Source organism: Ammospiza nelsoni, chromosome 3 (genome assembly GCF_027579445.1).
Source record: "Ammospiza nelsoni isolate bAmmNel1 chromosome 3, bAmmNel1.pri, whole genome shotgun sequence".
NCBI classification, from domain to species: Eukaryota; Metazoa; Chordata; class Aves; order Passeriformes; family Passerellidae; genus Ammospiza; species Ammospiza nelsoni.
Genome location: NC_080635.1, coordinates 2,250,033 through 2,499,753, shown reverse-complemented (window position 1 = coordinate 2,499,753; position 249,721 = coordinate 2,250,033). Strand labels below are relative to the sequence as shown.

The 249,721-nt window shown below is 41.5% G+C and overlaps 5 protein-coding genes across 8 annotated transcripts; 3 read left to right on the top strand and 2 right to left on the bottom strand.

Moving 5' to 3' along the window:
- Positions 1-814: 814 nt before the first annotated feature.
- Positions 815-7,442, top strand: PEX13 (peroxisomal biogenesis factor 13). The gene is made up of 4 exons (XM_059468185.1): positions 815-991; positions 3,660-4,354; positions 4,808-4,933; positions 5,172-7,442. The coding sequence occupies exons 1-4, from the start codon at positions 924-926 to the stop codon at positions 5,477-5,479; spliced, it is 1,197 nt and encodes a 398-aa protein (XP_059324168.1). The 5' UTR covers positions 815-923; the 3' UTR covers positions 5,480-7,442.
- A 3,160-nt stretch (positions 7,443-10,602) lies between these two features.
- SANBR (SANT and BTB domain regulator of CSR) lies at positions 10,603-32,969 on the top strand. The gene is made up of 21 exons (XM_059468170.1): positions 10,603-10,757; positions 13,594-13,759; positions 15,613-15,799; positions 18,400-18,493; positions 19,474-19,712; positions 21,020-21,078; positions 22,497-22,657; positions 23,480-23,566; positions 23,689-23,799; positions 25,550-25,673; positions 25,914-26,066; positions 26,241-26,446; positions 26,813-26,912; positions 27,408-27,440; positions 28,049-28,148; positions 29,119-29,210; positions 29,327-29,355; positions 29,450-29,523; positions 30,158-30,246; positions 30,615-30,706; positions 31,068-32,969. Exons 2-21 carry the CDS (start codon positions 13,610-13,612, stop codon positions 31,102-31,104), a joined length of 2,217 nt encoding a protein of 738 aa, XP_059324153.1. The 5' UTR covers positions 10,603-10,757; positions 13,594-13,609; the 3' UTR covers positions 31,105-32,969.
- Positions 32,970-74,499: 41,530 nt separating this feature from the next.
- Positions 74,500-87,724, top strand: LOC132070598 (activator of 90 kDa heat shock protein ATPase homolog 2-like). Its single transcript, XM_059467458.1, has 9 exons — positions 74,500-74,657; positions 74,750-74,940; positions 78,414-78,499; positions 79,100-79,214; positions 80,367-80,458; positions 80,656-80,778; positions 81,286-81,387; positions 82,152-82,203; positions 82,389-87,724. The coding sequence occupies exons 1-9, from the start codon at positions 74,578-74,580 to the stop codon at positions 82,562-82,564; spliced, it is 1,017 nt and encodes a 338-aa protein (XP_059323441.1). The 5' UTR covers positions 74,500-74,577; the 3' UTR covers positions 82,565-87,724.
- Positions 87,725-87,975: 251 nt separating this feature from the next.
- USP34 (ubiquitin specific peptidase 34) lies at positions 87,976-207,426 on the bottom strand. The gene is made up of 82 exons (XM_059467457.1): positions 207,293-207,426; positions 190,284-190,371; positions 186,539-186,959; positions 179,456-179,506; positions 179,186-179,335; positions 175,435-175,502; positions 168,938-169,130; positions 166,009-166,070; positions 159,546-159,627; positions 159,361-159,453; positions 157,321-157,446; positions 156,823-156,952; positions 156,236-156,271; positions 155,752-155,882; positions 154,696-155,312; positions 153,765-153,979; positions 151,946-152,061; positions 151,739-151,866; positions 150,420-150,509; positions 149,827-149,922; positions 148,675-148,757; positions 147,949-148,103; positions 146,960-147,073; positions 146,183-146,282; positions 145,850-146,009; positions 145,306-145,432; positions 145,066-145,213; positions 143,338-143,438; positions 142,354-142,563; positions 141,579-141,704; positions 140,707-140,829; positions 140,507-140,590; positions 140,105-140,191; positions 138,264-138,464; positions 136,852-136,934; positions 135,322-135,362; positions 132,943-133,067; positions 131,675-131,827; positions 130,544-130,648; positions 129,993-130,048; positions 128,471-128,591; positions 126,367-126,550; positions 122,475-122,638; positions 121,394-121,459; positions 120,061-120,207; positions 119,912-119,968; positions 119,737-119,814; positions 118,997-119,091; positions 117,906-118,078; positions 117,167-117,320; positions 116,402-116,480; positions 115,305-115,358; positions 115,114-115,209; positions 114,135-114,199; positions 113,963-114,038; positions 113,818-113,865; positions 113,391-113,456; positions 112,118-112,198; positions 110,983-111,068; positions 109,585-109,753; positions 109,424-109,498; positions 108,742-108,893; positions 108,296-108,344; positions 108,100-108,204; positions 107,935-107,979; positions 106,858-106,962; positions 104,822-104,969; positions 103,234-103,868; positions 101,649-101,806; positions 100,776-100,854; positions 98,402-98,528; positions 97,967-98,074; positions 96,894-96,998; positions 96,644-96,768; positions 95,489-95,641; positions 94,470-94,593; positions 93,754-93,833; positions 93,058-93,198; positions 92,784-92,930; positions 92,218-92,377; positions 89,106-91,306; positions 87,976-88,643 (listed from the first exon to the last, which is right to left on the bottom strand). The coding sequence occupies exons 1-81, from the start codon at positions 207,333-207,335 to the stop codon at positions 90,744-90,746; spliced, it is 10,761 nt and encodes a 3,586-aa protein (XP_059323440.1). The 5' UTR covers positions 207,336-207,426; the 3' UTR covers positions 87,976-88,643; positions 89,106-90,743.
- A 7,624-nt stretch (positions 207,427-215,050) lies between these two features.
- XPO1 (exportin 1) lies at positions 215,051-249,174 on the bottom strand. Of its 4 annotated transcripts, none has more exons than XM_059467855.1 (26): positions 249,041-249,174; positions 248,451-248,506; positions 244,774-244,905; positions 241,047-241,148; positions 237,189-237,261; positions 230,281-230,342; positions 230,161-230,205; positions 229,893-230,074; positions 229,374-229,422; positions 229,162-229,281; positions 228,922-229,050; positions 228,177-228,335; positions 225,677-225,874; positions 224,936-225,074; positions 223,460-223,641; positions 222,506-222,662; positions 222,240-222,403; positions 221,543-221,677; positions 220,513-220,696; positions 219,309-219,415; positions 218,791-218,985; positions 218,186-218,354; positions 217,306-217,440; positions 217,032-217,191; positions 216,841-216,937; positions 215,051-216,101 (listed from the first exon to the last, which is right to left on the bottom strand). In XM_059467855.1, the coding sequence occupies exons 3-26, from the start codon at positions 244,897-244,899 to the stop codon at positions 215,955-215,957; spliced, it is 3,216 nt and encodes a 1,071-aa protein (XP_059323838.1). In that variant the 5' UTR covers positions 244,900-244,905; positions 248,451-248,506; positions 249,041-249,174; the 3' UTR covers positions 215,051-215,954. The 4 variants fall into 4 exon arrangements, with proteins under 4 accessions (XP_059323838.1, XP_059323839.1, XP_059323837.1 ...); XM_059467856.1 differs by having other exon boundaries at positions 249,056-249,170; XM_059467854.1 differs by lacking the exon at positions 249,041-249,174 and having other exon boundaries at positions 248,451-248,597.
- Between the last annotated feature and the right edge of the window lie 547 nt (positions 249,175-249,721).

The following is a 249,721-nucleotide window of genomic DNA, read 5'->3' as shown; positions in this document are numbered from 1 at the left end:
TGATTAATTCAGTGAATTTCTTTAGCCTGGCTTTGGACGCTTCAGGGTAAGCTGTAAAAACCAAGGGCTGCCTGGGAAACTCCAAAGCTGCTTTTAGAGGGAAAGAACAAACACACAAAAACGCGATTTTAGGTAACTGCGACCTCAATTCAGCTCCATGCCAGGTGAATTATATACACTTATACTGGCACGGCGTGGCACACGGGGGTAAATGTACCAATATTGCACATGGTAAATGTGCCAATATTCTACATAGTAAATGTGCCAATATTGCACCTGGCACATGTGACAATATTCCACTGGCAGATGTGACAATATTGCACTGGTAAATGTGACAATATTGCACTGGTAAATGTGACAATACTCTACATGGTAAATGTGACAATATTGCACCCGGTAAATGTGACAGTCAATATTCCTGACACTTGGTGGCACGGTGAGGGGAGGAACCGCGGCCCCGCTCCGGCCCAGCACCTCAGGGCGGAGCTCAGAGCCCCCCATCTGTGAGGGGAGGGGGCACAGGATCCCCGTTCCCGTTCCCATTCTTATTCCCGCTCCCATTCCCGCTCCCATTCCCATTCCCATTCCCATTCCCGCTCCCATTCCCATTCCCGTTCCCGCTCCCATTCCCGCTCACCCTCGCTCGGCGGCCCCCAGAGCCGGCGCAGGCCCGCTCAGCAGAGCGGCAGAGCGCATCGCTCGGCCGGCGCGGTGGGGCACCGCGCCCGTAGGGCGGCTGGTGGAATAGCTCGGCGCTCCCGCGTGGCGCCTGCCGACGGGCGGGGCCGAGCGAGGCCGAGCCCGAACCGAGCGGGGCCGAGCCGGGGTCGATTAGAGCCGAGTGAGGCCGAAGCGGAGCCGAGTGAGGCCGAAGTGGAGCCGAGCGGGGCCGAAGTGGAGCCGAGCGGGGCCGAGCGGGCGTGATGGCGGCGACGCCGCCGCCCAAGCCCTGGGAGTCGCGGCGGCTGCCGGGCACCGCCACCGCCTTCCAGTGAGTGCGGGCGTCCCTCCCCGGGTGTTCCCGCCGCGGAGGCCGTGGGAGTTCGCCCCTTCGGGCCGGCCGGGCCCGCTCCCCTGGGGCGGGCTCAAAGGTCGGGCCCGGCCGGGGCTGCCCCGCGCCGTGAGGGGCTTGTGCCGGGCGGGGAGGGGCGGGCTCGGCTGAGGGGCTGCGGGCTCGAACCCCGCTGGTGGTGAGGGAGGCTGCGGTGCGGTGTGGGGAGGGAAAGCCGGGTTGTCACCGGGGGGTAGAGGGAGTTCACAGTCCGATCTTGGGAGGATTAAAAGTCCATTCCTGGGGACATTGGTAGTCCATTCCTGGGGGCATTGACAGCCCTTTCCTGGGGGCATTGACAGCCCTTTCCTGGGGGCATTGACAGCCCTTTCCTGGGGGCATTGACAGCCCTTTCCTGGGGGCATTGACAGCCCTTTCCTGGGGGCATTGACAGCCCTTTCCTGGGGCCACTCTCAGCCCTTTCCTGGGGGCATTGACAGCCCTTTCCTGGGGCCACTCTCAGCCCTTTCCTGGGGCCACTCTCAGCCCTTTCCTGGGGGCATTGACAGCCCTTTTCTGGGGCCACTCTCAGCCCTTTCCTGGCGCCACTCTCAGCCCTTTCCTGGGGCCACTCTCAGCCCTTTCCTGGGGCCACTCTCAGCCCTTTCCTGGGGGCATTCACAGTCCATTCCCGGCGGCATTCCCAGCCCTTTCCTGGAGCTGTGCAGCTCTGTGAGCCCCCAGGCTCTGCAGGACGGGGGGAGCTGCGTGTCAGCCCCAGGAGTTGGAAGAGATCCCTGTGTGTTGTCAGTCCCATATCTGTGTGTGTGTGCCCGGCTTCTGGGAGCTCTCCCTGAAAACCCAGCCTGTTCAGAGAGAAGGATGCACAGAAAGGGGCTTGTGAACTCCTTCTTTTTTGTGGGAAGCCAAGGAAGGCCCGCTGGGTGGCTGAGTGCTCGTCTTGTTTTTCTCCTGGTGCTGGTGATTGCCGTTGGAGGGAGCTGAAACTGGGCAAAAGGTTGAGCAGAAACTTCTCTGTGCTCTCTGCCGAGTGCTGAGCCAGCAGTTTGGTGCTGTTGGTTTTTCATTCTGGGTTTATTTACCCCATTTCAAACGGCTTCAGGCAGCTTTGGAGCGGGGTGTCCCGAATTGTCTAGAGGACAGAGGACTGTAGTGTGACTTACTGAGTTACACTAGCTCTGTTTGCTGGGGTAATAACTTATTTTTCCTCCTGTTTTCAACTGCTGAGAGAGTTACAGTCTGTGACGGAAAAAGCAGCAGTGTAAAGATACAAATATTATTCTTTGCTGTGGAAACCTGTAAGTTTCCTGGGAGGAAGCTGTTCCCTACCTTGTATGGAAATAGTACAGCAAGCAGCAGCTCCTTAGCAAGTCCAGCTTGACTTCCTTCTTTTTTTCTGGACTGCAGAAGTGGGAAGTTGTGGGACAAGGCAGTAAGCATGGGAAATAAAATGTTTGACTTTTAGGTGATAATGTGTGAATGAAAAATGTATATTTTTATTGGACAAAAAGCTGCTTGACAGAATTCAAATGCCAGTCAAGTACTTCCAGAGTTGTATTATGAAGGGCATTGCTAAAATTATTTAAATTTATGGGCATGCAAAGGAAAAGAAAAATTACTAAATTAAGACCTCTCTCTGCCAACACTTCTCAGCAGTAGATTTAACCCCTTGAAAATCTGCACACAGGTGGTCAGGCAGTTTGGGTAGAGAGGGAAATTGGGGACCCCAAAGCCCTTGCACATATTGTTGCATAATTACTTGGATTCCCACTTAGGTCATGCCACCCTTAAGAGTGGATTCTCAAGCTCTCTTCCTGCTGTATCATTGGCTCATTGTGTGGAAGAGCTGGGAACAAGGGTTGGGAATAAATCTTTCAGATTGGAAAGTTCATAAAAGTTTGTGTTAGGGGCTCTCACATGCAGAATAATGACGTGGGTGTTAGAGCAGCAGGTTTGATGGCTCTGGGTTGTGTATTTCATGGGTTGATACATTAAATACACAATAAATGATAGAATAAATAGGCAAAGGGTTTCCATGTTTACATTCCAGTTCCATGTTCACACTGGATATCTGATCTTGGGGGTTTTATCCCCCTGAAGGATCTGTGTTTCCTGCCCAGATCTTGTACTTCCATCAAACCCTGTTCAGCATAATGAGTGTTGGGTTCCCTGTCCCCATGTATCACACACATCTTTTATGAAAAATCCTTTCCTTAGGATTTTTTCTCCTGAGAAGCTGAGAGGCCTCAGGAACAAAATGTAAACATTGTTTATCTGCTGCTGTGGGATGCAACAGGTGCATCTGGGATTGGTCTCATGTGTTGTTTCTAATTAATGGCCAATCACAGTCAGCTGGCTCAGACAGAGAGTCCAAGCCACAAGCTTTTGTTATCATTCTTTTTTTTTCTATTCTTAGCCAGCCTTCTGATGAAATCCTTTCTTCTATTCTTTTAGTGTAGTTTTAATATAATATATATAATAAAATAATAAATCAGCCTTCTGAAACATTGAGTCAGATCCTCATCTCTCCCCTCATCCTCACGCCCCTGTGGACACGGTCACACCCCTGCTGCTGAAACTCTCTGTGGTGTTCAGGAGTTAGTGGGAGGAAAACTTTAACTCTGGATTGTCTGAATGTGTTTTTTAGGTCTGCTGACCTGGGTGACGGCGTGCTGAGCCGGCCCGGGCAGCCCGCGGTGGCGCGGATCCCCCCGCCCATCCTGCCCCGGCCCTCCCAGCAGACGAGCAGCGGCCTGAGCGCCTTCAGACCCGCCTACAGCAGCTCCTTCTCCCCGGGCTATGGCTCCTACGGCTCCTCCTTCTACGGCAGCTACAGTCCCTACAGCTACGGCTACGGGGGGCTGGGCTACAACCGCTTCTGTGCCGAGGCCGTGCCCCCCAGCAGGTTTGTGCAGCAGGCTGAGGAGAGCAGCCGCGGCGCCTTCCAGTCCATCGAGAGCATCGTGCACGCCTTCGCCTCCGTCAGCATGATGATGGACGCCACCTTCTCCGCCGTCTACAACAGCTTCAGGGCCGTGCTGGATGTGGCCAACCACTTCTCCCGCCTCAAGATCCACTTCACCAAGGTGTTCTCGGCCTTTGCCCTCGTGAGAACTGTCAGGTACCTCTACCAGCGCCTGCGGCGCCTGCTGGGGCTGCGGCAGAGCTGCGACAACGAGGAGCTGTGGGCTGAGAGCGAGGGCAGAGTGGCTCGTGCCGGCCTCGAAGACAAGGTGGCTAACTCTGCGAAATCCTGGCCCATTTTCCTGTTCTTTGCTGTCATACTGGGAGGCCCCTACCTGATTTGGAAGCTGCTTTCTACATACAGTGAGGAAGAAACAGGTAAAGATGACCTGCAGCACCAGAGAAGGGCAGCGTGTATTGTTCCGTTTGTTGTTGCCTGTATAGTGATTAGTCTCACACTACAGCAATAGTAATTAATAGATGCTGGGGCACATCTATTAGTACTGAATTTTAGGCGTGTGATGCAAGTGACAGCCTGCTTAAGTAAGCTGTTGTTAAGATGTGGTTTCCTGCTGAAGCTTTCTGTGATTCCAGAATCATGCTTCCTCTCAATTTCTGATTCCTTCCTCTTAGATGTGGCACTTTGGGTTGGGTGGGACAAGTGTTGGTTGGGTTTGCTTCCCAAATCTTGCTTTTCATGTTACTTCTGTGACTTCTCTATTGGAAAAGTTTTAGCAAGGAAGGTGAAGTGTTTTCTTCATTTTCCTTTGAAAAACACACCAAACTTTGTAACTCCAAGCAGATAAACTTGTGGTTTTTGTTTGCAAACAGTGTCTAGTAACTGGGCGAGTGGAGAAGACGACCATGTAGTTGGAAGAGCAGAATATGATTTCAATGCTCTCTCAGAAGAAGAAATTTCTTTCCGTGCTGGTGACATGCTAAGATTAGCACCCAAAGGTAAACTTTTGATTTTCTGGTAAACCTTTTTATTTTCTCAACACATGTGAGAAGTGCAAGAATCTGAAAATTGAAACAAAAAAGCCCCCAATCCACCTTATTTGACCAAATTCCTCATCCACACTGATTTTTACTCCCCATGAAGTGATTATTGCATTCTGATGAAACTTACAGAGTAGATTTGTTCAGTTCTCTTGGATTGCCCTGTAACCTGATGCATTTGCATTCTCCTCTTCAGAACAACAGCCCAAGATCCGTGGCTGGCTCCTGGCTAGTTACGACGGCCAAACCACAGGACTTGTGCCAGCTAATTACATCAAAATCCTGGGCAAAAGAAGAGGGAGGAGAACAGTGGACCTGGAGAGGATTGCAGAGCAGAGGCCAGCCTTTCCCAGCACAGCTGCCAGAGGAGCCCCTGCTGCTGCTGCTGCTGCTGTGACTTTGGAGGAGCAGGAGGCAGCTTTTGAGACTGTTTTTGCTGGAAGCAGCAAAGCTCCTGCGGCGTTGGACTCCGCTGTGGCTGCAGGAGAGAAGCAGGAGCTCTGAGGCACTTTGATCAACAAAGCCACTGAACTGGGCTTTATTGACACCACTTAGGGCTTGTTGAAGTCTGGTTTGTAGTGGAGCACTGGTGGGGCTGTACCAGTTTTTGCTGCTACTGGCTGGTGAAGGGATGGAGAAATGATTGCTCAAATTTGTGGTATTTATATTTGACTCACCTATGGCTGTACGTCAGTGATTCTATCCACCCACCTGGCAGCCACTCTGAGATCTCGAGATAGGAGAAGTGAGGCATTCATAAAATAGCAAACAAAGGAAAAAAAGAAAATAGGGACTGCCATTCTTGCTTAGGAGACAACACCCAGTCTTCATAGGAGTATCAAGCTTCTTCAACAGATGTGCAAAGGGAAGATTGATTTCTGTGAGTTGTCCTCCAAAACATCACCCTCAGAACCATAAAGGAGTAACAGCACTTTGTCTCCCCCTGAAGGGAGGGAGAGCTGCAGGAGATGCACACAGTGGAATAGTTAAAAGGTTAAGTTGCTTTTCATAAGAAGTGGGGTTCTCTCATAAAGAACTCAGCTCTCAGGAAAAAAGGGACTTGGGAGGAAGGGAGGAGAAATAGAGTTTACAAAGGGAGAGCAGTGAGGCATCACCAGTAGTTCCAAGCAGTTCTGGTTTGTTTCTTGAAAGGACATTGGAATAAAGGGTATTCTGCAGCCAGACACCCATTAGTTGTTACTCCCTGAGCTAACTTTGCATCACTCTCAGCCATTTTGTGATGTAGCCTGCTAGCTGCCTATCTATCAGCTCCATCTGCATCTCAGCTTATATCTGTCCTTTATTGATTTTATATCAGTGTCAAAATATCTCTCCTGTGTTTTTGAGCAGTAGGAAAGCCTTGAGTTGGAGGAAGCTGAAAGTAATTGGAGCATCAAAGAAAAATTAACATTTCTTGCTTAATTGTGTCACTTAGAGAAGGTCTTGGAGTTGGACAAACTTTTCATGCTGCCTTTCAGGTGGTAAATTTTGCATCTGCCCACCAAAATTTTAGGGCTCCAGTTTATCAAAAGCCATAAAAATATTAAGACTGTTCAAAGTATTTTCTTCATATGGGTGTTTGAGAATTCTGTCTTGAATACTGTTTTGGTTTTTTGTTAAATGAAGCAAAGATAATTAAAACTTTTTTTTTTCCTTGTGGTATGTATGTATAACATGTTGAACTTTTAAAGGTTACATCAGTGGATTAAATAACTAAGTTTGTCTTAATCATTAAAATAATTGTTTTATTTTAAGGTTTATTGAAAATATAAGTAGGCAATTTCTTAATTGATTGAGTAGTTTCAGTTTGACCATTCCTACAGGGATCTTCAACACCCATTATGTGTTAACAAAGCTTTCAGTATTTATATTTTAATGGCATTTGCTGGCCTTGGCTTCTTAGAAGTCTGTTCAACACAACAAAACTCTAAAAAAAGGAGCAGAATTTTATTGAGGTAGAGTGGCTGAAAAGACAAATATTATGCTGGAACCTTGATTTGAAAGTAATCTCTGAATGCCTGTTGTTAATAAATAGAACATGAATTTCAGTGGTTGTGCTCAGGTATTGGGAGATGGTGATTACAATTATTTATAGTAAATTGTTAGATTTTCAAGTGCAGATGTAAAGGAAAAAGTAGTTAAAGGGCAAATGAAAGCCTTGAGGTTTAAAACAGAATATGTTCCTGAGACATTGCCCTGTGTACCAGAAAATTGTCTGTATTTGAAAATTATATCTGTTGTTGAAATGAAAATAGCGAAAAAAATCTGAAATTTAAAATACACCCCTCCCCCCTTTGCTTCTCTGTATCATGTGTGCAATTCTGTGTGCAGAGTGTGTCCCTGGAGGGAATTCATTTACTGTTCTGAGATGTAATTAATGGACTGTCAGCCTCTCCTGTCAGTGAAAGATTTCAGAGGAAGGGTCTCTGAATGAATTAATTAATAAACCCCAAATTTTTTAAGAGCATCCATTCAGGTAGATTTTTGGCTTTCTGTCTGTTTTAGGTTATTTTTTTTTTCTCTGCTTTCTGGCTCAGAACAAGTTGAGAAGACAACACCATGATGCTTGTTGGAATGTTTTAAGTCTTATTTTTTAGAAAGATAAGTTTAATTTCACTTCTAGGTCATACTATTTGACAACAGTTCTTTTAGCAGGAAGATAGTTTATCCTTACCTGAGTTGTCTTTATATTTGTTTGACTCAGCCTACAAGTCACTGTCATCATTGTATCTCCTAAATCTCAACAAGAATTTTGATCCTTTCAATCTTGCAATTACCTTAATTGGAAAAGTAGGCTCTGAGGAATTGAAGTGAGTTATTTAACTCCCAATTAATTGTATTGATTTCAGAAGGGTATTAAAGTTCATTGAAGTGAAATACACAGCACAATTTACTGTTTGTTTCTGTCCACATGGCAGGCTGCAGAGAAAAGAAACCTCAATGAGCACGGGGGGGAGAGGAAGGCTGCTGGACAGGCTGCTCCAGGCTGGCTCAGCTTTGGGAAGGGGAGAGGAGCAAAAGGAGCAGGTGTGGCTGCCACAGGAGAGCCTGGAAGAGGAGATCAGACAGGAGAGGTGCCTGAAATACTGCCCAACCTAAGCATTTAGGCAAGCAGCTTTATTTTGACTTAGAAGTTACCTTTATTTACTTATAAGTTACCTTATTTAACTTATCAGTCACCTTTAGGTTACTCTTCAGAATTATTTATATACCTGTAGCAGAGCTAGAATTCTGTAAGAGAACTTTGGCATCTATTTATATAAGATTAGTTTATTCTTGAATCTTACTCTTTAGTAGATCAACCATTTTCTGCTGGAATATGTGAGCTACTGATAAATGCCACTGCTGAGTGGTTCAAAGGCTGCAGACACAGGAACATGCAAAGGGTCAGAGCTTTGTTCAGCTCTCTGAAAAATCAATTTAAAATCCTCTGTTTGTCTAGTAGAAATAAATGGGCCACTTTGCACAGGTTGGAAACTCTTCCTTGTGTGGCATTAGACTCCATCTGGGATATTAAGGTTCTTCTGACTTGGTGAGATTTGCTGCTGAGGTAAACACAAAGCAAATGCAGTTTCTTACAGATCTCCTCTGTTGGCAATGAAAACCTTCCAGAAGAGATGCAAACCTGGAAACCAGCACAGGGATTTCGTGCTAAACCACTGCAGGAATGCTCTTGTGTGCAATCATGGCAGAACTGCACTTGTTTTACACAACACAGCACAAGAAGTGATGTTCTCATGTAACTCCTTCCAGATGTTTATCCATGCAGGTGTGGCCCAGGTGTTGGGATTGGTGACCATTTTTGGGCTGTAAAGGCAGGTGGTAATTGTGAGTGCCCACACATCCTTTCCTCTCCTCACATCTTGGACTGGTTCCTCTGCAGGGCACTCTGATGCAGCTTTGGGCTGGTAAATCTGTGCCCTGGCTTCTGTGGCCACAGCAGCTCAGCCTTTAACTGCTGGATAATCTCTCCTTGGGACAGTTGCACTGCTCTGACTGGTTTGACTGGTAACAGGGCATGATGTCAGTGCAGGCCACCCTGGCTCCTTCTTACCTGCTTTGAGCAATTCCCTGAGTTTCACAACAGTCACAAAACCACCAGACTCCAGCAAGTGACAGGGGTTATTTATGCTGTCAGAGTAGAAACACAGTCCTGTGGTTTTGGAAATGAAAAATACAAAGAGTCAGCTCTACTACCTCTGAATTATTGTAACTGATCTAGCACAGTCTCTAGAGCAGCACATGAGTAAAATTTAAGATACTGTTTTTTTTTTTGTTTATTCTCAGATCCTGATAATGTTTTTCTTATTTAAAAATAAAGCAGGAAGGGACTGACTCCTGCCTAATAGCACAGATTAATGAAAAAACCATGTTCCAGTTCTCTGCCATACCATCAGGTTTCCATTCATTGTGGAATGACTGGATGTCATCATAATGCAGCAATATTCCAGCATTAGTTTATTCTGTGGGTGGTATGAAACCAGTGGGTTTTGCTTTCCCTGAGACCTAAGGGAAGCTTTCAGACTGCCTTCGAGTATTCAGATTTCAGATACTTCTCTAGATTGGCGAATAATTTTTTCTGAATTTTTCTGTGCTTTTTTTTTTTTGTGTTCTTTGTCCTCACTGTGTTATCTCAGAGTTTACAAGTGAGGTTTTTTGGAAAGAAAATCATTACTATCCCTGATTTTTGCCAAATGACCACAAAGGGAAGGATTGTTATGTGGGAAATGGAGATCTGGGCTGGTCTTTATCGGGCACTGGTGGCTTCCCACAGGAAGCAATTTAAAAATGTTTGGGAATACTTGAGACAGCAGTAGCCATGCAGCAGGAATGGATCTGTGTGGGTGAAACAACGGGACTGGGACAGTGTGGGCCTGTGCAGGGTAGCTCTGCTGAGCCGCTCCCAGCGCTGGGGCTGTTCTGTGTAATTAGCAACGATTTCAGCGTTCTGCTGCTGGATTTTGTGTGAACTGCGGCTCAAGGGTTCGCATCAGCTGCAAACCTGGGAAAGGCTTCTCTGTGGTGGGAGCATGGAGTGCACTGACACATTGCTGTTTAATTAATCATCTGTGCTTACGTCACGAGCCAGACTCTCGTGTCTGATGCATTATTTATTTATTTTATATATTTATATTTGTTCAAATATTTATTACCGTCGGGCAGTATGAGCTCCCCTGGCCGGGCTCTTCCTTCCCCGGCGGGCGGGAGCGCTGCGGTCAGCTGGGACTGCGGGAAGCGGAGCCACCGCCGCGGGCTCCGCTCGGAAACCACCGGAGGGAGAGCGCCGGCGTGACGTCATGACGGGTGTGCGTACGTCACTCTGACCGCGTCATTGTGCGAGGCGCGCCGTGACGTCACCGTGACGCCGCGCGGGGCGGTGCGTTGCCGGGGCGACCGGACGCCGCTCGCAGGGCGGGAGGGGGCGCCACCACCGCCGCCGCTGCACTGCGGCAAGGCGGGGCCGCCGCGCGCCCGGGGCGAGAGCGCTCCTCGCCACCCCATTGGCTGCACCCCGCGCGGGGGGGCGGGGCCTCCGCGCCGGCCCCGCTCCCATTGGCGGGGGCCGCCCCCTCACGGCGCTGCCGCCCCTCCCCTGAGGGCGGGCCCGGGCGGCGCCGGCAGATGAGGGCGCGGCGGGTGCGGGCGGGGCGCCCGCGGGTCCCGCTCGTCCTGCGGTGGAGTCGAGCCCCCGTCCCGCTGCTGCCCCACCGGATCGGCCCAGGGAGGAGCCCCCCTGCACGTCCCATCCCGTCCCGCTGACCCCGCGCCTGGGAACCGCCAGGTAAACCGGGTGGGGTCCCGGTGGGAAGCGCCCCGGGGAACCGTCGGGGTCTCCGCTCTGAAATTGCCGCACTTGTAGATCGCCTGAGACTGGTTTTTATATTTTTAATTTAAAGGCTTTGTAGTTTTTAACGTTGGCTGGTGCACGGGCAAGCAGCAAAGTTGCTGTTGTTCCTGTCCACAGCCTGATTCTGCACCATCACTTCCTTGCGTTTCGGCTGAGGATGGAACCTCTGCCCACCCCTCCCTCCATCCTCACCTTCCCTCACGCTGTGCCCTGCGAGGGACAGCAATCCTTCCTTCCTTCCTGCTTTAATGACTTGCTGTAAATCACAGAAAAGTCCAATCAGATTGTGTGTTTCCATCATGAATTAACTCTTGGGAATCCTTTGCACCGCTTGATTTGGAATTCTGAGTATTAATAGGAATTTCTGTTGTCATGTATCTTTATATGCTGTGCATCTCAAATGAGTTGGTTGGAGTTAAATAATTTGGAAACTTGTTTTTTTCCAGTTGTCATAGTTGAAGAAGGGGTTAACCTGAGCTTTCCTTGCAGTAACAGAGTGGAGAGAATCTGTACAAGTTGCTTTTTCTCTTAAGAATATGATTTCTTACAGGCTTTATTTTGCAGCTTTTAGAGAGTTCTTGCATTAGACAGAATCTTGCATGTGTCTTTATATTTCCAACAGGGTTTCCTAAAGGACAAAAAGGCAAATAATGAATGTCATGTGTAAAGCTGCAAAGAGGAGTCCCGTGCTCTTTCCAGAATATAAATAAAAATACTTCTGTATGCCTGTAATTAAGTCTCCTCCTTCATTTGTCTTTGCAGTAATAAGCATGTAGAGAACTGTATTTCAATGTGCTGAATAAGCAAATAAAGAAGCCTGTATTGAGAGACAGAGACTTGATTCTCTCTGAAGGTGTCATCACATTTTAGAGCACCTGTCATCCCTTCATGCTCGGGCTGCTTCATGCTCCACAGGGTTGATGTGCAGTAAACTTGTTACCACTGAAGCGCTCAGAATTTTCCCCTGTAAATTACACGCTCCTTTCTTTTGCAGAAACAAACAAAGAAAAAGTTTTCCTTCTCCCTTTCTTTCCTTGATTGCCCAGTGTAATCATCCCGTAGCACTCGCCCTCAAAATGGTGATTTATGGAGTATTGACATTGCTGGTAATTCCACTCACATTAAGCCTATTTTATGGTGGGAAACCAAGGGATTATAGTACTCCATCACTTACTTATCTCATCCAAACATATTTTTAAGCCAGCCCTGTGTTCCACAAGCCCTGGGCTCTGCCCCTGGTGCTGCCCTGCTCTGGCTGGGCCGTTTCTCCCGCTGGCAGCAGAGCCGGGAGGTGCTCAGGGCTGGACGGGATTGGTGCTGACATCTGTCTGACAGTGACACTGCCCCAGAGTGCTCTCAGGGACAGGGACACAGGCACCGATCCACTTTACCTGACAGTGTAAAATTCCTCTTTTACTCAGAATTCTGGGCTCGTGGAACCTGTGAGGACCTTTCTCTTCTAAAGCTGGCTGTTTGGCATATTTTACAGCAGATTTCGTTTGACAGAATTGCCGAAATGGTAGGAAATTTTCTATAGGGCTTGTCCTCTGTTTTGTGGCTTTTCCCCCTTCTTTTTAAATCTCATGACTGTGGGAAACCAAAGAGTTCTCTCAGTGGGTTCTGGGTTTTTTTCCCTCTGATTTAATTCAGCTGCTCTTTGGAGAGGATGAAAGCTTACAGTTACCTCTACTGTGATTTCTGTTTCTACCAACAAAACAAGCAGAAAAAAGGGCTGGAACAGCTTCTAGAGGGAGAAAAAACCAGGGCTGTTTTGTGTATTTTAAGCATCTTTTCTTTCAGAAAGAGGGTGATGCAGAGGTGACATCTATGTATGGTATGCTTTTAGTAACAAGCTATCAGGTGTTATCAGGTGTATTTTCTCTCAAATTCTCTATAATTCTTGCTTTATAAGTAAAAATTTGTGTGTGGCTTTTAAGTTCTGTTATTAAGTATTTCTATTCTGAGCTCTTTGGCTGTGCTTTACTTGAACATGAAACTGTTAATTAATGCCCACATTTCTTTCCCAGCAGAAACTGAATCAGTACTTTGAACTCTTATTCTGCTCCCTGGTGCTATACATACAAAAGAAGAAAAAAAACTAACGAAATGTAATCTTGTTTTATAAAGTGTTTTCTGCTGTTGTTATGTGCTTTGTTCTGGGGTTCAGCTTAAAGCTGAGGAATAAGAGGTTTTTGGAGCTGCTCATCCTGGCTCATAAGAGTTGGGAGTGTCAGGTGTTGGGGGTGAGAGCTGAAGGAGATTCAGGTGTGGTTTCCTGACTCCCAAGTGCTGCTGTCCCTTAAATTGGTCTCCTGGCTTGGCTTCTGAATGATGCCAGTCAGATGGGCTGAGCAATGGGCAGAGCACGGGGAGAGCAGAGCTGAGGGTGGGAGGTTTGTGGGAACAGACAAAAGTATCTGAATGTGTGTAAATTTGCATTGAAATGTTCCTCTATAACTTTGGCTGGTTATTCTGAGATTTTGGAAACCTTTCTCTTGTGTCAGAGGTGAGATTTCCCCTCTGGGAAGAGGCAGCTCAGAGGAAAGGTGGGTAATACCTGCTGCTGTTCTTGGGCAGGGTTTGGTGTGCTTTGCTCATCTGCTTCTCCCTCAGGGCTCTGAGAATATGTAAATTTTGTCAAAAAGCCTCAGTGCTTAACTTTAATACTGTGGTAATTTATCCCCAGTAATTGATGGAGTGCTGCAGGTAAAGCAGATCAAGCCTTAGCAAACCATGCAGTGAGATTTGCTAAAAACTCTTTCTCTTCTAGGCTCAAGTAGCCAAAGATGAGTCGTGGATTCTCAGAAAACAATAACTTCCCCTATGACAACAACCAGATGGTTCTGGATATGATCCTGTGCTCCCTCATTGGGGTTCCTCAGCCCATCAACTGGGACAGTGTGGCAAGGCTGGTTCCAGGGTACACCTCCAAAGAAGTGAGTTCTTGATAATAAATAATAATAAAAGAAATATAAGAGAATATTTATTATTCAATAAAAGAATTTGTGTGCTTTGAGCAATGCTTTATGGAGAAGAAAACATTTCCTGGGGGGAGGGAGGGAAATTGAAGCTTATGTTTTGTTTTGTTGTTTTTTTTTTTTTTCTAAAGTAATTTGCACCTAATTGAAAATGTTAAATGAGCAGTAGATTGAAAGGAGGTAGGGGGTTTTATTTTATTTCTACAGAACCTGAGCAATGAAATTGAGAAATGTATTCTGCATTGTATCTCATTAGAACTTACACAGAATAAGAATGAAAATTACTGGGAAGGAAAAATTAAAAAGTGGAATTAAAAAAAGGTGGCTGTGCTGCTGCATTCCGAATTCCCGAGCCAAGACTTGGGTGGAAGGGATGCCAGTACCCACTAACCCTGTGCAGGCTGTGGTGTCCTGACTAGGAAACCTAAAAACTCTGTGTGTGTTGTTCCAACTCTGAACACGGAGGGGTTACAGATCTCGGTTGGGTAAGGGGTGCAGTTGCTGCTTTGTGGATTTTTCTCCCTTTGATTGGAGTAGAGTTGGAAGAACCTCTGTATATTTCTTTCTGGATTGCTGAATTTCATGGTGAAATGCTCTTTTTTTAAGAAATAATAATAATTTCAACTTTTCCATTTCTGAGAGGGTGCAAGCTAAGAAAAGAAAATGTCTTTTGCCCTTGTGATTCAGCAAAGCTGAAAGAAAACAAGACAGTGGTCTTGACTTTCTTGCAAACCTAATCAAGTGTGTCAGCTCCCATTTATAGCAGTGCTACTGGGTGTTGCTGTAACCTTGGATTTCAAACAGAAAAATGAAGGATTGGGTGTAGAAGCTTCTGTGGGATGTTGCTGCCTTTCAAGTTCTTGGCAGAGGCTTGGGGACATCTCTATTGTTCACCTTTCAGTGTGCAGACAGCACTGTGCATGTTAAATAAAATAACAGTATCAGTGAGCCCTCTCCTCACATTAAATCATGTGATTGATGAGTACAAGTCTGATTACTCTGTTTTTACAGGACTGAATGTCTCCAGTATGTCCCTATTTAAGGAGTCCCCATTTAAGGCAGTTAGATAAAAGCACAGATATATCAAATTTGTGACTGGCATCCCAAATTTGAGATGCTGTGAATATCAGAAGGATGTCCCTGTGTGCCCCTGGACCAAAGGGGCACTGGCATGAAGTGTCTGTTAACTCTAAATAAATAAATAAAACCAGCTGCTAATGGAGCCCCACACTTGTGTCACAGGAGGAGCACCTGTAGAATTAAATAGATTTATTTGTATGTGCAGGTTACCTCTGTGTAGGAGTTTGCTGAACCAAACCTGTAATTATGATTGTGTTAGTACAAATTTACAGAACAGAAAGACTTTCTAATTCATCAAAAACAGGGGATGGGAAGTTTATAGGATTGCAGTGGAAAGCAGCAGTCCCTTTTGTGCAAATTGGAATGGAAGCCATAAAGTAAAAGAATAATAGTTGTGGATCAATTTCTATAGCCATTCTTAATAACATTTGAGAATTCAAACTCTCCCCATAACTTTCTCTTTTGAAAACTAGGCTTAAAATCTCACAGGGTTTAAGGAAATGAAAGTTTAAACAGGTTCTATTTTATCTTTCTATTAGAATAATTAATGATGGTAATTCTTCTCTTTCTGTGTGTTTATGTACTTTCTTGATGCCACTAAGTAGGCAGCATTTTATGAGTTTGATATCAGTGACTGTTCACGTGCAATACAGTATCCATCTCAAATCACAGTTATTAAAAATGTGCTGAAAGCTGCTGCTTCATTGTCCTATCATTTAATCTTGTGACAGTGTGCAAAAAGGTTTGATGAGCTAAAAAGCAGTGGAAGTTCACCTGTTGACAACCAGTATAACCCCCTGATGGCTGCTGGTGGGAGCCCTGTGGAGACTTTAGCTACGTACATCAAATCCTCCCTGCTCGATTCCCAGGCAGAGTTTCAGGAGCCTGCTCTTGGGCAGGATTCCATTACTATCACTGGTATGTTTTCAGTCCTTCTGACCTGTACTGGCTTTGATAATCATGTGTGCATGCTTCTGGCCTGCGGGGTTAATTCCACCCAGGAATGGTAGTCATTCATCTTTGGAGGGTACAGTATGAATGTAATGCATGCAACAAGGCACTTGCCATTAGTTTAGTTTAAGAATCAATGTTTGCTGGGTATTTTTGGGAACTTGTCCCAAATAAATCTTTCTGCTGAATTGTGTTTAGGATCTTGGTGGTGTGCTGTTAGCCCTGCAGCCATCTGAAGTCACGTTTAGCAGCATTATTAAAATAACTGGAGAGTATTGTGAGGACAAGCTGCAGGAGGCTGAGGAGGAGATCCCTTGAGGGCAAACCTTCCTCTCCCAGCTACAAGACCTGTAATTGCAATGGATAGGTACAGAGGAGCAAAATGTAGCTAAGTTTTGCTTCAAGACAGTCTTGAGATGACAAATGTGTCTTTGTCAATTATGTGTCCCAGTAATTATTGGGCAGAAGAGGACCAAACCCAATAGTTGTAAATTCAATCGTAGCACAATTTAATATTGTTAACAATTCCTTTTGTACTGCTTCTGTCAGAAGTTTTAATTAAATGTGTGTGTGTTATTCTCTGATTTTCAGTACAGAGATGTTCCAGTGACTTTAGAACTTGGTAGATGTATTTGCACCACAAATTTGCTTCAGTGATGAATAAATAATTTGTGTTAAAAATTAAGATGACAGTGAAGCATTTAAATGTGTTCTCTATTAAAATGTCCTTCACTGCAGCTTTCACTGTCCCCTTTGCAGCAGAAAAAGAGCTGTTTGACCTTTGTTCAAAGTGGTTTTAATAACTCTAATGAAGGGCTGATACTGGAAAATGTGTATGGAGTGTCAAGCGTGGGAGTGCTTCCCTTCAGCTTTCAATGATGTGTTCCATGCCTGCTGTGGATAGATGCTGCTGGCACCCACAGGTCCCTGTTTGCAGCTTCCCAGAGGAGAGTTAACGAGCCAACTCTGCCTCTGGAACTCCTGGGACAAGTAGTGCATGTTCTCTTTCTAACAATGCACTACATGTAATGAGTGTTAATGCAGTCAAGTCCTCTAATGTAATGTTTCCTCTGACAAGATCCCAGCCCGAGATAGTTCTGTTTTCTTTGTGACTTTGGATAAATCATTTGCCCTGTTTGAGTGTAATTTGTTGATATGAAATTAGAGTAATTAATCTTTTTTTCCTCAGAGGCTTGGGTGAACTCACCTTCTTAGTATTTGTGAGGTACTTCTACATTTCAGAATTGGGGATTTGAGACAATCCTATTTGTAAATGGTTTTTGTTTAATTAATTGCTTCCTACTGGATTTATTCATGTTAGCTAATTGTTAGGATCAAGAATTTTGGGCCTGTTTGCATTTGTTTGTAGTCATGAGTAACAGCAAGAAAAAGGAAATCATACCTTACTCATTCTGAGCTGGATTCTGGATTTGGCTGAGTTATAAAAGCTCATTTAATACTTGCTAATTATAAGGCCAACTGCTGCTAAGTCCCTCTGATTGCATCTCATGACAGTAAACAAGCACAGAGGACAGCTTTTACCTAAAGGATTTGTTACAAGGTCAATCAATCTGTAAGCTTTGGAGGGGAGGAAAGAAGCTATGAAGCAATGTGTGGTGAAGTTCAGATGTCCCCATTCATTTGGCTGTGCTGCTTATTCCTGCCAGCATTATTGCCTTCAATAAATCACTTCACTGTGCTCACAATGGACTTGCTAATGCATTTGCAGGCAGAACTCTTTCATATCATGTATCTCCACAGTCCCTTCTTTTAAAACTCACACCTTTGATTCCTGCAGTGAGGATGGCTGCCCAGAGAGCTGTGGCTGGAGCAGCTTCACTGGGAGTGAATCTGTTGAGTGACTTCCCTTCTGCTAGTTCTGCTCCCTCTGTTTAGGCCTTACTAAGACTTAACTGTGCAAGGCCTTTGGAGAAGACTAAATTTGGAGAAAGTTTAGTTTCTTCTGCCTCTGGTGCAATAATTTTGCTTTCCTGAAGGGCATAACTGCTGTGTTCTGAGCCATATCATTTTTGCTGTCAGTTGTTTAGCCATTAGATGAAGATGAAGGGGTCTGTCTTAATCTCCTTCAGCCTCTTACATGACTCAAGAGGGAGATGATGTTTCTGGACCTCCCAGAAGTCTGAGAGAATGGCATAATCATGGAAAATCACCACCCTAGGGTTTCAGTGAAAGACTGTTACAGTGCCATTCCATTGTTTAAAAAGACAATGATCTTTCTGACTTCTAAGCAAGATTATTGAAGTTTCACATTGCAGAAATCCATCCACAGCTGGAAATGCCAGTCGCTGCTTTAATCCTTGGTCCAGCACTCAGTGATTTGGTGGCTGAACTCCTGAACCTCACTGGGTTGTTGTGTGCACCTCCCACTGCTTGCAGTACCTTTGTGAAGATGAACTATTTGAAGTGCACCTGTCCTTTATTCCTGGAACAACCTGTGTGCCATTGCTCCACCATGACAGCCACACTTGAGTTGCACTTCCAAGGTGCTGAAGAGCCAAAGATGAGGAGATTTTGTTCTAATGCTGCTTTTTTTCCTTACATTGAAGGAAGGCCCAGTGCAGCCTCCACAAGGAGCTGTTCTTCAGAATCTGAGAAAGGTCCTGTCCATAACAGTGGGGAGAGCACTGATGAAACCCAGGGGTAAGAAGAGCTTTGTGTATTTGTTATCAAGGGGATTGTAGAATTGACGGAAAGATGTCTAAATTGTTGAAATTTATCTACTACCAGAAAGAAAACAGCTGGAAACAGCCTAATGAATGCTGTAAGAAATTTGGAAACCTTCTGTTGCTGCAGAAATTCAAGGAGTTGGTTTGAGAATGTTGTGTGCAATGAGATATTTATAAATGTATGTTCCTCTGAGTGATTGATCACTGCTGTGACAGGAATGAGAAACACACCTGGTTTTATAAAGGAATGAAACAAGACTGATGGTCAATTACACTTTTGAAAACACTCTTGAACATAGATTTGTCCTATGTAAAAGCAGGAAAAGAGCTGTAAGTGAAAAAATTCCCCATGAATTCCAGTAGCCATCCAGGTCACTTTTATTCCATCACATATCCCTGTTTTCCACACTATATAATTACACATAAAATAATGTTTGTTCAAAACTTAAGCATCTCTCTGTAGAGACAGTGTTTACTGAGCCTAGCTTCAAGCTATTCTTAAGAAATAGAGATTTTTAATATACAATAAACCAAATCTTAATTTCCACTGATGAAAATTGCTGTTAATGTCCTTGGTGCCTCAGTGATTTAGGCATCTATATCTGGTTATTCTTTGAAGAAAATTAAGAAGGGAGAACAAACAAGTTCTCCATATAACTCGGGTAGTATCCTATAACAAACAGGTGACAAAAATGGGGAAGGGAGCTAGAAACTTTCTATTTCTATTTCCTTAATTAAATCACTCTGATTATCTGTAGACTATATGCCTCTGTCTTCTTCACCTGTCCAACAATAGTTTCTATTAATAATTAGTAACTGCAATTTGTTTTCCCTCTGTTAATAAGTGACATCAGTGTTGCAATACATGACCCAGAGCTGGAGATGAGGCTGTTGGGATTTGATGTTCTGATTCTTTAGGCTCCTAATTTGCTTTGTGGCTGTTTTCCTTTGGAGGCCCAATATGGTGATCCATGTGTGTGACGAAGCCAAAAACCTCAAAGAAGATTTTGTGTGTCCTCGAGACCTGTTGGTTTCAGAGATGAAATACTTTGCTGAGTACCTGTCTGTGGATGCCCAGCGCTGGGAGGAGGTGGACATTTCTGTGCACTGTGATGTTCACATCTTTGACTGGCTGATAAGATATGTCAAAAGGAACTCCAAGGAGTCTGAGGCTGATGAAATGCCCACTTTAGGTAAAAACAGATAGTTTCTTGTAGGTTTGTTATGTTCTGTACTAATTAATGATGAATGGTTTTGGTGCAGTTCAGCCCCAATCTGTTTCTGACTGTTGTCAGTGATGCCTCAGGTTTAGCTTTTATGTTTTTCAGGTTCTGTGCTGCTTTAGTGTGTGGGTCTGGGCTCCATATTATGGGATGGTGAGCTCTCTGCACAGAGCAGGGAGACAAAACAATTCCTGCTCCAGCTGGGGACCAAGGACAAATGATCCAGATCTCAGCCCAGGAGCACAAACCCCGTGGGCTGGAGAGAGAAAAACAAGCAGGGTGGGACTGCCTGGGCTAAAGCTGGAATGGGACAATGAACTGCAAGGTGCAAATGGAGCAGAGCTGATCCCAGGGACAGACCCTGTGCCCAGTTGTGCATTTTGTGACCATTTTGGTTCATCTTGGGTGCAGCCCTGGCTGGGCTCTTGTGCTGCCCAAGGTGCATCCATGGAGGCCTCCTAATAAATCCCTATTTATTCTTTAGCTCTGTCCAACCTCTGTTCCAGGGCAGCCTTCCCAAGGCATCATCAGTTGTTAGAAGAGTAATGCAGCAGAGATCCTCTGGTCATTTCAGCAGATGGCTCTGCTTTACCACCACTGACAGCTTGGAGGAAACATGCTGAAAGTTGAAGCCCCAGTATATTTTGGGATGTGATGGTTTTAATTAAGACTCTTCAGACCCCTTCTGACCAAGGGCAGAGTGGTAGATTTTAAACGTTGATGATTGGTTTGTTTGTTTCTCCTTTGCTCCCTGTTGGTACAATTGCAATGTTTTCTGCAATTTCAATGCAATCCAATACAATGGTAGAAGAGTCTTTGTGGATTTTGAGGCAAGTTTTTAATTTTTTAATGAGCCTTTCCTACCACTTTTTAAAACATAACTTTTTTCTCTTGGTTTGTTTATAACTTGCAATGTGAAGGTTATGTTGAAGAAATCTCAGCTGGGTGTGATGGCTACAGATGGAAGTTAATCTTGTGTAATTGTTTAGTCATTGCATCCCTGTCAAGCCTCCTTTTCCAATTTTAATAGGGTTTCCAATTTGAATAATTTTTCCAGATTATAGTTCTACTCTGGCCACTGAAATTGTAAACCAGAAGTTTATTTCTTAAGGTGGTTAAAAGGTTCTGAGGCTCTGTATACTGGAAGATGGAATGACAAGTTGATTGCTAAAATAATAGCTAACATGTTAAATAGGAAGAGAGAGGGATGGGATGTGAAATTAAAAAAAAAAATAAATCCATGTAAAAAACCCCACCTTTGTTCTGTTGCCTTCTAGAACCATCAAATGTCATCTCAATCCTCATTTCTTCTGAGTTTTTGAAGATGGATTCATTAGTAAGTATTAAGAAGATTGATTTTCTGGCATGAGGGCACAGTTAATTACCAGGTGTTTTAACAGCTTGTTCGTTGTGCTTTGGCTGTTACATAAACAGGTGCTGCAAGGAGAACACTGAGATTTTTAACACTTCTATTCAGTGCAGTAATCCAATATTTGCAGAATCTCAATGCAGTAAAGAATATGTTATTTCTAAATGTGGTAGTGTGATCTAGAGTGCTTGTTTTATATCCTTTTCTACATGAATGGTATGTTTGCAATTGAGGATCTGATTTTCCAGCTCTGTATAATAGCTGCTGACTTTGTTGAAATGTTTGTCAAAATTTCTGTCATTGGGGTGGCCCACAGCACAGCTGTTGAAGTTGAGATCCATGAGTTTTGTGATTCTATTTCAACAAGAAATTGGAAAGTTACTGAAATTTTTGGAGGAGAACATAAACTAAATCATGTTATTCAGCATGAACTTTAGGCAAATCTGAGGCTTGTATTTTATTTTTAAGCCGAACTAAAATTTGATTTTGGTTTTTCCAAAACACCACACTATAGTAGGAGTCCTGGTAAAATCTATGTATTGTATAGTGGCCTTGCCCCAATCCTAGTTGTTCTAAATGGGCTGCAGCTGTGGCCAGTGAAGATAACTGGGATAAAAGGGGGTGGGCTGGCCAGTCAGGGAGAGCCTTGGAGGAGCCCTGACAAAGAAGCAGGAGCAACGCTGCTGCGAAGAGCTGCTTGTGAGAAAACCACTCTGAAGGTATGGGACTCTAGAAATATGATAACTACAATATGATTACAACAAGTAAGTATTAAGAAAGATTGATTTTCTGGCATGAGGGCACAGTTAATTACCAGGTGTTTTAACAGCTTGTTCGTTGTGCTTTGGCTGTTACATAAACAGGTGCTGCAAGGAGAACACTGAGATTTTTAACACTTCTATTCAGTGCAGTAATCCAATATTTGCAGAATCTCAATGCAATAAAGAGTATGTTATTTCTAAATGTTGTAGTGTGATCCAGAGTGCTTGTTTTATATCCTTTTCTACATGAATATGTTTGCAATTGAGGATCTGATTTTCCAGCTCTGTATAATAGCTGCTGACTTTGTTGAAATGTTTGTCAAAATTTCTGTCATTGGGGTGGCCCACGGCAAAGCACGGCTGTTGAAGTTGAGATCCATGAGTTTTGTGGTTCTATTTCAACAAGAAATTGGAAGGTTACTGAAATTTTTGGAGGAGAACATAAATTAAGTCACATTATTCAGCATCAACTTGAGGCAAATCTGAGGCTTGTTTTTTTTTTGTTTTTAAGTCAAACTGAAATAGTTTTCCAAAACACTACACTTAAAATAAAAGTCTTGAAGCAATTGGTATGGGGGAGTTTTGTCTAGAATTCCTTGACATTGATATTTCTATTTTTCCTAGGTAGAGAAATGTATTCGTTACTGTCACAAAAATATGAATGCTATTGTAGCCACGCCGTGTAACATGAACTGTATCAACGCTAATCTTGTTACACACATTGCTGATCTCTTCAGGCACAATGAGGTGGAGGAGCTGAAGGACAAAAGAGACAAATTTAAGAGGTAACTTTTTTGCCTTGTAAAACACTTCTGAAGTGCTGTTGAGCTTTGAGATCATATTTCATAACAGCTAAGGCTGTGCAGTTAGAAATTATCTATTATATATATTCTCATGGAATGTATTTTTAATGCAGAATACGATGGTGTTACTTCAGAACTTTATATTAAAATTACAAGCAGAAGGAAAGAGTGTTTATAGGAAATGAGCAAAAGGAAAGGCCACACTAGGAGCATGGCATGGGAGAATTATTCATGAATTCTCACATGGGAGCAAGGATTAGGGGAGAAACCTTTCAAGGGATGACATGCTCCTAATTGGTAGAAAATGGTTTGGCTTCAGCATCGTGTGAGCTTGGATGCTTGGGCTTAGAATTCAGGGTGGCTGGGAGGCCGAATAGTTGTGCTGGAATGTTCTGTCATACAGCAGGATCCCAGCTCAGCATCAAGATAAGGGCCAGTTATTGGAGGGAGACTGACAGACAAGCAAGGTGAAAGTAAGGGAGGATTTGAGTCTGTAGGGATGAAGGCTTAATCCTTGAATGCAGTGCAGTTTCACAGCAATATGCACTAATTAAAGGCCTCTTAATCAAGGTAGAAGCTGGCAGGTAATATTGGCAAGCATTTTAATAAAGAAAGAAATCAAAATACCACTTTTGTCACACTTGTGTAAAAATGAGGTGGGCAGGATAATTTAAAGGAAAATTATATTAAAAGCTACGTTCTGTGAGTGACTTTGCTTATCAGAATGTGATTGTTAATCTCACTATACATAAAGTGATTTTCAGGTTTTTTCTAATGGGTGAGCTGTGTTGCTGTCATTAATAGTAAACTTTTCTGCAAGAAGATTGAGAGACTGTTTGATCCAGAGTATGTAAATCCAGATTCCAGAGGAAATGCAGCAACTTTATACAGGTATGGCATTTTTATATGGCTGCTTCAAGAGCAAGGACAGCCCCTGTGTTTAGAAGCCCTGCTCTTACTCCAGTGCTTTCTTTCCTTCTTTCTCTTTTCATTTTTTTTTTTTTTTAATCTAGGTGTTGTTTATGTAAAAAGTTGCTAACCAAAGAAACTGAAAGGAGAATTCCTTGTGTACCAGGAAAAATCAACATAGACCAACATGGGAATATTGTCTATGTTCATATAAGGTAGTGAATATGTACATATATAAAATGCTTTTTCAACTCTGATTTTGGGTGATTTTAGAAGTACTACATACTCAGATGCATTACAAAATTAAGTCACAGATATGTGAAGAATCTATGAAGCATCTCAACTTCTTGTATTACCTAGCAAAAAATAAAACAGGGGGGTGTGATGATGATGATGATGTGCTACTGAAATTCATTCAGCATTGCTGCTGCTGAATGGAAATGGGAAAACTGCAGCCATGATTACTGGGAGGGCTATTTTTGGGTTGCACTGCTTTAAATAGAAAATACTCAGCTAATTCTTTCATCAGATGGTTTTAAGATGTTTGCAGTTGATGAGAGATTGAATGAAATGCTGCATTTCTGCAAGGTTTTTAGTGAAGGATAGACCCCACTGTGTCAGCAAGGAAAGGCTAAAGAGTATTTTCTAATCTGATTTTATACTGTCAAATCAAATGCTCAACCTGCTTAAAGGCTGCTATGAATAAACTTTGCCAGTTGTTTTTCTGTTCCTGCAGTATTTGTCGGAGGAGCTTGCAGGACACCTGTTCTGTCTGCAGGCCTGACTCATTTGGCACAAATGTTTAATTGAATTCTGTGATCTGTGGCTGTGAACAGCTGGATTCTCCTGTTAATGGAGATCAGTCCAAGATCAGCTGCACTTCCCTCCCTCCCCACATGCCCATTTTAAGGGGGATGGTGGGAGATCAATGACAGGAAACCTTTCCCATCTGATCCCTTTTGTTCAGAACAGCCCAAACAGTTCCATATAGCTCCCACCAGTTATTCCAAGGTGTGGAGTTAAGTTCTGCCTAGCATCTACATAGAACCAAATCTTGTGCCCCTGTCCTGACATATTTAAGATCATTGGTGATTAGTCACATAAAATTCATTAATTGCATTACTTCACTTAAGCTCAGTGTATGTGACTGCTCTGCAATTCCCAGCAGATAAATGTGCAGGGCTTTAAAGTTACTCAGAGGATTATCTAGATTCTAATTGTTTGCCTTGTGCTGCTTGTGATGCTTTGCTACAGAGTATGTTTACTGAGAAGTGATGCTGGCCACTAATGAATTCAGGCTTAGGAGCTAATACAGTTCTATCTTTAATGGTTTAAAAATAGGTTTCTATTTATTGGTCCTCTAGTGGTGCCTAGAACTGACTTCCAACTGGATGTGCTTAGACTTACTTATCCTAGACTTACTTAGCCTAGGATAAGCACACAAAATTTAACAAAAATGTTTCAGGCCAGGCCTTAAAATTAGGAAGAAATTTTATCTGCTCTTCCTGAAGATAACATGCCCCACTGCAAGTTGCACATTCTCTTTTGAATTCTGAAGAGGTGTGTCTCATTTGATCACAAGGAAGCAACAAAGTCTTGCATTTTTGATACTAGAACTGCCAGGTATGTGCCTTCATCAAAAGGGCATGAGCTTGTGTTTTCAAACTGTATTTCTTAACTATTGTGTTGCAGATAGATAGAAGATGTTTATCTTAGCTTGTAAATTTGCAGTACATGGATCTTGAGGTGAATCAAGCTGTTTTGTTATGAGTGAGTTTAGGATTTTCTGAAAGAATAAAGTCTCCTCTGTCATGCTCTGAATTTAGTGATCATTGTTTCACATTGTATCCCTCCTGTTGTAACTACTGCAGGCTTTTCCACCAGTGTTTTCTGCTCTTTCTCCATCTTGTGGTCCTGGTAGCAGGATCAAAACCGAGTCAACTCTCTGCTGTTTTGCTTTTTCAGAGACAAAACCTGGGAAGTGCATGAGTATTTAATTGGCCTTCACGAGGAGCTGAAATCGTGGCGGGACGTTTACTGGCGGCTTTGGGGAACGGTCAACTGGTTGAACTGCTCAAGATGTAACCAGGTTAGGGAATGTCACTTTGGCTTGTGGTATCCAGGTTAGGTCATTTCACTTTGGCTTGTGGTAACCAGGTTAGGGAATGTCACTTTGGCTTGTGGTGGGTGACTTTTAGGGGGTGAAGCAGGGATTAAAGCTGTTTGGATAATATTTGCTAATAGAGCCAGGTACACATTCTTTACAGTGCAGAACTTTCCCTTCCACAGGTTGTCTCACCTCTCACTCTCTGTGTTTTTGCTGTTGTAGTCTTTCCTGTGCACTGAGTTCTCCCACTGCCAGTACCACTCGCAGCCAGTTCTTTATCCAGGTGTAGCAAGTGCTCTGGGCTCCACTGGCACAGGAGTTTATCCCTGCTGTAACCAAAAAGTTCTTCGGTTTGACCCCACAACCCTCCCAAAGGTACTTCAGCTTTCCTTTACAGAGCAAAGCATGTGCTGGGGTTATGTTAGGAAAATGGATCTTTATCCAAAATAAGGATTGGAATTCAGAAGTTGAACTTTTGTTGTTATACTGACTGGAATCAGTTCTGCCCATTACCTCCAGTATTTGATCTTCTGCCTCTGTGTATTGCAGGGCTGCAAAGTGAGGGATCATCTGGTGGAGTTACCTCCAGAAAGCAAAGATGGGGATGCTCTGCCATCTCAGAGTGAAGAGGGGGGTGCTCTGTCATCTCCAAGTGAAGAGGGGGATGCTCTGCCATCTCAAACTGCTCAGATCTTGAATGATCTGCTGCATCATAGAGATGTTATAGTTGTTCCTTTCACAAAGGATGAGAATAGGTAAGAACATTGTATTGAGTTACAGAAATAGCTTAGCCCTCAACAGTGAACACGTGTGCTGTTACATTGGAGTTCTCTCCCATTTCAAAATGAGTCATAGGCCTTTCTAAGGGCAACTTTTTTTTGATTGTTTACTTGGAAATTGAAGAACAAGTACTTTCTCCTTTCACTTTTCAAGCAGGCTTTTAGTCACTCAACCCCCATAAGCATTCACTGCTATCTTTATATTTTAATGTATTTCTGTCAAGATGTTATGTGCCTGACTCAGAGGTCTGTCTGCTCTCTTGATACATGTCCAGTCAATTGAGACTGATTCTGAACTAGTGGAGTAGAAATATTTCATTTTGGTTTCTGTATTTCTCTCAGTGATTCTGGTATTGGGCTTGGTGATGACAAAGGCCTTGAATGTGATGTGCTTGTAGAACCAAATACACCATGGGGCCCCAAAACTGGAGAGATCAATGCTGTGAGTACTGATGCTTTTCCTTCTTTTTTTCTAATAATGAGGATTCTTTGAAGAAGTTCTTTCAAGAAGTTCTTGAACAATTTTTAATAACAATAAACCCCATATGTTGTTGAAGACATAGGTGCAAAATACCCGGTTGGTGAAAGCTTTCCCATGTCTGCTGGAAATATTTCAGTGCATAACTTCCTTGATTTTTGATCAAAAAATCAGCTGTAAATATTTTTAATGCTAAACTTACTTTCACTAAACCATGAATTGACTGCATTAAATTGGTCAGTGGTTTTCAAACTGACCGATTGGGTTTGATCATTCCACCAAAATTTGGAGTTCAAGATGGGAGGAGGCCTGGAAGATGGGAGGAGGCCTGGGAGTTACCAGTGCAGAGTGCTGTACTGTAACATACTACTGCTATTTTTAGAATTTCTCTCACTTTTTTATTTGAATTATTATTGTTTTTTTAGCTTATATGCTTTTTTTTTCTCCTTGTGACTACAGTTTTTGTCTCTGAAGAACTGGACTGTGCAGCTGGTTAGTAAAATATTTTACTAATTTTAAATATTTCGTCTTCTGTACTAGCAAAGAACTGGCTTTGAGTTTTGCCTTATTTCCTAATAAATGAGACAAAAAATGTGTTCTTTTGCTTTAATTTGGAGGTTGCAGTATAGCAACAGTTTTTACAAGACAGTATGGTAAGTGTGAATTACTACTTTTGCATTAAAAGAAATGAGAAATTCCTTTCAATGTGTTTTTAAATGGCAGCAAGCCACACTAGCACTGCATGCATCAGTTATTAATAATTTTTTAGGCTGGCAGAAACATAAATCAAAATCCAAGGTTTTGAGTATATGTCTCTCTTGGCTGGTTTGAGCTTCACGTGCTCATTGTTAAGCTTCATAATTTCTCATTACTAGGCACTCATTATCACTTATTTAGGTAAATGTGTAATATTTAGGTAAATATTCAAACAATGTGAACATCACATTACTGAACATTTCCATAATTCTGTACTGATTCACTCTCTGGTCACTGAGATAGGGAGCTATGTTGGATGTCAGCACCTGCAGGACAGATTTAATAAATCATTTAATAGAAGCCCAGGGTCACTTTTAATCTCTGGCTCTCCTGGTGTTGGTTAGAAGCAGCAATCACTGTTATCTGAAGAGGAGGAGTACACCACGGGCTCAGAGGTCACTGAGGATGAAGTGGGGGATGAAGAAGAAGTGTGCAAGAAACCAGGTACATCAAGTCTGTACAGTCCTCCTCTCTGGAGTTACCAGATAGGGACTTGAAGCAGCAGAAGTCCTCTGTAAGCAGATTTTGAATATTAGGTGTTTCAAAAATAAAATCCAAAGTTACTTGAATTTTATCCCGGGTTTTCCTGTGGTTAGATACAAATTACCCCTCTGCTTGATCACTGGCAAACAAGAAAAGCTGCAGCTATTCATGTGTGAGAAGTCCCTGGAATTATCAAGCACTTATTTTGCAGGAAACTCTCAAATTAATGAGATTGTAATGAATGTTGGAAGAAAAGGCAGCAATTTCATGACTGCTTTTACATGCAAAGAAACCCCTGCAGATTTGTCTTTTGGTTACATAGAGGAATGATTGGTTAATGTAGCTAAATTGTGTCTGCATTGAAGCTAAGCTGTATATGATCTAAAAATACTTTTATTCCTTTTTTAATGTGTTAATGGGTTTAGGAACATGGAAAGTCAAAAACCAACTTCTCCTTTTCACCCTACTAATGATTAATTGGAAGAGAGGCTTCCAATGATTTCTTTTTTCTTTTTGTTGTTGCTCAAAGGGTGATTGGAAGTGTACCAGTATAAAAATATATATAAATTTTGAAAGAAAATGTTGTAATTTAAATTTAACCTTGTTTGATCTGATACTGCTCAGAATTTAGTCATTGAATTAATGTGGTCCAAAGTGTAGCTTGTATGTGCATTAATTTTTAAAGGTAGAAAATGTATGCTGTTATGTGCAATCACTCTGCATTTTAAATGTTGATTTTCTGTATATTTCTCATAGAAAAGCTTTTGAGTAATGTTAGCATGCCTGCAACACTAGCAAAAGGAAAACAGCCTATTGATTTACACTATTTGTAAAGAAATAGAGGGGAAAAATACTTGAGTAGCTCTGTAGTTGAGAAATTCCAAGTATCTGAGGGTATGAATAGATGAATAGACATTTCTTCTATTAGCAGGGAGAAAGGAGAAATTAAAGAAATCCTACAGGCACCCAAAGAAAGCAGTTTCTTCACCTAGTGTTCAGAAAAGGGAGAAGCCATCTGATAAGGTAAAATCACAGCTGTGAACCCAGGCTCTCTGGCTGGCTTAAATAATGAGGAATTTTCTCTAAGTTTTGGACTTGACCTTGGACAACCACATTAAATCTGTTTTTTCCTTCAGCAGTCAAGTTCCCGAGATGCTTCTCCTTTCATGTAAGTGATTTTCAAAGCCCTTGAGAGCACATTTTAGTGTCTCCCTCTCCTAAGCTGTTCCTGATAACAGGCTGTGTGCACCTTTCCCTTGCAGTGTGAGCATGCAGCAGAACAAATGGGATGCCTCCAGGTCCCTGAGATACAACCAGGATGCTCAAAGAGAAGATGGTCTGTTCCTGCATGAGTTTGGATTTCATGAAGTTAACATTATGCAAAGGAAATGAGCCAGCTGATTTTCTTAAAACTCACTTAGTTACATGCCTGTAGGGTAAATTTAATCTCAGACCCAGCAGTGGGATTTGGGGTGTTTGTGTGATTTATGTGCTTTATTTGGAATGTCAGCACAGAACCTACAGAGATTATAGTTTGTCATCTCATGATTATAAAAGTATGCAGATATTTTATCCCGCATCCCTGTGGCATTTGTTGTCTGTGCAGATAAACAGAGAAACATCCACTTCCATCTCTTTCCCAGTCTCTCTGACTAAAAATATCCAGAATTGGGTTAATTTGTTCTGCCTTTTTTAATCTCTCCTGAAACTCTTGTGCAATTTTACTGTTTTAAAAACTTCTGCCTCCAAACCATTTCCTGAGATTTTGATCTCAGTGTAGTGCCTCAGGTTGATTCTGGTATCTGCCAAGACTGCTGAGGCTACATCAGGATTTAGGAGCCTGGCTGTTCAAGACTTTTTTTATAAACTAAAAAAAATTACAAATCCATATCACTAAAGTCTGTGTCTAATCCTTGTGTTCAGTAGCAATGAAAACCTTTGTTCTAAATATCCTCTCTTACTTCTGACAGATCAGAGAAGAATGTCTGAGATCACAGGGCACTTAATAAAAATGAGACTGGGAGACCTTGATCGAGTCAAGTCCAAAGACAGCAAAGAAGTAAGATTTGTCCTGGCAAAATATGGTGTCTGCAGAGTTGAAGTGAGCCTTGGTTAACAAAAATACTAAACACAAATAAATACAACATCTATTCAACACATAAGCTAAATAATTAATTTTATCCATCTTCATTTTGTTCCAAGCGTGATTTTTTTAAGGATTTGAGTTTAAAATAATATTTCAAGTTCACTGCTTTTAAAAACTGCTCATGGAAAATAGAATGGGTTTTAAAAAAACAGTACTGGGTTTGACCAGTAATGGACAAAAGTGTGCCATAGATTGTGCTGAATATTAGTGATATTCTTATGGAAAGTCACTGATTGCATTGAAATCATGTCAAAACTTGATTATTTTTTTCTGGATTCCAGTATGCAGGAGGCATTTATTCTAGACTTGAAGCTCAGATAAAAGCCTCAGCACAGGTCAGTGCACGACAAAGCAAAGATGAGAAGAATCCCAGGTAAGATTTTAGAATAAAAGCAAGAGAAACTCCTGGATTTTGGGGAGTGTGGGGTGATGGGTTTTAAAGAAAAAACATGCTTCATTTCACACACTTCTTATGGATCAAGTCAAGCTTTATGAGGTGCAAAAGCTTCCCTTGGTCTCCAAGAAGAGATGGGATAATGAAACTCTTGGAGCCATGCTGGGGCGAGGTTCACTGCAGCTCCAACATAATTTTCTTTTTGGGAGACTACAGAAAACTGGACAAGTGTCAGCCAAGAACAAAACCAAAAAACCCATACACATCAAAAACCTGCATTAATAATAAAAAACCCCTACATTGATAATGTAAATATGCTTCTCATGTGTTTTTAACCCAGGTCAAAAACCCGTTTTGGCCAAGGCCGTCCCACATAAGGATTCATGGACATGCTTTAGCCAGAACTCATTACTGCTTCCTGAAACTGCACTGCACTCTGACAATGCACATCTCTGAAAGCTTGCCAGTGACTTATTTATTACTTTAAGCCTTGTAAATTATTTTGTGCTATAAATGAATGCAAACCCAATAAGGTCTGTACTTATTTTAATTGTAAATATACTATTTGTTAAAGTTAAATTTAATTGCTTTTTTTAGGCTGTTGCATTAAGTTGCATAGGAAATATTTTATAAATCTACAAAATTAAATTATCTGACTAGCTTTATTTATGGGGGAAGATACAATTATGCCTTTTGGTATGCTAGAAATACTGAAAAGGAAAAAGCAAGACTACTGAGTTCTGAATGCAGTCAGCAGCATTAACCCAAGTCTCCTTGTGTATTTATATTGTGTTGTATTTGATGGTACATTTTAGGTCAGTCTTCTGGGGATTTGCATTTAAAGTCCATGACAATACCTGGGACTTAGACTAGTTGAAGCAACATTCTCATGCAGTTCTGAGGCTTCCTTGTGTACCTCACACAAGTCCCACTCCTCTGAAGGTGGGTGGCAGGTAGGGACTAGACCTCCAAAGATGCTCTCGGTGCTGTGAGGGTGCAGCATTGCATCTTGCATGTGAACCACTTGCTTTTCTTGGGTATGAAATCTGTACCCATCCCCATTCCTCACCCCTCCTGCACAGGACAGTGCTCTTGTTCCCTTCTAAAACCCAAACCTTGTCATGCAAAGCACTTCTCTCTCTAACTAATGCCTTGCCACTAAATTTCTGAGCAGATCTGTAATTAATTCTGCATCTTTCAGCAGACATGTATCACTACAAAGGCTTGTGCATGCAGATCTTTTGGGTCTAGTTACTCTCTGAAACCTGCCTGATTAGCACTGTTTAGAAGTCAGATGCACTTTTAAGTTCTGTATTTGGAGCAATAGAACACAAATCCAGGGCTACCAAAATGAAATAACTTGTCTGGAAAATGTTGTATATTAGCAGAGAAAATGGTGATGATAATAATAATAATAATGATGATGGCTGAATTCAAGGAAACACGTTCTGACTTTTTGAAACAGGTAGAGAGCTCAGGGAAAGCTTATTCCAACTCCTGGCTGTACAATAAATTGGGAGTTTGGAATTGTCAGCAAGTTCCTGGGTGGGGTGGGGTAAGGAGAGGGAGATTTGTTTAAATTCTCTTCTCTCCATTTTTGTTTGTCTTGTTCCTTGATGATTTTTGGCAGGTGTTAGAAAGCTAGGATAGCAATACTTGAAAATACTGCTGTCAAAGTGGAAGATTTTTATTGAAACAATTAAAAATCAGTGTTACTTGTGTGTTTTGTCCAGTGCTGTAGCAAATTTGGAGCCCAGTGAAACCAACAAGCAAAATTGGATTTCAGTGGCTTTGATTTTGGGCAGCAGCTGTAACTTTGCAGGAGTGCTTTAATCTGTTACCCAATAAATAAGGTTTTGTGAATGCCTCAGGCCTGTTTGCAAGTACTGATGCAGTTTGAAGCACTTGTAGTCAATGTTGGAGACTGATTGTTGTTTATTGAAAGTATTATAAAACCCATCAGGTATGAAAAATGCAGTAGGAAAAGTGCTTTGCTGCAATTATGTGACTTCTGATAGAGGGCTGTTCCAAATTCCCATGGTAAACCTGGGGTGAAAGTTGCAGGCTGCATGTGTGTGTGTTTAATTTTCATAGAACTACTGACTAGAAGAGAAAGGAAAATTCTGCTGGTTTTGTTCTGTGGGGAAGTGCCAGTTCTACATGCCAGAATTGTTTAACTCAAAAATATTTTTGAGCATATACAAACAATATATATGATGTGCAGTGTTATCTTTTTTTCCCCATGCCAACCACCTTGAATTTTTATCTTGTATTAATTTTGAAAATTTGTCTTGGTTTAATGGAAATAAACATTATTAATTTAAAAGTGTATGAGTTTTTTTATAGATGCTTTTAAGAGCTAAGTATGTGCATAGATATTGTTTGATGGTCTCAATCATGCATGTGTATTTGTGATTGAATTGCAGCATCCTCATACAGCCTTTTTATCTGTCAAGAACAGGATATCATTAAATGCAGAGCTACTCCAAATCCACAAGAACTTCAAAGAATTTTTATCTGCATCAAGTTTTGAAGCTGGATTAAAAATTCCTCAGTGAGCTTGCACTACAACTGACCCAAGTATGGAAAATGTCAGGCTAAGCTACGTTTAAAAAAACATATAACTTTGCTTTGCACTGCCACAGTGCAGATTGTTTAAATGGTACAATCTGTTAAATCTGTGAATACAATTAGTTTCCATGATTCTGTTTCTAGGAATTGCTGTTTGGATGTCTTGGATGTCCTGTGTTTGTGCAGTTGGGCTGTTGGGAAGGCTGCAGTGTCATCCTCCTGTCACACGTGGGTATAAATGAACTTACAGCACCTTGGAGCTGTGCCTGTCTCCTGGATGCCCAGAAATCTTGGGGAAAGGGACTGAATCTTAAATTCAGTCTTTGCTCCAAGGGAAAAAGATGTTGTGTTAGGAGAAGTGTGGACATATGGTTGGCACAGTGTGTGAATATTGTGGGCATGTTTGATGTGACTGAGTAACACCTTTCTCTTGGCCAGAAGGGAATCAATGTTTTAAAAACCATTGTTTCCTGTTCTTGTTGAGTGCCCAGACATGTGGGATTGTGTTGGGAAACTGCTCCTGTGCATCAGATGCTTGCTTTGAGCCATATATGAAATTTCTACTTCCATTTAGGCACCTCTCTCCCCACTCCAGGCCAGTGTGATGCCTTAAATTATTGCTGATGTCCAAGAGGGCAGCACACAGAGACCCTGCAGACATTCCCCCTGCAGCTCAGTGAAAACTGACCTTCATTAACTCTACCACTGTGTTCTGAACTTTTTTCTCTATTTCTTAAGAATTAAGAGAATTACAGAATCCTTTGGATTGGAAAAGACCTCCACAATCGCGTCCCATTTCTGAGCAGGCAAAGAAGACTTGACTCATGCTAAATTTATCTTCCCATAGGAATAGATTCACTGCTGACTCCCCTGCTGGCTGTATCTATAAATAAAAGCAGCCAAAGGCTGTTCCAGGCTTGAGGCCAAGTGACACACAGAGTGGCCATGTCCCTGATGTCAGGGCTTGTCCTGTCTCTGAGCAGCACCAGGGTGAGCCTGAAGGATCCATCACCCCATGGAAGGCTGCAGCAACTTGTAAAGTGTAACAGGACTGTGGGATCCTACACTCTGGGAATCACAGGGGCATTGAATGCCACGTTCTGGGAGGTGCTGCTGTTGGTTTGGACCAAGATCCTCACAGCAAAACCACTGCTACAGCTTCCAAAGAGAGAATTAGAGTTGTGCTGCATCTCGGCAGGAGTTTTCATCCTACACCTGCCTCTAGGGGTTTGTGTACACCAGGGGCCTTCTTCCTTCACCTTTTGGGCTGCTTCCCCATGGGTAATGTGGGAGGTCTTGCTGGAGTTTGATCCCCTAAGGTCTCATGCCACCTCTCATGGCTGAGCTTCCAGCTCTGGGGGGGGCCCTTGCTGAGAGAGCTCCCAGAGAACACCGAGGCTGCATGGCCTTCCCTCTGCTTTGGGATTAAGGCATCCAGTACATGAATATTTGCAGTGGTCAAGAGGATTTTTTGCTATAACTTTTCAGTACAAATATCAAATTATGTAGGCTCTGGCCTGGCTGTGATGGTCTGAAGGTGTTTGGTGAATTAGGTAAGGGAATTTCTTTTTCTTCTTCACAGGAGGCATTTTGTGCACAGACCTGCCTTCCTCCTGTGCTATCTAAAATTGTAAAGGCTTGGCCATTGTAGGTATGGGAAAACATCAACCTAGAAAAAAATTACCTACCTGTGATTGGCACCAGCAATAAATAACACCACTGAAGGCATAATCACTGCTGCACGTGGCCTTTGTTCAAAAAGCATGGTTCCCATGCTTGAGCTTCTTTCAGTATTTCTTTAATTGCTTCTGCTCAAGTTGCTCCCACATTTCATTTATTCAAGGCTAAGACAGCATAATGGTAATTTTATTTTTAGTTGTTTTATGCAGTTTTATTGTATTTTGTGTTCTCATTCAGCCTACAGTAATTACTGTCCGCCATGACTAAACATGCTGGCACAATTACAGAAATATCTTGGGCTGGCAGCATTTTCTGTGTATTCAGTTGCTCCTTCCAGTCAAGGTATATTTACCTGCAAGTGATACTTTCAATCATGTTGTTTGTAGTCTTTGAAGTTCTCTACAAGCTTAAAATATTGGTGGTTTTGGTTGGGTTTTTTTTTTGATAACTTCATTGAAGTAAAATGTTTTAGCTGCCTGCTGAACTTATTTCCAGTGTGTAATATCTGTAAAATATTAGACATGCTTCAGAGGTGTCTGCTTTCATCACATCGAATAGTAACCAGTTTTCAAACAGGAATTCTGGATTTATTCCATGTGGAACAGAGTTAGTGAAGATACTCTGCCACCACTACATGACAAAAGGGGCAGTGCTGGTCCCTTTGCCTCCTGACACTCCCCATTAGTTTCCTTTCCCAGGGAACATGTACATTCTTCTCACATTGGCCAGGACACCTTGCTCATTTATTCTTGGTTGGAAAATTAAAATAAAAATGCACTTGTCACATTTTGTGTCACAGCAAAATGTGGTTTATTGGTTTATTGCCCAGGAGGACTTTGATCTGACAAGCTGGAGATGATAAGCACATTATATAGTTTGTGGGTTGCTCTCAGAGGCTCATTCCAGTCTTGTGCCTTGTTCTTGGTGAAGCATTTGTCAGGATAACAACAAACCTGTGATATGGCAAATGAAATGGTTCTTTGCTAGTCTTCTATATGAGAAACAACCATCTGGTTTTGCCTTGAGGTGGATAGTTCTCCTGCAGTGCCCATGGCTCTCTCCAGAGCTCTGGTTTTCACCGTGGCTGGCTGGGTTGTGTTCCTCTCTCTCGATGCACAACGTGAGTATTGTTACGTTTATAAATGCCTGATTATTTTACTGCTTTTATTGAAATACAACAAATTAAATTTATTAAATTCATATAAATCACAAACTTACAAGTTTCAAATACTTTGATTTATTGATAAAATAATTTCTAAACAAGCAATGTTGGTGCCCTTGGAAGTGGTGTTTGGGCTTTCAGGGACTGAGTGACGGACAGGTGAAGACCATGCTCTTGTATATACAAGGGTTTTTACAAGTTTTCTTTAACTTTGGGGAGTTTGATTATTTTATATCTGCAGCAGTCTATAATTTAAATACCTAGGCTGAAGCTGAGTCTGAGGATGGAAAATTTTAAAGTTGGAATCAGTTGCATTCCTTGCTGCTGCTGCTCAGCTAAATTAGATGGAGTAGTTACCATTGTTACTTCTGCTGTTCACAGTGATAAGTACTTCACTAAAAGTTTCACTTCTGTTTGATGTATTGAGGCTTCCTTAAAGTGAAAACTGCCAAATTTTTACCTTTTTCACCACTCCAGAGTTTAGGCTTTAGCATACTCAGAGATGGAGGTGGTGAATTAAACCTAAACCCAGCAGCTGCTGCCTAGAAATAGTCATTAGGATTCTATTCAGTGACTTGTGTAGAAATCTGCTCACTTATAAATGAGATCACATAAAGTGAGGCAGATATGAAGGCCAGGGGAAAATAGCCCAATACTTGTTTATACCAAATGTCCCTTTGAGTATCCAAAAGGAAGGCAAGGATAAGGAGTAGGGACGTTCTTGGCATTGGTGCAAACCCACATAAAGACCACAAGAATTGCACAGGTATCTGTAAGAGCATGGGTTGCACTCTGGAAGCTTTGCTGCTGAATTCTACTCAGGGAAGGGGGGAAAGTTTTGGTTGATTTTTCTGTGTACAGTTTGTAGATCTTAATGATTAAAACAAAAAGTTTATCACTTCTGTCAATGTGGAGAGGTGACTGAGGTACAAGAAGCCACTTAGGAAAGCCACTTCTCATGAAAAAATAATATACTCCCAAAGGGCTTCTTCTCTAAAGGTTTAAGGAGAGTAAATTTTAGGTAAAAAGCTCCAGGATTCTTGCTGCCGTTTCTGTGGGGAGTAGCTTTATGTTTGTGGTTGCCTGGGGAGCAGAAAACAATTCCTGGGCCAAGGTCCAAGAGTTGTTTCGATTACGATTTCCACAAATGGTTCATCAGGACACCATTGAGCAGTGAGTCACTCCTGTCAGGCAGTAAAATCCTAGATTGGCTCCAGGACACCAATGTTTGCCTACTGCCTTCAGATATTGCTTTAAACCCTTCAAGATGCCACCATGATAAATATTTGGGAGCTTAATTTGAGCTGTTGTGTGCATCTGGGTTTACATAGCATCAGCTTATTTACCTTCCTCTATTTCTGGACACAGTCCCTCTCTGTTCTTTGTACATGACATTTCTGTTTCTTTTTAGAAATCACAACTATCAACTGTGATGTACCACCCAGGCCACTGGAGCTCTCAAGCTTTTTGGATGAATATACAGGTAAAATCAGGATTCTAACCTAGAGTTGTCTGATCTCCTCCCAAATGCACTTTATTGCCTCATGTAGTCAGTGGATTTTATAGTGAGTCTGTATTATTAATTGATTTGCAGCAGTGTCCATGGCTGGATGCAGCAGCTGCCTACATGAAACTGTGGCAGTTTCTACATTTTACTGTGGAATAAATAAATATAGTGGAATAAATAAATATAACCCCCCCCAAATTCCCTGATCCAAGGATTTCATTGTCTGAATAGTCACATCAGGCAATGGGAAAGAAAAGGAGTACAGAAAATGTTCTCAGTTCACCTTGTCCAGCCAGTATTTGATGTCCTTAATGGATACCCAGCAGTTTCACAAGGCAAAGCATGAAGTTATGGCCAAAGGTTTCCCTTTGGGATATGTCATAACCCTTAGGATCTCATGCTGGCTGTCCACAGGCAAACTTCACTGCTTCTGGCTTTCAACAATGTACAGAAAACAAACATGATCCACAACAGTGATTTTTTTTTTTTTATAATCACTTTTGAAACATTCCTTTTTGAGTTCTGGAAGCTTAGCTGCTGTGTCTGGCTCCTGCATGGAGTTAGAAAGGAGGATAACTACATTTCACTCCGATTCCATTTGATTTTTAATCAGCCAGCAAGAACTCTGGCCTTCTGTGTGCATTGTATGTGTGAATGAATCTGCTGGCATATCTGATGAATAAGCAAGAGGGCTAATCAGCTTTAATTTTCCCCCATTACTTCTTTTTATTTGGCTTTCTCCTCTGGAGGGAATGCTGTTTCCTAGGCAGCTGCTTGACTCTTCTTGGCTGGATGTATCCAGCTCTGCTTGGAGCACTGGACAGCCTCTGGCAGCAGGCAAAGCTGGATTTGGTTTTCCTGGAGGGTTTTCAGCACTGCACCCAGCAGGGTGGCACCACACCAAGCTCTGCCCCTGAGACCCAGCCCTGCTCGCTGTCAGCTCACTGCCCTTTGTCCTCCCACACAAATAAAATCCAGATTCTCTGGGCTGCTGGCTGGCACTCCCAGCATTCAGCAGTGTCAGCATTCCTGACACTCCCTGCTGCTGGGAGAAGATGAGGTTATATTCCTGAAACTCCTGGAGACCCAGAGCACAGGGCTGTGCATGGACATCAGAGATGGGACTGTTGCAGAAAGCATTTGCTAACCTAAACTAGTAGTGATGGGGTACAAAACTAGTGGAGAAGGAAGAAACACAGCTGGGAAGTTTCCTGAAGATCATGGAAAATATTTGCGCTGTTCAGGGAAGACTTTGGAAAGGAGAAGGGATTATGGGTTTGTAATCCAGATAACGTGTTCCATGAGGAGATAAGTATGATTACATAAACATAAATGTCTTGATGATGTGGGTGAGGGAACTTTCTTTAATAAAGTTACCAGTAACACCATGCTGGGTGGTTTAAAAGGAAACATTTCCAAAGCAATTTCAAACAAATTTGGTATTTAACCAAACAAGTAATGCACAGTCAGTCTAACAGGAATCCTGATCACTACAAATAACAAGTCATCCTATTTTCAGGAGGATAGTTCCTAAATGCATGGTTGTGGAAAATCTCATAAGAATTGATTTGAAGGTTGCAGACTTTTGTGTTTGTGTCCTGTACAAACAGGAATACATTAAGGGAAAGGCCACACACTTTGCACCTGAATCCACACTGGATTTTACTGCCTGATAGATGCAGCTAAAATATATGAGAGGCCCTTGTGTCTGGAAAGTACTGAAACCCATGCAGCCCCTCAGTGACTTTGGCTGACTTTGATTACATTTTCACAGTAAACATTGGGAAAAAAAAAGTTTTGCAGAAAAGCCATTTCCAAAATAAAAAAGGTGGAAATTTAGGTGTAAATTATGCCAAGCTTTTTAGTTTTGGATATATCCTGTGTATATATTGGAAAAATTTGGTTTATGTGGCTTTAAAAATGCATCAATACACTTGTGCAGTGTACTCAAGAGGACTTTAACAGATCTTACAGTTTAGCTAAAAATGCCAAAATTCTATAAAATGCAACCAAAATTCACCAGTAATCAAGTTATCAATACATATGAAATAAACCTGTAGATTTCTTTTCCGTAAAGCAATCTAATTTTGTTCCATTTTCTCTTACAGGTGTTATAGAACAGATTACAGATATCCCACCCAATGTGCGTCTGACCTTACAAGAATTTGTATTCCCTGAACACTTGGATTATGTAGAGCTGAATTATGATTCTCAGTCTAGCACTGCAACTGTGAGAACCAAAAGGGCATTGGATGTTGAGGCTCTTGAGGTATAATTTTTACTGCATATAAAACCTAGACAGAAAAGTTTTCTTGACAATTGAAAAAGAAATAGCATTAAGATGATGCATTTTAATTGTTCATTCTCTCACAACACAGGTTGGTATTTCAAAAGAGTGATTTGTCTGAATAGAATTCAGTATCTACCTCTCACTAATATCTGATAAATGTCTTCAGTGTCCTATAACTGAACTTTGCTGTCATCTGACAGCCAGCCAGGTTCTTTCCTAGCCATGTAAACATGCATTGTGACAGGTGCCACTTGCCTCACAACTCACCTCTCAGGAGCATGAATATTTCACCAAAGTGAGATTGAGCAGGTGGAACTTGGTAGAAGGTGATCCTGAATCACAAGCACTTCACTCACTAATGGATTTATGGATTTTTGATGCATAAAGGGACAGATTCTTCTTCCTAGGCAGTTCTGGCTCTGGAGGATTACCAGGAATTTAGAAAGCAATGTCAGTGTTTTGCCTGGCTGAAGTTGCCTCTGAGTATGAAAATGGTGCAGTACTGCAGAGTAAATATTTATTATACAAGTTTATCTATATATACACAAAATTTTTGTTATATACACAAAATAGTCATTTATATTTTATTTTTATTTAATATTTATTTTAAGTTTGTTTTAATTTATATATTATTATTTATTTTGTTATATGTAAAATATTTATTATACAAGTTTATTTATATATTTATTTTTATATATACAAAATTTATTATACAAGTGCTATTTCAGAGTACTACTGGATTTGTTTTGGACACTCAGAGAAGCACTGTACCTCAGAGACCTGGACCAGGCATGTTGTAAAAAACACTGCTGCAAACAGTGTTTGTAATGGATGAAAACATACTTTTGAATTTTTTTTTTATTTTTTTTACATTTGCATTTCTCATTTGGATATTTCCCAAATGGATTAAAACACTTCTGCTTCTTGCACTTGTTCTTCTGTACTCTCTGTCAACTTTTTGGGGGGGAGAGCAGTCAGGTACAGGGGGATGGTGAGATCTGGATAGGTGGATATCAGTAGTAGAGGAATGGCAGTCCAATAAACCTTACAATATAGAGCAAAGTAATTACAAAGTGTTAATTTTAAGCAGAGTGTTTTGGCACAGCACACCTGAGGATTCAAGTGCTAGGAGTAATTTTGTATAATTTTGGCAAAAATTATCTTTGCTAATCATATTATTAGTTCATCAATTATATTATTTTTTGGCTTGTCTGTTCAATTTTAGGGTGATATGGTCTGGTATTCTATTGTTTGCCAAAGGATTGGAACAGTGAGTACAAACCATGCTTTATCAACTGTATTTATTGTCTAATTTAATGCAAATGATTATTTTCTGCAATAGTATTTAATTGAAAGCTATGATGCAGGCAGTTCAGAGTATCTTGTAGAAGATTTCCTGTTGAAGTCTGCTGGTTGAAAGGAGTGTTTTTGTTCACAGAAAACGAAGGTAAACTTCAAAAAGTTAATTTTAGGAATGGTAGTCTAATTCCAAATGGTAGTTTAATGAAAGGGTGTCTCTTTGAGGATCTCATTCTAGATGAAATTGTGTGTTAGCAGAGTGCTGCCACCTCACTGTTGTCATTTCTTCCACTCCAAGACTGATCAGATAGAGAACGGCCGGAATGTGAAACTGATAGATGTAAACGACAATGCTCCAGAATTTCAACAAGCTGACTACAGTGCTTCAGTGTCAGAGGTGGGTTCTGGCAAATTCTGACACTTTTTTTCCTGGGATATTTTTAAATTACTTTTTGGGGAGCTTCTAATGTGACCACACTGAGATTAGTTCCTTGTGTGCATCCTTATGGGATTTATCTGCCACATTCCATGGGTGTGGAAAGGAAAGGCTGGGCTGCACGTACAGCTGAGGGAATGGGGTGATGGAGACACATTCCCAGCCAAAAATTGCAGCAGGAGGTGATTTGCTGAGCAGGTGGCACAACTTTGCTGCCCCAAGTTAGGAAGGATGTGGATGGGGGCTTGTGACTGAGTTCCTGATTTGATGACCTTTATTTCCCCTTAGGTAGCTGGAATTAATTCCACGGTTGTAAAAGTGGAAGCTCAGGATAAGGACATTACACCAGAATTCAGCATCCTTACCTACAGTCTTTGGGTGAGTGCCCTTTGTTAGCTGGAAACTCTGAACACCAGTTTGAATTTCATAAATCCATAGCCTGGGGCCTGATCCCAGCGTGCTCCCTTGCACTGTGAAGATTAAAAATCTGCAAAACTTCCAAGAGACCTTTCAAGTTATACCACAGGATCAGCCTGGCAGGCAGTGAGGCCTGAATCTTGTTTCTTAACTTTTGTGGAATGATTTATGGCACTCTTGAACTACAGCTAAGGAACTCAGTGGTTCTTTGCAGTAGCAGGAGGGAGAGCAGTTTCCCCTCTTTTTAAAGTTTATGTTGGATTTGCTGTCAGTCTCCAGTCCTCAGGATCATCTCAATTAAATGTAGATATCTGCAGTGGAAATCTTCACATCTGAGCTTTTCTCTGCTCCTTTTATAGCTGGTGAAGGGAAGCTGATGCCATTCCCCTGTGTGCCATGGGATAAGATAAATCAGATAGAAATTCTGTGGGCACTGACAGGGCAGGCATGTGTGGAGGAGGATCAGCCTTTTTCTTTCCATTGGTGGTTCTTGAGACATTCCTGCACCTTTATGAATATAGTCCAATAGGAAAGGTGTAAAAAAAGAAAAATAAAATGTATTTCATTACCAATCATATAAAATATTTGATTTATTCATTTAATAGGGCCCAAACTCTGATTACTTTTCTATAAGGGAAGGAGATGGAAACATCATGGTGAAAAAACCACTGGATTACAACGAGGTCAACTTTTTCAATTTAACAGTCCAAGCAAAGGTATGACACAAATTAAAAGAAGAATGAGACCCACAACAGTTCTACAATGATAGTTCCTTTCTTTTACAGCATCCCAATTTCTACACATTTACAGCTTTGCGAGTTCCCAACCCAAATGTAGTGTCTGTAACTTGATTTATAATGGAGACAAAGTAGCACATTGTTAATATTTCAGCCATTGTTTCCTCTCAAATCCCAGCCCAAGTTTCTTTCTGTGTTTCTCTAAGTATAAATACTGTACATATTAATTCTCCACTACTGTAACACATATTCAGCTATTCATTCTGGCAGATGTCTCAAATTTTTGCTGCACCTTACCAGGTTATTGTTTGTTTGGTTGGTATTTTTTTTTTGAGATTTGAGTATGTATTTGCCTTCGTTTCCTTTTAGAACTAAAAATAAATGGTTTTGCTAGGATTATTGTGGTACCTAGCAAATAGTACAGCTGTAGCAAATGTTCTATTCTATATTCTGCATGCCTGATAGAAAATGAGAAACTAAAGGAAGATTACCTGTGGATAGTTTTGTTCCTAGCATTGGATTAATCTGACAAACTGAGTATTCTCAGCTTAAAAATGCTGCAAAATATATGTAATAATATTCTGCTGTATTTTCCACTGGGTTTTTTTCCAGAGAGTTGTTCTTATTTTTGTTCTTTCCCTTGGGATGCAGGAAAGATTTGGAAACCAGAGTGCCACTGCTCCATTAATAATTAATGTGGAAGATTATGATACATTGAACCCCTATTTCAGTCAATCCACATACAATGGGAACATCACTGAAAACCAGGTAAAAGCTCTTCTCTGAATGCTGCTGTAAATAAGTTATCCTTATGCACAGGGGTTTTTTCCCAAGGATTCTTCTTCCTTGAGCAGTTTCAGATGGATGGAGCTGCTTTCCTCTGTGCTGACCAGTGAAAAAAGCTATCAGCTGTAGATCTCCAACTACCAGATAAACAGGCCATGTATTGTGTGAAGCATAGAATTTTCTGTGATAGAAACACATCCTTTTGTATTTTGGGGGAAAAAAGTATAAGAAAGAAGAAAGAAAAGGAAAAAAAATGCTCAAACTCCTGTTTTAACAGGGCTTTTAATGTAAAACTCAAAGGCCAACTGGCTGTCCATCACTCCTGAAAATAGTTTTAATTAGTGTAATTTCTTCATACAGCATTACAACCAGGTAAGCAAAAATAAGGATCTTAATGGTAATCCATGGTCTATGTTACTTTTTTAACTTATTTTTTTTCTATATATAATAGAGATTTCTTAGTGAAATGTATTTGTTTGACTCAGGTTTCTGTATGTATTCTGAAAAAAAAAAAAAAACCCAGTATAGTTTTATCAGAGTAACCCACTAAAATTAAAAAGGTTCATTATTATCCCTATTTCTATGTCATTATCTTCCTGTTAAAGTATTTCAAATCACATATACTTTTAGTGTTAGACCTCCAGTGTTCCTTTTGTTAGAAGTTCCTCTCTGATTCTCTGAAAGGAATAATTTTAGCCCTTCTAAAATGTTTTCATCTTTTAAATTACTGTTTTTATATGGGCTGCAGTATAGACTTGTACATGTTGCTTTCCAGGAGAGGAATGGAACTGAAATAGTCAATGTTCTAAACATAAATTCCATCTGTGACTGCAGCTTCATAATCTGGTGTTTCTTAAACACAGTGTATCCATTGAATATCTTGGTCATCATTCTCTGTAAAGCACATATGGCAAAGAAAGAATTTTTTTTCTGGATGACATTGATTAAATACATGTTTCTTGTTTCTTTAATCAAAACTGTGACTTATCTAAGGAAAGATTTGAAGTTAATGTGTGATTTTTTCTAAGATATTCAGGTTCATGTATGTTTTCTAGGTGGGTCCTCTGGATGTTTTCCCAGAGGTCTTGGCTCAGGATGGAGACAAAGGTATAAATGAAAAAATAATTTACAGCATCAAGCTGGGTAAGAGCCTTTCTTTTCTTCTAGACATTGGCACAGTAATTCAGGATGATTTATTTATCTGTTACTGGAGGGAATGATAAGGAAGTGCAGGGTCCATTCAGATGTCTTGAAGTGCCCACAGCTTCACTGCAGAGCTGCTCCACGAGCTAAATCTGATCTCAGTCATTATTGCAGGGTCCAGCTACTTGTAAATGTTTGATTATTCTTACCTTCCTTCCAAGGAACAAAAAACAATTCCTGATTTCAAGTGTAAGCCACTCTAGAGGCTTCAATTTGATCAAAGAATTTCCATTCAGGACCATCTAGAGAGAGAGTTCCATCAGATTTCTCCTCCTGAAGAAATTGCCAGAAGTTTATGAAATGCTTAATTTGAGACTCTTGAAGTGTGAGTGTATTTTCCAGGACTTGTTTTGAGGACAGAGTGTTTGAAAAACAGCCTTTCGTGTTCCTTTTTCCTGTGGCTGAGAAGTTAACACTCATACAAAGGACAGACCTGACTTCCAGTTCTGGTTCATTCTCATTAACCCTTCCCAATTTTTCACTTTTCAGTGAACCCTCCAGCCTATTACAACAACTTTTCAATCAATGACGCTGGAGTGTTGGAAGTCAAGACCCCAATTGACAGAGAAATATGTCCAAATCTTGTGGTGGGCATTCAGGTAAAGTTTGTTTTGGTATTTTAGTCTCAATTTCAGAAAATAAAATGTGAATCCAAGTTGCTGCTAATAGCATTTCTCATTGATATCAAGGCTCCATCCTGCCATTCAAAAATCAAAATAAAAGAAAATGTAATTAATTATAAATACGCAGTTGGCATGTCCTTGTGTTAAGCTTGTTGCTTTCAGGCATGGAATTTACAGCTGTAAACTCTGTTTTCTAGGCAGCTCAGCAAGACAAGATTTTCAAAACAGCTGATGCAGTAGTTCTGGTTACTATTGGAGATGAAAATGATAATCCTCCAGTACTGTCACAAACAAGTTATGATGTCTTTATTCCAGAAAATCTCCCAAATGGGATTGAAGTTCTTCAAATAACAGCTAATGACACAGATGAGGTAAAAAGATGATGGTTTTATGGATGCTAAAAGTGCTGCACTTCTGAAATACAATATAAAATGCATTTGTGTTATACAGCTATTGTGAATAGATTTCTTTTTCTGACTGCCTAAATATGCTTAAACAAAGCAAACGTAGTTTTGCTTCTTTAAGGGGTAGAGCACTGCAGACAAAGGATAAATTTTGTCTCTCTTTGGAACTCCTATGGTTTGCATAAGGTCTGGAAGTGTGCAAGTGCAAAATGAACACAAAGCTGCAAATCATTCTCAGCCTTTCTTTCTTCCATGTTGTTTACCTCTCTCTCTCTTTTTAATTTTGGGGTTTTTTGGAACTATAATCTCGATTAAACTGGAGATTTCATCTTCTCCATGTGGAAAAGAAGAAGAAAGCATCCTAAGGGAGTAGCTCAGTGGTTGTCCTGTTTAATGACAAATGTTCCCTGTTTGCAGGGAGGCTTCCAGGGAACGCTCAGCCTCACTCCAGGTGACAGTGCCTTCCAGCTGAGTCCCACTGGGATCCTCACTGTGAGCAACTCCTCGCTGCTGGACAGGGAGAGAGTGCCCTCCATTCACCTGCAGGTACTGACACCAACCCTGCTCCTGCCCAAGGCTACCTGAGGCCAGCAGGTGAGACCTGGTCTGTCCTGGCAGGAGGCTGAACCTTGAGTGGGGATCAGCAGCTCAATTGAAGGAACAAATCCAGACTTTGACAGCAATGTTATCTGGGGGAAATAGCACTGCTGATCCAGCTTCCTCAGCTTGTAGTTCTATTCATCCTTTTTGCTGCTTCCACAACACTCCTTTGAACAGCACAGGCTCCTCACTGCATTGCTTTTGCAGGTCACTGCTAGAGATCATTTGCCACCCCACCGAAATGTGAGCTCTCCTATCAACATAGTGCTGCTGGATGAGAATGACAACAGCCCGACCTTTACAGACACACCATACAGACGAGACATTTTCCTCAACATGACTGCAGGAATGGCCCTTCTTCAGGTACTAGAAATGCTGAGCAAAAATGACATTTTTGTGTTTAACCCATGCATGAGTCCTTGCTTAAACCTGTGAAGCAGATCTGTTGAGTAGGGAATCTTTTTGGAACAGCTCTCAGTTCAGAAACAATCCACTTCTCATTTCAGAGCTATTGATATTCTATAATCACAGTGTCCTGGATATTTTAATCACATCTCAGATCGGGGAATAAATTATAAAGGATTTTTATTCTGCTACCTGTGCATCAGCCTCAACTCCACAAATATATGACAGAAAATAAGATTCTTGAATTTAGTTGTAAAGTGTTTAATAAAAACTAAATGTCGTTAGAGTCCAGGAACCCAAATAAGGGCACAACATTTTTGAAGGGCTGCTGAATGCTGGAGCATTAGGGATAATTTTAGATCCAATATAACTTTTCTAACATAGTAAACCAGTTAACAAAAAAAACCAACAGGAAATAGGAGTTGAGATCATACCGAGATGTGCAGATTTCATGGGCTCCTGATGAAATCTCTTGAACAATGTGCCTCCAGTGCCTTTGGAATTGTTATAAAACCAATTCTCTGAGATACAAACCTGGTGTAATTCACATGAGCTCCACAGGAGCAGGATTTTGCTCGTGCTGCTGGAATTATTTCATGTGTGTGCATTTAGGAGCAAACTTTGTTACTGAGGTTTAACCCAGGAATTACATAGGAAGTGGAAGTCAAAGGTACAACCAAATTCAACTGCAGCAATATTTACCTGGTTTTCCTGTACATCTAAAATGGGAGAAAATTTGATGAAAGCACAGAACCCAGAGTAAAAGAAATATTTTTTTTTTTCTCCAGGTTACTGCTTCTGATCCAGATGATGGTATAAATGGAGAGATAAGCTTCATCTTAGCTGGTGGCAATGAAGATGGACACTTTGAACTGGATTCATCCACAGGGCAAATCAGTTTAAAAACAGTAATCCCATTTAAAAATGACCAGCGTAAGAAGTTTGTGTTGTGGATAACAGCTACTGATGGTAAGAGAGGATTTTAGTACTGCTCACCACAGCTATTCCACGTGATGAGTTTTGGTTTTGTTTGATTTTTTTACTTGAAGGAATGCTAAGTTCACAGGCTTTGTTCAAATAATACCATATATTTTATCTGCTCTTGTTTGTTGAAGGTAAGAAAGTGTCTTATTTATCCAAAGAAATTGCTGCATCTCTGGTAAAATTGTTCCTGCTGATGGCATTATGGTAAATCTGTTTTCTTTATGGCTGTGGGAAGAACATGTGAAATAACATATGTATGTGTGTGTGTATATATATATATCTATATATATATCAAATTATATAATAATATATAAAATAATTTTATATAATTATTTATGTAATTTATATATTTATATATATATATAATAATATCTTTCTTTAACTTACTGAATGGTGTTGCACAGCATAGGAAGCAGAGATTTGGGCAGAAGTCAGAAATTTATATCTCTCTCATCAGTCAATAAAGAGTAAAAGGAGAGTAAAATATGCTGAGTAATTTGGTCATTATTTGCACATCCTTGTGGGTAAACTGGAGATGCCAAGTCCATTTTTAACATTTCATTATCCATAGTTATTGGGAGTTTCTTTGTTTTAAAAGAATAACAGAGAACTCAGTGAACATCCATGACCCGAATAAGGGCAGAAATAAATCTAACTTAGGAATGGCATCCCACTCCTGATATAATGAGAATACAAAGTGGTTTTCAGCCTTGTGATTTTAACATTAGTTGGTCAATATGAGCTCTGTGTCTTCAAATGTAGGGTCACACGGATAAAATGGGTCTTGTGGGGAATAGGGGTACAAAAGGGATTGTTCAGTCCATCCTTTGTGGTCTTGGTGAGGAGCTCTGGGGCAGTACCATAACAGCAGCACCAAGGATTAAATATTAAAAAAAAGTACCCATAGAAAAGTGTATTTTTGCAGGGATCAGTAGGTATTTTGTGCATCTGCTGAGAAATTGTTTCCTTTTCCTTGCAGGTGGGATCACTCCAAGAAGTTCATCAGTGCCAGTAGAAATCAATGCATTTGGAGATTCCAGACCACAGTTTACTCAGAAAACATACAATGTGTCTGTGGAAGAGGAGCTGGCTCCTCCCGTTGAAGTAGCACAAGTAAGAAGAACTCTATTCTATCTCTGTACAGGACAGGGCAGCTCTAAGAAAATCTTCATTTTGTAACAGATGTGCTCTGAATATCCAAATCTCCCTGAGTTATGGAGAATTAGATATGTGTGTTCTACATAACACGCTTCACATCTAGTACATCCCTCAGATGAAGCTTATCACCCACAAAGGTGGGTTTGTTTCCAGGTAAACTTTTGCAAATATTTAAACAGCATCTGCTACCATTTAGCATTAAAAAAAAACCCCACAGCAACTCTCCAAATCAAATAAAATGCACCCCTTAATTGCTTGAGAAAGTTAACTTGTGTGCATAGCCCTCTGCTGACTAAACCTTCAAAGGGTTTAGTGGTTCGAAGTTTGGGACAGGCAATATTCCCTCATCTCTTGGTGATAAACCTAAAACTCTGCGCCATGATATGAGAATTCCCATCAGAGGAATGTCATAAAGTCATTTTCAAAGAAGGCTCTAGAACTTGCTCTTCATTTTGATCCAAAAAAATGCTCAGGCAAGCAGAGCACCAGAATGCACCATGATAACTCCTCCTTGGATGAAGGTCTGAACACACATGGAAGGTTTCATAGCAAAGCAGTGAGAGGGTAATGTGTTTTAGTGTTTTGATTTATAGACATCTTGAATTAATTTTCCCCCTTTTTTCCTGTAAAGAAAGGCAGAACCAAAGGTTAAAGTGCAGTCTGTTATTTTTATTCTGTGTTATACATATTCACATTTTAATAAAAGGCAGTCCTCTCTACATTTTAATGTATATTGAGGCTTGATTTTACTTCTTTTAAAGAATCTGGGAAGTTTACAAGTACTTGAATGAAAATTCATTAAAAGAATAAAAATGAGGATACAGTGTCAACCGTAAGTTGATATCAATCCACAATATCAACCATAAAATGAGCCTGGATGTAGTTGTTTTTCAGACAGTGGTTTGTGTGTTTTAATTCATTTACTGATGATATGCTGTATCTGACACAGGTCCAGTACGATGCTTTAAATCCCCACATAGTTGAGTTTCGGGTGCTGACGGAATCTGCTTCGTTTGCCATCAATGACATGGGAGTCATCTCAACCACAACCAGACTGGACTATGAATCCCAGAAAAGTTACACTCTCAATATTTCCCTGTCAGATGGAAGCACTGCTGACTATGCCACGGTGTTTATCAGAGTTACAGATGTCAATGATAACAGCCCTGTGTTTGGTGCAACCAACAGCACCGTTGCCATCATGGAGAACAGGCCAGCGGGGACCAACGTCACACGCGTGTCGGCCACGGACGTGGATGAGGGCTTCAATGGATTAGTGGTTTATACCCTGAAGGGTGGAGAAGGAAAAATGGATATTGACAGTTCAGGATTCATTTTCCTGCAAAAGGTGCTGGACAGAGAAGAACAAGACTTGTACAATTTAACTGTGATTGCCAGTGACCAAGGCCAACCCGCGCAATCTACGGCGCTGAAGCTGACCGTCGTCATCGATGACGAGAACGACAATGCCCCGCTCTTCTCATCAGGCAGGTATGAAGTGAAGGTCCCTGAAAACCAGGAGCTGGGCAGTGTCCTGTGGACACTGTGTGCTACAGACAGGGATGCTGGGGCCAACGCCCTCGTGACGTACCGAATCACCGAGCAGCGACCTCAGACCCCCTCCCCGGTGTTCCTTGTCGACTCCAGCACGGGCCAGCTCAGCCTGAGCCAGCTGCTGGACTATGAAACCATAAAGCAATTTGAAGTGAAAGTGCAGGCATCAGATGGAGGACAGCCAACTCTGAGCAATGAAGCACTCGTAGTTGTTCTTGTACAAGATGTCAATGATAACCCACCGGAATTCAGTCAGGCAGCTTATGATGTATCTGTGTTTGAAAACCACCTGAGGGGGAGTCCGGTCTACACATTCAGTGTTGCTGACAAGGATGAGGTAGGTGCCACATTAATCTCATCCTGATAAATCAAAATGACAGATCTTTCTCTGTTAACCTGCAAAAAAGCATAGCAATAGATGGGCAAAAGAAGATTTCTTAAATGGTTGGCACTAAGTATGTTTTGCTTCATGAAAACTTTGCTTTCTCTGGAGCCAGCAGTAAACCTTCCCAACTCAAGGAAGTTAGGACTTTGTACAAAATAGATTAGTGGCTGTATCAGAGAAGATGGGGAGAGATTCTCTCCCACTGCATATGTGACCCAGGACAGGAGGTGGTGTTTGCCTCTGTTAATGTGCATATGAGATGCATGTGTCACACCAGACAGAGAATAAATTATATATTATTATACTAGACAGAGAATTTATTATATATTATTACACCAATTACAGCTTCTGATTGAATGTTGCTTGATAAACTAAACTAGATGAACTTACCTTCAGTCTCAGTCAGAGCAAGAGGCAATTTGTAATGCTGATAGAGTTGTTTCTTCTATAATAGGAAATTACAAAATTTCCCTCTGCTTTATAACAAGTGGTTTCCTTCTCCCCTTGTTTTATAAAGGCATTTTGCATGTAGCTGTGGCACTGGGGAGGTGCTTTGGTGGAAGAGATTTTTGATTTGCAATATTAATATTATTCTTGCTCATGTCAGTTTTAGAGCAGCATAAATGCTCGGTTCATACTCCACTGAACTGTTTTGCTGCCCTTTCCATCCCAGGGATAAGTCCTGGAGAGCTTTAGGGAGAGAGAATGTGTAGGACCCAAACAATGAAGCCCATAAGTGCTTCCACATAGCCAAAGTCTATTCCAGTAGCTCAGGGTGCAAGATTTCATTTATTAAACCTGGCAAATCACTTGTACTTCTGTAATGAGAAGTCTTATAAAAAGGTCCGGTATTACTATTAAAAAGATTATTTGTTGATCTTAAATCTTAATAATTTTAAATTACATGAACAATGTTTTCTTTTTAGGCTGGCTTTTCTCAGGGATACTTTGTTCTCAGCAGCACTTCATTTACTGTGGATTTCCCTGGAACACTCTCATTAAGGAATGACACAGAACTGGACAGGGAGACTACACCTGCATTCACTTTACAAGTAAATTTGGGGAAAGACTGCAACTTTGGCTCATGTCTCCTTTGTTCCCTTGAATATCTTTTTATATCTTTATAGCCCCTTTTTATATCTTTGTAAGAGGTTAAAAATGATAAGACAATCAACTAAAATGACTTTTTTTTCTTACTTTGACAGGTATGGGCAGTTGATAATGTAATAAATGGGCTTAATTCAAGTGCCTTGTTCCACATCACTGTTCTGGATGTCAATGATAACAACCCTGAGTTTCAGAACCTGCCATACAGCTTTGAGGCTCTGGAAGGGGAATACACCTTGAATAATGCCACTAGAGTTGGACATGTGACTGCTACTGATTTGGATGAGGGAGACAATGCACGAATTACTTATTACCTGTCAGCTGAGGATGGGGATAACCCATACAGCATCCAGCAGGTAAGGCTTTGGGTATGCTGAAAGCAAGATTTAGATCCTGCTGTTCATGAAGTGACTTGGCACAGTAAGATACATCAGGTAAAAAAGAGCAGGCAGTACCATTCTAGTGCACATCACAGCCAGCAAATGCCCTGTCGGTTGGAAATCTATGTTGATATTCAAAAAAACAAGACATTGTTGGAATGTGAAGTAGCCCAAAGGAGAATAGATTAGATTAGATTGTTTCAATCCCTCATCCCTTCTGAGAATTCAGTGTACAAGAGTTCTCCAAATGATGTGTTCCTGCCTTCTCTAGGATGGAACCATTTTGGTTACTGGCTCTGTGGACCGAGAAAGTAAAGACAAGTATGAGCTGCTCCTGCTGGCATCTGATAACGGAGTGCCTCAGAGGCAGGTAGGGAGTAGCAGGTTGTGATTTATCATTGCTGCCTTTTATTTGTACACCTAAGTGCCTGTGCACTCTCTGAATCATGCTTGTCTCCTGCCACACCCCAGAACTTCACTCACATCAGCATCAGGGTTTTGGATGTGAATGACAACCCCCCTGAGTTCACAAGGGCACAGTACTCAGCCAGCATCCCTGTGGCAGCAGCAAAGGAGGGACAGGCTGTGCTGGCAGTGTCTGCCACTGACCCCGACCTTGGGAACAACGCTCTCGTTTCATACAGGTACGCTTGTGTCAGGTTAATGATACACCTCTGTGACAGGCACAGAAAGGGACTTGTATTGGTCTCGAGAAGGATAAGATCTCTTCATAAATATTTTACAAGTGCTATAATCAGTTATGGTTTCTATACTTAGGAAGGAGGACAGTCATTATTGGGTGTTTTAGAGCTTATCACATCATGGTTATGTCATAAGAGGGCACAACCAAATGAAAAACTGGCAATAAAAACCTACAGCCGAGATTTGGTTCAGTTTCTGAAATTCTGAACAACACATTGGAATATCTGGGGTCTGGGTAGGAAGTAAATGAATCTCTTATTCTTTTTGCATATCTTTTGTTTGCTGGGAGGAGGAGATAAGAAAATAACTTCCTTAATGTGCTATGCATAGAAAGATATTTCTGTGAGCCCTAAATAATGGAAAATACCAGGATACCTTGACATGAAAAGCATAGATTGAGAAGGACAAATGAACGAGCAGTGAACTTGTGGATGTTTAGAACTACTGCCTTGGAAGAGGTTATTTTTAACTATGGGATAGCATTCTACCTAAACCACACCACTTGTGAGCAATGCAGTTTTCTGTGAGAGGTCATAGAAGGCCAGGAATTAGCAGGTCTTCAGATGAATGTCCCTTGGGCTTCTCCCACTGCTGACAATGCAGCTGAGTGTGCAGGATCTGCCTTCTCCTGGTGGGAGCTTCAAAGCCTTGGGGTGCAATGGGAACTGAAGGCATGAATGTTGCACATTTTCATCATGGAAGACTTACTTGGAAATAAAAGGCCAATATATTTTAGGCTAAAGACAGAAATTAATCGCTGTTCTTTAGAAATAGGCAGATATTGTCTGTTGAGTGCTCCTTGCAGAGGTAGCACTGAGTAGATGGCACTTCCAAGGTCATTAATATGAATGCTCTCCTGATTGCTCCTTGCTCAGCCTCCTGAACCATTCTGATGATTTCCATATAAATAATGGCACTGGAGAAATCTCTCTCAGCAATAACCTGGAGCACATCACAGCTGACACAGTTGTGACACTGACAGTTGTTGCCACTGACCACGGAGTTCCTCAGCTTACCTCAAGTGGTATACCATCATTTTACCATCTTTTTTACCCTTTTGTCTTTTCCCACATAAACATAACCTTTTCAAGCATTTAAATTTTAAATTAATCCAACTGCCATCAATCAAACTGAATCTAGCAAAAAAAAAAGTTACATTTGAGCAGTGATGAATATTTGCTTTTTACCTTCTGATCTCCTCCATGCTGATCATATTAACAGAAAACTTGGTTTTAGTAGCCCTGGTTAGAAATAATTCTTTAAAATTACTTTAAAATTTGTATTTATGGTACAAACCCCAGACTTCACAGCTGTAGTCACTCTAAAAAGATGTATTCAAATACTATTGTTGATGTGTTTCTTTTTCTGTTTTCCTTTATCTTCCTAAAATTAGAAATATTTAAACAATCAGAAGTTGGCAAATCACACTCTACTGAGTTTCTGTTTCTCAAAAAATATTTAATCATGTAGTAATTTTTGTAAGTTTTTCATGTGTTTTTTGGAGGTTAACTTTGATTTATCATGAATGGGAGAAAAAACTGATTTTCTTAAAATAGGACAAGTGGTCACAACAGAAATTGCACTTGTGCTTTATGCACTTCCTTCCTCTCTTGTTACACAGCAATTAAGGGTCAGGTTTTTAAGGAGTGTGAAATTCCTGCACATCCCATTAGCTTCAGACTGGTGATCCTTGATCTCCTGTCAGGCTGAAGCAACACTTCTGTAACCAGGGAAGTGAGATTATTCTGGAAAATCAATTAGGTGCAAAAGCATCATATTTTGTGTTACATATTACTCCTTATTACTACTGCTTTCTTTTTTCTTATCACTTCCCTTTCCTGTGTGATAATTTCTTTCAGTTTCTACTGATTCCTCAAGAGCTTAAGGAACCAGAGCACAGATCATGATGATCTGAGCAGTGACTCCAGTATTTTAATTTGTTTTCTCTCCTCAGCCTCTGTTACTCTCTACTTGCTGGTAGACTCCAGCTTTGGGCTGACTTTTGAGAGCTCCAGCTACGAGTTCAGCATTGAGGAGGACAAAGCTCCAGGGAGTGCAGTGGGCTCAGTGAAGGCTCTGAGTGGCAGCATTGCTGTGCAGGTCCAGTACTCCCTGAAATCCCACTGGGACAAGTTCTCCATCGGGGACCAAGGGGACATCGTGGCCCTGGTGAGGCTGGACAGGGAGCAAGGAGACCTGTACAGCATCCTGGTGCAAGCTGTGGATTCCCTGGTGCCACCCAACACAGCTGTTGCTTTGGTATGGAATATGCAGTTCAAAATATTTTCTATCAAGCAATATGAAATGTCTTTCAAAAATATTATCAGTCAAGCAAAATCCAGATAAGTATCTTCTGTCATGCAAATGTGAAGCTTTGAGAGCCTTCTATTTAATTTCCCTTTTTTTTTATATCCTGAGGAGATTTTACCATCTGGAGATATTGTCAGCTTCACAGATTGTGTCACTCCCTGAGAGCTCCTTATGAACAGCTCAGAACCAGAGGAACTGATTAACACCAAAACTGCTTCTGTGCATGGTTCTGTCACATGCAAGAGGCAGATGAGCCAAAGAGCCCCAGGTTATTAGTTCTGTGCATCTCTTCCACTTAGAGAGTGTTATCTTACATATTTGTTATCTTGCAGCTGAGAATTTTAAAAGATTAAAAATTCAGAGGTTATGAAAATGCTCAAATGCTGAGAAATGCTGAAGTTGTTTTCTGTTCCCTTTGGGCTTTGTTCCTTGGTTGTAGTCTTTTGCTATAGGACTAAAATAAATCAAAATTCTCCTTTGATTACAGCTTCTACAGCTCAAATTTGTGTCTTTTCCTCCTTTTGTCTCTTTTGTTTCAATATAGGTAACTGTGAGAGTTGAAGACATCAATGACAACCCTCCAGTTTTCTCAGCATGGATCCAAACTCATTTATCAGCTCCTGAGAATGCAGCTGGTCTAGACTTGGGCACATTTTCTGCTACTGATCTGGATGTAGGAGATAATGCATTTATCAGCTACTCTCTGCAAGATGATTTTGCTGGAACATTCCATATTAACAGTTCTACTGGCAAGCTGATCACCAAAAAACTCTTAGACAGAGAAGTGGTGGACAGTTATGAATTGAAAATAATTGTAAGTTGACAAATTTGATGCAAGTTCACACAAGTTCACAGCATTAGAAAAGAGGAAATACTGAACCATCACAAGAAAACCACTCAATCTTAGAGAATTCCATTTGAATTCATGCATGAATTTTGACTGTTCTTATGTTTTGTATGCAGAGCTCTGTTTTCTGCTCTGTAAATTGGTATTAGTGAATAAATTGCTTATGAACCCTAAATCTTAAAGGTCACAGTCACACAACAGCTGCAAACATTCTTGGGTTCATTTTTTACCATACAGCTGCCTTGCCTTTCCATGTTATTTGTCCCTTTCCCTTATTTTGTTCATTTTCCAAAATATATGTCCTTATGTCTTTTAAAAAATACCTGAAATGAGATTTTTCAAGTAAAAAAAAAAAAGAAAAAGCATAAACTTTAAACTTTCACTTAACATCCATGAGGTTATCTATTTATTCTAGCTGCTTTCATGGATTTTTACTGCTGCTAATCAGATCAATTACTGTGGATATAAAGAAGTGTTGCAGCACTGACAAATATATTTGTTTGTTTCATCAAGTACAAATATATTAAAGGATATTTTTACTGGTCAAAGACCTTGTGGAAGATATAGAGGAGACATTAAAAATGAAGCAGTGTCTTCAGAAAAATGTCAAGTTAATAACAGTGGACACTTTGTAAGACTAATTGAAAACTGTGCATATGTACCTAGAGATGAGAATTTTCTATGGCAGATGTTGGAGCAGTGTAAAACTGAGTGTGAATTTGCCACATACTGGATGCTCTTCACAACTTGCTATTTTGGCACTTTAAACCCTCAAAATGCCAGGCATTTCCTCATTCTCTCAACTACCAGAGCCCAGCTATGTGTACATCACAGTCCTGTGTTGATTAGTGCCACATCTGATCACGTGCCATGTTTGATCTGCATCCAGCTGGAGCTTTTGATTAATTGTTAATGAGAGGCAGAGCATGTGATGGGCTGAGGATCCAGCTGCAGGAAGATGTGGCAACTAACCAAGCACAGGGTAGAGAAGTGTCACTGAGGGATAACTGGTCCAACAGAAAGACTGCAGAGGCAAAAACTCACAATTTTTGGAGCAAAATTGAACTGGCAGAGTAAATTTGTGTCAAAGTAATGCTGTTTTTAATGACAAGTTGTTCCTTCACAGGCCACTGATTCTGGGAAGCCACCACAATCTGCAAGCTTGGTTCTGAGCATCACTGTGGAAGATATGAATGACAACCCACCAGTGCTCCCCCAAAATTCCTACTCTGTGACTGTGAGGGAGAATGAGCCTCCACATGTGGTGAGAGGCACTGAGAATAAACAGTGCACTTGTTTTCTGTCTGGGCAACTGGAAGGGGCAGTAACCTCTCATGGCTGTGCATTGGTGAACACCATTTTTTAGTTTGTGGGGCCTGTGGAATCACACAGCATGTTTGGTTTGTATGACACAGGAGTACCTGCCCCACTGATTGCTCCCAAAACTCTCCCAAAGAGTGAGAGCTGCTCCCCCTTTCCCTCTCATCCTCAGCAGTGATTCCACACTGCACAGACTGAGTTTTCACTGGATCTGTGGGCAACATGTTTTAAAGATGTTTGGTGCTGTAGGTGTTGTGCATTTGTCCAGCATCCCTTTGTTCTTAAGCTTATGTGTCTTAGAATCGTGGCATGGTTTGGGTTGGAAGGGCCACTAAAGATCATCTTGTTCCAGCCCCTCAGCCATGGGCAGGGCCACCTTTCTCAAAGACCAGGCTGCTCAGAGCCCCATCCAGCCTGGCCCTGAACACTTCCAGGGGTGGGCATCCCAGCTTCCCTGGGCAGCTCCCAGTGCATCCATTCCTGGCTCCATTTCTGCCTGGCAGATGTGCCCTAAAGGTTACAGGAGTCAAGGGGAGAGGGGGCACCTGGCAGTCTGTAACTGCTCTGCCACAGGCTCTGCCACAATTCCAGCAATGCAATTAATCAACTAATGAGTGATTCAGTCAGTAAACACTCTGTGGGTCAATACCAGGCTTGTGGGCATGTTTTGCCACTCTCTTTGCTCTGCTCTAAACCTTTTATTGCTGACTTTTTTTCCTTTTCTTTTAGATTTTGAGTGCAGTGGCCACAGATGCAGACATAGGGTACAGTGCCATCATTCATTACACCATAACTGGAGAGACAGCTTCATTTCATGTTGGAGAACTTTCTGGAGATATTGCAACCCTTCAGCCTCTGGACTATGAAAGTCAATCCCAGTACAAGTTTATTCTGAAAGCTTTCAATCCTGGAGAGCCACATCTCCAGGACACAGCAAACATTACAGGTAGCTCTGCTTTACCACAGAAAATGAGCTTTCATTAACAGCCCTAGGGAATATTTCACCATGTGTAATTATGAGATATAAACCAATATTAATGCAGTCTGCTAGAGTAAATTATCAAAAATGATAGTGTGATCTTTTCACTCAAGCCAAATGAAATTTTTCTAAATAAAGTTTGCCATGTCAAAAATGAGGATTTTTCACACAAACTGATATTACTTCCTTCAATATAGTCACAATTTTTTTTCTGTTTTCTGAGAACCTATTGGCATTTTGATTGAAAATGTTTCCAAAAACATAATTCAGGTTTTTTTCTGCTTGTATACAGAAGGGCAGTTTCTAGGGTGATAAACAGTGTTGACAGTGATTTTTAGTCTTGTTAAAATGATTGCCAGTGCTTGATTACTGGCTTTTTTCCCTTAAAAAAAAAAAAAATTATAATGTTGTTTTGGAGGAAAAAAGGCATAAAAATTTTTGTGAAGTTGGTATCCTAGCTCTTGGCCAGCCCTACTTTTGATCAGTATGACTGGATATATTCTCATTCAGAGGAGCTGTGTTGGTTTATATTTGCTGAAAAAAACACAACTGGTAACCATTTAGGTAAAACTCACCAAATGTGATGATTCTTTCTCAGTTACTGTGGAAGATGTCAATGAAGAAGGACCCGTGTTTGACCAGCCCTCATATCACAAGATCCTCCTAGACAATTCTACAGCTGGCACACTGGTGGTGGACATCAATGCAAGAGATGAAGGCAAGGGTTATGATGAAGGCATTTTCTACAATATCTCAGGTATGTTAGGAAAAACTCCTAGAGCTGTTTATTACTGGGACACTTGGCACTGCTAAAGCAACTGCATGACACCAGAATGAGAGAGAATGGTCATAAACTGAACTGGTGGGTTCTGACTGCATAGAAGGTGTAAAAAATCCTCTGTGAAGATCAGTAATTAAAGGAAGAGGTTGCCCAGAGAGGCTGTCCTTGGAGATTCTCACCTGATGGATCAAAGCCTTGTACAGCCTGTGCTGAATTCACTCCTGGCCACGTTTTGAGCCAGGAGGTTGGACCAGAGGGGGGTGCCTTGCTCCAGGTATAGGATTTCAACCTGTGCCTCCTCACTCCTGGGCATGCACTGCAGTCACTTGTCTCTGCTGGTTCCAGGGAACATCTCCAACACTCCTTTTTCTGTTTTCAGGTGGAAACTCAGAAGGCCTCTTCAGTCTTTCCAGCAGCACAGGAGAGCTCAGGCTAACAAGAGATTTATCCACACAAACTGTTCCCCTGTACTACTCCTTGAACGTCACCGCCACGGATTCGGGGCTGCTGCCTCTTTCAGCATCTGTGAAGGTACCAACACTTCTGCCTGGCCCTCTCTTTACTTCCCCAGATTGCTTTATTCTAAACTGAGCACAGCCACACCAGGAGAGGAGTATTAGTCAGGCAAAACAATGCAAACCAGGAATCAGAATGTCAGAGATTTATTTCTGACATGAATGACATAAATGTCTGATTTATTTTTGTTTCAGGCTACATATAACAGTTACCAAGTTATGCTGCCCTAGCAATTGCTGGCACACTACCCAAAATGGTTGTGATCATTCCATTTCAGAAAAGACAGAAGCTCCAGGCTGTGAGGGAGGAGGGTTAGAGCTGTAGAGACTTCTGTGTAAGGTCAAAGAGTGGGACAGCCAGAAAGGATGTAATGGAAATATTCGATAAATTAACAGGAGATGGCAAATAAAGTGTTCCTGTTTACTTTCCCCTAATGTAAGAAAAATAATTTCTAGATTGAAGAGTGAGAAATGTAAATGTGATTTAAAAATTATTTTTACACAGTGCTTATAACTTGCTGGTGAACTTTTGCCACTAAATATCACACCAGAATTAAAAAAAAAGAACTAGAAATCTATATGAATAAAGATGTAGAAAATTACCTTCAACAACCTTAAAATGTAGACTTACAGGCCATCATTCTTCAGATGATTAGACAGCAGCTGTCTGGCAACAGATATAACCTATTTTTGTGAAGCAGTAGGCATTTTTTATTTACCACCTCGCACCTTTTGTTCTTAATCTATAAATCAGTCACACAATAGTTTTAAAATACTGTGTGTGCAAACTCCTGCTCTGGTTACACCCTCTCCAGTGGAAGGCTGGAGATGAGTGCATCTCTCTGAGAGCTGCTTAGTTCAAGTCCTTTGAAATGTGCTGATGTGAGGAACTGGAGCTCTGCATTTAGCAAAGCACCCAGGTGAACCTAAACTGAGGAGGTTTTTGCTGTTTCCCACCAGTATTTGCTGCCTTCAGGGCAGTGTCAAACACAGCAGGCAGCAACCCCAGGCTTCTTTCTCCTCACTGACCAAAGCCTGGACTTCTCCTACACTTCAGTAGGAAAGTTTTTGCTAAAGCTGCAAGCACCACCCCCATGGCCACATCCTTTTCTCTGCAGGTGTCAGTCGTGGTTGCTCCCATGGATGTGTCCTTCCCACTGTTCCTGGAAGAAGCCTATCACCCTGCCCCCCTGGCAGAGCAGAGCCCCCCAGACACATTTGTTGTGGAGGTCAGAGCCTTGTACAAGCTCCCTGTGGACTACAGCATCACCTCTGGAGATGAGAAGGGTGAGCCCTGGATGTGGAGAACAGGAGGAGCCCTGAGTGTTGGGATGGTTTCTTCTCTCCTGCTTTCTGCTCTTCCCTCAGTTCCACAGCCACTAACACTGAGTGTTGGGATGGTTTCTTCTCTCCTGCTTTCTGCTCTTCCCTCAGTTCCACAGCCACTAACACTGAGTGTTGGGATGGTTTCTTCTCTCCTGCTTTCTGCTCTTCCCTCAGTTCCACAGCCACTAACACTGAGTGTTGGGATGGTTTCTTCTCTCCTGCTTTCTGCTCTTCCCTCAGTTCCACAGCCACTAACACTGAGTGGCAATGAAGCCAGGGCACCAGTTTGGGGTGGATCAGGTGTGGGCATGGCACTGAATTTCTGTCAGAGCAGCACAAGGCACGTGGTGCAGGGCTGGCATCACCAGCTCTGTGCTGTGTCTGCTGCAGGAAGATCAGGCTGGACCTGGTCAGGCATAAAGTTACTCTGGCTGGACGAAAAATAACTAATAGCACAAAAACTTCTAGGAAAGAAAAATAACTCAGCAATGTTTTCCTAACAAATGTGAGTGCCTAGAATGAGTTTGTATGCGGTCAAGTGCATCAATGCTTTGTCACATGTGGTTTATTGCTAAATATAGAGCTGATTTTAATCTATCATCAAACAGCCAATTTGTACTTCAGTTTTCTGAAATGTTTTGTATGAAGTCGTGTTCTTGAAGGTAGTTGCAAATTCCTCACCTTCACTAAGAACAGGACTTGTTAGGAAATATAAAAAGTTTCTAACTGAAAGAGGGGCAAATAATCTCTGACTGTTTCAGAGGAATGTGAACACCTGGCTGGAGAGTGGTATATTGAATTTTCTCCCTTTGGGTTCCCATCTGACCTTCTGAATTGTTTCTTTTTGTTAATTACAGCCCTGGATATATCTGACATTCTTATCAACCTTGTAAAAACATTGAATTGCATTTTGTTCTTTGAAGAATACTGTAACATACGATATTCATATAAATAATATTCAATTTTCACTGGAGGATTCATATCTTCAGTTTCAACTAATGGAAACATAACCAGAATAATTTCTGGTTGATTTTTTTGAACAGGGTATTTCCTTATCCATCCATCCAATGGTGTTGTAAGAACAAGTAAGAATCTAAAACTGGAAGATTTTCCAGTAAATTTCAAGGTACGAGCAACAGACTCATCCAATGCTGCCATATTTAATGAGGTGGAAGTGAAGGTGGAAGTCCTTGATGAAAACAATTTCCCCCCAGTTTTCCCATCTTCTCTACTAGAAGAGAGATTGCCAGAGGTAAGAAAATGTCATCAAACTGAATCACAAAAATAAGTCTTCAAAATAACAATAATAAAAATAATCTTTTGTTGAGTATACAAGTAAACCTTCAGGAGCTGGGCAGACTTGCTGTTCTGTCCTACCCCATGGTGTTGTGAGGTTCATTTCAATCCCAATGCACACCAAGAATGATCTAGAAGTGTGGATTTATTGAAGAAAAAGTGAATCTTTTCTAATAGGGGGCTCCATTAAGGAAGAACTACCACTGCATTTTGAATGTTTTACATAGAGAATATTCAGGTGAATTTGAAATCTACTGGATGTGCTGGGCACCCCATAGGCTCCCACTCTGCCTTTTGTGAGGGAGCTTCACACAGGGCAGTACCAGGGCACAGTCTCTAATTTAACAATATTTCTGCTCTTGCTCACGTACAGTCTGTTGTGATTTTGCTGGCACAAGTGATCAGCAGCAGAGAACAAGCCAGATCTCAGTCAGATTTTCAGACACTGTGGTTCTCTACAGAAGAAGCCACAGCATTTAAATATGTAAAAGCATCTTGCTCAACATTTCATTCTTCAATTTTGGAGCAAAACTTTTCACACTTTAATCTGCTGGTTGCTTTTTTTTTTTTTTAAAGAAGCACATTGATCATGCTGATATTTTATAGAGCACATACCTTGCCTTTGAGATCCCCAGCTGATGCACACATATTGTCTTTAGCAGCCACAACTGATTTGAAGTCTAGTCCATTTCTACCACTGAATTAGAGATTCAATTTATTACACATAATTTTAATGTTCCCAGTGAGTTTAATGGAGAAGAACTAAAATCACACTCCCCAACCTTAAAAAATTGATTTCCATGTGAAATATTTACACAGTGGGAATTGCTGGATACCCTGTTGGATCAAATAACTTCAGATCAGGTCTCAAATGGCCCTGCAAGAGAAACACTGATACCTTCTGCCAATCTTGGTGCAAAGAACATTGTTTAAAAGGAAAATTAGATTGTTTATTTTAATAATTATTAGCCAAATAGTGTTCAGAAAGAAATGTGATTTTGGAGTTGAGAACACCCATTGAGTTTCACGGGAGAAGAGGCTGTTGCACAGAAATAACAGCACGTCAGATATTGAGGTTAACATTTGGGCTGTTTGAAATAATATTGCTTCCTGAAAATTGCAGCTATATGTAGAGATATGGGGTGAGGAAAACAGTTATTTTCTGTAAATTAGAGAAAGCAAGAGACTCTCTTACTGTGTGGATCAAGCTGTATAATTTTGATTTAAAAATGTCTATACTAGTGTAAGTGGATGCAGTACCTGTTACTTTTACATAATTCAAGCAATTACAGCAAAGCAGTCTCTGAGAGGCTCAATCCTTCTTCCTGCAGCATTCCCCTGCTACTCAGATTGTGCAGCTGAAAGCTCAGGACAGTGACACTGGCAGAAATGGTTTCCTGACATATGGCATTCTCCATGGACAAGGACTGAAATTCAGCATAAATGAAACCACTGGAATCCTTTATTCCACTGCCCCCTTTGATTATGAAGAGGAACCCACAGAGTACCAGGTTTGCTTTAGATATTTTAAATCTTCTTTATTTTTCTCTTGGAAAACAGGTAGCACTTGTGCTTTTGTTTAGCTTGACAATGCTTGAGCATTTTCTGCACTGGTTTAGAATGGGAGCATCTCAAGGCATGAGGCATTGTTAAAACAAGGCACTGCCTTTTGACTAGAATGAAATTCAAGCACAGCTCATTGTTCACCTGCCCTGGAAACACTTCAGCACATGAATAACTAATTTCACAATGACAGCTCATGTATTCAGCCCTGTCTGATGCCTGAACCTGTGCTGAGATCTTGCAGATATGATTCTCAGTTAATCTGCTTTTTGTTGTTGCCACTGTTGGATATTTTTTATTGTCTTATTTTGCTTCAAGCAAAAATATTGGTGAATTTGTTGGTTCTACACAGAGAGACTTTTTTATTCACCCAAGTACTCCTTAAGTTTTCAATAATAATTTTGAGGTGAATTCAGAATGGGACTTTACATAAGAATATTTCAAAGATTAAGATTTCCCAAGGTTTTTTTAATCCTTATGCAAGAACCTCTTTGTGTGACCTCTCACTACCAAAACTGTGCAACTTACAGGTTGTGGTGTATGCTGAAGATGATGGAATCCCTGAGAAGAAGAGGGGTTACTGCACAGTTGTGATAAAGATCACTGACATTAATGACTGGCCACCTGTGTTTGATCCAGTGCCTGACTTCAGTGTCCAGGAAAATGTGCCTGTGGGATTCATAGTTGGAAAAATCACAGCATCAGACAGAGACACAGGAGACAATGCCTTCATTCTGTATGAGCTCACAGGTAACAAGCAATTCTGCCACTGCACTGGCACTTTGTCTGTGCAATTATGAATATAATTAGTATTACCCATGTTATTTCTTAACCTCTTTCCACCAAAGCCAAGAATGTTCACTTTCTCCTGGTTTGGAATGTTACTAATTCATGCTCATAAAATTTTCAAACCTTGGCTCATATTTCAAATGCCCATCCACTCAAAATATTTCTGTTCTTCTTCTACATTATCCATACACTACTTAAAAATTGTTTTGATGAGTTCATGGCACAAGTAAACATATAATTAAAGAGTGCATTTAATTATGTGCCGCTAAGATGTATTAATTGATGATGCTTGTTTAAATCTGTCTCAGGTGAGGGAGAAAATATATTTGAAATAGATGCAATACAGGGCATCATTAAGATAAAGAACTCTCCAGACTATGAAACCATGAATAAATACAACCTCACAGTGACTGCAGTCAACAATAAATCTGCCCCTTTCTATCAGGTAAGAGACCATTATTGTAATGAACAGCAACACTTGAGAGTGGATTTTGAACTGCTGGGAGGGAGATCCATCCCAGCCATTTATTGTGTAGAATAAATGAGTCGCCTCATCATGTTTAGAGTCAGACTTCTACAGCCTTTAACCACACTGAGTAGTAGTATACTTTAATTATGTGAAATATTCAAAATGATGCATGGTAGGCTTTGACCCTGAATTGTTTGCTGACTGGCCTGTTCTGGGGAGCTGGAGTTGTCTCCTGCTGTTAGAACTGTAAGTGATGTGATAATTTGTTGTGGGAGAGGAAGTATTTTCAGCAGATTGTTCTAGTTCTGCTGTATTTCTTTTATTTGAAAAGTTATTAGGCACTTCTTTAACAGAATCAGAGCATGTGTGGTTTCCTTAACTGCATGGAGGACATGTTGGTCTCCTAAACATGTCCTGTTCTTATTCATTCAGACACCTTTCAAGGAGAATCCTACTGCAACACTGAATTCCTGCCTCTCCTGCTAAAATCCTGTAGTGATCTCTGATGCTGAGTTCACCCAATTAAACCCAGGCAACATTTTACTGCAGCCTTTTCCAAGCCCGATTTATCACTTTTGTTGCACGTAAAGAAAACACAATGCTAAATAAAAGTTTCTAAATACTCTGAGATGCATGGCACCCCTTTGTTTCCTAGGCAGCCATCCATGTCAGAGTTGCAGTGGTGGATGTGAATGACAATGCCCCAGTGTTTGCCCAGAGCTCCTACTCTGCTGCCATGAACATGGTGAATCCTGTGGGGGCTCCTGTCCTCACCGTGAGCGCCACCGACCGCGACCAGGTGAGAGATTCCTCTGTGACCCCAGCCTCAGCACAGCACACCCTGCTCCTCCTCCAGGCACAAAGGGAATCCTGCTTCACTGCTGAGAACTGGAAATGAGGAGTTTAGCTGGCTCTGCCTTGACACTGATGTACTCCCTGCTCTGGGCATGTTTCCTCAGCTCTATTTCCTTTAATTTTACCCTTTCCTATACAGAGCTGCACACACCAGTGCTTCAGAAGTACACAAGGACTGAAGCCATTTAGTGTCTCTGAAGTTATTTGAGCTTTTGAGGTAGAAGAATCTGTAAAAACTAAACATCATATAGCTGGAAATGTGAGCTCACCAAACTCCTTTGAGCAAGGAAATGTCTGCTCACCAAACTCCTCTAAGTGTGGCACCCCAGCTGAACCTCTCTGTCCCCACTGTTAAATGTAATTTTGTTTGATATATCTGTACTACACCCATCAAATAGGATCCAGGCACTGGCAGGGATATCCAGTAGTCAACCACATCACCATGACAACATCACTAGTAATTATATCATTTACAAGATGAAACATCTCCAAGTGACAACAAAATAGATGTAGCAGGTGCCTTCCTATTTCTTCATGCATAATTTTGGTTGGAATAGCTGCAGCTGTGGTACATTGCTGCAAATCATCTAACAGCCCTTTTTAAGTCAGCCTTTTCAATGATTCTGTATGAAAAGTGCAATTGCCTTTGAAAATTACTGAACTGTGGGAAATCTGCATTGAGACCTCAGTGAAACTCCTCCTTCAGCTGTGCAGAGTGGCACTCGTCCTCCCTGTGCCACCCTCACTACTCTGTCCCCCTCTACACATCTAACTTATTTTCATTAGAGACTTTTTGCCATCTTTTTACTGTGTAAATGACCAATGTATTGTGTATTTTCTTCTGCTTTGTATTTCTTTTTAATTTTTACACATCCTACCATAGCTTTCATTCTTAAAAAAAACAAACAAAACAAATAATTCCACTAGAGACATTCAGATGTTTTCAAAATAATTCCACTAGACACATTCAGATGTTTTTTGGATCTCTGTTTCAGTGTTTATCCTACCCTTCCAAACACACTCCCATTTCCATGATTTTGTGTTTCTTTCCTGGCAGGGGCACAATGGCCTCATTGAGTATTACATCCTCCCGGACGCCGCCGTGAGCCCCTTCTTCCTGATAGAGGATTTGAGTGAGGGGAAGATAATTACAACTGGGAACCTGTCTAGGTCTGGAGAGATGCACTTGACAGTGATGGCAAAGGACAAAGGCTCTCCCCCTTTAAATGGCACTGCTGTGGTTACTCTGAGCGTGTTTGACAACCGTCCCTTTGTTCCTCGCTTCAACCAAAGTGAGATCAGGTGAGGCTTTCACATTCACTTAAATTACTGGGATGTTTTCAGCAGGTGGTGCAAAACAGAGCAAACTTGAAGGTCACTTTCATATTTCTCCATGCAGAAGAAAGGACATCAGTTTTGGGGGTTTGTTAAAGCAAAACACAGGAAATTCTGCTATGCTTGGGGTTCTGTGAATGTGAGCTGGGGCATTGCCTTTTATTTCTCTACTTTGCAGCTTTATAAGCCAGACTCTGTCTCTTTGCTCTTCAACACTATAAAACATTTTTCCTTAGGTTTTACTCAAGGATGACCCAAAATCTGACTGGAAAACCAGGGTTTGCACTGTATTCTGAAAGTTGGGCAGATCTGGCAAACAACTGGGGAGAGGGGGCAAGATTTTCCACAGAGAACTCTCTTTTAAAAAGTTAAATTTCAAAGCCTGCCTGGGCAACCACTGTTGGCAAATCTAACATTATGGTTCATCATTTATTTCCTGCATCAGCATTTCTGTTTCGGAAAACACTGGAGTGGATTATTTTATTTATGATTTTGCTGTGGCTGAAACTTCAGGCAAACCAATTGACTACACTATTGTATCTGGCAATGAAAGAGGTGAGTACCAGCCCCATTTTAAGTTAAAATACCCAGGAGAACATCATAACCTGTCTTTTGCATGGCAGGTGCTGCTGTGCATAAATGAGGAGATGGAGAGCATGGATAAAACTTTTTTAAAAACAGGAGTTTTTAAAAAACAGATAATTTTTTTCAGGGCTTTTCAGCATTGACTTTGCTGATCTTTGGCTTTAGGAAGGGTGGTAACTTGCTAAGAAATGGCTTCTTTTATTCTTAAAGTTTGAGATAAGGGTAATTTAGAGACTGGGGGAGCCAAAATAGAAATTGTGGTTCACAAGCAGCTTCCTCCCTGCCAATCACTTTTAGTCCATCATTTCCTTGCATTTATGTTAAGGCATCTGCCCTCTTGCAGCTGTGCCCAGGCTCCATTTGGCCCACAACAAAGGAATTACATAGAAACTGAAAGAAAACTCGGAAATGCATTTTAAAAAATGGAGCTGTGCAGAAGGAGCTGCAATTCTCCTTATTTGTGAAATCATGTGAAATCCTTTTTCACATTTACTGCTCCTTGGCACGTTTAAGAGCTGTTTGGTGTGGGGTAGGAGCCCTGGTAGCTGTGGTGATGCCTTTGCTGCCTGGCCAGTGGAAGTGTTGAATTCCACCTTGTTCAGAGCAGAGCAGCCACGGACACATCCCAAGGGCAGCTAATGGCAGCTGTCGCAGCAGAAGTGTGTGCTTGTCCTTTCAGGTCACTTCAGACTGGATCCTGAAAGTGGTGAGCTGAGAACAGCAGTTAATTTGGACTATGAGGAAGTTTCTCAGTATGTGCTTTTAATTCAAGCAAACCCAAGAGTCTCCTCTGCTGCAGAAGTGCAGCGTTCAGGTAACTTCTCGCTTTAAATGACATTCCAGGGGAGCAGTGGACACACGTTTTGTGTTTGCAATGCACACAGGAGCTGTGGTTCCCTTTAGGCTGTGAGGTTTGATGTGACCAGAGGAGGTGCAGGCTCTCACTGGTGTTTCCCCAGGGCTGTTTGCTGACAACGCGGCCATGCTGGCCATCTCCGTGCGGGACGTGAACGAGCAGCCCGCCTTCCCCAGCCCCTCCTACCGTGCCCGCATCCCCAGCTCTGTGCCCTACAAACACCCTGTCACCACAGTCCAGGTACAGTATTCCTGTGCTCCCCACAAGGACACACCCTGGCACAGAGCTGGGTTTCCCCCACTGTGTTAGAGGAGCCTTCAAGCTGCTCCTGAGAGCTGAGTTTACTGCTTGAAGAACAAGGTGCAGCCCAAAAGCCACAGGCCGAGTGTCTCAAATCATCTGTTTTAAACCCAGGCCACAGATCCAGACTCAGGAGACAATGGACGTCTGCAGTACAGCTTAGTGGGAGGCCAAACCAATGAATTTGACATCGATGAAAACACAGGGCAGATTTTCACAGTTTCTGTAGCAGGAAAAGCTGGAACGTTTTATCTGCAAGTCCAAGCTGCAGACCAAGGCACCAGAAGACTCACAGCCCAGACAACAGTCAATGTAAGGAAGATTTTTATGTATAATCCTGATTTACTTCCATGTCAGAATTGTAAACAAGAAGGGCTAATTTTGGTAATGGCAAAACTACAAAATTATTTCTTAACTCTGTCAATAGGCCTGTCAGATACATGAATATTTACATACAGGAATTAAGAGGTTGCCATTTTCATTTACATATAAAAATATGTTGGCACGAAAACTGACTTTGGGAGGACAATTACTTTGGGGGTCTTTGTGGTTTTTTTTTTTTGATCAATCTATGAGAGGTACAAAAGCTTTAGAAAATTTTATCTGTGATTCTTAGGTAACTGTTGATTCCAGTTCCAGCAGCAACGTTGTGATGCTGGTGCTAAATCAGAAGATCAGTGCTGTGGAAAGAAACAGTGTTGAAGTACAAAGGTATTTTTGAAACTGTGGTATAATATCTAATGATAAATTCAGAGTTTGGGATAGGGGTCTGATAGCCTGCAGCCAGTGCTCATGAAAAGCCAGGCCTTCAATCTGACAGAGCTCAGAATAATTTGAGCAAGTTCACAGGAATCCACCAATTTTTGCCTTGTAAGTTTTTACTCTGAAGCTGACACGTCTCAAAGAGGTCACTGGACTAGACAATTTCATGTGGTCTCTTCCCACCTCAAGGTTTGTGTCATTTTTAACAGCCTAGGATAAAGGTTTTCATGGATAGCAGGATAAAAATGTGGAGACATAGGGCAGACAGCACAAACCAAACCCACCATTAAATTAAAACCACAGTTGGCCTTTTGGGCATGTTAACAAAGATGGAAGATCTTTTGTTTGGCTACATATAAACATGTATTTACATTGGAAAGGTTGAGTCCTGTGCTTATGAAGGGAAATCACTCTGAATGTGGGCAAAATGAGTTTGTGATGTTGGTGTTGTTATAGACCAGTTCTTGTTGGTAAAAATGAAATGGAAAACTTTCTTGGAAGCAGCTGGTGCTGACTGCTGCCAGAATGATGAATTAACTGGGCCACTGGTTCCACCCAGCATGAAATCTCTGGAAAAAGAGGAGAAAGCAATGAGGATTATGAGACTGAATTTCCCTCCTCCCCACCATTACTGTTTATAGTAATCTATAGATATTTTTCCTCTACTGCTCACTCACTCAACAATTTTGGACAAATAGCTTAATTCCTTGGCTGATAATAATCCTGCATTTTTACATGCTTCAATCAAAATACCTGCCAAGGTCCTTTTATTCATATCAATTAATATCTGCCAAGTGTTGTACTAAATACTACTTCATTTAATTTCCAGAGTAAAAGAATCTGTCATTGCCCAGCTAATTAAAAATGTTTTCTTCATATGATGCTAGGGTCCTGGAAGAGAAACTTGGATGGAATGTATTTGTGCTTAATATCTATCCCAAGGAGTCTGACAGAAATTCAAGGAGCAGCACTGATGAAACCCACGTAGACATCATTGCTTTTGATGAGGCCCACCAGGAAGTACCTGCAGAAGATGTGAAAAGGTCTGTGTGGCACAGTCTGACCTGTGGGGGTCAGAGCTCGTGCAGACAGGACATTTTAGAATTCAGAAAGTTGATTCACTATTTACTGAAATCTAATTTCCAGAGCTAGCCAAAAACATGAGTAAGGCTGTTTCATTGTGCAAATCAGATTTAAAAGTGAGAGAAAATTTAAGAGAAAAAAAGCTGACGGAGAAAGAATATCATTAAAATATAATTTAATAGTTTAATATAATGAAATAACAGTTTAATGTAATTAAAATATATATTGACCTTATATATTTATATATATGCACACACTTTATATATATGTGTATATATATATATATATATATACACACCATATATACAGACTGTATATATATAGACTATATATATATTGACCTGATATATATATATCAGAGTGGCAGACTGTAGATTAAAACCCCACACTCCAGGTGTATTTTACATATCTTTGGTAACCTGTCAGTCATGTAGATCCTAGTTCAGGTGTCCAAGCTCTGCAGCATTCCAGGTCACAAGCCCCAGGGCTGGCTGCTGGAAAACAGAGCTTCTCCTGAAGGGGAGACACGACAAGCCCGAACGCTGGGGAAGGTCCTGGCAGAGCAGGGAGGGATATTCTGCATTTTCAAACCAACGTATTTTCAAGCACATGGCCACTTTCCCTGTGTCCCCAGGAAGCTGAGGGAGCAGAGGGCTGCCATTGAGCTGGGGCTGCAGCAGGTGTTCTCAGCCCCCGTCAGCGCGGCCGTGCCCGAGGCCCCGGCGGCCGCGGCAGCCCCGGAGCGCACGGCCGCCATCGTGCTGGGCGTGCTGCTGGCCGCCACCTTCATCGCCCTCCTGGCCTACGTCCTGCTGGACCTCCAAAGGAAAAGGTACCAGGGTTTGCCGTCACTGTGTCACCCACCTTCACTGCTGATGGGTTTAATGAAAGGTGTTTGTTTGATAAATTAGCGGCTTTTGCGGGGAGCGCTGCCCGAGAGTTGTTATGTTGGATGCACCACACGCAACTGGAAGTTGTTTCTTCTTGTGTTTGTCACACAGCAAAAGCAGAAACAAATAGTTCTGAACCAGAGAAATGTGGGCAGCAGAAATTTTCACTGTGAGGAGGGGCACATGGGTCTTTTCCAACCCCATAAATGATGAAATCAAGGGAGGTTTTGCTGCTTAACTTCAGTGGCAGCATGGCCACATGGGAGAGGAAAACAATTTCCAGAAGGGAAGCAAACATTTACCCCGCTACCATTATGGGAAAATAGGAAATACTCCAGACTAATCCCCAGAACAACACTGAAAATAAATGTTGTGTATTCAATTTATAACACAAGTAACTCATCTTCTGTTTCTAAAACAACTGTAAAGCCAATCTTCAAAAGGAATTTTTTATTCTTATTATTTTAATGTATTATTTTCAGAAAGTATGGGAAACAGGATTTGGTTAAGAAAGTTGATGTTACGGAGGGCATTGATAACCCGTGGGCAGATGACAAAAATGGAAGCCTGAAAAGCTTAGAAAAACCAGAACATATGAATAATTGGTAAGTAGACTGCTGCAATCACAAATTTATAAAAAACTGTATATAAAAACCATGGTTCTAGTTTATTTTGTTACCATAGGATTTCCCTTGGATTTCCCACTAGGCTATAGGTCCATTTTTAAGGACCCTGAACATGACAAATTAAAAATCTCTACACTTGAAGGAAGTTAATACCTTTTAATCTTGTATCAAAGGCAGGTTCCTACTTACTCTTTAGCAAATTGTTAATCCTAATGCAGAAAAGACCCTTCAGGATACAGGAAGCTACTTAATTGCCCTGGGTACAATCCCACTAATTTTGAGATCAGTGTAATTTTGAGATGCTGCTCTTGGTTGTAGAGAGGCTGAGATTTTTGTCTATGGTGCTGTCAAATCTCTGACCTCTCTTAGGAGAACTGAGGTGATGTCATTTGACAACCTGGAAGGCACCAGAGGAGATGATGCTGAAAAAGATAAAATTCAGGCCCCTGAAAAAGGCAATTACCTGGAGACAGTGCTGCTGGATTACAAGGGTGAAAGTGAGGAACATGGAGCACCTGAAAAAGCTGCTGAAAGTAGAAATGTGGAGGTCCAGCCCACAGCGAGATTCACAACACAACAGGTAATGAGACTTATGATTGCAAAGCATGGAGTGAAAGGTGTTTTATTGTTATTCACCAAATAATTGAAGGAATTATCAAAAAAACGAATCCAATAGAACTAAAACCAAAAATATATTGTCAAGTAATCCCTGGGAGTGTCCAAGGACAGGGCTTGGAGTGACCTACTCTAGTGCAAGGCGTCCCTGCCCATGGCAGGGGGTTGGGGCTTGACAATCTCTTAAGGTCCCTTCCACCCCAAACCATTTTGTGATTCTATTAAAAAATCTTAGGAGGAGGAGGAGGGGCTGTTTGTCTATGCCTAGAAGAAGGAACAACACTTTAATCCAGAAGTGATGACTCTCTTCTGTCTTTATGGACTGTGAACAGTAAAGGGCTCACAATTTTACAATTTCCACCGTTTATCATTTCTCCACACTCAACCATTTGTAGCTCTCTGCCTCACCTGTGCTACACTTTTTTGCAGGACTCCTTTCCAACAGACACAAACCAGAAGCCAGCTCTCTCCTTCTTAACACCTCAGCCCACACTGCCTGCCCCTGAGAAAGAACTGAAAGGAGTCAAGTTTTCAGAGGTGGCAGTGATTTTGGACCCAGAGCCCGGAGATGATGAGCCTGGAGATGATGAGTCTGAAAACGATGAGTCTGGTGATGATGTATCTCTCTGATAAGAACACTCCATGAAGAACATTTTTAGAAAAACCACAATGAGACTCATTGGAACAGCTCAGAATTAAATGAGCAATAAGAATATGGGAATGTTATCCAGATTTTAATTTTGTTGCTGGTTTAAGAATGGATGAGGAAGAGAACAAGCAATATGCGGGAAGGGCTGCAGTGCTGCGCTGCAGGGCTGCTTTCCCAGCAGCAGCGCTGTCTCACTGTGTATTTAATTTCTTCTGGCACGTGTCAAAGACAAGACAATAAACCCGATTCCAGAGGTTGCTGCCTTGTCATTGCTTCAGATCGAGTAATTTGGGGACATCAATTCCGTTCTTGTGCGCAGAATCGTCCGCCGCAGCGTCTGAAAACCAGAGTCTGTTTTCTCATTTTCCTGTTCTCCATATTTTTTTTCTCTCTCTCTCTCCTCTTTTCCAGCGAGGCGGTGCCTTTCCCCGGAGCAGCCCCGAAGGAGCGGCTTTTCCCGGACACGGGAGCGGCTTTTCCCGGGCACGGGAGCGGCCGCCGGGCCCCAGAGCAGCGCGGAGGCTCCGGGCGCCGCCGTCCCCGCCGCCTCCGCCCCCCGCGCCGGGAGGAAGGGCAGGGCCGGGCCTCGCCTTCCTCCTCCTCCTCCTCCTCCGGCGGGGCGGGGAAGTTTCTGGCACCTTCTGGCGGTGGCGGCGGAAGCGGCCGCGGGCAGCGGGGGGAGCGGCGGAGGCGGCGCCGCGGCAGCGCCATGGCCAAGTGGGGCCAGGGGGACCCGCGCTGGATCGTGGAGGAACGGGCGGACGCCACCAACGTGAACAACTGGCACTGGTGAGTCCCTAAAGCAGCCACAAATCCCGGCATGCGGGAAGGGCCGGGGCAGCGGCGGCCGGCGCTGACCCCGCGGGTTCCTCCCGGGGCAGGACGGAGCGGGACGCGACCAGCTGGTCCAAGAGGAAGCTGAAGGAGGTGCTGGAGGGGCTGGTGGTGGAGGGCGAGGCCGGGCGCTGCGAGATCGGCGACCTCAAACACGTGGAGGGCGAAGCGTCCTGCAACAGCCGCAAGGGGAAACTCATCTTCTTCTACGAGTGGAACCTGCGCCTCAGCTGGAAAGGTACGGCGGGCTCCGGGGGCTCCGCGGGCACGGCCGGGCCTGGCAGCGGGTCCGGGCCCGGCGGGGAGGCGGCACCGCCCGGGCTGTGCCCGCTGCCACCGCGGCCGGCCCTGGGCACGGAGCCGGGCCCGGAGCGCGGGAGCTGCAGTGGCTCCGGCCGGGCCTGGAGGCGATGCGGGAGCCACGCGGGCCCGGCCGGAGAGATGCGTGTTCCCAAATAACCTTGAAACCCGAGCTTGGCTTTCCCCTCAGCCCGGCTTTCCCACCGCCTATTGCTCAGCGCTGCGGCCCCGGGTGTCAGCGCGGTCACTCGCTTTGCTCTGCGAGAAGTGAATGCTGCATTGTGGTGGCACTGACAGCAGAGTGCGGGGCTGCTTCAGTGACACTGTGCCCAAATTGAAGCTCCACATTCCAGCTGTGCTGCTTCAGTGACACTGTGCCCAAATTGCAGCTCCACATTCCAGCTGTGTGCTCCTCTGTGCTCTGGGGAACAGGAAAACCTGGGAGATACCACATCTCAGCTGTTTCCAAAACCGAGCTGCAGTTTACATTGAGAATTACCAATTACAGGAGGATGAAACTCTTTAGTGGGAAGTAGAAATAATTCTTGATTATTTGGGGTGCTGGCTGTGCCCATGCATTTTTTTGTTGTGTCATATCCATTTGCAGTCCCAGCTCTTGGAGTTGCCCTCGGCTGTGCCTGTCCCATGACAAGTTCTTTGTTTGCAGTTTGGCTTTTGGGGATGCCAAGGAATTCTTCCCGTTTATTAAACGCCTAAAACTTGACAGCACCTTGTGGCCTGTGTCTTGCACTGGAGTAAGAAGCAGGAGCAGCTGATGGAATGAGCCTGCACAGGAAATTGTCCCTGGATATTGTAGTGCCAAGTGACAGGCTGTGCTTCCCAAATGCTGTCCTCATTCCTCAGCCCTGGGCTGTGGAGGCTGGCCTGGCTGGAATATTGCTGGGACCAGAACGGATCTGGAATTGAAGTCTGCACCCACAATAAGAGGGGACTTTGAACTGAGTACTGTTGTTTGGTTTAGGTAGTTTTATATGTTCCAAGTGTGTTATAAACTGACACCACACTTAGAGGTGGGGTGTAAATGTTAACAGAGAACAAGGCAAATATTAGACTCTTGTGCAGTTTAAATCCGTGTAGATAAAATAATTGTAACCAGTTTTTTTAAGTTCAGCTAAGAGCACCTGAAGCTTTAAACAGAGGTTGGCTCGGCTTTGTGTGGTTTATTTCAGAGTATAAAGTTAGAAGCAGGCTGACAGTATTTTGTTCGTGTTTCTATGCAAGTTCTCTCTAAAGTGTTTCTCTCCAAGGTGTTTGTGCTGGTCAGTGTTTAGAGACAGCTCTGACTTTGCTATGCTGAGTGAATCATGGCTTTGAGAGCTTCATTGGCTTCTACACAGGAAATTCTAAAAAAAAAAACCCAGAGGCTGATGATTTTTTTTTTTTTTTTTTTGGTGACAGCCAGCATGTTGTGTGTGTTGAGGGCTCTAAATTAGAAGTGAGAGTTCAGATTGAACTAAAAAACTGGAATTAGTTCTACAAATCTTCAAGGATAACTAGGACTTGAAGCTTTGATTAGAAGGTGGGTATGTAAGGACAAATGATAAAAACCCTGAGATTTGCAGCTGGTTTGGGAAGTCCCAGGTAGGAAAAACTTTGTGTTTAGCAATTTAGGTAAGAAACAAGAAAGTGAGGAACTGAGTGTACTTAATGGCACTAAAATTGAGAAAAATGGCTGTTCTGTCATTTTTAGAGGATGTATTGAGGATTTTAATGGATCATTCCACATTGTGGTGCAAGCTTTGTGAAAACATGTTTGTCCTTTTAAAGCAGGTATTTCAGCAGTGTGTTACAGCTGGCTCTTTCTGAGATGTGTGCTTCACTCTGGACTGGCAGGAAACCAAAAAATAATTTATTCCCAAGTCTGTTACTGAATTCCAGTGAAATTCCATCGCGTAATTTGAGTGATTGATAAAAAGGCAGTCAAGCTTTATTTACATTACAGTGGTAGTGAAAATGCAGAGCTGCACTGACATTCTGCCACCAGCTCTGTTTGTTCTCTGGTTGGACTTTGCTGCCCAGCACAGCCCCTGGCACTGTGAAACTTTATTTTAAGAGTTGTGAAAACTGCTGGTAGCATTAGCTGGCTGAAGTCAGGTTTGTGTTTAGCTGCCCAGAACTCCTTCCTGCAGGGCTGCACTTCCTTTCTGGGGAGCAGCCAGAGATCAGCTGGGTTTTATTGTCTGCAGGGTTGTGTGGTTCTCGTGTGCTGGTGCTGGAGAGGGCAGGGAACGGCACCCCGAGGTGGCTCTGTGGCCCAGGAGTGTTGCAGGGATGGCACTGGCCAGTTCCCAGGGTTTTTCTGAGTGTCAGGTTCTCCTGGGCCCCTCTGAGCTCTGGTTCTGCTGTCCCTGTGTGGCTGTGCAGCCCCTCAGACCCGAGTGGGGAGGGATCTTTGCACTGTGGTACAACGGCTCTGCACTGCTCTCCGTGCCAGGAGCTCCTGGGCTTCTGTTGGCATCTCCAGCAGTTGGGTTCTGTCATGGGGGCTCCGGGCAGTCATTAAAGTAATGAGAGTGATGGGCAGGGGAACCCAGGTGGCTCCTGTGAAAGTGATTTCCCCAGAAATTCTGCATCTGCCTTGAGCAGTCCTGCTCAGCCCTGGGCTGTTGGAATGGGAGTTCTGCTGATGAAGCACCTTGTTAGATTTTAATGTTCTGGCACTGAGCTGAAAGCCCTGCCTGGTTCTCTTATTGCTTTCTGAAGAGATTTTACTTTTTTCTAGATTCATCTAATTAGCGAGTTAATTTAAATAACAAAGCACTTTTGCAAGGCCAGGGGGAAGAGTCTTCAGGGTAATAAAAAAGCCTCAGACCTTCACTTCAGTCCTTCCAGTGTACTCTGAGGCAGAGCAGCAAGGGGCAGCTCAGTGGGGTGGCCTTGGCCCCAAAGGATCAGAAGTGGAGCAGAATTCCTGTCCTTGCTGACTCTTTATTGTAAAGTGGATAAAAGTGATATCAGGTGCTCTGAATGTGCAGGTGAAGTTCCTATTTTTAAAATGTCAATTGTATCCTCTCCATTATACACGTGTGTGTTTCCTGGTAACGTTCCTGCATGTTGGGAGTTTGGCACAGTGAAAGAGGGCAAGGTCAGCATTGCAGGGAGCTCCTGCATCCAGAGCAGGCACATTCAGGGGAGAAGGAGATGGAGTTCCCCTGCCCACCCTCAGATGCACAGGCTGTCGGAGCAGCTGGGTCCCTGCCCTTCCCTGGTGCATCTGGATGGGGACACAGCTCCCAGCAGAGGCTCAGGTTCCTCCTCAGTTCCTCTAAATCAGCCCCGAGGCTCCTCCTTCAGGTAACACCTTTGTGCAAATGAGCTCCACCTGTGAAGCTCTTGCTGTGGGGGAAAGAGTTTTAATGATGCATTTAAGAATTCGTTATGTTAATACAGGTACAGTGAAAGAGTCTGGTGAGAAACATAAGGGATCTGTTGAAATTCCTAACCTGTCAGAAGAAAATGAGGTAGATGATACAGAGGTAGGTGTGCAACACTGCTATGGCTCTATAGGTCCACAGTTCTTAAATAAAGTTAATCAACATCAGGCATCGTATTTTGATTTATCCTAAGTGGGGTAATTGCTATGTGGATAGTTTATTTCATGCTTTTGTTTATTATACTTGGAATAATGCTTTATTCTGTTCTCAAATAAACCAGTGAGGAATGTGCAGTTTGCTTTGCTAATTAATGTTTGTGATAATATTTTAACTATAAATTGGAGAAGAACTCTGCTTGTAGTCTTAAAAAAAAACCCCAACCAACACAGCAAACCACTCCCAGCCCTAAGAGCTCAGGGAATCTCTGTGTTGGGTGGATAATGGTGGATACTGGGCTCCCACAGATCCTTCAGCCTCTGCTGAGAAGCAGCTCTTGGCTGAACTAGACTGAATGGAGATACTACATTTATTTATGTGATAAGAGGACTTACTTTTAGCAAAGGTTGGCTCCCCCAAGATCATGAATTGGAAATTGCAGCTGTCCTCTGAGCATAGTAAACAAAGCCCAAAGCTTTCCTTTGCTGCCAGATCCCAAAGGCTCATGGCTGGGGTCTCTTAAGTGCTGTCATTTTTCTGTTCTAGATAAATGTTAGCAAGAAGAAAGGGGAAGGTGATGTCCTGAAGGAGCTGATGAGAACTGAAGGAACCACCAAAGTCAGAGAGGCCCTGAGGGACTACCTGAAAGCACTTAAAACAGGTAAATGGAACCGGGTGCATTAATCAGCACCTTGGGAGTGTCCTGTGCAGGTGCCTCTCCTGAACAGCTTGCTCAGATAGTGACAAACCCCTGGGTTTGTGCTGGTGTGATCTTTATTGTCACCAGCTGAGCTGAGTTAAGTCAGTCCTGACACTCAGGATGGTTTAAAGGTGGCTGTGCCCAGAAGGTTCTGCAGTGCCTGAGGCTGTGCTGGGTCACACAGCCCTGCCAGGGCTCAGCTTGGCCCTACTTGGACTGGCCAGTATTAGGATTTCTTTTTTTTTTTTGCCTGATTTTAAAAAACTGCCTTCCTTGCCTGATCTGCTGCCTTATTTTTGTGTCCCTTTGTTTTATATAGAATTTCTGAAATGCTGTCTTTATGTCTGTTCTTTACTCTGTAAATTCATTTTCTGCTCATCTGTAAGCTTGCTGTTATCGTTTGAGATTGTGAAGTTTTATTATCCTAAATTTACTAAATTCATAAATTTTCACTTGATCTTCTAAACCAAAGGTGAATCAAATTTAAATTTTCCTTTCTTTTTTTTTTGAACTGTGGTACTTTGTGAATGACAGCTGTTTCCAAGAACCAGGAAAGTTTGCTCCAAAAATTGATGCATTTACAGCTTGTAGTCAAATTGTTACCAGGTACATCTCTGATTGTGAAATACTTTGTTAAATTATTACCTCTTTGTTAAATGCTGTGTAATTTTCCCAAGTTGGATGCACCAGTTTTTGGCTTGAGAAATTACTGTGTATGATTTTTAGGGTATCCAAAGGTTCTTTAACTCTGGGAACTCAAAGGGCAGCAGCCTCTGGCAGGGTTGGCTCCATTCTGTGCTGAGTTTCCCTCCAGCCTTCTCCCAGACTTAGAAGAATTTCTTTGGGTGTTGTTTCTCTTTGATCAGAACATCTGTCTGAGCAGGTGTTTCTGATCTGGGGTCAGGTAACTTGGAAAAGCCTTTTGAAGGGGAGTTGCTGTTAGGTCTGTTCCTGATGGAAGCCTAGGAGTAAACTGGGAAAGCTGGATTGAGTTTTATGTCCTGCCCAGTTTTACCCATTCTCCAGGGTTGTGGTGATCTTCAGTGAGTATCTGAATGTCAGGGGGGTTGAACAGCTTGGTTTCACACTGACAAGTGCTTTTCTTCATTGCAGAGTTCACCTTGGGAATGATTCTGCCCACAAAAGCTGCTGCTGTAGGTCAGGACGTGGCCACGGAGCGCAAAGCAGGCGGGAGCCCTGTGCAGGTGTGTTGGCTTCAGGCTTTCCCTCTGAGTTCAGAGACTCCTGAGCAGCAAAACTGCTGAGGAGATGCAGAAATGCAGTGTGCAATTGCTGTGTGCTTGAGAAGCTGCAGGTGACAGCCCCCTTGCCCTGCCAGCACTTTGAAGGGTCAGGATCTCACACTAATTCTAATTCCTGGGAATGTTTTTTTGCTTTGCAGGACTCTGTTACACCACAGGCTCTGGATATGGTGGGAGTAAAAATTCCAACAGTGAGGATACACATGAGGGAAGTCTTCAACTCTCCAGCTGATGAACTGTACAGCATCTTCACAAAGAAGGAAGTAAGTGATACTTTCAGGAGGCATTTTAACTGAATGTGGCTGCTGATGCTGCTGAAGGGTTGTGTAAATAATAAACACATCACAGTGTCAAGTACAAATTCCATTTGATGAGAGTTTATTAGGCTGCCTTAGAACTTTTTTTGCCAGGTGTTCCCTTAACAAAGTGAGGCTGCATTGTTGTGGTGTTTGAGTGCAACTTCCTTAACAAAAGCTTTGCTCTTTGATGTTGAGGTGTTGGGGAACGTGAAGGGCTCAGTAATGGCACTGCTGCTACCCACAGCTTAATTAGATTAATTACTGGAGCTGATGATTCTGTTGTTTATAGGGTATGAAAAGCAGAATCACTAATTTTGGGTTTGTGTCCTTTAAAGGAGCCTGGGCTGGGATTGGAGAACTTTAAATTACAACTCCAGGGCCACCTCTGGGAACAGAAATGGCTCTGATTCCTGCAGCTCCCCTCCCTTGTCTCCCAGCCTGGTGCATTTTGTGTTTTTCTTTTTTCTTTAGTTGGTACAGAAATTCTCCAAGTGCCCAGCTGTGATTGAAGCAGAGAAAGGAGGCAAACTCCAGATGTTTGAGGGCTGTGTCAGTGGTGAATACACAGAACTGGTAAAATTCTCCTGCTCTACTTTAAAAAGGGAGGGGAAGGGAGGGTGGCTCCTTCTCTGAGCTAAAAAGCAGAGTAAGTTTGTGAATTTCAGCTTCTCTTGTGAGTATTTCAGTTCCTCTGTTTCAGAGCCAAACAGTTGGGTCTTTTGTTGTGTGGGACTGACCACACCTAAGGACCTGCATAGGGAGCAGAAAACCCAGCAGAATTCTCTGTAACTGAGAGGAGGGAGAAAGGTTTAAGGTTTATCAACCAAATCCCTCTTTTTAACTGGGGGAATGATCTCTGTTCTATTCAGGGCAAGTGTTACCCTGTCCCAACTGAATGCTGGTGCAAATAGAAGGGGAAAACCTGATAATTAGAGCTCAGCTGCATTTCTGAAATGTCCTAAAAACCATTTTCATCTGCAGGAGTGCCTGACTTGTGTATTGGGCCAGGCTGGGTTGTGTAACACAATCATTCAGTCACACTTTGAAATTTCAGTGGGGAAAACTGGGCTTGTCCTTGTTTCCTGCAAGAAAATCACTGTTTTATGTGCAGTACCCAGTGAGTCCTGGTCTTTTCCCACAGCAGAAACACAACAGTGGAAAGCAGCACACTGAGAGCTCCATGAAAACATTTTTTATTTCAAAACCCAGACCCCAATCCTGCTCTTGTTTACATGTGTCCAGAATGCCATAAGCTGCTGCTCCTGTCCCTGTGTTTCAGGGAGAACAGGAATGGGAATTCTCTCAGGTGCTGACAAGAACCTCCTTCTCTTCCCCAGGTGCCAACCCAAAGACTTGTCCTGAAGTGGAGGTGTAGGAGCTGGCCTGAGGGTGAGTTTCCAAGATCTCTGATCCTGCAGGGCTCCTGTGCAGGGAGGAGAACCAGGCCTGGAGGGACCAGCCTGGGCTGGACATCCCTTGGGAAAAAGGCAGAGCAGAGAGGGAACCAGCAGCAACAAATGGCAAATTTTTCTTTAAAAAGCTGCTCACTGAAGGCTCCTGTTGTCTCTCCTCAGAACATTATGCAACTGTGGCCTTGACCTTCCAGGACCTGGCGGCTCAGTCGGAGCTGGAGCTGGAGTGCAAAGGGGTTCCTGTCTCCCACGAAGAGAGTACAAGACAGTGCTGGAAGAAGCAGTATTTTGAAGAAATACATCTTTTACTGCAGCAATCAAAAGACAGCATGGAATGATAACAGCACTCTAGATTTGTTAGGGCATTACTTTTTATACTTTGTTAACATTTGGTTTTCTAAAAAAAGAAAAAATATAATTTATTTGTGGGAAGAATAAAGACCCACTTCTATGAGACTGTACATAGTTTAAGCACTATTTATGGGTTTTTAGGGAATGAGAGGCAAGTCAGACTGTGTACATCAACAGCTTTACCTGGGGACAGTGATCTCTGTTCTGCTTGCCTGGAACTTGAGAGTGATAATGATCCAGTTGCAGTGAGCCCTGCCTTCAGAGGTAGGTGAGCTACACCATCAATAGAAGCATTTCCAGTTCCTTACTATTCAGTGTATCAAGTGGCAGAATGAAATCCCTGTAGGAGATGGAGTTCCCAGCAGAGGTGAGCTGCAAGGGATTACAAAACTGCTGATCCATTTCAAGAATTGGGGGTGTCATTTACAGCCTCTGTGGAATACTTGCTAGGTGCTTTTAACTGCAGACTGTTTGCAGCTGCAGTGTTAGGGAAGATAATTAACAATGTCATGTAATTATTAGGTCTGCATGCACTGTACTCCCTCCCTTGACCTCGGTGTGACATTTATTTAGGAAGAAACAAACAGTAGTAGTGCTTTCTTTCTGCAGTTCTGTAAAACCTTCCACTGAAATCATTCACAGCCCTCTGCAATGCTGTACCTCAAAGAGAACAACTGTAAAGAGAATTTTGACAGGAACAGATGGTAATTCCTAATACAACCATCTAGAGGTGAGCAAGGATGACTTAGGTCTCAGATGCTTTATAAATAAAGTGTGCAAATGAAATATGCAATCTGAAACAATCTGACCACAACAGGGCAGGCTGCTTTTGGAAAACATGCTTGGCTCAATAAAAATATGACTTTACATCAAGCTGATTTTCTCCATAAACTGATACTGTCACACTAAATAAGTTTCTTAGCAGATAAGGCCTGTATATTTTATTGTTACAGAATGCCAACACATGGCAACCTAACCACCCAAAAAGCTTCCATTATCCTGAGGAGACAGAGGAGAGGCTCAGAGCATTCCCTGGGGCTCTGTTTTAAGTGGCCACGTGCTGGGTGGGGAGCAACCTCCTGAGAAATGTTCTATTTTAGCATCTGTTTCTGAATGCTCAAAATTCAGTTTCTTTTCCCCCCTCAATATTCAAGGAAGAAACTTGCCTTGAATACAAAAATGGTTCAGGGTAGGGGTTGACAAAGGGAAATGAAAGTCTAAGACAGTTCAGGCTTCAGCACGTTTATGGGTAGATGGTTGAAGAGATATTGCAATATTTAATCCTTCAGAGTAGATGTTCTGTGCAATTCCAAGGTCCTTCAGCCAGTGAAACTGCAGCCCCAGTGCTCTCAGGAGTTGTGCTTCCTCATGACTGAAATCCCCTGGTTTTCCTGTCCCCTGCCCTCACTGGTGGTAGAAAACACAGGACTGACTTGTGCTTCCAGTGTTGCAGTCCCTGCTCCAGGTGTGAGGCTGCCAACCCCCCCGGAAAACGAGGAGGAGCTGCTCCATTCCCCTCTAAAACTGGGGCTAAAATTTCTCCTGGAATTCCCAATTAAGTATCTTAGATGATAATTCTCTGAGAAAGGCAAAGAGCCAAACAGTGCAATGGCAAAGACATGGTTTGTAAGATTATGGCAAAAATTCTTCACACATCTCAGCACTTCAAGTGCCACAGGAGAGGCTGCCTGTGCGTGGAGCAGGTATTTAAAAGCTTCATTTTAAAGGGGTTAAATGGGAGGTAGGAATAAGTAAAAATAAATGGGAAATGGGATTAAACCTGGAAGAAAATCAAAGCTTTTAAGCGACTAAGCCAGTGCAGGATTAAAGGGTTTAGGGTTAAAGGGCTATCAAATGTGGGATAAGGGAACATTTTTAAAGGCAGAAAAATACAAACCAGAAAACTGATTTAAAGTGAGAGAATAGAATAGAATGGAAGAGAAGAGAAAAACAAAATAAATAGAAGGTGAATAGAATAGAATAGAATAGAATAGAATAGAATAGAATAGAATAGAATAGAATAGAATAGAATAGAATAGAATAGAATAGAATAGAATAGAATAGAATAGAATAGAATAGAAATAAAACCAGAAAAAAAAATTGAGGGGGAATGGAATGGAATGGAATGGAATAGAATAGAATAGAATAGAATAGAATAGAATAGAATAGAATAGAATAGAATAGAATAGAATAGAAATAAAACCAGAAAAAAAATTGAGGGGGAATGGAATAGAATAGAATAGAATAGAATAGAATAGAATAGAATAGAATAGAATAGAATAGAATAGAATAGAATAGAATAGAATAGAATAGAATAGAATAGAATAGAATAGAATAGAATTGAAACCAGGAAAAAATTTGAGAAAGAATAGAATAGAATAGAATAGAATAGAATAGAATAGAATAGAATAGAATAGAATAGAATAGAATAGAATAGAATAGAATAGAAGTAAAACCAGGAAAAAATTTGAGAAAGAATAGAATAGAATAGAATAGAATAGAATAGAATAGAATAGAATAGAATAGAATAGAAATAAAACCAGAAAAAAAAATTGAGGGGGAATGGAATAGAATAGAATAGAATAGAATAGAATAGAATAGAATAGAATAGAATAGAATAGAATAGAATAGAATAGAATAGAATAGAATAGAATAGAATTAAAACCTGGAAAAAATTTGAGAAAGAATAGAATAGAATAGAATAGAATAGAATAGAATAGAATAGAATAGAATAGAATAGAATAGAATAGAAATAAAACCAGAAAAAAAATTGAAGGGGAATAGAATAGAATAGAATAGAATAGAATAGAATAGAATAGAATAGAATAGAATAGAATAGAATAGAAATAAAACCAGAAAAAAAATTGAGGGGGAATGGAATAGAATAGAATAGAATAGAATAGAATAGAATAGAATAGAATAGAATAGAATAGAATAGAATAGAATAGAATTAAAACCTGGAAAAAATTTGAGAAAGAATAGAATAGAATAGAATAGAATAGAATAGAATAGAATAGAATAGAATAGAATAGAATAGAATAGAATAGAATAGAATAGAATAGAAATAAAACCAGAAAATAAATTGAAGGGGAATAGAATAGAATAGAATAGAATAGAATAGAATAGAATAGAATAGAATAGAATAGAATAGAATAGAATAGAAATAAAACCAGAAAAAAAATTGAGGGGGAATGGAATAGAATAGAATAGAATAGAATAGAATAGAATAGAATAGAATAGAATAGAATAGAATAGAATAGAATAGAATAGAATAGAAATAAAACCAGAAAATAAATTGAAGGGGAATAGAATAGAATAGAATAGAATAGAATAGAATAGAATAGAATAGAATAGAATAGAATAGAATAGAATAGAATAGAATAGAATAGAATAGAAATAAAACCAGAAAAAAAATTGCGGGGGAATGGAATAGAATAGAATAGAATAGAATAGAATAGAATAGAATAGAACAGAATAGAATAGAATAGAATAGAATAGAATAGAATAGAATAGAATAGAATAGAATAGAACAGAATAGAACAGAATAGAATAGAATAGAATAGAATAGAATAGAATAGAATAGAATAGAATAGAATAGAATAGAATAGAATAGAAATAAAACCAGAAAAAAAAATTGAGGGGGAATGGAATGGAATGGAATGGAATAGAATAGAATAGAATAGAATAGAATAGAATAGAATAGAATAGAATAGAATAGAATAGAATAGAATAGAATAGAATAGAATAGAATAGAAATAAAACCAGAAAATAAATTGAAGGGGAATAGAATAGAATAGAATAGAATAGAATAGAATAGAATAGAATAGAATAGAATAGAATAGAATAGAATAGAATAGAATAGAATAGAAATAAAACCAGAAAAAAAATCGAGGGGGAATAGAATAGAATAGAATAGAATGGAGTAGAATAGAATAGAATAGAATAGAATAGAATAGAATAGAATAGAATAGAATAGAATAGAATAGAATAGAATAGAATAGAAATAAAACCAGAAAAAAAAAGTGAGGGGGAATGGAATGGAATGGAATGGAATGGAATGGAATAGAATAGAATAGAATAGAATAGAATAGAATAGAATAGAATAGAATAGAATAGAATAGAATAGAATAGAATAGAAATAAAACCAGAAAATAAATTGAAGGGGAATAGAATAGAATAGAATAGAATAGAATAGAATAGAATAGAATAGAATAGAATAGAATAGAATAGAATAGAATAGAAATAAAACCAGAAAAAAAAATTGAGGGGGAATGGAATGGAATGGAATGGAATAGAATAGAATAGAATAGAATAGAATAGAATAGAATAGAATAGAATAGAATAGAATAGAATAGAAATAAAACCAGAAAATAAATTGAAGGGGAATAGAATAGAATAGAATAGAATAGAATAGAATAGAATAGAATAGAATAGAATAGAATAGAATAGAATAGAATAGAATAGAATAGAAATAAAACCAGAAAAAAAATTGCGGGGGAATGGAATAGAATAGAATAGAATAGAATAGAATAGAATAGAATAGAAATAAAACCAGAAAAAAAAATTGAGGGGGAATGGAATGGAATGGAATGGAATGGAATGGAATGGAATAGAATAGAATAGAATAGAATAGAATAGAATAGAATAGAATAGAATAGAATAGAATAGAATAGAATAGAATAGAATAGAATAGAATAGAATAGAATAGAATAGAATAGAATAGAATAGAATTAAAACCTGGAAAAAATTTGAGAAAGAATAGAATAGAATAGAATAGAATAGAATAGAATAGAATAGAATAGAATAGAATAGAATAGAATAGAATAGAATAGAATAGAATAGAAATAAAACCAGAAAAAAAATCGAGGGGGAATAGAATAGAATAGAATAGAATGGAGTAGAATAGAATAGAATAGAATAGAATAGAATAGAATAGAATAGAATAGAATAGAATAGAATAGAATAGAATAGAATAGAATAGAATAGAATAGAATAGAATAGAATAGAATAGAATAGAATAGAATAGAATAGAATAGAAGTAAAACCAGGAAAAAATTTGAGGAAGAATAGAATAGAATAGAATAGAATAGAATAGAATAGAATAGAATAGAATAGAATAGAATAGAATAGAATAGAATAGAATAGAATAGTCTTTGTAAAAATTGCAGGAATACTCAAGGGGGAAATTAGGAGGTAAAGGAAGAGAAATAAGAATAATCATATTTCTGTTAATCCTGACATGATTAATGGTGCAGTATTTGTGTATACTTTATGAAATGATAGAGCAACAGGCAGCAGCTCAGACACCATCCCAACTGCACAGCTGCCATGGTGAGAGTACCCCTTCCCTGGTGTCTGCTCTGAGATGTGACCAGAAATAAGCAAAGCAGGCTCCTACTTAGGGGAAAGAAAAACTTTATTAAAAAAATAAAAAAAAACTTTATTAAAAAATTACAAAGAAGGAAAAAAGAAACCCACAGAAAATGAAAACTGCACAGAGACATCTCCTCCTGCTCCTCCCCACCATATTCCCAATACATTTACATTTCCCAAATCACCAGCTCTTGTTCTGGGCACCACCCTTTGGATAATGAAATCCTCAGTTCATCAAGAGTAGGAGTCCTTCCTTGTGCCGTGGGCTTCTCGTCACACGTGGCACTGCCTGGAGATCCTTTGCCATTGTGACATCTTCCTTGCATGGCCAGGGCTCTCAGCACTGTGCCTGGGCCAGGGCAGCTTCCAGGGTTGTCTTTGTAAGGATGCCTTGTCCCATCCAGAAAGGCACGGTCTCTCTTTGGGATCTCTGTGCCCTGCTTCTGTCACACCCCCTGGGGCTGAGGGCTGCACACTGAACCCTCCTGGTTCTGAGGCACTGCCTCCCCCTGGATGCAGTCTCTGTGTCACAAGGAAACAGTCCATGAATATACAAAACAGAGTCCAGCAAAAATGCCACTCCGTCTTCTCCATTCCTGCAACCTCTCTCTCTCACTTGCCCAGACCCTCATCACTGGCCCATTTCCTTCTTCATCCTCTACTCTTATTTCTCTTCCAGGAAGGGTTAATGTTCTGTGAAGGGAAGGGTTAATGTTCTGTGAAGGGAAGGGTTAATGTTCTGTGAAGTTTTCATTGTCCACAAAGGGTTAAAAGCGGCTCTCACAAGTGGCTGGACTTCTCACAGCAACAGCACATGAAATCAAATTCCAAGATAAGAGTCCCATGGCTCCTGGGCTCTCTCTCTCCCACCCTGCCACCCTCGGGGGCCATGCCCACCTCTCCCAGAGCCCCATGGCTTTCCCCTCCAACTCTTCCCACCCGAAATTCAGAGAGAGCTTCCTCTGCAAGTGCTTTGCTTTTAACCCCTGGGTGTGCTCTCAGAGGCGTGTCCAAATGTCCCCAGTGGCCACAGCAGGTGCCAATATTAAAATCTGAACACCTATTGGTGACCACAGCATATCCCAGAAACCATATTTCCTGTGAAACCACCACAACAGGTGTTAATAAGGCTGATTAATTAAGAAAACTACTCACCCAAAGGAGTCCCAACAGCTGCTGCAGCTCAGGTTTCCATCCATAGGCCAATGTTTCCCTTGACAGAAAAATTCTGATTGTAGAAGTCTTGACTATGACTAGAAGCTGTTGATGATTTCTCTGGAGTTAGTTACATGCTGGAGAAAGCTAATCAGAAAAAGGAATAAAATTATTCCTAAAGAGAACAAAACCATAATTATTTAATGTCTGAATAATGAGGATACCAACTTAAGCACTTACCAGTGTCAGCAGTGTCTGTAAACTCAGGATAAAAATGCTAAATAAACAGAAAGATAAATTTGTAAACTTTAAAGACAAATTAATTACAGAACACTGAAACCAATGAGAGTAAATTCAAAGGGAGCAAGAGCATCACAGACTCAAGGAGAAGCAAGTGATGCAAAACTGCAGTGAAGGGTAGATGGAAAGAAAGAAATTTGAAGAAAAAAGACCAAGGCAGATGAAGACAATAGAAAAACAAATGAGCAACTGGAAAATGAAGCTGAAAATGGAGTTTAATCAGATATTGGAACCAGCAGCATTGACAGTCCAAAAGGTCACATAGGAAACTGGTATTACTCAGAAATAACAGGAGGAGGTATAATGGGAGGGATGATAAAGTCATTCCAGGGGTGCAGAAGCTGTCAGAGAGTGAAGGGCACAGCCAGAGAGAGCAGAGGGGAAAAAGAAGGAGGTCTGTAAATGGTGCAGGAGAGAAATTGTACCAGAGATGTTAACATAAGGGAAATGAGATGCCAAGTGCCCCTGGCTTTTCACAGCACTTCAGGTTCCAACACAAGCACCAGTCCCTGCCCACTGTGAGGCTGAACACTGCACACTAAACAAGCACCAAAATCTCCATCAAATCTCAACTCTGCCCATCATTTCTCTCTGCTGCCGTGCCACTTACGAAGTTCTTTGCTGAGAAATCCAAACACTGAAGCAACATATTATAAACCAATGAAAAGTCATCACAATCAGTTTAATGAAGTGCACAGAATAGCAATTGATCATGTCAATAAAAATAAAACAATTAATTTTACATCAAGTGTGCTTTATTTCCTCCACAGGTATTCTGTTAAATAAAGCACCATATATATACTGCCAGGCCACAGCTAAAGAGGATTCTTTACAGAATCAAATTTCTTGTGGTTGTTTAGTATACAAGTAAACTTAATTTTGATAATAAGAACCACAGCGATCTGAGGCAATCTGCCTCGATTATAAGGTACAAAACTGGCACAGAGGACACCATATTATACACAGTAAAAATGCCATAAGTTTAAATTACATCATACAGGGCCAGGAGGCCCTGTCTCCCAGACAGCCATATTAAATGAAAGCCACTACAGTGAACTCTTAATTACATAAAACATAGCCATTATCTGATTGCCCTTTAAGAAAGTGTACGGTAGATGCAAAATAAAATAAAATTTAAAAAAAATAATCTCGAGTTCTGCCTGACCAAGAATTAAGCATATAAATCTATCTTGCCATTCAAGCAGAGAGCACTGGACAAACTGAAGCACAAAACAGAAATAAGCAAAACTTATACAAACAGCATTTTTTGGGGGAAGAAGGATTTTTTTTTAAAAAAAAAAAAAAGAAGACTTAAAAGCAGACATGCTCCATCTAATGTCAAGAAGCAGCTTGGTTTCCTTTCCCGGATATCCGTGTGACCACGTGAATCGTAGACTCAATGGTCCTGCACAGGATGTCTAAAATGTCATGCTGCTGCATGTGACTAAAAAGTCCCCTGGAATGGCCACAACTGATTGATAAATTACTGTCGGGGTCCTGGGGCGGTAAGGCTTGGCCATCGCAGCTCCGCAAGTCCGCCAGGTCGGATAAAACCGCCGAGATGGACGTGGAGGGGAACTCGGGCTCCTCCTCGGCCTCCTTGGCCGCCTGCAGCTCCTTGAGCTCTCGGCACTCCTCGGGGCCGGGCCGCTCCTCGGGCTGCGCGGCCTCCTCGGGGAACGGCGCCTCCATCCTGAAGTCGCGGCCCGAGGCGCTGCCGGGGGACGGCGGCTCCTGCTCCGTGCCGGGGTCGATGATGGACGAGTCGCGGGTCTCGTTGTCCGAGGCGCTGCTGGGGGTCAGCGCCTCGCGGGGCTCGCCCTTGGGGTCAGCCCCGTCCCCGGCGTGCTCCTCGTCGCTGCTCACCCGCCGCCGCTTCACCGGCGTGGCTCCCTCGTCATCTGCGGGGACACGGCACCGTCACACCCACCCTGCTCCTCACAGCGCTGCAGCAAACGCTCGCCTGTCTCCGCTCAGAGTTTGTGCCATTCAAACTTCAGCTCCGTCATAAAATGGGATTTCTGTCTAACACTGGGATTTGGACTACTGGGATTTGGGATACTCCTGGGACTGGGACACTCCCTGGCCCACCCTGTACTTTGTATAACAAAATAACATCACATTCATTTGATAAAAGGTTCATTAGTGCAACACCAAAACTTGCAGGAACACTGCTTACACCCCCACCCTTCACACAGCACTTCAGCAAACATTCATCTCCTCAGAGTTTGTGCCATTCACAAACTCCAGCCCCATCACAAAATGGGATTTTTGTGTAACACTGGGATTTGGAGCTAATGGCCCACCCTGTATTTTGTGTAATAACATTACATTAATTTTATAAAAGGTTCATAAGTGCAACACCAAACCTTTTCAGGAACACTGCTCACACCCCACCCTGCTCCACACAGCGCTTCAGCAAACATTCATCTCCTCAGAGTTTGTGCCATTCACAAACTTTAGCTCCATCACAAAGTGGGATTTTCCTGTACTACTGGGATTTGGAGCCTGTGAATGGCCCACCCTATATTTTGTATAGCAAAATAACCTATTACATTAATTTGATAAAAGTTAGTACAACACCAAGCCTTTTCAGGAACACTGCTCACACCCCCACCCTTCTCCACTCAACACAGCACTTCAGCAAACATTTCCTCACAGAGAATCCATGCAATTCACAAACTTCAGTTCCATCATAAAATGAGATTTTTGTGTACTACTGGGATTTGGAGCTAATGGCCCACCCTGTATTTTGAATAATAAAATAACATTACATTAATTTGATAAAAGGCTCATTAGTGCAACATCAAACCTTTAGTTTTTCTTTCTTTGGCTTCTTGCTCTTGTAATGAGTTCCTCTGTTGCTGACAAGCTCTACATTTGTTTAAAAGCTCTTGTAAAGTTGGGATCAGGGCCGAGTTGAGCTGTTTGGGAGTGTGCACTGAAAGCAGCAAGGCAAGTGCTCGGAGGTCCTGCCAACAGAGAAACAAGGTTTATTTCAAACTGGTGCTTGATGAATCCTGCACACAGAGACTGCAATAAGGAGATGCTGTTCATGTTCTGAGCAGCCCAAAGATCCCATTCTGGAGCTACTCACACCACTGAAATTCCCCACTCACTATGTGCTGACCCGAACACAAATTTGTCCTGGAGGTGACAATGCCCTGCTCAGACACAAAACCTTGCTGGGCTACAGCACTCCCACCATTAATGCTCCTGCAGTGGTTAACACTGTTCCCCACAGCCAGGTTAATATTCCCAATTTCCCATGGCCCCTCCAGGAGCTCAGCTGGGGCAGGGAGTGTCTCACACCTGCACAGGGCATTGAGGAGTTTCTGTAGGGAATGAGCTGCCTCGTGTTCCTTAGAAAATACTCACCCCGTTTAATGTAGAGCTTGCTTTGGAAATTTCAACTCTCTGGTTGCTGAAGTCAGATTCTAGGCTTTGATACTGATTTATTAGGTTTGTAATTAAAGTGTTGATTAGGTTGGCACAGTTTGCTTCAGAAAATACCTGCCCTTGTACCTGTGGAAACAAAGTATTTTTTTTAAAGCCACACAAACTTGGAACTGTGAAAAAAAAAATCAAAAAAGGAAACAACATCAGTGCCTGCATTGCTTGGAGTAATGATTATTGCTAAAAGACCCCTTACCTTGAGGAGAAAGTGTGTCAGAAAGGTGTAGACAATGTTGTTGTTAAGAAAGGTCCTTTCATCCATCAGAATACATTTGATATATTCTGCAAAAACAGGATCTTCACAGAGGAGCTTCACACAGTTCTTGGACATTGCAGACTGGCAGGGAGAGAGAAGGTGGCAGAGTCAGCACTGAACTGCAGCCAGGCCCACTGAGGAACAGCTCAGCTCTACCAGATGCCAGTGAATGGCACAAAGCAATTACTGACAATTCTTATTGCCCATTTTCCTGTGAGGAAGGAAAGGCCAGTTCGTCCCCAGCGGTGTGTGACAGGGACAGAGCCTCCTGCTCTGTGAGCCACCCACAGCTCCTCTGCAATCACACCCAGACCCTGACACCTCCTCATGCTTCCTTCACCATCCCAGTGTTTGTGCTACATGAAAAGCTGGAATTTCAGAGGCAGGGTGAGGGGATTTCTGCACCCCCACCACCCTTACTGGGGGAGCTGCTGTGTTTAGCTTTTGGGGGATGTACAGGGAGCAATCAGAATTTACATCAGAATTTTATATTTGATTTAGCAGGGCTTCTCAGGCAGCAGTCACACAGGCAGAGTATTTTATTGAACATCATCCACCAGATGTTTTATTGAACATCTTTGTTCCACATTCAGTGTGTTTTTCCCCCGTTTCCATTCTGTTGGTTCTGGCTCTTACCTGAGTCTGGCACAGCTCAGTCCAGAGTTTGGGGAAGAGTGCAAGGTGAAGAGGCAAACCTTCATAAGCAACCAGGACACCTGCAAAGGCATAAGGGAACAAGTCAGTGTGGGGAACTCCGTGGGACACAGGCAAATTGCTCAGAAAAGCAGTGCCAAGGATCACATTCCAAGCATTTTGTATGATCAGAAAGCTGAAGTGTCTGTGAGGTTTTCACAGTCCATTTAATAAACACTTGGAAAGTGTGACAAACAACAAGCAGAGGGGTGATTCAGGGGATAAAAGGACATTCTCTCATTGCTCTTTGGATGACATTATTGGTGTGACACTCTGATCTGTGCACACTGAGGAACTTGCCCTTGGGGTTGTGTGGGAACACAAAAATTAAAATATTGTCAGTTAATTGCCATTGCTGAGATGCTGAGGAATCAAGATGTGATCCAAAGCCATTTAAACTGCCAATCACCCAGAAACAGCCTCAGTGAGTCCTGTATTAAACTCCAAATGTACAATAAGACTGAATTCTCAGTGGTTACCTCAGCTCTTTTCTGTGCAAGCCTGAAACATTTCAGTCATGTGGGTAAGGCTGCACTTTCTTATACAAAAATAATACCCAAAACAAGTTTTCCTTAAAAACTCTGAATATAAAACCTGGTGCAGAAGGACTCAGAGCTATCACACACAGAATCCTGTGGCAGTTTCACCTGGATACTTACTCATTTTCACTAAAGTTTCAGTAAACTTTTCACAGTTGATTGCAACCCGACACAGGAGGTGGATGAACTGGTGGTAGGAGAAGAAATAATCCAGCAGCATCCGGTCGTAAACATCGTCCTTGCCCTGCAGATTTAAGGGAGCCTCATTCAGCCTCCAAGGCACCAAGGGCACCAAAGGCACAGCTCCCAGTGCCCTGAGCACCCCCTGCCTGCCCCTGCCCTGCAGTGCTCCATCCTGAAATACAGGAGAACACTGGGAGCCTCCAGGTGCCTCCTCAGCCAGCCCTTGGCAAGCTCCAGGGTGTGATGGAGGAGGGATGGCAATGCAATTCCTGCCAGGAAAATCTCATTGGAGGCTTCTGAGCCAGCACCCAGAGGGTGCAAAGCTGTGCAAACAGCAGGGCTTGAAGAAAAGAACACAGTAACTCTGTATCACATAAAGACACCTAAATATATACACACTACTGCTTGTCAGTTGTGATCTGTAGAAATCAGAATTTTCTCAAGACTGAGCTTCAGAGCAGAATTTTCATGAATGTCTCAAACCCAATGATACACATATGTGGATATTTTAATATTTTGGACATACATAAGCTTAAAATGGCATCAGCCAGAGGAATGGCATCAGAGAGCCACGAGGAAATGTCTAAAACTCCAGCAAAAACTGCAACTTTATACAAAGCAACTGAATGAAAAACAAGCATGCAAACCCACAGGGCAATGTGACTGTGGATGTGGTTCCACAGCTTTAAAAATATTCTCCTTCCTAATGTATTAGGAATTGGATATAAAGGATGAAATACTGTCACGTAACATGACAACTTTCTATATTTACATTATGTAGTGTCACTTCTGGATGCACGACGGGGAACCCACTAGAGGCAGTTCCTGGCTCTCTACCATCCTTTCAAACACTGGATTTCTGGCTCTCTACCTCTCTTTTCAAACACAATCAATTTGATGGTGCACAAATAGACACAGCATCATTCTGAAAGCTTTAAAAAAGAAGGGTTACTTACCCTACAGTAACCGTGCTTCTTCGAAATGTGTTGCCCACACAGATTCCCATCTACGTGCACATAGGCCCCATGTGCAGGAGATTGGATTCTTTCTGAATAGCTGTGTCCACTGGGGCTGTGCCTGCACCCAGTGTGTCCTTGCGACCACTGTACCTGAGGGCACAAGGGGTATGGCGGCTTCAACCACCACTCAATTCCTTCACCCGAAAGAATCCCCTAGGACAGGACTCGAATTAGCACAGCAGGACGAGCACAGAATCTGTGTGGACAAAGCATCTTGAAGAACCACAGTTACCGGACAGCAAGTAACCAGTTCTCCTGCTTCAAATGATTGTCCATACATATTCCTTTTTGGGTGGGATTCACCTGACCTGACTTTAGCTATCCAAAACCTACAGTCACTGCTGCTCCCTGCACGCCGTGGTGCCCGGGACAGGAAGGAGGGGAGCTCTTGCTCTCCTCCCCAGGGTAACTATTCATGGCAGGAGCCCCAGAGGAGCTGGATGCTGACCTCTTATCTGTTTTAGATAGGCAAAGTGACGTGAGCTGAATCCCACCGTTGCTGCAGCTGTAACAACGGGATGTGGCAAAGTCACTACGGAGCAGCCCCACCAAAGCTGGCATCCCATCAGGAAGCCCACAGAGGGAAAATGGCAAGTGAAAAGACTTCAAGCCCTTTATGACATTTCAGGCACTGGATTTTACCCAAACAAATAGCAGATTATGCCTCAGCCCCAGCTGAATGGACTCTAAAATGGAACCTGTAGGGTCTCCTTGGCTGTCTGGAAAGAAATCTTAAAGTAGTGTGAAACCCATCTAGACAATCCCTGGGTGGTGCCTCAATTTCCTTCATAAATGCCACAGACAGACTGGGAAACTACCAGAATGTGTGCCACGGGTTTTTTTCCTGCCACAAGGCCCAAACCCTTATGGTGCCTGCAGTATGAAGCTGTGTATCCCCAAGGGCAGGGAAATGGTGCTTCTCAAGTGCACATCTAGAATGGAGTATATGAGGACAACACATCTTGAAGAAGAATTATGCTTTGTTTACAAAGAAAAGGTAAATGCATTGAGCTACTGGATTCTGCCAACACCTTTATAAAAATGGGAAAACAACAGAGAAATTATTCTTTCTAGGACCACTTGTTTACATACCTTGCTGGCTTCCACCATGGTGGGCAAGAGGCACATGTTGAGCTCAGGCCGTGGAGGACGAATATTGCTTTTCCCCCCTATTAATTTCAAATTTTCACGACATGGAAAATAAGGTCCAAGAGACACTGTAGTGTAAGTTCGGATAAAATAGGGATAATATTAAAAAGGTCAATATTTGACATCAGCAAGGAACACGACAGAGAAATAACAGTGTAAGAGAACTTCAAAAGACAATCACTGAAATACCTACTTGGGATATTACTGTGGTGGTATGTACAATGATTGTGCTGTAGAAATGGAACCAGAGTATGTAGGAAATCATGAGGACTTAAAAGTACAAGCTCCTTGAGGACATCTACAAACAAAAAGTTGTTTTTGCTATTACAAATTGTTATTTCTTAACAGCAAACAGTTCAACTTAAGGCTCATACATTTGCAAACTCTCTCTTGTATCCCTTCTGCCGTGAGCAGCACCTGAGTGTGACACCCCTGGCTCCATCCCAGCTCCCTTCACCTCTGCCCTGGGGGAGACCCTGCTCAGTGCTGCAGCAACCACAGGGAGGGGCCAGCCTGGACAGGGAGAAACACAATTACCCTCTTTGCTTCTTCTTTTACAGAGCAGCAGTGATGCCTGGAAAAGGGCAACCAGCAGCAGTCAGGAGGACAATGAAAAAATACTCAAAATAGGGAGAAATGCATACAAATCACACAAAAAAGGGTGGTTTGGACACAGTGTTAGGCCTTCACCGGCAATCCATTAAATAATATTAAAAAAGTCTAAACTAGAAAAAACCTGGGCCTTTCTGAAATAGCTCTGCTAATGCAAGAGAGGCATTTGTATGTATTATCTGTGTCTACACTTTAAAAAGCAAATCCATTCCTCTCTACAAGCTATTTATGCTTTAGTTCCACTATGGCACTTCACAGTACTGAATCATAAAAATGAACAGGAAAAGCTGTTTCTCAGAATAACTTGGTCTCCACGCTCCCTTCTGAGGGGGGCTTTAGTTCATGTTTGAATTTTAATCTCAGATTTGGGATCTGACTCTAAACTCAGCGACACCTGAGCTGCTCTTCAGTCACTCCCTTACCAGGTGGCCAATCAGTCTCACAGTGACCTGTGGCTTTCTGTGTCCCCGGCCTGCATGCCCTGACTGAGCACAGGAATGTTCAGAGGCAGCTGCCACGCCCAGAGCAGTCTGACAGGACCAGAGGCACTGACAGCTCCACACCAACCATCCCCACCTCCCCTGGCAGAGCCCTTGTGGCATTTCCAGCTCACAGCAGGGCTGGGCAGGACAGCTCTGCAGGGCCAGCACTTACCAATGCAGGCATTTCTCAGCTCAGGAGGGCTGTAGGAATTGAGCAGAGTCAAGAGCTTATGGGCAAATTCAATCCTCTCCTGCCACTGAATGAGAGCTTGCTTCACATCTGCAAGGCAAACATCCCAGGAGGCTGCTTAGCTCATGCCTCAAAACTTATTAGAAAAAGCACAAAATTTTACTGCTGAGGAGTCTCTTTTTCCTCTACCACGGTCTTAATGCTTCTAGGAATTTGTTAAATCTCATTAGTCTACTGCTGTTAAATTGATGAAATCTAGTTTGCTATTAAGTCAGTAATCTAATAAGTAACAATTTAATATCCATTAACAGACACATATTCTACTGTACAAGTTTTAAAAAACAGCAAGAAAAGCAAGAAAAAACATCAGGGTTTGGGTGAGGAAAATGAATTTAGAAACAAGAGTTATAACCAAACCTTTTCTTTGCAGGTAGGGCCGTGTGGATTTCAGAACAGAGAGGAAAATGGACAGCAGCTCCACCAGGTCTCCAGTGACGTGGCAAGCTGTGGCCTCGTGGTACATCATGTGCAAGGTGTTAAAGGACTGGGAAGAAGAAAAAAAAAGCCAAACTTTATGTTGCCAAACTAAGGTACCGGTCAGTATTCCTCTTCTTATCCTGCAGATAGATTTACATTTATTTTATGCTCAAACAAGGTATTTTATACACAAAAAAATAGAAGGTGTTGAATATAATCACAAAGTTCTTCATTTGTTTTCCAGGTAAAAGGTTTGTGTAACCAGCTCAAAATAATTACCAAGTTTTCACACCTTTATCTACAACCCAGTGAACAAAAAGGCATTTGAGAGACAGAATTTTTATATCCCTGTAATCCCAAACTGCCTCAGCCAGCAGACAAAGTGATACAGGAGGTGCACAAAGACAGATATATGAATTTGGGGAAAAAAGGCAGGATTAAGATGGATGCCAGTCATTTTTCAAAATGCTGCTGAAGGATATATGGCTGTGCATCAGAAGAATTACTTCTCCTTTAATACCTTGTAGGCATCTGTGATTTATAGAAATATTGGTAAGGAAAAGCAACTCATTTCTGAACTACAAAAATCCCAGCACAGGATGTGAGAGCAGATATTTAACCTGCTGGGGTATTTGAGAGATAAAGGAGCAGCAGCCTCCAACCCTAGAATGCAAACCCTTGCCAGGCCCTTTTTGTATTACAGTGAAGACAAAAGACACACAGCCACCCTCGAGTGGGAAACTCCCCTGCATGTGACAGCTCCTTCAGGCAGTTTTTGATCTCTAGGCAAAACAATTCCAGCCAACAAGGGACAGTATAAGGCCTGCAAACCTCAAGCTGGAAAGTAGCATCAATTTCATTTAATTTCATTTCTAGCAATGCTTTACACAGGTTGAGTTCCTTTTATATTACACACACTTCACAAACTTAATTATCCATTGTTAGTATGGATGAGGGCTAACTAAGCTAAAGCAAGTTCTTTTTATACATATCTATGTCTGTACCTTGATCTACTTACATTTCATGTATGGATAACCTTACAGCCCAGTTCCTGGCCTTTCACACCCAGTTTACTGGATGGAGATATTTTCATAACAAAAAGGAACAGATATGCCGGAGTAATTAACCACAATTAATTAATCTATAGCCTTGTATTTATAACAACCTCCTGAAAACTCAATTTTCCAATAGCACTGCACTGTTTCTGTAATTCCAGCTCTTTCTACTACACTTTTTCCCAGAAAATGCAAACCAGTGACATAATAAGAGTTAAAAGAATTTTTTATAGAAACCATATAAAAATGGGACTGGAATCAACCTGAAAGCATCACCCAGTCCACATGGCAAAGGCAGACTAAATATCCTTGACAGATGTTTGCTCCAATCCTTCTGACAACTCCCAGTTGTGCTGGCTGCCCCCTCCTGCAGCAAAAATCCCATTCCAAAACCCCACCTCTGCACAGCCACAATAACCTCTGAGCCACTTGTCTTGCACCATGGATTCTCCCAGTTTAACATCTCTCCTGAATACACCACCCTACAGGTGCCAAGAATGAATCTTGCTTGCTTTTATGCTTTCTCCAGCACATGCAGAGTTTAATTCTTGTTCTCAGAGGGATCCTGCCCCTAGAGCACTGCCAGTGCTCCATGAACACAGATTCTCATTCATCACCTCCACCATGGAGTGCTGGATGGAATCCAGGTGTTCCACCCATCAGGACAGGGGGATGTGCAGAGTGAAACTGCTGGGAGCAGGCCCTGACATCCCAATCCATGTCAGAGGTGCATGATTTCATATTTTCCATTAAATTTTGAAATAATTCTGGTCTGGTCTCATGGACAAAAATCCCCTTACAACAATTAGATGTGCTCCAGAAATGCATTTTAGGTTTAGTTCCATCAGAAAGAAATGGAGTTTATGTGTTTCAGACCACTCCTTGCAAACAAAGGCACAACAGGTAGGAAAGAAAAGGAGAACTGCCTCAAAGGAGAGTCAGAAATATCGACCACAATTACAGCTGAGCACCCTTTAAGTTATTTCTGGTTTTTAACCTTTTGCCTTAACACTTTTTAACTACTAAGAACTGTGTGACTGCACTCAGCCCTTCATTCCCAATTACCTGTAATAAAAGAAATTACACCAAAAAAACAAATGTATCCCTCTCAGCATAATCTGCTGGTGGTTTTCCCTCTGTCCTGAGAAGCACACAAACAATTTCCTGATCTTTTTATTACTAAAAAGAAATCTTATTAAAGCTGACAGGGGAAGCACCAGGGTGGGATGTTTGCTATAATTAAATAACAAAGTAATTACCTCAGTCATCAGAATCAATCCTCTATTGAACACAACGAGAAGTCTGTCTTCATCAGATTCTAATAATATTCTGAAGGCACTAGGAAAAAAAACCAAACATGGAGAACACTGAAAATCTCAGTCCAAGATTAAAATTGTTATACTCATGCTGTATTTTGGAAAATAATCACAAAAGAACAAAGAAACCCCAAAATAACAAAATTCTTCCCATCATTACCCCCCCCCCCCACACTTTTTAATTTAAAAATGCCTCTGCCATCAACCTCCTTTATGTTATAGAAAGTAATTTATACATAACCATTACAGAAATGTTTCCCATACAACCCCTGCAGAAATATGGAAAATTATATTCTTGGAAAGACAGAAGTTTATGCTTCTTAAATGATACATTTAAATAGATTCAGTCAAGCATATGTTTGGCCTTTTAACTGTATGGAAACATTTTTATCAGAATATTTGATGCTTGCAGCAGAACAGAAAGGAAAGCATTATGCTAATGAATGGTTTGGGACAAGGTGGCTGTGACAGAGCAGTGCCAGGTGAGGGCAGGAGCCCCTCCAGGTACCACAGCCTGTCCTTTCCAGCAGGCTTTGCCTGCACCAAGAGCTCCTGTAAAACCCCAGCCCTGACCTACATGCACAGCAATTTATAGCTCTGCTGAGAATGCCCAAGCAGCACTTTCAGCTCAGAGCAGAAATGAAACACTCTTTGAAGACACCACACAATAAAACTGTCCCACAGGCACAATTCCTACATCCCATTTGTGCTCCAAAGTAACAGCTGCCAACAGGAGCAGCTGGAACCACAGCTCTGCTCCTGGGGGAGGCTGGGGAGGGAATTCCAGCTGGGCTGGGGATGAGCACAGGGCTGTACCTTATGAGAGTTGTCCAACAGGAGCGTCCGTCCAGGCAGCGCAGGTAACAGCTGATGGTGGTTTTCTTGAATTGCTTGATGTCCTCTATCTCCTCCTCTCTCATGTCTGGCCTCTGAGCTACAAACAGCTGCATGAGGTTAAACAGCTCCTCTACTGCCTAAAACACACAGAAACACTTGGTTAGAGTCAGCTCTCTCACTGTGGTACGGTTCAGACTTTCTGTCAAAGTTATAAACTGAGATGTGCTGACGGTGCCTAGGAGCACAGCTCACTGCTGCACTTATGTGCACATAATGTACATGTGTCACATTTACATGCACAAAGCAATCTGAAATCCCCATCCCTGGGACCAAACATTCAGAAAGCTGCTTGTGCCAAGCCCTGCTGCAGCCCCATATGCCTGGCAAACACCAAACACAGTGGGGTAACTCAGGTCCCCTGCCAGACACACAGACTTCTGAGGGGAGATGCCAACGAGGAGAGCAATGGGACTGTCAGATGTAACACTGCCCTGTGAGCTGATCTAGGCAGGAGTTCAATATGGAACATCCCCTGCATCCTCCTCCTCTTCACAGTGATGGCAAGCTTTGCATTCCTTGTGTCCCTGCACAGCCCAAAGGATCCCAAAGCAATATCCACAGTGTGATCATTCACACCCAGGCCTGCTGTCTCTCCAGCCTCTGCAGGCCTGTGGTTTGAGCATCACACACAGCCTGCTTCACCCAGCACCTGCTCTCTGCTGGTGTCACTGTGTGTCACTGACAGCACAACTCCCAGCTCTGCCAAAGGTACCTGGGTAAGGGGAGCACCAGTCTGTCCTCCCCTGGAATGCTACAGGCCAAGTCTTGGCCCTAGACCAGAAGCTGAAAGCAAAGAAGAAAGTGGGAATTCCTCCACCTTTGTTATAATGCAACCTCCTTCCTAGAGACCACCATCAAAGCTTGTTCCTTGTTTCTTATGACTGGGCTGGAAAACTGAACAGTGGAAAGACCCAGAAACAACAACTGCTCTGCAGCAAGGAGAACTCAAACCAACCCCTGTGACTGTGTTTACAGGGGTCTGAGGATGAGGGAAGAGACAAGGATCTGACTCCATGTTTCAGAAGGCTGATTTATTATTTTATGCTATGTATTATATTAAAACTATACTAAAAGAATAAAAAAAAGGATTTCATCAGAAGGCTGGCTAAGAATAGCAAAAGAAAGAATGATAACAAAATCTTGTGTCTAGGACAGAGAGTCTGAGCCAGCTGACTGTGATTGGCCATTAATTAGAAACAACACATGAGACCAATCCCAGATGCACCTGTTGCATCCCACAGCAGCAGATAACCATTGTTTGCATTTTGTTCCTGAGGCCTCTCAGCTTCTCAGGAGGAAAAATCCTAAGGAAAGGATTTTTCACAAAACATGTCTGTGGCCAAACCCCCCCTTCCAGATCTAATGGATCTAAAGACAGGAACGACTTCCACCAGGAAACCCACAGGGACCACTGTCACCACCGGGTGTGTTAAGCTCCAAGAGACACCAGACGAGAGGGGACAGGGGAATGAGGGGCTGGCACACGGTGGCACTGGTCACTCACCCCTGGGTACTGGCTGGCGTGGGGGGTGAGGTTCTTGAAGGCCCACTGGATGTTCTGGTGGGAGGCCAGCTGGCGGGTGAAGGCGGGCGACTGCTCGCAGCACAGGCGCAGGATGCCGTAGTAGGCGGGCAGCATGCCGCGGTTGAAGAGCACCACGTCCTGGTCGTCGTGGTCGGCCAGGATGTAGTTGAAGGCGATGTTCTTGGTCACCACGGGGTTCTGCACGATCAGGCGCACGTTCTCGGGACAGTCCACGCACACGTTGTACCAGAAGGACAGCAGGGCCTGCTTGTTGTGGTTGGTGGCGATGGCCGGCTCCGAGAGCTTGGGCTGGAAGAGGTTCCACAAGTCCATGAAGTAGGTGGAGAACATGAGCTTCTCGGTTTTGGAGATCAGGCAGTAGGTCATGAAACTGAAGTAGGGCACCAGCTTGGTGGTGCCGTGCACGGCGGCGTCCACGTAGAGCTTGGCCCGCGAGAGCAGGCCCAGGAGCACGTTGTAGACCTGGTGCAGGACTACAGTGGTGTCGGGGCTGAGGGGCAGGTCCCGCGTGGGGATGTGCAGGGAGCGCGTCGAGCGGAACATCTGACGGAAGGAATTGCTCGGAATAAGCGACACCAAGAGATAGGCTGCGGCTTCAAATAAAAACAGATTTGTTACGCCTTTGACAGTGACATACCTGCTTAACAGCCATGCAAACAGCAATTCAACTGCACCCCCTGCTCCATTTGCACATTTCAAAGCACTCTACGGAAGCTGGTATTGCTGCATTCACACTAGAAAAAATCCCAAGTGGGTAACAGCAGCACAAAGCACGTTAAAAGTGGTGCTGGGATGTGCCACCTGCATCCCTGGCTGCTGCCTGTGCTAACACAATGCATCCCACCACAGAATGTGACCCCAGATCCCATCACACAATGCATCCCAGAGGTTTTCCATGACTGAAGTTGTCCATTGCTCAATCTAGAGGTCATTACCTCCTCAGAGATGTTCACAACTGCACCCTGTTGCAAAGCTGAAGCTCCAGTTTTCCCATCTCCCTCAGCCACAGAAACATGGTGAAAGTCAATGGCCTGTACTGTGGAGCCTCCTTTGTTAAAAAAATGGACACAGGGAAGGCTGAAAATGTTCTCTGGCAATGTGACAGTGTGATTCCCAGCAGGACAAACCAGAGAGCCAGGATACCCTGGAACCTGGGAGGAAGCACAGAGAGCTTCTCTTTGATCCACAAGTTCAAAGGACTCAGCTGGGGATTCTTGTGGAAGAACAACATGTACTCCTCCCACCTACTGTACAGCCACGTGATGGACACAATGGAAAACCTCTGGAATTACCCCTTTTCCTTCTTTAGGTATTCCTGGACCTTGCAGATTAACCCCTTAGAATAAAGAACCTACCAATGTATCATTCAAGGTACCAAAGGAAAACACAGCTTTTTAATAAAAATCGGTATCACCTCTACCTCAGTTATCCCAAGATTTTAAACCCAGCAATTCTACAACAGCTAAAAAAGGAAGAAAAGCCAAACACAGGAGCATGCAACTCAGTGCAAGAGGTGACAATTTTTCTCCAATTAAAATCCACTTACAAGTTCTCACTCGAGGGTAGTTGTGTGCCAGGAGGAAGCGCTCCACCCAGTTCTCCATGTTCTGCAGGACCCAGCTGTGAGCCAGTTTATTCCGAGGGGTTTGCACAGCCAGCCAGTCCAGGCACTGAGAGGGGTTGTACTCAATCACCTACAGACAGGGGGAAATCAAAGGGAATACATTCATCTTCCTACTATGCACTGATTGTATCAGAAACCCCTAAAATCACTTCCAACATTTCTTTTTAGGGCTATCAAAGCTCCTGCAAGACTGAGCTGCTCTACACACAAAGAGAACCTTATTAAATTTCACTGGTTTGTGCTTCTGAACCTTGCTCAGAGTTTTGGAAGTACAGTCTAAGCCCAGGAAATTACTCTGCCTATTCTTTCTGCATATTATGAGATATTTAGGAGTTGAAATATTAAGCACTAAGATGGAACAACCTTGTCTTTATAGACAAGTATTTCTTAGAAATATCTAACACAAACCTTAACACTGAATCAGTATTTTTATAAGTTACATCAAAAGAAAATAAATGGTATGCAAAGATGTTCATACAGCTTCATGCTGAGGGTAACTACTGCATTTTTTACTGAATATACAATTTCAAGGAATAAATTCATCCCATTCTTTCCAAAGGCAATGAATGCTGTTGTGCAAACGTTGAGAGAATAAGGAGAAAACAAAGCTCCCTGAGCTTTTGTGGCTCTGTGCAGCTGGAAATTTGTTGACATAAGGCCAATAAATGTCATTCTTTCTTTTGTTTAGTTTCTAAAACCTACTTTCTTTCTACCTCAAGGCCCAGATGCCCAGACAAGGAGAAGTTTTACTCTAAGGAACCAGAGGTAGTAACTGGGTTGCTGAAGCTGTTCCCAGTTCCCCTGCTCCACCTGAAGAATATGAGCAGCTGACACAACCATAACTCTACTTATAAAATTTTAATCTCATTTTTAAAATAAACACCTTAAGAACAATCTCCTCCCTCTATTTAGAAATGACAAATTGCTCTGTCAGGTTTCCTGGGTAATGGCTGGAGGGAATGTCCAAGAAAGATACAATCATTTCTCAGCGTCTGCAGAGCTCAATCACTTTTAATGACTTCCAGAAGCTGGAGAGGCTGTGAAAGCAGATTCTACAGCCCAAGTCTGGGCATTCACTGCTGGCTCTCACATTCCTGGACCTGTGTCACCAGCTGGGTGTCACTGTGCCCCTTGAGATGTGCCACATGAACTCCCTTTAGCTGAGGTGCAGCAGCTCCAGCTCATCCATCACATCTGTGATCCTAGAGCCTCTCCTGAGCACAGGAAACCCTTTGGGACAGCAAATCCATGTCCACAGTGCTGCAGCCCCATTTTTAAAGGGAATTAAAGGGAATGAGCTGGTGCTCAGCAGTCTGCAGGCTGGCCATGCTGTTCTCAGCCAGGAATGAAGACCCTGAATTGTACTGGGAGCTCAGAGAGCAGCAGGTGAACAGAAACCTTCAATGGCTCATCTGTGGCTCAGAGAAAGGAATTCATCCCTGTGCCCATTTGGTTAAAAAGTCTCTCTCATTTGGATACAAGCAAGGCTGGTCCTGCACACAGCAATTATCCAGCAGATTCAGTCTGGCACTATTTTATGCATTAAAAGTGTTAATGGACATTTTACAGAGAACCAAAAATGACAAATGAATATTCAAGGAACCTGTACATAAAGGCCAAAAAACCCACAACCAAATGACGGGTATTGAAACATTTTACAGGCCTTGCAAAAGGATAACTGAGAAAACAATGTGAAATTTGTCAAGAAAAAGCATTCTAGGCCCTTATTAAGAATCAATTAATTTCTCAATAAACTAAAACTTGAAGTTAAACAGGAAGAGCCATTAAGTTCCAATAGAACTTTTTAATGTCTATTGGCTGTTGCTATTTATTCAGAAGAGGAATGATAATTAAAAAATTATGGACTGATGCAGGAAGGATAACAAAAAGCAAAAGAGACATAAAAGAACCAACAAGAGAAAGAAAATTTAGCTTCTGTTTTATTTTACATATTGTACCTCCCATATCCTTTGCAGAATGTAAGAAGCAAAGGGTGGCATTCCTGGAGGTCCACCAGCAAATTCCATCAGCATTGTCAGCAATTTGAAAAAAGGATTGGCTGCCTGTAATGCAGAAAAGGGGAAAATACTCAATTTCATCTATTTAATTTTATCCACCATTTTTTTAAGAGTATTTTTTTTAAATCCCAATGTCTGTAAGATTTCTACCAACTTCAGACATGAACATTTATAATACTTTAATCTCTTACTATTTAATCTGTACATAATTCATATATAGCTATAAATTAAGCCACTGGTTACAGTCAGTGCAAAGCAACAGGATCATATGAGACAGGAGAAGTCATAGGAAAAAAAAAAATATGTATGCATTTATTAGAGGAAATATAGACATTATTCTGGAAAAAGGAAAGCATCAAGCTCTTCATTGCTGAAGAATTCACCCATTTATCATGGTTTATATCACCAGCTCAGATAAGTTATAATTTTTATGTATTTACATAACATGGAATATGGATCCTGGGAAGTTTATCCAAAAGTATCTCATTTTGAGGTTTTACACTGCTAAGACTCACCCAGCTTTTAACAACATTTCAACGAAGTGGTTACAACTATAATTATAGTTGTAAGTGGTTACAACTATTATTTTGCATCTGGAATCCATCTGGAACTCTCAATATTTCTGTTATTACCAGGGCAGGAATTTACTCTGAATGAGAAATGTGTTTGCCAGCACAGAACTACAAAACAGTGCCCCAAATCTTGAAGAGTGTGATAATAAGTAATTATCTCCACTTATTCTTGTACACAATACTTTAATGTTACCAGCTTTTTAAAAGAAATTCATATGGGTGGAGAATCTAGAAATGTTATTTGATTTGAACAAAACTTTCATCCCAAGTGGCGCAAATTTCTGTTTTACAAAACTTCGCAAACAGTGCAGTTAGACTTCATTCAATGGCACAAAAACTTCCATCTTCCATGCAAGATTTTTGATGAGCTAGGATTATTTCTGTGATTTGAACCAGGAAATTTTGACTACAGATTATTTGCTGGACAGGTGGTGTGTTTACATACCTCAGGAGTCAGCTTTGCTATAGATGTGAACAGCATGGACACAATCTTGAAAAGAAAACACACAAAACTCATTAGATTTGTGTTTATTCAGTGAAAACAACACCCATTACCCCATGAGATTTGTGGGGGGATCTCAAAGAGCAGCTGCAGGTCCCTGCTACTCACGTGCTCCGCCAGGCGGTTGTTGTAGCGGCACAGGCTGAAGATGAGGTTGCAGGTTTGCCTGATGTTGATCCCATCACGGATATGTTGGAATAAAAAAGGGAAACCCTGCAAGAAACAAGCAGATACAGCTCACTGCCTACAGCTACACAGCACAGAGGGCTTGGGAGGCTAGAGCAGCCATTTTTAACTTGATTACCTTTCCTCCTGTCAGTGCTGCCATGTCATTTTGGGACAAGGTCAAATGCCTGAAATACAAAAGAAAAAGATCATTTTATTTTACTTCAGCCATGATTGTGGTTAGGGACACACTCAGGACTGAGAGTTAGCTCATATCCTTCAGTATCACAATATACAAGAGACAGTAAATGTGTTGATGTAAAACTGAACAACACAAAAAAGCTGTACTCAACTGAGATAACAAAAGAAAATCAAATGTGGGCAATTGAATGTGTTCAAGTATTTAACCAAAGTCTTTCATTTGGTCAACAATGACAGTCCCTTTTTAAGTTATTAAAAATATAATGGGCTCATTTACAACCTTATTTATGCTGCAAAAAAAGCCCACAATAAAACCCTCAGACAAACCCACAAAATCTCTGACTATAAATTCTAAACTGATTTTGTTTTTTCGGGAGCTCTTGCCTTTCTGAGCGAGACTGTTCCACCAGAAGAGCAATCAGGGCAATCATCTTTTCAAGAGCAGCAGGCCTGTATTTCTCTTCTGCTAAAGAAAGGATATCTTCCTCTTCCTCCTCTTCCTCCCCTTCTTCCTCAGAAAGCACTTCTACCTGGGGCTAAGGAAAAACCAGAGAACTTCGGTGTGGACATTCTGTGCCTTCATTTCAAAGGTCCTTGCCTGTCCTTTATAGCAAACAACTTCATCAACTTGCATGAACCAAAGCAGGGAAGTACTTAATCAATTGACTTTCACATTGAAACATGCACTTTGCACAAGCAAAATTGTATTTACAAATGCAAGAGGTAGGCTGGCTGAAGATACGGTCTATTTAACAAAAAAAGCAGGTAAATTTAAGAACCTAAGTTGTACAACAGGAGTAAGTAATCAATTGTTAATAGCATTACCATTAGTTTCAAGTTAAGGGCAACTTTATTGCTTTTACTCAGTGCCTATTTCTATGCTAAATAATAAAAGTCAATTCAACATATTTTTTTTAATATTATACTCACGTAAATATTGAAAACAATTGTGGAAGTGAAGCAATTTTAATGTAACAGCTGAAGGATTATTCAAGACACAGCAACAATAATCAGAGATGTAAAAGAGGCAAGATTAGCTCCTGTTATATAAAATACTCCAACTTACATTCTCAGGCCCCTTGGTTCCCATGTAGAAGTGGACCATGGTGGATATGGCTTGCAGAGAGAGCAAGAACTGGCTCTGAAAAACGCAGGGATGATGGGATTACTTGAAAATCCATTTGTGCAGAGCCAGCAGCACCTGCCCAAGGCCAGGGCTGTACCCACCTCCTCCTCTCCCATTTTGGCAAACTCGTAGAGGAAGGCGAAGTACTCGGTGAGGTGCTTGCTGTGGGGCTTGACGCCGTGCTCCATGATGGACAGCAGCGTCTTCACGAAGCGCGTCACGCACGAGCGGCTGCCAATGTCCTCCACGGGCCCGTCCATGTCATCAGAGCTGCAGGAACAGCGGCCAGGGTGGCCATGGCACTCACAGCACAGGGCACAGAGCATCCTCAGCCAGTGCAAACACAGCATGCACCAGAATCCCTGCTCTCACATCCCTCACCCCTTAGCCACAGCCTGGCTAACACCCAGCCCAACCCGAGGGAGCATCAGGCACTTCAAATGCTGAGGAGTTCAGCAAATTGGGGCTGTGAACCAAGATGCTGCTCAGGAAAAGGACTCTCAGAACAGTACTGGGGATCTCCTACTTAAAATCATCCTCTTGAATTGCTTGTTGAATTTAATGGGAATGAAATTATAGCTATGGAACCAAGGCAAGGCACCCTTCCTGAACACAAGAGCCCCATCCACCTTCAGCCTCAGACACTCTAAATATTAACTCCGTATCATACACGGTCATTTTCCAGCTCAAAATCCCACTCTAAAATGGAAAGCACAGCTCTGCTTTTCACTAGATTCATGCAGCTACCTAATGAGAATTTCAGCCTCAGACATCTGCTCAAGGTTGGACCTTGTCACTGAAAAAAGCCAAGTCACAGACACAAGTAAAGCTTCCAAAGCAAATAAAATTCTGCTTTTTGCCATGAAAATTGTATCTTCATGTCCTGAATTTTGATATGGCAGCATAGTTATTACTAACTCTGCCATTTTCACACTGGAGGAAATTTATTATCACAATCACAACTGTAACACAAGAGGTGAAAGAAAAAACACTTTTTTCTTCTCATCATGTATTAATAAGAGTTTAAGTATCTCATAATTGGAGATAAAGTGACAGTTTTCTTGATGATAAGCAGAGCAAAGGAGAATCCAAGAGGGTTCTTCCTCCTTTTTGACAAAACCTGTGATTTAGTTATAGAATTACCCTCTGATCTCCAAACTCTTTTACAGGATGTACAAATAAAACCTTCCACCTTTGTGCCTCCAGATCCAATTCACAGAAGAATTCTCAAGTCTGAGCACTGAGATTTACACTTGCAGTGTCCAAGTGATAGGAAAAACAAAGACCATGCTGAAAACCTACTCTAAGGGAGCAAATGTTTCAAACTATGTGACACTGCCCTTTGCAACCCTACTGGCATTTTTAAATAAATCCAACCAGTTTGAGCAGAATAACAAAGAACAATTAGCACTATTTCAGCTTTCCATGGCTGTTTTGAGTGACTGATCAATAAAAGCAGCTGCAGCAATGACCAGAAGTTGGCAGGGGGGTTATTTTACCAGTCTTCCATTCCTGGCTGCAGATAGAGGTGAGCATGCACTGGCCTCAGCCTCTGGATCACGTGGATACACAAGCGCTGGAACATCTGCAAGGAGAAAGGAGTGAGCTGCACACCCTCAGTCCTCCACAAAAAGGGCCATGTGCCACTCCTAAACAAAGAATATTCTGTCCCCAAGTCCCAGCTCCTCACAGGTTCCAAGTTTGAAAGACAAAGCTGAGATTGAATTTTAACAGAACAGCCAAACCTGGTTTTTATGAACAGATCTCTTGGAGGAACCCTAAACCCAGCCTTTAATATTGGGGTGCACTGAAACATGACTCTACTTTTTCCCTTCTATCTCTACTGTCTGAAACATTTTGATATTTTGGCAAGATGTTTTTTAATTCTGCTGCTGGCTCATAGAACTCATGTGAAAATTTGAAGGAAATTCCCTCCAGTAATTTCTATTTTGTAAAGCATTCATAAGAAGACCTTGCCTACCTTGCACAGAGTTTTCCATGACATATATTCTTTTACTGATGCATTGCATCCAAAAACTATGTATGGGTCTGCATGGAAATATCACTTTAATAGCTAGAAATCCAACTGAAGAATTCAAGTTACATAGAGTAACTGTTAAAATTACTCCTTAACAACTTGTAAAGAAGTTCACTTGTAAGTGACACTATCAATAGCTGGATTTGTGAATGTCCAAATGCTACTAATATAGGGTTTGTTTTTTTAAATATTTCCAGAAAAGAGTATGCTTTGTGGCATAATACTGTAAAATTACCTCTACCCACAAAAATTTACTACACATGTTTCCAATTGGAGCTTTGAGGAGTACTGAATGTAAACAGTTTGATTTTTTTTTTTTTTCTGACAGTGGAGCTTGATGAACTAATGTTGAATTTATTCAGAAAAAAATCTTTTGTTTAAATGTAAAATGTTCAGATTTGCAGAGATCAAGAGGGAGTCACAGAAACCTTAAATTGCATCTACTGTGATTCAGTGATGCTGCCTGTACAGCTGTGCTGGGGTTGTAACACCTCAGACAATTCAGGTATTCACTGGCAGAATCACAGCCACCAGACCTGGCTGTTTCTGCTCACAGCTCAAGCAGTCACCTGACTTGGAAAGGAACTTTTTCTTACCTGCCTCACAATCTGATTGGGACACTTTATTAGAATCTGCATTGGCCACCAATCATCATCAGCCATACGATCCAAAAACCACTGCAGAAGATACATACTGTGTTAGTTTTGTTCCACACTTGCTCTAGTCCAATCTTCTTTTTTGCATGATATTAAAGTCTGAAGAGAAATCGATGTTACTATTATTAAGGAATAGGCAAGTTTTAATCCAAGGGAAATCTAAAATGTCTTCTGTGCATGAAGGAATAAAGAAATAAAGATCAATAGCATTAAACAGTAATATAAATTTATATCTGGTATCTTCTTATCCCTGTGCTCTGCATGGCATTAGAAAATGACCTGGAAGAACACACTTATCCTGTAAAGTGATGTCAACAGCATAAAACCATGCTTACAAAAAAGCATAACCTGAAGAATCTCACAGAAGAGTGATAGGATTAAACAAAGCTTCCCAAGTTAGATCTCTTTTGCATTTTAACATGTGGAAAAGCCTCACGGCCTCCAGAGACCCAAAAAGTATAAAACTAACAGAGAATGACTCATTCCAAGTCAGACTCAGCAAATACCACAGCTCAGTCTTCTCACTCCCAGAATTTTGAGTCACAAGGAAAGACAGTTTAAAATGAAGAATCAACATTCTTACTTTTAATGTACTTGAGTACTCTTTACTACATTAATGTCTTCACCCGAAGATCTCAGGACTACACCCCACTGAGACAAATGTACACCCAAATACTCAATGTTACATAATTTATCAACCTTGAATCAATTTATAAAAGCATAATGGATTAAATTCCTTTCTACTGAATAAAGTCGAAGGCAGGACATAATCTATGCTACGCTCCTTGTACATTTAAATTATCACAGAAACACTCTCAAAACTTTTCTTCAATATCTCAAAATTGCTTTCAACAAGACCACAGCAAATTCTTTGTCTTTCCATGTCTCTTGTGTGAGTTAATTTAAGCTGGTCTTCATTACACAAGTTACCATGTAAAAATGAATCAAACAAAGAGTTTGTGACACTGGCTCTCTCTTATTCCAGTGACAAAACGATTCTGGCCTGTGGTCTCAAGAGGTTTCTGCAAATAAAAGTTAAGTCATTCCCCAGGATCTGCAGTTATCAGAGAGGATGAATTTCATCTCACAGAGCACAAATATACCAAATACAGCAGTTCATAGTCCAAAATATTCCAGGGATACGAACCTCCAGGAAAGTTAAACAATATATAGAAAGTTGGTTTGTACTTTGCTGAGTTCCTAAGTCACTTACTTCACAAGCTGCCTGACTGTTATTAAACTGTTTTGTTAACAGTTCAATCCACTGAAGCATTGTAGGCTGTGAAAAGAAATACAGGAAAAACTGTAACTTCAAATAATGAATTTCAGCATCATCTTTACACATTTCTAAATGGTTCAGTAAAGCACCATATCTTAAGAATTATAAACAATGAACATTTTATGAATAAATAATACATTGCCCCTACAGATAATACCAGTCCATACGTTTTTACATACACATTATATTCCATTGTGCAGTGCTCACTATAAATGGGTAAATTACACTCTAAACATTAACTTTGCATCCTGTATAGTAATTTTACAGCTCAAAATCCCACTTTTTAAAATGCAAAGTACAGATCTGCTTTTGACTAGATTCATGCAGCTACTTAATGAGAATTTACAAGTAAATGGAATACCTTTTCCTTTGAATGAATAAATGTCTCTAGTACAAAGGAAGTGCTTAACTGGAAAAAAAAATGGAACCATTAATTTAGAATGCATGAATTAAAATGTCAACAAGGAAACAGTTAAGAGAGGATGAGATCCTTTGGAAATCCTTACCTTTGCTGTCATCAGAGAAACCGCTTTGGGATCTGGTAGTGTACTTGGGATGCTACTACACAACTGCCACATAAACCTAGAGTCAGTAATTTTATTTGTTAATTAAAATAAACAATGATAATCTGCAAGAAGAAAAGAAGCATTAATATTACATTTTTAAAGAAAAACTTACCCAAAATATGTATGTTCAAAAATGTTCTTGTCTTGAAGGAACTGCATATTATCATGCCATATCCACTGAAGAAAAAATGCTACCATCAGATACAAGAAAGCAGTTTACTTCACTACTTAATCATGATTTTAAAAATATTTAAATGATTCCAAGGCTAAAAGCCACAAAATTTTTCTGTACGAAAAACTCTTTCTGAAAGCACTTTCTTTAGTTTTAAGGAATTGTCGCAAAGATGTTTTATTCATACTACAGTGAGTATTGGCTGTGCCTGCCATGGGACTGCAGAACAGAGCTTCAAACCTTCTCCTCTTTCTGTGGCCTCATTTTTACAACTTCATTATTCAGAGTTTTGGGCTAAAATTTTGAGAACAACAAGTTTAAAAAGAAGCACAGCTGAAGTCTAACCCAAAAATTGATGAGAACTTCTGATAAATTCCTAAAGAATAAGATTTGAATCTCCATCATTAAACGAGAACAGGATTTCTGCATCTCCCCTGTTCCTCTCTCTAAAGTGATGTTTTTGATCACATCAATTCATAGGGATTTTCACAGCAATATAATTTGAACATTTAACTCTGATAAAAATCTATTAATATTTTTAAGACCAAGAAGGATAAAAGCATGATCTGATTTGCTGGCTAGGAATGGAGAGACATTTTCAATTAAGAACCTAAAATGTGGCAGATGCTGAAACAGCCTCAGGCCAGAGGGAGCAGTGACATGGAATTTTTCAGGTGCCAAAAAAGGATTTATCCCATATACAGGACAGAATGAGAAAACATCTAAAATTCACATAAAATATAAATCCTAATTCCCTTCCTATCCCATGACCATCTCCTAAGGCAGACAGCAAAATGAAAGGACTGCCACCTTAGTGCTTTAAATTATATTTGTTTTCCTATGTTTATTCAGATTTTTGATATGTTTAGGGCCTCCTAGAGTGTTTTAAAAATTGGTGTTAAAACAAATCAACTTGTACCTCCAGCAATTCTGATGAAACATCAAATTTGTAGTCTTTGCCATTTTCCTCCTCTGGCTCCATCCGTTTATAAAACAGCATGTAAGCACTGTGTGTCTTGGAGAAAAAAACATCTGTATCATTTTTGCTTTGAGAGAGAAATCATGAATTCAGAAATATAATCACACAACAAGGGTTTGGAAGACAAATACCTTTTCAAAGGAGAAGTCCATAAACTTATCAGTAACAGAATCATAAGTTTTTGTCTGTCAAGAAGAAAGCAAAACCATTAATTACAAGTTTTTTAATGCTTTAGTTTTTAACAGTTTGTGACAGTTCACTTGCACATTTATTTCATGATATTTATGAGGGTTGCTGACAATTTAGTTCCTGCTCAAAGCAATCTTCTTTCTTTTTTTCTTCTCTGGCCTATTCTGAATTTTCCAAGCTACTATGCAATACTCTGCCTCCATCCCAAGCAATTTCCTGGCTCATCCATCTCCCTGACACCTCTTCTTTACAGGCATCTAAAGGTATTTTATCTCTGTGCCAAACAAAGGAATTTTTTGGTTTTTTTTCAGCATATTGTCTTTCCCAGACAAGAGAAGTTGTCTTATGCCCAGGACTGCTTTAGTAAGATACTGTGCTATCCATAATGTGCTTTATATCCTGTATACAGCTATAAATAATGATCAATTCTGGCACAACCTGAGAACCTGAGTGTTGTTTGTATTAATAATGTGTAAAAATTATTAATACAGGCAGCAATAAAAGGCACAGACAAAGATCAAAATGCCTTTTTTTCCCCAGAATACACCTAAGCTTGAAGTAATGATTCCTTCATCAATGGTCAGAGCTAAGGAGCCACCACAAGCAAGGATTCCTAAATTAGCTCACTTTTTTATACCTGAATAAATGGGTATAATGTATAAATAAAGGGGTATCATACATATTATATATATATATATATATATATATATATATAATACAAAATGCATGAAATATAATATATATTATTATAAATGGGTGTAATATATATTTTATATTAATAAATGGGTGTAATGATTCCTAAATCAGCTTCAGACTCACTTTTTTATAGCTGAATAAATGGTATGATAAAAACCAGATTTAGTACAGAAATATCTCTTGTTTGGAGAGACACTTCACTAATTAACTTTGCTTCATTAGTAATACCTGCACTGTACTTCTGACAGCTTCCTTTAAAGGCTCATACAAAGAGCTGGGTTGTAAGAGGCTGTAACAGACACTGGGAGAGTTGAAGATGACAAAAATTTAAGGGATAACTTACAGTCATTTCTCCACCAAAGCATTCAGAAGCAAGCTGGGCAGAGTCAAAGGGTTTAACTTCAGCATCATTGAAAAGGTACCTGCAAGGCAGAAGAGGCTTTGAAAGATCTGCTGCTCATCTCCAGGGGCAAATAAAGCTTCATGAGCACTCCCAGTGACTCCAAGATTGAAACATTTCTATTCATTGCTATGTCTTGTTTAGATCCCAGCAAATGAAAATCTGGTCCCAAAGTCCTGTTTGGCGTTATTGGAAGTTCCTTCTTCCAGTTCTCTCTGGAGGACAGGAAGAGAGGAAACCTTGTCTCCCATGGCAGGGCTCCAGTGAGAAATGGGGATACCGCATCCAAAACCAGCAGGCAGAGCGTTCCCTGCTCTCCTCTGTCTCCCTCCTCCTTCCCATGCCCATGTCCCTCCCCTTCCCCAAATTCTCCAGCCAGAAATGTAGCTGGATCTTCATCCAAGGTACCAAGCAGATTTCAGGAAGGACAACCTAGGAAATCTTTTGTGCTGCAATAATTCCAATCTAGTTCCATCAGGAAGCAACCCTGTGTGCTGAGGCCAGCACAGCATTCCCTGCCACCCCTGTGTTTGAGGAACCACAAAACTCTCCTGGTTACTGATCTGTAGGCCAATAAATCAATAAATAACCTTACAACTATCAAATTCCAACATCCTGTGCTTTCCAGAGGAGCCCTGTATAACTGCACCTAACAAAGCCAACAAGCTTTAGTCATTAAAATATGGAAACAGAAATGGCCCAGCTCACCACTTGTTGTTCTTGTAAGCATGAGGATTGACAATGTCCCTGATAAAACTGTAGTAGTGGCCCCCATCTGCTGTTCCTGTGTGAACTGTCACACCAATCAGGTCGTACTCATAACTCTCAGTTTCCTTCAGATATCCACCATCTTCCTTAAAACCTGAAAGAATTCAACACCAGATTTAATCAGTTATTTCCTGGCTTGGGTTTAAAGACAAGTGTTTGCTAAGGGAGGCAAAAGCCTCCCCTGAAATGGAAAATGTAAACCCCCTCCATCCAAATTGCTATAAAATTTAAATTAAGAGGGCTCTCAGGCAAAAGATATGGGAGCAGGAATAACAGTTTGTTACTAGGGAAGAAAATGAAAAGATAAAATAAACAATGCAGTAAACTAAAACACCACCATCTTCCTTAAAACCTGAAAGAATTCAGTATCATATTCAATCAGTTATTTCCTAACACCCAAACTTCAACATTAGCAATAAACTGGATGCAATTAATTGCAATTCCTTTCATACTTTGTGAAAAAATATAAGATTAATTTGAATTAAAAAATACTTGGAAACCAAAAATTGGCTATTTTCCTTATGTGAAATACAGTGTGTGACTTTAGGAATGTAGGTTGATTAAAGGTATATTTGATTTTACTTGCATCTGTTCCGTATACAGGAAGGGAATATACAAATAAATACACAGTGTATAACACAGAGAACCAAAGCTTGCTGAATCCATTTTATGAGCAAACCTTCTTTCCTGTCATTTTTTCCCATGAGGAAATCTTCAGTGTAGGGTGTCATATCCAGACGTAAAGGGAATGAGAAATGGGTGTTGACTTTCTCCTTCATCATGGTCACCATATTAAATGTGTATCTCATGGTGTTGAAGCTTAAGATTCGAGGTAGTTTCTTAAAACATGCCCTGAAGATCACAAACAAACATGAGTTACAAAAGCTGAGGAGGGTGATTTTTCACAGAGATTTTAAACATTTATTTCAAGTGCAACTTTGGAGATCTGTTGCTAAGACATAAATATCAAATTCAGTGCCCCAGAGCAGGGCAGACTGGGTGGCAGCAGGAAGGTCAAATTTAGCCCATTAAACAATTCTGTTTATTCTGTCATTGTATCTTGGAAGAAACAGCAAATTTACTCATATGGCAGGAACCAGCTTTCTAAAACAGTTCATAAAATAAGCCATGAATGAACTCAACAATGCAAATCCCCTCACTGCAGGGAGTTACATCTTCCAAAACACAGAGGCACAACATCTCCTGCATAAAACCTCATAAAATTTCCAATAATGATTTTCAAGTAAGTTACTCTCTCACCCATGTCATTTAAAACAACAAGGTTTTCCAACTCTAACAAAGGAATTTCTTAGCTGCAACACCAAGACAACATAAAATTTTAATTGACTTTCTCTTTATAAGCAGACTTTGCAAAACATGGAAACATTTTTAAAGCTAGAAATTTTAGTTAAGAAATTCTGGGTGACATGAAACCTAAGCAATTATCCTGCATAATGAGTAACCCACCAACCTCTGAAAGCTTTTAGTATTTTAAACCCAGGACTAATGTTTCCAAAGGGGTTTTTTAATTCAAAAAGGTCATGAACATTTTCCTGTGTCTTTTGCTAAGATGCTTTGGATTCTCTGATTTGGAAATTTGATTTCCTTCTAATTTCTGGTTTGCACAGGGATCCTTACAGGCCTACATGATATAAACTGAATTGAAGAGCAGAGTCCTGCTCCATCTGAAGGATTACTGTTATTCCAAATGGAATTCCAGGGATTTACTAAAAAGAACCATTAGGAATATTTCTTTCTCCCTGGCCACACCTTTTCTCAGCCCGCACTTTCTTCCCACAGTGAGAACATGTGTACATGTTGTCACCTTCCAAGGTGTCTTTAATAGTTACTTCATCAAGAGATTCCTACACAGAAAAAACAAAAAAAGGAGGTTATTCTGGATATTTATATCTTGTACCTGCTTTCCAAACCCCTCCCTTCAAATCTTGCTTTGAGTTTAATTAACATTTCCATAAGTTATGAAAATAAAGCCCCAAAATTTTTTACAGAAGAGTACACACCTGAACTAAAAGAGTTTGACAGGAAAAACAGTTTCTAACCCATATACAGAATTAAGGAACCAACTTAAAAATGGTGCATAATATTCCAAGCTGTCTCCAAGAATTCAAATCTGTTAAATTTAAATTTCAACTGTGAGAATAATGGTTGTTTAAAAAGCTTGAAAACACAGAATTATGTTGGTGTAAGCTTTAAATTAATTTCACAAACAGTAGTACTTGTAAATGTTAAATCTTTTGACATTTACAGTTCTCATATAAAATGACCCCAGCATGTTTAAAACAAGTAAATAGATATTACTGACTGTAAAACAACAGCCAATGACTATTGCTGGCTGCAGCTGATGGCACACAGCAGTGAAAAGCTGAAAATAAATTATCCCATAGTATCAACCTCAAAACACCCCAAAACTGGAGTGCAGACAAAAAGCATTGACATCTTTAGTGTGTGGCAGTGAGATGTGAGATTGATCTCAGCCTGGCACTACTCACATAAATATTCTTCATGTCTGCCACCTGGCACCTCACTGTGTAGAACTCCTCAGCTGTCTGACTCACATGCTCACAGTCCTGAACAAAGGCAAGAGAAAAGCCATGAAATCACTTTTTTTGGAGAAGTTAGGAAATAATTATCTTTAAAAGATCAGACTACAGAAGGAGCACTTACCAAAGAAACGACGTTGTTTGTGATAACACCTCCAAACAAACTTTTCACTGTGTTTTTCTGTGAAAGAAAGAATAAATAAATTCTGTCAAGGAAATTTGAGCAAATCCCTAAGTTCTCAAGCTCCCTTTTGCTCCCTCTTAATAACTCACCAGCTCTGGAGACATTTCCTCTATTTTTGTTATCAGGTCAGTGAAGAACTCAGTCATGTCCTTCTGCTCTCCAGTGTTCAAGGGCTGCTTATCCATGGTGTAGGTTTTACAGAAAGGCCTTGGGTTGTAGGCCTTACATTCACTTTCCTTTGGATAAAAAATATCAAACAACACCAAATCAACCCAAATCTCTTTCTTTTGAAGTTACACAGATGTACCCCACACACACATATGAGTATCTGTTTTAAAAAAGACATCTTTTACATAGAATAATTTCCTAAATGTCTCAATATTTCTGCTGAAATGCAAAGCAGTTTTTAACTAATTGATAACCATTGTCATGATACCAGTGAGTAAAATATCATTAGTAGAAAAAGTATTAAAAATATTTAGGAAATACTTCATTAAATGAATCATTAAAATAATGATTTTAATGGTGCTGAAGATGTAACATGAGCATTTTCTATTTGTTTAGACACAAAATAAAATGTGAGAACATCAGCTTGTATTTATATATATATGGACATTGCTGACTAAAATCTCGCCAAGTGCTCAATTCTCATTCAGACTCCTCTATGTTTTCATCTGGTTTTCAACAGGATGTGTGCAGCCAGAGCAAAGAATGTGCATTCAAAGCAATTCTTTAGAATCCATCCCCACTGCACTGCCTTGCACACTGGGAATGCAGGACTCACTCACTCTGTTCTCTTTTAAGGATGTACAGCAAAGCAGCACCTCCTGTAAATACTGCCATTTTTAGAAAAAATAAAATATTGCCTTTTTTAGAAAAAATAAAATATTGCCTTTTTTAGAAAAAATAAAATATTGCCTTTTATAGAAAAAAAAAGCTTTCTCCAAGATTTAAATGGTAAGTCTTGCTATGACTTTCTGTTCCTATGTTATTTTATGCTTAATGAACACCTAATTTAATAATTTCTATTAATCATGAGAGGCACTACAAATCAAGATTCTTTTCCCCACCCATCTTCAAAGTAGTTGTGAATTTCTTACACAAAACCAGTGTCTGGACACTCAACTCTCCTCAGGTTTTTTCATTATTTCAGACTTGTTTCAGTGTTTTAACAGCAGTGAACATCTGGCAACTGCTTTAATTTTGTTCGATCCCAAAATTTCAAAATTTTGCTGCATTTCAATGGATGAATCTTTAAATATTGGGGCAAGGAAAATGCAAATCATAAAAATAAATTATTTTATTTTATCACCAGGGAAATTCCACCTCCCCAACACCTCTGTAATTCATTGATTCACCTGCACTATGTACAAAGAACCTCTAAAATAGGACACCTTCTACAATACCCTCTTTGACACCTACCATTAGATATGTAAACATCTTCTGGAGTTCCAGCAGAGTGGTCTTGTGTTTCATATCTTCTGAATACTAGCAGAAATTCATAAAAGAAGACTTGATCTTATTATTTTCCAAAAACATACATTAAACAGATGCAACAGCCAAATAAAAACCCAATTACTTTATTATGGACCATAAAGAAAAATGATTGCATACAGGAACACACAGTCTGTTATTTTCTATTTAGAATTTTTATACTTTTTTTACACTTTATTTGGCATGTCAACATTAAACCTGAGAATAAAATAACTTCACTTTCTAAAAATTTATTGCAGGTAGGAGCTTTTGGGGAAGTATTACAAAGTGTTAGTGGTTTTGGAATATTTTTTTTAAATTTACAGATGTTGTGAGGACTCTGAACAGCCCTCTCCATAATGCATTTTCTGAACAGACCAGTAATAAATATGTAATTTAAAATAAAATGTTAAATTAAACTCTCTTATTTGCTTTTTATTTGCATGTAAATCCAGAATTTACACGACAAGTACCAGCAATGAACAATAACAGAAAATGATGAGGTCACTGCCAATGAGGGTGTTTCACACATTCTATGTGATGTCAGGGACCAAAACGATATTTTCTCTCTCACAATAAAGAGATAAAAGTGATAATATTGAACTTCTGGAAGTCAACCAAAGTATGATAATTTACAGGGCCTGCTGTACTTCTGACAGCACGAGATAACGTGCTCTGGGACTTTATAAACATTCATGGAAAAACATTTCTTAACCAAATGACAAATCAGCAGTTAAGAAACAACAGACAACTCCCATAAACCCAAACCTGAATCAAGCTACTTGAAAGCAATAGAAATATGACTTTTGCAACATTTTATTTCGCTGCCACCTTAAGAACCTACCACATTAAATATTTAAGAAAAAAAAACACTGAAAAGACACCAGCAAAAGCATCCAACTACACAAAAAGCAGACTAAACCCTGAAGAAATATTCTTTATCTAGATGTACGTCTTAGAATTCAACCTGTATTTTTTCAGTATCTGCACTGATTCTGAATGTGAATTTCTGCCCAAGTGCCCCACTCACCTTTGCAGTGAAGATTGCTTGCCTGGCCTCTGGGATCATGTAGAGCTGCTGGATGGTGGAGGCCAAGTAACACGTGGCTCCAAGGTTGGTTAAGCCCACAAACCTGCACTCAGCACGAACGTCATCGTGGGGCCAGTAATCCCACTTGTAAGGGGCATGGGAGGCTGTGGAGGCAGCAAGCACACAGGCAGGACAGCAGTCAGTTCAGAGGAAAATTGGCAAAAATCCAATGAAAAGTTGGATGTTCACACTAATAAAAAGTCACTGGTTATGCTCTGTACATTGTGGTGTTGTGAGGTCCTCAGGGGGGATGAGGTGAGAGATGAGAATCTGACTCCGCGTTCTCAGAAGGCTGATTTATATTATATTATATTATATTATATTATATTATATTATATTATATTATATTATATTATATTATATTATATTATAAATATCAATTATATATATCAATTATATATATCAATTATATATATCAATTGATATATATTATATGTCAATTATATATAAATATATAATATATTATTATCAATTATATTACATCACATTACATTATACTATAATACATCACATTATATTATACTATATTACATTACACTATATTATATTATACTATACTATATTACATTACACTATATTATATTAGATGCTATTCTAAAACTATACTACAGAAAGAGAAAGGATACATCAGAATTCTAGAAAATAATTATAATGAAAGCTTGTGACTGACTCCTCAGAGTCTGACACAGCTGATGGGGATTGCTCATTAATTAAAAACAATTCTCATGGAACCAATCAAAGATGCAGCTGTTGGTAAATGATCTCCAGACCACATTCCCAAACAATCAGATAATTACTTTCATTCTTTTCTGAGGCTTCTCAGCTTCCCAGGAGAAGAAATCCTGGCAAAGGGATTTTTCAGAAAATATCATGGTGACAGTACATTTACAGGCAGGAGCCAGACTGTGCCTGATCTTTAGGAAAATGGTTTCAATATTCCTGAGGAAAATCTTTAAAATCTTTGGATAGAGAGCAGCCTTCCTGCAACATCACTCTGGGCTGCAAGGGGCTCTCTGTGCTCTCCAAATGTCAAGTGAATCAGACTGAAAAAGCCATTTTCTTTTTCTTCCAAGCTTTCTATTCTCTGAATTTCATAGCAGAGATGGATTTCTTACACAGGGAGGCACCAGACAAGTTTGGCAGGGCTGAGTGACTCTTTCATGAGCCTTGTTCTGACATGGCTGCCAAGAAATCAGAAGAATGGCAAAGTTCTCCTCATCTGCCAGTCAGGAAGATGGTAACCAGCTTAGACAATCCTCCTTGGTATCCAAGAAGTTGGACACAAAGCCCTGCATGAATCCAGCTTTGCTATTCATCCCCAAAGATGTCATTCTCTGAAAGCACAGTGTGTTCCACCAATAATTCAGCACCTCTGCTGAAGTGCATGTTCAGGTAAAGAGGAAAAAGAATCCCCCAAAATTGTCTGGATTTATTTTACAATCCATAAAAGCTATGTGGGGTCCAAGACTTAAACTTTAAATCCTCAATTATTCTGTCACAGATGAAAGACTCATTAGGGATTCTTCTCAATCCACATCATCAGACAGAAATTCAGGAAATATCTGGCATCCTCACATCTTCAGAGACCAGACGCTCAGGACTTTCTGTTGCACAACAAATAATAGTTGTAATCTTCATTCTGGCACTGGCACCAAAACAACTATTAGCCCTGAAGCTCCAAGGAGGGAAGAAAAGAGCTTTAATTCTCCTGTTTCAGCAAACCTCAGTGCTGTGACCTCAGGTTACCTGGGCTGCTCAGCCAGTAGAAACAAAGCTCCCCTGCACATTTCACCTCCTAAAGGAGGTCACGAGCCTGGCAGAATAATCCAAAATTCCCTCCCTTGCCTGCAATCCCTAAATGACAGCATCCTAACTCACCCTTTGTGATGGAAGGGCTCAGCATCTCTGCCTGCCTGGAGCTCATCAAGCTCTAATTGCAAAGCAATCACTGACTCCTCTGTACTTCACAGAGCAGCTGGGAGGATCTTCCACCTCCTTCCATCTGACAAAGAGCATTCAGCAATTTGACAAGGACTTTCTCAGGATGACCTTGTGTTCCCCAGCCTGGGATTTTTTAAGTGACTGACTTCATTTGTGTAATAAAATTTTTCCTTCTCCATATGGATCTTAACTAGAAAGGCAAATTTGAGACTTCTTGATGTCTATCTTCTTTATTCCTCACTGTTGTTATAGAAACCAGATTTTTCTCAGGAAGAGAAGGGGAAACTTGAAACCAATCTTGCCATGCTCACATTCTATTTTAAGCAAACTAAAGCTGAATTTTTTCCTCTCAGAATGACCATGCATTTCTTTACATTCCACCTTGTGAGGATGCTCCTGCTCCACTGGTAACACCAGAAATGATCTTTAACTTGCTGGGAAGTGAAGCACCTCCTCTTTGAACTGAAGGGTTTTATCAGTCTTTAAAGAAGCAAAACTCCAAATACTGCAAGAAATTTATGAACAACGGAAGATACCTAAATGCACTCTTCAGTGAGATCATCCTGAATGAACTGGGAGCCCTCCCTGCCAAGAAAACACATTTAAAATCAAAGCTAGGATGGAAATTTCTACTATTTCCCTTAATGTTTCTCCTAAGAAGGATGGAGGGATAGGCCTAAGACTAAGATTTTTGAAGACCAGTAAGATTACAGATATAACAAAACGGAAAAGCCCAGTTTCAATAATCTTTGGATCACAGCAAGGGAACAACAAGCCCTTAAACAAATGAGGTTTCACAAGTCCTGTGCTGGGTGCACATCACAGAGACAACAGCACTGTGGCAGTTGAAATAAAATTAACATTCATGCAAGTGAGAAATGCTGGATATGGAGCAGGAGCACAGAGCAGATGGCTCTGGAGAACTTGGGATGAACAAACCATCTAGGAAAGAGTGTTTGGAAGAAAGTAACAACTGTGGTAAATGTTACAGAGGAATTACTGAGACTTGGAGTGAGGAAAACACTGATTGTTAAAAACAAATTACTTCACCTGGAGAGATAGAGACACCCTCAGCAGCAGATAATGTGCTCATAGCAAACATAAATATCCAATATTTTCATAAAATATATTCTTCATAATATTTCTTCTGAGCACAGGAGACCTTGGAAGGCCCCAGGCATAAGAGAACAGAACACAAAGCATTATTATGATCAGATTTCTCTTTTGCTTGCTGAATTGTAAGGCACTAAAATCAATTCCACACATTATAATAAATTACAGAACCTCAGGTTAGAGAAATTTTAACTGGGCATGTGAAAGGAAATCTAGCTAAAGCTAAAAATGCATAATGAGGATTTGCAAACCAAAGATAAAATATTAACTAGCTGAAATGTTGCTGATTTCCATATTATACACAGGAACTGTGGCTCCAAAAGGCAGGAAGCATGGAAGCCAAGAGGCACAGCAAAACTGCTTGATGCAGATATCTGGGTACAGACTGAAGTCAACTGCAGTGATACCAGAGGCTCTGGAAACACCACAGGGCTGGTCAGAACTCCAATTCCTCCATGTGGTTTCTACACTTTGGTTTATGTATAAATATTCCATGGTTCATGTCAGAAAGGAAAAGGGAAATTAAAATCCAGCACAAGAGGGTGAAGCATGTAAAATCCAGTGTTCCCTGTGTGTACCTGCCATTTAACAGGACCACACACTCTAAATAATAATATTTAAGAACAGGTGATATGGAAATGATGATGGGATTTCATTGGTAGGTGAGCAAAAGATGCCAACACTTGTGTGACACTGCTCCAGGGGACAGGAGATAAACAGCAGAGCTGTGAATTCCCAGAGCAGGGTTAGTGGCCACAAACTCTCCAGAGGTTCTTACACTGCATGTGCTGAGCCATGACCCAGTTGTGGAGCAGCCTGTAGTTTTCCACTGAGCCTTTCACCATTTCCACCAGCAAGTCATAGGCAGCAGCCCTGGAGGAGTGGGACTTGCACTTGGGCTGCTGTCTGTCCTTCAGGCTGGGCAGCAAGAACAGCAGGTTGAAGATGTCCCTCAGAAACTCCTGGAAAACATGAAATTGGCACATTGAGCAGCCTGAATGTACTCTTAAAACATGAACCATATATCCACAATTTTCTAGGAAATTCTGTTGACTTTCTGGACCTTTATCATGCAGCATTTCTGACCTGAATACCAGTTCTGAATCACAAATTTCAACAATTCATACTGCATAAAGTGCACTGTAACCACATTATAGTGTAAAGAGGAACATACCAATAGGAAAAGAATCATAAAATATGATTGGTTTTATGATTGATAACCTGACAAACCAGACATGGATTTTCAGTAACTTTTAGAACTACTTTTTCAAGCTTTTCTTAAGCTTTCCATACATCCAAGCTACATAAACCTGACCTTTGCATTCCTCTATTTTAATTTCCATATCCTCCTCCACACTGCATTCTGTGAATTGAATTCTTACTCTCATTTAATCTGCAAGCTCTCCCTAAGTTAAATACACTTATCCAGTGGAACAACAGAAGCAGTCTCTTCAAATGCCAGCAGCAATGTCACATTTGGACAATCAAATTACCTTCAGGGCTGTTTTATAACAACAGAATAAACAACCAAGATATAAACAACATCATTAAACACCAGGGCCTACTCTTCAGCTGAAAAGGCCCAATAATAAGTTCTGTAGAGCCTACAGAAAAAGAATCAATCTAAAATTTTTCTTACACACAATTTGCCTTTTTTTTTAATGCTAATGCAGTTCTCAAAGATAAAATAAATAGTTTTAATATAAATAAAATAGTTTTAATATAAATAAACAGTATTAATATAAATACATAGTATTAATATAAATAAATAGTTTTAATATAAATAAACAGTATTAATAGAAATAATTTTAATATGAAGAAAATAGTTTTTTAGCAAACTTCCCCTGCTTCACCACTTGTGCACCTTACAGGTGGAATGCAATAATCTTGTAACAGATCTCTGCCACTGCACAGGTGTGGAGTTCAAATTGTTACTTTTAGATCAGACTGCCCAGGATCTGGTCAAAATCAGCTGTTGTTAAGGACTTAAACCAGTTAATGCTGATCAATAGTAAAAACATTTAAAAACAAGAAATGAAAATAAATAAAACTTCAGGGATGGAAGAATGCCATTCTGGAATTACACAGAAAGGGAAGAAACTGTATGTGCTGCTTGTCACTAAAGGAATATGTGTGGGCTTGTCCATCATCCTAAGGCTAGAAATATGAGAAACTTTCACATACTGATCCCTGCAACCAAAATGTGGTGGCAAAGGCCCAGTTCAGATCTCTCAGGTGTCGGTTTCTCGGCTGTTTAGGTGTTCTGGAAAGGCCCAGGGATGGCCTTGAAGAGCCGACGCTTCAAAGGACGAGGAGAGACTTCTGATCTTTTCTCGGTCTCAGTGTTTATTAATTGTTTATCTAAAAGATTTTCTTTCAGCCCGACAGAGGTCTGCACAGCAAGTCAGCCATGAGCACACTGCAAGCCCCCGGGCGGTCACTTATCTTTATACCCGAAGTTACGTGTACAATATTTATCATTTTTCCCCAATACCTTCTACCCTTATTAACCGGTGCACTTCTAGTAATAACCAATCCCAAAGTGCCACCATCACCACAGAAGATGGAGGCCAAGAAGAAGAAGAAGAAGAACAGGACACGCCCCAATTCCTCCATCTTACTTCTTTAGACCCCCCTGTACAGAAATCCTAAACCCTGTGTCTTACACGCTAATTAACTTATCCCTTCACCATTCACCCAGTGAAATCCTCCCAGTCCTCATACAGGTGTCATCTCCTGTGTAGGATCAAAGTCCAGCCACCAGACACTTCTGGCAGCATTCCAGGACTCCCGAGCCCCCCAAGGGTGTTCTCGGCCACTCTGCACCTCCATCCTGAGGTGCTGAGATCCCACACTCAGGGGTGCTGCAGTGCCCTGCTCACCTGGCCCTCCCGGGAGAATTTGAAAGGCGGTTTGTGCTTGATGACACTGGTGGCGAGGCGCAGCAGCCCTGTGAGCCCATCGTCCTCGATGTTCCCGTCCTGGTGGTCCAGGATCTCCCTGCTGAGATGCACACACAGGAGAGAAGGTGTCACACACATGTTTTAGGAAAAATCCTCTTTTCTCCAGAGAAGCTGAGAGGCCTCAGGAACAAAATGTAAATATTCATTTACTGCTGCTGTGGAATGCAACAGGTGCATCTGGTATTGGTCTCATGGGGTTGTTTCTCATTAATGGCCAATCACAGTCAGCTGTCTGGACTGTCTGGTCAGTCACAAGCCTTTGTTACCATTCCTTTTCTATTCTTAGCCAGCCTTCTGATGAAATCCTTTCTTCTATTCTTTTAGTATAGTTTTAACAGAATATATATAATAAAATAATAAATCAGCCTTCTGAAACATGGAGTCAGATCCTCATCTCTCCCCTCATCCTAAGACCCCTGTGAACACCATCACAAGAAGGAATGTCACAGCTCTGCCCCAGTGACCATGCACCCAGTGCACACTGCAAACAATGGCTTATTGTTTGGGGGAGGATACAATCTTCAACTCATCAGGAGAACTGGGAGGTTGGAACACAAGGTGGGGAATACACAGTATATAAACCAATGAAGGATTTCAAGGGAGGAGAACAGCTTGGCATAGGAAGGGCTAACAACTGGATGGGTGTTGGAATCTTCAGCTTGTCAAAGTGCCCCCGAGAAAAGTTGAAAGTGTCTTTTCCCAGTCTGGTGCTTGAAGGAGGAGTCAGGGCTCCTCAGTTCTCAGTCTCAGAGTTGTTTATTGTTTCTTATCTATAAAAAATTTTCTCCTGCCCTGCCCAGGTCTGTCCAGCAAGACAGTTCCAGACACTCTGCCTGGGTGGTGTTATCTCTTTATACTAAAAACTATGTGTACAATGTTTACAATTACTTTTCAACACCCATAACCCATGTTAGACAGTGAGCTTATATTCTAAACCAATCCAAAAGTGCCAACATCACAGCAGAAGATGAAGGCCAAGAAGAAGAAGGAGAAAGGCTGGACATGCCCAGTTCCCTCCATCTTGCCTCCTGAACCCCCATACCAAAAACCCCAAAATCTACTTTTCCACCCTCTGATAACTTCACTGTTATTCTACTTAAACTGTTGTGGCTTGCTGGTCTTCATACAAGGTTGGTAATTTGCTCCACGGGTCATAATCAAACCCACAGGTGTTTTGGGCTCCTGAGCCCCCTGGCAGGGGTCCTGGACAGCCAGAGGGATGTCCTGGGTTCCCACAGATGGGGGGGAAGGAAGGGGGTTTGAAACTTGGCAAGGAAGTAGCTGAGTAACAAACAGATAAACGACACCTGGCTCAACTAAACAACAAAGGCAGGTGTGTGTCACTCTAAAAACGGGGAGAAAAACACAGAGACTACAAAACCACAAATCAAACTAAAAAACACACTATAACACAAGGGACATTGCTGGGGGCAAGGCTCACCTCCTAATGCAGTCAGCGAGGTGTCTGGCCAGAGCATCCAGATCCAGCAGGGTTGTCTGATTGAAAAGAAAGAAAATAGAACAAAAATCAGAAAGAATTATGGGCTTCTTTTGGAGGAAATGTTATTACTGCACACAGAAAAACAGAGATAATTAAAACTCATTTTCAGGCATGCCCTAAGGTAAGTTTTCTGATTTATGCTAAGTGTCTGTTAACTGAATTTAACTCTTTCAGCTTTAATCAAATACTTGATTAGCTCCTCCTTGGAACACACTTGAATTATCAACAGTGTAATTATCACAGATAATTACACTATTCCCATGTCTGTGACCTTCAACTAAGCTCACCTTGTGTGTTAGAACAACTCCCCTTTCTTGACCCCACAGAGTCACGACCTGAAACTTCCAAGAACTACTAAATACACATCAGAGTAAACTGGGAGATGGAAAACATCCAAGAGCTGCTCACAGTCCATCAGATGTTAAGAAAAAAACATCTGAAGACACAAATGAAAAGCAATAAACATTGGTATGAATGCAAGGCAGACCTACCTGACTTGCATCTTTGACATGAATGTTATCAATCAGTTTGCACAGCAGCCAGAAATACTCCTTACAACCAGGTCTCAGCACAGCTTCCTCCTCATAATCCTCTATCTGTGGAAAGAAATTGCTTTTGTTCCCAAGTAGAACACAAAATAACAGCATTAAAATAGCACAGGGAAGCCAGTAACTGTGTTACAAGAGAATTACTTCCTTCAAGCCTCTAAGCTAAGTATAAGAACAATGTATTTTACAATGGTAACAGTGTATGCTCTGTTTTTCTTCTGCAATATTTATTCATTTTCTTGAAAAATTGTCAGGATGGTCTGCCAGACCTGTAAAAGATTTGTAAAATAGTGTGGAGTTCATCCCACCCACTGCAAATCACAAAATCTATGATTAGACTGGACAAAACATGAAAAACTTGGGCTGATTTCAATTAGTAAATACATCTCTAATTTAAAACTCTCCTGGATAAATATTGCAAGATCTTCTGTAGACTGTTTTAATTTAAATCTTTTAAAAATATCTGTGTACATGGACATGGAAATTTAAAAACAAGAGCACTTCCCAAAAGTTGTCCTGCATTTCTCCAGGCACAGCCAAGCTATAAATTACTGCAGTGTCACAGTTTAACCATTTTTGGAAAGTTTCTGGAAACATCTAAGCCAGAAGCCTTCATATCTCCATGCATCTGAAACAGTGTATCAGACACCACAATAATGTGCTACCATGTTTAGTTTTTATATTTTGTATGTATATATTATATATTAGATATTAGATTATTATATATTATATTGTTAAGGACTTAAATCCTTAACAACATATATTATATTAAATCATATATAGTATGATATGATACAACGTAATATAATATTTAAATGCAATAATATAATGTAAATAGTAAGATATTATTATATAATGAATAAAAATAATGAATAAAAATGTTATGTTATCTTATATAGTATTACATTATATTATATTAAATTATATGTTTTATATGTTACTTTTTAATAATAATCTTAATTTTTTACTTTTTAATAATTTTTTTTACTTTTTATATTATTTTAAAACTTTAACATTTTTATAGGAATTTGAAATTTATCTTTGAGAAAGTCTTGTGAGTTTTTAAGTTCTTACCCTAATTGGTTTCAGAGCTTGAGCATCAGGGAGGAATTTCAGCAAGGTTGATGCAGCCAGCAGCAGAAAGGAGCGATTGATGGAGTCTCCCCCATCCAGGCCAGAGAGAGACAATTTGTACAAACCATTGCAGGACTCGTGGCGAACTGCAGTCTAGGAAAAATAATGAAATTAACATGATTGCACACATTCTTTGCAAGATTTTTTTCTTTTGTATGTTTTTCCTTTCATAGGTACATAAATTCCTCTCATAATATCTAAGAGGTTATCAGGGTTGAATGTATTTTTCTCAAACAGGGATTACAAATAATGTGTATTTAAACTGCTTACAGAAAAATGCAAATTATACTATTCTAATTAAAAAGATGATTTGTTTGTGCCCTGTGTCTTGAGTTATGTATTTTCCATGGAAATGATTACAGTGACTAGAATAGAAAATATCACATCAGGCAAATCAAGGAAATCTATGTGAATCCTGGATTTACTCTTACTCTTTCAAAACTACTAATTAATTTAATTTCACTACAAAAACTATTTTCTTCTTCCTTTTATTAAGAAAAATATCCACAATCTAATCAACGTTTGGAAGTTTGCACTCTCTCATTTCCAGGGATTTTAAAGGGAGCCAGCCTGCAAGCTTTTTCTGTGCTTGAGTAATAAAACAAGAGGTAAGAATTACCACACCATGTCCACCTTGCACTTTTAAGCAATCACCAATAAATACAAAAAAAAAATTCCACTGTGAATATAACTGATGCAATTTTTAAGCTTTTATTCCATTTAAGCCTATAGAGCATCATTGGTCTAGCTTTAGTAAAAAAAATTACTAAAAGCTAGACCAATCTTTGGTCATGACAAAGATCTTGGTATCAATTCTCATTCACCTCATTTTGTGATTCTAAGTATAAAAAATAAATAGCAAAAAAAAAAAAATCTAATAATGTGAAAAACATCATGGGGAAGTACATTTCAGCTAATTCAAGTCAGGTGGCATCACCCAGAAATTTCAACAAATTACCCAGAAATTTCAACAAATGGCAATGAAAAAATGACCTTCAAACAGAAGCCAAGGAGAAAGGTGAGGGTTTATAACCTGGTTTGTGACTGAACACAGAGGTGCCACCTTCCAGTGATCACTTCTCACCCAGCACTGCAAGGAACTGAAGCAGGTCCTGCCACTTGGAGCAGGAAACCACAAGCCTTGGATTGAATGGCAAGCCAAAGGTAATGACACTAATTAGGAATGCAGCAAGCTCCCATTGCCATACCTCTGGAATAAGCAGGGTGAGTTTCTTGAGCCACTCTTGCAAATGGTCACTGTCAGCCAGGCTGGATTTCACCAAGGAGCAGCAGTGAGCCCAGCTCACCAAGAGCCACATGGAATAGTGAGTGACTGCAGGAAGAGAGAAACCCCACATGGAACAGTGAGTGACTGCAGGAACAGAGAAACCCCACATGGAACAGTGAGTGACTGCAGGAACAGAGAAACCCCACATGGAACAGTGAGTGACTGCAGGAACAGACAAACCCCACATGGAACAGTGAGTGACTGCAGGAACAGACAAACCCCACATGGAACAGTGAGTGACTGCAGGAACAGACAAACCCCACATGGAACAGTGAGTGACTGCAGGAACAGAAAACCCCACATGGAACAGTGAGTGACTGCAGGAACAGACAAACCCCACATGGAACAGTGAGTGACTGCAGGAATAGACAAACCCCACTGTAAACCACACCTGTCTAGAGTCAAACATACACTTAACAAACCTGTTGGCTCCTTAAACCTGACTTCCAGCACTTATTTCCCTCCTAGCTGTGCATTACACACCATTTATCAAGGTAACTCCAGCACCCAAATGTGAGCTTCAGCAGAACAGACTGGCTGCAGCTCCTCAGATACCTGAGAGTGCAGTTCCCAAGAGACCCTTACTCACAGCTCCTTAAGGTTTCCTGTTTCATGGACATCCCTCTCATGATCCCACACTGCTGCCACTGCCATCAGGTGACCAAAGCAGGCAGCCAAATTCAGAGCTGCCCCTGAAGGCTGAGCACAGGCACAGAATTGCAGCCTTTTACTCTGATTTTGGCTTCATCACACCTGCCAGTTCTAATGGGTGTAAGCACAGCAAGGGCATCCTGGGCAAAAGGGCTGCACAGCCCAAAATGACATTTACTTCAGTAACTGGCAAGACAAAATCTCTCCTGGCACTAAGGATACAAAAAAACCTGAGTTTTACCATCACATCTGCACAGTTACTTCCTGTTTTGTACTAATTTCTGTGACCACGTTTGTGTTGCCCCAAACAAAAGTTCCATTGCAATCACCTTGCAGCCCCCAAGGAACTTTGGAAATTCTTGGGTAGTGTCTTTGTAATGAAATTAGAACGATAATTTTGCAGTGCTTCAGACTCCATCCAGTGCCACCTTTCCTCTGTAATAAGGCCAGCATGCTGTCCAGGACTACACTTTCAAATACTCCATTTTTGTAGGAATTATCAGCAGAGAAACCTTTCTTCATCTTTCATTATTTAGGAGAGAGACTGCCAGCAGCAGGAGCCCAAGCACAGACCTATCAAATGAATGGCAGTAATTTTTGGGGCCAGTATCTACTGGGATATATTCCCAGTAAACAAGGCCTGAACACTCAATTACAGATGTGTCCAGGGGTGTCCAGAACAGTTTTTTATGGAATAGGACCCCACCTGTCTTGCCAATGAAGCTTTTCGTCATGGCAGAATAAAGCTGCTCCTGGAATAAGGTCTAAATTTAACTTTTCAGGTGCAGCCAGAGTTTATTCCTGGTATCTCCCTCAACTTCTACTCAACTTCCACCTGAATTTCCTATTTTCTTCTTTGCAAAGTGTGACATTTCCATAGGATCCTGCCTGCACACCTCTGCCATTGGTTATTAATGCAGGATAAAGTGCTGTATGGGACTTGTCTCAATTTGCTGTTCTCCTCATTGATGCAACCTGAACTGAAAAGTCTCACATGGAATTTCTGCCACAAGCCCAATAAGAAATGTTTTGGCAAGAGGGAAGCAGCTGAAAACCTCACTGAGCAGAAGATGCTTCCAACCACTGCCCCAGCTTCACTCCCAAAATAAAACTGAATTTCCCCCTTCCTGGTTTTATATAAAGTTTGGGGATGAGGGGTGGGAGCAGGAATGGGGGAAAATCTAGATGGGATTTAGCCTGGAAAGAGGACTGGGAAAATCTCAATGAGGTTTCAGCCAGAAACAGGAGAGGAAAAACCCAGAGAGGAACTCTCTGGGAAGCTGAACTGGGAGAAAACACAACCTGGATTTCACCTGGAATTGGGATTGAAGGAAAACTGGACTGGAATTCTCCTGGGAAGTGGCTCAGGCAAAAACCTGAACCAGATTTCACAGAAAATCCAGATGGGGGAACACATGGAGTGGATTTCCCCTGGAAAGTGGATCAGGGAATAACCAGGACCAGATTTCACCCTGAACCCAGACTGGGGAAAAAACCCAGACTGGATTTCACTCAGAAACCAAGGGTATTTCCTTGGAGGAAAACGATTTTCCAGCTTTCTAACAGTGCAATAAACGAAAATAATAAATTATCATCAATTTGCCATCCCTGTGATTAGCTCCTGACCCAGCTGTTTTGCAGCACTGACCTTCATGCCTTGACCTGTGATCAGACTGAGCCTTCAACACCCTGATGGGAAGAAGAGAAAATCATTTGAATTTTATCACACAGCACATAACAGATTTCAGAAATACAAGTACACACAAGGCACAACCCAGTTACTCTTAAGTAACCACTTGGAAAATCTTAATTCATCTTAAAAGGATTCATTGCTTGCAGTAGTCAAAATTAGCAACAATAATAAAACTATGAAAACCTTCAAGTTACCCCCATAAAGCTTTACAAGATTAAAAAGCCAAGGAGAAATACCCACAGCCCCTTCTTTATTTTATCCAAAACAGAGATGTCAGAGCTAAGAACTGACCCATACAGAATAAATCTAGTTTTCTTCATAAAGGAACCACACTCTGAATAAACATTTGCAAACTTTAAATGTTTCTATTTATTTACTTCCATTTGTATTAATTACAATAAAAGATTATGAAACCAAAAATATTGCATTTATACTTCAAAAATTTTCCTGCATCTCAACTAGAGGCCAAGTTAAGCACACCTGCAGACTGGAAATGTTCTGAATGCCCTTAACAATCTTTTAAAAATATAGTAAAACAACTATCCATCACTTGGAATCAATTCTACAAAAACCTGACCTCCCCAGCACCAGTCTGCCTGCCACAATGCAGCCTTACACAGAATTGCTTTTCTCAGGACAAAAAGGCAACAGGACCAAATATATGTCAGATTTTGCCTTTAGTACCAGCAGGATGAGAAAAATAAGTCAAAAGTGACAGACAACTAAGCAACATGAAAATGAATTTATTTTAATTTCTCCTTTACGCTACCTTGAAATTAAAAATGCTCTGGAGAAAACAAAGAAGGGATTTTGGTGTCACTGACATATTTTATGAAAAATCCCTTTGTTAGGATTTTTCTCCTGAGAGGCTGAGAAGCCTCAGAAATGAAATGCAAACAATGATTATCTGCTGCTGTGGAATGCCACAGGTGCATCTGTGATTGGTCTATGTTGGTTGTTTTTAATTAATGGCCAATCACAGTCAGCTCAGACTCTGAGAGTCACAAGATTTTATCATCATTCCTTTCCTTTCAAGTCTTCTGATGAAATCCTTTCTTCCATTCTTTAGTATAGTTTTAATATATAATTTTCTTTTAAGATAATGTATATAATAAAATAACAAATCAGCCTTCTGAAACATGGAGTCAGGATTCTCATCTCTTCCCTGGTCCTGGGACCCCTGAGAACACCACCACATTTGGTGACCCCAAGTGAGGAACGTTCCCACATTTTGGCATGAGAATTTGTGTCATTTATAATTTATACACCCATGCCTTCCACCCTGAGCACAGAGTTCTCACCCCTCTCCTCTCTGCCAGGGCAGGAGGTGAGTAAGAAAAGCAAGTTCCAGCCTCTGGAGCTCAGTGTGGGATGTGGCTGGCAGAGGGAGCACAGCTGGGAGAGCCCCGGGTGGGTCCTGCAGGAAAGCAGCGATGGAAATGAGCACACTCATCAGCTTTATCACAAAAATAAGAAGATTTGTACCTAGGTGCCAAGTTGTCATATGTATAAGCAACTGACATAAGTCGCTGAATCAAACTGGTTCCCTGGACAAGTACAAGAAACACCTTTAAAAATTGAAGTTGAAAGAAAAAAAAAAAAAAAAACAAGTTAATATAACAACAAGCTTTTTGATCTGTTTTTTAATTATACACACTGTGCGAATCTAAATAAACCCACCTGTGCAGAGGAGGAAGGGCCAAAGGCAAATCACAGCATCTTCACAGTTAACAATTTACTGGTTTTATTAAAGCAGAGCTAAAATCCCATGTTTCACTGACTAGGGCTAGATGCTAAAATTTCATTCTCTAAAGAACACAATTCAACTGAATAGGAAAATCAACCATTTATTCAATCCTTTTAGTAAAAACATGTTATTTTTTTAAAGCATAAACTACTCACAGCCTTTTAAAAACCTTATGTTTGAGGAGACAGGGCTGAGGATGACGTTGGACACTTAAATTTTGCCTACCTCTGTGATCAACACATTTTACTGACTAACCGCTCTCTTAAAATATTTATCTTTAGCCAATCTGACAGACTCTACAGAATTTTAAAATGCAAGTGTGAAGAAAATCTTAAAATACTTAAATATCAAATCAAGAATACTTATCAATTTACAACTAAAAATTTAAAACCAGTTAGAGAAAGCAACAGCAGCATTTACATGTTCAAAAAATTTAATATATGTGCTAAATTCCCTGTATGACAGTAGCCCTGGTGATTTAGGGATTTATCAAAAAAGGCTGATATTTATAGAATAGTTAAGGTCTTTCCAGGTATAGCAAAGGGGAAGTTTGGCTCCAGCTCAGAGTTCAGACCTGCACTTTTTGGCAGTCACAGCTGGTCCTGTGCCCAAGAAAGTCAATTTACAGTGAATGTCCCCCTGATGCCAAAACACCCTCTGTGCTCAGGCTGCCCTAGGAAATCAGCATGCAGCAACCTGGCAGGAAGGTTCACAGCTGCAGGTAAGTTCACTCAGGTATCCCTAATAAAGTTACTTCAGTGTTTACTAAAGGAATCCAACATGGATTTAGCAAGGACAAGGGCAGCTCATGTTATAAATACAGGTTAATAATAATAATGTGCTACTGTAAAAAAGGACTGATCAATTCAGGAAACAAAATCTAAGAAACAGGGACAAATCACTGCAATTCTGAATTCCCAATTAATGTGTTCATCAATCACCATCAAAAAACACCTTTTGGTTGCCAGGTTTAAAACTATGCAAATACTTTTCTAGAGAACAAGCAAGAGATCAATTATATTACTGAGATCAGTGAGTACTACTAACTCTTCCACTCCATAATTTTATTACTAAAATAAGGACTTCACATTTACTCTTTCAGCAAAGGAGATGTTTCCTACAGCTCCCAGAACCTCTGTGTGCCTCCTACCTCTGTCAGCCTGGGGATGTGAAGGCCCTTGACGTGGTCGCTCGTGGTTTTCCTGGACTTGCCCGGCCACGTCCTTTTCCTGTGGCTCTCTGCCACCCCAGACCAGGCAAAGACATCGTGGTAAGCCAGGTCCAGATCTGAGGGGTCCACTGCAAACTGGCAGATCAGCTTCAGCAAGCAAGCAAGACAGTCCAGCTGCCACTGGGAAGGGGAAGGAAAACAAATCTGTCACTGCCATATTTTCTGGAGAAATTCCCTTGCTCAGGATTCTTCTCCTGGGAAGCTGAGAAGCCTCAGAGGAAAAGGAAAACAGTATTATCTCATTTGCTTCTCCTGTGCTTTGCTGCTTTGCATTGTGGTTGGAGATTGTTTATCCAACAGGTGATTGTTTCATTGGTTTCATGTGAATTGTTTTAACTGAATGACTGTGGTGGTGTTCTCAGGGGTCCCAGGATGAGGGAAGAGATGAGAATCCTGACTCCATGTTCCAGAAGGCTGATTTATTATTTTATGAAATATATTATATTAAAAGAAAATTATATACTAAAACTATACTAAAAGAAGAAAGGATTTCATCAGAAGGTTTGAAAGAAATAGAAAGGAATGGTAACAAAAGCTGTGACTCTCAGAGATTCTCAGCCAGCTGACTGTGATTGGCCATTAATTAGAAACAACCAACATGGACAATCAAAGATGCACCTGTTGCATTCCACAGCAGCAGGTAATCATTGGTTTTCTTTTCCTTTGAGGCTTCTCAGCTTCTCAGGAGAAAAATCCTAGCAAAAGTATTTTTGATAAAATATGTCCATGACAAATGACCAATCACGGTCAAGCTCTGTCAGGACCCTGGAAGGAGTCACCAGTTTTCATTATTATCTTTTAGCTTTCTATCTGTATCCTTTCTGTATTCTTCAGTATAGTTTAGTTTAGTATTCTTTAATATAATATAATAGAATAAAATATTAGCCTTCTAAAAACATGGAGTCAGATTCATCATTCCTCCCTTGGGGAACCCCACAAATACAAGAGAAATCTTCAATTTTGAGGGATTTATTTTCCACATAATTCAATGCTATCTATGGAATTTGCGACTGAAAACCTCAGTAAGGTATAAAGGAGAAAAAAACTAGAAGTAACTTGAACTTAGCTGAAACTAATGATAGAATAATAATGAAAAAGGTGATTATTAGACATTCTTATAGAACATGTGCATTATTGACAAGTGTCTTTATTAGCACCACAGCCACTATGCTAATTGTCTCACTGACAGCAAGGGAAAATGGCCTTGGCCATTTTGGCCTCTTACACAAGGGAAAGACAATTAACAGATTACTGCTTTTAATACAGACTGTAATAAATAATTCGCCAAATAAAAACCCTCCCTAAAATAAGCAGAAAAAATAAATAAATATTCCATTCTTGTTTGGCTACTTTTGGTTTCTTTAAAGAATTATGATCTGTTATAGTAACACCAAAGTAGTTCCAATCACTCCTGAGGAAGGAACCCAGATGTTTTCCCCTCTAAGGTTCCATGAGGTACAATTTTAAGTTCTACAATTTTAAGAATAAAAGACTCTCCCCAAAATCCACAGAAAAACAGGGAGGGTGGTTTTAAAACATAAAAAAGCAGTAGTATATGTACACTTGCTTTTTATAATTAGCTCTTCCAGGAATATAAAATATTTTAAAAAAAGATGTTACTAGATAGACTCTGACGGTTTCAATCAGAGAATGGATCTATTTCACAACAGAAAATAACTGTACCAAAGGCTCAAAGCATTAAAAGTCTTTACAAATACCAGGAATGTTCTTCTGGAGAGAAAGGCAGAGTGAACACCTACCACAGTCCATGATTCCTGCTCCTTAGGCTCCAGGATTCCAGAATTGAAAATTTCCAGTAACTGTTGGAGCCCTCCAGCAGCAACAAACTGTAAGCATATGATGGAAGCAATGTGAGAAAAAGCAGATACAGAAATACCACTAAGACCAGTCAGATACCAACCTAAGCTTTATAAATTAATAAATAAATTACAAATTATTCAGCTGGGTATTTTATGAAAACAAATGAAATAACTGTACCTGGCCACCACAAATTTACAAGCCTGATAACACAGAAAAACTTGCAAATGTTATCTCTAAATTTGAGATAAAATATTTTAGGATAGATAATGTTTTAAATGGGTTTTTTTATTTCTCTTGAAAATTTGTCTTCGGTATCATAGAATAGTGTAGGAAAAACAAACCTTGCAGCTCCATGTGTTTTTACTGTTTTCTATTTGATCTTCACTTGAATCATCTGAGTCTGGGTAAAGATCACTGTAACTTCCCTAAAGATAAACAAGAATAACTGTAAAAACAGCTCAGGAATTGTAACATTATAAAATAAACCATCAATCTATGCTCTGGTTCAGAGAAAAATCAAGATTCTGTGCAAGGAAATTACCGTAGATTCCCGTCTTATCCTCCTGTTGGGCTTCCCCAAAGCTTCAATGATCTCCAGGGCATACAAAAGTTTGTGGGCACTTTTTATTCTCAGAAGGTCCTTCCAGCTAAAGCCATCATTACCCTTAAAAGATGAAAAAAAGATAGAAAATAATTAATACAATTATATGTAATGCTCATCTGTCTAAAAATTCAGGGAGAGGATTTTTCAAGTGGCACAGATAAATTATTTAGGGGTTTAATTTCATCTGTTATCTGAAATTAGACAATTTCAAGCAGATTTCTATACATGATTACCAATCTGAATAATAAAAAGGCAACATTATTATATGCTAAAATAGACACAATTTTACATTAGAGGAAAGCAAACATCACACTGTAACTGCCACCAAAATTGTCATGCATGTGTGCATAAAAAGCTGCAATATCTACAATCTGTTAGGATGCAATTTCAACCACTTTTAAAGAGGCAGAATAATATTTTTATCTGTAGAAATCAACTGTGCTTCCAAGCAAGCCAAGCTATGAGCTGAGGGAATAGAGTACAAAAGTATCACTACCACAACAGCCACAGTGCTAAAGCCAGGCTGCAGCTGAACAAACTGCTCTTTCCATCCAAGTAAAAACATTGTGATCATTAGTACTGGCTATTCTTTTAATTTATAAAATAAACTTTGAAAATAAATGATAAAAACTAACTTTGGGAGCTAAGCTGACATCTCTGTTTAGTTTTAGATTTATTAGGTTTACTCTTATCTCAGCACACTTAACAGATTTACTACGTAACATTCCTATTTGGGGACATTTCAACTAAAACACTGGATGCTAAAAAATTCAAGTATAACAAAGATAAATATGTAAAGCTTTGTTCACCTGCTCATCAGAAATATTCTGGAATGCCTGCAGCATATTAGGGCACGTTGGTAGGAGCATTAACAGTTCCCAGACACGTCTAGATAAGTTCTCTGCATGGAGATGGAGCTCTTCACACCTTGCACTCTGACAAACCAAATCATAACCATTCTTACTGTCAACTTCTTTGAGAAAATGACATTTCAAAGCCCAAAAATGTATTTATTTGTAATTAAGAAGCTGTTTTGTATCTAATAACTAAATCCATGATTAGGATATGATAACTGAGGTCTCAACTTGCAAGAAACTAAGTTACATCATCTTTAAATCATATCACATATTTTGAAATATTTAAATGCAGATAAAACTTATAAATAAATTGCAGGTTCAAATGTACTACATATGATTTAATTTCCCTCAAGCTAATGATGGCATACAAGATCAAGCTTGGCTTTTTGCAATAAAACTTTACAAACCTTTCTTCAAGCCAATTCCCATTATGAGTCACCACATCAATTTAAATAATCAATATTGTTTCTTAAGAAATGCTTTTATAGCTTCTACAGTATTTAGAACATTCAAATGTTCTATTACTGCTAAGAAAATATTAGCAATATCTTAGCAATATAATTGCTAAGAAAAAAGGAGAATTATGAAGATTTTACCATGTGAATGAGCAGGCAATAAACATCTCTAGCAACTGAACAGAGTAGAGAAAAATTGGCTACACAGAAAAACCAGATCCAATGAAATAAGACTTAAATGCAATTGTTCTAATAAAATTAAACTGAATTACCTCACTATCCTCCATAGCCACTTCTCCAGAAGGAGGCTTAAAAGAGGCCAGCATTTCTAACAAATCAAAGAGGGTGGTGAGGTGAGGTTCTTGCAGGAGTAGGAGCATTGGAATGTTGTCCTTCTGAGGAGGAGGTAGGCAGGAGGCTGGGAGCTGGACACCTTCCCCTTTGCGCTCCCTCCTGGGGGCACCGAGGGACACAAACACCATCTGCAGCAGAGGCAGAGCACAGACACAGCTTTATGGCAAGCAAGCAATGCTTTCACAAGGGTCAGAATAAAAAAATTTAAAAAATTTTTGGTTTGTAGTGAAATCTTGGCTTTGCAGCATTTTCGGCAAGTGCCACAAATGAAGTTTGGGTTTGCTTTCACTTAAGGCATTCATGGTGTAGCTGCACTTGATGCCTCAGGTTTGGCTTTTTTATTTTTCAGGTTCTGTGCTGCTTTAGTGTGTGGGTCTGGGCTCCATATTATGGGATGGTGAGCTCTCTGCACAGTGGGTAGACAAAACAATTCCCTCTCCAGCTGGGCACCAAGGACAAATGATCCAGATCTCAGGCCCAGCAGCATAGTGGGAGAATGAAGAAAGAAAAAAAAGAAGGATGGGACTTGATGGGCTGGAGCTGGAATTGGACAATTAACTCTAATATGAAAATGGAGCAGAACTTATAAAAGTGACCGATTGTCCATTTTGGGACCATTTTGGTTCATCTTGGGTGCAGCCCTGGCTGGGCTCTTGTGCTGCCCAAGGTGGATCCATGGAGGAGATCCTTTTAATAAATCCCTGCTTCATTCTTCATTCCCTGTGTCCAGCCTCTGCTGTAGGTCAGCCCTCACACAGCATCAATCACACTCCTGACTCTGCCCTTGAGGCTGTTATCACCCCAGGGGTTGCTCCCAGCCAGCCCCAGGTGCAGAATCAGCTGCAGGAGACCAGAGCCAAGCCCTGGCCACAGCTCCAGGGCCTTTCCCATGCTGGCAGTACCTGCATGTCCTTAAAGCCCAGCTCGTGCAGAGTTTTCTCATCATAGTCAGTTGTCAGCTCGTGCCCAGATGAAATCATTCTCACAGGTCCCATGAGGCCACCTAGGATAAAAGCCTATTTCAGCAGAATTCTGGAATCATGGTTTCAGTTTCACAGCTTTGATAGTGTACCCTTCAGCAGAGGCAAAAACTTGCTGCTATTTCCTTAAGAAAAGTGATTATTACATTAAACTAATTAAAACTTGTACAAATAAACTGAATTTACTTGCATAAATTTACTTTACTTGCATTTGTATTCACAAATAACCTTTTCAATACCCAACTTTGCAGTGTAAAGTATTTATAATACAAATTCAAACATGTCTTCCATATTTTGTAGTAAATGACACTGTGCCACAGAAGGATAATGGAAATTATTGTGATCATCAACAAGATGTCCTTGTACCACACACTTGTGGTCAAGTCAAAGAAACATTGATTAATCTTAAATGTAAGCTGGAACCAAAGAAGTCACACCCACTTCAGAAGGGAAAAACTGAGAACACCCTGCAAAGAACTCAACACTGAACAAGAAACCTGAACAATCAAAAGATGAAGAATGAAATTCTATTTCGTGCAGACAACCAAACCTCTCTTCTAACAAGCACACTTTGTCCAACATGACCACGTTTCTAAAATGCCTGTTACAACAAAAATATATATTTACTACTATGTGGTGGAAAACAAGACAGTTTCTTTACTAAAACTGATTCTGCTGAGTGGCTGGAAAAGGATTCTACAAAGAAGGCAATTAACGTGTCCAAAATTCAGTCTGGTTTACTTACATTGTGCCTCATTAAAACAGGTTTTTTAGAAGTTGTTAAACTGTGAAGAGCAAGCTTGAATCACATTTAAACATATATTAATGGTGGTGTTGGAAAGAGCTGTTCATGGACAGAATTTATTCAGACAATTGTTCATTACATGCTAACTCATGCTTATAATGAAAAGAAAAACTGAGAAAACATAAAAGAAAATTCAGAAAACACTTTGAACAGAAATAAGTGCTAAGAATGCTGTAATATATAATATCAGGAATATAATACCCTCCTGAAGGATAAAGCAGGAATTTTCCTTCACTCACAAAGAGGGAACAACAAGAGGATGCATATTCACTCACTATACAGAGCAAGGTGACATTCCAAATTAGCAGCCTCAAAGCAGGATGAAGAATCATTTCTGCTACTGGATGACCATAAATTAAAAAGCAATTGCAGGAGTAAGGAAAATCTTCCACCTGACTGGAATACATGTACACAGAGCATAAATTATGGATTTGAATTGTGGCTTCAAACTCTGACTCAATGGCAGAGCCAGAAGTGTACGAATCAGATGAAATACAGAATAAGATATTCAGAAATGTAATATTTTATAAAGTTGTGTGCAACAGAATCTCCAGTTTACAGAAAATAACATCATTCAAACAACAAGAAGAAAAATAATGCGGGGGGAAATCTGCTGGAACATGGAATTTGGACTGATTCAAGGACTTAAAGGATTTATATTTTCTTTGCTATTTCAAATAAATGGTAGTGCTTAAAAAACAATATTAATTAGAAGAGGGTGTGATATTAATTTGAACTACAAGTAAAGAAAATAAATCATAATGCTTGCTTTGAGGTATCTGGGGAAAAAAAACCCACAATCATTTAAGGTGTAAAGGCAAAACCTCCAGGCAGGAAGAGCTCACCAGGGAAATCCCCCTTGCGACTGCTTTGGCCAAACTCCTGCAGCTGTGCCTGCTGGTTGATCTGCTCCTTCTGCAGATTTTCATACCAGTGGGTGACTTCTGCTCGCAGATCAGCCACCTGGTCACTGGGGTACATTTCTATGGTCATCTGAAAGGAAAGAGGGGTTTATTTTCCCAGGAGGGCTGTGGGATCAGGAGCACTGGGCAGGGAGGGTGTGCCTGGAAGGGATTTTCACCCACCTTGTCAGGAAGGCCAGCTGGCTGACACACAATCCTCAGAGGTAGAGACTGTTTGTCACTCAGGGCTTTCAGGTGACTGCTGATGCCAGTGCCTTCAATCTGCCACTGTCTCAGATGATATGCAAACCTTAGGAAGAGGGAAAAACATAGAAAAAAAGTGCTTTTGTCAAAGCCTGTTTAGCACAAATGTTCGCTGAACAATCAAGGACAAATCCTGCAAATGCTGTTTTGATTTTTTTTCAGTAAGAGGAAGTTATTGACAGTCTCACTGTGTTTCAAATAAAATTAAAATGGCTTTTAAGAAGTTTCTTTGGTGAGGGATGGGGAAACACAAACACAGCCACACATTTTTATACAAGAACAAAGGCCAACACTGGTAACTGTTTAAACTTCATTTATTACCTTGCACAATTACTCCCTACTGTCTTTCCTTTACACAAAGAAACCATTCCTTAAATTAGTAATAACTCTTAACACACTTATCATTATAGTAAGAGGGATAGAAATAAATTCTGCATCCAAATAGATCAATAGAGGTTTTTACCTTCTCCTGAAAGCCTCCAGGTGTGTTTTCAGCATTAAGAGCCCTCTTTCAATAATGGTCAGGCTTGAATGAGAGTCTTGCTCCAGGTTACTTGAAGCTATCATCAGACTCTCCATACACTTGCTAATAAATTCCTGCTCTTTTTCCAGACCAGTTTTACCTGCAACACCAGTTCAAGTCAATTTATAGGCACAGCTTTGGAACAATGCATTTTAATACTAAGAATAATAAAAGGATAAAGAATAAAATAGAAAAGAATAATAAAAGGATAGTGCTGGGTGTTCTTTAAAACATTTCAAACAGCAGAGAAAGGATGAAAATGGAAGCTGATACCGTTGATGTAGTAGGAGTTGATGTACTGGATGGCTGCTCGACTGACATCTCCAGACTGGGCCCTTAGAGCAATGCCCCAGAACTGGTCCATGCCACACAGCTGTTGGACAAAAGGAAAACAAGCACAGAAACAAAACATTGCTCATTATTTTACTGGGAGGGAGGATTTCTGATCTGAGACATTCTTTTTACTTCTTGACTCAATCATAACAATATCTCATTTTCTCCACTGTTTGCACTGTCATCACTGCACACACCAATTACTACAGAAGTCTCAATTTCTCACAAACAGTTTCAAAGTCACACATGAGGAGAACTGGCTGAAATTCAAAATAGTGAAATTTCATTTCTGACAAACAGGAGTACTTCCAAATGAAGCTGTAAAACCACAACTACAGTCAATATTCATTGCAAGAAAAAAAATGCCCCAAATCAATTTGGAGAATATATTCTAAATATAATTTTCTTTATGAGGTAATTGCTCTGGATTAAAAACTTCTCAAGTACATAATACATAACATTTTACAACACATTTCTAGTCAGAGTTAAGTATGACTAACAGAATGTCATTTGAGTCTTCTTCAGTAGATAAGCAAATATTACAAATATGGTTTTTAAACACAGCAGTGGATACAGCTCAGTTATGATAAAACATGACAAACTGCACAAAGAGATGCAGGCAACAGGTATCAGGTTTAGGTGGTTTCCTGTCTTTGCCCTGAGAGCCAAAATGCCCAGAGGCAGAGAGAGGAAAAGCAGGGGCAGAGGCAGGCTCACCTCGGAGTTGGAGCCCCCGTCGTAGGCGCTCGTGGCCAGCCGAGCCAGGTTACACAAGTGCTGGAAGAGGTTCAGGCCAGTCATGCTGATGGTTTCAGGTTTGAGCTGGGGCATCTAAACAAAGGCAAAAAAATGTCACTGCTGGAGCACAGAGCAATTGCAGGGTATTTATTTCACTAGCACTGTTATTACTGGTCACTGCTGTTATTAATCCCACTCAAGTGTAGTAGATCAAATAGATTTGTTCTTGGAAAAGATCATACTCTGAGTTTTAGATAGAATAAAGAAATCAACTATAATTGGCTTGTACAGTTCACTTCACCACTGATTTGAACTGTAACAATGCAGAGGAAAAAGAGTTATTTCATTTTAACATCAGCTGCTTAACTCATCAACAGCAGGAGAACTTGTTAGCATATGTGACATCCATCCAAAAAAACTTACACAAGTGCAAAACTAGACAAAAACCTGTGCAATCTTGGGAAAGAACTAGACTACATTAATTATTGCACAATCTGTCCATTTTGTAATGTCATCTGTCAAAATAAATGGATAGAATAGAACCCCCTGGAGAAAGCTCTCCATGTTTGTCTTTTCAGTGGCTGCATTGCTGATATTTATAGGCCCTTCTGAAAAAGAAAAGTCCATTTTTCACTCAGGTGGAGCTGTACAGCATAAAGCAAACTGTAGTTTGGTGAAGTTTTTTTTCCCAAATTAAAATAAAGTGCTACACAACTGCAGACAGAACATGTGGGCTATTTGTAAAGAAGCACTCAGGTAAATTGGAGTGTGAAAAGAATTCCCACAAATCCATTTCCTTCCTCTCTCCAAGCACAGAAAAACCTTTCCATGACAAGCAGGGCCCTCCTGGACTACTGAAGAGATGATTTCCACAGAAACAATTTTAAATGCAACAAACAGTGCTGATATGGAATGAAACACTCTATTCATTACTGGAATGATGAGGCTGCAATTAACTCTGCACATACCTTTTCCAAAAAAAGGTGCTTGTAAGTCTCCATCCCCATGGCGTGCTGGTCTTTGCTCCGAACTTGATTCAAGAACCAGTGTAGTGCATCATCATAACATTCAGAATCTTCCACCAAACAGTGCCACAGGATGTCCACTTGCTCTAAACTCAACCCTACAATTGGGCAAGTATTTTTAACTACTCCTTTGTAACACCAAATATTCCATAAAACCCAAGAACACACAGAAAAATCAGAATATTTCTGTCAGGTCATAACACATAAATGACAATTTGACTATCTATACTGAGACCACCCAAAGATTAATTGTAAAAAGTGTAATTTATTTCTTCATAAGTAAAATTGATTTCTGACAGTCTTAAAATATGAAGAATTATTTCTTTTTGGAATACAGTACTCCAGTAAAAGATCTCATTATGGACACAAACCATTATGTACCATAAGTACATAATGTATTACCTTCCTTTAGTAATTACTACAATCCTACTATTTAGAAAAACTGCAGCACAGAGAACATGAAAATTTGTTCTCACAGAACTGCAACAGAGTATGAACTCCAACATTGGTTCTGTGCCTTTGCCAGAAAATCTTCCTTCTTTTGAAACTGTCTCAGGGATTATTCTAAATTGTATGTTTGAAACAACACATTAAGCTGACATGGATTGCTAAGAAGTATTTTTGCCTTACTCTGGGTGGTTTTGTGGTAAGATAACCTGAAATACTCACTGAAATGATCTGGGGATCCCAGAGTAGAAAACACACATGTCAGGAACTGGAGACGAACCTGAACCTCTGCACTGTGGCTGTATCTAAATGAAAATTTGGACAAAAAATGGAAGTTTGTTTTGTTGCTTATTGCCATAACTTCTTTCCTACTCATCCTTGTGCCTCTCAAAAGCATAAATAATTGCTTTTACAAGCTTCTTTCTGAATTTCTAGTTCAGTGTATGGCCCAAACCCTGAAGATGTTGCCCAACCACCCCAAACAGCAGCATGACACAACAGCTGTCTCTAGATAAAGTCCTTTTTTCTTTTGGAAATTGAGAAGGGGGATAGGAGTGGCTTTTTTGTCTGACAGTACAATTGAAGTGTATCATTTTGTCACCTTGTAAGATCTACCTCATTTTTCCCCTTAAGCTGTAAAGTCCTGATATTTCTACTCTAAATTTCCAACTCCAAATGATACATATTCTTTATGAAAATAGTTTCATAACTTACATAAAAATATTGACTTTATTTCTACTTATGCAGTAAAATCTTGATGGTAAAAGGAGCAGAACAATTTCTCCTTTTACCTGAATTTAAAGGATCCCACCTTTCTAAGTAATTCCTCACTTAAGCAACATCTACTATAAAGGGTGAAGTTAGACTGGAAGAAGTTAAATTGGACCCATAAATAGCAGCATTTTTCAGATGTGGGTGCCCATATTGACTTTGACATCTGTCAAAACATGAACAGTCTGTTCCTCTGGGACTGGGGAGCTGGAAATTGCATTGCTTGTTTATATACACCTGATTTTAATCACACAGATTACAAAGTGCAGATGGATGTATTCCAACAAAAAATCATGCAAAGGCCAATGACAAATTTTAAAACTAAAACATTTCAATAGTTCTAGTATACAAAATCATTTAAAATTAACTTGGATATCAAAACCTTCATGTTTTATTTGCACACAAATATTCAACATGACATCTAACAAAAATGACACGAGAGTTGGGTGTTTTAAGCAAAAGGAGCTATTAAAAATGTTTTTACAGAATTTTGTAAAAGCCAGGAAACGTCCCTAGAGAAAGCCTTTACTTACAAGAACACATCAGCAGCAGCTCTGGTTAAACCATAAAATATCAAACACTCCCAGCCAGCTGAGTACTTACAGTGCATGTTTGTGCCGTCCCTCCCTGACTGCCTGGATGTAGTGTACCAAATTATCAAAGAAAAGTTTCATCATATTCAGTTCTTTTTCTGCCCACCTGTGGATATTCAAAGGACAGAAAGCATTATGGTTTGCTAAAAAGATCAGAAAAGCCCCAAGAAGCAGACAGCTGTTACAGGAAAATGGCACACACGTAACCCCCCAGAGTGAACATTCATTTTTCCATCCCAGAAGCATTTCCCAGTACTGTACTCTCTTCTTTCTTGCAATCCTTAAGGTTTCCTCATGCTATTTTCAGGTGTAGGAGTGACAGAACACTCCCTGTGGAGCCCATGAAAACTGTTCCTAAAGGCCCTAATTCAGAGAAGGTCTAACTCAGAACTGGGCATATGTTTAAATGTCACACCAAAAAGACCAAGGAAAATTGCTGATTATCACTGTCCCCCTATCAGCAGTTCTGTCAGTCCATTCTCTTACACCAGGCAGTTACATGGTTTGTTCTGCTCAGGAATGCTGAACTTTATTATCTTCACCTTTCACAGGGTTTTATACACCAAAGAGCCCCTTAAATTGTTGGGACAGGGGCCTACTTACATTGTGATCCAATGTGTGTCATAGCTGCTCCCAAATTGCTGGAATGTTCCAAACAGCTTGGGAAGAAGGCGAAGTGAAACTACTACAGATCTAAGGGAGAAAAATGAGGCAAGACTGTTACAAAACTGAAATAATTGACTGAAAAATTCCTTTGAGAAGCTCCAGTTGTGTGAGCAAACAAACTAAAGGAAAGCTCTGTAAATCATAAATCACAGAGTGATCTGGGATGGAAGGGACTTTAAAAGTCACCTCATTCCACCCCCTGCCATGGCAGGGACACCCTCCACTATCCCAGGGTGCTCCAAGCCCTGTCCAACCTGGCTTTGGACACTTCCAGGGATGGGGCAGCCACAGATGCTCTGGGCAACCTGTGCCAGGGCCTCAACACCCTCACAATCAACAAATTTTTCCTCATATCTAATCTAAACCTACTTTCTTTAATTTTGAAGCCATTGCCCCTTGTCCTGTCACTCCAGGCTGTTGTAAGAAGTCTCTCCCCAGGTCCCTTCAGGAACTGAAGGCCACAATTAGGGACTGAAGCCTTTTCCAGGCTGAACAATCCCAATTCTCTCACAGGAGAGGGCTCCATCCCTCTCATCAGCTTCTCTGGAGGTGCTCCAAGAGGCTCAGGTCCTTCCTGTGCTTGTGAAATCTCCCATCAAGTCAAACAAGAAGTTTTCTGAACCTGAACTACATTTACTTCAATTTCTTTACACACAATTCCTTGGACCCAGAGCTGAGAATAATCTCCCAGTATGTTTGTAACTCATCTCACCAGTTGTCAGCAAAAAGGTAACACCACAACACAGCAGGTGATGTCTAGCAGTCATCTGTACCATGAAAATAAATTCCACTTTCACCAGTACAATCTCACAGCTCTGGCTGGCATTAAAACAAGTTCTCTGAGGTCAAGGTGCTCCTTCCTCACAGAAACTAAACCCCTTAACAGACTTGTCTGTTCCTCAGCCACCTGTGTGTAAAATCTGAATATTCAGTATAAAATGCTCAGGCCAAGGCACCTGACCTTGCTCCTGACTGACTGAGGAGCAGACCTGATTTTTACCAAAGGCAGGAAAGCAATAACCTCTGGTACAAGGAAGAACAGACAAATGCAACAAAATGAGAAATTCAGGTCAACAAAACAAAAAGAAATGGAACATCAGAAACATCCACAACACTTTGGAAACTATTTTTATTCTTCTGCTTTTGCCTAGTTTTTCTTCCTGTAAAATCAAATAACCACTTAGAGCCAGCTTGGATTTCTGGTACATTGCAAAAATAAGATACTTATAAAACAGATAAATTATGACTGAAGTTACCTGTTGTTTGCTAAGTTTTCTAAGCAGCCTTCAATAAATCTCATTCGAATCTGTCTGTCAGTGAACCAGCACACTAAAGAACAGAGCAGCTTCTCTGCCTCATTTATTAACCCTTCAGAGAGATGAATCTGCAGCAAGCAGAAAGATCAATGAATATTTTGTACTTATTTTCTTTGTAAAAATAGTGTTTTCTGGTATTTAACTCACTGCATCTTCATCCTGGACCAGGTCCCAGAGTAGGGTATTTCCCTTCTTACAAACATTATCCAAATTAATGTCTGTTACTGCATTGCTGTTGTACTGATGTTTGTGAACTGCTGGTCCTGCACAAAACATAAAGAGCATTAGTGAACAAACAGAAGGAACCATCTGAATTGAACATTATTCCCCAAGTGCACAAACAACAACACATTTTATCTGTTAAGCTGGGCTATTTCAAAGTGCAACAACTCTGTAATTGCAGCCTTCTTTCACATATGGGTTCTTAAAAGACCATACCAGAAGCCAACAGGGCAGTTGGGCCAATATTTACACTGCTTTTGGCTAATGGCAAAGTGCAATTAAAACCAGCACTGAAGAACTGCAGATGCAATTGCTTTTTAATTTAATTCATACTGTAATTAATATATTTCTTCAGCCTTTCTGTGTTGCTGTGGTCCAAAGGGAGTTATCTCCATAACCACCAGGGCTGGAATGCAGGGAAGGAGCACATTTCAATAAATTCCCCTCCTACTACAGGATTCCCTCCATCCAACTAAAAACCAGAGAAAACAAACAGCATTTTTCCATGTGCTACAACATCAAAGTGCAGGGTTTGAGAAACTCATCATGTTTTCATAAACACTGATAGACATTTTCTCTCCTCTCTGTGCCCACAGCTGGCACCATTCATTGATCTGCTATTTAATACCATTTCCATGGAACAGCAAAGTCAAGTAGAAAATTCAGGCTGCTCACAGAACACTGTAATTATTTGCACATGCAAAACTAGGGGTGTCAAAAATAAAACGCACTGAAGGCCTCATGCTCAACCAGTAATTTCAATCTTCAGTTAGACAAATAATATCTATGGAAAATATTGAAAAAAATATGCTGATTTATAGATTTATAAAGTTTTTAATAGTTTATTCAACTCTGCATTGTAGGGAAAAAAATCAAAATTTTCTATGTCAGGCTAAAATTTATCATAAAAACTTTTCATTCAATTACTTCAGGGAAATACATAAACAGCACTGGGTTTGCTGTCTGCTGGATGAGAGCAAACTTGGTTCTTGCAGGCCAGTGAAGAAAAACATGAACCCTTCCCCAACCCTGCTCTCCATTATGTTTAAAAACAGGGTAAAAGAGAAAATAAAGCTGCCAAAATAACATATGGAAAGATGATATAATTCTTGAGAAGTGTTTTAGGAGCATTTTAAATTGCACCCTGAAGTAAAGCAGAAGATTTGGCAGTGTAAGATGAAATAACATAAAATGCCCTTTAGAGCAAAGTCCCAAAAGTATCAGATCATATTCTAAGTCATTTTTCCAGAATTATCTTCTCTAGAGCCCATTATGGTTCATTCATTTATAGGTTAATTTATTATGCCAAATGTACAAAATCACAGTAATGTGTGAACCCACCACCACAAAAACTGCAGAAAGTTTCAGAGTGGAAAATCTTTTAAAGAGTCTTGCATTTCAGTACCACATTTCTTTATCCTTAAATAACTTATTAGAAAAAAACACTTCCTAGCTTCTTTCGTGCCTTTATTTGTTTAACTTGCATTCAAAGCTCCAGATGAAATGGAAAGGTGGGGGATTTAAAAATATAAACACAGCTAAACACAAATGAATATTTCTGTGTTGACAAATGAACAGAGAAACAAAAATTAATCTCTTGGAGAAACATTAAGTTCTCAGCAGTCATTGTGGTTTCTTTGGACAAATACAAAGAAATGGTTAAAATAACTTCATCATTTTAATTACTGGAGACTAATTCAAAATGACAACCCAGGTTTTTCAGTTTTTCTTTGATCAGTCTTACCTTGACTCAGATGCTCATGATAGATAGAGGCCAGGTTTGGGAGGTGCTGCTGAAGATGAGATGTTAGCTCAGCATGGGAATTAATCTGCACAAGCTCTTCTTCACAGCCAGACTCTTCCCCATCAAAATCTGCCATATTTTTCTCTGATTTTGCACTGACTTGAGAACTACTGCAGCTGACATCATCTGCACTAAGCATATCATCAACCATATGCCTGCAAAAGAAGATGATCAGAATGGACAATATCAAAGAGGAAATTGTTTATAGCACACTACAAGTGAGCACACATCTCCCTAAAGCTAAAGTCAGGATGAATCATCTGTTGGAACAGCAGCCCTTCTATGAATTGGAAAAACAAATACAGATAAGTAAACTGAAGGTCTCACCAGCTTGATGACTGAGTTGGCTTCTTAATCTTAACTAAATGCAGCACTTTGCAAAACACTTTTAACATTTTCTTAAATGCTGTCTTATTTATTCAAAACCAAAAGTTAAGAGAAACTTTAATCAGATATTAACAAATCAGGTATCTGTGTAACTATCTGTGATAATGAGCATCTCTGCAGGACAAAATTATCCTGAGCTACAGCACAATGTCCATGCACCAATTTCTGCCCAGATGGAGAATTTTGCTAGCTATCTGCCCAGATAAAGGATTTTGCTAACTTTTATTCTGTTATGGAAGGAGTTAGAAGAAACAGTGTCATGGGAAATATGGGTTGGATATTGGGAAGAAGTTTTTTACAGAAAGGGTAATAAAGTTCTGGAATGGCTGCCCCGGGAGGTGGTGGGGTCACCATCCCTGGGTGTGTTTAACAAAGCCTGGATGTGGCACTGGCTTAGCTGAGGTGCTGGGGCATGGACTGGACTCAATCTTTAAGGTCTCCCTTACCAGTCATTGTGTGACTCTGTGAAATGTCAGCTACCTACCCATCGTGGTGGTGGTGGTGGTGGTGATGGTGGTGGTGGTGCTGGGGCCCAATGAACTGGCGACAGTTAAACAACTCGTTCCCAATGGTTTCCCCAAGGAAGTCCCCGGTGTGAGTGATGCAGGAGTCCTGAGAGCCCTGTGAAATGTGAGCAGCGCTCATGTCCCCGGCCATGTCGTGCTCAGCGTCCTCGCTGTGGGGGCAGGTGTCCAGCATGCGGATGCGGCCGTCCACGGGCGCCACGGCGTCGGTGCCGAACACGTGCTCCTTGCCCTGCCCGTTGCTGGTGCCGCTCCTCTCCGCGGCCCCCTGGGCATCTGCCAGGCACATGCCCGCCTGGGATTCCAGTTTTCTGCCTCGTAGATCTGTGCTCCTGCTGCTTTTCTGGGGGTTGTGGCTCCTGTCTTCTTCCTCTTCGTCCTCCTCCTCTTTGAGCGCCTCGATGTCGGCGATGTCCTCGGACTGCGCCTCGCTGCCGGGGCTGCCCGCGGACTGGCTGGCGTGGCTGGAGTTGGCCTCGTTGCTGGAGCCATCACTGTGGCCACTGCTGCTCCCAGGCCCGCTGCTGCCATCCTCTCCGCTGTTGGCTGTCTCATCAGAGCTCCCTTGCATGGATTCCTGCAATTATTTTGGGCTTTTTTAAGATTGGTGGAGAAAATAAAGCACCACTGGAAATACATAATTAATATCATCATCATCATTCAAACATCATTCTTCCTTCAAGAGGAAATGTGTCACATCTACAAGTTCCCATTCATTCCTTCTCAATTTGGTTGCTGATGACAAAATGCTCCAAGCAAGATTCAGATTTAATAATTGATTTTCTGCATTACCTTGCTGCTAACAGGGTGTGTGTGCAGACTTTGCATGTGCACAGAGCCCCAGTGTGACAATGCCTTGCTGTCCATTACTGATATTAACCTAACTGGAACACTATTTAAATGCAGGAATACATTTGTCTGAGGTGGTTTGGAAACAAGTAGAGATAAAATATCAGTTTTATAGCTGGTAACAGGCAGCTCAGAGACAATTGCCAGAGTCAGAGCCCCAGTCTCACCTCTGTGTCCGAAAGTCGCTGCTGGACATGTTTTGTTCTGTTAATCAGCTGTTCCTCCATTTCAATGTCACTTCCTCCACTCTGATGGGTGTCACTGTTGTCACTACTTTGAGGGCTTGCTGCTGGCGACCCTAATTCAAAACCACATTTCCCAGTTATTCACTGACAGGTAATTACTGGAATGTAACAGCATTGCATAAATTTGCCTCAAATATTGAGCATTCTTCCAGCAAACAGAGGTATAACTTAAACTATGTGTACCTAAACACTAAAAATTTCACTTAAAACATTGAGCATTTTACAAAGTGTGTGTTTGGATGTCTCTTCTTGACACAGTTATAAAAATTTCCTAAATTCTACTCAAAATATCATTTAATTTGATTTCTCATAAAAACCAAATTTCAAATTTAATTCTGCTCCAAATTCAAAAGCACTGTAGCTTCAAAGGAGCCAGATTGTGGTGTACAACTAAAATTATACTTACAAGGGGAAGGGGCTGCTCTTCTGAGCTCCTCTTCTTCTGAAGGAAAAAAGCAGGATGGAAAAAGAAGTGACTAAAAATCATTTTGTCAGCATATAGTTGTCAATGATTCATAAAAGCCAGCAGGATGAAGAGAAAGGGAAACTACAGGAAAATGGCTTGGCAGCACCTTTAGAAATGAGTGTGGGGAAATACACAGTACAGTAAAAAACAAAATCACCAAATCAGAAACAGCATGTAATACCAGAAACTAGGTAAAAGGTAAGTAAGCTTTATGTGCAGCTATTAAGTCACAGATGTGCAGCAGAACAAGAATAGTTATGGATCATTTTCAGAATTTAAAAGAAAAAAGGAAAATACAGACTACTCTAGCTATACAAACAGAATGAAACACAAAGCCTCCCAAAAGCACTCAGAGACTTTTCATGCTTTCATCTACAGCCTCAAGTTCTGCTGGAAAAATACACCAGCATGACACTTTTAAAAAATACTTCAAGAAGAAAGTTCTATACCTGCTTTTTGTCCCAACTCAACATGGAGACTATGAAAATTCCAAATTTAACCTCCAGATCTACTGGAAAACCACACACCTTTTTTGTTTCCCATGGGCAGGTTGGTGCTCAGTAAAGATGCAAAGGAGCTTTGTTTTGACAGCTGAGCCTTAGCTGCCAGGGCATTATTCCACAGGGCTTTGATCAGCATGGATGCCAAATACAAGGTCTGCAAAGAAAACCAGGGAAAAGTCCCATTAAGCAGAAGGTTTTGGATACAAAGATCCACTGTTCATTTTTCTCTAGGTCAATACTACAGCTCACCAAAATAACTCATCAAAATGAACAACACAACTAAATAATGTGTGAAACACATTGTAACTTCAGACAGAAGTTAAAATCTTCCATCAGTGTTTACATAATCTCTAAAAATTATCCTTCAAAAGCCAGGAAAGGTGCAATTGAAGAAACATGACAGCTTTACTCCTAGAGTTCCCCTTTCTGCACTCCTTTAGGAAGACAAACTCATCACAGGTGTTTAAGCCTCTCCTTGAATTGCTTTTCTCATGCCAGAGACGTTGCTGGCCTTGTCCTTACCTGTTCAGTGTGAGCACTGGGGTGCAGAGTTGAGACAAGGTTCAGGAGGTGTCTAAGTGGGACAGGGTCCAAGTTTTTGATCAAAGAAGGAAACAAGTCGTGAATGTACCGACTGCAGTGCTTCAGCTACAAGGAACAAACAGAGCAGGGAACAGGAACAGCAAAATCAACAAGTAAATCAAATACTGCAGCAAATAAACATTTTTGTACAAATTCTCAGCAGCAGTTGTCAAATCATTTCAAACTCCAGCAGATTTGCAATTTTGACTCAAGTAATTTGGACACTTCTAGTTCTGAGAGACTGGGTGAAAAGAACTGGAACTTTGTTTTGTATTTGAACTTAAATATAACTTCTAAAATATTAAGTTTATATGCTAAACCTGAGGGAAGCAGTATTTGCAATTATTACCTTATTATCAGAGGTAAATACAAATGAAGATTACTCAGGAACAGACTGTGTGAGGATTATAAAGAAATCTTTTGTCTTTCCAGTGATGGATGTCAAAAAATATGACAGTGTGTTCAGCTAACTGCTCCATTTCCACATGAAAGGGACACTGCTCCTGGATGACTCCTCTTTGGTTAGATTCTGCTTTTCACAGCCACTTAAAAGTTTCTTTACATCTGTAAGGATGTTGTTTTCAAAAAATAAAATAATGCTTACAGGAAATTTCTAGAAAAAATATTCTTACGTTGGTTACCACACTTGCACCTCAAAGGGTTTTTTTTAATGATTTATTTTATTTTGCCTTCCTGGCATTAAAACATCTGTGTCAGCAATTCACTGTATACAGGGCAACTTTGACAGGATTCACAGTGCAAGGAAATCATGTGGGTTCTATACAAAGATGCATTTAAACATCTAGAGATAACTTCAACTTAGGGAAGATGAATTTTTGGCTGAAAGCTCATTTAAAAAGTGGAAAATAAACCTTAAAGCCTTCTGTTCTTTCAGCCTTAAGGTGTCAGCCTTTTAAACAACCTTAGAGGTTTAAGGAAGGGATCCTTTTACAGGAAGTGGTCAGGACATGCTTAATTCTGATATCAAGCGTATCGTGAAAATATCACTATGTCAAAATGGACACTTAAACTGTAAAAGCATTATCAAAAATAGGTAATTATACTATTCCTAAAGCAGTATAAAATATATTGAAAAAATCCAGAGCTCTTACAGTGTGTGACATATTGCGTGAAAACATCAAGGAAGTGAAAATACTGTTTTAAAATGTAGTGTAAAATAAATAATTACTAATTACTCTGACACAGAAAAATGGTGGAGCAAATGCTGTTCCAATGAGCATTTAATTAACATTCCAGCTGCATGTTTTAATGACAAAGGACCACACTGGTTCAAAAAGTGTGTTCAGTACTATTTGATTGAAATAAATGACAAAGAAATATTGAATACATAAAAAACCCTCTTTAAATTCTAACCTGCTATAACAGTGTGTTCTCTAGGCCTGCTCATGCCTATTGTATTCAAATCCCCTAAATAAAAATGTCACAACCTAAAATAACAAGCAGAGTGACCCATTAAAAGTAGCACACAAATAAATCTTTCTGAAGGCAAAAAGCCTATCAGAGTTTCCAGCTTTAGCAAGCAAAAAAATAAATTTCAGTGCCTTCTGTAGATTTTAAGAGCAGCAGAGGAGCACAGCTGTAAACTTCACTGCCACAATTTTCACCTGATTGTTCCCACCAGGAGTACCAGAAATGGAAGCTACAATACACAGGAGCAAGGCAATTTAGCACAATAATAAAAATACTGCAACTGCCCTACAACCTTCATCCCCATTCCCAGTGAAAACACTCTGTCCTTGCTATACAACTTCATTTTTTTTCCTCGTATAAAAGTAGCCAGGGTGATTTCTTGCATCTAATAAATAACCCAGGAACTGTGGCAGTTACCTAACTTGACATTTTGGTCAGCAAAACACTCAGACCGCCAAGAAAAATCAAAAAATTCAACTTTAAGAATGTGAAACACAATAAACTTATTTTCTTTTATCACTCCTGCAATGACGAAAATTCAATATATACCTGTGCAGCAGCCCAGATACAGTCTATATGTTGGGTACTAAGTCTCCCTTCAGCTGCAAGAAAATTCAGAATCACTTGGCACTGTTTGATGATCTGCAAAGTGAGAACACAGTGAGGAAAGATTTACTAGAACAACAAGTTCATGCTCCATGTTTATACCAAATTTATAATAATCAAATACTAACCTCAATATGTAAATTTGGTCCAAAAATGTGCTCAACTACATTGTTGCTGATAAGCCAGTCTGCAAGTTCTTTTGCAATTGACCTGGAGATGAAAAAAGAGTGCAACATAAAATGATCTGCCTGTAACGTTCACTCTGTGCTCTCCTCTAGCACAGCACATCCTGCAAGTTGGTATCTGCAGCTGTAGTGAGGGTACAGAAACCTTCTGGACACAAACCATGGTCAATGTTCATTTCTCCAAGCAGGAAGCAAATTATTTCTGTATTTTTTTTATCTAGAAGACTAATGCCAAATATCAACATTCCCCCATTGGATCATCAGCAAACATAACCAATAATTCTACTAATTTTATTAGTTAATAAAATTAGTTATTACACCATGTGCAAACAATTGCAAAGACCTCACAGGTAAGATTTTGATACTGCTGTTTAATCCAAGTTTATAATGAAATTCCACAAGTATTGAAATGTAGCTAAAGATGAGAGTGACAGAAATTATTTTCTTAAGGAAAATATTTTTAGATTCTCTTACACAAATAGCAACTCTCCCAAACTGTTTGCATGGTCATAGTCACACACATGCAACACACAGATATTTCCAAATTCTCATTCTGCCCATCCACACCAACAGGAACTTTACCCACTGCCATTCCTTCAGCAAACATTCAAAGTGACCAGGACAAGGAAACTGAGTTTACCAGAACAAAAGCTGAACTTGCAGAAAGCACTGCCCTGTCTGCACAGCAGTGCCTGAGCTCCTTTTTATTCCTTCTCTTCAAGCAAATGTTTGTTTACCCTGATTTTGGCACCAGCAGCAATTAGAGGACATCAGGGCATTCAAAGCCCAGCTCTGGGTTTAAATGGCCCTGGAATAACAGAGCTGTGTCCCACAGGGAGCAGAGGATGGAGGGAGGGGGTGCCTTGGAGGATTTGAGGAAGAGTTATTTTTACCACTTCTGCTCATGTCACATTTATGGTCACTATTAAAATCCAGGACTGCCAATCTTTATCATCCTCAAGAAGGAACCAAGATTCTCTAGGTAAGAAGAGATTGCCTCTGTGGCTTTTCCAAACAGGAATCACTACTCAGGGGCACACTGACAGGGCTTCAATTGTTTTGGATTGCCTGATCCTTATGGCTGAGCTCAAGGAGCAAAGCTCCTGTTACTCCACATCATTTCTGAACTGTTCTTTTCTAATACCAGGACACTGGCAATCAAATATTCCCACACTGTTCAAAGATAATGTCCCATGACATTTAAGGAATGACTGGACTGCAGGGTACAAAAGTTTGCCAGCAGTTATCATTTCTGGCTTATCAATGAACGAGTTTCACACTCTAAAGTCAATTTGACAGAGGATCTGCTCAAAGAAGGACTGAAAAGATAAACTGCATCTGTTCCATGAATCCAAGATGTCCTGAGCTTCCCACAGAGCCTCATCTCAAACCCAACTATCCCCAGCACCCAAACCAAACTCTGGCACTTGCACATTAGTGACTCAGCCAGGGTTTGGATTTCTGGCTAACCAAGGCTGAAGGAAGACCTTTCCTTCCTTCTTGCCTCTGAGAGCTTCAGCCTGCAGCTCTGAGAAGGAACCCCAGATAAATAACCAGTGCTGGGCAATGCCAGCATGAAAGGGCACATTCCTCATGAGGTCTCTTTATCCCAACCCTTCTGCTCATGGCACAACACCCATCAGGCTTTGTATCCACTCATATGCTGCATTTTAACCACTCCAAAGGAAAGAACAAAAGCTCTCCTCTAGAATGAGTTCCTTCACATTTTATTAAATTACCATGGTAGTTCTCTGTCTCTAATTCACACCATGTTTACTCTGAAAAACCACAGATCATTCTTTTGAAGGAATGCCTTTTTTAATGGATGTGTTCCCAGCAGTAACAAACTCTTAATCCTTCTGGTGAGCCCAACTCTGGTAAAACAACATCTCAGATTTCTGAAGGTAAATGTGCATTTGATATGGATTTGTTGAGGGTGACCAAAAACAAGAGGATCCTTGTGCAAGGCAGAATGAAGCCCTTGTGCTTCCCAGCAGAGAAAGCTGCTCCTCCCAGAATATTTGGCTGAGGGCACAGCAATCAGAATCTCTTAAAATGATCAAGTTATTACTCCCACAAAGTGTTTCGTTCTCTGATTTCCTAAGGAATATATTTACAATATCACATTCAAGGATTCACCAGAAAAGCAAATTTCAGTGTCAATGAAGCATGTCTGTCTTCTTTCCTGAACACTTCCATTTCAGCAAAGGTTTTCCTGAAAAAAGTTCCTCTTTTGTATTAAAGGAAATGGTGAGAGTGAAAATCATGCATTATGATCAAAGCATTAATGTGCCTTTCCCTCTCACATCAAAGGAGCAGCACAAGGAATGGTTTTACAAATTAGATATCCAAATCAGACAGACTCTAGGAGTAAGAAAATTCACCTTGGCAGTAACACAAATATATAGCAGCTGTTTATAATGGATTTAATAACTGGATAGCAATAGGAAAAGTTATTTAAAGAACTTGATACTCTCTATGACTCTGTGTTGTGGCTGAGGGAGGAGAAGATAATAAAAAGGCAAAGGTAGCAGCTACTCTGGTTTAATTGTCTCAAAATCTCACACTGGAAATGTACATAACACTTAATCCATTTCTCTGTAGGATTTTTAATTTGAGTTCCCTGATTATTCATGTCTGTCAAAAATAACTGCTTTACTTCCAAGAAATGTAATTCAAGCACTTCTGGCACAAGTTTTCCCAGGCATTCTACGAGACTGCAAGGAAGAGAGGGGACTGTGCAACTGGTGACAGAACTTGATGTTGGAACTGCACTGAGTTTTGCTCATTCTTATCCTCCAGCTGATGCATTTTCCTGGCAGGTCAAAGAGCACCTCACCATGAAAGGACTGGGGTAAAGTCCTGGAAACATTTTAATCTAAGGCTGTGCTACAATACTTGTACCCACATGATGACCCAAATCCAGCAATAAATCCCACAGCAAAGCAACCTCCATGAATGAAAACTTTATTTATTCAAGCAGTCCATTCCCCACAGCAGCTCAGAGCTGGATGGATCACAACAACAGCCATGCACAACGTCACTGAACACAGAACAGAAAAGCTCCAAGGGAAAAATGCAGCTCTGGAAGTGGCAGCTTGCAAGGGAGGAACACTAACACCTCCTGACAACATCACTGAAATAGGATCTATAACACAACAACAGATGTGAAACCCTGATCTCAACTATTTAGGATCAGAAATGCAAAGAGGATACAGAAGGCACCTTCCCAACACACATTCAAGCACATGTTTCTGCTTCTGAGCACAAATTTTCCTCTTTGATGCTCTGCAGGCTCTGAAACCACCATTCTGACATCATCTGGAATATTTGTTTAACTGCTGTGTGGGCCACAAGAAAGAAACATTAGTGAGCTGAGTGAAAAAATTCACCTTTTTTTTAAGAGAAAATCTGAAAAGATCCCTGAAATAGGGTAGAGAGAGTAGAGGGTTTAAATAATGCTGCCAGAAACTCAAATCAGTAAGCTTAGACAAAAATGGAGAAAGAGTTAACATAAGGTAAAACAGTGAAGGGAAAAGACAACACAGAACTTGCAATTGAGTATCTCAATAAATAAGGAAAGAAAGAAGAAATAATCCAGTTCCTTCTGCTCACAGGTGAAAGGAGTTCTGGACACCTGAACTGCTCTGCAGGAAGCTTTTCAAGAGAGGGTAATCAAGGTTTTAAATGAGTCAGGAAGTTGCCTCAGTGTCAACCTGGAACCTGAAACCCGAGCCCTTGGCTGCCTGCCAGGGGAGAGCAAAACAAACTCTCTCTTTACACACGGTATTTCCAGAAGCTGACAATGTCCTCACCGAAGAAAAGACCAACACTTTTTCCTCTTGTGCTCCAAGTAACACCCAAAAAAAAGAGTATCTTTCACTTCCTGAAAAGCATCATCATTTCTCACTAAGTGACATCAGTGAAACACTTGCAGGAATCACTTATTCAAAGACTCTGAGCCTCTTCTGTTCAGGCTTGTTATTTTTAGCCTCAGTAGATTTCACACTCCTCAGTACCTCAGATTGCAAAGAATTTGGCTCTATCTTTAGAGGCAGGAAGAGCTAAATGAGAATTCCATCTCTGGGGAATGATGAAGTTGGGGGGCTGAGGCACTGCCCACACCTGGAGCACGCAGGGCTCTGTCAGCACAAACCTCAGCCCTTGAGAGGGCAGGGAAATGGAATCTCAAAAATCACACAAACAAACACCTGCAGCTCCACACCAGACCCCTCTGTCAGCTTTGTGCTGCTCCCCAGTGCAACCTGTGAAATCCAGTGCTCTCCAAGGCAGAAGATGCTTTAGCTTGTCTTACACAGAAAAACTGAGTGCTGAGGATAAAGGTGGGAAGCTACCATTGCAAAATATTTGCTAAAAACTCCTGCTGTTAATTCTGAACAGGGAAGAGCCAGCACTAACTGAGAGCTGATTTTTGTTTAAGGTACCTCCCGCAAACCCACCTTATCAAGATACAGAAGGAGAAATCCCAAAGGTTGACAGTTCCAAATGCATCTGGAAAAGTCAAAACATAAAATAGGGATGACCAGACATAATGCAGGACATCTTCTTTTGGCAAATCTGCAGAGGCTACAAAGGTACAAAATAAAACTTCTTAAGACTTCCTTTCTCCACTAAGGAAAGAACACAGGAATGAAAAGCTTTCCTTTTGCTGCTCATTCAGTCACTGCCAACTCCCTACGTGCCTTTTCAGCCAAAAATTTCTCATGAGCAGAGTCTGTAATGAGAGGGAAGCTTTGTACTGGGCAAACTGGACAAGTGAGACATTTCCCCATCCTCCTGCTCCAGCCCTTCCTGATTATTTGGCTGCAAGACATCAGTGATTCCACAAGATAGCTGAAGATGAGCAGCAATGCTTGACACTGGTTTGTAACCAACCTTTCAGGTAAAACACCAGAACAACTGGAATGCTGATTTTTTTTGAAATCACACACTACAAAAGTGGAAAAGAAAGTTTTCTGTTCGTGCTGCATTCCTTTCAAATGACAGCCTGTTTACAGATGCCCCTGCCAAGAAAGTAATATCCCAAAGGAGAATTTGACAATTTCCTTCAGCTTTAAAATAACTCTGATGCTCTTGCAGAGTACATCTGTTCTTCTGCAGGGAAATTTAACCACTCTTCTCTTTTTCCACCTTCCTAACTTCTCTTTTTTACATTTGACACAGAAAATCAAACAGCTTTGTATTAGGTTTAACTGGCACAATCACTTGTTACTGTTATTACAACCTAAAAACAATCTGTGTCTCAGATTTTCAGCGTGAGGGAAGGAGAAGAACTGGATAAATCTGAGGTTTGTCAGTCCCAGTGTAACAACACACCAGGAACTGAGAGCTCAGTGTAGCAAACACCCCAGCTGACCTCACATTCCCAACATGTTCCCCTCCTGCACTATTTACTATTTATTTCTTATTTCCAAGGTATTTCCACATCTCCACAGAAGCAAAAGTGCCCTAAATTCTGGTTCTTTATGTTTCAAATAGCAACACATTCCCAGGAATTTCTCTTCAAACATCTAAGGTGCTTCTTGCATGAAATCTCCAGAACTGTGGTCATGACTGCAGCCAGATTTCAGAAAGTGTTCAAATGCAACTTGCAACAAAAGTATCCAGACAAAAGCAAGACACTGCTGCTGTGAGACTTCTCAATTAACAAAGTACTGGAGAGCGTGTGTGGCTCCCAGCATCAACAGAGCACATCACCCCCCAAGAGAAACCCAACAAGTATACTGTGAGTAAAATTCTGCAATTTACACATTTTGCCTGTTATTTCACAAGAACACTACCAAAATACATATTTTTAATTTAAATTCTTGACAGTTCTACCGTTAAGTTTAGAGTTACTACAGAAGTGAATACATTTCCTGGCTGGAATACAATCCCACAGGTGAATCTTCTTGAAGATTTATGTGAGTCCCCCTAAAATTGTTCAACGCACCTGAGTTATACAAGTAAGGACTTTGAAGGAAAACAACAAGGGCATTGGCTCACAAACTGGGTGGAAAAGTAACAAGTTTGATGGAAATACAAGTGTTGGTTAAACAAATAATCCAGAGAAATGAGAAAATAGCAAAAATTATATGAATTAGCTGGTTCTTATTTATATATCACCATGGAAATAATGGGCCATTATAGGTATTTATTATTTCAGTATTTATGTTTTTCTAAAGCTTATCTTGATTAAGTATTTTAATACAAAAAAAAAAAACCAGAAACACCTAAAAATATTTCACAGTTACCATTTAAAAGCATTTATTAACCCCCTGATTAGAATATTTCTAATAAATGTCTCAGATTATCACTGCTCCCCCATGTGTGCAATCCATAACAACAGAGAAGAAATGCAATCATGTAAAACACTTCAAGTATTCAGAATAAGGCTCCTACTTACGTTTCTGTGTCTGAAACTAATGACTCATTATTACACACATCATTGAAGGTATGAAGTTGATTCTATAGTTAGAAAAAGGAAGAAAAAAATTACAATTTTATCCTAATATTTGGTAAGGAAGTTTTCTTATATTTCAAAATAGAATTATTAGTGACATTATAGGACTTTATATGTTTTTAAATAAGTCGTTTAGACAAAATTAAAGAACAAAAATAATGTATTTTTATAGGAAATGAAGCTTTCAAACATGTCCAAGCTCTTAAATTTAAAAGGAAAAAAACAGTCTGTTAAAAGTTTTACATCTCTTTTCCACTTCTTCCCTCAGCATCAATGGCTCTGTATCCAATTCTTTACATGTACACAACATTAAAAAAAAAATTTAAATTACATAATTGACCTTACTTGGCATCTTATTTAAAAAGAAAAAAAATAAAATAAAGGCACTGTAATGTGAATTTTTGCAGTCAAAATTAAACTCGTTGCATAACTTTGTCAAAATATTTACTCTCTTAAAACAAGTCTAGCACATGCACTCTGTAATTCAGGTGAATTCACTAATCTTCTCAATAACTCTGTGTGTAAAGACTTCCCAAGAGTTATTTGTGTCCAATCTCAACAAACTTCAGGGGGGAAAAACAGTTTTGAAAACCAAAATAGTAAACATGCACTGAAATTGGTGAGATGGGAGAGCCTGACCACACATTATTAATAGATTGGTTACTAATGGAGAATTTCAAATGACACATATTTAGGAGTGGAAATTAGAGCTGGGTCACACAACACAGAGGAAGCTCACTGATTTTTCTGAAGATTCACCTCCAAATGGAAATATTTTGAAAGAGTGATAGACTTGAGCTGTTCCTATCACCACTTTTAAATCCAGGCTCACCACTGATCAACACCTCCCAAAATACCAAATCCTTCTCCACAGCAATTCTGACAAAGACCCTGTAATTCATACTGGGATTTGCAAACAATATTTCCAATAACTTCAGGTAAACTATCTTAAACTAAGCAGAATTCTGCTAAAGTAACCTTAAACTAACCAGAATTCAGCACAAGACAAAGCTCACGTGGGACAGTTTGTAACACCTTGCTCTCCCTCACCTCCTAACAGTTCTCACTTCAAGTTTTGTTTCCTTGGATGCCAGAGGGAAAAAATCCTTTTTTGTTTTTTACTATCTATGAAACATGGTAAGAAACTAAAGGCACTAAAGACACTCAATTGATACAACACAAATGTGGCAGAGAAAGGACACAAAGGTGGAAAGGCTTCAGCAGACAAAGCTGAGCACTAAAACTGTCCCTGGGCTCATCTCCAGAGGCAGGCACCAAAACCGGAAAATAACATTCTGTTTGTGGGGTAATAGTGGACAGGGAGGGTATTTTGGAGCTGAACTACCTCTACAGGTGACTGAGAGATGAAATGGAAGAGAAACAAGGTAACAACAGAAATAAAACCTTCTATGATTCGAATGAGAAGGAAGAATAAATTGTCTCAGTGTTTCAGAGCAGTTTTAAAGACTATTCACATTAAAAAACCAGACTTGGTAATTTAACAGCATAAATTAGCTTACAATATTAAATTTTTACTATTTTTTACTATTTGCTTTAGTCTAAAAATACTGTAAAGTTTTTCTTCTGGTAATACATGTCTGTTCTTTAAAAACTCTCATTTTTACAGCAATATTCATCAATCACAACAGGTGAAAACATATAACTACTTAACACAACTTCATACTCCCTTAAATGAGCTAGAAAATACCTGAAAGATAAAGCAGCTGAAGAATTCTTATTTTCAGACTTTGTTTTGGCAAAGATACACAAAAAAACACATACTGGTAGCTGAACAAGGAGAATTGTATAAAACCAAAGGAAGGGATTTATAGGAACTGAATGTAATTGGAACTATGCAAAAGTGGAAACAGATTTTTAGATCAATTATAGTGGTGGATGCAGTCCACAGCCTGTTTTTACAGCCTAGTAAGTTACCTGTATGTAAATATTTACTTTGGGTAAAAGCCAGCAATAATCTGATTAAAAGTACTTACAGATCTCTTTAAATTGCCATTTATTAAATTGAGGGTACTTCTATCTATAGCTACAGTGAGATGCAAAATCAAGTTTAAGTAAACTTGTACTCAGTGACACCACATCTTCAGAAGAGAGGAGGCCAAATATGTTCAGAAAACACAAAATTGAAAAGGCTCAGATGGATAAAAAACTTAATTTTTGCCCTCCTGTGGGATTGTTTCTCTATGTTTATAGGCAGCAGTGACAAATCAAGACAATGTGCCTGGTGCAACATGGAGCATTTCCATGGGAAAGGGAAAAGATGGGGATTTTTTTTTTTTTTTTTTTTTTGTTTTAATTGTTTTCTATTTGATGCTGTATGTATTTACCTCTTCAATTCCCCCTCCTGCTAATGAGTGCAGAACTGCACTAAGAACAGAAAAGGAGGTTTGTGCAACACAAAGCAGCAGCTAATTGCAGCAGGGTCAAGATGCTGCAAAGCTCCAACTGCACACAGATTAAAAGCCTTTCCCAACACCAAATCTTGCTGTGGCAGGGGCTCCGTTTCACCCAGCTGTCACAAAGCCCAGTTCCAAGGGGGCTGTTCAGTGAATTGTTCAGGCAATGTGAGCCAGTTCCATATGGTGCAAACTCAGGCACCACTGGGACTCAGCTCCAGCAAAGCCCACCCTCACCACCATGGCTGCAATTTCCTAAGGCTGCATGAAAGGGGATCCTGCTGCTTTCACACATTAAAAAAGCCCCCCAAACATCATAAATTTAAATCATAACTTGCAACAAGTAAACTGTAAATCACAAATTGCAACAAGAAACATTTTCTGCAGACAATAATAACTGGTACTTTTAAAACAGCTGCTAACAAACAGCAATAATTGGTATTTTTAAAAATCCTTACTGTTATTTGGCTCAGCCCAGCCAATCTCATGGTCAGAGTTGGTGACATGAAGTATTTGAATGCAAGATCAAGGCTTTCTTTATCAAAGCACAGGGCTGTGTCCAAGGGCTCCTTGACTGTGCTCCACATTAAATCTGCCATGTTCCTGGCTGCACTCTGCCTCAGCTCCTGGTCTGACAGCTTACACAAATACCTGCAGAAAGCACAACAAACACAAACAGGGCATGGCTCAAACCACAACATTCCTGCAGCCATCCTGATTACAGCAAAGATGCATTTCTCCAAGATCACTCAGTCTTAAAATACCACTATTAAAAGTTGGCACCAATTAATGAAAAACACCAAGGAAAACCAGAAATAATAGTAATATTTTTTGAAGTAAGTCAATTGCTAAAGAACTTTGCTTAAGCCCTTTCTCTTGCAGTCTTCTAATCCTGCACAATGAGTTGCGACACAAATATTCTCTGCAAATGGAAAGCATAAGAAATACTTACAAAAACTCACGCATAGAACCTGGTGAAACCTCAGAAGACCAAAACACAGAAAATCTGCAGTGAAATGCCAGTAAAGTTCACATAAAAAACACCAACACAAGTGAGAATTTCTTCTGACTGAATGTGTAACAGAAAAATGTTTAGAAACAAGATTTCCTGGGCTTATTTTGATGCCATTAAAGATGGCACAGTGAAAGGTACATGCATACAAAGTCAGCATAATTAATTTTTTCTGCTTTTTTTCAGGGTTGTGAAGTTTCAGCTACATCCAAACTAGATTTAACTACACAGAAATGTGTTAAAAATCCATTTGTTTGACAGCCTAAGCCTGGATCTCTCCTTGGAGACTGGCCAAATAGATGCATGAATCTTTTAAAAAACACAACAGATATTAAACTACACTTAACCAGATTTATGCACCATTCCTTTGCATTTACATCATATAAACATCAGCACTTTTTTGTCAAAAGCAAAATTACAGGCTGTGACTCTTATTTAGATGATGGTTCTTTTCCACAGCTCTTGGGTAGAAGCCTAAAATAAACACACTTACATGATACTTAACACTGTCAAACAGAGAAAAGAGACTTCAGTGCAAATAATCCCAGAGACTGGAGATGCAGACAGGAATCACACATCAGTAACAGGGGGACAAAAGCAGGACCAGGCAATCAGATCCTTCCCTGCTCTTTGTTGTGAGATTTGTCTCCTTGTGTGGAGCACTGGAAATCAAGTCCTGGCAGGAAAATGCTGCTCCTGTGCTGTGAGCTCTGAACAGCAGCAAAGCAGGGGTGGAAAGAGAACATTCAGTGAAAAAGGGCAGCACCAAGCAGAGCCAGGGCCTGCCTGTAACCTGCCCACAGGTGAGAGTTTCACTGTGAGGACAAAATGTCCTGTCTGTGTCACCAAACCATCATTTGTAATCAGCAAATGAGTGATTTGTCAGCAGCAAACGGTGATGGCAGCACCTGTGTGCCAGCCACCATGCTGTCTGTCCTGCCCTTCTGACAAAGGGACATCCAGCACCCCTGCCCAGCTGTGCCAACAGCACATGAAATATTGAGCATTTCTGTTATGGGAGTGGCAGAGGGTGAAAGAACAGAGGCCATAATTAAGCTCCCACACCCTAAGCAGACACAGAGCTTGGGATTTTGGAGTTGCCATCCCTGGAAGTGCTCAAAAAAAGGGCAGAAGTGGCACCTGGAGCCATGGTTTAGTGTGAGCAGGGCTGGGTCAAAGGCTGGGCTCCATCTCAGGGGCGTTTTCCAACCTTCATGATTCTAAAAATCCCAGCAATATCAGACCCATTTTCATATTCCCATTTTTATATGCAAACTCTCCTCAGGTCTGGTTCCCAGAGCTTTTCTGTGTCCATAATTCCATCAAATCAGACTCAAGAGTTTGGTGAAGCATTTCTAAAGATCTCAGACATGTCCAAACACATCCATGAACTCCCTCACTGTACAAAGGACAGAGGAGTGTTGGCATGCCCTGAGCAGGGGCATGGACACACCTACACACACAGAGGAAGGGTGTTTGGTGCCTTCACTCCATTTCTGGAACAGGACTTGGACCTGAAATCCTCCTCACACTACAAACTCTGGTGAAGTAACTACATTAACACAGTTTATGAAATAGAACATTCCTTTTTTTAATGCAATATTATCAGTCTAAACCTACTTTCATTTATACAATTCACATTACAACCACATTTTGAACCTGAGTCAGACTTGTGTCATTTTTTTTTATTATGATAATGAGAGTGTGTTGTTAAAAACCTGCACTTTACAGCAAGTGGAACTCTGGTGTAGGTGCATTTTCAAAGCTACAGAAGTACTTTAACAGTATCTTCTGTTTTGCCAAGGCTCTAAAGCAAGAGAACAGAGCACTTGTTACCACACACTTTGTAACACAACAGGCTTTTCTAACCTAGAAAGAAGCAGAAGATGGCAAACTTCTCTCTAGAAGTGTAACAGCAGCCAGCACTAGAAAATTTATTGGCACCACTACACTGGTCAAAAATCAAACATGATCCTATCTTTACTCCAAAGATTAAAACCACACAAACTTGCCAAGTAGGCCACGCCTCCTTTGTTATTGTAGAAGATGGAATGGCTTAAACCTGTCTGCATCAGTAACACATCATGTTTTTAGAGGCAGAACAATACTATTAACAAAAGAGATCCTTACCTACACTGACAATTAACTCACACCTTCCCCTACACTGACCACCTGTAAATTTGCTGCATTGCCTCATGTAAGGACACTGGAGCAAGGAAAATGCCTATTTAACCCAAAATAGCCACTCTGAAAGCAGATTAAAGATTTATCCCATGTATAAAAAAATGGATGAACCCATTTTTGGGTTCATGTGAAGAGATAAATGTGAATTCATTTATCTCTTCTATTTCTACTTTTGGCTCTCTCATTAACCTGTGCCAGTCAGTTTGACAATTATGCTTGAGTGAAAAACAAACTCCTCTCATTTCTTCCACCTGCAACCTGACAATTGGGTGGCACATTCTCCATTCCCTGGTTTTAAAAACTTGTGAATTACCATTTCCTATTTGTTATCTTCATATCATTCATAAATGATATGAATTTCCCTGTCAAAAAAACCTAAAACACCCTCCTAGACTCTGTCTCTACCTCTCGATGTAAATTTTTTATTGCCACCAAGGTAGTTCTGTTATTATCTGCAGGATGGAAGGATCAGAACTGTATAGACAGTATAGAAATGTGAATGTGTGACTGACTCATGTAATGGCTTAATAACAGCTTCCATTCTGCCCTTCATTATTTTTTTAATTCCTACATCTTTATCTTTTTGAGTCTGATGAGCATTAAGTCTTCAAGGAAGAGATGAATGATATGCCAGGACTGTGTAATCTATTTAATCTGGAGTTTTTGCCTAAATGAGACTTTCAGAATAAAACATAACTTTTTAATACAACTGCAGGAAGGATACTTCACATACTATAGGACCTGTCCTGCCAGCCTGGCATACTTAAAACAATCAAATAGTATATAGTATCTACATTAATTTTTTTAAATATCAGTTTTAACTCACTTAAATTATTTCACTTTTCTGTATTTGGGGACAGAGAGAGTTCAGTTTTAAACATGCAGCTCCATGCTAATGTAATGCTTACAATCACATCTCATGCTTCAGGACTTCAGCTACTCAGCTGTGAAATCATCTTTTTTTCCTTAATCTGACTCCTTTGGACCACAGCTGCAGAAGGGCATCCAGCAGAATGAGTCAGTTCTCCTGAAGTGTCTGGTTATTGTCTTCTGATTTATCTATTCTCTTTACTTTCAATTTCCAGATTTTTGGAGGAGGCAAATATTTTTTTTTGTGATTCAAACCTTCAAAGCTCATTACAAGAGGTTTTTATGACATGTAGTGGCAAGGAGTGGTCTTGGGTACTCTCATAAACCCCATTTTAAGATGAATATTTTTAATACAGAAGAGTAACTTGAATTCTTTCAGCTGCATTTTCTATGGGAAGCATCATGGATCAGGAATTGCTTCCTTCCAAGGAGGTCAAAATCACTTTTTCTTACTGAAAGATGTAAATTTTATTTCATGCCATTTTAAATTTAATCCTTTATTTCTTTCCTAAACTGCTTAAAAACCCAGGCCCCTTCAGGGGCAAGATGTGAATGCCTGTGCTCCATTGGCCAGGCAGAAAATAACATTTATTCATCTTTTTCTAGTGGCAGCAATAATGACAGGATTGTGTCCATGATCTCTGGAAACTCCAGCAGTGACCTCCTCTGTATAAATACACACTCTGCTGTTTCCTTCATCCACTCCTTGCAGAAACAACCATATCATGAGGGTAACCTCAGCTGATAAAAAGTCAGGTGATGTCTCTTGTTGGTCAGCCCTGCAAAATGCACTTCCTGCAAGGAATCTACAGGGGCAGAAACTGGAACTAAATCAGGGCCCCAGGAGCTCCTTGTGGACTAAAACCCTCCCCAAATCCCCTCAGTCTGCAGGGCAGCAGCAGCTCTGCAGGATTTCTTTAGAAGGTGCTGTGCTGCTGTGCCCAGGATTGTGTCCCCTTTTTTCTGTCCTTTTCCTGAAGGAAAAGCAGATGGAGAGCCAGAGACCCAAGCTGCTAAGGCAGGATCTGTAAGTTTGACAGCAAGTGGGGTGAGCTGCATCCATGAGCAAACTCATCCTTCCCTGAGGGCATCTGGGCTCACTTCTGTCCCACACCAAGGTACAGCACCAGAGCTCATTTCTGTTACATGGCCTCCCAGCTTCAGTCCCACTCCATAAGGAAATCTTCACTAAAAAGCTCTGATTTCATAACACTGAGCGATCTCAGATCCCATCAGGAGTCAGCTGTGAAAAATAAACCTGGGAGAACATCACCTTCCTGCTTTAAGCTGGTTTTCCAAGGATGTATCCTGTGGCAGTGCTACCTTTCTGATTGATGTTAACCTGCTGTAAATTCTACAGACAGACATCAGGGGCATTATTTATGACAAGAAGCTGCTGACAAATCACACTGCAAATCAAATCTTCTACTGGGCAAAGAGGAACACATGAGGACCCAAAAAATCTTCTATACATTCCAGTGACCCCAAATAGTTATAAAATAGAAAATGTTTTAAGCATTACAGGATGACAAGCAAGGCTTAGCAGCAGCAGCAGGTACAGGATGTGTTATTGTCTCCCTCAGTAGTTCCTTATCATCAGCCTAACTCTAACTGCTGCTCCCTCAATGCTCCTTTTCATTTCCATACATTGCAAGAAGACAGGGAGGGCTCATGACCAAATTCCCAGGTACACCAACAAGCATTAATGGAGTATGTACAGAGACAAGCACTTGAAAATCCTCTGCCTGCCCTCTCTTGACTGCCTCATGATTAATAATTACCTTTGGAAGATTTCAAAGATAGCACATCAGCATTAAAGGAGTGCACAAGGCTGGACTATAACTCAAGAGTGATGTGTTTTAATAAAAGATCAAAATACTCTTCTCTGTGCTGGGATCATTTTAGTAGAAACCACAGTATAGGAAAACAGTCTAACAGCCAAGTCAGTACTTAAATTTTTACAGTCAACATAAAACCAGACCTTTTTAAAATATGAAACAATTCCCAGTCTCATTGTTCTGGGAGCCTGTTTGCTGCCAATGTAATTATTTTTGTTGAGTGTTATTTTACACTGGTATAGTTAAGACAGAATAATGTGTAAAAGCTCAATTTTTGCTATGAGCAGCCTAAGCACATTTCTAACATTAGTTAGAGGAAACCCAGAGCCTTGGAGGAGCTGTGGGTCTATGCAAAAGCAGGAAAATTTTAAGTTGGGCTACTGGAATGGGAATTAGCTGTGACCACACCCCTCCACCTCCAGGCAGATCCACACACAGAGATCATTTCATCAGCAGCTCACTGCAATGTTTCTATTGTCCTGAGAAAGCCAATAAAAACAAATTGCTCATATAATTAAATACCCTTACAAGCACTTCAATCTGAAAGTGTTATTTCCATTATAGACAGCTTGATATAAAGCAAATCTTTGGGACTGGATATATTTAGCTCCATAAGAGTGCAAGCAGACTTTGGATCACACTTCAGCTCCTGCCAGCTGGAAACCCAGAACATCAGAATGTGAAGCTGTGTTCACACTCAGGGTCTGGAATCCCAGTGACTGCACATTGCTCTTGTACTTCCAGCATCTCACTGCAAACTTGGAGTTTCATGAAGATATCACAGGGAGGGAGACTGGAGTACAGCTGGAGAATGGGGCTGATGTCACACTCACAATGTTCTTAACATGACTGATCTGACTGATACTGAAATCAGATGCAAGGAGCTGCCCAAAGTAACTCTAAACGTTAACTCCACCCTCCTTGCTGAAATGACAGTCAGAGCAACAACCTGCACAATTAAAAGTAGCAGCTGCAATTAGAAATTGCTGTCACAATTAGAAATTAGCTGTCACAAAGTCCCACAAGAAAAATTCTTAAAATAAAGGTTTACCTGATAACATAAGTCCTAAAGGGTATAATGTGCTGCATGACAGCAGGGATGTGTAGCCATATTCTGATCTATAATGCAAAAACAGAAATAAACATTTCATTCATGACATTTAAAGAGAACTGAAATACTCTTGGTATATTTGCACATGCAACCCCACTTTAAAAAATAATTTCTTGGTGGTTTGTGTTCAACTTCTTCATTTTCTGATTTTCCAGACTGGTACCTGAGGAATGCTTTTTTGACTTATAAAGAGGATTTGCATCTTTCCTGCTGGTCAGCTGGAAAATACAGACTTTGTATAAATAGTATCATATTGCCCACGTGTATTTTTGTATTTTGTATTTTCTGTAATTTCTTCAGTAGGAAAAACTGCTACTCAGCCTTGTGGGGTTTTTTTCCTTTTTCTTTAAAAGTCTACATGAAAATTATTCCATTCTTTCAGTTCCTTGCAAACCACTCCTAAACCAAGTAACACTGTTTGACTTGTGTTGTTTTGCTTCTTAGAGCTTACATATCCTTCAAAATAAGATGTTTTACAAGCAGTGATTAGGCAGAGTTTTTTACTACCATATTTGCATTTCTCATATTTACCATTCTGCCTTTACCACCTTTGCAAAGCTGATTGCAGGAATAAATGCAGAGAAAAAAACAAAACAAAAAACAAACAACCTGAAACAGCTACTTAGCACCGCTGTGAGGAAAAGCACCGACCAAAGGCTTCCAGAGGCAAAGTCAGAAGTGCCATCTGCATTTCAAAAAGGAATTCAGAGCCTGTTAAACCTGTTACTCCGTGCCAGGTAAGGGCTGGAGCACAGATGAAGCAGCAGCAGCAGCTGCTCCTGCCCACGTAAATTCAATGTAAATTCAATCATGTGCACTTTGCACAGCCCTTGTGAAAGCAGCCCCATCACTCACTCACGGCCCTGCATCCCCACCTCTGCTCTTGAAAGAATTTCAGCTTTGCAGCTGATGCAAGAAATTCTGCCTAGGGACTCAATTCCATATGCAGAAAATGTATATATTCCTTATATTCCTTCTTGACAGGAGAGAAAAATATTAGGCTGCAGTCAACTTCTCTTTTCAACGTTTCCAGCACTTGCCAAGGAACTTTTTGAGGCAGTTCTGACAAAAATATTTGCAGGCTTACATTTAACAAGGCAACAAGCACTGCACAGTAACAATATAACCTACTTTGCAAGACAAACCAGCCAAATCTTCCCTCTGCAAAAAAAGACCACACTTGGAACAAGCTTCTAATCCAACTGGCAGCCTCAAGAAGGGAAAAAATGCTAACATCCCAAAGATACAAAGTGTCACTTGAAGATGCTTGCTCTAGAAACAGGAATTAAATGACATTTTGACAAGGAATTGCAGGGGTGACAAAGATACTATTGTGATTACACCACTTGACTTTTAACACCATGTACTCTGCTTCAAATACAGTATGAAACACCAAAGAAAATACATTTCTTTGTGAAATAAAAGTATGAAATGTTTTTTAAAATACAGTATGGAATATCAAAGAAAATACATTTCTTTCTGAAATAAGAGTATGAAATGTTTTTATCATTTTGTTTTTATAGCTTTCACTGTTCAGAGTAAGCTTCACTCTATTAGTTCCAACTTCTAAACTGAAATCATGCACCTGTAAACTTGCATTGCACACAACCTTCAGCCTCAGAATTCAATGAAAGCATCATTTCACATGTTACAGATGAAATTGTGATTTTGAACGTGGATTCACATTTACATACTAACTTGTTAAAATGACATAAAAGAACATATATAAAATGACATCAACTAGCATCTGTAAAGTGCCAAAAAATAAAATTACATCACTTTTTGCTTCCACTTGATTTTAAGACAAAGCATTCACTGCATCTGTTCTGTTCTCAAGTTTCAGAGGTTTTTTTTATTATTTGCTCTTTATCAGAGGTAATTAATTTCTAGAAGGTAGTGGCTGAAGAACTCCATCTTACAGACTTGAAAAACAATTCCAGCATGGAGATTTCAAGGAATCTTTAAGAATGGCCACTTAACTGCCATTCTCAAGAGTTCCTACAGCTGTGAAATTGTATTTAAGGGTTACTACACACTGTGGGCTGGCTTTACACACTGGAACAAGGTAACATTGACACTGCAGAGCTATTACTGGAATAAATATCTATATTGCATTAAATCAAATGTGTTGGGATAAAACCAAGACAGATTAGCAGAGTCCTTGCTGAGACCACCACTATCCTGTTCAGTTTTGTGAATGATTCTTTTGGTTTAAGTGGAGTTTGGTGCATTGGTTCACAATCAGCAACATCTCTGCAATTATTAATATTTACCTAAGTTCTATGAATTATACAGTGAAATTATATAAAAAACAGGGAAAGAGAAACACTACATCAAAATCCTAACCTCATGCATCATTACAGAGGTGGAGAAATATCTTTTTTTAATATTGGCAAGATAAAATGCATTTTGTCCAAAAAATTAGCTGTCTCATTTGGCTGCAATGAATACATTGCATTTGAAAGGCAGCAGTGCTCCCAAGTACACTGAGTGATACCAAAATGCAGCAGGTGGATGAATAAAGCAACTTACACATAGAACATTTTCTTATACTTTCTGTAGTGAACTGACATAAAAATAAAATCTAAATGCAATTTTTTTAAAACAGTTTTCCTCAGCTCACACAGATTTTCCAGCGAAGCCAGACAGAGTTCAAAATAAAGATGCCTGTTGAATGGGAAAAGCTGCAATGCTGGAAGAGGCTGAAGAAACAGGACTTTTAGTTATGGCTTGGGATGAATTTCATTTTATCTGCCAGGTTCAGCCACAGAACTCATCTAAAACTGCTGCAAGAGCCAGCTTAACAAGTTACCTACTAAACCAAAGAGAAATGCAAAGTGGCTAAGTAAATATCTGAAAGGAGAAACTTTGCTGAGAAGCATTTTGGAACAGGGCACATCACTAAGAATAAAGAAAAGAAACTATGTGGAGAAAAAGACTTCTAAACAGAACAATGAAGAAAGGCAGAATGCTGGTTTGAAAACATGCTGCTGTGATAGGGAGCTGCCACTCATTACTGAAGTAGCTTTGCCCCTTCTCAAAAAAAATAAAAATGCAAAAATGGCAAACTTCTGGTTTTCTTTTTGCCCATCCACAAGACAGGTCACAACTCCTATCCTGACATTACACTAAGTCTTCATATGTCCTTCTTCAGGGACTGGGTTTTATTTTTAGCACCAATTTCATTCAAATCTCCACTAAAATCAATTCATAATTCTGCCAATCAAAAATCCCTGTGATTTCAAAATGCAGACATGATGGAGGATATGAATTCTAAAACTAAGTGGGGAAAAAAGATGATTACCTCTATGCTGCAAATGCGTATAATGGTATAAAATCACAGGAAACTGAAGAGAAAAAAAATCCACAGGCTTTTCCTCTGTGCCTCAGAGGGAATAGCTAAGTTAAAATACCCTGAAGAAACTAAAACCACTCTCATGGCACAATTTCAGGGACAGAAATGGCCTCTGACAACATCCTTTGGGGGCTGTTGCAATCTTCCCATCTAGGTCCAAGCTGCAAACTCCTCGCGTGCTGCCAGGAGATGCAGAGGGTTTGGATAATGAAACACTCTGTGCATGAGCAAACATGGAAAATGTACAGCTTTTTACCCCTCTCTGGTGGCAGGGAGCGCTTGCAGCTTTCAGACTGCTTTGGCTGCTGGTGCTGCAGCAGAGGAGGGGATACTCACGTTGGACACCACGGTGATGAAGGCGTGCGCGATGAGGAAGGGCAGCGTCTCGGGGCTGCCGTACTCGAAGCAATCCTTCATCAGGGCCAGCCCGTTCTTGCCACAGAACAGGCACACGTAACGCAGCAGGTGCAGGGGCACCTCCACATCCTGCCAAGGGGCAAAACCCAGCACAGCATCAGCTCCGCGTCGCTCACACACACAGCAAACTCAACAACACGCGTCCACAGAACAGGGCTAAATTTCTAGGATTCAAAGTGCACAACTTACGTTCATATCACAGAACGCCCCTAATATATTGCTTTCTTGAGCAGAAATATCCTGTTTAAAGAAAAAAATTAAAATTAACTCAAGCAATAAAAACACATTTATAGACCAAAAAACCAACTGCCATTTAGCAAGTATCACAGTCAACAATAAAAACCCAAATTCTCATTCAGAGCAAGACAGAAGCTCAAGCTTTGCTCCACTTTTTCACTGCAAACCAGACTTTTCCAAACTTCTTACCTCTTTTAATATATATAAATACACAGATATACTTAAGAGAACATTTCAGCAGTGTCTGGATGAACAGATTATTCTGCAATCCCACCCCTGCTCAGATCACCCATTTTTTTCAACAGGAATATGGCCAAGGGCACAGTCTGTCACACCAGCCTGAGAAACACAGAACAGAACCAATCCAGGCACTTTGGAATGCAATTTCTAATAAAGATGAGACATATATGCAAACATCTGAATTTACATGAACTGCAGGACATCCTACAATCCCACATGTAATGACTGAAAGGGTTAAAATGTCTAAATGTTCATTGCCATTTCAACTACTACATTTTTATATATAACAAAACACCTCATACAAAATAAATGTCAGACTTTTACAGGAGTGAGTGAAGCGAAGTGAAGTGAAGAAGGGGAAGGAATTCTATCACCCTATCACTCTCTGTTAGCTACTTGCTGCAACAAGAAATCTATTTTCTAGAAGCACTAAACTTAAAATGGTTTAGGAAAATAGCTTTTCTTTTTAATGTCCACTTGTTGGGCAGTACAGAGTGGGACATTTCTTTATTAGGGCTGTAACATATTGTGGGTTCCGTGCACTTGCTGGGGGCAAAAGGGCACTGGAGGTATAAAAAGTGGCTGTAAAACCCAACTCTGCCATGGATACTTGTAGGTAAAACCACACATTGCTCTTCTCATCCCTCCATGGCAAACACCCAGTATTGACAGTCACAAATCAAATGCAAGTTTAACACAAAGTTAAGTTTTTAAATGAAATTTCCTGAATATATTTTAAATAGCTGTGTAGGAGTAATCCTAGAACTGTACCAGAGGATGCTGGAGGCAAGCAATTTTGGATGGATTAAGTGTGATACAAACATTTTGAATTATTCAATATGCTCATATTATAGCTAAGCATTTCTTTTCTTTTTTTCTTCTGCTGAACTCTAAGTCATGCCTGAACTCGTGATACTCCACCAGTTATTTTTAAATCAGCTTTGAAGGCAGTAGGTGGTATGTTTTTAGGCAGCAAGAAAAGGTGTTCAGTGCTCTGCTCATGAAAACTGCAGAAAGGGTGTGAGAAATTTCATTAGTTCTCTTGAAAAAACAAGAGATTTGTTGTCAAGTGAACTGCAGTTCTTAGAATGCAGAAACCCCAAACTCACAGAGGCTGCTGCACGAGTCCTGCAAAGCTTGGGAAAGGCTGCTCTGAGAGACTGAGGCTGGAAATGTGAATTCTGCTCTGCAGATGGGAAACACAACAGTCTGAGAGTTCCCTACTCTCCTCCTTTTACTCTTTTCAATTGTATGAGGAAATTAGAGAATTCCTCATATGATATTAAAACCCACCATGAGTTCAGGAGAAGCCGGAGCAGATTTCCAGGACCTTTACCTGGAGAAAAGCTGGAGAGGGGCTTTGAGAAAGGCAGGCAGGGATAGTGCTGTCCCAAAGGCACACAGCAAAAGGAACAGGGGAATGGCTCCAAAGTGCCAGAGGGCAGGGCTGGATTTGGCATCAGGGAGAAATCCTTCCCAGGGTGCCCAGAGGAGCTGGGGGTGCCCCTGGATCCCTGGCAGTGCCCAGGCTGGATGGGCTGGGAGCACCCTGGGACAGTGAAGGGGTCCCCAGGCAGGGGATGGGATGGGATGAGCTTTAAGGTGCCTTCCAAACATTCCATCACAAAATGCACTGGCTGAGCTCTGACTGGACACAACCCTGGCAGAAAGCAACACATCTGCCAAGAAAATATTGACTTGAGAAGGAGAGGCAGAGAGCAGGAGACCCCAAAGAGCTGGGGACTGCAGCTAGAGGCACCTCAACAACTGATTCTGTTTCCTCTTTCATTTCATCCTGCCAAGGTCTGGTAAATGGTCAGGGAACTCCCTTCAGATTCTTTGTTCATTCTGAGACAGCGCAAAGTTCAGGAGTGCACTTCACATTGCTGCTTCCTTCTCTGCAGGATTTTGAGAGCTTCCTTTTATAAATTCTTTTCCCCTTCCTCTGAAGTGCCCATTCCAGGTATTTCACTGGCTGCACTAACTATGTAAAGGATACAGTTACAAACCACCCTGTATGCAAGGGATAAAAATATCCCACAAAGAAAAAAAGTAATTTCAAAGTATGAAATGAACATTCCTCAAAAAACCAACTATATTTTTAAAAACACTTTGAGTTAAATTTGTTTAGGATGAAAAATAGACACAAATATCCCTCTGGTACCAAAAATATTGATGAGTGTCAAGAGAGGTGTGTAGATGGCTCCTCTGGATACCAACCAGGCTGCTGTGGTCTTCACTCTACAGATGTTGTAAGGGACTAAAACAATTCCTAGTCCACATCATTTAAGGAAAGATCTGCATGATCCTACAGGCAGAGACACCTTTCTGACTCCCAACAAATCTTGCTTTGCTGTTTATTTTCATCCAGTTTCATTAACTCCTGAAGAAGGGAAACCTCCTGCTCCCACATGAATGTTTCCTTCTCCAGCAGACAGCCCAGTGTCCAAAGGCTTTGACAGCAGCTCAGAAGGGATCAGAATTCAAGAACTGAAGAACAAAGCCCTTGGAGGTGTCTTGGAGCAAAGGACAAGGGAAATACTGACCACTAATTGTTACTGTGGGAAAGCCTCACACTGGGAATTCCTAAATGGCACCTAAGAGGCAGCCTAGGAACAGCAAACCCTTAATGGATCAACATAAATCCAATGGAGTTATGTTCAATAACTCCATGAAATTGTGCAAGTTCACCTCAAGGATCTAAAACAAGGAATTTCTGAAGTCACTCAGAGTGCAGACTGGAGTCTGCTCTGGATCAGCAAATTTCCCTTTTTCCAGGGCAAAGGAAATGGTGGGAGAGGGAGAGCTACACCAGCTTCTACCAATACATTTTTTGCAAATTTAGGCTGTTCAGGATCTGTTTAACTTACAAGTATAGCTAATGCACTCATAGCAGAGATTTTTTATTTTAGGATCTCTTGAGGACTGAAACCAAGCCTGATTTAAAGCAAGAAGTGCTCTTATTACTGGGACTAATAACTTGTCTCAGTTCAGCTAAGATGTGCTCTAGACTGAAATCCAAAATTAAATTCTAGACTTCAGTGAGTCACTCATGGGAGCAGAAAGTTTTGCCATTAAAACAGCAGAATAACAGAATCCTAGTGCCTCCCAGATACAGAAAATATCAGTTTGTAAGAAAAATTATTGATGCTGGGACCTTTTAAAAGCAAAATTTAAAACTCTCTCCCACTAAAAAAAGGCATACAATATGGCAGGCTGGCATACCTCCACAATCCAGACCTGGAAACACACAAATTCTAGCAGAAAGGAAAAAAAAATCCCTTACCTGTCTGTACCTCAGTGGTTTTCTTCCCAGCTTCCCCTTAAGTTGTGTTTTTAGGCTAGCTAATGAATGTATTTGATAATTCAAGTGATGTATAAGAGATGATACATGTATTATATATCCACTGGTATGTCTGGGGTGATGGGCATTATCACAGGGCAGCAAGTACAACAGATCTGGTCTAAATCACTCCCAGGCTGCACAGCAAGGGAAAAGAAATCCCATCAGGCACCTGAGAGCTCCTTTTGATCGTTGGGAAGTGAAATTCAAAGAGAAGGAAAGAATACATGAAATAGTAATTTAAGAGAAGGACGTGTGATAGTCCACAGAAAAGCTGCTCCAGAATTGTTCATCCCACATTCCTCTGAAGCCAGTCCCGGTACATGTCCCACAGGAGTGCAGGAGATAAATCAATTCACTTTATATCTGTACAGATACACTTGAAACTCCCTCTGTTAGCTCATGCCCATATGGTTTGGAGAGGAACAAGAACCAAAATGCAGCCCACCTAAAAACCTGCTGTGTAGGAGGTTTTAATTCCATTTCTTGCCTGATCCATTCCATCAGAACTGATCAGGTGTTGTGACCACCCTAACTCACATCATTCAATCTGACTCAGCATCTTCTCATCTTGGACTTAAGTTTATAAAGCAAATTTCAATCCTCAGGGTTCCAGTGAGCTCCCACAACTCTCAGAAAATCACAGAATCACAGAAATTCAAGGCTGGAAGAGACCTGTAAGATCATTGAGTCCAACCCATGTTCTAACGATTCAACTAGATCATGGCAGCAAGTGCCACATCCAGTCTTTTTTTGAACTCTTTGAGGGATGATGACTCCACCACCTCACTGGGTAGATGATTCCAGTATTTGACCACTCTTTCTGTAAAATACTTCCTTCTTAATTCTAACTTGCATCTCCCTTGACGCAGCTTGAGACTGTGTCCTCTTGTTCTGTCTGTTGTTGCCCGGAGAAAGAGACCGACCCCCAGCTCACCACAGCCACCCTTCAGGAAGGTGAAGAGAGTGATAAGGTCACCCCTGAGTCTCCTTTTCTCCAGGCTGAACAACGCCAGCTCCCTCAGTCGTTTTTCATACTGCTTGTGTTCCAAGCCCCTCACCAGCCTCATTGCTCTCCTTTGGACACGCTCAAGCATCTCAACGTCCCTCCTAAAGTGAGGGGCCCAGAACTGGACGCAACACTCCAGGTGAGGCCTCCCCAGTGCTGAGTACAGGGGCAGAATGACCTCCCTGCTCCTGCTGGCCACACCGTTCCTGACACTGGCCAGGATGCCATTGGCCTAATGGCCACCTGGGCACACTGCTGGCTCCTGTTCAGCCGACTGTCAGCCAGCACCCCCAGGTCCCTTTCCACCTGAGCACTGTGCAGCCACACCGTCCCCAGCTTGTATCGGTGCAGGGGGTTATTGTGGCCACAGTGCAGGACTCAGCACCTGGACTTATTGAACTTCATCCCATTTGATTCTGCCCATCCATCCAACTGTTCCAAATCTCTCTGCAGAGCCCTACGTCCCTCTAACAGATCAACACACGTTCCCAGCTTAGTGTCATCTGCAAATTTGCTAATAAAGGACTCTAAACCCTCATCCATATCATCAATAAAAATATTGAACAGAACTGGCCCCAGCACAGACCCCTGAGGGACACCACTGGTGACTGGTCGCCAGCTGGATGCAGCACCATTCACCAGCACTCTCTGGGCCCAGCCATGCAGCCAGTTCTGAACCCAGCAAAGAGTGCTCCTGTCCAAGCCACGGCCTGCGAGTTTGTCTAGGAGTATGCTGTGGGAGACAGTGTCAAAGGCCTTGCTGAAATCCAAGTAAACAACATCTACAGCCTTCCCTGCATCCACTAGGCGGGTTACCTGGTCATAAAAGGTGACCAGGTTAGTCAGACATGATCTACCCCTCCTAAATCCATGCTGGCTGGGTCTGATACCCTGGCCATCCTGCAAATTTTGCGTGATGGCGCATAATATAAACTGTTCCATTATTTTGCCAGGTACTGAGGTCAGGCTGACTGGTCTATAATTACCAGGATCTTCCTTTGCACCTTTTTTGTGAATGGGTATCACATTGGCCAGCTTCCAGTCATCCGGAACCTCACCAGTGAGCCATGACTGTTGGTAAATGATGGAGAGTGGCTTTGCAAGCTCATTTGCCAGCTCTCTCATTACCCTGGGGTGGATCCCGTCTGGTCCCATAGATTTATGAATATCCAAGCATTTCAGTAGTTCTATGACTGCCTCCTCTTGGATAATGGGGGGACCATTCTGCTCCCTGACACCATCAACCAGCCCAGGCAGGCAGGTGTCTTGAGGTCAAGTCATCTTCCCACTAAAAACTGAGGCAAAATAGGCATTAAACACTTCTGCCTTCTCCTCATCTGCAGATACTAAGTTCCCTCCTTTGTCCAATAAAGAACAAAGGCTGGTCTTACCTTTCTTCCTACCATTAATATATTTATAAAAACATTTTTTATTATCCTTAACAGTAGTCGCCATTCTGAGTTCAAACTGAGCTTTGGCCTCCCTAATTTTTTTTCTGCATACTCTAGCAGCCTTCTTGAATACTTCCTTAGAGACCTGACCCTTCTTCCAACGCTGATAAATAAAAGGAGTGGGTGAGCTGCACTTTAATTCTCCACTCTGACTTTCTCAGAAGTTTGTTGGATAAAAGCTTTTCTATACAGTGAAATGTACATCTAATTTGCATATAAATATTGTAAAATAACTCTTTACTTGTTGTTAGACTACCGCAGGCTGGATCAAAAGCCAACCATTCCAAAAACGTGTTGTTTCCACTAGGAAATGCTAACACCATCATATTTATTTCAGCAATTGTGAATTAAACATGGCAGGATTTTGGAATTAATTTTTTTAACAGGAAAATCAAGGAAAATGTGAATGGCAGCCATAACAAATATCAGAGAGAAAAATCAGCACCCTGGAACAAAGCAATCTGTGTTGATCTCAGGTATCCCAGCCAACTAACCAGTTGTTCTAACGAGTTTGGTCTTGCACAAAGTTTAGTTTATGAAGTTTTGCTTCTAGAACCATAAATTGGAAAGAAAAATTACTAAACTATTCATGGGTTACCTTCTGGAAGAAAGGCATTGCTATAGTCCCCTTTTGGCCTACCTGTTATTTAAACTGCACAATAATTCAGTGTACAGTTCCAGCCAGCTCCTATCAATATATTACCTATAACAATTAAGCAGAGTTTAAAGAAGGTGGAAGAGGATTTATATATTTATATAAAGCTGAAAAGCTCTGCTGAAGTGAACAGGAGAGCTGAATGTGCCTTAGCAATATACTACCTATAACAATTAAGCACAATTTAAAGAAGTGGAAGAGTATGTATACATTCAGAAAGTTTCTCTGAAAGGCTCTACTGAAGGAGAGCTGAATGTGCCCATCCTGAGTGAAAGCAATCTGCTCATTAATGACAACAATTAACCTTCACCAAGACAGACACAAAGAGAAGCTATACCTCTATTGTGGGGTGGGTGTTATGCTTATAAGCTGTGTAGAGAGGAAACTGAATCTGGAAGATTTTTGCCACACACAGCAGCAGCTTCTCCTTCTCATCAGTGCTCCACAAGCTGAAGGGCTCCGTGCTCTTGGTGGGCTCCTCCTCGCCCAGGATACAAGTTCTTGCAGAATCAAACTTGTTCTCTAGAGGTTTTTGTCTTTCTCCATTTTCTTCTTGGTGGGATTCTCTCTCTACATTCAGGGGCTCCTCAGCATGGTGGCTCTGCTCTGGCCATGTTGGATCTATGTGAATAGTGCAATGTTTACAGAGCTGGTCCCTCAGAGCTTGCACTTGGGCAATCACCAAGTTAATCAGCGCACAAACCACTTGGTTAAAGATCTCCAGATGTTTATACTCCTTGAAACAGCACAAACATTGTCTGTAAGGAAAGAAAAAGATAAATTAATAAAAATTCCTACAGTTAAAATCAGCTGGGTACTTCACCAAGAGAACTCTTCACATTAAAACATTTGAAACAACAAGTTATTTGACAGAATCGCAAAATGAAGGAAATCCAAATGAAACTCTACCCAGCAGCAAGTGGGAGTCACAGAACCCTCCTTAAGCCTTGAGAACATCCCATTATTTCCAAATGCTTACCCAAACTATGAAGTCCCTGTTATCACTGAGCAGCTGGTACAGCAAGTAAAATATAGAAAAAAAGCCTTGTGGGCAAGGTCACTGTGCTACTGAAGAAGTCCCATTTTTCAGTATGTTTCTGACTCCATTTCCTCATCAGGCTTTCTCTGCTGCTCTTCATTGCAATAAATCATCCTGACATGCTTGTCAGCTGTGTAAGAACTCCTTATTGTTATTTTCAAATCAACAGGGCTGCAAAGTAATTTTATTTTTAATGGAGTATTCAAGTTCACTTCCTTTATCTGCATGTGGATGGTGATGCCCTGCACACTGATATCCTTTATCCATCTAGGAAAAGGCAGCTCAAGTATCTTCAGTGCTTCCTTCACTTGGCAGGCTCAGAGATTATTCCCCTGGTTATCTACTGACCCCCTGTAAACTGCAAAGAACAAGAGGGGAAAACATCCCTTTGACAATATTATTTAAAAAATCAATTAAACCATCAAGTTCAACAGCTCTAATGTGAGTCTAGTTGTGGGTAAGGATTAATTGTGGATGCCAAAGAGATTCTGGGTGTATAAACCCCTGAGGCAGGTACCTAAACCTCTTGTCTGGGAACAGCTGCTTCTTCCACACAAAGCAGCACCTCCCTCACTCTGACCAAAAGGTGGAGGATATTCCTGCAGAAGGATTTAAATCTGGAGAACACAGCCAAGAAAGCCACCCCTGCACTGGCCTTACTCGCTGGGGAACAACAGGAAGGCTCCATGCCTGTGACAGACTCTGGGACAGGGACTCTGCCCTTCCTCAAACTCTACTACACAAAGTAACTGCTACATGAACTGGGAGCTGCCTTGCAGCAGAGATCTTCTCCATCTCCTGGCAGACACACAACAATGGGCTCCACTCCACAACCAGAGCCCTCAGGTATTAAAATACAAAAATCACATGGACCACTTCGAAAAGAAATCACGAGCCAAAAGACAGGGCAAGAAACCATCAGTAAGTAGCAATGAATTTTTTTCTGCAAACACAACATTTAATTTAGAGACTGGGGTTAATAAATTGTAATTTTTAGGGGGGAAAAAAAAATCAAGAGAACCCAGAGCTATGACAGGCAGAGGGTGCTGCCTCTCTTGATGGAACACAAACATGCCCCTGAGCTACAGCTCTTAAAGCACATCCTTTCTGAATACAGATATTTACTTTTTTCAGTGGCTTAGACCAAAATGTAACATTCAGGATTCCCTAATTCCAGCACAGATACAGTGACTGAAGCACCCAAACCCCTTTGTTCCATTTGTGCAGGGAAGAAAAATCCCTTTAATATTGTGTAAATGGAGTTTCATCTATGTGAAAAACATCTTGTCATTTACTTGGAAATGTATTTTCATGTTAACAAATGACAACAAAGGACTGCAGGCAAAACCCAGGGTATCCTCAAGCATTTATCCTGGGGGAAATGATGTTCAAAAGTCCATCACTTATGCCTACAAATTACTGCCCCACTAAAGAGCAACAAATCATCCTCAATAACAATGAAAACAGTCTGGTGAAGACATCTCACATCCTGCAGAACTCTTTTCCAAGACAGGTGTGTGCAAAACCTCTCAAGTCTTCCTCTGTTGGAATGTGGAAGAAGATTTCCACCAAAAATAGAGGAGATCAATAAAAAATGAGGATGCTACTTCTTTGAACATAACAATTTCCAGAAGAGAAGTAAAATGCAAAGACTAAGGTGCTCTTCAGGAGCAGTCCCCAGGTGATCTTCTGAAGGAAAGCAGAGATTTAAACCACAGGCAACAAAGGCAAAAGCAGTTCTTAAGGAAGGCCTCAAACCCAAACCCAGCAGAACTCTCAAAAGCCCATTTGGCAGAGCAGAGACAGGACAGGAAATTGAAATATCAACCAAAACTCCTTCCTGTGGCCTCTTTGTCAGACTCTCCTTTAACCAGCCCAAGGACTGCTCTCCAGGCTCTTCCAGTATGAACCCATCACATATGGAAGGCAACCAGGAAACCAGAAGAAAATAAAGAGTTAAATATTATCCAATCTTTGGTTTTTTTCTTCAGGTTGGATTTGTCAAGCTGTAGAAGACAACAAGACTCTGAACAGATGATGACCTGGAAAACTGGGTTGCAATTGTTCTCTGACAAACTTGGCATCTAGGACCTGTCAAGAATTGTCAGGAGTCTGGTTCCCATGCCTGCTGTTTATTTTGATTGAAAAATCCCTTCTCTGTGTCTAAAAGCACATGGAGGAAGAAAATTAACTTGGCTTGTAGTTGTTGGGCAAAATGAGGAAGAGGGGGTTTCCTATTTCACAGGTATCCAAAATGTGACATTCCATTTTTTTTCTTTTGGAGTCTTCTAAACACCCAACTAGTATTTTCCAATTGATCCTCCATGCTTTTCCCAACACTACTGATGATTCAGTTTGGTCCTAAAACTACTGCTGAACACTGAATCACAAACACCTTTACTGTAGGTTCTTTCTAAAAGGTAATATCCATACATTTCCTTGTGCTGGAAAAAAATAAGTAGCTGCGAAATAATTTATCATTATATCATAATGTAATGGTATCATTACTTTAAAGAAACAGGCTCAAAGCAACAGGAATTTAAATACTAGATTAAAAGGAATAATGTAATTTAAGATAAAAACATGCAAAGCATTTTCAGTATCATAGCTACTGAACTATGGGCTGCAATCCTTCATCACCTGGACTCAGAATATTAGAACATGCAGAAAAATTTAACATGATGGTTCCATTCAGTCACTTTTTCTTAAATTCTTCTTACCCTCCCCTGCCTCTGCAGAAGAGGGTCCCAAAATTTCATGTTAAAGCAGCAAGACACATTGTTTGTCACCATAATAGAGCAGTTTGTTTTTCTACACAATTATTACAGAATCCAGAATGCCAACTGCATTCAAAACATGCTTTTCCCAAAATGCACTGGGTAACGAGTTTATTTCCTAAGTAGTAAAACAGTCTTTATTCTCCAGGTATCACTTAACTACACATTAATAATTTGCTAATTCTGAACACTCTACTGTACTTTAAAAAGGGAAAGCTGCTGTTGAGAGTCAGCATCCTCAGCACTGAAACCCAATCCAAAATTACCTTTGCGTCCACGAATTGATGTAAGCAAATATCTTGAGGGCATGTTCCTTTCTGAGCTGCAAAGCATCACCACCTTCAATGTCTGATACTAAAGAAAACAAAAACATAAACACAGAAACAAAAACATTAACACACTTTTTAGAAGAAAAAAAACCATCGTGCACTTGTTCTGTTATTAGAAACTACCTTTGATAACACAGAAAGTAAATACTTTATTGAAACAAAAACTTGTAGTTTTGGTTAACAAGGTTTAGATGTAAGTGACTTGGAAACTCAAAGTGCACAATGTTCTTGAACACTGCTCCAAAGGTTTGTGAGAACAGACCCTTCTTGTAATTCTATTTTTATCAAATATTCTCATAAGCTTTACTGGGAACTCCTGATTGATGTGCACTTTCAAGTATGAACTTTGAACAACTTTACTCATTAACCAGACACCTTAGGTTTGGTCTTTTGTTTTGCTGGGCTTTTTTTCCCCCCAGATTTTTAAATGCCTGCATTTTGAGATGACCCTGAGACCTCCATTTCCTTCTCCTGATCAGATAAAGACTGAGAAAAACAACAAACAAACAAAAGCCAAACCACAACAGAACTACCAAGATAAGAACAATGTGCTGTGTACATATAAGGTTATTTCAGACTGAGCTGATCATCACAGCTTTCAAATACAGACACATCTATCATGACATTTAACCATAATGAATCACTAATTGGCAAAATGATAAAGGCTCACCACATTTGTTACACAGGAAACCAGAACAGTTCTGTACTGAGTTCAAACCCCAAATGCTTCACTGAGGGATTATCAAATGTCCCACTTCCCTCCAAAAATGCTTCTGCACTCCAGTAAGGCCAACATCAGTGGGGCCGGGCTCCATTTAGGCAGCACCTGGTTATGTCCCAGGGCACTGCATTCTGCCTCCTGTCCCCAGTGCACAATTCCTGCTTCCTCCTGGTCCTGAGCCTCCAAACATTTGTACAATTATCTAATTGCTACACAAATCAAGGTCAGCATTCCTCTGAAGTGGATCTTTGCATTTATAACACACCTAAGTTCTCATCTCCACGTTTCACAGTATCACACCCTCACAAATCCCCTCCACAAGCAAACTTTGTGGGAAAGGCTCTCCAACAGCTCTGAGCTCCTCAGCATCCCTGTCCCAGCCTCAGCCCTGCAAGGTCCTGCCTGATCCATCCACGCAGGTTCCCAAAAGCTGCAGCTAATGAAGGTCTGTGGGCACGGATCAGAAAGCAAAGCTCAGAAGAAAACCACTTCACAGAAAAATCACACTGAATAAATACTTCTGATTTCTTTGAAATAAGGACATCACGTATGCACACACATCCACCTTTCCATACATATATACAAATAAAAACTATCCAAAAAGCAGCCTCTGAGCAGGATACCAGCACACTTTAAAACCACTTTTCTGTCTCACTCCTAGAAGGCTCTGAAGATCCTACACAACACTGGGCACAGCTCAAGGTGGAGAAGCAGACTAAAAGATGGGAATTACTCAATATCACCTTTTATTTTCAACACCACAAATTAGCAGGACAGTTAACTCTCTGAAAGACAAAGCACAGCACTGAAGAAACCAAGAACTCCATCACACAATTTAGGTCAATCTTACCACAAAAGACAGATCTTTAGCTACAGATACTATCTAAAAAAAAAAAAAAAAAAAAGCACCAAAAAAACCCTGCCCAGCATCAAAGCTTCATAAAACTTCTGCTTTCCCGATTCTGTGAGCATTGTTAGTAAGATTAATTCCTTCAAACTCAACAGAAAAAAAATTGTTGACAACTACATAGCAACAAACATGATTTTACCTGGTAGGATCTCACACATACATTTCTAACACTTCCCTCATCCCCACATGACCCCACTCCAACAAGCAGGAGTAACTCCAACTCACAGAGCAGCCTTTTCATTGCAATAGGTTGAATCACTCCTAAATTTCCCTCTTTGAGATTATAAAGAACTGAAAGTTAAGCAAACTGGATCTTTAAAAGCTGCAATTACCATGTGAAGAAGACAGAATAAAGAAGTTATGGAAATACTGAGGCTAATGCCAAACTAATGTCAAAAATAGGGAGGTATTTGCACAAGCTGGAGACCCTGTAATTTTCCTGTTTATACATTCTCCATCTCACACACTGACCAACTTCTACTGGTGCTATTTATTAATCACTGTAATTAATACAGTGGCTACAGAGGTGATTTCCCTTTGGGTGTCTGTGCCTAGAAACAACCCTGGTTTATGCCTGAAAAGGCAGGAGCTCCATGCAGCAAGAACCACAGGAGGCTGCAGATTTTAAGTCCGTGCCACCACCAACAGTGGCAGTGACACACGTGCCAGGGCTTCTCCTGCACTTCAGCTCCAGTTCTCTTCTGCCCTTAGCAGAAATTATTGTGTTCAGTTAATTTGTGTCCTCACAACCAAATTTCACTCTTGGGCCTTTGAGTTCCTCCGAGTATCAGCTCTGTGGATGCTCTTGGTTTGCAACACCTCTGTTTAGGGGCACATGCAGCTCCAAGTACAGATGCAATTGGTTCTGAAGCATTTCACAGATTTTTTTTTTTTTTTATTAAGGAAATACAGATGGAAAAGCAATAGGAACAAATGCACTCATGGTCATTCCTGGGCATTTTCTGATTTCTGTCAGCTCTGTAAGAACTTCCTTGCCACACGATTTCCCTTCCAAATGATGATGTCTGCCTCTCCTTTTAAATCAGTTCTCTTCTACCTTGAAGGGGCCTGTAGTAAAGCAGACTTTAGGAATAAAGCCTGTCCTTTACTCTGCCATGCCTCAGGAACTCCTCAATGTGCTGCCTCCCCACTTTCTCACACTTGCACTGTTTCAAATCCAGCAGTACCAATCACGTCAAACTCTTGCAAAAACAACTACTGCACCAAGCCTCCATCCTGCAAATTGATCTGGTAGCCAAGACTTGTCCCTGGTTCCACACCCAGGACAGAGATTCCCACAGAATGCACTGAGTTATCCCTGCGTCCTTTCAGAGCTGCCAGGGTGCTCTCATGCACAAGAACTGCTGAGGTGTGCTCCAGAGTGTCCAGCCAGGCACTCCAGGGTCTCTGAGTTTCTGTCTCAGCAGGGGCACTCCCGTCCCCGGGCCCGGCTCCCGTCCCCAGGCCCGGCTCCCGTCCCCAGGCCCGGCTCCCGTCCCCAGGCCCGGCTCCCGTCCCTGGCTCCGGCTCCCGTCCCCGGGCCCGGCTCCCGTCCCCAGGCCCGGCTCCCGTCCCTGGCTCCGGCTCCCGTCCCCAGGCCCGGCTCCCGTCCCTGGCTCCGGCTCCCTCACATCTGCAGTTGCTGTTTCTTCCTCCAGGCACTCACGAGGCAGCAATGTCAGAGATGCTCTCCTTCCCCATCTCTGAGCTCAGCTTTCTTCTCCTTCCTTAAATTTGTCCTACCAACTCTTACTTTACTCAGTTGAAGCCTTTTAGACCTTTCCATCCTCCAGTCTTTCCTTTTCCCTCTTCCATTCCCTGCACACAGACACCTTCCCCCAGCGCCAGATCCAATTTCACAAGCACCCAGCTCAAGCCCACACCACAACATCTGTGCCATGCATTTCCCACAGCCTCAGCATTCCTGCAGGAACCCTGGGAACTGCACAGACCCAACTGGCCACCCCAGCTGAAATGTGCCCGCATTCCTGGTGGCTTTGGAAGCCATGGAACCCTCAGGCTGCCACCTTGGGAACAGGGGAAGCTGGGAAGTGTGAGGAATGTCAAGGTGGGAGAAGTAAACACCTTTGGAATAACCAGAGTTGTAAAATTGCCCCGCCCCACCTGGAGCAGCTTCACCCCAACATTGCTCATCTGTGGGCAGAGATGTGGTCACCATTAGAGTCTCAAAAACCAGAATATTGAAGGCTTTAAACACCCAGGACTAAGCAGCAGAAAGAAGGAAAACTAGGATGCAGATGAATTCCAGCTAAATATATTTTATCCATATAATGCAGGAAATGGGGTCTTTCCACACACTGGCAAGGGCTCATTTCACTGAGGAGTCACAAGAAGGTTTAGGGAACTTTTTATCACAGTAAAACCACAGAACAAAAAGCTGAGCTCAGAACTAACCTGACTTAACATCTTCTAGTGTATAAGTTTTCAGATATTCTTAAAAAAAGAAACCAAAACAGACTGACTTGAAGTGTAATTGTTTATTCAAGCAGCTGATGAGAAGCCAAAACACACCATGGTCAAAGTAAAAATTTAAAACATTTCATATCAAAAATAAAAAAAAAAAGATAATTTCCTTGCTGTTTCCCCAGTCTCCTGTTTTACTTGGCCAGCTCTAAATGAAAACGTGGCTGATTTACCTAATCTCTCACTGAAGGGTGATTTGCTAAGTGTTACAGTACTACAAACAACACAAGCTCCTCCCTCAGAAAAACGCCTACAAATAAATTGACTAAACCAAGGAAACGACAGAAGATGAGAAAAACACAAATCAACTGCAAAGAGCCAGGCAATACAATTCCAAAACACAACTGTGGCCAAAGGAAGCTAAGCTGCTAAGTGCACTTCTAGCAAGAACCTGGGAGCTAGAAGAACACACTGTAATCAGACCTCAAGGACAACCATCATGCTGGACTTGTGGGGAATATCTTATATCCAAAGGTCACTTATCACACTAATCACAAAAATCAAATGGCAAGCAAAAATAATCATTTTTAAAAGCATACTTCCTCTACTTTCAGCAACATAACAGAGTCAAAAGTAAATAATTCAACACTTCTTAGATTTGTAACTCTAATTTCTCCATATTCCAAACTGTGACAAGGGCCAGTTGCATATGGATTGTGCTCCCTCCCCAAGCCTCATCCCATATCAACTTTTCATGGGAAAGATCAGATCAATTAGAGAATGAACATCCGTATCAGAAACTGGTCACTGATACAGAATAACCAGAGGAAATGAGCCGTACACTAAAGAAAACAGCATTAGGAGCAATAATGCTAATCTTGAAAGAAATCCATATGTGTGTGTGTGTATATATATAAAATGCATAACATTTTGTGTGAGTACCATGCACCCAACACATTTTTTCAATGCACTGAGGTGTTTTCAATGACTACTAGGGAGTTTCTTTTGCTCAGGATCAACAGCATGTAAGATGATAGCCACAGAGTTCAGCATCTCCCATTCCCTTTCTACTTTCATCTATTAGAATTCCTATTTTTATTATACAGAATTCATGACTGCCTTAAATTGATTCTCCAGACCTCTTCCCAACCTTTATGGAGCCATCCTTGACAAGTATTTAACAGGACAGTGTCAGCTTCAAGTTCAACTGGCCAAACTTCCTACAACTTTTCAGTGAGGATAAAGTCTTCTTTCTACCTCAGTCTCTTTAACACAAAAGCATCCCAGAATACTCACTAGATACACATAATCAAAGAGAAACAAGTGCAGAACATACTAGAAAACACAAAACGTTAATTCCTTGGTATAGAAAACACAAAAAGTTAATTCCTTGGTATTAGAAACACTTGTTCAAATGCCAGGAACAATGAGATCTGCAAGCCAAACTCTAGCACAATAAAATTCCATAATAATGGCCTGGTTAAGGTGCTTGAGTGCCTTTAATGCCACCTTGATGATCACTCATCAACCACCAGATCATTACAGATACCTACAACCATCTCCATCCCATAATACACCTCAAATTAATTTCAAGTCTACATCAAACTGAACTTCTTCTATTTATAAATATTACACCTTGGTAAATAGATTGCTTTCCTGCAACTTTCTGACTATAAAGTATACAAATATTAAACACAAAGACAACATAATGGCTTTAAGACAGGAATTAGCAACTTTAGGAGTCTCATTTCCCTAGAAAGAAACAAAATGTGTTCGTGTCAGACACAAACTTCTGAACAAAGGCAATTTCAACAAAACTGGCAAAGGTTTGCAAGTCTAAGCAGTGCTGTGTTCTGAGGAATGGAAATACAGGAGCTACTCCAAAGAGCAAGGAAAAAGCAGTTTCAGCTGGTGTCCCATCATCATCTGTTGGTTATTCAGCACCTGAGTAATTCCTCACAGCCTGAGATCAGAAGGAGCTGAGGAGTTTTAACTCAGTATTCCAGTGCACAGCACAGTTACACACAGAGCACAATCAGCCTTGGTATGGTCACCAACCACACAGCACCTCCAATAGAAAACTTCACCAGAACAAACCAGCTGACCCCAGGTAACTGCTGCCTTTATCTTCTGCTCCTCTGCAAACACCAACAAGTTCTCTTTCAATCTCTCCATTCCCTTCCCATCCCACCTCCCTGTCTTCTCCAGCAAACACTTGTCCTGATTTAATCATCCCAAGTTACTGCACTCTGGAGCAGAGCAGCAGCAGCTGGCTCTGGGCAGCTGTGTGCAATTTAGCAATTGGTACCTTGCAGGAGTGATGTCACCCTGAGCCTTTCACCACGCCAGGCCACGTCTGCTGTGGGTTAAATTGCCCCCTTTAGAATGGCTGCAGATGTCCACCTGAACATAAAAAGTCCTTCTTGAGAGCATCTTAAGATTCCACCTTCCCAAAGAGAACCTGCCACAGCCACTGGTCCCAGCAGCAGTTCCACACTGTTTTAAATGCAGTCAAATGCCAATTATCAGACAATGCCCAGATTCACCCAGCACACTGGAGCTGGCTCTACCCAGAACCTCCTGTTGCCATTACAGTGCAAGAGTTCTGTTGTCAGCACATGGCAAGGGTTCCGTATTCCCATGGAGTTTGGTACCTCCTTGATGTTCCTTGTAGGCACTGCCTCTTCCTTGTCCTCACAGCAGCCACCCAACCCACTCCTTTATAACACTCCTCCATTGGCTACAGCTGTGGCCTGTTAACATCAGGCTGCTCTAACCCTTAACAATTGGCTCAGCTGCAACTCTTTAGGGGGTAAGATTACTTTCTATACCTTTATTTACTGATGTTCTATCCCCCTACAACCACAACCTAAATAAACTCCTAAATACAGCATCTCCAATGTGCTGCAGCATGAGCCAGGCCAGGTCTAGCAGCAGCACTGCACACAAAGCCCAGCCTAAGTTCCTACACCACTTGTGCCACTCAGTGAGCACAGCTCAAAGCTCAGCAACACTGAATCCACACATGCCCAACAGTGGCAACCTGGCCAGCGTAAGATGGGAATGTGAAATCCATCACAGATAATTAAGATTAATATTGATATAATGATCAATGCATAATACATAACTGAGGCTGGGTTATGCCAGTGACTGAGGGACAGCAGCATCCCATGCAGCACTGAGCAGGGATACAGAGGAGATTGCCATCAGGGTTCAGGGAGCAGAATGAGCTGCCATCAGTCAAACACTGTGTGATGCACATTTGGCCTTTTTGATCAAACACCAGGAGGAAATGGGTCAGACCAGCTTGTGGGATATCTGGCTGGGAATGGAATTCACCAGGCCAAACTGCACCTTGCTCTGGCTCTGCTGGCCCAAGAGGGTTGACCAGGAGTCTCCACATTGTCCTTGTCACACCCCAGCTTTGAGAGGGCTCCTGGGCCCAGCAGGAATGCACAAAGCTGCTCTGGCCAGGGGGTGTCCAGGCTGCTGCACTGCCATGGGAGGCTGGCAGCACAGCAGGGCTAGCCTGGCTCCAGCAGTGTTCCTCAGCACTGCTTCCATGGCAGTCATGTCAGACAGAAGGAACTGGGGGATCCCTGCACTGCACCTCCCAATGCTTCTGTTATCTTGGGGTTCCCTGCAGCCAAGATATTGCAGTGCTCCCTCTCCAGGGAAAGGCAGGTAACATATTACTAAGGGAAAAAACCCACAAAGCAATTTCAAAGCATCTATGCCACTCACTGGAGTTAAAAAAAAAAAAAAAAAAAAAAAAAAAAAAAAAAAAGAAAAAGCAACACTCAATTTCAGAGTCCTGTTTTAACTCAGTGCTGTGAATTGCCTTTGACTCCAAGACAAGATGTTACAATTCTGGGAGGGCTGTGTTTTTTTCTTTGTATTGAAGTTGTCATAGTTCCTCTTTCAATTAAGAAAAAACCCAACAAAACAAAACAAAAAACCCAGCTGAATTTAGGCAGTATTTCCACAATCAAGTCTGCCTGACATCACCAAAACACAGACTAGATGTGGAAAGTCAGGCTGCCCATCATAATATTTTGACAACAGCCACTGCAAGTTTGTTAAGGAATCAGCGCAGGATTGGACAAGCTCTGCATAATTTGAGCAATTCCCAGCATATCACTAATTATCCCAAGGTGAATTTCCAGGCTAGGGCTGACAGTGTCAGTGCCAAAACTACTGCTCAGATAAAGGACTGCTCGCCTGCAGCTCACAAGAGAGTTCTTGCATTCTTTCCTTTCAATAACAGAATGTATCAGTACTTGAATGACTCTGGGTTTGAGTCATTTTCTCTAATACTCCAGCTCTGAACTTCTTTTTAAATACTACTTTAAGGTGAAGACACAGAACTCAGTCTATCAAACTACTTTACAAGTAGAACAAAGACTTAATTGCATGAACAAGGTTCCAAAAACTGAAGAGGTTTTCTATCAGTTTTAATTAAAAGCAGCAAGGAATGCAAAAATTAAAATACCTACTCCAGGAAGCATTCTATTTTCGAGAGAGAACTTTGCAAATGAGTTCAGCTGTACTACTTGGCACGCTGTGAATCAGCTTCAGACAACAGGAGCAGCTTTCCCCCACAAGCAGAAAGAAAGGCCCAGGACTGAGCCACCCTGGCCCACAAGAAGCAAGAGATTACCAGCACATTTCCAACAAAAGCATGTCATGACTGTGCTCCAGCTTTCAGGGACAACATCTGTGAGAGGCAAATATGATGAATTCATTTCTCACAGAGCATATTTAAGGCTGCTTAAACAAGGAGATGAGAGGCAATGGGCAATGGGTCATTATCCTCACTGGAGCTCCAGGCAGTGCATTGAGAGCCCAGGAAGAGCTTGCTCAGCATTTGAGCTCCAAGGCTTGCTTTGTTTCCAGCAGCACAGGTGCAAGCTGCACTCATTCAGGAAGGACAATAAACTTCTGAGAAAGGACAGGCTAGCAGTGAAGTCACTGTCTCTCAACTCTCAGATACACACTCAAATTTTGCATTCCTCTGTGCCAGATAATCTGTATGTAGTAATTCTCTCAAACACATGGTGCATTAGGTAATTTACTGGCTAAAACAATTTTATAATTTCTAAAAGCTGCTAGGTTGAAAGAAGTAAGAGAAATAGGAGATGGCTGAAGGCAATGCACAGGGCCCATACGAGCACATCCAAGAGAGCAGTTAGGTTTCATGACAAGCATCCCCCATGACTAGAAAATGTATTTACAGGTGCCATTCTGATCTAAACAAATGTTCTTACAGGTCTCATATCAGCAAGTACAGCTATGGCTACACTGAGCTCAAGTCACCCTGGAAAGACCCAAACTGGCACTGCTGCTCACACTCACTGAGTTTCCAAAATGCTGATTTCAATTTCTGATCAGTTTGATCAGACTGCATCTACTCTAAATATTACAGATCAAGCACTGACACTTAGGACTTGAAATACTCTGGCACAAGTTTCACTTCAATATTAAGGAGAAAAAGTAGCTCACAGGAAAAAATAGTTCAACCCAAAGTAAACCAGCAACAGTTTGTTAACTGTGAAAGGAGCGAGAGACCAGCCAATGCAGACAAGAATTTACTGCACTCACCATCCTTCAACTAAGCAGAACTTGATTGCACTGCTGGTGAAAACCATGGGGTTTTTATGAAGAATTCAATAATTACGTGTCACGGAATAATAAATAGACAACTGAGCACTTCCTGAAGATGAGAAGAAACTCTTGCTAAAAATTATCAAATCCCCCCAAAATGAGCCAAGCAGCACAACAGAAAACTAAAGACAATGAGTGTTGAACAACACAGCACAAAGCATGTTTCTATACACAATCACACAGATTAAAAACTCTCAGGTGGAAGTCAGTGCAATGAATTGGAGGCATGTTCAATGTGTGGAAAGAGTAGGAAAAGGCAAAAAAAGTTTTCCCCTCATTCCTTGATGGGAACCAATGATGTGCAGGGACTCTGATCTAGAAACAAGTCTCAGTTGACACAGGTTTCTCAAGTGTTATTCACAGCCCTTCCACAAATGAGCTGAAGGAAGGTCAACTCCCAAAGGTGCATTTTCCACCAGGACTTTTTCTGGCAAGTTTCTCCTTCCACCAGTTGCTCCAGCACTAAATCTCATGAGCAGCTCTAAACTCACTGTCCACTGGATGTGCTGGATCTGAACAACTCCAGAAATAAAACTCTGCACATCTCCAACAAGCTAGATATTTTTACTACATGTTAAGAACACCACAGAAATCCTCACAGCTGCATATTTGTGTTTAGCATTCAGATTGCAAATCAATTCCCATACCAGGAAAGAAGCAAAGTGGGAAGAATGGCTTCTCACCTCTTCACATTTTCAAGAAATTGCCAATTTGCTGCACAAAATGAAAGAAGAAATCACCTCAATATAAGCTTAAATGGCAGAAATTAAATGGCCACAACTCTGTTTAATTGCAGCATGCTGTTACTACAAGCAGCCCTGAGTAATCAGCACAAGCACTTGCTCCTGAGGATGGTAAGACTCTTTTTCACATTCTCCCAGCATCCAGACAACTACAAAGGTGTAGCTGGGGCTGCAGAAATCCCTATTAGCTACCTGAAAAAAGTCAGAGAAGAAAACAGATGAAATAAAAGGAACCAAGAAGCAAACATTGCTCTTCCCTCCCAATCACTAAAATGCCAAATCACAGCCTGCTCATCACTTGGACACAGAAAATTATTCCAGGATTTGCTTTTCTGACTCAATGTGAGTAGAGCACAGAAAGATGGAAGCAAACTGCAGTGACATGAGAAATCAAGCAAGGAATTAAAACCTCTAACACAGAAAGTCTGTGTAACAATAACACAGAAGAAAAAGAAGCAAAAAGGAATTGTATGAATTAAAGGAATGGGTGAGCCTCGTAAGTGTCTCCTGGCAGACAAAAGCAATCTCCCAAAGCAGAGGCATCACCTCCAAGGCAGGCCAAGGGAGATGGAGCCAGGTCTGCCCCCAGAATCTGTCCCCTGAACCGCAGAGTGACAGAGCCTGAGCATCACCGTGCCCCACAACACCCTGCACCAGCTCTGCATCCAAGGACAGCTCCAGGAGCTGCTCTGGCACAACCAACACCAATCCCAGACAGCCTCAAGCACGCTGGCTTTGGTTGGCTCAGGAACTGCTCGGGACTTGGGTGACCTAAAACCACCCTCAGGGAGGGACAGCAATGCAGCCACAAGCACACCAAAGAATGATCAAACAGGCAGATTTCCTGCATGGAAACATGATGACTTCACATTCTACACCGACCGAGTCTCTTTTGGACATGAAGCAAGGGATTGCTTTTCTTTTCCTTTCCTGCTTTCTTCAGTTTCCTTGAACTTATCCCCTGGCTACTCTACAGTGCTAGAACCTCCTGGCTTTAAGGATATTATTCCAAGTACTTATCCCACAGAAGATTTCCCTGTACACAAAGAGAAGCAGCTCAGTAAATACACCTCAGTGCTGTATAACCCACACCAAACTCAGCAGAACAGGATTTATGTAACCCATCTTCAGCATCACTGACCAAGTGGCCTGAGCTATGAGAAGGAACCAGTTTGCTGCAGCCTGAACAGGAAAAGTCTCAGGACAAAATCATTCCTGATCACATCAAATAACGCGAACCAAAATCATTGTACAGAACAAAAGCTGAAATATCTTTCCAAAAATAGAAGCCTTTTGGCTATTAAAGTCACAGAGTTTTTCTTTGCATTGCTTTACAAACAAACCAACTTTGTCTTAGTGCCACCTCCCCTTTCACTTTAGGAAGTTCACAATTAGTGAGGATCTAAGTTTCCCCTTCCATTTTTTACCCTCTGTTTACTCCAGTTCATTTGGAGTAGCACTTCACAGTCCATAACTGCAATTTGGCAATGCTGCCACAAAGAAAAGGTTATTTTCATTTTCCTTTAGGCCTGGTTGCTCATTGCCTTAAAAAGGGTCAAAGACAAAAGTAAACACAAAAAAATTCCTGAATTTCAGTGTTATAAACAAGCAACTTTCTTTTCTTCAACAGGAGACAGCAAAGATCCAAACAGTTGGGCAGTTACCCCAATAAATCCTCCACAGCATCTCTGCAGAGATTCTGAACATGGAAATACCACTTAAGGGGAAAAAAGATGCATCTTTTAAAAAAGGCAAAAAAAAGAAGAAAAGCATGAAACAGAGACAACTTCTACAGTTTTGCACAAGAGGAACCATCAAAGAGCCAAATGAAACCTTAGATCTGCACAAAACACCAGAGCAATCAATCCTGAAGTTTACAGGTAACCATGAACAAGTGAGAGCAGCTCTTGGAGACCAAGTGATGTTAATGATGCAATAGTTGTAACAATTTTATAGCACATCCTCAATAGCTGAGTCCTCACAGCATAAAATATTGATCCTGCCCAGATCCCAAAGAGCAAACTGAATGCTGCAATGTTTTGGAACACAACTCCTCACCCACCTCAAGGTAAACATACCCTCAACCCAACCTCCAAGACTCCTCTCTGTACTCCCCACATGCCAGAACAACATGACAAGGAGTCAAGAATCTCCAGCATCCCCATTCAGGGCTATCCTGAACCTACACAGTCAAGCACTCCAGCACCTCAAGTGTTTTATGGAGCTGATCACTCTGGGAGCAGTTCTGCAGACAGTGATAACAGAGAGAAAAACAAGTGTGAGTCCACATTCATCTCCTGTGCTTCAGTAAACTGGGGGGGTTGTTTTGGGTTGGTCCTTGGGGGCTTTTATTTTTCTGGTTTACTAAAGAGAAAACATAAGGAGAATAATAGCCTGCAAGCTGGTGTAGTGGAATAACATCTAGAAGGCTCTAGTCATCAGTGTGAGCTGATTTTACAAGATTTCAGAGCTGACTGGGGAAAACATGGGCTGAAGAGGTAGTAATTGAAAAAAGTGAAGCAGAATGCTGGGAAGAAAACAAACTTTGTTCCCAGAAACCAAGAACTGGGAATAACCGAGGCCTACCAAGGTAACCTAAAACCACAGCTGCCACTACATAATAAAACCTATTTTTCCATGTTGTAATCTTTGTTTCTTACTTTTATAAAACCCAAGCCAAACAAGAAGAACAAACCAAACCAAAACCAAAATCATCTACAGGGATTTAAGTCAACACACATCAAGATCAGCTGCAGTCCCAAAGGGGAGCCTCGTAGCAACCGAGCTGAGCTGAGCTGGGCTCTCTGGGACAGCCCAGGGCCAGGGCTGTGGGGACACTGACTCAGGATGGCTCTGAGAACCACACTGGCACCTCCAGCCAGGAAGGGGCACCCCCAGGAAAGCCCTGCACCCCACAAACACTCAGCACTGAGCACCAGGTCCCCAACACCTGGGAGTGAAGGCTTCACAGGGATGGGGAGGTGTTAGAGCTCACTCCTCCAGCAGGGATCTGCAGGCAGCTCACACCAGGCCCTGGCTCCAGTGGGACACAGCAACCTGCAGAACTCCTGTGAGACCTGAGACAGCCAAGGCCACCTCTGAGGTTCCATTGCTGTGGTTTCTGGCTCACTTTGGGCCTGAGATTATCTGGGTATCCGTGCAGTGCCTAGCAAAACAGAGCTGTGCTGATCAGGGCCTCTGGACGGCACAGAAATGTAACTACTGCTCAAGAACAAGTGAAACCCAATATAAACCCTCCTAACTGACAAGAGCTGGCATCCAAAGAAACCAAGGAATGCAAAGTGTATCAGGGTTCATTCTGGGATACAGAATGCTGGAGATTCACACAAAAGCACAGAATGTCCTCAATGCACTTTTGCTGTAAAATTTGTGCACATTTAAATGAGCCCCTATAATTAATGCTGTGAGAATCTGTTCCTAAGCCTTTTGCAAATAAGTGGCCTTATCTTAAAGAGCAGCCCATTGTGTCTTCCCTTTTTCTTCTTCTATTAAAGGCTACTAAAAATGTTTATATTGTGGAAGATTAATTAAAGAAAAATCAGACTCTTTATAGACTTTACTCCTATTAAACCTTGCCTGGGATAATGTAAATGATGCTAAGAAACCTACAGTGAGAAATTAAGACTGTTTGCTCTGATTGAACAGATTGTCTTATAGTGCAACAACTCCTCTAAAGTCTGGACATTTCATAGGGGAATTTACATTTTATCAAGTTCCTGGATCTAAGCATAACTTCAAATTACTACTTCTCAGGAAATAACTTCAAGATCAGGGAATTTACTGGGTTGAACATGCAGATCAAATGCTGAAAATCAAGATGCTGCAAGAGAAGGAAAAGAAATATATACAAAAAAAAAAAAAACAACACTGCTGATTCCACCCACAGAATACTGCCTGCTTCTCATGCTTAAGCACAGCAACGTATGCTAAACACATACATGCATGCTTACACATTTTGGCCAAAAAAATAGTCTCACCACTCCACAGGTGTCCAGCTCAGCAGCTCAGGCAGCCCCTGAGTGCCAGGGCCAGGACCACTGAGTGCCTGTGACAAAATGAGGACCTGGAGTGTTCCCAGCACATAACCCTGGGCTCCCCAAAGGTCACTGCTGGACACAACTCCCAGCTCTGCACAGTCAGGGCTGTGGGCTAACACTGGGGCACGCTGCAGTGGGACTAACACATTTCCAATGTCAATGTGTCTGTTTGGGGCAGAGCTGCTCAGCTTCACCCTCCTGTCAGCCCTCAGCTGGGAACTCCCTAGGCAGGAAAAGGGAGCTGCCCACGTGTTCCTGCTGTCACTGCCCTCCCCAAGCCACCTGCAACGCAACCGACACCAAATCCTGGTTTGTAAACATCACAGCGAGTGCAGACAAAGGCCAGGGTGCCTCCTAAAAATGTTTGGTTGACAAGAAAATTCCAAAAGGAAGGAGATGCTGTTCCCTGGCCTCTCTGGAAGCCCTGCTGGGGAGGTCAGGTGAGAGCTGATCCCAAATGCTCCGTGGGCAGCAGAGGAAGCTGCTGGCAGCCTGTGCCTCACACACTCCGGCCCTGACCTCATTCCTTACCACCACTTCTCACTTCTGGGGCAGTGTTTTAGAAACCAAAGCTTGACATCATTTTTGCACTATGTACTATGTATCATTATTACTTAAAGAACACAAAGAACTCAACTGGAAGTTATAAACACAAGTCAGTCTCATGCAGTGAGAAGGGAGCACCTCACATGTCTTTGCATCCAAACCCAACCAGTTCTGCTGATTTACAGAGGGCTTCTCGCTCTGAAGGGAAGGCCAAACCTAATGTCACTTAAACAGCATTTTTTGAAATTAACTACATATCAGCAGTACTGCAGAATTTTCCTAATGAAGTTTGACTTTCAAAGACATATTTCCTTCTACTGAATAGCAGAGATATATCTTACATAATGCAGAACCATTAAATTATCCATACTCCAGTTTTATATATATATATCTACATTAAAAAAGAACTGGTAAAGTGATTGAAGACATTGCTTTATCTATAGGGAAATATCTATCTTCATCAATCCCAATTACCTTAAAACATCGGCAAAAATCAATTCATACTGGAATTTCAGGGATTCCTTGAAATATCAAATTTAATGTTACAACACTTTCCTATTTGATCATACCAATCCAAATCAAGTTTAAGCAACGATTACTTATCAATCCATCCAAAGCAAGTGAAGTTTTCTCTTCCAACAAGCAGCTGTCATCATATACAACTGATAATTAAGACTTATTTTGAACCTACAGTTTAAATAACCATTTGGTGTGTGATATCGACATAATTTAATCCAGTCTCTGAACTCTCAGAAGTTACTTTTACACCTACACTTTTACTTCTCAAATGAAACGCTGCCCATCACTGAACACCCTATTTCCCCAGCAAGAAAGAGGCCAACATTGAACTCCTGCAGGATCCTAGGGAGGAACAAGCAGCACATGGAAGTGGGCCTCAAAGAGCGAGGACAACTCCCCCCAAGCCCTGTCCCAGGCAGCATTCTGTGCTCCACTCTGCTGGAACAGGATTTGCAAAGTGCAACCAGGAAAAATGCCATGTTTAAGATCCGAGATAGTTAAACTTCCCTCTAATCGCAAACTTCAGCTGGTAAGTTGTTTCAATTCCTCAGCATCCGTACAAATGGTGGTTTTTTCGTCTTTGTTCGTGAGGCAGAGCTCCTGAGAAGCTGGGAAGGTACCTTGGCTGCCGCGGAGCGCAGGTTCCAAGGGATACACGAGGCCTACAGGGACTTGGGTGCCCCAAACGCTCCCGATCGCAGCGGCAGCGGGGGGAACACCTGCTGTATCACCCCTCCGACCGTGCCGGCAACACTCGGAGAGAGGGAACTTCGGGAGGGAGCCGGAGACCACCCCCGGAGCCAAACACCCGCCAGCAGCAGCAGCTTCCCGACCTCGCCAAGCCGAGCCAGGCTCCTCCAGGCGCCGCTTCCCTCACAGCTCCGGGAGGATGGGTGCCCAAAAAGCACCTGCACCATGCACCGAGGCCGGGCACAGCGAGGGGCGGGCAGGAGCACTCCGAGCCGCCGCTGCTGCTGCTGCCGCCGGTTCAAAGGGACCCAGCCCAGGCCCGGCTGCCCCAGAGCGGCTCCCGGCAGCTCCTCAGCCCGGCCAGGCCCCGCCGCGGCTGCCGGGGATGCGGATCCCGAGGGAAAGGGGGGATGGAGCGGGGACACGGCGGCGGCAGGCCCGCCCCAGGCCGCGGGGAGCGGGGAAGGAAGGAAGGGGGAAGGAAGCGCCGAGCAGGGCATGGAGGGAGCTCCTCCATGGCAGCGGAGAGAGGGAACCCCGCGGCCGGGAGGCCCGAGGCGCGCGGGGAGAGGCGAGCAAGGAGGCGAAGCGGGGCTGTAACCCGGTGCAGAGGAGGGTCCGCGGGGTCCCGGCCCGGGGGGAGGGAAGCGGGGGAGGGCGGCCGCACTTACTCTCATTTAACACCTCCAGCAGCTCGGCGCAGCTCTCACACATTGTTCATTAACAGCAGCAGCCGCCGCCGCCGCCTCCTCCCGACCATTGATTGATCCGCTCGGTGCTGCTGATTGATGATTGATGGGGGCCGGGGCGGGGGTCACCGGGGGGGAGGGGAGGGAGGGGGCGGGAAGGAATGGGAAGAGAAGGGGAGGGGGGGAGGGGGGGGGGGGGGAGAGGCAGGGGCCGGTCTGGGATCCGGGGCGGCTGATCAATGCAAATGAGCCTGTGGCGGCGGCGGCGGCAGCGGCGGGGAGGAGGAGGAGGAGGAGGAGGAGAAGCCGAGTCACTCACTGGCTCCCAGGGACTCCACGCGCCGCCATTTTGCTGAGGGGGAAGGAGGAGGAGGAGGCGACGGGAGCGAAGGGGGGGACAGGGCGCTCGGGCGCCGCTCGGCAGTTTCCGACCAGGCAGGAGGAGGCGAAGGTGGCCGAGTCCCTCCTCCTCCTCCCTTTTCCCTCTCGCCCCGCCTTCCCACCGCGGTTCCGAGCGGCGGGATGGCGAGCGGGGAGGAGGAGGCAAGGGGGCGGGAGGGTAAAATGGCGGCCGTGGCGGTTGGGCGCGCGCCCGGGGAAGGGCGGGAAGCGCCTCTCCCTGCCCGCCTCCCGCCGCCGGGAATCTCCGCCAGGAACGCGCGCACGCCGCCACTCTGACAGCGCCGGGGGAGCGGCTTCTCCTGCCCGCCCCTTCCCTCGGTGCCTGGAGCCGCGCTCGCCGGGCTGCCTCGGGGACCTCCCGCCTGAAGAGAGCGCTTAGCACGCTAAGCCGAGCCCCGTGGCGAGGCAGCTCCCGGCTTCCAGGCCCGTTTCCAGGTCTTTGGGGTGGTTTCTTGGCGTTTTCCGCCGTCGGGGCGCGGGACGGAAGAGCCGCCGCCATCTCCTTCCCGCGCCGCGCGGCTGAGGGGAGCGGGGGCACCTGTGGGCGCCACCGACCCGGACCCCGGGAATGGGCTTTTGGAGGGCTACGGTAGCGTTTTCTACGAATAACTAATTTATTTTTACCTCATAGTTTTGTGCCCTGGTTTGTTGGGGGTTTTTTGGTGGTTGTTTTGCTTTTTTTTTTTGCTCCCCCCCTTCTCGCACCGTGATTTATTCTGTACGATCAGTAATGGCATCTGTGACTGGCTGGAAATAGTATTTTCTAAATAAATGACACGGTGAAAATGAACGAAAAACTTTAATTGAGGATACGTAATTTATGCTGTTACAAGTAGCAGTTAGTTCACTCTGCCTTGCGTGCGTTTCGAACGAGGTTTCAAACCCGTGGATGCCAAATTTTCAGGCAAGCATCTGTTTTCCATTAAAAAAAAAAAAAAAAAAAAGCCCAACCCAATTTTTTCTTTTTTTTTTCTTTTTTTTTTGCCATCTCTGAAGGCTGCTCCCTCCCGCAGGTACATGTCAGTGAATCGGGATCACATGATGGGCTCGGCTGCTCTTTCTGCCCTCAGCCGGCAATTCCGAGCACGGAGCGCGGTTTTTGTTTCTGCACCACCACCCAGCGGCCAGGCCGTGTTATCTGAGCACTGCCAGCGTACCGACCTGAACGCGGGATTAAAAACCCAAATCTATTAATAGCCGCAATGCAGATGCCATATAGTTTAGCAGAAAGTCAAACAGAATCGCCAACTGAGGGAAAAAAAAAAAGAAAAAAAAGTTGCTTTTAATTCCTCAGTGGCTGTCTCGTATCTCTTCCACTTGAACTAAATCTTCTGGCATCGTGACAGAGATGCAGTTCTGGGTTTTTTTAATTCCGTGTGCATATTTGTCCAGGCTGATAACAGCGTGGTGGTTGTGTGTGTAACCTCCCAGTGCAGGCCACAGAATGCTCAGCTCCAAACCATCCTCCAGGCATCACTTTGTTAACATAAGATTAAAAATCCCACTGCTGTTCAAAAGTAAGAGACAATTTATTGTAAACAACATGTAGGGAACAGCTACAGTGCAAGTCAGGAATATACTAGAATCATGTTTCACCCAGAGTTCTTGTCACTGCTTTGTTTTGAAATACTTTCCATGGTAAGCTTATCAACAAAGATAGCTATTCCTAAATATTCCCTGCTGAAATTTCCTTTTACCATTTTAAACTAATACAGAATATTAACTTCAGAGTCTACGGGAGACACAGATTGCTTGTCTGTTTGTTTAGTTCACATAACATATTAGTGCAGATGTATTTTAAATGGGAATAACAAGGGGCAGTAATGCAAGAGAGAGGTTGGAGACTGTGAGTAAAAACCTAAAGACTTGCCTGAAACTTTTTACTGATCTTTCTGCTTATATTTAATTTATAGGTGTTTTAATTCCTGACAGTGTCTTTTCTAAATTATGTATTTTCTGTTGATAGAAATCTGACTAGCATGAGCTAGTTAGCTATTAATCTAACTGGTTAAATCACTAAACCTCCATAATAATTACAACTATTTAATTGCTAACTGGTTTAGTTATTAAAATGTCACAGATGTACTGGACCCTGTCAAGCCTCTTTTGGTTGCTTCATCCCTTCCAGCCAGCCTGAGAATGTATAATGGAAGAATAAAAGGAGTCCAGAACGTTGCAATTGTGCTCTGCTCCTGCCTGAGTTAATGTAGTGACACCTTTCTCTTCTACAGCACCGATTTCAGAGCTTGAGGTCCATCAAAGGTAGATCAGAGGATTTATGTGTGAGTTTTCACTCGGTGTTGTGCTGCCTTACCTTCTGTGTGTCCAAGAGGATTTCAGTTACTGTGAGGACCTCACTCTGCAGTCTGCATCATCTCATTTGAATTTGCACTTTCCTCTCTCTCTCCCTTCCTCAAGCAGGCCCTGCAGGACCTTTTCCAGCAGGCTCAGACTGCCAGAACATGCTCAGAGATGCTTTTGCTGACACTCGGCTGTCTGGTCTGAGGGCAGCCCCACACAAACCCCGGAGCCACAGAAGGGACCTGCTGGAGCCTGGAGTGATGTGCCAGGCTCAAGGAGCACAGCACAGAGCATGGCTGACCTTGAGGCACTCCTGCTTTTGAGCACAGCACAATATTGAATGCCTGATTCCTTTCACTGCACTGGTTTCCTTTTATTTATTTTTTTTTTTAACTAGAGACTAAATTGAATTCTTTTCAATTAAATTAAATGTTAGCTTCCAAGCAGAAGACAAGAGCTGTCAGTGGCCTGGGTACAGAGATCGTCAGCCTCCTGCTCTTGCTGCTTGGTTTTTCCTCCTAACTGTTACTCTCTCTGTGTGCCAGCCCAGCGGGGCTGTTCTATCCCCAGGAGGCCTCTTCCCTTCCCCTGGCTCCTCAGCTGGGAATATTTGCTCTGGTCAAGTGCCAGCACAGCTCTTCTGGAGCAGTAACTTAGATAAATGCAAGACTTTGGCAATACTAAAATCCTTAATCCAAGTTTGGGGCTGGATTAAGAGCAAGAACATTTTCAAAATTCACATCCCAACACTGAGCTGGCAGTTTAACTGGAGCCCAGGTAAATCCCTGACCTCATGGCTGGAATGCTGCTGGGAACCACTGGAAGCCACGAACAACAGAGTGAGATTTGAGTTTACCCACATTTAACTTGCAGCACTTGACTTTCACTGCTCTTTCAGCACTCTGAGCTTTCTAACAGGGTCCATGTCTAACTAAGCTTGGGTGTCACAGCACCCTGAGAAGCACCAAATTGATTTACCCCAGATAATACAGAATACTCAAAATTTGGCCACAAATACCACGTAAGTACAGACAAGGCATTGCTGACAATGAGAGAGCCACCAGAAACTGAACCACTCCCAAAGTGTTCCAGGCAGCTCCTGTTGGGCATTTGGGCCTCTTTTGGACTTTTTAGTGGTGCCACACATTTGCAGTGTTCTTTGGAGAGCTTTTCCTGTCTGGCTAGCAGTGTCCCTGTAAAATAACCAGCAGTGGGGCAGGAAGGGGGCTGGAGCCTGCTCCCAACACATGAGGGAAAATTTTACCTCCCCTCCCCACTCCAGTTGTTAAATTGGCCCATTCCTGCTGATTGCCGAAATCACAAGATCCACAAAAGACTGCAGCCGTCAAGGCTCAGGAAAAGCTGAGACTATTGCAAAGGATTTAAGACTTACAGGGTGTTCACAACCAAAAAACAGGCACCCACATTGCTCTGGGACTGGGGAGAGATTACCCAAGAAATGACCCAGGAAAAAGTGCTGGGTGACTTTCATTTACAAGGAGTAAATAAAAATGAAAATCTGAGTGTTTTGTTTTCTTCCATAGTCTAAACCTCCAAAATACTCCTTCTTCCTCAATCCCATCTTTCCTTGTACTTAAAACACAAAGTGCTTACAGGTTTATAGTGTAAACTCTGGGACTTTTAGCTACTTGAGGTGCACTGTACATGGGATAATGACCCCAAAATTATTCCCCCAACGGGAATGGCCAAGCCCTTTCCCAGGGGAACCCTGCTGCCAGGAACAGCCTTGGACAATGAGGTGGGGATGTCCTGAAGCTGAAAGCCTACAAATAAATTCAGTCTCAAGGACTGAGGTGCAGAGGAGCATTCCTGATGGGCAGGTGGACAGGATTCTTCTTTCACTGATGGTTTTTAAAGAGCTGTCTCCAGTTTTGCTCCATAACACCTGGAGACAAGCCTAGCAAGGGGGAGAAGGCGTTTATCCACACCTTCCAGCACCCCTGGAGTCTGGGATCTGTAATTATCATTACCCAGTGATAAATGGACTCTGGGACAGGCTGGTCCCTCACCACAGGCAATTTAATGCATCAATTTCAACTTTTTTTCCTCTTTTTTTTTCCCCCTTTGAGCTGAAGTTTTATTTCCTTTCCAGTGCTAAAAACCATCAGCAATAACTCTTAGAGCTTCCTAGAGAGATGAGCATTTCTAAAGCTTTTTTTTTTGCATAAATATTAGCTTTATTGGAAAATAGTTCACTTAAACCAATCAGATTAACACACACCAAATTATTCTAGTTTAAAAAAACCAAAACCAACTAACCTAAAATGCTTTGGAAGATAATCTGCTTCAGTTACAGTAGCAAACACATCATGGCAGCCTGAAACAAAGTACTTGGGGTGTCTTCATCAGCTGACAATCAATCCATGTAAACACAGAAAACACCCCCAAATATTTGTATTTATCAATGTACCTGGAGTACACAGAACTGGTTTGTTTTTTGGGTTTTTTTAGTAAAATCTGTATAGAAATATGCACAAAACATTGGTTTACATATAATTACAAGTTATGGAGATGTTTATATGATGGTTCATGCTTTTTATCCATATATTTTGATTTACAGAGTGTGCATTAGAACTAGAACTTTCTTAGATGTACATTGTCTCTTATTTATTTTTTTTTCACATTCAGGATAACTGCACTAGAAATATGCACACACACCAGTCAAATCTTTAATGGTATCCAGAACTCCACAGGAGCTGCATTTTTATAGCAGCTGCAGAGATCAGGGAAAGGCACCAATTATCTTAAGAGAACAAGACAAGACCACAGTTAAATTTTTAGATCTAAAAGGGAAGCAAAACCTAAGATTAGAATGTTGTTACTCGAGAACTCTTAAGGTATCAAAATAACCAAACAACTCTTCTTTGAATCAACATAAAAAATACATTTTGGGGTTGCTGTTTGCAAGTTTAGGTCACATTTAAGTATCAGTGAACAACCAGACCATGAGGCTCAGCCCAACTCCAGCCCTGAAGGGAGGAAGGTGCACAAACACACACGTGCGTATCTCTGTTCAGAGCACAAACACACACATGTGTGTATTTCTGTTCAGAGCACAAACACACACATGTGTGTATCTCTGTTCAGAGCACAAACACACACGTGTGTATCTCTGTTCAGAGCACAAACACACACACACACACACGTGTGTGTATCTCTGTTCAGAGCACAAACACACACACGCACACGTGTGTATCTCTGTTCAGAGCACACACCTGTTTCTGTTCACAGCACAAACACACCTGTGTGTATCTCTGTTCAGAGCACAAACACACACGTGTGTATCTCTGTTCAGAGCACAAACACACACACACACGTGTGTGTATCTCTGTTCAGAGCACAAACACACACACGCACACGTGTGTATCTCTGTTCAGAGCACACACAGACACACACGTGTGTATCTCTGTTCAGAGCACACAGACACACACGTGTGTATCTGTTCAGAGCACACAGACACACACGTGTGTATCTCTGTTCAGAGCACATACGCACACGTGTGTATCTGTTCAGAGCACACAGACACACACGTGTGTATCTCTGTTCAGAGCACACACACACGTGTGTATCTCTGTTCAGAGCACATACGCACACGTGTGTATCTCTGTTCAGAGCACACACACACACACGTGTGTATCTCTGTTCAGAGCACACACACACACACATGTGTATCTCTGTTCAGAGCACACACACGTGTGTATCTCTGTTCAGAGCACACACACACACACACACGTGTGTATCTCTGTTCAGAGCACACACACACACACACGTGTGTATCTCTGTTCAGAGCACACACACACACGTGTGTATCTCTGTTCAGAGCACACACACACACACACACACGTGTGTATCTCTGTTCAGAACCAACTCAGCCTTGAGCTCTGTGACTCAGGGCATGTGATCTGCATCCCTGTTGCTGGGGTTCATTTCCATTTCAATCACCTGCTCTGCACAGCTCTGGCTGAGCCAAGCTCTGCTGCTGCTCACCAGCCATTTCATGTCCCTCGACAGGACCTCAAGTGCTGCACCTTAACCTGCCCAATAGAGGCAATACTGCCTTGAGGCAGAGCAGCAGGCTCCAGGCTGATGGGAAGACATGAAACAGCCGGACCTGGGAGCTCTAAGGGCAGTAAGGAATGGGTCTGGAACTGTGGCAGTGTTTTGGGAGGCTGCAGGCAGTGCCAGCTCAGTGCCACTGCCCAAGGGAGCAGCTGAGCTCTGCCAGGGCCGAGCACAGGAAGGAGCAGGAGATGCTCCCAGACACAGAGGGTCAGAGCCCGGCCTGGAAACACCCCGGGCACAGCTACATCCTACAGGAACACCACTAACTCATGCACTTCTACTCCAAAGGAACACACAGCACAAAGCTACCAACTACAGCCCCCCAAGGGGCACACAACAAACAGCCCCAGCCTGCCTGGCCCTGGCACAGCTCTGACAATGGCTACACCTCATCCCAACAGCCTGGAAACCAAATCCATGGAGAAACCTGGGGACAGCTCGACACAGACTGCTAGAGAACAGAGACAAGACACGACACAGAGGGGGAAGCCAAGACTGTACACACCCTTAGTGTTCATACTGCTTCATTTATCTGTGAAAATCATTTAACTACAAAACTGTAGGTAGAAAAATAACCGTAGATCTTGTCTACACATGTTATTAACATGGACTATTTTAAACTGTTTAGTCAAGATACAGTGCAATACCTCTTTGAAATAAATTGCAAAGAGTCCAGAGAGAGAAAGAGCAAGAGTACCTCATTCCTGGCATTTGATAGTAACGTGGTATGGAGTAGTTATCCACGGAGGTAAGTCAGAACAGCTACCGTACTTCCAAATGGAACCCAACTTAGTTCGTGGTAACTTCAAGCACAACCAAAGTCCTTGAGATGAGGCAAGCCAGAAGCAACAGTTATCTAGACCTCAAGGAGCTTTTCCTACACCTTCAAATACAAATCTTAAATATGATCACAGCATTTTCATCCAATAAAAGAATAAGCCAAAGAAAGAAAAATAAATGTAAACCAAGTTTATTTTGCTCTTAAGTAGTGTTCTTTAAGCACTACAGCATGGTAAACAATGTAAATTAGTATAAGTCATCTCAAAAGCCAGTTTTTTTTTATTTTATGAGTTGTTAAAAAGATGCAGCCTATTCTAACAGGATAAATATTTTAACCATTTCACTTCGAGTTAATGAAGGCTCACAAATGAGCAACACTCCTCATTGAGGAAAACAAAAAGCTGTTGTCGACAAAGCGACAGCACACACACAAAAACAAAAGAACTGTGTAAAAATAACTAACTGTACTGTGTTCCCATACTCTTTAGAAGTTGCTTTACAATGGGATGATATGCACATGATCTTGCTGCAAACTTGCCATACAACTTGCAAATACACGTAGCCTATAGCCTTACCACTCAGTCCAGAAAGCTGCTAACTGATCAGAACAAACGCAGCACTAGGATCCTCTGCTTAACAATTAATTAATTCTGTCTGCTTTACTCTTTACCTTTTCTCCTAGACTGCAGGACAGACTAGAAAGAAAATGACTCCGAATTAAAAATCGATACTCTGACAGGAAATTGTATTATTTTGCAATATAGTCTTTTACAAGTTACGCTTTGCCTATTTTCCCCTTAGCCACAAAATGGGCATGAAGTAATTACTTTGAAAATGCCTTAATTTTCAACTTCATGCAAATCTAAATAAAGATGACCAAACAAAAGCTTAAACAATGGAAGGATATTTCACAGAAAATTTCTTATACAAAAAACACATAAGAAAAAGGGCCACTAGGTGACATTTTAATTTACAAATTGGCATCATTTTGGTCAACAAATATCCAAGTGCTGTTTTCTTCTATCACAACAAAGTAGCTGTACAGAAAGAAAACTGCAAAACTTGTTTTATTTTTGTTTTAATCGCACATCTCCTCGGGAATTTCATGTGGATTAAGGATGCCAGGTACAGACATCTGAAGTTTATGCTTCTCCTCTTGAGCCTGCCGAAGGGCTGTTTCTCTCTCCTCCAAGAACAAGTCTGATGTGTCTTCACCTGCAAATTCCTGGGATAATTCACACAAAACCATCAGTTTGTTGTCAAGTGCTTAAGGCAGAGTAATAGCTTCCAAAATTATACAGGGAACATCTTCCCTTCCTGTTCCCTGACAGGCTACTTGCATGGCTTTCTGTTCCTAAGGTCACAACCAGTGTAAAGCAATGTTTAAAGATGGTCACTGTGTTACAGAATGGGATGCCAAACCCAGCAGCTGGAGTCTACCACAATTAAAGCAGAGTCATTACAATTCTGAAATACCTGACAATTGCAATCTCAAAACTAATTAACAAACTATTTCCTGCCATCTTATCATTCCAGCATTCTTAGAAAAAAATAAAGGCATAGCATTAGTGTAGTGAATTTCAAAACTGGTCCCAATTCCAAGTAGAATGAAAAAAAAATCTGGTTAAAAACAGATTTCCCATTAGATTAAACTGAAAACTAAAAACTTATTTCCCATTAGATTTAGTTTTGCAGTTGTCCTAAGACATAAGGATTGTGTGCACAAAGCATAACACAAGCAATGATGTTCAAACCCAATTTGTAAGTGAAATCCCAGTGAAACAGGTTCCATGAACACTACTCAGTCACACAAGCCATTGGACAGAGTTCTCACTGCATTTTAAAAAGATGCAAAATAACTTCTATTTCTCAAACAAGCACTAACTCCACACTGTCTAAAGCTTTCCAACAACATCCTGTTGAAAATAACTTAAAGTTTCTTGAGAAAAGCATGCCCAACACACCTTGATTTGGACCAGGAAATCCCTTAGGTGTTCCTTGAAGGCAGGAATATCCTGGTTTAAACTGAAGAGCCCTGTTACGAACAGCTTCACCTGGGCACTAACAGCAAACACAGCAGTTAGAATAAAAACTGAAATAAAGCTTCAAGAAATAAAAACCCACCAGAAGCATGAATGAATCGTGGCACACTTACTCTTGCAGGTGAGGAAATGCAGATTTGAGGAGATTAGCCACATACTCCTGAATAAACATTTGGTTGTTCACTGGGCTGCCAGGGTTTAAAGGAGTACTGATCTTTCCCTCTTCTACCAAGTTGAACATGTAGGCAAGGATTGACGCATGCATTGTCAAACCTGCAGATCAAAGGCACACACAGGCAGCTGTTATTGAGCAGCAGTTGTTATTCAGACAGCATGTGAGCCATGACTGTGCTGCTCAGGGTGCTTTGAAGCAGGGGCCCTGCTCACCTGCAGTGTGGGAGGTGTCTGTGACCACGGAGAAGATGTGCTGCAGGATGTCACAGAAATAGGTCTGGTAGAAGCTCTGGGCAGCCGTCTCCTCCTGCGCCACGTTCTGCAGCAGGGTGTACAGGATCTGCAGTCCTGCACAACAGGCATGGACAGTGACCAGGAGAGCAATATTCCAACAGCTGGGAGATTCTGGCCTTTTGCAAAGCCCAAGAAACCCCAATGGGCAGCAGGGTGCCCACACGTGACGGGTGTGTGAGGCACTGCCCAGGCTGGCACTAGAGGACACTGCCTCCCAGGCATGCCACGCCCCTCTGGCTTCATTATACTATATTAGCATATCATTAGCATAAAGAGCCAATCACACTTCTTGATCAGCAAAATCCTCTATCCAGACAAATGTTGGCTGTTTAAACACGGAAAGAAGCTCTGGGCACCCATCTCCCAGAGCTTAAAACAGGGAAAAAATGTCTCAATATTTAGATTTAAATGGAAACTTCAATTACTTTACTTGGTGAAATTCTACTGAAAAACATCCTTTCTCCCCATCCCCAAATAGCTACAAGAATCACTGTTCCACAGTTTTTTGTGGCACCATTTTAAGCCGCTGCTTAAAATGTTCAGCCATTTCAGAAGAGTGCCAATGCTCATGTGGCAAAGAAAGCAAGAAGAAACTGTAACACTGCTCTCTTCCAGCTACAGAAATAACAACAACCAAACATCTCAGCCCATCCATGGATTCCTGGCTGACACCTCGGAGCTGAGACAGAGGAATTGCACATTCATGTGAACAATATGCTACGCTTGATGAAAGAAAAGGAAGAAAAAAACCAGCATTCTATCAGAAAAACTCTGATCTGTATTAAACACTTCCATTTACCTGTATCTGCAACGTTTCTCATTGTGTGTTTGAAAGCCCAAATAATAGAATCCAGGACAAGTTTGAACTGTGCAGGTGGAATGGCCAGGAAGGCTGGGAAGCAGTGAGAATTTACAGCTTGAAGTAGCAAGAAGAAGTTTGTTCTATGTTCAGGATATTCTTCAAAGTCCTAGAAGGGAAAGGGGAAAAAAGCCAAGTCTCCTTAAGTTCCATGATAGCATCTCCTAAACAGAGCAAGTCAGTACACAGTGCACACTTAGTGAGGAAACACTGGACTGAGCAGTAGTGGTGCTCTTACACTCGAAATATTTATCAATTTTAGCACTTTGTCCTACACTGACATTTGACTTCTGCCTGCAGAAGTGCAGCACTCCAAGGCCCCAGAAAAATGACTAATGGCTTAAATCAAGAGCTAACCAAAGAAATCTAAAGCAATATAAGATACCTAACTAGACAGCTCAACTATAAAACAATTACATTCATCTGAGCAGAAATCTTGTCAAGTGCCACAAACACGCTCTGCGACTGGAAAAAAACCCATCAATCCCAAGATCCCAGTGATGCTCAGAGAGAGATGCCTCATCCCAGGTTTCAAACATGAATACCTTGTTGATCATGTTTAATGTGCACTCAAAGACAGCATCGAAGATCTGAGGTATTTCAGCAGTGATGTGCACCCCCAGCTTGTTGACAATGATGGCCATGGTGCTGAGCACCTCGGGCTCGCGCGCCGCCGGCACATTCCGCTGGTAATCGATGAGAACTGCATCCAACAACGGAGGAACAAAGTTCTCAGCTACCTGGGTGCAAGAGTGAGCCAGGTTATGGCAGAGCAGCTGCTGGGCACAGTCTCCAGCACAGTCAGCAGCCAAGTTAGTCCCTCCTTCAGTTGCAGGTGACACTTCTCTGTAAGTTGAAGTTTCCATCCTCTGTCTCCATCTTACATCTCCTTGTCTCCCTTTATGATTACTCCCAGCTAAAATCAACTGAAGTATCTCAAGCACTGCTCAGGCTTACCTCTTCTAATTCCCCTTCCTCCACTATATTTTACACACCTCCTGAAGCAAGTTCCTGTGACCAACAACTGTCTCAGGGGTTATTTGTACAAAATGCATCCACTTACCATCTGCGGATCATTGGACCTGCTCACCCAGCCAGAAATTAATTTTAAAGTTTCCCTTTTTACAGTCCTCATACTTCTAATCAAGGGCTGCTTTGTTACCATTTCACCTGGAAAATTTTAAAGCTTCAGTTAATTGTGTGAGGTGCCAAAAAACCCAAATCAAACAAAAAAACCAAAACAAACAAACCCAAACAAAGAAACAAAAAAACAAACAAAAAAACAGAATAAAACAAACACCAGAAAAAGATCCCCACCAACTTAACTTGATATTAACAAAATAGAGAATACTTGATTGTTATATCTGTATGATATTAAAGACTTTCTTCGTCTTTAATCATTGCCAGTTGTAAAAACATTCTCAGATGCAATCACAGCAGTTGCTGCTCCAGCTCACCAAGCCCTCAGCCCCAGCAACTGCTTCCTCAACTTCTGTGTGTCTGGCAATGATGAATCCTGGCCATTAGATCAGCTGAATGAAAAGCCATTGATTTCTGTGCCAGTTCTACTCTGAATTCCGAGAAGCCACTTCAAGGTGAAGCAGCTGCGCAGTTCCCAAGCTGCTCTGAACATTCCAGTTCCCAGGTACATCCTGTGCACTGGCCAGAAAACTGGCACAGAATTCAGCAAGTGACTCATTTCATCCTGTAATGGGCTACTACATTCAGCACATTCTGCTGAGATGCCACAGGCCCTAAGTTAGCTGGTAAAAATAAGGGAGATAATTGAGAATTCCTCCTGTGATTGCAAGCCTGCTTTACCAGGACTTTCAGGCATCTTCACGCATTACATTTCTGCAAGACAGCCTTGGAGCAGCACTCTCATCCCAAAGCCTGCTGACATTTTCTGAAGCAATGAACAAGATCCTATTGACAGACAGTCCTTTAACACTCAAAACCAGAGCAAGCTAAAAGAACACAGGCTACCTACACTGCATCTCAGCAAGATGCTTATCAATTCTAAGTGAGCAGCCCTGGTGCTCTGCATTCTCCTAAACTCGATCATTTAGAGATGTTTCTTCCTCCCTCTAAAGCTGGGAGCTCTTTATTTGAATACAACATCTGTTAACAAGCAAAGATTTAAGTGAGCACTTTCAGCCCTTCCCCACTCTCTCAGAGGGTAAAATTAATTTAACTCGGATGTACTCTGGAACCCAAAGGCAGACACTGCTAAACCCCATTTTCAGGGAGAACATGGCATTTCTTACCATTAGCCTGAATAGCTGCAGAAATATTTTCACTTAGGCACTTGTACACATTCAGCATATCTAAATAAATTCTTCCAAGCTGAATCACAAAGGGGTGGCCAACTGCTTTACATGCTCGTACATTGGTTTTCAGAATGCTACCAAGCTGCTTAACTGTTTCAGGATCCTTTAGAATATCAACATTCTGTGAAAAAAATTAAGAGTTCATCTTCATTAGTGAACACAACCACCCTTTGGCTTGCAATATAAAAGCCTAAGTTTGAACAATTTATTTTATACACTGCCTGAAAGAACAGATCACTCAAATTTATGGACTTTTTATAGAGATCCTGCAGTTTATTTCATGGCAACAGAGTCAGGATAAAACTTCATTTAATTCTGCTTTTCCACAGAATTATTTGCTGCAATGCTACAAGCATTACTCCAGTTAGAGAAAGAGGAAAAACTAAGGAGATTAGGAAGTTGAAAACAGATAGAAGGGGTCCAATGGAAACAGTATGTTCTTGGGAGAAGTCAGGGTAGGAAAAGTAACTCAAGCTTGCTTAAGGTTCAGGCCCTTCATTAGATTAACTGCAAATGGATTGTCTCTTGTGAGGTGCAGGACAGTTGTTCTTTAAGGTGCACAGATAAGTATTTTCAGAAGACTGAAGGAAACAGAAGATAAAGAAAAAATTCTGTTTAAGAGAATGCTGGGAGCAGAAATGAAGAACAGGGAACAGTATTTTCAGCATTTTAACTTTTCTGTTACCCAAAAGCCAAGTGAAAGGGAGGCAGAAAAAACTACTGAAATTAATTCTGTACAGTAACAGATTGTGCTTTAAATCAAATTTAAACAGGTATTTATTTTGTCATTTAAGTCTCCTCTCCCAAAACAACACCTCCATTGTCACATCGATCTCTCTCTCAGCCATCATGCAATGAAGTCCAGCCCAACTCTGTGCACTCAGTGTAAAAACACAGCCAGGGGAGGGCACACATTTAACAGGGTTTTTGACCTGAACACAGAACACACGGAAATGCAAGAGCTCACCTTTGTTGCCTGCTGAATGATGCTGTCCCACACCTGGTTGGGCAGCAACATGTACTTTTCTATCAGGTGCTCCTGCACACTCTGGTCTGTCTGTGCCCCAATCATGTATCCAACTGCTTCGTAAAATGTGTGCACCTGAGGGCAGCAGCAACACCACAAACAGCAAGGTTAGAAAGGACTGAGGGAAAACTCAGTTCTACCAGACATGTTTGAACTGTGCACTGGCTCCCATCAACCCTGGAAGTATCTTCTTCCAGGTGCCAGATCCACTCTGCCTGAAGTTTCAGTGCATTCAGTGTGCAGGTGCACACTGCTCCTTTTTTGGAAAGGACTGGATTTTTCATTTTCCCTTTTTGGATTGTTCCTCACTCCCTCCTTCCCAAATACAAGGGCTGTAGGTATAAACTGTTAGAGAAGGATATTGCTCTTTCCCAAAGCAGAATCACCAAGTTACATGGAGTCTTCTTGAAGACACTCCAGAAATCAAAATTCCAACTAAATGCACTTTAATTCTCCTTCCAAACATTCCAAATGACATCTCAGCAAGGCATCTTGATCATGGCATTCATACCCTGCCACTGTCCCTAATAAAAACTGAAGAATATAATTCAACCCTTGCAAAACACCCCCACATTTCAAAAGGAAGGAACTGTGCATTAATCTTTAGGAATTATCCCCAACCCCAAACAGAACCTACCTGTTGTGGCTGAAGGTCACAGATGATTGTGTTAATATTGTTCAGGATTTCATCAATAAATGGCATGACCTCTCCCACCTGAACCTGGACAAAGTGTCGGCGGCATTTTTGTGCTATTTTTATAAAGGTATCACAAGCCATGTCCTGGACACCATCGTGGGTTTCTAAAAGAAATTCAGGCAGTTACTGCTTTGTATTTTTTCCTCTCCATGTATAGGCACTTTTTTTAATAATTAAAACAGCAAATCAAAAAAGCAGATAATTACCATGCATAAATTCAAACAGCTTGTTGACTACTGTCTTCAAAAATTTCCAGTGAGCTCTCAAAAACCGTGGGTATTGACCTACTATATACATTATGTTTGATGCAATAATGGCTTTGTTGTCCTTCCCTCGCTTTTGTTCGCAGAGTCCCAGGAGATCCTACAACACAACAGATTCTTAGGTTTCTCTTCAAGTTTGTCTTGTTCCATCAAAAGCATTACAAGCATAAGCATAAGCAGCTATATTAAAGGTGGTTGCCCACAATCTAGCTCAAAATCCTAACAAAGAAATAAAAACCCAAACAAGTCTGTTAAGATTGGGATGATGCAATCATTTAAGTTTTATCCAAACCCTGATCACTGTTTTAAACTAAGGAATCTCCATTTTACATTATAACTGAGGATTCCTGCAGGGGGAGTTCAACAAGCCTTACACTACTCAGTACTGGCTGAGTAGCTGATAGATAAAAATACAGACTCCACATAAATAGAAGAAATTAAACTACATCTTCTGTATGACTAAAAATATTCTGTAAGCATCTTTGTATGACATTTTAATGTCTGTTACTCTTGTAAAAATATTATCCACATATTAACCAAACTTCAACGTTTGATCAATGAATATACAGATATAGCAAAAGAGCAAGTCTTGTTACAGCCATGGGTTACTCTGCCACTCTGCTGGATTTCATAAGCAATCCCTTTCCATCTCTTCTGCATCCCCAAAGAACACATTTAACCATAAACTAAACTTTATCTGATGAAAAGGCTCCTTGGATCGATGCATTGTTCATCACTAATTTATTCATCCCCCCTAAATTCAGGATGAAGGCTTCCCATTAATTTGTTCTTCTCCACCAGGGCAGCTTTCTAAGCTGCCAGAGCAGTATTTCTGCAAGTCTGGTTTCTGCAGCACAACCTGGGGTGTGAGCAGGCTGCTGGCTGTGCCCAGCTCACCTTGATCACTGTGACCAGGAACCTCTTCTCATCCTCCTCGTGCATGGCGCCGCTGATGGAGCCGATGGCCCAGCACAGCGTGTTCAGGTTCTTCCAGGACCACTCTGTCCCATTCACCTGATTGTGGAGCTTTTCAGTCATAATTCTTTCTGTGTCTGCATAGTCCAGATGTGTGAGATAAACTGAAAGACATCAATGTGGAACCTTTGAAAGCAGCAGCCTGGAGCTCAACTCCATAAACTTCCATAAAAACCCACTGAAGCTCTCAGGTTAAAGTGTCCTGTTTCCTTCCTGAAGTCATGACAACACAAGGTAATTAAAGCAGAAATTTGTTCAAATTATTTTAAAGATGGACAATAAATTTCATTGAGAATTTAAGTTCTAAGGAACCTCAGCAGAACTTCACATGCAGGTGATGTGAAAAGTCTAAATCAATGCATATCCTACATGACACCAAGGCAAATTTTTATCAAAAGGCATCTGTACTGATGGCCTGTAGGAATATGGGATTGGCTGCCTATAGGGGACATTGTACAATGTGTCATCCCACAGATTTTCTGCAGCTCTGTAATTTACTGCTGGTTGCAATAAGCCACGATTAAAGTGGAGCTGGTGCTCCAGAACAGGTCTAGGTGGAAGATTCAGGTACCACAACTCAGTCACTTGCATCAGCCCCTAATAGGATTAGTGTCTCCAATATAAAACTCTAAATCCCAGCAAGTCAAGAGCAATTTATGGCCAGGTTCAGAAATAGATTTTTACTGTACCACAGAACTTCCACCACATTCTCCTCCCCTTTCTTTTTCCTCCTCTTATAGGTAACACAACATAAGCAATACAAACCTGACCTGCATTTTCATAGAAATAATCCTGTATTTGGCCAAACAACTTAGACTCAGGATATACAGTAATTGTTTCACAAAACAAAAATGGTTTTCACATTCCACATACAGATGTATTAAAATAATTAATTTAACACTGGCTATACCTATATCCCCAGCAGACAGGTGAGAATAAAAATGCCCACTACACTACATACACTCTGCATGTCACAAGCTTTCCAACACACACATTCCTAGTGCATCAACCTCATGCTCAACACTCAGTGTTCCCATCTGCACTTGAGAAAATAAATTTAATATTGAATGTCTAATGTCCTGAATATCTGACAACTCTCTCCCTTTGCTCCCTTAAGTTATGATTTGGACTTTCAATATTGTTTCCTGCCTCAAAAGTCTCATTATCACTGCAATACCTAAGGACAAAATTAGGTAGTGAACTACTACTCCATCAGGTTATAATGCCTCAAACAGGAAACTTCAGAGCAGGCACTGCCTCCTCCCCTTGCAGCCTGTGCAGTACCCCTTGCTGATAACCATTCACCCACACAATACTTGAGATGCTGAGATAACACCCTGCAGCACCCTGATGTAGCTGCACAATCCCAGAGCACACAGCTGCAGCCAGTTCACTTACCCAAGGTTTCTCTCATGTTTTTATACAAATTGATGGAATCTGTGTCCTTCATGAACTCCCGAACCACCTCCCCCTGGTCATTCTCCACCACCAGGACTTCTTCAGGCTTGGCCATGCGGCTCACCATGAGCAATCGAACCTGGGGAAGTGCAAACTCCATCAACCTGCTACCACCACCCCTCTCCCAGCTGCACAAGTGTCCCCAGAGCCCTCTGCCCAGCAGCCTCAGCCACAGACAGGTTATATCCACCTGTACAGAAATGGCAGCTTCTTCCAGTGAGGATAGAGCTGCTGACTTCTCTCTCTTCAATGAACAGAGGAGTACTTAAAGAAACTCCAACCTATGTAGTATTCATACAATAGTAAGTTCAAAATGCTTATGTCATATTAGGGGTCTTTTAAGGACCACTTTTCTCGAACACACGGGTTTTCCTCCAACTCTAAGACCCCAGTCTTTCTGCTTACAGAAATTGCTTAATACAGATTCATGTTAAAATTAAACATCTTTAAAAAAGTTGAAATATCAGCTTTTTAATTAATATCACATTAATTGTCTTATTATATACTGGTGTCATCTTAAAGTATTTTCACATTGATTCTATAACTAGAGTTGAATCAACTATCGATTACTCTAAGGTAAATTTTCTTGTGTCCCTCCTTACAGGAAGTGAAATCTCTAATTCACCAAGAAAAGCTGAATGTCCAGAGTGCCCTCCCTTGAGCATGGAGGGAGTCCCTTACCTTGGACAGCACAGGCAGATAGAGCTGTCTCCTTGGAGGGACATCGAAGTGCTGGCTCCCCGAGAGCAGCGGCGACGCCGACGTGGAGAACGGGCTCTCCCTGTAGAGCTCAGCAGCTAAATGGTTCCAATATTCCAGACAAATCTTGAAAATTTCAGTTTCTTCAACTTCTGATACCAGCAACATGTAATGAAGAGCCTGGAAAAGTGTGATTTGAACACCCAATTAGTGAGTGTATCTGCAGATCAAAGCACATGGCTTCAAGTTCAGTTATCCAAATGCTGCCCAAATGCCAAATGAATCTGAGAGTTTGGAACATGAGGCATTAACACTGCAATGGCATCACTGACAGGTCAGAGTTGGGACTGGCAGAACAACTCCTAACCAAGGACTCTCATCTCTTATTGTTACTTTCAAAGTGTGTGTTGTGTTTTTAAATCTGAAATAGCCTAAAGACATCTTAGAAATGCCATCGCCAAACCAGCCTGTTTGGAAGTTATCAGACCCACAGCCTCTGGAGCTCTGCAAGGCATTTTCAGAACCTCAAAAAAGCCTCACCAGCTGCTGCCAGCGATTGCTATTCTCAAGACTATTGCTGCTACTTTGTTCTGAATCCTTTGACCCTGGCATGCTGCTCCTTTGCCTTCAGAGAAGTCATCTACCAGAACATTTTCAACTTCTTTCCTGACAGAACAGCCAGCGCAGGCTGAGCAGGGAGAGCCACTGATGCAATTCTGACAAGCTCAGATAGCAACCAGAGAAATTACAACTACACAGACAAACCTCTTTTGCCTAAGCTTATTATGCAGTCCCTGGTGAAAGATATCAAAGCAATTGCCCATTAGTGAACAAACAGAATGAAATGATAAAATCTGAAGATATTTTCATAGCTTAAACACTCCAACATTAGGCACTTTGCAAGGTAAAGACCTGATACAGCATCTCCACCTACAGTGTCTCAGGGACTCAGGACAGCCATACATTGGTCTTTACACAGCAATTTCTCCAGGTAATATCACTCAAAATAACTGATGTAGATTCCTCTGCTGGTCTGCAGAGATCCAGTGAATCCATGGAATTATTTCAACTGCTACATCCAAAGTGCAGGAATTAACAGGTTAGAATGGCACACAGCTTTTTAAAGTAAACCTGTACTTAGGTTCTATTACACCAGAGCTTAGAGAAGTTTAATTTGGAAGCATTTTAGGCAGGCATAAGAACTTTGTTAAACATTTCAAGCCTGAAAGTCCTCAGAATCCAGTTGTGTAAATGTCTTTTTACACAGGTCTTCTCAGTACAGCCTCAGTGTAAGTGGAAACTTGAGCCTTGAGCTGTGTGCCCCTGATTCCCAGTTATTTTAAAAGTTTACTGCTTGCAAATTCAGGAATTTATCTGGAACTGTTACCAGCTGCTCTGAGTCCATCCTCTAAATGAGCTACAATAATTTGATATTCGCAGCCAATTTTAATAATATGCCTTTTTTCTGTAGAGGGCTACCTCCAGAAGATATTAAGAACAGACTGGAATTCAGATGGACACACTGGATTACAGCTAATCAACCTGCAAAATGCACTTTTCCCTCCCAATATACCTGGTCTCCAGGTTTAAAAATTGGGGTGCTGATTTTCTCCCCCTGTCTCAGGGCAGTTCCTCAGCCTACAACCTCCACACCTGCACAGGGCTTGATTCTGCACACAGAAAATGGTGCCTCAAGGGGATAGGGAGCAGCCTCCATCGCCTTGGAGTGGAGCAGTAGCAAAAAAGTCACCACAGAACAGTTCAGTCCCAGCAAAATTGTTATTCACAATTGAAACAGCACAACTGGAAACCCTAATCTTGGGATTAGGGTTTACCCTACTCTACCCCTCAGTGCTTCAGCCTTTCCAATCTTTCATTCTTATCTCCATCTCCAGTATTTGCCACAGTCCCAGTGGTTTTACTGTCACAGTCACCTCGTAGGGCTCTGCCTCTGCCACACACAGACTTTACTGCATACAAAGTCTCATCCTTGAGGACTACTTAAAGCTTTTCAGCTGGGAAATGGCAAACTGGGCAGGAAGCTACACCAGGCTGGAGGAACTGGCCTGGAGCATGTGCTGGTCCCTAGAGAGCAGCTCTGGGTGCTCAGTGACAACAGGCTGATGAATCCATAGCAACACATCACCTTCATGTGAGAGGTAAACAGAACGTGTAAACCCATGGAAAAACAATATATTCATTTACTGTGAAGCACTATTTGACACTTCCATGCAGGAACAAGTAAGAAGAGGTTGAGACAGAGTGAAGTTTTCAGACATTGCACTGGTAAAGGATCACTGAAAAGAGAATGCCATTGAAGCATACTAGGAAATAAACCTTTTGAGAGGGTTTTGTATTTCTGACTGGTTTTTTCCTCTTCCCAACTTTAATTACAATGATCTAGAAAATTCCATTCCTTTAACAAATTCCACAACCTTTGAGCATGAGAACACACCTGAACCAGATAAACCACGCTCCTTACCTCCATTAGTGTTTCCCTCAGATTTAACCTTTTCTCTATAAGTAGACCATGCTCCTTGAGGAACGTGCAGAGGAACAAACTGAGATTCTGAATGAAGTTCTGTTCATCATCTTTTCCATTGGAGTATGCAAGTCGGATATTGGTATTTAAAGGAAGCATCTAACAAAAAGAAATCACCAAGAATTTCCCTTTTTATACAAAGCAACTACCTTTATTAACAAGTATGTTGCTTTTTGTTTTTTATGAAGAACCTCCAAGATGGACCAACATTGCCAAGAGAGGAAAAGACTGTTACAAAAAACCCCTTTACCCATCCACTTATGATATAAATACACTGAAGAAGGGACTCATGGACCTGAATCTGAACTGCTCAAAAGGGAATGATCAGATTATACAAATTTGATATATGGTTTTAGTGGGAAATGTTTCTATCTGTTCCAAAAATTAACAAGAAACTTGCAGAAGTTAGGTCAGTTTAGGTCTTGAGACATACAGTTCACATTTCCCCATGAGACAGCCCAAGGGCTCAAAGTATCTCTCAAATTAATCAAATCAATAGAGCAGAAATGCAGCTGGATCAAGTTCAGAAAAACACACTTGGCATTTTCTGATCAAGCCACAAACACCACCAAAGAACAATACTTTTCCTAGCAAGAGCTCTATAAGGAACATAAACCCGTCAACTTTCCACAGAAACGGATTTTGTGATATGAAATTCAAAGGGAGATTTCTGATAAACATTTACCTGTTTTAACTGCATCATGGTCAGTGTAAAAAGTGTTACAAACTGTTCTTCATACTGGCTTACACTGACACCTGCAATCTCTGTGAGGCACTTCAAAGAGACATTTCGAAACATGGGAACATTTAAGAACTGGTGAGGGAAGAAAAAAAAATAAAGATCATTACAGAAGTGTTGTACAGCTTTTCTGCAACTTGTATTTAAATTTAAGAGCTGTAATTTTAAATTTTTTTGCAAAAATACCTTGTATATTAGTGTGCTGATTAACTTGGTCTCAAATATATATCCCAGAGGAATCCAGTTCAGAAATCGTAGCAAAGTTTCCAAAGTTGCATGGACTAAGGGAGCGTTTTGGGAGTTTTCCTGTAAATGACAATTTGGAGTTTATGGCATTGTGACACTGTTAGGCACAAAGAGGGGAAGTTTGAAAACATCATTAAAGAAATGTGACTTACCATCACAAACTGACACAGCTGAAATATCTGAGAGAATTCATTGCACATGCTGTAAAAAAAAAAAAAAATTAAAACTAAGCATTTCCACATTTCATAAATCAAAATATCTATGCCCACAGGACAGGTCCTTAAGACCCAGGCCCATGGAGGCACTCTAAAGCCACCTGGTTTATCCCCACTTTCATGGTAATAATCCATATCTGAGGTAGCTTGAAGCCTGCAGCTAAACTCTAAGAAAAGAAGGAAATACAATCAATCAATGCTGAATGCTGTGTTAAAGGATAGGAACCATCAGTCAACAGATGCTACTTGCAGCAAGGTACAAATCCCTGTGTGTACAAAATGAAGTTAGGGATCCCCTAGGAGCAGTGCTTCAAAGAAAAACCAGTAACCCTCTTGGGCTCAGAAATGGAATTACACAGCTGTAGGTGCTCACACAAAGGCTCCAAGTGACAGAACCTATTTAGCAGCAAGCACAAAGTCTACTCTGTTCATCAAGGTTTAAACAGATATACTTGCCTGTCTTTCAAATGCTTGGCTTTGACTTGAGTAATCTGGCCACTGGAGAAGTCAAACACTTCCTCACTGAGCAGTTTGAGGATGACCATGTTGTTCTGGCAGAGGCTCTCGCTGGTCCTGCTGGCGCCCACGATGTCGCTGATGAACGTGGGCCAGTGCTTGGGCCACTCCTGCTTCAGGATCTGCCAAGGGAGCAGCCCCACGTCACACACACAGCCAAGGCACACACTTCACTGAAAGGCTTAAACTGTGATGAGCTCTGCCTTACCTGAACAAGAATCATATTCAGTTTCCCAATGTACACTTTCTCTTTCTGGAAAAGAGCAGAGAGGAGTCAGGTTTTGCATAATGCTCCCTCCCTCATTCCCCCTGAGAACTCCTCACTTACTTCTACACACGTTGGGTCAGATGAGGTCTTGATAATTAGGCCAACAACGTATTTTTTAATACCTGCAGAAGAGGAAGGGATTTATTTTCAGCTATGCCAGATATCACAGATGTAGCAACAAGTATTTCTGAATTCAGATTCTTCATGGTTTTAAACCAGAAACACCTCTAACAGGCCAGACAAGCCTGAGCATTATTCTTGTGTGCTACATGGGGAAATGCACCTTTATCAACCCTGACAGGGGATATTTTAGATGTACAAGATGGCTTTACACCAAAACTATCTCAATGAAGCAAAAGACCAAGGATTAGAGTGTCCTTGCAGTAATTTTTAAGTGAACTCCAAGAATAAACAGAACTTCCTACGTGTGACTCCAGTTGCAATGCCAGCTTTGCTGAAGTGCACGGATAGCTCTGACACATCACCTGCACTGCACGCAGAAGTTCAGAGCTGCTCCAGTCTACTCAGGTGATCCATTTTAACAACAGGAATTCCTATGCACAGCATTTTAAAGTCAGAGCTTAGCAAAGCTTCTCCTGTGAAACCTTACAAGAACAGAACTCAAACCTTCATTCACTAATACAGCACAATCTGAGTGTGAACCACTGGGCTTTTATAGCATATATGGATGCTGTGAGGCCACCATCTCAGTAAATTCTGCTCTATTGCTTTTTTCTTTTTTTTTTTACCTTATACTGGCAATTGGACAATCAGGGACACACAGTGTGTTAGAGCTGTTCATTTTGTTGTCTCTCTTCTACTAATGTTTTAAAATTATTTTAGAGTGTTCAGCTTCACCATAAAACCAGAAAAAGCCCAATCACTGCGGGGAAGTGACACTGTTAAAGTTTCATTTTCCACTTAACCCTTAACTCACTCCTAATGCCTAAATCCATGGGAACAATGATTTCCAAGTGCCAATATCCATTCTGTACAAAACCACCCAAATCCAGGAAAAGGCACGCTCAGAGGGCCTGGAGTCACGACCAGGTGAACATTCCAGGAGCTCAGCTCTGACACCACACTTCAAACCAGGCAAGTGTTTTCTTGTCTTAAGGAAGTTTGAGAATTGCTGGGTGCTTTGCTATTCAAATTCATGAACCCAAAAATCTTGTTTCAATCATTTCTCCTCCAAGATAAGTCAGCCAACTCACACAGACAACATGCATGTGTTGAAGGCTTCAGAAGTTGTCACTTTCAGAAGAATGACTTCTGCTGAAGACATAATCCACACCCTCTGTTGTAACTTTCAAAACTTGTTTAGGACTTGACCAAATTTAGTAGGGTCTTTTTTTTTTTTCCATTTCTGGCTTAAGCAAGAGGATTAGGAAGGACAATTTATTAATTGCATTCTCATGAAATCTGGAAAAACTAGACCCAGACTTTGAGCCATTAGGTACATACTAGACAGGAGCTGTCCTGCAGGTAGCTCCAACTGCAAGTGGAACCATTCATCACCATCATCAGTGGGATCAATCCCCACTGCTCCAGGAGAATGGTCATTAATAAAGTATCACTGTCAGGCACCCCTGAGACCAGCACAGGAAAGCAGCTGCTCTGCTACAGTTTCTTTATTTAAAAAATTAAAATAAAAGTAAAAATGGTGACCACTGCTCAAAAGACAACCTAAAAAGTTTGCTCCCTTTCACATATTACTCTGCTGGCTCCTGAGATCATTCATCCAGTGAACAAAGTCATATTCTTAATCCCCTAAAAGCAGCAGCTATCCAATTCTCTAATGCTCCTTTTGGCACAGATGTCATTTTATACTTTTCCAACTTCAAGTGTTCTGGTTCCTGCTCCATATTTAATAGCTCATTTATTTATCATTCCATAGGAAAGAGAATTTGCAGCAGAACAAATATATGTCAAATTTAGATTCTGACAAAGATCAACCCAGAGGCTCATTACCATTTTCTATCAGAACATGTCCAAGAAACTGCTCAGGGGCAGTAATCCAAGGGATAAGCTAAAAGCAGCATGTTTGGGGAACTCCAAAGGAAGTGTTGTGTTAGAAAGGAGAGCACAGGACATGCACAAACCCCACAGCCACTGCCTAGAAGGTCTCGTTCCATGACAGAAGCAGCTGAGCAAGTCCTGAAGAGGCCAACACCACAAGTGCCAAGCTCAGCCCTGCACTGAGCCAAGCAGGAAGAGACAGACAGGGCAGGAAAACAGACCTTCCAATAAAGCAAAACATAAACAACACCAACCACAACACCCAGGACACACAAAATGTTCTTCAGAGATTATCTGACCTTGCAACTGCACTGATCTCAGGACACCCAAAGGGAGCAGCCCCTGCTCCAGGCCTGGACCAGCCCCACTGCTGGAATTTTCTAGAAAGCAAAGCCTGAGAATTGCTTTTGTACAAAGTCCCATAAAAGGGATGACAGAGCAAGGGCATGAACTTGAGGCCCTGTAGAACATTCCTGGATATCCACCAGATACTGTCATCCTTCTGTGAAAGCTGCTCCTCGACAGAGAGGCAAACATCCATAAAACTGAACCCTTCCTGGAGGGAAAGTTGTTTTCCCAAGTGACCCAAGCCCTGCAATGCCTGGAGTGGAACTGGGACAGCGAGGAACGTCACGTTGTGAGTAATTTCTGCAGCCTGAACTTGAGGAAATATCCTCCAGTTTAACCTTTGGAAGTGCTCTAGGAAGCCATTGCCTCTGCTGCACTGTGTACCCTGAGCTGCTGCCACAGCCCAGCACAGCAGGTGAATAACCATGGACACAATCAGCAAACACACACCTGCAACTAACCCTGCTGTCCTCAGGCACACAGGCACAGCCTTCTGTGCAATCAGAGCCAAGCCTTTAACGAGTGTCCAAAATTATTTAGCTGGTGCTGCAGATGCAAGCTCACTCTAATTTACTAAGATTAATAAAGTCTCTACTGTAATAAAGAATAATAGGCACAAATTAATCAGGTGGGCAATGTAACTCTGCAAAGTAACATTATTTTGCAGTCAAAATTAGAATTTCAAATGCTAAAGCTGAGCTGTCCCCTCTGGGGATATTTGTATGCATACACACTTACACTGAAATGTTCAGTCCCAAAATGTAGTCAAAATACCATCTTATTTTTAGTGTTAGAAACAATGCTTTCCCATACAGTCCCATAATCACCTTTACCCTTCAGTGGTGAACTGAATCAATCCATGATCAACAGAAAAGGCACAGTTTGTCTTCACACACACACAGAAGTAGCTCATCCCCTCTTCATCACAGAGAAGCAAAGAAACATCTTCCTCATGAAGCAGGCCAGGAATTTCTCATCACTGCACAGAAAAACCACCTCTACAGCATCTTCCACTGCTTGAAAAGCTTTACACCCAACTCCAGGAGCTTCCTGGAAAACACTGAGCTGCATCCCTGAACACTTCACTTTTTCATTTCAGGATGAGCACAGTTGTACAAGCAATTTGTGTTCCACAATGAAGAAGTGCTTTATCCGTTCCAGCCCCAAACACTCCAGACAAGCTCTCTCTGTTCAGGGAACACTGTTTCATTTCACAATGCAGGATTAATGAAACGTATCACTGCACTGGAGACCAAAATCCTTTCTTTCCAGGCAGGTTTTCACACTGCCACAGCAAATCCTTTGGAGACCACAGCACTTGAATCAAATGCCATCCTCTCTGAGCATTATTAAACAATCAGCTCTAAAGGATATCAGAGTTTAAAGCAATTTAGTAGCACACCTCAGGAAGCTCAGAACTCTGCCTGAGGATGATGCACAAGAGCCTGGATGTTCTGGAATCCATCACACCCCAGCCAGCTCCAAGGAAAACTACATGACATCATTGGTGTCCGTGCAAGAGCCATTCCAAGCTCCCTCCCAGGACTAAATCAATCACCCAGACAAGGCTAACCATGGCTGGGGGCTATAACCAAACATGTCTCAAGGCTGAACACGCAGGTCAGGCATCTGATTTAACTGAATTTTATCCCTTTTGTGCCTCATTAACTCCACTTTTGTCTACAGAACCAACCAGTTCCTACTGCTAACTCCAAAAGCAAACGAAAAAAAAAAAAAACACCAAAATGCCATCACATCAGTATTTTAGAATTGTAAATTGATTGCTTTGCCTGATTGTTGGTCCAGAATTATAGAAAGATAAAACTCACTTTTTATAAGTGCTCACAAACACCACCACCTGAGGAACAGAAAGCTATTTTTCAAAACTTAAAAGGCCAGCAGGGCCAGAAAAGCTCAAACCCAAAAGCTATTTTAAAACAAAAGAAAAACTTCAGAACAGAGCTTCATGTCAAAAGAATACATCTGAAGAAAACATTTTCCTCCTTGCATTTGAAATTCAAGGCTGGAAGCTGAAACCCTCCAGCACACAGACAGAAGCAGTACCAAACCTCTGGCTAACCTCACAGCCCAACAAGTCATTCTGATCTACAGCTTGCTAAAAACCAAAACAAAAAACCTGTAAGAAAGTTACAGTTCATGCTCTGTAATTAGCAACATTGCTTTATTTCTACCAACAAGTTTCAGGGAAGTCATTTCAAAACCTTTTTTTATTCACTGACCATTTAATTCAGATTTGCTCTTGACTTTAACTCTTAATCACTGCTGTTGCTACTGTGGTTTCCTCATAAATGCATTTAGCTTCCTCTTCACCAACAGCAAGATCTGTCAGCTGTATTTACTACACAAACCAAGCAGGCATGCAGAAGACATGTTTTATAAATTATGATATAAGGTAAACTGATTTGAAACCTGCATGGTTTGCATGCACTAAGCATTCCATTGTACCCTGAGTTTCAGTTTCCTGCACACACATTCCACTAGTTACACTTCAAACAGGAAAATCCTGTCAACCAAAGAATAGCTGGAGTCAAGGAAACCTCAATTTAACCAGCACTGCTATCTCCCAGGTAATCAAGCCACCTGAATGAGCTCTGGAGCAGCTCTTTTGTACCAGCCAGTCTCATCAGCCAAATAAGAAAAATTTTAAAAACAACTACCACAGACCAGATCAAACTGGATTAGAGATGAAACAGATTCTCCCTCCTACACCACTGAGGCCAAGCTGGATAAAATGCCATGGTACAGAAAATACATTTGGTTCCTCTTCTACCACACAAGTGAAAGCCACTAACCCAGTTTCCCCAGAACAGGATAAAAGTCAATTTCACAATTTTAGTTTGCCTCTGTTAAAGGGAAAACGTTTTCAAAACTGAACAAACAACACACCTTTGTTATTATAAAGGATTTTTTTATTTCCTCTGGTGCTTTCATAGATATATGTCAGCAAAAGTAAGAAAAGGATACCTCAAGATGACTGCACACCTACAGACAGTAACTTTATTTTGCCTTGTAACAAACAGAGTTATTGCATTTTCTGAAATGGCAGGAACCACCCAACAGCCCTGTCAGTGCTGGAGATAAAATGACCCAAAGCACATCCAGCAGCACCTCATCCCTCCACCACTGTTTCTCAGCTCTCCTATGCTTTAAGAGCATGAATTTTAAGTCTGAATTCCTGCATTACATCCTGCATTTGGCACCTGTTCCACTTAGGTCCATCCTGTGACATCTGTTCTACATCTCCCTCCACCACTGGGCAATACTCCGGACTCCTCTTCCTCCTGCTCTGCTCCCACAGCCAAAACTGTAGGACAACACTTCCAAACGCTGAAACCAAGTGCTCACAGTCAGGGATGTAACACAATCTGACTGAGCTGAGACACTCCAGTACTGAAAAGCACAAAGAACACTTAACTTCAGCTAACTAAGGTGCTCTTTCAGTTTCTCAAAAGGGCACAGCTGTGTCTGAGCCTTAGCTGAAGCTGTTCCCTAGAAACCTCCAACAGCAGCATGAATGGAAACTTCACTTTCAGTTTTACTTTCGAAGGCAGCTACCCTTTGCCAACCCATAGTTGGAAGGGAAGGGGGAAAGTTGAGAAGAGGAACAAGCACAAAAATGTAAAAGTCTCTCTCTGTGCATTTGTTTTCATCAGCGCTCCAAATTCTGGTTTAATTAATACAGTTTCATTAGCTAAGCACTGGCAGTAAAAATTTAAAGCATGTCTCAGCATGGTTGATAAAAGCTCTCAGCAGAACACAGAAATATGGAACTTTTCATTAGTTCCAAGACCAGCTTTTAGAAAAAAGCCAAGTATAGAAGAGTGACAGGATTTAATATCAAGAATTGGAAGTGGTTGTACTTAATGTTTTGAAGTCCAAGTTGTGATGATGACAGGCAGCCATGTGAAAAGCACAAACCCTGCACCACAGGGGTACCCCCATTTACTGCAGCCAATGTCTAAAGTCAGCAACACTGCAAGGTACAGGGGAGGGGAAACCCATAAACTAAACACAGAATTGATTTACAGACTTCCAGCATTGATGGGAGACTGGGGCTTACCCTACCCTGCACCAATTACAGCAATCTGCCTGTTACACACTTCATTAATTAAACCCAAATGCACAGCACCTCCCTGCCTAATGAGTGACCATCAACAGGTGAGACAGTCCATTTACTTAGTGTTTCCATTTAAAAATCATTCTAACTGCACACAATTTCCAAATAATAACACAAACCTACACAAGGTAACAAGTGGGCCACAGAGTCTGCTTGAGGCTGCACACAAAGCTTCCAGAGGGGGAGGAAAACTAAACCTCCCGTGCCAAGGACAGGGAATGAAAATCTCTACCCAATGCCAGTGGCTCACCTCATAAGTTTCAAACTATCAGTGACACCTTTTCCACAAAGCTGCAGAATTTCAGCTGCTCACCAACCCATTGAGATCACTATCACAAAAGTGAAAGATGTGGTTTATCATTCAAGATACCATAACACATGACAGAATGCTACTTAGAGACTGACAGTGTAAATCTCAGTTAATACACAAAGTTCTGAGGAAAAGACAAAAGTCCCTCCCTACCTTCGCACTGGTTCCTTGGAAGAATCTTCCATCTTGTTTTTATCACATTTTCCAAGATTTGCAGTCCATAATACTGAAATTGGAGAAGAACAAAATGTGAGTACATTACTGTAGGACTGACTAACTTGCAGGACTCTCATTCAATCAGACGTTCACACTTAACATCTAAGACTTCAAGATTCTTAAACTAACAATTTTATTAAATATATGTCTAGTCACCCATTTACTGAGGTTTCATGCATCGTATTTTCTTGTTTTATTCTTGGCTATACTACGTCCTGCTGTTTGATCATGCTCACACCAGGAGGGGGGAAAAGCAATAATGAAAAGCCCTCTGGCAGACAATTTTGGCTATCTGGAAAAGCAGCAGCCAGATGTGAACTGGTATCACAAATGACTGCTCCTAAGTTTGAGTATTAACACAACCAGGCTCCTAAAATATTTAGCAGCTTGGATGGTGGCTCAAGCTTCCTACTGTTCCTCTAAGAGCTGCAAAAAAAAAATCTTGTCTTAGCATCACATGGCCTGACACTGGCACTTTCTAGAGAAATTCTCTCCCAAACTTCACTGGTGTGTTACTTTAGGAACAGCAAGACAACCCACAGGTTTATTTAATTTCAATCCCCACCCCAATATGGCAGCTATTGCTAATATTTAAAGATGAACTTTTGTGCTCAGTCAAAGAACAATAAAAACATGAATAAGCTCTTGGAAATCATTTTACCTTTCAGGAATTCCTTCCTATGTTCTTACCCAAACCATTAACGTTGCAAATGGCCATTGCCTCTGCCCATTTGTCCCTACTGCCAACTCACAGTAACAGGGAAAGAAGTTTGTCATGGTACAACCAAAAAAACTTTAATATGTAAAACCCCATTAGCATGAATAGACAGGAGAGAAAAGGGGATGAGGAGTTTTGCATTTACTTTATCTACAATGGATTAGGAAATAAAAAAAAAATAAAAAATCAATGCCTGAAAGGTAAACTCAAGTTTTCACAGTTCCAAGTTTGGCTGAGAATAAGAGTTCCTCTTTAAACTGGTTAGTTGTTACACAAAGTAGGATCATTAGCATTTCCACCAAAGGGATCATCCAGACTTCAGTTTAAAATTAAAAATACACAATGTAGACTGTCCCAAGCTACATTGTACTGAAAGAGCAGTTTTGCTGTTCTCATCTTAGCATAACCTACACCCCCCTGCTTCCCTATCTGATCCCAGTCCCAGGAGATTTCAGGTGCACATCCTGCAGCTGCAAAATGTTCTGTCCCCTACCAAAACCCTGGGCACCAAGAGAAATTATGAATTACAGAAAGTTGGCAGGGTATTTTTATTGCCTCCATGGTCAGCAGCATAAGCTTATCTACTAGATTTTAACCTGAAAAATTGATTTGATTACTTGACATAAAAGCTAAATGAAATCAAGGGGATTTACATGTAGGAAAACATGCAAAAATATTCTTAAGCAAAATGCTCCACAGGAATTGATTCCAGCCACTGCTAAAAATTTACAGACACCATCTGCAAGTGATCCAGGCTCATGATACAAAACATACTTACAAAAGCTCCTAACAATGTTGACAGTATGAATATTTCTATCAGACAGTGCTAAACTTTCCTGAAGCACATCTAAACTCTAGTGAAATTTCTATGTTCTACAGGCACATACATTAATTTTTCAGCTATCAACTAACTAGAAATGCTCATTTCCTCCCAAACTTTTTTCCACAAGTGAACTTATTTAGCTTTTACACCAGAATAGCAAGTCTACTTTCATTTTAACAAATACTAGATGACCAAATGAAACTTAAATGAAAAACCTAACAACTGACTAAGGACAGACCTCATCTTCAATGGGCTTTCCCCTCACTGAGAATTTCCTGGAGTGAAAGAAAAGGACAGACACCTCTAGCAATCTGCCACACCTGGCCCTCATTATCTGCTCAAACATCTCATTTGGGTTCATGGACCTGCTGCAAAGGTTTCCACTCCTTTTGTGCCTTCAGTTCTGCCCTCTGCAGTGCCTTGTTCACTTCTTCCTCAGTCCCAAAAACTCCTTTTCCCTGACACTGAACAGCAGCAGCAGTAAAATCCCTGTGTACAACCCTCACCTGCACATCCTTCTGCCACACCTCACTGCAGCCCCAACATCCTGCAGGGGCCTTTGGGGTCCTTACTTTGTTTGATTTATTTAATGGTTCCAATTACTCTAACTTCTCTGACTAATGAGGAACACCACTCCCAAAGAAGTCACTGATACCAATTACAAGTCCTGCCTTTTAATCAACTACTGCAACAGCACATGTGGACACATCTCATCTCTGTGTAACACAGAAGCTTTTCAAAAACTACTTTACTCTTGGTTTGTTATTTGTCTACCACTAGTAGTTATGAAGATGAGGGACAGGCAAAGCAAAACACTCAAAAAAAACCAGCATGAAATGATCCCTGTGGTAGAAATTTCTATGGCACCCTTATTACTTATTTTATGCACCAAATCCCTTTCCCTCCCACCTCCCAAGAAACAAAAACAATTGATGAACAGAATTCAGTTAAAGGGAATCAAAAGGGTAGACCTTGTGGAGGCCTGCCGTCAAAGCCTAGCTGTGTCAGTTGCACAGGAAGACACCCCTTTTCTTCCTATTACAAGCAATCAACATAATGGAACATTATGATTAATATCAGGTAGTGTTAACAGCTTTAATTAAAGAAAAAATATGATTGCATAAAAGCCAAATGTCATAGTGCATAAATTTAGCACCAAATCATTTGCAATTTATGTAAATTGAAGAATTCTTTACCTGTTGCTTTCTTTCTGTTCCTCTAATCATCTCATTTTTCACAAGACAAATTTGAGTTTTTAAAAATACTGTTGATAAATCAACTTAAACATTAGTAATGTCTGTCAGTATAAAAAGCAAAGTTTACCAGGCAAGCAAACAGGCAAACACTGTTACTTAAAGGTGCTTAAAGGTATTACTTTGAGGAAGTTCTTTATACTGCTTTCCCCTCAACTTCAGAGAGCAATGAAAAAAAAGAAAAAAATGAACTGCTTCATGAATCCCACATGATTTCAGAAACCATCCAAACACAATTTTTTCTGTTTGAACACAGTATGTATCCAGCAGAAAAACATGCATGTCAGTTATTTGAGATAATAATCATCAAGCTTAAGACAGTGAAAACACATTTTGCTCATCTTTTTGGCTCAAACTTCACAAGTCTTAGGTACAGCATTTCAAATTGCAGAAAAAGCCCCGAGTGCTGCCCATTTTAGCCTCTACCATGATGGATGGATTTCCAACAGCAGTAAAAAGCAAATGTGTTCTGCACAGCAGCAAAGAACTGATGTACTACAAACTTTGGGGTGCTTAACCTTTATTGATTGCCCAAAACCTTGGCCTAATGAGGTTTGTTTTGCTTTAACACACCTAGGGACAAATTTTCTCCTCAGTTACGTGCACGTGGCTTTCATTATGATCACACACAGCCAGGCACCTACCCAAGGACAAAACGTGGCTCTAGGAGACTTTTCATTACTCAGATTTATATAGACACAACACCAATCTTGGGAACTGGCAAAATGCTTGTATGTGCCTTGAGAAAAATTCTGTGTATCCAATTTAGCTCATCCTCAAAAAAAAAAAAGGGGGAGAGGGAAAAAGTCTTGGCAATGTAAAATGAGGTCTGAATATTTTTTTTCATTTACAGTTCTTGCTTAAAGCAATCTTTGCGAACAAGACAATCAAAAAATATGGTTTGAATCAAGAAAATCTATGGCTAAAAATGAGATACCTTCCTCAAAGTTTATGAATGGAAGAAAGAGGAAAACCAAATAAATAAAAGTTGATTTGCTTACTTTGGTATTCATGTTCTGAGAGAACTCCAAAATTGTATCAACTCTTGTCCACGCATCAGGATGTTCTTTTAAGTGAGTCAACACTTCTTGTGCCATTCTTTGCTGAAAGAAAAAGTTGATTTGAAAAAAGTATTTAGATTATTTAAGAAGTTATATACTGTCACTGAAGACATCACTATGTAACAGTCCATTTCAATTACTTATCTAAGAGTTATGCAGAACTCAACCAGCAGCAACAAGTCCCTTAAGCCTCCTCCTGTGACAGCTCAAGTTCAGTAACAACCAAATTCCAAAAGCCAATTGATGCAGGACAGTAATTCCTCATTTCCACTCTTCCATCCTGAATGATTCATCCAGACCAGCAAACATGCAGGAACAGCACACATGGTGGGGGAAACCTACTAGGGAATGAAGTTCTCTCCCATTCCACAAAGCCTTCTAGATAAAACTTTATGCTAGGGCACCCAAACTTTCCAGTTCCAGTGGAAACACCTACACAAAGTGCCAGGCTCCAGGAACACTGTTTTGTGCTGCACAACTGTTGATTTTATTTTGAAGAACCACAGAGCAGAGCATTAGAGGGATCCCTGGTGTACCTAACAACCTACAAAACCCTAATAAAAACCTGCTGGCAGGAGGAAAGGAGCTGGTCACACTAATGCTTTGCTCTTCCTTGGGACTGACATTATCAATTACTGTCCTAGTAATGTCCTGTGGCTTCTTGAAAACCTCATCTGAAGCAATTACACACTGAAATGGCTGAATTCATTTTAGCTATCCCTTACAAAAGCCTGCATGACCTCAGGAGTTCTTAGGGAGCCCAAGAGATGTCAGCCATTTCCAGAAGTGCCATGTACTGACAAATCTTGCTGCAATCTGTACTCCCTGCAAGCAGCAGGCACTGCCTCAGCAGCAAGGTGGGCATTTCACAACACAACTAACACAACTTAATTCATTGTTTCACAGCCCTGTAGAGCCAACTGGACAGTTACAGAGCAGTTAAAGCTTCGCTCCAGGATTAACTTCAACAGTTAGAACTCACTACAGCCATGCAGCTTCTAGTCTCATCCATACCTGAGCTAATCAGCAACTGGGGTAAGAAAACTTGTATTTTCAGCAACTTAGAAACCCAATCAAGACCCCATATATATATATAATATAACAAACTGACAAATTTGGCATGTGATTTACAAAATAAAATCGGAGGTCTCAACAGAAAAGGGCAAGGATGTCTAAACTACCTGTACAACACCACTTGCACCCCTACTTGATATAATTGAGCACAGTGGAGCAACTGGACCAGCAAGTGCCTGCAGATCTGATATGGACAGGTACCACACAAATATTCTGTTTAAGACCACAACCAGCACAGCCCTATTGTTCCAGTGTGACATCAGAGCTAAAAAAAAAAAAAAAACAAACAAACAGAAAAACCAGCACTTTTAATACATTTTAGTTTTAAAAGGGAAGGAATAACTGTTTACATCTGCAAGTGTGTTTTTTTATTGGCCTCCTGTTCTGTTTGCTTCTAATACTGGTGACATATCCCAGGATCAAATTTCAACGCCAACAAAACACAGTCCATATCCTTCTCCCAGGGCTGAGGTTTGCTCTCATACCCACAAACCCCTTTTGCAGACATCAGACCTTGCAGTTTCATAAACAGCACAAATTCAGTAATAATGGTTAATCAAGAACAAAGCTTTATCATGTTGCTGGTACCAAAAAGGAATTTGCAAATAATCTTTCTGGACATGTGAAGATCTATGTGAATATATAACAAATCAATGGAATTGAGAGGCTGGGATGAGTCCAGGTAAATGTTTATGAGTTGCATGAAATCTCCTTAGTCATGTGTTGCACAGGGGCAGGGACATTTTTTCTTTTCAGAAAAGTATACCCAAAAAAGCTGAGAAAAAAAAAATTCAAATCTCCAGGACAGAAAATAGCTTCTTTCTTGCCTAACACAGATGAGCAGATAACAGTTCTGCAAGCAGAGATAAGAACTAAGCAGAAGGAGGAGGCAGGTGAATCTGGAAGCAAGTTCAGCACAGGCCATTCAGGTTGCATTCTAAACCTGTTTTACCCTGACATTACCCTGACCTGTTCAGGAAAACCACTGGTAATCTCTCAATTTTAATACTCAGTTTCCTCAACTCCTATTATTCCTGTCACCCTTCAGTAAAGGACTCGAGCTGTCAGACTCCACTGAGAACCATTTTTCCGGCTTTTTTCTTAACTCCTTGGAAGAGGAAAAAGCTCAGACTCCCTAAAATGTCTCCAATTTGGAAAGGTACTAAAATAGCTGCCCAAAGTTTCATTGAGGTGACACGTGTAAGTAAATATATTTAAACAAGTTCATATCATAACTTACTTTTGCCAGTTAAACACCACCTCTTAAATTTTTGCATCCTATTGCATTGATTTTCTAAATACTGGGGAGTTTTCCCAGCTGTTTTAAGTGAAGCAACTTCTCACAATGCCAGAACAATGGCAATTTGATCCTTGTATTTAGTGTTAATCCTTTATTTTCCCTACAAACCTTCCCAACTTTTTCAGCTCTTTCCAAACCAAACAACATTATAAGCATCACCTGTTTTGCAGGCAGTAAAAGATCACAAAACAAGTGCTACAGATGTCCATACTTCTAAGACAAGAGCTACAAGGAGTTTTCTGTCATTCTTAAGCACTTAAAAAATTACAGCAAGTAACTATTTGAATTTAGGACACCCGAAATGCAAATATTTCAAAAAACAACAAGGTATTTCAAAACCTATTGGAATTCACATTAGTAATCTTTACAAAAGCTTTTTTTTCCTCTAAAGAGATACACAAAGCAAGTATATGCAAGTATATCATTGTTTATTCTAACAGCTGGAAAGAATAGAAAAGCATCAGCTACTTTGTCCCATTTAATTCACTTATTGTTGTGCAAGACTATCTTAGTAAGAGATGCCTGACACTGGAACTCCAAATTTGTTGAGCCTGAACAATTAAATCTGCCAGGAGAGGAACTATGCCAACACCCTTTGTAGCAATACTTGCCCTCAACATTTAAGTCTCATTTCCAAAGAAGTTCAAGACACAGATTAAAAAAAGCAATACAAGATTCACTTTCAAGGCAATATATGCAAACACACAAATGCACAGTCCTCCCATTTCAGCTTAATATTTCACAATCTGCACTAAGTCCAAAGGAGTGAATGCAAGAAGAACCTGTACAAACTGTAATGGAAAATAAAAAAACCCAGACACAAGAAAAGAACAAACTCTTCTATTAAATATGCATGACATGCTTCTTTACAAATAAAAACACAGTAATATAATCACAAAGATTTTTCTTTTAAAGACAATTCTTCAGTGAAGCAAACATTACATTTATGGCTTCACAATCCTGTCCATAAGAAGTAACAGGTAGCTCAGACCTTCCTGAAGAACTGAGTCAGGAAAGGGGAGCTGCACCAAGTGTCCTCACCAATCACATTTGCTAATAATAATTCTCAACATCTGAAGGCAAGCTAGAAATGAACACACACCAGATAAACATTTCTCCAAGAGTCATTTCAATGTGAATTCACATTCCACGTGACTGCCAGTGATATTCCAGTCACTAGCTCAGTAAATTCACCAATATTACTAATTGTTCCTGCAGTGAATTGATTTTGCTCAGCTGATTTGCTGTAAAGTTAAACGTGGTCAATAAATGCATGCTCCAAGTCCACCTTACCTGTGCACCTTCTCCATGGTACAGGCAGTTCACCACATTGTCCAAGAGATTGATATCCAGTTTCTGGTTAAAATCCAGCAGCTGACGAGCTGCATGGTCTGCTAACATTGTCATAATTGCTGGCATAGATTACTGCAAAATAAAGTTTAAAAAATTGATCAGTTAGTAAGAAATTATTATCAGCTGCAAAGCAAGTGCTTCAACTTATCTCATTTGTCTCATTGAAACACGATGCTTCTGTTAGCAGCAGCAGATAACACTGCCTACAACACTGCTTTGATTGTGGGGCACATAACAGGACAAACTTTTCTTTTTCCTGAAAAATTCACCCATCACTACCCCAGCTCAACTCTCAGGGTGTTCAGCAGGTAAAACACACAGGGACAGCCTGAGCAGAGGATGGGCTGTGCCACCAGCACCCTGGGGCTCCTTTCACAGCAGCTATCACCCCCACATGTCTGCTGGCCGTGTCACTACAACCAAAACCCACACTGGCAACCTCAGCCAGTATCGAGTTCCCAAGGCCAACATGCACATTCAGAAGATTCAGTTCCAAAAGCTTTTAAACACTTGGGTATGGAGGTGAAACGTGATCTACACACACAGCAAGAAATTAGCCACAGGGCATTTTTTAAGTTGTTGGGAAAAAAAAGAAAACCACCTTACAAGTTAACCACATCCAAGTAAAAAATTACCACTGAAACTAAGTTGACTGAAGGCACTTTGAGACCACGAAGCACAGGGACTGTTATATCAGCAGGCTGCTCTGTGTGCCATGTGAGATCACTCCAAACTGAAATGGAATTCAGCTGGAGGTTTCAGGTCCCCTAAACCCAGGGACACAGCATTAACTCTTTGTCCCAGATAGAGCAGCCCTGATATTATGCAAAGGGAGTCAGGTGGGGTGTGTGAGATTCTTTACCAGCCAGAGACTGGTGCAAGATAAAGACATTTGTGAAAAGCAGGAAAACAAGCCAGAAGCCACTGAATTTCTGATGGTAAGTTACACTCTACCTTTTTCACACCACCCTGCCTTCCCCACACTGAAACCCCTATTAATCAAGTTTATTGCCCTGTTCTCACAGAAAATGGCAACTCTAACCCATATTGCCACCCTGCCATCTACAGCACCTGTGTGCCACTCACCCTCCTCTCTAAACCCTGCAAACCTACAGATCCCACATGAAACTGCTCCTTCACAAGTCTGGGAAAAGCAAGATCAATCAGAAAGTTACAGCAGAGCCATCTGCATTCTCAGAAAGATACAACCTGAAACTCTTCCAGGAACACACCCCATAAAGTCAGATGTGCTCTCACTAAATAACTCCGTGTGCAAGGAAGAGTTCGTGTCATGCTTTACCTATTCAAGTCATGCTCAAAAGTACAGAGCAAGACAAACCTGTGCCTCAACCCCAGTAATTACTAATTAAGTGAAAGTTTTGCTGCAGCATCCAGACAAGGAAAATGTTTTGCTGGGAAATGTGCATTTACAAGTAGTGTCAAGGAACTTCTGTTACTTCTATATATAAAAATAACTTCAAACCCAAATATTCTAATTGCATATTCAACTAGAACACTCAGTATCACTACACTAACACAGCCATTTTAAGGGGTTCATCTCAATATCCAGTAAAATCTTTTTACAACACATTCCTGCAAAACCAAGAGAAAATAAACATCAAGAAGGGAACAAAATAAATTTATAATAATAGTCCATGTCTATTCTTCTCTCCTTCAACTCCTGATGTTCTCAAAACTGTGATGTTAACTCAGGAAGCAAGAAACAGCAGCAGAAAAGGCTGACTTCATTCTTCATTTCATTCTCTTGGCTCAGGAGGACGCAGAGAATGTCACCCGGCGAATGAGGGGCAGTGAGCAGCAGCACTGGAAGGAACCTGCACCCACGGAGAGGCTCAGAGCAGCCAGGGCTCCAGGCACGCCCCTTTTTGTGCACATCTGGCCTCCATGGCTGAGCCGGGAGAGCGGTTCCCAAACTACAACAAACGCCGTGCACTCAGGTAGGGCCATTCATTGCAGACATGAGCTTCTCTCGGTGCTCTTGAGGCCACCCCGAGGGCGCCAAGGAGGAGCAGCGTGACCGAGAGGAGTTATTCAACACATGCGAGCAGAAAGGAAATGTTTTGAATAGGGCCCTTCGCCACTCCCAGCATTATCTCCACAATGACCTACCTACCTCGGCAGCCGAAACGCAGAAATGGCGGCTTTGTGGGCAGCAGCACCTGCAACCAACCCCATCTCCCACGGCTAGCCCTGTACCCACATGGAGCTCGTAATCTCTGATTTACTGTACTCCTACACTCTGCCCTCCCCCATCGGCCTCAACTCCGGAACAGATTTAAGCCTCGGCTCCACTGATCAGTCCCTCAATAAATGGGCTAACAGAAACAAAAAAGTTAAAAAAATAAAAATAAAAGCCAAACGATAAAAAAATCTGAACTACAACACAGCAAGAATGTGACATCTACCGAAGGTCAAAAGAACTGCATTTACAGCACTGTTTACACAGTTATCCCAACTCTCGATGACCCTGGACCTTTAACACAACAGTTAGCTTGTTGTGGTACACCCGATTCATTTTGGCATGTAGCACACAGCAATAACAGCAGGCACTTAATAGTAAGAAACGTTGAGCATTTACCATGAATCCGACAGCACCTTTAACCCCAAATATTTAAAGCTCATTGGGGGCAGCGACTAAAATAAAAAGCAAACCCACCCTGGGAGAGTCACTGTGTCCCATTTCCAAGCACGCAATGCAAATGAATTTCCTCCCTCTTCCAAGGAATTAGCTGCATCACTTGTAAATCCCACCCAGAAGGGCTGAGCACCTCTGAAACGCAGCGCACGACAAACGCGTCCGCATCACGCTGCACACACCACCAGCAATGGCAACGAAACCGCCCCTGCCCTGCGCTCCTTCACACACGCACACGTGAAGGAGAAGGACGAGACGGATTAAGCAACATCTGCCCGGCACCTCAGAGCGTTCATTTTCGGCTGGAAATAACTCACACCCACCACCCAGCGCCGCGGCCCTTCCCCGGCTCCTGCCGCAGCGCCCCGGCGGGCGGGCAGCGCCCCGGCTCCGGGCACCGCTCCGGCTGCGGCTCGGGCCGGCAGGGCCCCGGTGCCCGGCGGGGAGCGGGCCCGGGCGGTGGGTCGGGCGGGCCGGGGCCCTGCGGAGCGCGGTGGCCCCGCAGCCCCTCCCTCCTCCTCCTCCTCCTCCCCTGGGCTCCAGCCCTGCGCTCTATACAGGGCTCCCCACGTGATCCAGGCGGACGTTTCAATACTGCTGCACAGACACACACACACACAAAAAAATATTTCTGGAAACTTCCACTCCTAATAATTTACAGATTATGTGGCCGGGTTTGCCCGTGCCCGATCCCAGCCCGCCCGGCCCTCTCCTAACGAGGAGCATCCCCCGCAGCATCCGTGCCTGCGCTCGGCCAGGCCGGGGATGCTCGTACCCCGAACCCCATCCGAGCGCACCCCCGGCCCTCAGGGCTTCTCCACGGGCTCCATCACATCCCTCCGGGCACAGGCCGGGCTCTGGGGCCCCCTGCACGGGCACATCCCCCGTTCTGCCCCTCAAAACACCACCCCTCTGCCCCCTCGGCGCTGCCCATTGCGACCCCCCCACAGCCCCGGCTTACCTAGGGGTTTCTCACAGCCTCTTCCTTCAGAAAGTAGGGGCGAGCGAGCCAAGTTTCTAACCACCACACGCCACGAGAAAAAAAAAAAAAAAAAGGAAAATAAAAAAAGACCACCAAAAATAACCCCCTCCCAAAAATAAAAAAAAAAAAAAAAAAAGAAAAAAAAGGACCACGGAAGGAGAAGGAAAAAAATTCAGCACGGAAGTAGGGAAAAATCCACCACGGCAGGAGGTGGGGGGGAAGGCGAGCGCTCCCTGCTCGGCGGTGGGTCGGGGTTAGTGGCGCCACTCCTCCCCTCGCAGCGTGCCCGGCCTGGCTGCACCAGGCGCCCGCAGCGGCCCCCGGGGCTCCGCGCTCGGCTCCGCGCCTTCCCCTCAGCCCCGGGAAAGCGGCCGGCGCGGCGCTCCGGCCTCGCTAGTGCGGGGGGATCTACCCGGCTGCGCCTCCCGCGCCGCCCAGGCCCGGCCCCGCCGGCTCTCGCTGCCCCTGCGGCTGCCGCCCTCCCCGCCCGGCGCTCAGTTCGCCCCCATTCCCGCCGCCCCCCCCGCGGCTCGCACTAAACTTCGCCCCCTCAGCTACGGGTCCCCTACGAGCAAGTCACACACGCGGCGGCGGCGACGGGGACTGAGCGCGGCGCGTCTCCCCCTCCTAATGCCACAGGCTCGGAACCGGCTCAAACCGGTTCAGACTGGGAGATTCCATCTCGGTTTAGTTTTCAGCCCATGGCGCCGCGGAGCGTTTGGAAACCTCGGGGGCCCCGCCCAGCCGCCGCTCCCATTGGCCCCGGGATGTGCCGCCGCGAAGGCGGCCTCCACGCTGATTGGTCAGGCGGGCTGTCAATCCGCTGCGCGCTTCGGATGGGCGGGGGGAGCGAGAGGCGGCGGGGGGGTGAGCTGAGGGGATCCGCCCCCTCTCCAGCAGCGCTTTGCGCGCTAAGGGGGGGGCCGCCGCTCTCCGATAGGCCGAGACGCGCTGTCACTCAGAGAGACCCCGCCTCCCTGCTCGTAAAGCGCGGGCGCAGGCCTGGCCGCGCTCTCATTGGCCGGCGGCGGTGGCGGCGTGACGCGCGCGCCCAGAGCGCGGCTTTCGGGGCTGCGGCGGGAGGGGGCGGGAAAGGCGCGGCCGTTGGGCGCCCCCGGGCGCGTGCCTGGGGCGCAATGGCGGGAGCGGGGCGGGCGGTCCGTGAGGGGAAGGGGCTCGAGGGGCTGATCCCTGTGAGAGGAAGGGGTTTTGGGGGTCTCTCCCCTCAGTGAGAGGTGAGGGGGTTTTGG

Excerpts from the sequence above, each read along its gene's own strand:
- PEX13 (XM_059468185.1), top strand. The coding sequence starts at position 924 with ATGGCGGCGACGCCGCCGCCCAAGCCCTGGGAGTCGCGGCGGCTGCCG. Across the intron at positions 4,355-4,807 it reads ATACAGTGAGGAAGAAACAG|TGTCTAGTAACTGGGCGAGT; the intron begins GTAAAGATGACC and ends GTTTGCAAACAG. Across the intron at positions 4,934-5,171 it reads GCTAAGATTAGCACCCAAAG|AACAACAGCCCAAGATCCGT; the intron begins GTAAACTTTTGA and ends TCTCCTCTTCAG.
- SANBR (XM_059468170.1), top strand. The coding sequence starts at position 13,610 with ATGAGTCGTGGATTCTCAGAAAACAATAACTTCCCCTATGACAACAAC. Across the intron at positions 25,674-25,913 it reads ACTGCTCAAGATGTAACCAG|TCTTTCCTGTGCACTGAGTT; the intron begins GTTAGGGAATGT and ends TTGCTGTTGTAG. Across the intron at positions 29,356-29,449 it reads CGAGATGCTTCTCCTTTCAT|TGTGAGCATGCAGCAGAACA; the intron begins GTAAGTGATTTT and ends TTTCCCTTGCAG.
- LOC132070598 (XM_059467458.1), top strand. The coding sequence starts at position 74,578 with ATGGCCAAGTGGGGCCAGGGGGACCCGCGCTGGATCGTGGAGGAACGG. Across the intron at positions 74,658-74,749 it reads AACGTGAACAACTGGCACTG|GACGGAGCGGGACGCGACCA; the intron begins GTGAGTCCCTAA and ends CTCCCGGGGCAG. Across the intron at positions 78,500-79,099 it reads ATGAGGTAGATGATACAGAG|ATAAATGTTAGCAAGAAGAA; the intron begins GTAGGTGTGCAA and ends TTTCTGTTCTAG.
- USP34 (XM_059467457.1), bottom strand. The coding sequence starts at position 207,335 with ATGTGTGAGAGCTGCGCCGAGCTGCTGGAGGTGTTAAATGAGA. Across the intron at positions 190,372-207,292 it reads GCTGGAGGTGTTAAATGAGA|TATCAGACATTGAAGGTGGT; the intron begins GTAAGTGCGGCC and ends TGTTTTCTTTAG. Across the intron at positions 151,867-151,945 it reads TGGTCCAGGATGAAGATGCA|ATTCATCTCTCTGAAGGGTT; the intron begins GTGAGTTAAATA and ends TGCTTGCTGCAG.
- XPO1 (XM_059467855.1), bottom strand. The coding sequence starts at position 244,899 with ATGCCAGCAATTATGACAATGTTAGCAGACCATGCAGCTCGTCAGCTG. Across the intron at positions 218,355-218,790 it reads CATTAAACATGATCAACAAG|GACTTTGAAGAATATCCTGA; the intron begins GTATTCATGTTT and ends TTTCCCTTCTAG. Across the intron at positions 216,938-217,031 it reads GCATTTCCTCACCTGCAAGA|TGCCCAGGTGAAGCTGTTCG; the intron begins GTAAGTGTGCCA and ends GTTTGCTGTTAG.